General features: G+C 40.4%; 1 protein-coding gene across 1 annotated transcript; it reads left to right on the top strand.

Moving 5' to 3' along the window:
• Positions 1 to 86,064: 86,064 nt before the first annotated feature.
• fut8.L (fucosyltransferase 8 (alpha (1,6) fucosyltransferase) L homeolog) lies at positions 86,065 to 225,860 on the top strand (the record flags this gene model as incomplete). Its single annotated transcript, NM_001087633.1, is given in 11 exon segments — positions 86,065 to 86,098; positions 132,587 to 132,707; positions 142,918 to 143,271; positions 176,875 to 176,993; positions 178,731 to 178,899; positions 182,403 to 182,517; positions 191,069 to 191,306; positions 209,134 to 209,380; positions 209,993 to 210,169; positions 213,727 to 213,877; positions 225,480 to 225,860. Coding segments are annotated over 9 exon segments (1,737 nt in total). The 3' UTR covers positions 225,798 to 225,860.
• Between the last annotated feature and the right edge of the window lie 62,498 nt (positions 225,861 to 288,358).

Here is a 288,358-nt window from a genome sequence, read left to right as displayed (position 1 = left end):
GGTCATGCCTTTGCCTCCACTACGTGCCTCCACTCTGTCCAATCACAGATAATAGGAAGGGTTTGTTTGACATTGTGTTGCTTGAATGCCCCTTCCTTGTGGAGATGATCACTTCTGCTGTAACTAGGAGTTAAAATAGTGAACCTGAGACAAGTTTTCCTCATTGTCTTATGACTGCACCACCGATTTCAATCTGCCCATATATGACCACCTTAAAGCAATTGTGTATCTACAGTCCTGTGGGCAGGGCTGCCATCAGGGGGGCACAGGGGGTACTACTGTACCGGGCCCAGGCCTAAAGGGGGGCCCGGCTGTGCTGAATCTTTCAAAATAGTCAGGTTCCCTTGACTGCCAAAGCGCATCTGTCGTAGTCCCAAACAGCCGAAGAGCCGAAGTTGAAGTCGCAAAGCCGCAAAAAGACCCGCAATCACTCAAGGAGCCGAAATTTAATGTCTGAAGCCGCAAAAGGAGCCGAACTTGAAGTCCTGAAGCCACAAGTTCAGTTCTACTGAACACCAATGTGTGGTTTTTTTTTCCTTTTTTTAAACCCCTAATCACCAATGTATTATTTTAATACTCTATAGGCCCCGGCCACCGAATTTTTAAAAAAAAAAATTCTCTGGGGCCCTAATGTCTCTTTTTAACTTGAAGTCCTGAAGCCACAAGTTCAGTTCTACTGAACACCAATGTGTGTTTTTTTTTTTTCTTTTTTTAAACCCCTAATCACCAATGTATTATTTTAATACTCTATAGGTCCCGGCCACCAATGTTTTTAAAAAAAATATTCTCTGGGGCCCTAATGTCTCTTTTTTACTTGTAAGGGGGGCCCTAGCTCCAATGTTATTTTACTTATGGGGGGCCTTGACCTACAATGATTTAAAAAAAACTTTTTTGGAGGGCCCTGGCGACAATGTTTTTTAAAAAAACTTTTATGGGGGGCCCTGGTGCCATTGTTTTTTTTAACTTTTAGGGGGGCCCTGACCATCAATGGCTTTTTACAACTTGTGTGGAGGGGTTACCATTTTTAAAGCTGATGTCTGTGTGGTCTTTTAACTGTGGTGTGGGGTAGGCAGATCTGGGGTGGGGCTAGGATGAGTGGGGGCCTCAAAAATGTTGTTGTACGGGGCCCCGTGATTTCTAATGGCAGCCCTGCCTGCGGGCCCTGGTGTAAAAGATGAACCCATCTGTTTCCAAATTACTACCAGTTCATCATGTCAGCAATCTCCTTCCATGTTTCTCAGTACCTGCATGTACCCATGTTACGAGATTCTTTAACATTATGTGCCCAGGGATAACGTTCCTTGACATCAGTGAAAGCACAAACCCTACAGCCTCAGTAGTTACATCCTGGGTTTTGAGACAGTAGTTTGGCATGGGTAGCCATGGGATTTACTGTAGGTACAGATATGGAACCTGTTATCCAGAATGCATGGGACCTGGGTTTTTCTGGATAATCTGTCTTTCCGTAGTTTAGATCTCCATACCTTTAGTCTACTAAAAATGAATTTAAACATTAATTAATCCCACCATGATAGTTCTTTTTTGCAATAAGGATTAATTATATCATAGATAGGATCAATTACAAGCTACTGTTTTATTATAACAGACAATTTTTTAAAAAAAAATTTTTGAAATATTTCATTAAAATGGAGAAATGATCTTCCTGTAATTCAGATCTTTCTGGATAACAGATTTCTGTATAATGGCTCCCATACCTGTACAAAACAATATTCAGCAGTGCTAAGGAGGGGTGCTCAAAGAGGGGACAGCAATGTCCCTCCAAAGAACTTCTGGCACCAGTTATTCCCTTATCTCTGGTTATTAAAATGCATGGAATTAGACACAGAGCACCAAATGTAACTGGATGAGAAACTCCCTCCGCGTCCGCAGTTGGCACACATTATAAAAAATTACAATTTGAGAAATTCTGAAATTCAAACAACTCAATAAATCAAGGAAGAATATTCCAAGTGAGTATTTTCCCCTTTAAATAAAAATATTTGGACGTTGCCTGAATACGGCCATGAAAAAAAAAATCTGTACTGATGTTCATCCAAAATAAGAATCATAAATGGGTCATTTCGGGGGAAAAAAAAAAAATAAACATTTCATAAACAAGTCATCCAACTAATTGGCTGAACATCTCTCTAGCCCCATTTCTCTGGGAAGCTTTGATGTAGTAAGAGGAAGATGTGGCATTTAAATAAGCATTTTGCTGATCACCGATGACTGGATGTTTGGTGGGAAGTCTAATTAGTCTGTAGCTCTCAAGTAAACAACATATGTACTTTGTGAAAGACTGCAAATACTCTTTTTTTAAGTAATGCAAGGCTTTTTATATTTTTTTATTTCATCTTGCTCTAGTGCTATGCTGATTGTTATTTACAAAGGCCCAGAGCATTTAATGGAGTTTATACACAGCACTAATATCTTACATTAGATACAATATTAGGACAGAACATGGTGTTCAATCTCTTACCCAAAAGCCTCCATTCAATTCTTTCTGTGACATCATCATCATCATCATCATCAAGCTCATGTTATGTGGGTGGCCAGCTGCATAGAAGGAGGCTTCGTTATGATCAAAGCCTCGTCTAAAAACAGTTTCCTTTGATGAGCTCCTGAAACCTTTGATCGTAGTTGAGAGAATCTTTCAAGTGGCTCTTTAATAAAGTGTGATTTGTTTATTGTGCTTAGTGTAACCTAGAGAACTCCCGCCCCTTGAAGCCTGACTTACTTCATTATGTGTCTGTAGAACGCATCTCAGAAGAAGTAGTATCCATCACCATGCAAGCAGCCGGAATACTAATAAGCCTGTGCACCGGCATTATGCTCACAGTTTTATCCTATCTGCTGAAAACTTATATACATGCGGTATAACCACCGGTAAAGAGAGAGAAAGTCTGATGTGCTGAATGGTGCACATACTAGAATTACTGTACATGGAAGAAAGACTGTGGCTGGAAATCGTGTACAAAAAAGTAATGTCATTCCATGCCTCAATGTTGTACTTTCTTAGTTATCAATGTATAATCAAACACTGGTATTGTGATGTTTATCTGGACAGAGTCACATCACCTTATCCTTCGACTAAAACGAAACCACTCTGACAACTTAGCTTGTATTATTGGATTATGACCAGTGGCGTAACTAGATATTACTGGGCCCCACAGCAAATTATTTTTCAGGCCCCCAAAATGTTTAGAGGTTGAATTGTTTCTCCAATATTTATTGAAATTGTATATGAATTAGGGCCTCATGGGGCCCCTATACCTCCTGGGCCCCCCTGCAGCCGCAGGGTCTGCTTCCTCTATAGTTACGCCCCTGATTATGACTAATGATAGAACTTGAGCTTTTATGTAATAGTGGAATAAAGCCTGTCTGTTCAAAGGAGAACTAAACCCCAAAAGAGAAGCTTTGAACATCTGTACCAGCCCAAGGCAACCAACCTCCTTAAGCAGTGAGGATTGGTGACTGTGAAAATGCTCCCAATAACTCCCCATCTTCTTTTCTGCTGATTTACAACACATGCTCTGTCAGTTGCCTGAGCTTAGGGACTGGGTCATGGATGAAGAAGATCAGACGTAGGTATGACTTACAAGCTCCCCACACTGGCACCAGGCAATCCCGAGATGGAGACAAGAAGCCAGTGCAGTGGAGAGGGGCTGGTGAGGTCTATACGTAGTACCAAGCATAAGGCAAGGCATCCATGAAACCTCACCCTCTGTTAAAGTTTTCATTTCCAACTACCCCTAAGGTAAGCTTTTTAACAGAGCACACTGAGCATGTGCAGTGCCACTGACTTTTAAAAGATGACCAAACAAGTTCAAAGATGGGGAGCTGCTGTGAACAACTTTGAAGGACATGATCATTTCTGTTTTAGAGCTGCTGAAACTTTGGGCTGGTACAATAAGCTCCATATATAAAATACCTTTTATGCTTCACATCATAACTGTTTGCTGGTACAGGTATGGGATCTGTTATCCAGACTGCTTGGGACCTGGGTTTTCTGGATAACCCCTGTATTTTGTATCTCCATATTTTAAGTCTACTAAAAAAATAATTTACATATGAAATGAAACCAATAGGATTGCTTTGCCTCCAATAAGGATAATTGTATCTTAAGTGGGACGAATTATGAGGTACAGCTATGGGGCCTGTTATCCAGAATGCTCTGGACCTGGGGTTTTCCAGATAAGGATCTTCATGCCTTAAGTCTACTAGAAAATTTTGTGAACATTAAATAAACCCAATAGGCTGGTTTTGCTTCCAGGCTTGATTATATCTTAAGGCTTGATTATATCTTAAGGCTTGATTATATCTTAGTTTGGATCAAGTACAAGGTCCTTCATTATTGCAGAGAAAAACATGGATTATTTGGATTAAATGGAGTGTATGGGAGACGGCCTTTCTGTAATTCAGAGCTTTCTGGATAATGGATCCTATACTTGTACTGTTTTATTATTACAGAGATAAAGGAAATAATTTTTTACAATTTTAATTAAAATGGACTCTATGGGAGATGACCTTCCCGTGAAGGATAATGGATCCCATACCTGTACTCAGGAAAAAAACCAAAACAAAAGTGATTTTTATAAACTGCTTCACAGACACTTGCATATTGTAGGGGACCCTATGGATGCAAATGGACACCTGCATTTCCTTACTCTGTTCACATGTCAGTGTATAGAATTCTCAATATCCTAATTGCCATTCAATCACATAGACATTTTATAATATCCCAGGCTAATATTCCCCCAGGTGTAAGCTCATGAATCATGTTCTTTGTCACCGACGGACAGCACAGTCTCAGGCAGCATGATTGAGTAATTTCCCTGGTGTAAAAAACGGACTCTGTTAGGGTTCAACGGCGGGCATCGTGGTCATGTGCTGTCCCTCAAGAATAAACATTAGATGAACATAATTATAAAACAGCAAATATGTCAAGAGAGAAAGGGGTGAAAGCCAATCACCTTCTAGAAAAAAATATATCCTGTAATTTGTGGCACAGAAAACCCTTATGGTCTCCTCTACAAATGCAACTAAGAGTGCAGTTGCTTTAAAAATAACTCAATATAGAGATCATATTGTGCAATTCATTAGGGAGGGATACTGTCATGGGAATACAAATCAGTTAATAGTGCTGCTCCAGTAGACTTCTGCACTGAAATCCATTTTTCAAAAGAGCAAACTGATTTTTTTTATATTAAATTTTAAAATCTGACATGGGGCTAGACATATTGTCAGTTTCCCAGCTGCCCCTAGTCATGTGACTTGTGCTCTGATAAACTTTAGTCACTCTTTACTGCTGCACTGCAAGTTGGAGTGATATCACCCCCTCCCTTTCCCCCCAGCAGTCCTTCAGCAGAACAATAGGAAGGTAACCTGATTACTGCTCCCTGGTAGATATAAACACATACAGAATAAAGATAGAAGGCGCACACATTAAAGTTAAACTGCAGGGTGCTGATCCATAGGTGACTCCCCATAAGGGTCTCCATATGAATTACAAATATATATATAAAAAAAATTAAAAAAAACCGATAGCACACCCGATTTGAAAAACAAATAGATTTATTACAAAAAAGAAAATAAGAAAAAATTATGCAAAAATAATGTACAAAAATCAAATAATAAGGTGAGCCCAACGTGTTTCGAAGGTCTTCCTCAGGGGCACAAAATAAACAAAAAATCAAAAAGGCAACCCTGGTAGATATAAAACAGGGGTCCCCAACCTTTTTTGCTTGTGAGCCACATTAAAATGTAAAATGAGTCGGAGACACAAGCATGAAAATAGCTCCACGGGGTGCCAAAAAGGGCTGTGATTGGCTATTTGGTAGTCCCTCTGTGGACTGGCAGCCTACAGGAGGCTCAGATTAGAACTACACCTGGTTTTTATGCAACTGCTTTAAGGTCACTGGGAGCCAGGGTAGGACTGGGGAGCACGGGGCCCAACAGGGCTACTGCCCCAGGGCCCCCCTCTGGCCCCAACCCTGCCGCGCCAGTGTGCTTCGCGTTTGTGCGGATGCAAGCGCCGCTGTGGTTGTACTCATGCGTGCGCACAGAGTATGCACAAACTTTTTTTTTGCTGCGACCTCCAACAAAGGGGGTTCAGGCATTAAGGGGCAGATGTGGGTACGGACCTGGGCCAGCGGGGCCAACAAGACCTGGGAGCCCAGTCTGCTGGGAGCAATTTGCGTCCAAAACTGCATGCCGCACTGGCATTTATAAATGATCTCTCTCTCCTTCCTGTAAGAATGAAGTCATATTTATTCATATTTTGATTTCCCTAGCACTGGATCATCTGATGACTTATTTTTTATCCTTACCCTTTATACAGGTTACTGAAAATATCCAACAAAAAAACCTTCAATGAAGAAGGAAGGAAGGAAATAATCCATGACTTTTAATAAACCAGCTGCCTATGCTAGAATCTAGCCGCCTGGAGAATTTGCTCAAAATAAAATTGAAACAGAGCAGAAAAATAAAAAAAAAAACAGACCAAGAGAAAAATATTAAGTGAAAAAACTAAAACTAAATATTGTCTGTTTTAGAAGCTATTCAATTTGGTGCGCTTTGCTGAGCATCGCTAGGGACCCGTGCGGCCATCCAGCTGGAAATGAAGAAAGCATGCCTGCGGGGTATGCTGAATAGAACATCTTCCTCTTACAGCTTCTACAAATCCAATACAATCCACAGGCTCATGAACTGGTAGCCACACACGTGCACTTGTCAAGCCCTATAAATAGTTTGCTCAAGAATACAGTTGGGAAGAGTCCGGGGAGAATTCACTCCATGGGAAAAGCATCCAATTATTATTTCAAAGCGTTATTACATTTCATATATAGCCATATATTCTGCACATTTAACTCCACCCCCAGCAATATAATAACTTTCCTGTCTCCTCTGTCTTCTGGTCCCATCCACCTGCTTTGCTGCAGTAACAGTACCAAGAGCGAGGGGCAGATTTATTAAGGAATCTTGGTATTTTTATCACAATATCAGCAATTTCATGACTGTAAGAAAATGAATCAACAAAGTTATCAAAGCCAATGAAAGTGTCCGTTTTGTCCAACAAATTTGTTGAATTCTTTCAGCATTCAAAGATATTTATTATCAGTTATGCTCAGTGACGTTTAACAGCAGAAATCAACACCCATCAAAATCATCACAGTATGTGCCAGGGTCTGACTGGGCCAGCAGGACACCGGGTAAAAACCTGAGTTTTTACCCGATTTTTTCTCAGTTTTCTCCAAAGACATCTTCTGCCTTCAAGGGCACAGGTTGATATGGAAACTTCTGACACATGGAAAAACCATGTAAAACGAAAGCCAAGTTCATATACGCTGTAATACTCCATGAGGCGTATCAAAGGTCTCTCTAAAGGGGGACAATTACCCATAGGCAATTAAGATCCTCTTAGACAATGGGATCTACCACTGCCACTGGAGTTCCACCGAAAAGTGTTATCAAAAGCCCCTCAACTTGGAATGCAATTGCGGTTTCATAGATTGTTGTTGTTGTTGGGCTAACAGGGGTCCCCAACCTTTTTCACCCGTGAGCCACATTCATATGTAAAAAGAGTTGGGGAGCAACACAAGCATCAAAAAGTCGCTTGGAGTGCCAAATACAAACTGTGATTGGCTATTTGGTAGCCCCTATATGGATTGGCAGCCTACAGGAGACTCTACTTGGCACCATACTTAGTTTTTATGCAATTAAAAATTTCTTCCAAGCCTGGAATTCAAAAATAAGCTCCTGCTTTGAGGACACTGAGAGCAACATCCAAGTGGTTGTAGAGCAACATGTTGCTCAGGAGCTACTGGTTGGGGATCACTGGGCTAGAGCTTCAGCTATGGTTGAAAAATGACATAGAAAATATAAATCTTACTCTTAAAGGTAACTTTTCTAAAATTGAGTTTTCTTCCGTCATTGCTAATACAATTACTAAGTTTCAGCAGAAGTGAAGGTGCTTAGGTGTATTTTGTGACACACACCATTAATTGATTCATAGATCATCCTCAGTATACCTTTCTATATGCTACATTTTGTATTATAGTTCTCTCATGGCAAAAGAAGACACAAACTCTATTTTTGTTATTTAAAAGTTGTTTTCTTCTAACAGGAGATGAATCAGAAAAATGAAAGTTATCCTTTAAATAAACAGCTTATGTTCCGTATTTATAATGTATAAGGTTCTACCTTCTTTCTGCACGTTAGACCATCTGTTCCTGCTTCAGACGATGCAAACCCTAAGGCCTCCAATTTATTAACAGACTGAAATTTTTTGGAGGTACTGCATTTCCATTTGAAGTCTGCCAGGGGCAAATACAGTCTTGAAATTCCAAATCTGCCCAAAATATAAAGTTTGGATGTTCCAACTCCAAAATACAAGCGTCGTGCCCAATCATTTTTGATGCTAGAATAGTTGAATAAATTATCTTTAATATTTTCGGATAGCCCCTCAATGTGTCAGATTAACTATGACTATGGGGGGGTTGTGGATGCACACCTAAGGCCAATTTCAAAAAGTATAAAGCCCTGTCTAAGTAATTCAAGTAAATATGCAAGTGCGTCAAGGTAAAACCCCACATGGTGGTCCCTAACTGACTTCTACTTTTCTAAAATGGGCGTTGGTTAAGGCAGTCTCTCCCTCTTAAAAGCCGCTCAGCAGTTGGCGGGGGAGGATTTAGCACAGAGTTTGAAACCAAAGCACAGGAGATGTTTACATAAAGAATTGTTACTACACAGAGAGGTAATATTCCTTTTCTACTATGACTAAAGATAAATAAGTTAGGGACCACCATGTGGGGTTTTACCTTGACGTGGTATGGTGGCTTATCAATATTATGATCATAACTTTGTAACAAAAAAACCCTGTTTCAAAATTACATGCACTTGCATATTTACTTGAATTACTTAGACAGGGCTTTAAACTTTTTGAAATTGGCCTTAGGTGTGCATCCACAACCCCCCGATAGTTCAGATTAACTATGGATAGACCATTATTATTTCTCTTTTTATATTTAGCGTAGAGAGTAAACCAGTATATTCAGTACAGTAATTAGTCAACAGGTATTCTTCCTGGTTGATCATTACAAGTTTCCTCCAAATAATGTATGCTGTGGAAAAGCCCCATATATTGTATAGCCAGTTAGTACTCTTTCTTTATTACTTTATCACTTTATCACACAACAGAGTGAACAATCTAGAAAGTTTTTCCTATACTGTCTCAAATGTAAAACTACCTCTGTCCTCAAAGTAGATCATGTGGAAGATAAAACTGACCAGAAACCATATAACCGGTCAAAGTGTCAGGAGAAGCAGCATGTTGCAGAAGATATGGGCAAGTTTTGTATTCAAGAGACAGGCGAGGGTGAAAACCATATGCACAGAAAAGAGCAGGGCATCAGAGATTCCAACGTTGACAGGTGTTGATTTACATAATAAATGTGTCTTTATTGAAGTTTACATATCCATAAAAAGCTTTTAAATAAATAAAGATAAATGTATTATTTAAGTGAAGACAACGTTGGATGGGGATGCACCGAATCCACTACTTTGGATTCGTCTGAACCCCCGAATCCTTCGCGAATGATTCGGCCGAGAATTGAATCCGAATCCTATTTTGTTTTGTGTCAAAAAGTCACGTGATTTGCCTCCCCATCCTTAATTTGCATATGCAAATTAGGATTCGGATTTGGTTTGGCCGGGCAGAAGGATTCGGCCAAATTCTGCTAAAAAAAAGGCAGTATCCTGGCCGAATCCCGAAACGAATCCTGGATTTGGTGCATCCCTACTCTGAGTGCCTGTTCACTTCTGTACATATGATGTTTATCAACTCCCTCTGGCTTCGAACTCAATCCAAAGACTTCCTACATATATGGGGCTCCTTTTTTGTACTGAGGGTGAAAACCTTGAAGATCAGTAGATAAGGTAACTTAGGTTCACAAGAAGGACAGAAAGGTTCAGAAAGAAGAAGACAGCTCCCGTCTTGAAGAAGATTTGGCACCAAACCACAAAGTGACTGAATAAATTGCAAACTTTATTTTGAGGGATTTCTGCCAAACGCTCAATCATTGTCTGATTGCACTTGATCCACAGTTGCAGTTGTGATTGGCTGGCAGCTGCTCAGTCTTATCTTCCAGCTTTGTCTTTTATGCACGTACATTTATGTTGCGATTGACAATGAACGTGTGATTGATTTGTTTATACTGCCAGATTTCATTGCACGGTTATAATATATTTTTCAACAAGTAGTGACCCCGCTAATGTCATCTTTATCCCCTCGGGCCTGAGTCAAGAGCAATTAGAACAGAACAGATGCAGCGGTTTTATTAGATCTTGTCAGTAAGAGACATGAATTTGGTTAAGGTGTATAAAAATACAGAGTTACTATAGTTGTCACCGTGTATTACTCTAACCAAGAATAATCATGAACAGATTTGTTCATCCTGTATAATAAGAATCCTTATTCATTGATCATATTTCCAGTGATACAGTGCAGATGTTACTATATTATTCTAAATTTGACTAAACCAACATATATTTTATCCAGCAATATCCATATTGATATGTTTAGTTTCAAATGTTCAAACCTAAAGACTTTTGCTGGTTCCTCGTTGCCTTTTTGGGAATAAGGCTCCTTTGAAGATTGACATTGTTTTTGAACAACCCAACTAGGACAGTATCTTTGTGGAGTGCGTTTAACTTTGACTTTACTCTGAAACTTTTTGGATTCAAGGCCCCCTTTAGCGGTCCAGCATTTGGTAAAAGACCTTCATAGCCCATAACAAGATTATTTAATGGGATAACATTGGTGATCCAGCCTGTCATTGTTCCAAGAATATCAAAGACAACAAAAGTGTTCTCATTCTCACCATAACTGGGCTTCCAGGTGTATCTACAAGAACAAATAGGCCTCCTTCCAAAATATACACTAAACTAGAAGAAAAGGGGCGCAAAAGCCCAAAGTGTAGAAACACTCACCAAGTAGAAGATGTGGTTCAGCTGCACCAGACCATAGGAAATGGTCAATTGTTAACAAAAAGAATGTGGGTGTAAGAAAAATACCTGTGCGGCGGGGTCGCCCGCCGCGCCATCAGCGGGGATGCCCGCCGCATGGTCCTTAGCGCCGGCACCATGCTGTTTTCTAAGGCGCGCCTGTGCGCCTGGCGCACGTTTGCCGCGAATTTTGAAAGCTATTTAAGGGCCATTCAGTGTACAGCCCTTTGCTTGTGATAGAACTAGTGGTTTTGCTGAGCCATGTGCGTCTGTCTTTGAAATTCTGATCTGATTATCCGTGTTTGACCCAGCCTGTTCCTGACTATTCTGCATTCTGTATCCTGACCCTTGCCTGCCTATGACAACTCTCCTGCTTAACCCCTTGATTGACAACCTGGTTTTGACCTTTGCCTGTTTGACGATTCTGATATCCGCCTGCCTCGACCCAGCCTGTCTGACCATCCTTCTGCCTAATCCTTTGTATCATGACCTTCGGCCCAAAAGACTCTGCTTCCAGCCGTGCCCCTTTGCCAGACAGAACATCTCGCCTTGTACCCCTCGTTAAGTCCAGGTGGCACCCAAGTAAGCTGAGAGCTCCTCCCGAAGCCCAACGGTGGTCACACTACTGGTGAAGCCGAGCCGAGACCAGGGTGCTTGGCACTTGTTCTGGTATTGGGTGCCGGCTGTGACAGTGGGCATTCTGGCACTCAAACGATTACACAAGGGTCACAAAAAAAAGTCTTTAGAAGGCTGTTATTCAGGCTTGGATTTGTGGGCAGGCCCCAAAGGCTTAGGCAGGGCCGTATTTATATATAGGAATACTATGGCCTGTGCCTAGGGCAGCAGCTTTTGGGGTGCCCTTTGGGGGTATATTTGATTTTTTTTTTTAAATGAAGTGAAATAAATCACTCCCAGCCACCACAGAGGCTTTATCCTTAAATCCTGCAGCACAGCTGGGGGGCTAGAGGTATAGGGCTCACTGGTGGAACGCTGGGGGCTCACTGGTGGAATGCCGGAAGTGCTGCTTTCATGGACGTGACTTCATGCTCCCTTTGCATGTGACATCATTGCACAAGTTTGGGGGACTCTGTAAATATAGCCCTGTGCCTAAGGCAGCAAAAATTGTGGGGCAGCAAAAATTGTGGAGAAGCATGCCGCCCACTAACCACGTCATGAGTTTTCAAAGTAGCAGAGCCTGCAAGAGAAGCAAGTGGGTGTGAAGGGGGGAGCAGCAGGGGAACGTTTGAGGGGTGCAAGTGTGGGGGAGTCAGGTGTGAGCAGGGGGGTAGGGTGCGAGTGGTAGGAGGCCTAGGGGCGCAGTCATTTAGAAATCCAGCTCTGCTGCCATTGCATCTGCTATGAAGGAACCTAAAACAATATTTTAAAGAATTAATATGTACTGTCTCTTGTACATTATATGATAGTACTAAAGTTACACTTTATACAAAGTTTCTGATTCCCTTATTACTGCACCCTTATAATTCTATTCGTAGAGACTCCATTACACACCGAATATTTTCCATTACAGGTTCCACGTGTGGTCTCCATTATTTCCATTCACTCTCTGAGTTATTTACTCCATTCTTGGCCAGGGAAAGTCCATGTGCTCAGACCCATTGCTTCTCACTTTCCTTTAACAAGTCTCAGGGTTTATAGTCAGCTATAGTTGCAACCAGAATATCAAGAAAGGTACATATAGCTATACATTCTTATGCTTTACATCTACTCAACATATAGAAATAATAGGTACAAATGGATAGGATACTACTACTGCCACTGCTATGTATCATTTCATGCCAGTCCTTTTACTGGATGCTCTGTAGTTTTTCAGTCATGAGCTGTACTGTATATAAGCACACAAAGATAAGATACCAACAAGACATAAAAATAGATTTTAACTCCAATTACTTGCACAGCTCATCCACTGTATTCTCCACTATCAGATGGATCATTAAGTCATTTATTGACTTAAATCAACACCAGCTACCAGAAAATAAAGGTTTCTGCAGTGCGTTAAATATAATCATGTTGGGGCTCAACTGCTTTATAATTCTATATGGCACTTTAGTATAGATGTACAGTATATATAGATATATATATATATATACAGAATATATGGCCTTTTAATTCATTAATCCTCCAGGCTGACAAAGAATGTAAATACCCATTTATATGTTTTTAATTTCTTCTATTGAAACATTGAAGGCCACTGAGGGCTTTTAACCTTTTAAGGTGAATTGCTCTTAGGTTGCAACTGGTGCCATGATTCCCCAAAATGAAAGACCATACTATCAGTCAGTCTCAAAGACAAACCCAGACATCACGTTATCACAGAAGGCTTCTGTGGGTTTGTGACAGGGCTGAAGTACCACCTGTGTGTAGTTGCGCCCACTCCATCACCATTTGCTTAAAGACAATATAGAAAGTCAATTTAATGAGCCGTGTGTTTAAGGACAATACACATGGACCGTACAACGTTTTCCAAAGGTCTTTCCATTTCATCTACTAAGCCCGTTGGCAGCGTCCGCCTTCACTAGTTGAATCGAATGAGATGCAAAATGGATCAAATACGGAATAATTCCATTAAAACGTGTTTCTGCACACCTTGCAGCAAAAACAAGTCACTGTATAAAAGAGATTCACATTCGCTGTTTAATGGATCAGAAAATTTATTCTCAGAGAGACCGTCCTTTACGTCTAATTAAACAGACCTGGAATTTGAGGGTTTATTGCACCCAAGACAAATACAACTCTGGATAATTACAGCCAGGCCAGCATATACTGCACACCAGCAACAAGATAACATGGAAATGAGACACTCTGGGCAAGCTGGGAAGCTCTATGTACTGGGAGCTCTATAATCTCTCCATGTCTGGTCCTAAATATGCCCCTAGTGTTTACAGGTGAGGGTTGAATATGCTCCACTTGAGTGCATGTCCATATGAGATACATACTGGAAGGGCCAAAAAAACAGTACATATCTGCAGAAAATTGAATTGACCCAACATCTTATATTTGCAGCAAAATACACATGGGTGATGGTATAACGAGAGATGCCAACCCAGATCTGAAGTAATCCAGGACCATCTTGGCTGCACCTGCCGTACCCATGCCCCCGCTCCACCTCATTCCACCCAAGCTCTATAACTTGTCATGCTCCATGATTAATATAAGTAGGACTTTGAGTGTCGATTCTATGCATTTCAATGGAGCAGGTAATTTAGAGTGTAAACTGCTGACAGCAGGAGATGAACATGTTACTGCAGGTGACCAGGGCTTAAATTAGAGAGACTCTCGACAAATGCAGGGGAAGGTGACATGTCAGCATAATTGAATAGTAGAGTCAGCAGATTATTGGCTGTGCATGGCGTCCTCCTGACTGGAAATCAACCAGGTTTAGAATCTTGTTGGCCTGACCTCTCTGATGGGCTTCCGTTGATCTCAGTTATGCTCCAGTCATCAGCTTGTTGGGTCAAACGTTTAAATCAGTCTGATTTGGTCAACCAATCACTAATACAAATTGCGCTGATCCAATTGTTTGGCCGGGACTAATGACCTCACAAAGATCTGAAGATATTTAAGTAGGGCTGCCATCGTTGGAGGACAAGGGGAAACCAGTCATGGTCAGGGAGTCCTAGAAACTGGGGGGAAACACCTAATCCACTTTTTTGGATTCTGCCAAACCCCCAAAGCCTTTGTGAAAAATTCGGTCAAAAACTGAACCGTATGCCAACCTTAATTTGCATATGCAAATCAGGAAGGGGGGGAAGAGAGAATTTTTTTTTTACTTTTTTTTTGTTTTGTGATGAAAAGTCAAATGACTTTAAGGATTCAGAGGCACGAGGATTAGGCCAAATCCTGGCCAAATACTGAACCGAATCCTGGATTAGGGGCATCCATACTAGAAACACAAGGTTTAATTCCTGTACTGCTCATAAAGGGATGGACAGAGTTTAAGTGAGTGGATCATGGGTTGGGTTTACTGGAACATGGCTGGAGCTGATTAGGGAGTGGTGGGTAGATGTAAAATTCAGCAGGCCCCATTCTACTTTGTTGCCCAGGGGGGCCAGGTGGGCAGTGGGCAAATAACCCAGGAAGGGGCTTGGTAATTATGTTGTTTAGGACCAATGAATTAAGAGAATGGTCCTGTCTCTTAGTGTATGGCTAGTTTTAATATCCAGCAATTGTATGCATATCATTATGGAAGTAATATAGGCATGGTATAGCCATTCCCATGCATACTCTCCATTTGCAGAAGATGTGTTTGAAAAGGAAATTACTTATCACGAGGTCATAGCATTTAGAGGTAACCCTGCCCTTACCCTGCCTGGTAAACTAGAGAGTCTCCTTGCAAGAAAAGTAGGACCTTGTCCAAAGGTTGGTCCTTTAACTGGGGAATAAATTGACAACCACTTCCTTAATTTATAGCAAGTAAGTCTCCATCAGACCTGGCTGGAAGGGAATATGATTCCTGATATAAAAATGATCAACAGGGAAGCAAGTGAATAGAGACGGCCTGTATTTCTTTCCAGAAAAGGTGGCAATGCTAATTGTTCTTGAGGTGCCTCCGCAGCACAGGGGGTTTTATAGACTCCAGCTGCAGCAAATATGCCAGGCGTTCCCTGCGCTGCCAAGTGTTTATGGGAATTGATAGTAAAGGCTTTAATGAACTATAAAGCAGAATCCAACAGGACTTGTGTACAGTTTGTCACAGACGTGGCGGCTAATGTGTCACACCGAGAGGGTTCCAGGGAGAGGGAAGAGTATTGATACTAATAACAAATGATTCTGGTGCCTGTGCATCTCCCAGCCATTAGTCAGTAATTATTCCCCTAGGATGAAGGAAAATGCTGCTGAGGCTGCAAAATACTTCAATAACAATTGTCTTGCTTCACATTCATTGAGAGAGGCAGCGTAACCCACATAATGTCTAATACTGTGTGACAGAATTCAGCAGACAGGAATGGGGGGCACGAGTCGATCACTCCTGTGGGGGGGGGGAGTCCAGGGAACACGTCAGTGCTGTAAATAAACATTTAGGGCAATTAGTAAGACTGGAAGCCAGAGCTGCAAATAGCAAACAACATAGCATACATAAAAAATAGCACAAAACATCTAAACAAACTGAAGAGACGTCCAACCTTTCTACTTTAGCTGTATAGGGGTTGTTCACCTTAAAATTAACTTTCAGTTTGATGTAAAGAGTGATATTCTGAGAAAATTTGGAATTGGGTTACATCTTTTATTATTTGTGGGTTTTGAGTTATTTAGCTTTTTATTCAGCAGCTCTCCAGTTTGCAATTTCAGCAGTCTAGTTGCTAGGGTTGTAATTACCCTAGCAACCATGCACTGATATGAATAAGAAACTGGAACACGAATAGGAGAGGCCTGAGTAGAAAGATGAGTAATAAAAAGTAGCAATAACAATAAGGGGCAGATTTCATAGTCTGAGGTGAATTTTCTAATGAAAAAAAAAATCGAATTTCGAGATATTTTTGTGCACTTCGACTAGGAAATAGTCCAAATTCGATTTGAAAAAAATGCTAAAATTCGAATATTGAAACTTATCATGTACTGTCTCTTTAAAAATTTGACTTCGACCAATCCCCACCTAAAACCTGCCGAATTGCTGTTTTAGCCTATGGGGGACCTCCTAGAACCTATTTGGAGACAATTGGTGGACTTCGAATCGAATTCAGTCAAATGCGCTATTCCTTCGATTCGTACAATTCGGCTGAATACGGACCTATTCGATCGAAAACTGACCTATTCGACCAAAAACGTCGACCTAATTTTGGTTGGTCTTTTTGAATTACTATTTGAATTTCAAAGTTTTTTCAATTCGACCCTTGATAAATATGCCCCTAAATGTGCAGCCTTACAACAAATTTGTTTTTTTGATAGAGTCTGTGACCCCTGTTTGAAAGATAGAGAAGACGGAAAATAATTCAATAATAATTTAATTGACCAATTGAAACATTGCTTAGAATTAGCCATTGTATAACTAAAAAATATAATAATAATATTACTAAAAGGTAACTTAAATATGAATCACCCCATAGCAAACCCCCACATATAGTCTTCAGCTGCAAACTACTGCTCCCAGCATCCTCAGCAAAGGGAGTTGTAGTTTGCTGTTTATCCATTGAAGACCCATGATACAAAATACAGCATTTCTAGCATTATTGTTTTTTTAAACTTTAGTTCCCCTTTTAATTGTCCTTTTTTCACACTAATACCTGGAGAGAATAATTGGAATGAGCTCCTGGCTGCCACTTGATTGTATTTTCTACCTCTACCGGTAGGCGAGCATTGAAATTTTTTATACATGGTTCAATAAAACTGTTGTTGTGGAGTTTTTACCCAGGGGAACCAATCACTACAAAGTCACCCTGGGTTGGAGACCCAAAAGAATGCCAGTTTCCCAGCCTCATGACATCTCATTGTGATGACCTTACCCATAGGAATGGGGAGCAAAAAGTAATGGATGGTAAAACCCTGATGTGTTTAAAACTCTTTATCCTTTTTTATGATCTTCAGTTCGGACAAGCCACAGAGGGGACTTGAACCAGCTATTGGTGATGTAAAATAAGGTGCAAATGTCTCTTCACACCCACCATCTTCTGGGAGACTAGTGTCAACTGAGGATGATGGGAACGATAGTTTTGTTCACAGCTTTGGAGCCCCAATGCGTAAGTCATCACAGGGTTGCCCCATGAGCTCTTTTAATAAAAGATGGATGGTCAGTTATGTAACAGAACTGCAAACCCAAAAGCTCTAGTGCAATCGTGAATTAAATGTAATTGTTGTTTCTATGGCAATGTATGAGATATAAATTAAATGGCAAGAGCTAACGCTCCGTCAAATGGAAAATACTCCCTGCTAAGATCTGCCGTATGCTTCTCACTGAACATCAGTTTTAAGCAAGGCAAATGTTGATTCTTTAAATGTTGCACATTCCTCTTCTGCTCCTTCAGTGCCCCTTGTCTCAATCATTTCGGCCAACCAACGCCACAGCAGGAACTCGTTTGGTTGAGTTTATTTAGTACAGTATAAGTCTGTGAATAATAAAAAGAGTACTGCAGCTCTATGCTGGGACTGTCTTAAATGTAGGGGTCAGATTATTCATGTATATTGCAATATGCAATATACAACTCATAGCCTTAAGGTCCGATACACGGGCTGATAAAAGCTGGTGACAGACTGAGTTGGTAGCTTATTGGCCCATGTGTGGGGCCATCCAACCAAAAGTCCAACCAAAAGTCAGCCAGATCTCGATTGGGCAGGTTAAAAAATCCCGTCGGAACACGGCCACATCTATGCGTTTATGCGGACCCGCAATGCAACCGCCTATATCGGATCCATTATGATCCGATTGTTGACCACTAGGGCCCACGACTTCAATGTGGGCATATTGGGGAGAGATATGCTCATTTGGCGACATTGCCAAACAAACAAATCTTTACGTCTATGGCCACCTTAAGGATGAATTATCTGCAGTCTCCTGATGATGGGAGTTGTAGTTCAGTAAGACCAGGTCCATTGGTGGAAGACCCCTAGCAGAGTGCTTGTTGAGCTTAAAGTGATGGATGAGTGGCTCTGCTCTCAAGCTAAGAGAATTAAATGCAGGGGAGGAGAAACAGCCTGACCTCTGTAACATGATCTGAACTAGGTTCTTTCAAGCCATACATTCATCGAGGTTCAGGAGGAGACAATGCTGACTTATATCTGCGACAACCAAGTTTCCCCAAGGACAGAGGAGATTACATGTGTAATCATTCGTAAATGGAACGTGATATCTTCTACAGCCTTGTGCCACTTGTTCTCTCTTGTCCAATGGACCATACCAGGACCTTAAAGACCTCAAAACTTTCTATTATGTGTAAAAGGGGTTGTTCACCTTTAAATTAACTCTTAGTATGATAAAGAGAGTGATATTCTGAGACAATTTGCAATTGGATTTCATTTTTTGTTATTTGTGTTTTTTTGAGTTATTTAGCTTTTTATTCAGCAGCTCTCCGTTTCAGCAATATGGTTGCTAGGGACCTAATTATCCAACCAACCATGCATTTATTTGAATAAGAGACTGGGATATGAATAGGAGAGGGCCTGAATAGAAAGATGAGTGATAAAAAGTAGTAATAACAATAAGGGCGTTATTTATCAAAGGTCGAATTTGAGAGTTTTTTTATACCTCGAATGAACTGGAATCTCGAATGGTTTCTTATTTAAGAAAAAACTCGAATGGAAAAAACTCAATTCAGTGAGTTAAAGTTGTGAAGCCGCAAAACTCTAATGAATTGATTTTTCACCGAAAAAACCCTCAAATCGCTCAAATTGAGTTTTCAGGCAAAACCCTCCAAAAAAACTTGAACCTCATGAAGGCTTCAAATAATTCATTGACTCCTACATGACCTCAACAGGTTTTAGATGGTGTATTTTCAGATTTGAGCTATTTCCAGGGCCGGGGTATAATAAACCTTGAAAGATTTGAGGTTTTTTTTGACCCAAAAATGTGAATTTTGATAACCTCTAAAACTTGAGGATAACACAAATTGAACCTTAAAAAATAACTCCTTAAATTTGTAGCCTGATATAGGATTTGTTTTAGAGATGGTCAGTGACTCCCTTTTGAAAGCTGGAAAGAAAAAGGCAAATAATTAAAAAATGAAAAAATTAAGGCCAATTGAAAAGTTTCTTAGAATTGGTAATTTTGCCTGGTCATGTGCTTTCTGACAGGCTGTTGTTTCTCCTACTCAATGTAACTGAATGTGTCGCAGACCTGGATTTTACTATTCAGTGCTGTTCTGCCAGGGAGCTGTTATCTTGTATTAGGGAGCTGTTATCTGGTTACCTTCCCATTGTTCTTTTGCTTGGCTGCTGGGGGGGGGGAGGGGGGTGATATCTCTCCAACTTGCAGTACAGCAGTAAAGAGTGACTGAAGTTTATCAAAGCACAAGTCACATGACTGGGGCAGCTGGGAAACTGACAATGTCTAGCCCCATGTCAGATTTCAAAATGAAATATAAATAATTCTGTTTGCTCTTTTGAGAAACAGATTTCAGTGCAGAATTCTGCTGGAGCAGCACTATTAACTGATCCGTTTTGAAAAAAATTTTTCCCATGACAGTATCCATTTAAAGGTGAACTAAGCTTTAATGCCCTTTTTATGCAAGACGTCCCTTTGGTCTATTTGTCCACAGAAGATTGGATTTTGTTATCTTTGAGGGTCGGTGACATTGCAGATGCTCAGTGTGCTCTGGGGTTGTTGCAAATCATCAAGTAGAAAGTGAGGTTCCCCTATCATAAAAGCTGAGGCTACAGGGCTGGTTATTAAATGCTGATAAAGCTAGGGTTGCCACCTTTACTTAAAAATAATACCGGCCAGTGGGGGACGGGCACCAAAAGGGGGTGGTCTGCGTCGGAAAAAAGGAGTGGAGCTACATGGCGTGCCGCAAAAGGGGCGTAGCAACATCGCAGAGATGTCCATGGCGCTGGAAAAAGGTAAGTTCTTTGCGAATTGGGGGCAGGCCAGGGGCTTTTTTTAAAGGGTATTACAAATTACCGGCAATTGCATTGCCGGTAAATTTGTAATACCAGCCCCGGCTTTGGCAGGTGTTTTACCGCCTAGGCCGGTAAAATACCGGCCAGGTGGCAACTCTAGATACAGCATGTGCTGGTATCTAAGCTACCATATAATGGAAATATCAATTATATATTGTATTCTATATAGACAGTATATTGTGAGTGGGTCCCTAAGCTCAGGTAAGAAACAGCAGCCCAGAACATCTGCAGTGAATCAGCAAAAAAGATGGGAAGCTACTGGGGCATCTTTTGAGGCGCAGATTTTTTTACTGCAAAAGGGTTGTGGTTGCTTTGGGCTGGTGCAGAAGCACAAAACATAATGTACAACATTTCAAGCCAGATTTTTTGTTAAACTGTATTTCTCCTTTAACTTCTATTAAACCGCTGCAGTAGTGCTGTGCGGATCGAGAATTTCTCGACCAGCACCCGACCCTGACCCGCCTGCTCCCTACCCGCATCCGACCCGGGCCCCCCCTTTATTTACAGACCCGTGCCCGCCCCGCAGTGATGTCACAAAAGGGGCGGGGCAGGCGGAAGTCTATAAATTCCGGTGCCGGAAGCCGGCAGTACTAGGTCGGCCGCAACCCGCGCATTTTGTCCAGGGGCGGCCTGCACATCTCTACTCTGCAGTATATTCCAGCTCACATGACTTAAAGTAACACCAAAAAATGTAATGGGCCCATTTACTTAGCTCGAGTTAAGGAATAGAGGAAAAAAAACTTCGAATTTCGAATGTTTTTTTTGGCTACTTCGACCATCGAATGGGCTACTTTGACCTTCGACTATGACTTCGAATCGAACGATTCAAACTAAAAATCATTTGACTATTCGACCATTTGATAGTCAGAGTACTGTCTCTTTAAAAAAAAACTTCGACCCCCTAGTTCGCCAACTAAAACCTACTGAAGTCAATGTTAGCTTTGCTAGCTTTTTTTGATCAAAGAAAAATCGTTCGATTGATGGATTAAAATCCTTCGAATCGAACGATTCTTTGTTCGATCAAACAAATTGCGGTAAATCCTTCGACTTCGATATTCGAAGTCGAAGGATTTCAATTCGGCAGTCGAATATCATTCGGCAGTCGAATATCTAGGGTTAATTAATCCTCGATATTCGACCTTTAGTAAATTTGCCCCTGAGTGTTTTAAAGTATTGAAAATATCATGTAGTGTTGCACTGCACTGGTAAAACTGACCTGTGTGCTTCAGAAACACTACTATAGTTCATATATAACAAGCTGCTGTGTAGCAATGATGGAAATTGAAAAAAAGGCATTAAAAAGTGCAAAACAGATAACACCATTATGTTCTACAGAGCTTATCTGTTGTGTAACCTGAGCCTTTTCTCCTTTGAATAACGGCCCCCATTGCTACACAACAGCTCAATTATATCAACAATAGTAGTGTTTCTTTCTGAAGCAAACATATCAGTTCTACCAGCGTAGGGCAACGGTGCCTTATATTTGTATCACTTTAAAACAATTTCATTGTTTTGATGTTACTTGTCCTTTAAAAGATCAGTGCTGTCAGGTTTACATACATACAGGTTATTGAATCTGTTATATAGGAGGCACCAACAGGACAGGTTTTCATGACAGCTACAAAGGTGGATGAGAAAGTAAATGGGTAATTCTGGCAGAGCCACCTGTGCTGCTGACTGATCCACCTGTTCTTCTGCAAAAATACCCATAAAACATACGCTGCCGGGGGCTTCCCAAAGAAAAGGTTTGAAACTCCTGTGTTTTATGTGATCCAACTGTTTTTGAACAAGTCAGCAGTTCACTTTTTCTTTAATTAACCCACTCCCTGGCTGTGAGGAACTCGGCTGTGCCGGGGCTGATCCATACACATTAGTACTGATAGAAAGGTGGAATCTGACTGCATACGGAAAGAACAAATAGACCCATTTATCCTGCCTATTTTCTTTTATCTCCATTAAAAGCTCAGGCTTTATTTCATCCTGAGAATAACCTATTTTTCAGCCTTTTTCATATTTTTTTTTCCAAAGGAGCTATAATGGAGTCGTGCACGCGTTTCATGCGACGGGCGCATACAAAATGCAGAGGGGAGGGAAAAAATGACAGATAAGACTTATGAAGAAGAGATCACTTCATCCAAAATGCTTTAAAGAGGTCTTTATGTCCTAGAAAATGATACCGCACAGAGCTGTATTAGTTACTGGGTACAAAAAAACGTATATCATCCGCATCAGCTATAATATCGCCGGTATGTATTAATAATTACCTGCTGGAAGAAAGAACATGGGCTTTTATTAATGATTGTTCTCAATCCATTATCTTCTGCAGAGGAAAGGTGCCAAGAACAGACATGATGTTCAACGGAGATTGTGTGTCTGGGAAGGATATGAGTTATTAATAACTTCATAGGCCCATAGATACCTCCAACATCCAAGCTGGCATAAAGGAGATACAGGTATAGGACCTGGTATCCAGAATGCTCGGGACCTGAGGTTTTCCGGATAACAGATCATAATTTGGATCTTCATACCACAAGTCTACTAGAAAATCATGCAAATATCAAATAAACCCAATAGGTTGGTTTTAGGGATGCACCGAATCCAGGTTTTGGTTCGTGATTTGGCCAGCATTTCGGCCTTTTTCAGTAGGATTCGGGCGAATCCTTCAGCCTGGCCGAACCAAATCCTAATTTGCATATGCAAATTAGGTATGGGGAGGGAAATCGCGTGACTTTTGTAAAACATTTTTTCCCTTCTCAGATTTGGTTTGGTATTCGGCCAAATCTTTTGCAAATGATTCGGGATCCAAAATAGTGGATTCGGTGCATCCCTAGTTGGTTTTGCTTCCAAACGGGATTGATTACATCTTAGTTTGGATCAAGTACAAGGTACTGTTTTATTATTACATAAAAATTTTGGATTATTAGGATAAAATGGCATCTATGGGAGACGGCCTTTCAGGAATTCTGAGCTTTCTGGATAACGGGTTTATGGATAACGGATCACATACCTGTATTCTCCTGAAAGTAAAGTTAAAAAAAAATTGTGTAAGTTCTTTTTGCACGGGTACAGGCATTTCCTGTTTGGGATAATGTGCTATGGCTAGCAATCCATCTTTATAATAGGCTTGGGTCCCAAAAAATTCCTCTGTCTGCAAGGCATTTCAGAGACATTTCCTTGGTCAATAATGTGTTTACATTGTGTGTGTATATATATATATATATATATATATATATATCTATATATATATATATATATATATATATATATATATATATATAAATTTATTAATAGCTTATTATACTTATACAGGTATGGGACCTGTTATCCAGAATGCTTGGGACCTGGGGATCAAGTACAAGCTACCGTTTTATTATAACAGAGAAAAAAAAAAAACAATTTTAAAAATTGGAATTATTTAAAATGGAGTCTACGGGAAATGGCCTTAATTCTAACTTTCTGGATAATGGGTTTCCGGATATTGGATCCTATACCTGTAACAATAAAGAAATATAATGTAAGCATATGCTTTTATTTGCATGACAAACACATTGAAAGTCCCATACCCCACCAAAATGGCAATACAAAATAAGTGTCAGATTCCTGGGATCTACAAATTAAATACCCACAGGAGTACAAAAAGGCTTCTCTCAGTGCCCCAATATGCAAGAGAAAAATTTGTCATCATAACATTGGGGCCAAACGTAAAGTGCTATATATACAGCACTTTATTCCCCCACATGCTCTTGGGTACAAAGACAAAATACCCTAATATAAAAGCTACAAAACACAAAGTAAATTGATATTACATATTCCTAGGTTATCAACAATATGAGGCCTAAATTAAATTCCTACAGCTTGCACTTTAGTCCCTGCAAACAAAATTTACTGGTGCGTGTTTATCAACACTCGACAAATGACCCCCAGTGTCCTTAGGTTTATGTATCAAAAATGCTCCATATGTTAAGCTTATCCCATAAACCTATATATTTTTAGAAAGACTATGAAGAAGTCAAACCACATACAAAGCAGCCAAAACTGTTTATTACCAACGCTGAAGAATTCAGAATGGTTGCATATGTCTTTATTAAAAAATATAACAAACTGCAAATTGTGGCTCAAATTTGCAATTTTTTGGCAAAAATCAACTCAAAATTGGCAGTTTAAAGCATTTTATTTCCCAGGTGCTTTATAACAGAAAGACAAAACATAAAAATAAATTATGACAAGGATCTTGTGAATATTTTGATACCACACATTCCTATAATTATCAAAACTGTGTGGCATGTAGAGAGCTGAAAATCTGAATAGTGCATTACATATAGCAACAATACACCCCTATCGTGATAACATATATTTTTTGGAAAATTCATATGGGTAAATATGAATTTTTAGGCAACATCAAGAAGGAAACAGGTGACAAATGACTTGATTTGGATGACAAGACTTTTTAAGTTTACAACAGCCTCAAATTATATGTATAAATATGTAATATATGTTTTTGTGATTTGCAAAACTACTGCAAACTGTACTTGCCTTGGCACATTACATCAAATTGGTAAAAGATGCATTCTGGGCATTGCATGCCAAGTGAACAGAGCAACATCACTGTTGCGGTAAGCAATTGCATAGCAATAGTATTGGTGGTGAAAAAATATTGCCATGGATACTGACCATAGACTTTCACAGCTATCCACAATATGTCTTCCCTTGGGCTTTCTTCCTCAATCTTCTCAAATTGTTGACAGAAGCCTTGGCTTAGATTATTACCTACAATTTTTATATTTTTTTGCCTCTAATTTCAGCATTAAGCTCACGCTGCCAGCTGTATTGTGATGTCACTTGGGCCACATACGCACATAAAATGCATGTTCATGGTTCACTGTATTCAGGTACCCCTTGAATGCTCTCCAAACAGGGGTAGAACATGGATATTGTGCACATTGTCTATTGTACAGTGCAGTGGAATATGTGGACAATAGTTGCTAATAACGAGAAAAAATGGGGTAAAAATCAAGCATGGAGTGCAGGTTAATTTAAAGGGATACTGTCGTCGGAAAACATGTTTTTTTCAAAATGAATCAGTTAATAGTGCTACTCCAGCAGAATTCTGAACTGAAATCCATTTCACAAAAGAGCAAACAGATTTTTTTATATTCAATTTAGAAATCTGACATGGGGCTAGACATTTTGTCAATTTCCCAGCTGCCCCTTGTCATGTGACTTGTGCCTGCACTTTAGGAGAGAAATGCTTTCTGGCAGGCTGCTGTTTTTCCTTCTCAATGTAACTGAAGGAGTCTCAGTGGGACATGGGTTTTTACTATTGAGTGTTGTTCTTAGATCTACCAGGCAGCTGTTATCTTGTGTTAGGGAGCTGTTATCTGGTTACCTTCCCATTGTTCTTTTGTTTGGCTGCTGGGGAGGGAAAGGGAGGGGGTGATATCACTCCAACTTGCAGTACAGCAGTAAAGAGTGATTGAAGTTTATCAGAGCACAAGTCACATGACTTGGGGCAGCTGGGAAATTGACAATATGTCTAGCCCCATGTCAGATTTCAAAATTGAATTAAAAAAAATCTGTTTGCTCTTTTGAGAAATAGATTTCAGTGCAGAATTCTGCTGGAGCAGCACTATTAACCGATTCATTTTGGAAAAAAATGTTTTTTCCCATGACAGTATCCCTTTAAGAGCTGCAAAGCACAGCTGTGGTCTCTGCCCTAGATTTGGGCACAGCATGGCCAGAATAGCAGAATATCTTCTTCTCTGCAAGCCCTATCTACTGCACTTGTGTCAAGCTACAAGTTCTTCATACAGTGGCCTCACACAAAGAAAACACATTTTACTGAATACATTCTTTGGAGGGGAAACTGCAATCATAGAGACAGGGTGAGATAGCAGGCAGGAGGTGGTATGTTAGATGCAGACTACGGTGTTATTTACTAAAACTGGAATTAATTTCAACGTCACAACAAAATTGTGGGTCAATTCATATTGTACAATTGACGCTCTGAAAACTCGACTTTATCGAATTATTGGACGAAAACCTCAAATTTATCCAGAGCAGATCACACTGTCAAGAAACAACTTCAGGAAAATCTGCCATTGACTTCTACATGACCTTGACAGGTTTTGGATTCAGATTTTTAGCAGCTTTGGGGTTATAATAAATCTCTAAAGTTTTGAGGGTTTTTTTTTTCCTCGACAAAATTTCAGTTTTCCCCTTTAAAACCTCAACCAGATAAATTTGAGGTTTAATAAATGGACCCCAAAGGACTGCAATGATATTGTGGTCACATAATGAAGTGACTCAGGTAGCACCCATTAAAACTGCATTTTTGTTGCCGTTGTTTTTTTCTTTCCTGGTTCTAAGACGTTTTGTCGCTATCTGAGGCTGACTCTGCAGTTCTATCAGTGTAATTGGCTGAAAATGAAAATAAAAGGAAGAATAAATGCAGAAGTGGTGCCTTAATGTGTGTAGATTATCTCATGTCTCATCTTTAATGTGCTTCTAATCCCTACTGGGCTGCTAGGGCAGAAATGACTTAGCAAGGAGTGATGGGCGGCTAATCTCCCCACTGCTGCTGCTGCTTATGGTATTGGTCTCAGAATGAGGGGTCTATTTATTAACTGTCAGGATTGGTAAATGTGCTGTTTTTTGTTTTATTTTTAAAATATTTTTTTTTAAATATTTTCAAATATCTAAACTAGGCCTGCAAAAATACATGATTGCCTATAGAAGACTAAAAATGTTCCTGCCCTGAAAGGAAAGGTGCTGGTACTATATAGGATGCAGTACTTTCTACCCTAGAAAGAATTCCTGAAGTATTTGCATGTAATATATAGTTCTCTGCAGCCTGGATCATTATGATGATGATGATGATGATGGCTGTGTTGAGGAAAACATATTTAACTTCAATAGCATTTCTGTTTTTGCCGGCTTATCGCTGGGTACAGTAATATACAAGCTAAGCAGCCAAGTCATGCATATTAATTCCGTAGATACAGGTCACTCTCGTATCATTATTCTTTTGATTCCGTGTGATGAAAGCCACGCGTCGGTGTATATAACAAGCATTCATTATTCATATGTTCTAGAGGACAAAGTGCAGGGTATATTCCAAAGTAATGAAGGTCATTAGCCGGTATTGGAGATCAGCTTTCATGATTATGAAATCCATATAAAGATGAGGCCCAGTTGAAACCCTCACTAATTATACCGGACACAAAGGTTCATAAGCATTCTCCAAACACATTGTTAGCATTCTTTCATCTTGAAAGTCTTTTATATTTTGTGTGAACCCAAAGGAGAAAAAGGTTATTATGTTCTTTATAGAAAAAAACGGTATACACCTTGCGCAGAAAAATCACACTGGATGCGCAAATACAGATGGATTCCAGCCCCAAAAAATTCCAGAGTTATGTTTTGTATGCGCTTCCTTTACAAATAAAATGCACCAACTTTGTGTTTCCCTTCACTCCCCAAGCGGCTCGATTGTCTCTATGTTATGCAGAAATCCGGAAAATGTCTATCTGTGTATTAAGTCCACGATCCTTATATCCAACGGCTGTTTCTTAGCTTAAAAAACACAAGAAAGACATAAAGGCACACCAATGTGCTCTATCGTAATACCGCAGGTGCATCGTATGCAGAAGAGACTGCCAGCTCTATCGTACTACGAGTATATCCTAATTTGTGATTGTGTCCGGGAGATCCTGTAAGTACAACCCAAGCAGGGCTCTGGTGCCGTTATTATTATGATATTTGCCTACATTTCAAAGTGTTGGGTTATCTTTTTGAGGATTTGCTCTCCCGTTTACTCCTCCTTGGGTTGCCGTCGGGTGCTGCAGGTTAAAGACCAACTAGAGAACAACAGCCTATGCAATGGTTTGTTTTACTGAATGCAATGTATTGGACATTTGCTTACAGCTACTACATTGCTTCGGTTGAAAGGTGGGCAATCTTATTAATTATGGCCCAATAACTCAGTTCTTGTATTCAAACCAGGTCAGAGTAACATATCTTTCCCTCTACAAGATGAGGTAGAGTGAATAAAAAAAGGTTCAACAGAGAATTAAAGAGATGGACAGGTTTCATGATTTGGTTGGAAGCTGGACAGTCCATAGAAATGAAGGTGGAATGAATCAGGGAAAGTTCATAAGCATGATCCTTTCAGGCAGTGGTCCCCAACAAGTGGTTTGTGAGTAGCATATTACTCACCAACCCATTGGACGTTGCTCTCAGTGACCTCAAAGCAGATGCTTATTTTTGAATTCCTGGCTTGGAGGCAAGTTTTGGTTGCATAACAAACAGATTCGTGGCCAAAAAGAGCTTCCTGTAAGTTGCCAGTCCTCATAGGGGCTACCAAATAGCCAATCACAGCTCTTCAGGAACATTTTTCATGCTTGTGTTGCTCCCCAACTTGTTACAATTGAATGTGGCTCACGGGTAAAAAAGGTTGGGGACCCCTGCTCTGAGGGAAGGAAAGAGATAGGCAGGTTTCATTGGACATCAAAGATAAGAGTATAAGGGAATGTAGAAATGAACTTCCTGCCATTGGGTGATATCTACCTTCAACAGAATTTTAGGGGGCGAGAGATGAATGAAGCAGATGATGTATTGAAGGATTTAAAGGGAACCTACCCATGGATATCTGACTAAAGGTTGGGGTATGGTGAGTGCCTGGCACCTCTCCCATTCAGTGTTAAGGAGGAACAAATACAAATTTTTTGTACCCAGCTTGTTCTTACACTGTCCAACATCCAGTGATCCATGATCTTCAGGGACACAATGATTTCTGTGAAAGATGTATTCCCTTTATTTGAAGGCAAGTGACTTTTTTAAGTGCAAAGACATATGTCCAGGGTCCAGCAATGGACTCTACCAATGGAGAACCGGCATCACTTACAAGAAAATTCAGAGTAATAATTTGGTGCACAACTAATTTACCCATGCATAAATACTCATGCTTTATTTATGTGACTCAAATTACCTCTAATAAATGGACAGAAATAGAAAAGATAGCTCTCTTGTATGTACACCAGTAGCTACAAAGTAAAATAGAATAAAGCATCTGTAACAAATCTCGCAAATATCCTAGATTCATAAAACAAAAGCAGTATAGTCACAGATACAGCCTCCAGATGGGCAATAATGAAAAAGCCCATTAGGAATAAATTAAGTCTGCTTTATAAGGGTTCAAGGGCTCAAATGGGCATTTATGAAAACAGTACCAATTGGTGGAGAAAGCAACAGGATTCCCTGGCCTCAATATGTGCACTTGTACATGATTCATTAGAGCAGGCCAGATGGAAGCAGCAGAGCTTAGCGCAACTTATATGATTATACAAGAGCTACTGTGGACACGAATACCTCTAGTGATTGATGTCAATACAATGAACATTTGTATCCATTTTAACATGACCACGGCACTTGGAGACATAAAAGAACATTTTAATAATAGTGGGAACAACAGGTTAATATAGTCATTGGCCAGATCAGTTGCACTTTAGTTTGCCTAGGAGTGTAACAATATGTCTAGAAGAACTATTACTGAAGGCCGTAGATTAGTTGTATAAACATTTAAAAAGTCAACTTATGATCTTCAGAAAAACAGGAACTTTAATGCAATAGCTTAATCTCCAAAATGTGGAGCAATGAAATGAGGTCTTTCATGTTGACCATAAAGGTGAACCTATACAGGATATTTCTTCACTCTTATCACACAAGTCCTAATGGACATCATTTTAATCCCTGTCAACTGGATGAAGGTGCAGTCTACTCAATAACTGTTGGTGACTGACCTGATAACAATGGCTATACCCTTGGGATTGAAGCAGTCAGTCAGATCCAATTTCAGGAGAGAAACATATCTCTTAATTCAGTTGCAGATTTCCTCATAGACATCTGTAGATTTTCCATAATGTAAATATATTTATTTCACTGAGTTGAATCTGACTGTATCTCATATTTTCTCCATCCCAATTCCACAAACCAAATGCTTCAAAAATGCAGAGCTTAGCCACATATACCTGTTTCAAAGAATTAAGGGAAACATTATGGGGAGATAAGGAATGCACTTTTTCAGTCTTTATAATTCTTAGTTGTATTTATCAATGTACAAAACAGAATGAGACTAAAGCTGGCCATACATACGAAGATCCGCTCGTTTGGTGAGGTCGCCAATCAAGTGGATCTCTCCCTGATATGCCCACCTTGAGGTGGTCAATATTGGGCTGATCTGCCCTAGGGCCCAACAATTGGAGCACAACGAGAAGAATACAGGTGGCCAAGTCGAAGACCGCATCAAATAATTGTTGCAGTCCTCAATCCGATAGGGTTTTTAAACATCGACATCTGGCCAACTTTTGTCCCGATATTGATTGGGAAAGCTCATCTGAGGGCACCATACACTGCCCAATAAGCTGCCGACTTAATATGTCAGCAGCTTATATCTCCTCATTTATGTTTTTCATCTTTTCTTTAGATAGTCCTTCTGAAAACTGATAAGGGTAGGGAAGTGCAGAATAAATAAGTCAAGCTAGGTTGCATCATGCTTTCTTCAACCTGCCTGTATGTTTCTGGAATGTGGGAGGAAGCCGGAGTACCCAGAGAACAACCATGCAGACATGGGGAGAACATACAAACTTCATGCAGATAGTGCCCTGACTGTAATTAAACCTAGTAATTCATTTTCTGCAATTGTATTTATCTTCAAAACAGAGGGTTTTAGTCACATAGATGACATAAAATGTCATCAACAAGTTCAAGATTTTATAGGCTGGCACCTCTTGCTTGGTTGCATTTTTCCCTAGCGCTGAGGATCTACCTGGACGAATGCGTTGGTCAGGACACACTAAGCTGGGAGGTCTCACCCCACAGTGGAGCTTTGGCACCACCACACCACTACCCCTGTATGGAAGAATTAGTGGTAGACACAGACCAGTAGACACAGAAACGTTGAAGAGAGATCATGGGATGATGAGCCACTGTAAAGCGCATGATCCCTATGTGTGCAATCTTTCTTTTGCGCATGCACAATGTCATGGCGTTCATGTTGCTCCATGACACTTTAGCTCCAAATTTGAAATATAAAGGTGCCCTTTTAATAATCATTGCCCAAGCTGGCTCTGTATTTACAGATCCTGCCCAAGGTTTGTTATCATTTCTAGCTTCTGACTTTCATCCTGATTCCTGACCTTGATTGCACACTGCTGCTCGCCCTGACTCTTTGCCTGTCCTTCACTACAATTCTGGTTCTGTACTGTGCTCACTAAGCAACACGATCTCCCAAGCAGCCTAAGGGATCCTGCCTCACAGTTGTGATCGTCAACAAATGAGCTGCTATTCATAACACAGTAAATATATAAATGTATATTTCCTTGCATTTTATAAAAACAATTACATCCTCTGCTGCCAGTGGGATAGCTCGAGTGTTGGCCCCCCCTACAGAGGAACTTCAGGGTTTCTCCCATTTATATTAGTAATTTATGTTACAGTCCAAACATGTCAAGATTTTAAATTAATGCAGATGCCAATCATGGTGGATGTGTTGTACCCCCTCAATCACCAGCCATGGCAATAGGACAGACTGAAGGGGCTTTATTTACGTCTGTCACTATCTGCTGCTTACCCCTAGTTGCAGCTCTGTCCCACCTGATAAAATATGATCAATGGTAAATGGTTAAGACAACATGTGGAATGGTATGGTGGCTTGTTATTAAACACTTTTGAGTTATAAAATGTATCCAAAATAATTGTATTACATAGGGGGATGCATTGATCAATTAATTTTTTTGTATTTGTGTTAGTTTCAATTACTCTTTCCATTTCTATTTTCATTAACATTTCACAACTTCTCCCATTTCCGACTTTCTCTACCCAAATATTGTCAAGTAAAATTATTTCCAATTTGCACAAGAAAAGTTTATATTTGAAAAAAAAAAATAGTAACATGAAAGTCCAGTTAGCAATGCGAAATAATACCCGTTAAATTGTGGCTGCGCGCCGAGAGATATTTGTGCTAAAGTGGCAGCTCCTTAATGAGACGGCCTTATCTGCTGCTCCCTAGATTGCTTTGCAACCATTCCTAGAAATACCGCAGCAGTAAATGCAGAAATTGTTTGTCCGAACAAATAAATCATTTAATATTTATCTGCTGCAGTATTTCACATAGTGAGAATAAAGGGGGGGGGGGAATTACAGCTCATTTATATTTGTACAATTACACTGTGTATACGGTATTATAGGGGCCCTAAAGAATGGATTAACTAGCTGTGTTCTGCAGAATATCAAACAGCATGTTCACTAATTAAACCTTTAAAATAATAAGACGTGCATCTTATTCATGGTAGATTAAAAAATCTACTCTAATTTAAAGTAACTAAAAATACCCAGCAACAGCAAAATGAGAGATGAGGAATGTTTTAAGAAGTGGTGAAGATTGGCCCTTCCAATGGTTTTTCCTGTTGTCTCACTTGTACTCTAAGGGGCCGATTCATGAAGCTCGAGTGAAGGATTCGAATTAAAAAAACTTCGAATTTCGAAGTATTTTTTGGGTACTTCGACCATCGAATTGGTTAAATTCGATCGAATTCGAACGATTCGAAGTACAAATCGTTCGACTATTCGACCATTCGATAATCGAAGTACTGTCTCTTTAAAAAATACTTCGACCACCTACTTCGGTAGATAAAACCTACCGAAGTCAATGTTAGCCTATGGGGAAGGTCCCCATAGGCTTGCCTGTGATTTTTTGATCGAAGGATTTTCCTTCGATCGTTGGATTAAAATCCTTCGAATCGTTCGATTCGAAGGATTTAATCGTTCGATCGAACGAAAAATCCTTCGATCGATCGATCGCAGGATTTGCGAAAAATCGTTCGACTTCGATATTCGAAGTCGAACGATTTTAGTTCCCAGTCGAATATCGAGGGTTAATTAACCCTCGATATTCGACTCTTGATGAATCGGCCCCTAAATGTCACAAACTTTGCACAATCAATCAGTAACCTAACCAACCAATCAGATATTTGCTTTCAAAAAGGTGACCTGCTGATTGGTTGCTCTGGGTTACTTCTTTTAAAATACACTAATAATTCTTTCAGATTTACAGAATGGCAGATGACCTTGGAACTTTAAATAGTTTTTTTCTCATGTATTTAACTGTGTCTTTCCTTCTGGATGTGAACTTTAAAGTAAAAATGAATAAAATCACATGAGGTGGTCCCTTTAAGGCTCTGAACTCATTTTCATTTAATTAGGGTTTTCAGCTGGGTTGCTTTGGTGAGGTATTTTAATTCGATAGTGAGTGCCTCACTGCCTCTTTACAGAAATATAATTTTAATACTGATGCCCTGACAAAGGATAAAGGTATTAGGACTTCAGCTTCGGCTCCTTTTGTGACTTTGGGTCTTTTTGCGGCTTCAGGACTTGAACTTTGGATCCTTTCGTGACTTTGGGTCTTTTCACGGCTTCGAAAATTCAAGTTCGGCTCTTTTCGTGACTTTGGGTCTTTTTGTGACTTCGGGACTTCAACTTCGGCTCGTTTTGTGGCTTTAAGGTCTTATCGCGGCTTCGGCTTTTCGGGACTATGGCTTTTCAGAGGTTCGGGACTTTGGCTTTTGGGAGGTGGCACAACTTCAGCACTGTCAAAGGGGGCCCGGATATTTTAAAGAGTGCAGCACACCTGAGCCTAAGGGAGAACCTCCTGTGCCCTGCCTGCAAGAACATACTTTTAAGCAGCTGTACCATAGAAGAAAGAAGTTTCTTTTATTACCACCAGAACTAAACAAGGTTCAGAGCATTGCTGAGTGTTCTTCTCTTATTGTGGAAGATAAATTAGTCACTTTTAACATGATGCATTAGCAGAGGGTTTGAGAAAATAGAAAACAGTTTATCTTCGGCACACTACAATACTTTTTAGGGTGCATTCAATCCCAGGCTGCTTCTTTAAGCCCAACACAGTAATCTTGGAGAAAAGAAGCACACCATACTTCGGCTTCTTGCCTTTAAAACATTTATGTGCAGCAGAATTGTTGTGGCACAAGCTTTCAGGGACAACCCCTTCCTCAGGTGCATTTTGAGAAAATAGAGTTGGACATGGACAGACCTAATACACTGTGGATACCAATATGTTAGGGACTCCATAGTGTTTTAAATCCCAAAACATGTTTCCCCAGTGTTTTAAATCCCAAAACGTTTTTCCTCAGACCAGTGATCCTGTTTGGAAAAATTTTACGCCAGTCCAGGCTGATGTTTCTCATTTTTCCCAAGGCTCCCTCATGGCTTCCTAGGCTCGCACATGCCCCAAATCCCAGAATGTAACTATTGGTCGCATGCTAAAGTCTGATAGATGCAAGAGAGCCTTGGGAAATAAAAGTAAGATGGCAGATAGATACCTGGACAATTTGTCCCCCACAATGTATTACTCTTTGCTTGTCCGATAACAAAGTAGAGGAAGCAGCAATAATACAAGTTACAGAAAACCACCCATCACTACCTAGAGTGCATACAAATATATTGGAAACTTCAACTTTTACATTTCTCACAATTTACAGTAGTTAGTTATTTCCATCACCATTACAAAATATTCTGTAAATCTTTCTGCTGGAGGCACAGCCAGACTTGAAAACCCAAGAATAGCAGACGACATAATGGTAAATAATCCAGTGCCCCTTTAATAAAACGCAAAATAATGCTTTCTGTTTGAGAGAAAAAGCTTAAAGGTAGAAAGGAGAAAGAAAAATTGCTGTAATTTTGACATTTTGGTTTCTGCAACTAAACTGCTTCTTTTTTGTTAAAAGGGACAGTGACGTACTGTAGATTTAGAAAAGAGGGCTCAGCTATACTTCTCATGCCCAGGGTTGACTGCTGGGTATATATATAGTAAATAAAGTACGCCCTGTTATAAAATATAAGGAGTATAAGTGGAGTTCCATACAGAGACCTGATGCCAAAGTTTGAGTACTTTTATACAGGTCATGGACTTCCAATGGGGACTTTTAATATTCTTATGTTTTACAATAGGGGATACTTAACTTACATTGAGTCATGTGAAATAACATCACTAAGCACCAATTATAACTGATTGCATCACTAAGCACCATTTATAAGGATATCATTTATTTATAGATATTCATGGCTCTTGTGTATTATACTTATATATATATCGATTATAAGGAAGCCTATCTAAGATTGCTTGTGCTTTTCAGCATATGAAACTTGCTAAAATATGGGGTAAAGGACTGGAACAAGGACACACATTAAAGGAAAACTATACCCCCCAAACAATGTAGGTCTCTATAAAAAGATATTGCATTTAAAGTTCATATGTAAAACCCTGCTTTATGTAAATAAACCATTTTCATAATTAAATGCTTTTTTAGTAGTATGTGCCATTGGGTAATCATAAATAGAAAATTGCCATTTTAAAAAATAAGGGCTGCCCCCTGGGATCGTATGATTCACGGTGCACCCAAACATACCAAACAAACCATACTTGTTAGGTCACACGAGTCAATTAACAGGCAGAGTTCTGTTTTTTGCTTCCACACTTCTTCCTGTTACAGTTAGAGTTGTAGTATTTCTGGTCAGGTGATCTCTGAGGCAGCACACAGACCATCACGAAATGGTGGGTCAAGGCAAGAGATGTAAAAGGGCACTTTTTATTTAAATATATATTCCAGTTTGATAAGATTCTTTAATGTGCCACATAATTTGATATAAACTGCTGCTCAAGAATTCATTTTGGGGGTATAGTTTTCCTTTAAACTGAGGATATCTTTATAGTCCAATATAGCCCTTCTCAGTACTTAGGGATTACCCTGTGGTAAGATGAGTCTAAATTTGTACTGTAAATTCAAATTCTCCTGTGCTAAATAGAGATAGGTAGGTATTAATGGAACAGTAACACCAAAAAATATAATTGTTTTAAAGTAATGAAAATATAATGTAATGTTGCCCTGCACATTTAAAACTGTTATGTTCACTTGAAAAAGACTACTATAGTTTATATAAACGAGCTGCTGTGTGGCCATGGGGGCAGCCATTCAAAGCTGAAAAAGCAGAAAAGACAGTAGTGTAGTGATGGGTGAATAAATTTGGCAGACGCAAATTTGTGGTGAATTTCTGCATTTCGGCGTCAGTGATTAAATTTGCAGCAAAAATTCGCCAGCAAAAACTCCAGCATGTCAAAAAAATGTGGGCACGCATAAATATTTTCTTGCATTAATAATCATATAATAGAAGCGTGTATAAAAATTGTTGTGTGCGTCAAAATTGACACGCGTCAAAATAATTAATCACTACTACTATGTATCCTGTGCTTAAATGGCTGCCCCCATGGCTACACAGCAGCTTGTTTATATAAACTATAGTAGTACTTATCTGTTATCTACTGTGTATCCAGTGCTTGAATGGCTGCCCCATGGCTACACAGCAGCTTGTTAATATAAACTATAGTAGTACTTATCTGTTATCTACTGTGTATCCAGTGCTTGAATGGCTGCCCCCATGGCTACATAGCAGCTTGTTTATATAAACTATAGTTGTGTTTCTAAAGCAAAAGCATGAGTTTTACCAATGGAGAGCAACAGAACATTGTATTGTCATTCCTTTAAAACACTTACATTTTTTTGGTTACTGTTCCATTAAGCTCTGGCTCTGGCCAACCCATTGGGTGATGAAATAGCAGAGGTTACTTGAGGGGTGTGGCCAGATAAGTGGGTGGAGTTATACAGAATTATGGCATGAAGGATCAAAAAACTCTTTGTCCAAACTCCCAAGTTGTCAGCCTGGACATGGGTTAGGCTAGTCACATGACAGCTGTGGCTAGATGATTACTGATTGGTCTAAGGGTATATCAGTGAAAGAGAAGGTGTATAGGGATGGGCGAATTTTTTTCGCCTTGTTTCGCCAAAAAAAAATGACGCCCATACACTTGTATGGCGTTGTGCGTGAAAATAAAAAGACGTGCGTCAAAAATTTTTTGACGCCCATAGACTTCAATGGGCCTGTGGCAAATTTTTGCCGAAACAAAAAGTGGTTAAATTCGCCCATCCCTAAAGGTGTATTTATAAGTGAAGGAAAATCTGAATACGCAGATGAGTCAAGTAGAATGTAGGTATATGAGTCAGATTATGGCTGTACTGACAATGCATTATGTATGAATGAGTGTAGCAATAGGATGTTAATAAAAGATAAGTAAAGATACTCTGAAGCATAAAACAAATAACCCACAACACCCAACTAAATAAAGAAACGTAATACTTAAGCCATAAATCCTTGCAGTGACACTGAAACTCACAGACGTATGAATAATGATTATGTGCCAGGCAACTGGACCTGCGCTGATTTCTAAACATAAACCTAAAACGAAGGAATGTGGAAACATATCTCTTTGGGCTCTCTCTGGTTCTTCGTATTACTTATTCAGCCCCCCTACTGTCCATATTTTACTTTTTCAAGCCAGTGTTTGGTTGCTAGCATGAACTGGATCCTAGCAACCAGGTAGCTGCTGAAATTCCAAACTGGGGAGCTTCTGAATACTTGACCAAAATATTATATCATATTAAAGGGGACCTGTCACCCAAACATAAAAAGCTGTATTATAAAAGTCCTCTTAAAATGAAACTCAAAATTCTTTTTTTTTTTTTAAAAAAAAAAACCCAAAACATCTCTACCTGTTATATACTCGTTTAACACTCCCAGCTGTCAATCATATATTGCCTGCCCCTCCTCTATGCCTTAGGTAGACTAACGTCATAAAATAGGATTTAGAAATATTTCTTAGGGTGACAGGTCCTCTTTAAGTGGCGTATTAAAGAATTTTACCAAACATATATATATACAGTATATCAGTAAATATTGCCCTTTTACATCTCTTGCCACCATTTTGTGATGCTGCCTCATAGATCACCTGACCAGAAATACTGCAGCTGTAACTGTAACAGGAAGAAGTGTGGGAGCAAAAGACAGAACTTTGTCCGTTAATTGGCTCATGTGACCTAACATGTATGGTTTGTTTGTGTGCACTGTGAATTGTAGGATCCCAGGTTGCGGCCCTTAGTTCTTTAAATGGCAATTACTTTTAAATGGATTACCCAATGGCACATACTACTAAAAACAAATATATTTTAATGACACTGGCTTATTCAGATGAAGTAGGATTTTACATATAAGATGTTTTATGCAATATATTTTTATAGAGTCCTTTATTGTTTTCGGGTATAGTTTTCCTTTAAAATATTGCCTTATTGATGGGTTCTGGATCTATGTAAATAGCAAAGTATATATAATCCTATGCCATACCTCCCAACTGTCCCCTTTTCAGAGGTACAGTCCCTCTTTAGACAGCTCAACCCGCAGCCCCTCGTTTGTACTGGAAAGTACCGATTTTCTCTGAACTGAACGAAAAAGAAAAAATGTTTCTAACTTAATTGGCAGACAGCCCAGAACAGCCACAGCATGAGATAAGATACTTTTGTAACAATTTTGAGATAAGCAAATAAGTAATTGTAACAATATAAGATAACAGGTCCCTTAGGAGAAGTTAGACTCACAGCTTAAAGGGTAATTCACCTTCATTAGCAAAACTGTAATAACTGAAAAATAAAACACAGAAATATGTTCAAACTTTCATAACCTGCCAAATTTTGTAAAATGAACATGGTAATTAGGCGGTGTGGTCACAAAAACAAGCATGGTCCCTCTTTTTATTTCCAAAATGTTGGGAGGTATGCTCAGCTGCCCATAGCTCTGTAGTCAAAGATCATATGTGCTATATCACAGTGCAACATCTGTGTACTGATAACTATACCATGTATAACCGTATGCAGTAGAATATTATTGTCCCACAGACAATATTAAAGTATACCTCTGCATTAAACCAGTGGCCCCGTATTTGTGTATGTTATACACAGTGGCTTTATGAGTGTGATAAAATCTGTGATTGAATATCTCTGTTGTACAGAACAGTCTGTGGGCCAATATCTCAACACTGTAGCTCTGTATTTAAACATCTGTGACACATCTGGGAGCTGTAACTCTATTGGTGCTACTTTAACTCTTTCTAGAACTATTTATGGCTGTAACCTTCTCTGCCTCTATATATCATCATTATGCCAGTCAGATTGTATATATCCATCAGCAGCATTGTACTTCTGTGTATAACCATCGGTGGCACTGTAACTCTGTACATAGGAACGAGCAGTATTTTCCCTCTGTAGAAAAACAACATTATTATTGTAGAACCTGCACGTCTGGGTTTCTGTATATCAAACTGCCAGCAGTGCAGCGGCTATGTATGTACATTTTCATGCTAAAAGTCTGTGAATCAGCGAGGCTCTGGAAGCACCTACAATATAGGTATGGGACCTGTTATCCAGAATGCTCAGGATCAGTGGTTTTCCAAATAACGGATCTATCATTATTTAGATCTTCATACCTTAAGTCTAATAGAAAATCATGTAAACATTAAATAAACCCAATAGGCTGGTTTTGTTTCCAAAAAAAAAAAAGTATTAATTATATCTTAGTTTGGATTAAGTACAAAATACTGTTTTATTACTACAGACAAAAAAAAAATTGGATTATTTGGATAAAACTGAGTTGGCCTTTCTGTAATTCAGAGCTAAACATGCCTCTCTATGTATATATATATATATATATATATATATATATATATATATATATATATATATATTATATATAGTATATATATATATATATATACATATATATATATATATATATAATACACAAAAGCCATGAATATCTTGTAAATTATATCCTTATAAACGGTGAGTTCTGATGTCATCAGTTATAAACGGTGAGTTCTGATGTCATTTCTGTCACATGACTCACTGAAATTTGTGTATTATAATAAATAAAGTACCCCCGGTTATAAAATATGAGGATATTAGAAGTTACCTCGGAGTTCCATGACCTGTATAAAAACACTCGGCTTTCGGCCTCGTGTTTTTATATGGTCATGAAACTCCTCGGTAACTTATAATATCCTTATATTTTACAAGAGGGGGTACTTTATTCACTATATTATATATAGTATATATATATATATATATATACATATATATATATATATATATATTATATATAGTATATATATATATATATTTATATATACATATATATATATATATATAAATATATATTGAACAACACTTAACCCAGCACTCCTATTTTAGGAAAAACCAAATTGAAAGGAAAATGTCTGTATTTAATAAAATTAGACACTTTTAGTTACATGGTTTGTACAAAGTATGCATAAGATGATGCGCCCCGTCAAGGCAGTGTCCATGCATCAGTCTTAACTAAGTGAAAAGAGTATTTTCTTTGGGAGGAGAAAGACCATACCAGCTTCTCTCTTTATTTGGCATGGCCTCTTCCAAAGAAACCATTCAGCTTTATGAGCTTTTGTGAACACCTTCTTAACTGCAGGACTGTATTTAGTGGGGTGGAGATTGTGTATATATATATATATATATATATATATATATATATATATATATATATATATATATATATATATATATATAGTTCAAATTGGACCAGCACTCCAACTATTTTTCAAATGATTTTATTGAGTCATCTCTCGTGTTTCCAACGTTTGGGTTAGTTAACCCTCGATATTTGACCAATAGTAAATGTGCCCCTAAATGTATAAGGTTTTTGAGAGGCATGTTTATCTATGGAGAAACGCTCACTTTCACTCTTTGATAGATATATATACCTACAAAATTCCATACAAATGAATAGAGAGCATCGGAATTTCCTTCAGGCAAGCTTTACTTCACATTTTGCTAAATATTCCCCCTAGTGACTCCTGCCTGTTTCCTGACCCTGTTCTCTGACTGCCCTGACCTGAACATGGACTCATTTGTTATCATGGAATCATGTTCTTAGAACCAGTGTTTTGTCTTTCCTATATATTACTAGTATCAAACTTGTGTGTTACTAATACCAGCCTTGAGATGTGAGTCCTGTCTGTTCCCCAGTACTGGCTTTCTCCTACGTCCTTACTACCCTTCCCTTTATAGCCGTTTATTGCACAGTACAGGTATCTGAAAACCCATTATCCAGAAAGCTCTGAATTATGGAAATGCCATCTCCCATAGACTCCATTTTATCCAAATAATTTTTAAAAACTTTGTTCTTCTTTTCTGTAATAATAAAACACTACCTTGTACTTGATCCCAATTAAAATATAATTAATTCTTATGGGAAGCAACACCAACCTATTGTGTTTATTTAATGTTTAAATGATTTTCTAGTCGACTTAAAGGGGAAACAAACCCTCAATTAAATCTGCACGGAGGGGTAAGTAAAGAGTTAGGGGCATCTATGTAGGGTAGGGTTTTTTTTTATTAAGGGTTTGTTTCTCCTTTAAGGTATGAAGATCCAAATTACAGAAAGATCCATTATCCGGAAGATAGCAGGCCCTGGGCATTCTGGATATAGTACATCATTAAGAAGCCAGACATTTCTTCTATTTCATGATGCATAAATATATGAGGATGAATTGCAACTGATTACAATTGGATTGTTTAGAAAGATACAAAAAGCATGTCAGGTAAAGTGTATATACAGTATATCTCTCAGTAGTATTGCATGTATTCTTCAGAGGTAGCATATCTGGTGGCACCAAAGGACTTATTTACACACACAAGTGCTAACACATTTAACATTAACATTTAACTTAATTTTTATCTTTATTTATTTTGGGGACTACCAATGGGATCTTTGCCCTGAGTGAGCCAGTGTCTTACAGAGCACTGGAACAGAAATGTAATTTACGGTGATTAATGAGTTTTGTATTTAGGGCTGTGGCTCCCCTGTACAACAACCAGTTCAGCAGTGGTACTGTATGTGTGTGTGAATTATGCTGTATACTTTAGCATTGCTGTTAAATGTATTTATGAGGACAGTGTTACTTATAAATACATGAGCTGTATCTATGTATAACTGGAACTGTGTGGGTGTAAGAGACATGACATATATATCTGATGCAGGTATATCTATTATTAGGGTTGCTACCTGGTCGGTATTTTATTGGCCTGGCCAGTAAAAAAATTATGCTTCCTCCCAATGTTATTAATAGAGAATAATTGTAAAAATATTCAAAGGCTGGAATTTTTTTACAAAAAAAGGTAGCAACCCTATCTATTATCCAGAATGCATGGGACCTGTGGTTTTCCAGATAAGGGGTCTTTCTATAATTTGGACCTAAAAGGGATTGGTCACCTTCCAACACTTTTTTTCAGTTCATTTGTTTTCAGATAGTTTACCAGAAATGAAGACTTTTTTTCCAATTACTTTCCATTTATTACAGTTTTTCCAAAATCTAAGTTGTCCCTGCCTCTGATACATTTCTCAGAAGCATCTGTGGCGTATTAGCAACTATTGTATCAATTATAACAATCGCCTTTCATGAAACTCAGGGATTCTGCTCAGTAGGGACAAAGATAAGAAATGAATCAATTTTGAACAGTTTACAGGGTCGGCGACCCCACCCCAGAGGAGCTTTAGAAGGTGAAAAATTACACTTTCCACTACAATATTGGAAAAACTGTGACAAATAGAAAGTAACTGGAAAAAGTCTATTTCTGGTAAACTATCTGAAACCAAATGAACTGAAAAAATGTGTTGGATAGTGAACAACCCCTTTAAGCCTGCTAGAAATTATTTAAACACTACGGGCCAAATTTACCTAGGGTCGAAAATCGAGGGTTAATTAACCCTCGATATTCGACCGTCGAAGTAAAATCCTTCGACTTCGAATATTGAAGTCGAAGGATTTTGCGCTATTCCTACGATCGAACGATTGAAGGAATAATCGTTCGATCGAACAATTAGGATATTCCTTCGATCAGAAAATTGTTAGGAAGCCTATGATGACCTTCCCCATAGGCTAACATTGGCCTCAGTAGGTTTTAGGTGGCGAACTAGGGGGTCGAAGAATTTTTTAAAGAGACAGTACTTCGACTATCGAATAGTCGAACGATTTTAAGTTCGAATCGTTCGATTCGAAGTCGAAGGTCGTAGTCGAAGGTCGAAGTAACCCATTCGATGGTCGAAGTAGCCAAAAAAAACCATTCGAAATTCACTCGTAAGTAAATGGGCCCCTATATAACCCCAATAGGACTGTTTTGCCTCCAATATGGATTCATGCAGCTTAGGTAGAGTTTTATTATTACAGAGAAAAAGGATTTAAAAAAAAGACTATCTGCTTAAAATGGAGTCTATTGGAGATGGCCTCTATGGGAGGCCATCTATTGGAGATAACAGATCCCATTTCTATATTATATTTAGGTATGCAGAAGTGGTATATCTATACAGTATTTCTACATAGTGTATGTGGTACTGTGCTTAGGTATGTAGATGCACATCTGTTTTTCTCGCAATATATATATATTATAGTACAAACACCTGCACTCTGTCCACTTTTTTCTCCAGGCCGGGTGCTCGGTCAAAGTCTTTATATATGTGATGAGGTCATCATGACATGACTAACGAGGGGGATTATGGGTATAAAAAGCTGATCACTATCACTGTCACTTTATCCTTGATAAAGGCCCGGATGCGGGCCGAAACGTTGGATGCACAGTGTGTATTGAATAAACACGTTTGATTGAAGAAAACGGTGTGCTGGTCCATTCTATGCATATATATATATATATATATATATATATATATATATATATATATATAAATAGATAAATGCAGTTAGGAGCACTCACAGGTATAGTGATAAAGAAGTATCTTTTATTGGAGTATTACAAACTCTCCCACATCAACGCGTTTCGAGAGAACCGTCAGAGAGAACCGAAACGCGTTGATGTGGGAGAGTTTGTAATACTCCAATAAAAGATACTTCTTTATCACTATACCTGTGAGTGCTCCTAACTGCATTTATCTATTTCCCTCTGAGGAGCACCCGGGATTTGATCCAGTGAGGGTGAGTGCCGGTGAATCATATGACTATATATATATATATATATATATATATATATATATATATATATATTATATATATATATATATATATAAACATTGATGTATGTAGTTATTTAAAAGTGGTATAAATATAATTTTTTTCAAATAAAACTATACACAGGTGTGCAGTCATGGTGTAGCTCTACATATGAGATACACCATAAATCACTGCATTGTTGCACTTGGTGCCGGTGCATCCGTCCCACTTCCCATTGTGAATAGTGTACAAGTGCAATTAACGCACAGCAGGTTGTGTCAATGGGTACAGCATTCTTGCTTCTAAAGAATTAAGCACAGACATCTTTTTGATGCAGAGCGCCAGAAATGATGCAACTTCAACTATCATAATTTCAAGTGAACTAATTCCGGCTGCGGTTACATCAGACCCAACTCCCCCTTGGTGCACTGTGAGTAAAACAGATGGCACACTGCACTTTTGGTCCTAAGGGACACTTATTGACAAAGCTATTGACACCCTAGCAGTGGAATATTGACAATGGATGCAACTGCACCTGGGCCTGCCTCCCATGAGGCCCACTAAAGTCAGCATAGAATGAGGATTGCAGGTACTGTTTAGCATGCATTCTGCTGGGCGGGGGCCTGGGAGCAAATTTTAGAGCAAGTGGGACTGTAGTTACACAGCTGCATACTACACCTAAAACTGGGTAACACACTCTTTGGAAAAGAAAAAGTAAATCAACTGCTTATTATAGCCATGAATGAGCTTTCTACACCTCTCTACTGACAGATTGGACCATTCTTCTGCCCCAGTTCTGCCAGAATTGTTGCATGCCTTCTCCCAACTGCAGGTTCCGCTACTGGAATTCAGATCTGGACTCATTGCTCTGCAATCCAGTGTTGAACCTTTAAAAGGGTGGTTCACCTTCAGGTTAACTTTTAGTATGTTATAGCATGGCCAATTCTAAGCAACTTTTCAATTGGTCTTCATTAATTATTTTTTTATTGTTTATGAATTATTTGCCTACTTCTTCTGACTCTTTCTAGCTTTCAAAAGGGGGTCACTGACCCCCTCTAAAAACAAATCCTCTCTAAAGCTACACATTTATTGTTATTGTTACTTTTTATTACTCATCTTTCTGTTGCGGCCCTCCCCTCTTCATATTCCATCTTCTCATTCAAAAAAAATGCATGGTTGCTATGTTAATTTGGACCCTAGCAACCAGATTACGGACACTGCAAACCGGAGAGCTGCTGAATAAAAAGCTAAACAACTCAAAAACCAGAAATAATAGAAAATTAAAACCAATTGCAAATTGTCTCAGAATACCATCATACTTGAAGTTAACTCAAATGTGAACAACCACTTTAACCATTCTGGAGCTTTCTGAAGCGTGTTTTTGGTTTGGGCCTTGTTTTGCTGTGAGACACATGATGAGCATATGGCAGGCAGAGTATGACACACACAAGGAGCATAGGGCAGAGTATGACACATACAGGGAGCATATGGCAGGCAGAGGATGGCACACACATGGAGCATAAAAAAGGCAGAGTATGACACACACAGGGAGCATAGGGCAGCCAGAGTATGACACACACAGGGAGCATAAAAAAGGCAGAGTATGACACACACAGGGAGCATAGGGCCGACAGAGTATGACACATACAGGGAGCATATGGCAGGCAGAGGATGGCACACACAGGGAGCATAAAAAAGGCAGAGTATGACACACACAGGGAGCATAGGGCAGCCAGAGTATGACACACACAGGGAGCATAAAAAAGGCAGAGTATGACACACACAGGGAGCATAAAAAAGGCAGAGTGTGACACACACAGGGAGCATAGGGCAGGCAGAGGATGGTACACACAGGGAGCATAGGGAAAGCAGAGTATGGCACACACAGGGAAAATAGGGCAGGCAGAATAGAGCAGAAGACAGGGAAATCTATCAGGACCAATCTAAGATGAACAGTTCATACTGTGCTACATACAGTGACACAATGCTGGTGCCCCTCCAGAAGTTTGTATGAGATGTGATTATGTGAACAATGTGGGCACTGTCTGGCTTTGAGGTGTGAACAGTACAGGGCTTTAGGGCGTGAAGAAATAGAGGTGTCACAGGTGTGAACAATACAGGAGCATAAAGGTAATTATATGGGGTATATCAGTATATGCATACAGATGGGTATGTAGGTAGGTACATGGGGTATATTAGTTGATATGAGTGAGATATATATATATAGTGAATAAAGTACCCCCTCTTGTAAAACATAAGGATATTATAAGTTACCGAGGAGTTTCCGAGGTGACTTCTAATATCCTCATATTTTACAACTGGGGGTACTTTATTTATTATAATACATATAATATATATATATTATAATAAGTTTCTGTGAGTCATGTGACAGAAATGACATCAGAACTCACTGTTTATAACTGATGACATCAGAACTCACTGTTTATAACTGATGACATCAGAACTCACCGTTTATAAGGATATAATTTAGAAGATATTCATGGCTCATGTGTATTATATATATATATATATATATATATGTGGGTATATATAAAGAGGAGTGGTACAGAGTATGTAGTAGATACATGTAATAGAGCAGTAGATATGAGAGTATATACAGACCAGCAGTACTACAGTATGTGCACAAGTGCATCACGGATCTACATATAATAATATACACAGAAGGAGAGAAGCCGCCAGGCTGTATTACATTTGCAGGAGGAGATGTCCCGGCTTCGCGGTCCAATAGAACTCGGTATAAATCTAAATATTGCGTCACACTGGCACATACCACAGTAACCGAGTCTAGGGGTGTCTGTTACGTATCCCTGAGCTGTACAGAGAGTGAGCCCGAAATGTGCGGGTCACGGTGACCCCCTGCTATAAGGCAAGAAGGGGTAGATCCATAAGGCGCCTGCGTTTGTCCCCCCCGCCCCTCCGTATGGCCCCCTGTTTGCTAAGCGCATGCGCAGTGTTTACCTCTCCGCCCGCTCCCTCCTCCTGCCTCTGCCTGGCTGCGAGTATCTGTGCGCTCTCCGCCCGGAGCTCGGCTTCCTGTCTGCTCTGCAACACCGCTATACTACAGGCTCCCGCCGGAGACATAAGGTAGCGGCTTTGCCGGCCTGGGGATGCTCACAGGGAGGGCTGGAAGGGTGCGGGGAGCTGGCTGAGCGCTGGATATGTATATTTATATGTGTGTGTGTGTGCGGTGCTGTCTCTCGCTCACTGTACAGTAGGGGAGTGGGAGACACTGGGCTGCTTCTTAGGATGACAGTTGGGAATCACTGGCCCAGCTGGCCGTGTATATTGCTGCCAGGGCTGTGACTTTGTCTTCATGTTGTACTGATGGAACTTACATGTAACTCATAGAGCTAGAGGCACCGTGTTTACTCTCATGTACTACCGACACTATCGCCTGCACTGCTGCCTGCTGTGTGTGTGTGTGTGTCTGTGTGTTCCTCTGGTGCTCTGGCTACAGATAGGAACCCAGGCTGCTGCAGTGAGTACAGTGTGTATCTGGGGTATTGTGTATATACATTGTGTTCCTGTTGTGCTGTGAGTACAGTGTGTATATGGGGTATTACATTGTGTTCCTGTTGTGCAGTGAGTACAGTGTGTATCTGGGGTATTGTGTATATACATTGTGTTCCTGTTGTGCTGTGAGTACAGTGTGTATATGGGGTATTACATTGTGTTCCTGTTGTGCAGTGAGTACAGTGTGTATCTGGGGTATTACAATGTGTTCCTGTTGTGCTGTGGGCACTGTGAACGAACCCAGGGTACTGTGAGCACTGTATGTGTGTGTGTAACTGCTCCTACACTGTGTAAGATTAGGGTACTAGTGGTACCATACATGTCCAGGGTAATGTGGGCTCAGTATTTGTATCTGTGTATGTCTGGGATACTGTGCCTGTTGTGTACAATACATGTGTTGGGTGCAGTGTGTGGTCCCTGGGTATGCTTTGGATGCTATGTATAATCTGTGTGTTCTTGGAGTGCAACTGCTACAGGGGCTGTCTGGGAAGAAGTGTCAGGTTGTGTGTCTGAAGTACTTTTTGTGTGTGTGAGTCTGTAGTGGAACTTGTGCCTATGGCATTAGTTAAGCTTGGCACTGTGGGTATCTTATGCCTACTGCATGTGTCTATAGTACATGTATACACAGGTGCAGGTGCTGCTGAGTCTGCCGGGTGAGAGTTGGGACAAGGACAGACGTATAAATGCAAGTGGGGCAAGTGCAGTTCTGTACACACTGACCCAGAGGATGGAAAGCAGAATTCTCAGTCGCTGGTTCAGCATGACATGTTCCCCCTATGATACTCCCAAATCACTGTGTAAATGGTGAAATCTTCTTTCCTATGCTTTCAGTGAGTGTGGGTGCTGGCTGGGCTTGGGCGCCCTGTGGGTGCTGGCTGGGCTTGGGCGCCCTGTGGGTGCTGGCTGGGCTTAGGCGCCCTGTGGGTGCTGGCTTGGGCGCCCTGTGGGTGCTGGCTGGGCTTGGGCGCCCTGTGGGTGCTGGCTGGGCTTGGGCGCCCTGTGGGTGCTGGCTGGACTTGGGGCCCTGTGGGTGCTGGCTGGACTTGGGGGCCCTGTGGGTGCTGGCAGGGCTTGGGGCCCTGTGGGTGGTTGCTGGGCTTGGGTGGCCCTGTGGGTGCTGGCTGGGCTTGGGGGGCCCTGTAGGTGCTGGCTGGGCTTGGGGGGCCCTGTGGGTGCTGGCTGGGCTTGGGGGGCCCTGTGGGTGCTGGCTGGGCTTGGGGGCCTTGTGGGTGCTGGCTGGGCTTGGGGCCCTGTTTGGGTGCTGGTGGGCTTGGGGGCCCTGTGTGTGTGCTTGCTGGGGTTTGAGGGCCCTGTGGGTGTTGATGGGGCCCTCTGGGTGCTGGTGGGTCTGACAGCAGCATGAGTAACGAGGGCCTTGTGGGTGGTGGCTGGTCTTGGGGGCCCTGTGGGTGCTGGCAGGGCTTGGGGGCCCTGTGGGTGCTGGCAGGGCTTGGGGGCCCTGTGGGTGCTGGCAGGGCTTGGGGGCCCTGTGGGTGCTGGCAGGGCTTGGGGGCCCTGTGGGTGCTGGCAGGGCTTGGGGGGCCCTGTGGGTGCTGGCTGGGCTTGGGGGGCCCTGTGGGTGCTGGCTGGGCTTGGGGGGCCCTGTGGGTGCTGGCTGGGCTTGGGGGGCCTGTGGGTGTTGGCAGGGCTTGGGGGCCATGTGGGTGCTGGTTGGGCTTGAGGGGCCTTGTGGGTGCTGGCCAGGCTTGGGGGGCCCTGTGGATGCTGGCTGGGCTTGGGGGCCCTGTGGGTGCTGGCTGGGCTTGGGGGCTCTGTGTGTGTGCTGGCTGGGGTTTGAGGGCCCTGTGGGTGTTGGTGGGGCCATGTGGGTGCCTTCACTAGAGCTACTGTGCCAGAGTGTAGCCCCTTCTTTTCCAGTGCCCATGTCTATGAACAGAATGTACTGTTCTTATTGTGACTATTCTGTGCATTCAAACTGCTTGGGTGCCAATTTGCTGGCAGTGTGTAGGCTGCACTGTATGTAGTGTTTGCTCCTGAGACACTGCAGGATGATGGTGTCCATGTGAGTAACTGGAAGATTATTATTCTCAAGCACTTTGCTAAAAGGATGTTTAGAGCATTTACTACCATTCTGGCAGTTGCAGTTCAGCAACTTAAGTCCTGTGGGCATCATCCTGATCTTCAATTCTGATGTTTGTGTAGGATGATAGTCACACCAATATATCTGCCGCATGCAGTCTGCTGAATGGGAAAGTTTGCACTGACGGCTTGCAGGCACCTGGCAGAATATTTCATTTTGCTTATTCAGTTGATAATGTGTAACCAGCATTGGACTTCAATTGCCAAATTCATTGTTACTAGTGTTTACACTTCCCTGGATTTCTTGTTTCATTGTGCACAATCTATTTATTTTGTTGAAACTTGGACTTGATCAAAGTATTCAGGCCAGTATTTGACTATATTATGTTCAGGAAGACTTTTTAAAGGTAAAGCTCAACTTTAATTAAGGTATCTGAGTAAGAAGTGATGGAAGCCATTGGTCTTTGCTTTGCTTTAATATTGATTTTTAATTGGCTTTTTATTCCTCCTTCTCTCCAGTCATGAAGTTCTCAGTTGTCTCTTGTTGCTAGGGGCGCTCAACCTAGCAATTACACAGATGAAATACTGTAAGGCCTATGTTAACTTGTTTTAGACGGCACAGCTGTTCTACTGCTTTTCACTACCATTGGCCTTATTCCATGCATGCCATAGAGCTGTGATCTTTCCCAACTTCATTTCATGGTTTTCAACTCTTCCACCTTTCTTTTCCTCCATATCCAAAAAAAGTTACTTACCAATTGCACATGAAGCAAAGGAGGCACAAACACGTGCTCTGGCACCACAACTTTGTATGTAAGTTTAGTTTCCCACAGGTTATAGTATTTACTTGCTTCTTTGCTAATAAAGTTTTGGAGGGGAAAAATCATACAAAGTGTTTCCTCTTTTGTACTGAGCAAATATTGAAGTGTGTGTCTTAAAGGACAATTATTATTTTATATCATCTATTATTTGAGTTCTGTTATAAAGAAACTAATATGCAATTAAAAGCAATATTTGCCCATTTCTCGTCTCTGGAAACAATGTAGCAGAAGTCAGCCTTTGCTTGCTTCTCGCATGTTTCTTCTGTTACATTGTTTCAAAAATCAGAACCAGCCCCTTCAGACCAAGTCGGCAGCTGATCTGCCCATTAGTGACGTGCGGGCTGGCCTGAAATCCGTGGGACCCATGAGTTTACCCGCAGGTTGGGTGGGTTCGGGCCGGCTACCGAATTAAAAAATCTTTTGAGTCGTCGGCTTCCAGCACTTCAGTTTATAGACTTGAGTCTGCCCCATCCCTTTTGTGAGGTCACCGCTGGGCGGGTTGGGCCCGTTCTTTAAATAGAAGGGACATACCGTGGTACCCACGAGTTACAAACACAGAAACGATGCGGTTAATGGCGGAGCTCACCCGTGGTACGCCGGCTCCTGCTGAGTCGCAGCTCTCGCGATACATCTGGCTCCTTCTAGCCGGCTTAACACATACTCCAATAGTATCGCTACGGAGCGCCGTCCAAAGCAGTCACGGAGTCAGGCGTATCAATATCAAGATGTTGGCTTTATTAAGCGCATTTAAAAGTACAGTGGGACCCATGAGTTTACCCGCAGGTTGAGTGGGTTCGGGCCGGCTACCACATAAAAAATGTTCGAGGTCGCCGACTTCTGGCACTTCAATTTATAGACTTTTATCTGCCCCACCCTTTTCGTGAGTTCACTGCGGGGCTTGTTGGACCCGGTTCTTTAAATAGAGGGGACAGAGTTACAGGGTTAGGGTAGGGAGGGTGCGGGGCGAAAAAAATCTCCAACTGCCATCTTTTGAAAGTTTCTTTGAATTCCAGTCTTCCTCGTTTATGCAAAAGTTACTTTACTAGTTACTAGTTTATAGGCCCTTTACATTTTCCTTAAAGAAGAACTAAAGATTAACTAAAGAAGTAGTCTAGAATATTGTACATTATGTCCTGAGCTTCTAAAGATTAACTAAAGAAGTAGTCTAGAATATTGTACATTATGTCCTGAGCTTCTGTACCAGCCCAAGGCAACCACAGCCCTTTAGCAGGGAAAATCTGTGCCCCCCCCAAAGGTGGCTTAGTAGCTCCCCATCTTCTTTTGCAATCAGAAAAATCCAAATGCAGGACAGATCCACAGCAGTATTCTTAGACTGCAAAATCTTTTATTGGGAATGTAACCAGACACAACATGTTTCGGGCCAGGCCCTTTATCAAGTGCCCATCTTCTTTTGCACATGCTCTGTGCTGCTGTCGCTTACTGTGCTTAGGGACCCACTCACAATATACAGTACACATAGAATAGAAATGTCACAATATAAGGCTGATTAGTAATTAATACAGATAATTACTACATGGCAGCACAGAAAATAGTGCAATTAGCATCAGAATTTAATAATCAGCCCTGTAGCATCAGCTTATATTACAGACCAACCTCATTTTCTGCTGGATAATTAGTAACAACCCCTAAGCTTAGCTTCTCAACAGCTGCTCAGAGCCCACTGAGCATGTGAGTGTCACAGACACTTTCCAAGATGGTGACCCCCTGTGACAAGTTTGAAGTCCTGGATCATTGCTGCTATTGACAAGCTGAAACTTTAGGCTGGTGCAGTAAGTTCAGTATATAAAACATGACATTTTAAGCCACATTCACGTGTAGTTCTTATCAGTCTTTTCCTGTCGCTTCCTGATCTGGTAAACACTAGAAGGAGGAGCGAAGCCAATATTTCTATTTAAAGAAAAAAAAACCATATAAACTAGCATATTTATGCAGTTTTGTTTGCAAACTGTGCATTTTGTGAGCATTTTGATTTGGGTGTCAGTAATTGAGTGCATGTTCTGTGCTTATCCACACATGCATTTGTATCTATCTATGCTGGGAGGCTACATGAATTGCTACAGTTACGCACAAACACTCAGCACTATGAAACATTGTTCCACAGTCTGGGATGTGGCCGTTTCCTTGTAGCTACTGTACACTGGAATACTATGTCTGGCATTGTTAATTGTCACAGGTATAAAGTTGCCACCTCACACCTTTAAAACACATCCACCTCCTGCAATGGTTTATTCTTAATGTGGACCTCCACCCAGAAACTTCTTTCTTTTTTCTTTTTTTTTGCTGTATGGAAGAGAGTGTTAACCCAATATTCATTAATGGATTGTAAAGTTATTTCTATTTGGAAGCAGAGTTTGTTTTTCTATTTCTGTCCTCAGGTTCTGAAGTTGGTCTGGCTTCTGCTCCATTGTTTCTGTAGCACAGAGAATAGAAAGAGACAGGTGTTCCATTACAGAAAATAGTGTTGAATATTTATCCCCCTGAATCAGTGGTACAGGTTGATACATTAGATAGCTTTAAGAAGGGGTTGGATGACTTTTTAGCAAGTGAGGGAATACAGGGTTATGGAAGATAGAACATAGTATAAGTTGATCCAGTTGATTTGAAGGATTTTTCCCCCCTCTGAGGCAAATTGGAGAAGCATCAAGTGGGTTTTCTTTACCTTCCTCTGGATCAACTGGCAGTTAGGCAGGGTATATATAGACTTAAAAGGTTGAACTTGATGCACGTGTGTCTTTCTCAACCAAACTTACTATGTTAGGCTCATGCTGCAGACTGCACTTATTTCTATGCAGAGCTGTAGTATTCATTAAAATGGTCCTGCTGCTTAGCCATGTAACGAGTCATGGGTGCTAAGTGTCAGCTCTCAGGCCCTGAAAAGATCTCCCTGTAAGGGAGTGATGGTTTGTATTGAGTGGACATATTTAGGGGCAGATTTTTTAAGGTTACAGTTGTGTTATCCACAAAAATTTGAGTTGATTTTTTTGGTCAAAATTCACATTTTCAGATTGTTTTAAATAGCTTGAATCCAAACATACACCATTTAAAACCTGTCGAGGTCATGTAGGAGTCGATGATCCATTAACAGCCTTCATGATGTTCGAGTTTTTTTCGCAGGGTTTTGCATGAAAACTCGATCAGTTAGAGTTTTTCAAGTTGTTAACCCCAAATTCACTGATTTCAGTTTTTCCCATTCGAGTTTTTTTTTAAATTAGAAACCTTTCGAGTTGTGAGTACATTCTAGGGCTATACAACTCTAAAATTCGACATTTGATAAATAACCCCCTTAATGTTGGGGTATACTGCAAGTCTTGTGTCTCGTTTCCAATTATGTATATGTTCCAACTGCATAGAAACCAGAGGCCAGTGCAAGGCCTATGTCACATACCATCTCCCTTATTGTAACTTTATTTCATGAATTTATTTGTTTGATAATGCCAGATAATGCCATTTAATTAGTGAATGTTGCAGCCAAGTTACAGTAACCCTGAATGTGGTGCTGCTGTGATAAACCCTCTTGTCTGAACCTCATTCCTGAGAGACGTGCTTTTAATTTTACGAATGCTAGAGAACGCATGCTAGAGAACGTGGTGGCAGTGGCTTGAATTCCCCCAGACCTTGCCTTTGATCACTTCCTTCCTGTTAGACAGATGCTTCAGACATAAAACTTCAAGAAAGCGCTTCCTTTCCATAGGCCTGAGTGCTCTTTTGGGTCATATAATATGTCATTGACTGACCTTACAATAGCCGTGTAATGGTTACTCATACCAGTTGTGCTCTTTTCATATTTAGACTGTAAAACAAGGCGTTATTGTAAAATAATATATGTAATATTGTATTATATATACACAGCCATCAACACTTTATTTGGCCCAAGCTAAGTGCCTGAGGGGCAGATACATTGAAATAGAATGATAACTTTTATTTAAATATGTTTCATACTCCGTATCTTATTTTGTACTTAATAAGGTACATTGGGATACGTTGTTTTGTGGACTGATCACATCCTTATATTAATATGCAGAAAGTGACAAATCACCTCAGTAGTTGCTGCAGTGAGTGCTTCAGCCAAGGCAACTAACATGGCAGCTTCAATTAATATATATATATATATATATATATATATATATATATATATATATATATATATATATATATATATATATATATATATATATATATATATATATATATATATATATATATATATATATATATATGCCAATATACAAGAAGAGAGTTTCTTTGTCATTTTTTATTGCCTGTATTAGGGCAGCCAAATCATTCCTACAATAATCCCTGTGCATAATTCTTCTAAAAGGGGTACTTCACCCTTAAGTTAACTTTTAGTATGTTATAGAATACCCAATTCTAAGCAACTTTTCCATTGGTCTTCATTTTTTTTATATAGTTTTCTAATTATTTGCTGCCTTCTTCTGACTCTTTCCAGCTTTCAAATGGGGATCACCGACCCATCTAAAAACAAATGTTCTTTAAGGCTGCACATTTATTATTATTGCTACTTTTATTAATTACTCATCTTTCTGTTCAGGCCCTGTGCTATTCATTTTCCAGCCTCTTATTCAAATCAACGCATTGTTGCTAGGGAAATTTGGACCCTAGCAATGAGATTGCAAAATGGAAAACCGCTGAATAAAAATTACTAAAAAACCCACAAATAAAAAAAATGAAAGCCAATTTCAAATTGTCTCAGAATATCACTCTCTACATCATACTAAGGGGCCGATTCACTAACTTCGAGTGAAGGATTCGAACTAAAAAAACGTTGAATTTCGAAGTGTTTTTTGGGCTACTTTGACCATGAATGGGCTACTATGACCTTCGACTACGACTACGACTTCGAATCAAACTATTCGAACTAAAAATCGTTCGACCATTCGATTGTCGAAGTACTATCTCTTTAAGACAAAACTTCGACCCCCTAGTTCGCCATCTAAAAGCTACCGAAATCAATGTTAGCCTATGGGGAAAGTCCCCATAGGCTTTCCTAAGTTTTTTTGATCGAAGGATATTCCTTCGATCGTTGGATTAAAACCCTTCGAATCGTTCGATTCGAAGGATTTAATCGTTCGATCGAAGGAATAATCCTTCGATCGTTCGATCTCACTATTTGCGCTAAAATCCTTCGACTTCGATATTCGAAGTCGAAGGATTTTAATTCCCAGTCGAATATCGAGGGTTAATTAACCCTCGATATTTGACCCTTTGTGAATCGGCCCCTAAGAGTTAACTCAAAGTTGAGCAACCCCTTTAAAGTATGTTATAGAATGGCCAATTCTAAGCAACTTTTCAATTGGTCTTCATTATTTATTTGTGATAGTTGTTTAATTAATTGCCTTTATCTACTTACTCTTTTCAGCTTTAAAATGGGGGTCACTGACCTCTTCTAAAAATAAATGTTCTGGAAAGCTACACATTTATTGTTATTGCTACTTTTTTGTATTCATCTTTCTATTCAGTCCATCTCCTATCATAGTCCAGTGTCTTATTCAAATTAATGCATGGTTGCTAGGATTATTTTTACCCTAGCAACCAGATTGCCAAAACTACAAACTGGTGAGCTGCTGAATAAAAAGCTAAATAACTTATTTTTTTTTTTATATAGCTGACTCTATCCAGCTTTCAAATAGGGGCCATCTAAAAACAAATGCTCTTTAAGGCTGCACATTTATTATTATTGCTATTTTTATTAATTACTCATCTTTCTGTTCAGGCCCTGTGCTATTCATTTTCCATCCTCTTATTCAAATCAACGCATGGTTGCTAGGGAAATTTGGACCCTAGCAATGAGATTGCAAAATGGAAAACCACTGAATAAAAATTACTAAAATAACCACTAATAATAAAAAATGAAAACCAGTTGCAAATTGTTTCAGAATATCACTCTCTACATCAGTGGTCCCCAACCAGTAGCTCGTGAGCAACATGTTGCTCTCCAACCCCTTGGATGTTGCTCCTAAGTGGCCTCAAAGCAGGTGCTTATTTTTGAATTCCAGGCTTGGAGGAAAGTTTTGGTTGTATAAAAACAAGTGTACTGCCAAACAGAGCCTCAATGTACATTGACAATCTACATAGGGGCTGCCAAATGGCCAATCACAGCCCTCATTTGGCACCCCAAGAATATTTTTCATACTAGTGTTGCTCCCCAACTCCTTTTGCTTATGAATGTTGCTCACGGGTTCAAAAGGTTGGGGATCCCTGCTCTACATCATACTCAATGGTGAACAACCCCTTTAAGTTAACTTTTAGTATTTTTTAAAATGGCTAATGCTAAGAAAGTTTTAGATTGAATTTCATCTTTATTTTTTTAATGATTTGCCGCCTTCTTCTGACTCGTTCCAGCTTTCAAATGGGGGTCACGACCTCATCTATAAAAACAAAAGTTCTCTAAGGCTATTATTTCTCTTTTTATTACTCATCTTTCTATTCTGGGCCTCTCTTATTCATATTCCAATCTCTCATTCAAATCACTGCATGGTTGCTAGGGTAATTTGAACCCTAGAAACCAGATTACTGAAACTGCAAACTGAAGAACAACTGAATAAAAAGTTAAATGACTCAAAAACCACAAATAATACACATATAAATATTATAACTCCCTGACCTCATCATCCTATTGCAAGTTAATTTAAAGGCGGACAACCCCTTTAAGAAGTTATTATTACTTGCCATTTATTTTTTATTTTTTGAAATGCCATGTTTAATGACTTATTGTATTTTTCATAGCTTTACCACATTACAGTAGTCTGGAACCAATGTGGCATTTCCTTATCCTGTAAATCAATACAAATCTGCTAGTGAATAAGGGCTCCCTGTATACAATTACCCATGCGACTATATTAAATAGAGAATATATTATTTTCATTGGCATTTGCCCAACATTCTAGCTGAATTGTGTTAAATGTGTGGCCAGGAATCAGAGCCTGCCTTACCTCAATCAAAGTAATGACTTGAAAGCACACACACATTTGTATGCACATACATTGTGAGCTCCACTCGGGCAGGGAGGCATGTGAATAATGTATAATGTAAACATAGAATAATATTAATACCAATAGAAGAAAGTGTCGCTTGAAACTACATGACCGACTGTCATCAGGTGCTGCCTATTCCTGTGCCCTAACATACCCATGGCATTCTTCATGCTCCTTTTTGCCTTCTCCTTACAATATCACTATAATATATGAAGAAAACTAAATGCATAAAACAGCTCATATGTAAAATCCTACTTCATGTAAATAAACCATTTTCATAATAATATACTTTTTTAGTAGTATGTGCCATTGGGTAATTATAAATAGAAAATTGCCATTTTAAATAACAAGGGCCATCTCCTGGGATCTTACGATTCACTGTGCACACAAAAATGCCAAACAAACTATACTTTTTAGGTCACATGAGCCAATTAACAGACAGAGTTGTGTCTTTTGCTTCCACACTTCTTCCTGTTACAGTTAGAGCTGCAGTATTTCTGGTCAGGTGATCTCCAAGGCAGCTCACCAACACAAAATGGTGGTTCAAGCTAAGAGGTGTAAAAGGGCAATATTTACTTAAATATATATACCAGTTTGGTAAGATTCTTTAATATTCCACTTCATTTGAATAATTTGCAGCTCTCTTGTTTTTCACCGGTTGGTTACCAGGCAGTAACCAATCAGAGACTTGAGGGAGGGCACATGGGTCATATCTGTTTTCTGCTTTTGAATCTGAACTGAATGCTGAGGATCAATTTGCAAACTCACTGAACAGTTATGTCCCATGTGGCCCCCCTTCAAGTCACTGACTAACTCAGAGTTAGAGAGCTGAAAAGCAGGTAGTAGTGTTCTGGCTATTATGTTAGACATCCAGTCACTCCAGTCTTTATACATTATATTTTTGGTCAACTAACTATATTAGAAAGATTTTTTACTTTGCACAGCCTATTTATTTAGCCAGAAGGATTTGTAAGGACGGGCTCTGATGAGAACTTCTATTTTGGTGTCACGAATTTGGACCATCATAGTGATCCAAGTTTTCAGGTTATAGAAGTGTATATCTTTAAATGTATTACTTAGAATTCATTTTATGTATCATCCTGCTTCAATAACTAACAGCTCTTTTTTTCTCACTGTATGCTGCCATGATGGTTTTGCAGTCCACCCCCCGCTTGATTCTATGACTCATAGAAATCTGTGCAGACGACACAAGGGATGTTTTCTCCCCTTGTGTCTTTCATTTGGTGGAGAAGTGAATGAAACTGCCCATGCTGTCGATAGTTACCTGATATACAGTACAGGTATGGGACCTATTATTCAGAATGCTTGGGACCTGGGGTATTCCGGATAACGGATCTTTCCATATTTTGGATCTCCATACTTTAATGGGCACAGTTAGTGTATCAAAGGTCGAATTTCGAGTTCATGTGAGTTTTTAAAAACTCGACTCGATTTGAGTTTTTTCTCCGAAATAACCTTGAATGTCAGGAAGGCAGCAAACAACTCTAAATTGATCCCAGGACGTCTTCCATTGAATAAAACAGCAATTCGGCAGGTTTTAGATGGCGAATAGTCGATTTCAAGTTCTTAACGGGCCAGTGTATGATACATTTTGAAAATCGATTTTTAAAATCAACTTGACTTGAATTTTAACAATTCCCTAGTCGAATTTGACAGTTTTGGTCATACAAAAGCTCGAAAATTCGAATTCAAAATTTGAATTTTCATTGCGAACCTTGATAAATCTGCCCCTCAGTCTATTATAAAATCTCGTAAACATTAAATAAACCCAACTGGCTGTATTTTGCCTCCAATAAGGATTAATTATATATTAGTTGGGATCAAGTACAAGCTACTGTTTTATTATTGCAGAGAAAAAGGAAATATTTTTTTTAAAATTCTTATTATTTAGATAAAATGGAGTTTATGGGAGACAGCCTTTCCGTTATTCTTTCTGGATTACAGGTTTCCGGATAATGGATCCCATACCTGTATTGACACTTTTCACTGTTCTAGTGAGAGTTCTCAGGATGAAAAGAACCAGTTCTGGGGATGCCATTTCCCTTTCAGTGAATGGGAGTGGCAGTATCTCTTTAAACATATAATTTAATATATGTCTGTAATAGTGGCATCTTCTCAGTGTTATAGGGGGAGTTACAGAAGATTTAGCTGTGGGGCACAGTAAGTAAAAAAGGGGATACTTACATTGGCATCTGCCTGTTAAGTTATCTCAATATAGCTGCTGATGAAGGCATGCTTGGAATTTTCATGTGCAAAGTGATGATCTGGAAATAGATGTGTGTTTGTGTAAGTGAATGTTTGCTCAGACTATATACCTGCGCACACACACATTGACCAACAATATAATATAAGTGCTACTTGGACAGCAGCACAACAGTAAGCAAATATATACAGAACTGGTTCTAGGGTAGGGTAGAGGTGGCATTTGCTCTATATACATGCTGCTGACACTTGGAGGGATGCTTGGGAGTTGAAGTTCAATGTCCTGGAGGTGGGGAGCTGCTGAGTTATTTAAACAAAAAGCACCCGTTCTTCCTGTGTTACTGGGGGGAGCCCTACCCTCTTGTGTATTTGGGTCCTTTTAAAGCTGTTGTGCCTTCTCAAGGGGAGCAGATAATTGAAGGTTATTGATAGTGTCACCTGCGTTTCTTTTGTCTTATCTGTGCCCTCGTTATAGTGACACCGCTGACACGCTGCTAACAAATGGGCATTAATAAGTCATGCGCTATTGTGATGCTACCCCCGCTAGTTAGAGTTTGCTGCAAATCTTTGTGTGGCTTTCCCAGAGATGGAAAACAAGGCAAGTTCGGTGGATAAAGCTGCTTTTCTGGCACACACAATGAATATATCAACTAGACATAACAAAAACAATGCGAAAGCTCCAACAATCTAAGTATAAGTATGGGACATGTTATCCAGAATGCTCGGGACCTGGGGTTTTTTGGATAACCGATCTTTCTGTAATTTGGATCTTCATACCTTAAGTCTACTAGAAAATAATGTAAACATTAAATAAATCCAATAGGCTGGTTTTGCTTTCAATTAGGGATGCACCGAATCCAGGATTCAGTTTGGGATTCTGCCTTTTTCAGCAGAATTCGGATTTGGCCGAATGCTTCTGCACCGAACCCTAATTTTCATATGCAAAATATGGCCAGAGAGGGAAATTGCGTGACGTTTTGTAACAAAACAAGGAAGTAAAGAATGTTTTCGCCTTCCCACCCCTAATTTGCATATGCAAATTAGGATTTGGTTCGGTATTCAGCCGAATCTTTCGCAAAGGAGTCAGGGATTCGGCTGAATCCAAAATAGTGGATTAGATGCATCCCTACTTCCTGTAAGGGTTAATTATATCTTAGTTTGGATCAAGTTTAAGCTACTGTTTTATTATTACAGAGAAAAAGGAAATCATTTTTAAAAATTTGGATTATTTGGATAAAATTGTGTCTATTCCGTATTCCGTAATTTAGAGTTTTCTAGATAACTGGTCCCATACCTGTAATATAATACATGTGCAGGCAAATAGGGCCAAATCTAGGGACAGTGTATAGAAATATAAAGGATTGCATGATTAATAAAAATAATGCTAACAAGCACTGTTAAAGGGTTTTTTTACCTTTAAATTAACTTTTAGTATGATGTTGATATTCTCAGACAACGTGCAATTGGTTTTCATGTTTTATTATTTGTGGTTTTTGAGTTATTTGGCTTTTTATTTAGCAGCTCTCCTGTTGGCAATTTCTGCAGTCTAGTTGCTAGGGTCCAAATTACCCTAGCAACGATACATTGATTTGAAAAAGAGACTGGAATATGAAGAGGAGAGGCCTAGATAGAAAGTTAAGTAATAAAAAGTAGCAATAACAATACATTTGTAGCCTTACAGAGCATTTGTTTTTAGATGGGGTCATTGACCCTGTTTTGAAAACTGGAAGTCAGAAGGAGGCAAATGATTTAAAAACTGCAAAAAAGAAAAAATGAAGACCAGTTGAAAAGTTGCTTAGAATGAGCCATTCTATAACATACTAAAAAGTGAGCCACCCCTTTAAAGGAGAAGGAAAGCTCCAAGACAGTTTATTGCCAACAGATTAGCCACAATAGTGCAAGCTAGAACACTATATTTATTCAGCAAAATGCTTTACCATACCTAAGTTAACTGCTCTAGATACTGTCTCTGTTTGTTTAGGATAGAAGCGGCCATATATGCTTGGTGTGACATCACTTCCTGCCTGAGTGTCTCCCTGCTCACTTACAGCTCTGAGCTCAGATTACAGCAGGGATGGGAGGGGGAGAGGCGCAAACTGAGCATGCTCAAGCCCTGCCCTGGAGATTTATGCTGAAAACAGGAAGTCTGATACAGAAGCCCATGTGTACACAATAAAAGGAAAGAAATGCTGTGTTTCTTTTGACAGGGGACTCAGAGCAGAATTACTTTGAGGGTTTACTGTGTATTTACAGTATATAGACCTTTCTGATAAAGCTTACTTAATTTTAGCCTTTCCTTCTCTTTAAAGGCTATTCAGCTTTATTACAAGGTACTGTACCTGTATGGTTAGCAGCTGTTGTTTGCCTTTTAATAAAGCAAACAGAGAGGGAATTACCGTGGATGAAATATCGCTCTGCGTTCCCAAACCCTTGTTGAACAAGCACCAAAGATTGAACTAAAGGAAATCAAATTTCCCCCCGGTCTCTGATTGCCATATGTTTGTAATAAACTTTAAGTTGTTGGGAAATTATGGCAAACTTTTCTTTTTCTTCTTTTCTTTTTTTTGTAAACAGATTTTTTTCTACTTTCCATGAACTGTAGAAAAGTTCTTTCTATGGCGTGGGGCCTGAGAAGCCTGTTATATGAGCCCCAATAGCATCAATGCTATTAATCTGCTGTCGAATGAGCAATCAATTGGTTGCTGTGAGTGACTGTGCTGCCCATTGTTAGCAAATTAGTGTTTTGTCCTTATTTATGGAGGACAAAAGCCTAAACAAGGCATTATGGCTAGAAATGAACTTACAGTACCATCCCAGAACCATATAACAGTACCGATCTATGCCTTCAACTAGGAAAGAAACCGAATCCACTATTTTGGATTCGGCCGAACCCCGGAATCCTTCGTGAAAGATTCGGCTGAATACCGAACCAAATCCGATATGCAAATGCATATGCAAATTAGCGGTGGAAAGGGGAAAACATTTTTACTTCCTTGTTTTGTGACAAAAAGTCGTGCAATTTCCCTCCCCACCCCTAATTTGCATATGCAAATTAGGATGCGGATTCGGTTTGGCCGGACAGAAGGATTCGGCAGAATCCTAATCCTGCTGAAAAAGGTCGAATCCCAAACCAAATCCTGGATTCAGTGCATTCAACGTTGTCTACTATTACTCCCCATTAGTGATCTGCGGGCCGACAGAAACCTGTGCGTTAGATGGGTTCGGGCCGGCTACCTCGAAAAATCTTCGGGGTCGGGTTGAGTGTTTCCTTCCACTCTTCCCACCCGTGCCGGACTGGGTTCCGTTTGGGAGGGGGCAGGTTAGGGTTAGGGAAACTCGACCCACACATCACTACTCCCCATGTTCTGCTCTTGTTAGGCCATCTTTTGAGTGTCTGTGGCACTGCACATGCTCAGTGTGCTCAGGGGCACTGTTGAAAGTCTCAGTTTGGGGGTTGATGAAAATCATAAAAACATTCTCAGAAAGTGATATTGCATCTCTGTTAGTAGCTGATGCTGCTTCAGAGTAATTATTTAATTTTGATGCAGAATGCACTGGTTTCTATGCTGCTATGTTATCCAATCTAAATAAACTGCATCATAGACTTGTATCATGAATTGTATGTTGTATTTAAACTGTATATGGGGAGTCTGTCACTAATCTAAGGTAACTGACAGCAGCCTAGGATATGTGCTGTGAATGAGAAGATGAGGAGCTACGGAGGATCTTTGGTGGGACGGTTTTTCTGCTAAAAATATATAGTGTTTTTTTTAGCTTTAGTTCTCCTTTAAATGCAGTGTACAGATATATAATATTATGCCAGTCTCACTATGATTATTCAGATTTGTTTTATGCCGGCTTGCAGAAATACTCAGATTAATGAGGACAATGTAATTGAATAGGGTTGACAAATCGGTTAGCCTAAAAAACTGGCACTTTCTTGTATTCGGTTTTACAGATGGGGTTTTTTTTTTTCCATATTGAAAATATATTCTGTACTTCCTGCTATTTATTGACATGGTAACAAGCCTTTTCTTAATGCTGTTATTTTTGCCAAAGCAACCATAATAATTATTTTATTCATCCTTCTGCCAGCAACGCAAATGATTACAGGGAGGGGCCCCGCTAGCAAATAACTTCCTAATTCTCGAAAATCATAAAGCATCTTACACAAACAAGCAATTTGGCTCCAGTAACATAAGAACATAACAATAACATTTGGGCTTAGAAGTACAGTGGTGTGAAAAACTATTTGCCCCCTTCCTGATTTCTTATTCTTTTGCATGTTTGTCACACAAAATGTTTCTGATCATCAAACACATTTAACTATTAGTCAAAGATAACACAAGTAAACACAAAATGCAGTTTTTAAATGAGTGTTTTAAATGGGTTTTTATTATTTAGGGAGAAAAGAAATCCAAACCTGTGTGAAAAAGTAATTGCCCCCTGAACCTAATAACTGGTTGGGCCACCCTTAGCAGCAATAACTGCAATCAAGAGTTTGCGATAACTTGCAACAAGTCTTTTACAGCGCTCTGGAGGAATTTTGGCCCACTCCTCTTTGCAGAATTGTTGTAATTCAGCTTTATTTGAGGGTTTTCTAGCATGAACCGCCTTTTTAAGGTCATGCCACAACATCTCAATAGGATTCAGGTCAGGACTTTGACTAGGCCACTCCAAAGTCTTCATTTTGTTTTTCTTCAGCCATTCAGAGGTGGCTTTGCTGGTGTGTTTTGGGTCATTGTCCTGCTGCAGCACCCAAGATCGCTTCAGCTTGAGTTGACGAACAGATGGCCGGATTTTTTGGTAGACAGTAGAATTCATGGTTCCATCTATCACAGCAAGTCTTCCAGGTCCTGAAGCAGCAAAACAACCCCAGACCATCACACTACCACCACCATATTTTACTGTTGGTATGATGTTCTTTTTCTGAAATGCTGTGTTACTTTTATGCCAGATGTAACGGGACGCGCACCTTCCAAAAAGTTCAACTTTTGTCTCGTCTGTCCACAAGGTATTTTCCCAAAAGTCTTGGCAATCATTGAGATGTTTTTTAGCAAAATTGAGACGAGCCTTAATGTTCTTTTTGCTTAAAAGTGGTTTGCGCCTTGGAAATCTGCCATGCAGGCCGTTTTTGCCCAGTCTCTTTCTTATGGTGGAGTCGTGAACACTGACCTTAATTGAGGCAAGTGAGGCCTGCAGTTCTTTAGATGTTGTCCTGGGGTCTTTTGTGGCCTCTCGGATGAGTTGTCTCTGCGCTCTTGGGGTAATTTTGGTCGGCCGGCCACTCCTGGGAAGGTTCACCACTGTTCCATGTTTTTGCCATTTGTGGATAATGGCTCTCACTGTGGTTCGCTGGAGTCCCAAAGCTTTAGAAATGGCTTTATAACCTTTGAAATTGAACTCAGGTGTGATAAACCACAGTTAAGTTATTTTTTAACAAGGGGGGCAATCACTTTTTCACACAGGCCCATGTAGATTTGGAGTTTTTTTTCTCCCTTAATAACGTAAACCTTCATTTAAAAACTGCATTTTGTGTTCAATTATGTTATCTTTGACTAATAGTTAACGGTTTTTGATGAGCAGAAACATTTAAGTGTGACAAACATGCAAAAGAATAAGAAATCAGGAAGGGGGCAAATAGTTTTTCACACCACTGTATATGTAATGATTGTGTATGAGTATCTTTTCATTTATTATAATTTTATTGTTTATTTTTAATCATTTAGTTATTTTTTTGTTATTTAAAAAACATGTTAAATATATTTATTAAATATGTTATATTTATTTTTATATGTATATTTATTTTTAAAACCATTAACACAGGGAAACAGAGTAAGAATTCCCACCATTTGCCCAAACTTGTGCAGTTTTTTTTAGGGCCCAGGTTCTGGGGTTAAAGGGATGGTTCAACTTTTAGGGGTTATTTATCAAAGGTCAAATTTTAGAGCTATGTGAGCTTTTTTTTTAAACCTCGAATGAACTCACAGCTGGAATGGTTTCTAATATAAGAAAAAAACTTGAATAAGTGAGTCCAGGGTTGATCGAATTGATTGAGTTTTTGGTGAAAAAAAACGGTCAATAACGGCTATCAAATGGGGGACCTCTGCCTACATGAACTCAACAGGTTTCAGATGGTGTATTTTCAGAGTCGAGCTATTTTTTTTTTTTTTAGCTCGAAAAATCAAATTTTGACCAAAAAATAATCTTGAAAACTCGAGGGAAAACGCAACTCGACCCTTAATAAATCTGCCCCTTAGTGGGGCTCATTTATCAACATTGGGCAAATTTGCCCATGGGCAGTTACCTATAGCAACCAATCTGTGATTAGCTTTTTGAAACCAGCTGCAAGTAGAACAATGAATGCAGCAAGCTGACTGGTTGCCATGGATTACTGCCCACGGGCAAATTTGCCCAGTGTTGATAAATGACCCCCAGTATGTTTTAGAATGGCTTATTCTAAGCAACTTTTCAATTTGTCTTCTTTTATTTATTTTTTATTTCTAGTTTTTTAAATTATTTGCCTTCTTTTTTTCACCCTTTCAGGGTTTAAAATGGAGGTCAGTGACCCCATGTAAAAATAAATGCTCTGCAAGGCTACAAACTTATTGTTATTGCTACTTTTTATTACTCTTTTTTCTACTTAGGCCGTCTCCTATTCATATTCCATATCTTATTGAAATCAATGCATGGTTACTAGGGTAATTTGGACACTAGCAGCCAGATTACTAAAATTGCAAACTGGAGATCTGCTGAATAAAAAGCCAAATAATTCAAAAATCACAAATAATAAAAAATGAAAACCAATTACAAATGGTCTCAGAATATCACTCTCTACATCATACTAAAAGGTAACTCAAAGGTGAACAACCCCTTTAAAAGAAGAGGACTGACCATGTGGGTGTTCAGATCCTGGCCTACACATACACAGTCAGTCCTGTTCCCTTAACCCAATTATGTTTCCTGGCAGTGCCTTAAAGGTTGGATAAGAAGGAGGCCATTGTTTTACCTCCATAGAGCTGTTGTAAACTGTAAATGGTAAAGCAGCTATTTGCAAAGAAAGACTTTACTCACTAAAGTTGTTGATGGACTTTAGTTGAATCTTACAAATAGGTAAATAAAGTTGTTTACCTGGGTGCCACAGAATACAGCAGGGATGAGAAACTGAAATTCCCATCTGTATTTACAGAATCCCAGTCACTGCTGAAAACTCTCAGGAGCTTCTGGGAGATGAAGTTCAACAACATTTTTGTTGGCCTTAGATTGGCCAGGACTGGAACATTCAGAATGAGCTTAATCAGCATAAACACACACACACTTGTGTCAGAACCTCGTCCCGACTCACCAGCTTTTGAGATGAGATATAAGCATCTTTGTAAATTCTCATTAAAACAACCTTTTAGATTTAAGTGAGTTGATGGCCCTAATCTGTTTTGTGGCTAAGCCGTCTGTGCAGACTCATAACTCTGGTGCCAGCGCAGTTAATGCACTGGCAAAATGGCTGCTGTAGGCACAGTTGCTGTAAAGAGTTCTATTATAAATTCATACATCCCAGCAGGTAATGGCAGTGAAGGAAATACCTGCCAGGAAGGCCTTTAAAGATATACTGTCATGGGAATTTTTTCCCCAAAATGAATCAGTTAATAGTGCTGCTCTTCAGAATTCTGCACTGAAATTCTTTTCTCAAAAGAGCAAACAAATTTTTGTATATTTAATTTTGAAATCTGAAATGGAGCTAGACATATTGTCCGTTTCCCAGCTGTCCCAAGACATGTGACTTGTGCTCTGATAAACTTCAGTCACTCTTTACTGCTGTACTGCAAGTTGGAGTGATATCATCCCCCCCTTTCCTCCCAGCAGCCTAAGAACAATGGGAAGCTAACCAGATAACAGCTCCCCAACACAATATAAGGGATTTAGGCTTCAAGCACACAGGCAGATTTCCGATTTTCGCCTGAAGTCTCATGAGGCAACATCGGCTGACTTCGGAAATCGAAGCGCCGCAAGTGCATTGACGCTAGCATTTTGTCATTATAGCAGGCGGCAAGCACGGTGAAGGCAGTTCGGCAGATTGTCGCCCTGTAGAAGATGCAAATAGTCACCAGGCGACTTAATCTCCCCGAATCTGCCCGTGTGCTAGCTCCCTTACCACACAGGCAGATTCCGGTAGATTAAGTCGCCTGGCGACTATTCCCCTGCTAGAATGAAAAATCGCCTGCGGCAATGCACTCGCAGCGCTTCAATTTCCGAAGTTGCCTGACGTTGCCTCACAAGGAAATCGAAGCGCCACAAGTGCATTTTCACAAGCGATTTTTCATTTTAGCAGGCGGAAGGCAGTTCGGGAAGATTGTTGCCCCGAAGAAGAGACAATTAGTCGCCAGGTGAATAAATCTCCCCGAATCTGCCCATGTGCGAAAGCCCTAACAGGTAAAATCCAGGTACCACTGCGACACATTCAGTTACATTGAGTTGGAGAAATAATAGTCTGCCAGAAAGCAGTTCCATTCTAAAGTGCTGGCTCTTTCTGAAAGCACATGACCAGGCAAAATGACCTAAGATGGCTGCCTACACACCAATATTACAATTAAAATATTACAATTAAAAAAAAATACACTTGCTGGTTCAGGAATGAAATTTTATATTGTAGAGTGAATTATTTGCAGTGTAAACAGTGTAATTTAGAAATAAAAACGACATTATAAAAATCATGTCAGAATCCCTTTAAAGGATCCTTATACCATGAATGGGACGTGTACTGAACATACTCTTTGCCTTTGCTCAGAAATAACAAACGGCGTGCATTTTTTAGGGGTAGATTTAGCCAGGGGTGAAGATAAAGCTCAATAGCATGTGTCCGTAGGTCTCTATACTTGCCCTGCTTTACCTGTTACCCAGGGAATGACCTGACTGGGGGGTAACGGGTATTTCTCATTGGTTACAGACATAATGGTACACGATCTTGTCCAAATTGAAAGTACAGGGGTAAGGAGTGTTTAGGCAAGTTCACATGTACCAAACTATGATAATCTAATGGTACATCTTCCTGTAATAATTAAATGTACAGTTTGAGCAAAATGTCAGGTTGAGTGTACTTTTTTCAGCCTAGTAAAATAAAGCCGCCTCCTGCTGTAGAGCCACTTACATATGCATGGTAACCTTGCCTGACTCCAAACTCCACACCTATTAGGAAGGGATTTCTGGAAGAAAAACTTACATTGCCTTTAGAAGTAGCCATTGACTGTACAGAGCAGCCCAGTTGTGCATTAACAAGGAACAGATATTAATTCAATGTCACACAGTGCTAAAGATCAGGGTTGGTTAATCTGTGGCTGCAGTACAGTGTTTTTTAAATGGTTACATTTAATATACTGTTAGCTTCCCATTGTAGAAATAGTAGTTTCAATACTATATATATATATATATATATATATATATATATATATATATATATATATATATATATATATATATATATATATATATATATAACCTTAACCTACACCCTGCACTAACCAGCAAAACCGTAACCCATGCCCGACCCTAACCCGCAAAACCTTAACCCACTGTAAGTCCCTGCTGGTTTTGGCTCAACCTGCACATCACTAATAGGCAGAAATGCCAATCTCTGGGGAATCAAATCTATCTGATTTGTTTTTCATACCCCGCCCCATTTTCGGTGCACGGCAACTCCATCCATTTGTCAGGTTTGGTTTGTCCTGTACTACGATACAATGGAGATACAATGGAGTGTCCACTTTTCCAAGCTGTGCCTGTGTATGTCATTACCGTTAAATTTTCATAAACCGTTTTGGTGTTACTGGCCTACTGATCTGTTAATATCTGTTTATATGTTTATATATTAATTCTGTTTAACCCTGTTTCCATCCACTTTGCAAATGCTGAGTCGGCAAATAAGTAACTCATCCATCTCAGCATTGCAGGACCTCACTCCTCATCATAATTAATCATGTTTATCAAAGAGGTCCCTTGGTTAGTTGGGTGCCGTTACTCCTGCAGGCACATGTGCCTAATTAGGGAAATCCTCTGTATTATTTTTCGACAAGTTAACTGTTAGTGCAGGTGCATGGACTCAACTTTGCACCTGCTCTTCATTTTTCTTTCTCTGTTATGTTTCATTATTTGCCTTTTAAATCCCCTGTGCTTGATTTTGAATACTAAGAGGTACATTTATCAAGGGTCGAATTTCGAATTCATGTGGGGTTTTTTTTAAACTCCCCTTAACTCCCATAAATTCGACTAGTCGAAATTTATTTATAAAATCTAATTTGTTAACTCGAACGAATTTAAACGACCAGAATTCGATTCGAATTATAAAAACTCAATTCAAGTTTTTTTTCTCTGAAATAAACTGGAATGTTAGGAAGGCTACAAACATCACCAAGTTGATCCCTGGACCTCTCTCATTGCCTTTTACAGTAATTCGGCAGATTTTAGATGGCTAAAAGTAGAATTTGATTTCTTAAAGGGCCAGAGTATGATAAATCTCTTCAAGTTAAAACTTGAATCGAGTTTGGATAATTCACAATTCCAATTTGAGAGTTTTGACCAAAAAGAAAATTTGAATTAGAATTTTAAATTCCACCCTTAATAAATCTGATACTAATAGTGCTAGAGTGCTGCAGTTTGTAAGGCCAGTCTTAAGGGCCCAAGTTTCTTGGAGTATTGCCCCCAGTCCAAAAGGTCTCAAGAAATAGAGTTTCAAAAAAATTTTTAATTTAAAAAAAAATGTAAATTTTAAATTCCTTCAGATAGCGGACCATATTGGTTCGTGATTCCTGGTGTTGTGATCAGATCGAGCCCAATGATTGGATCAGCCTGATATCGCCAACTCAAGGTGCGCATATCGGGGCAAGATCCCCTTGTTTGGCCACCCTTAGTTTTGTAAAGACTAAGTTCCCCATTATTTTCATTTCAGATCAAGTTGACAAGCCTGCATGCCTTATTGCTGCTTTAAATGCCTGTAAGGGTCAGGGCACATGCTTAGATTCGGGGAGATTAGTCGCCCGGCGACAAATCTCCTCTTCTTCGGGGGCGACTAATCTCCCCAAACTGCCTCCCGCCGGCTAGAATGTAAATTGGAATGGCACTCAGAGCGCTTAGTTTTCTGAAGTCAACCGAAGTTGCAGAGGAAACTTCGGGCGACTTTGGAAAACAATGCGCTCCGAGTACCATCCCGCCGGCGATTTACATTCTAGCTGGCGGGAGGCAGTTCGGGGAGATTAGTCTCCCCCGAAGAAGAGGAGATTTGTTGCCGGGCGGCTAATCTCCCCCAATCTGAGCATGTGACCTGACCCTTAGATGCCTATTAGGTGTGTGCGTGCATATATAGTGTGCCAGAACAGCACTGCGCTCATCTTTCATTCTACCCATGGAGACCTCCTGCCATTCATCCTAGTTCAAGTGAAGCATTATCTTAGTGAACAGGAGCTACAATGAGACATTTACTGACCTAAGGGCCTCCACTGGGACCCCACTACTCAGATATCTAACACACACCTGCAACAGGGGTACTGGGGTTAGCTCTGCGCCTCTAATTACAAGCTTATATTAAAGCACAGTTGGCGTTGTACTGAATACTTTGTTCACAATCGCAATTCAAACCCGCTCAACTAAAAGTGCAGATTTCATGCCCGCTGAACCAAGAAACAAATTTAACAGGTGCCTGCAGGCAGTCCTATATATTTTATCCTTGTTGGAAGCACAGTAGGGCCACAGCTTTATCATTCCTGTAATAAATATACAGGAGTGGGATTATGTAAAGCTGGGGATATAGAAACATGACATCAGCATTAGGAGTTTTACACCCTGTGACATCACAAAATGCATTTCTAACAGCCAATCATTTATAGGGCATTTCACGCTTTTCAGCAGAGACCGTGACGTATCCAGGAACCGCGTGAAACTGAATCTGAATCTTGAGAATCTATCACCAATAAACTAGCAAGTTTTTGTGCCTATGAGAAATAGCAACACAAAGTTTTTTTTTCCCCCCTGTTCCTCTGGTTACAAATCCACTTCAGTAGTTGTTTGTTGGAGAAGTCATTATGATAGCATCATTACTCAAAGCGGAGCGTAATTAGCTAATTTGCTTGAACTCAGCAAAAGCGGACTAAAAGAAAATAGACATTTTTCATAGGACACAAATAAGCGAAGCAGTAACTTTGTGATTTAATCTTTGTAATGAAGAGCATTATGCACAGCCATTATTTTATTCCCCCCAATGTGCGGGTTGTGGCTGCCCTTTAATCATTTGGTTCAATTAATGAGTTTTGCTGAGACATGTCTGCCCGAGTACATCTAATAAAATGACTGCTTGTCCGTCACTGCTGTATATCAGCCTCTGCACTTAAGCTGGCCATACATACATTGATCCGCTTGTTTGGAGAGGTCGTTTAAACTCTCTGATCAACATCTGGATATCAATGGGGAAAGCATTATATTATATCTGTGCATGGGGGCCTTTACCCTGTTTTTTTTTTTTTTTTTTTTTTTTTTAACTTCTAGAATTCAGTATGACCAGAGTTTTAAAATCCTTTTCAATGATTGCACCATATACCTCTGCCCACACTCATACCCCTCTGCCCACATTCTAGTTCTAGACAAAGGGGCCAGGGCTTGGGTACTGCCTATAGAGCTATAAAGGGCAAAAAAATAATGTATATATCATAGGGCCCCTGTACAGGTCTTACTCCTGTACCCCTCTGCCCACTCCCGTACCCCTCTGCCTACACTCTTCCCACACTTGTGCCCCTCTGCCCACCACACTTGTGCCCCTCTGCCCACCACACTTGTACCCCTCTGCCCACACTTGTACCCCTCTGCCCACACTCTGCCCTTCTGCCCACGCTCTGCCCCTCTTCCCCCACTCTTCCCCCTCTTCCCACACTCTTACCCCTCTGCCCGCACTCTGCCTCTCTGCCCACACTCTACCCACACTCTGCCTCTCTGCCCACACTCTTACACCTTTGCCTACACTCTTCCCACACTTGTACCCCTCTGCCCATCTGCCCTCACTCATACCCCTCTGCCTACACTATACTGCTTGGATATAAATGAATAATGAATCCACCTTTTTTTCTGGCCCTACTGGCAATCCAGAAGCATTTGGCTATCACTGCCAGAAAACTATGGACATACCTGACAGACATGGCATTACTAACTACTTCTATGCCTTTACTATTGGGTGTAAGGCAGCAATGAACATCAATGGGACAGTGGCCTGAGCAGTAGTCTTGGGTTGGCAGACCAGAAATCCTTTGGTCTGGCAGGTTTGGATGAGCCAGACTTTGGCGACAGCCCTCCCAATCTGCAATGTCAGTGAACCTATATTCATCCTCTGACTGCATGATGTCTCTCTTTTTATATATAATAGATACAACCGGCACACGGGTCAAAAATCAAGCCCTTGCTGCGTTTATTTGCAAAGTGCAACGTTTCGGGGTAAACTCTTTGTCAAGCATCCTTGACAAAGGGGTTTCCCCCGAAACGTTGCACTTTGCAAATAAACGCAGCAAAGGCTTGCCCCTGCTTGATTTTTGACCTGTGTGCCGGTTGTATCTATTATCCTTACCTGTATTGGAGGATACCGAAGCCTTCTTCACTGAGCATCGGGCTTTCACGATATGGAGAGCCAGGGTGTGCAAGCTGGTATCACTACATTATTTTCTTTTTATATACTTACGACTGTCCTGCCCCTCTGGAGACAACTATTATTGGCATGTTGAAGCTAGGTATACAAGCAATGATGGCCGTCTGGGTTGGGTTTGGAAAAGATTGTTTTTTGTTGACCCATTCATAGCTACTCAACAGGCCTCTGCCCTATGACATACAGGTATGGGATCTGTTGCCCAGAAACCTGTTACCCAGAAAGCTCAGAATTACGGAAAGGACATCTCCCATTAAAATTTTTAGAAATTATTTTTTTTTCTCCATAATAATAAAACAGTACCTTGTACTTGATCCTAACTAATATATATATATATATATATATATATATATATGGAGGCAAACAAACCTATTAGGTTTATTTACAGGTTTATTTATTAAGGTTTGAGTTTGTTTTTTAAACTTGAATTTTTCGAGATTTATTTATACCCCGACCCAGGAAATAGCTAGAATCCAAAAATACACCATCTAAAACCTGCCAAGGTCATGTAGAAGTCAATGGCAGAGGCCCCTTGACCCATTAATAGCCCTGCATGATTTGTTCTTTATTTTCAGAGGGTTTTTTTTCCGCCAAAAACTCGATCCATTCAAGCTTTCGGGTTTCACAACTCGCAGAATCAAGTTTTTTTCCATTCAAGTATATTTCTTAAAGGGATCCTGTCATTGGAAAACATGTTTTTTTCAAAACGCATCAGTTAATAGTGCTACTCCAGCAGAATTCTGCAATGAAATCCATTTCTCAAAAGAGCAAACAGATTTTTTTATATTCAATTTTGAAATCTGACATGGGGCTAGACATTTTGTCAATTTCCCAGCTGCCCTTGGTCATGTGACTTGTGCCTGCACTTTTGGAGAGAAATGCTTTCTGGCAGGCTGCTGTTTTTCCTTTTTAATGTAACTGAATGTGTCTCAATGGGACATGGATTTTTACTATTGAGTGTTGTTCTTAGATCTACCAGGCAGCTGTTATCTTGTGTTAGGGAGCTGCTATCTGGTTACCTTCCCATTGTTCTTTTGTTTGGCAGCTGGGGGGAAAAGGGAGGGGGGTGATATCACTCCAACTTGCAGTACAGCACTAAAGAGTGATTGAAGTTTATCAGAGCACAAGTCACATGACTTGGGGCAGCTGGGAAATTGACAACATGTCTAGCCCCATGTCAGATTTCAAAATTGAATATACAAAAAATCTGTTTGCTCTTTTGAGAAATGGATTTCAGTGCATATTCTGCTGGAGCAGCACTATTAACTGATTCATTTTGAAAAAATTTTTTTTCCCATGATACGAGTTCATTCGACCTTTGCTAAATAACCCCCTAAATGTGTACATGATTTTTAGGTATGAAGATCCAAATTATACAAAAATCCAATATCCAGAAAACCCCAGGTCTGGATAACGGCCAGGTCCCATACCTGTATACATCTCGTTCCTTGTCCTTCAAATAGATAACGTTGGTAATTTTAAAACCCCTTTATTTATGATGTTATACAAATATAAATGACTTGCATCTCTGAGAACTCAGGAGGTTGTAGTTCAGGAACAGACAAAGGACAGCATGATATCCCTGGCTTATCAGTCCGAAGGGGCAGGACGCACGTATTTCTCTAGTTTCGAAGCCCACCGGCTAATGAAATAGTCACGCAGTAGTTGAGTGGAAGCACAACGATCACTGACTGTGTGCAGCTCCCAGGTACAATGTTAATCAGTAGTGTGTATTAAAAGAGAAATGGGTCGTGCACCTAGAGAAAGCAAAGTCATTACTACGCTGTCAATTGATTTTAAAAGCTAATGGTCTCAGTAAGCACTGCTCTCGTCAGCGCCGGTAATATAGTTCCTTGTTATCACAGGCTACGCCAGCTTTATAGATCTTGTGTATTAGTATATTCGCAGTAGCACTTTGTAATTAGAGTCCAAATAGGAAGCCGTATCTCCAGCGTACGTTTTAATGGAAAAAGTGGCCTCCGTTAGGTTTAATGTGCTGCGGCGAATGATTCGACTTTTTTATTTTTTGTGCTGTGTTCCGTTCTCAGTCACTTACGCATTTATAATTTAGGAGATATTGTATATTTTATAAGGTGTCAAGACGCAACACGGCATGATATATATACGAGCACCCAACATATATATTTCAGTTAATTTTTCATACATTTCAGTGCCGTCATGGAGAATTTGGTGATGTCTGTAGCGTTTTTACTGCACATTCGCTTCATTCTTTCTGCCCTTATGGAGCTCAGGTAAAATAAAAGTATTTTTCTTTTAATGACTATTAAACCTATGAACAGATCTAGTTTCAGTGCTTTAGTCTTTATAGGAATGCGTACTGGTTTTGAACTTCCATTCTGAACTTGTGTCAGTCTGATACTGTGATATGTGGCTTGATAGATCTGGGACTGGCCAGCAACTGGACACGGCAGAGACTACATATTGGATCAGCAGGAACGACAAATGAATAAATGATCAAAGTGCACCTTTCCGGCGTACCAGCGTAAGGGCTGGCAAAGCATGTAGCAGTTATAAAACCGAATAGCTATAGTTTGTATATCCCCCACATTTCACTAATCTACAGTCCATGAAGCTTTAATCCCCACTGTTACTATAAGCACCAGCTCTCCATACTATACCTGCTATGCCACAGCCTCAGTCCCTTCCAAAAACTATTATCCCACTGCTACTATAGGCACCATCTCTCCCTACTATACAGGCTATCCCACAGCCCCAGTCCCTTCCCAGAGACTATTATCCACTGTTACTATAGGCCCCATCTCTCCCTACTATACCTACTATCCCACAGCCACAGTCCCTTCCCAGAGACTATTATCCCACTGTTACTATAGACACCATCTCTCCCTACTATACCTACTATCCCACAGCCACAGTCCCTTCCCAGAGACTATTATCCCACTGTTACTATAGGCACCATCTCTCCCTACTATACCTGCTATCCCACAGTCACACTCCCTTCCCAGAGACTATTATCCACTGTTACTATAGGCACCATCTCTCCCTACTATACCTGCTATCCCACAGTCACACTCCCTTCCCAGAGACAATATACCACTGCTACTATAGGCACCATCTCTCCTTACTATACCTGCTATCCCACAGTCACACTCTCTTCCCAGAGACTATTATCCCACTGTTACTATAGGCACCATCTCTCCCTTCTATACCTGCTATCCCACAGCCACAGTCCCTTCCCAGAGACTATTATCCACTGTTACTATAGGCTCCATCTCTCCCTACTATACCTGCTATCCCACAGCCACAGTCCCTTCTTAGAGACTATTATCCCACTGTTACTATAGACACCATCTCTCCCTACTATACCTGCTATCCCACAGTCACACTCCCTTCCCAGAGACTATTATCCACTGTTACTATAGACACCATCTCTCCCTACTATACCTGCTATCCCACAGTCACACTCCCTTCCCAGAGACTATTATCCCACTGTTACTATAGGCACCATCTCTCACTACTATACCTGCTATCCCACAACCAAAAAATATTCTAGTTTTATGGTATGCTGGCACTGAACAATGAAGTAGGAATGTTTTGTGCTGCTCTTTTCATTCTTGTAATAACGTGGGAGAGTGATAGAAAGAATGTGCATATACAGATGAAGCCACTTGGATTTGTGAGTTAAATGCGTCATGACTCAGAGTTAATTGAAGAAACTGTGTTATCTAAAGTTATCTTAACTCATTTAATGCATTTAACCTTTTCATTAGCATACCAAAGCACCATTGTTCACAATGGTGAATGCTTTAATTAGATGGGATGTTGTGACACAGTTTTCTGTGTTAAATGAGATAAATGGGATATCTGTGTTTAGTTATTCTGTGTCAAACAGACAAACCAAAGTGGCTGCATCTGTATTACTTTTCAGTAATTAATGAAATTCCTCACAGAGCGTTAGCTGAAATGGCCTATGTTGGCTGCCCACTCAGTCACACTGACCTGTCAGCACCCATCTTCCATTTTCAGCGAGCTAACGCTTTATTCTGCTTGTTACAGTGTGTGCGAGAGCTCTGCTCATGAAGATAAATAGGGAAATCTCCAGTATGAAAATGTGTCAGAAACAGAATCTGGCTCAGACAATTGTTATGATTTATTGACAAGAATTTCTATTATTTTGTTCAGCCTCTAGTTTGGAATTAGTCTCGAGCCACAGAACATTTCTCTGTCTGTTTATCCCACTCCTGTACAGTGTTTCTGAGTTAATTAAGTTCCTATCTCTGTCTTTTTCCCTCTAGTCTTTTAGTGGCAAAGATTTTCTAAGCTGAATTATCCTACGTTTGCAATTAATTTCACTGGTGCTGAAAGCATAGCGCTTTTGTATAAATCATAAATCTATAACAAATTAAAACGAGATTGGGTGTTTAAATTCTGTAGAACTTCTGTAAAGCAGTAAAAGCAACAAACAGAGACTAAAAAAAGAACCCACTGCATTGTGTAACCATTACAGGTATTCTACATGGCTAACATTATTTGGACACTGTCTAAAACAGGAGTCTTCAATCTTTTTTACTTGTGAGCAACACTCAAATATAAAAAGCATTGGGGAATTATATAAGTATGCAAAAAGTCCCTGGGATGTCCGTTATGGTCTGTGATTGGCTATTTTGTAGCTCCTATGATAACTGGCAGCCTACAGGAGGCTCTGTTTGGCAGTACAACTGTTTGTTATGGAACCAAAACTTGCCTCCAAGCCTGGAATTGAAAAATAAGCACCTGCTTTGAGGCCACTGGGAGCAACATCCAAGGGGTTGGTGAGTAACATGTTTCTTGCAAGCCACTGGTTGGGGATCACTGGTCGAAAAGTTGCTGCTGAGTTTCGAGTACCAGGACAAGATTTATTTGTAGGGAGAACAAAGTTTTTATAGATGACCACAGACAAACAAACCTCACCATGTCCAATGGCTAGTCTCAGTTGGAGTGGCGTAAAGGTCATTGCCATTGGACTCTGGAGCACTAGGGATGCATTCCATTGAGCTAGAAATGGCATTTTGCCATCTGTCAGACAGAGGAAAGGTCAGGTAGATGCCAGGAGAATTTTCCCTGATGAATGCATAATGCTGATGTTAAAGTTTAATGGAGGGGGTGGAAGAGGTCTGGGGTGTTTGCCATGGTTTAAGCTAGGGCCTCAGGTTTCGCTAAAAGCAAACCTTAAGGGTCAGGGCACACAGGTAGATTCGGGGAGATTAGTCGCCCAGCAACAAATCTCCTCTTCGGGGCGACTAATCTCCCTGAACTGCCTTCCGCCGGCTATAATGAGAATCGCAGACAGGAAGGCACTCAGTGCGCTTCGTTTTCAGAAGTCACCAGAAGTTGCGTTAGGAGGAAACTTCAGGCGACTTTGGAAAACGAATCGCCCGAGTGCCTTCCCACCTGCGATTTTCATTAAAGCTGGTGGAAGGCAGTTTGAGATTAGTCCTTTGTCGCCGGGCGACTAATCTCCTTAAATCTGCCAGTGTGCCCTGACCCTTAAAATAGAGTATACAATGATATTCTTGACAATTTCATGCTTCCTACTTGAATAAGCACAAAGTAAGGTTCATACTGAATGGATTAGGGAGTGGAGGAACTTGACTGGCCTTTACCTTGTCCCAAATAAAAACTTGTAGGATAAATTAAACTGCTAATTGTGACCTGGGCTGGTCCCCAACATCAGTGTTCAACCACAAGAATGCTGTTGTGGTTAAATGGAAGCAAATCCCACCAACTATGTTCCAACATCTAGCAGATTCCGTTCCCATGAGTTGAGAGGCTGTTGTAGCAGCAAAGCGAGAACAAACTTGCTATTAACATCTTTTGGTTTGAATGAGATGCTGGACAAGCAGGTGTCTCAATACGTTTGGCCATATATTATGTTTTCCTTTAGGCTTCTACTATTTAAGCTTCATCATTCCTTTGTGTGATTTCCTCACCTCGCCTACAAAAGAGCTTGAAGTTACCCTCCTAGGCTGGAGGATTTAGTAGTGTATCTGTGCCAAGTGAAGCGTGTAAAGAGAAATTGCCTCTGGCAACCACTCCAACACAAGCAAATAAAGCTTTATACATATTGGAAGATTTTTCAGCTATGGAAAATTGACATATCTCTTCTACACTAGTGGAGCCTATGATAACATTCAACTTGTATTATGTTTGTACTTTATAGCCACTTTGCTCTGTTTTCTTCCTGCAGAATTGCTTACTGTAAGGTGATGCATATTCTGGTATAGCTTCTGTACTAACTGTGAGGAGATGTGGTGCTGAAGCTGGGTCATTAATGGCTCCAATTGACTGACCATGCCATACACGAGGCCCCCTGCAGTACTGGGCTACTGCCATTCTGCCTTTTTGTAACTGTAACACAATAGGAGACCTTTACGAGGTTCTATGCAGGAGGAATGCTTCTGTGCATTGATTTTGGCTTATATCTATTGGTTTATGATCCTGTTTAATATTAGTCCAAGTTCCAAAACCCACCAGCACTCCCTGGCCTCTCCGGCACAAGCTGGCCCGGTGCACAGTTCAAAGGGATCGGCAACCCTTACTGAAACACGTTAGCAAGAAGAAAACCGGCACTCAGAGCTCAATGCATGCTGGCAAAGCCCTGCGTGTTTATTGCAATGTTACGTTTCGGGGGCGTGCCCCTTCGTCTGACAAAGGGGCACGCCCCCGAAACATAACGTTGCAATAAACACGCAGGGCTTTGCCCGCATGCATTGAGCTCTGAGTGCCGGTTTTCTTCTTGCTAACCTGTTAAATATTAGACCTGATGCCTTCCTTCTAGTAAAAAGATAAGATACCTTGAAAATCTGAAATGCCATGCTTTATTTGAATGTGCAGTGTTGCTCATAAGAGTCTTGGCAAAACCATAACTGTAGGTTCATTACTTGGAATGGGACCATGCTGTTCTGTTTGCTTATTGCCCATAGTACATAAGTGTTAGGTTATGTCTGTGTATGGATTGTGTGTGGAACACAACAATTGTCAAAGTAAATAGTCCCCTGGGAATGAGTGACCTTGTTATAGTAGGAGAAGTTGACTTGATTTTAACTGATCTACTTTGGCGCTGGATACTACGCTAGTTATATTGGTCTCTCTATCTTTTGGTGTCCTGGGGTACTTAGTAGGGATGCACCGAATCCACTTTTTTGGATTCGGCCGAACCCCCGAATCCTTCACGAAGGATTCGGCCGAATACCGAACCGAATCCGAACCCTAATTTGCATATGCAAATTAGAAGTGGGAAGGGGAAAACATTTTTTACTTCCTTGTTTTCTGACAAAAAGTCACGCAATTTCCCTCCCTGCCCCTAATTTGCATATGCAAATTAGGATTCGGATTCGGTTCGGCCGTGCAGAAGGATTCGGCCGAATCCGAATCCTGCTGAAAAAGGCCGAATCCTGGCCGAATCCCGAACCGAATCCTGGATTCGGTGCATCCCTAGTACTTAGTGACCTCTTGTTTGCTGTGAAAAAAAAAACCTTGTTAAGCTCTGAGACCCATTGGGAATATTTTAATTTCCAAGGTCTAAACTCACTCAACAAATTTCTTAAATTCTCTGTAATTTCTCCGTTACAATTCTCAGCTTTTCATTGTGTCTGTTTGTCCCCTAGAGTATACAGTGTTGCATCCCTTTATTCCATCATAAGTCTCTGAAAGTGCTGAAATGGTATAAGCTATAGTACATAGCTTCTTTCACATATGCAGACAAGAAAAAGCTTTTAGCCTACAATAAACATTGCCTTGATTTATCGTCCAAAGGAACATTGCAATCATTCCTATATATAAAGGCAACATTTTCCCCATTAGTGTGATTCAAGCCAATGTAGATGTTTTACACCCGATAATATCTCGGCATGTTAGAGGTTTTTCATTTCTTCCTATCTAACTAGTACATGTATGGGATCCATTATCTGGAAACCAGTTATTCAGAAAGCATTATATTACGGGAAGGCCATCCCCCACAGACTCCATTGTAATCAAATAATTCAACATTTGAAAACTGATTGCCTTTTTCCTGTAATAAAAAAAACAGTACCTTGTATTTGATCCAAATGAAGATATAATTAATCATTATTGGAAGCAGAACCAGCCTAATTGGTTCATTTAATGGTTACATGATTTTCTTGTAGACCTAAGGTATGAAGATCCAAATTATAAAAAGATCTGTTATTGGGAAAACCCTAGGTTCCAAGCATTCTGGATAACCGATCCCATACCTGTAATTTCATTAAAAAAACAGTGTCCCCCGTGGTGTGATTAATCTGTTGTGCAAAAAATGAATGATCTCAGGAGTTTCCCTTCATGATTAATTAATGTTGGGCCACTAGCCAGGAAAAAAATTGTAGCTCAGGTTGCCACCTGTCTGCTATTTTATTACCCCATCTGGTAAAAATGAATATGATGATAGATTCCAATATTATTAATAGGCTGGAAAGATGAGATAATAAAAAAGTGGCAACCCTTATGGTACCCCCTCATGCATATTTATCGACATGAAATATTCGGCCTATAAAATTAATCTTTTGCATCTGGTTAGCTACTTCTTAGAAATAGGCAACGTTTGTTCCAGGTCTAGTAACCCATAGCACCCAATCAGTTCTTCACTATTAAACAGCAAGGCGTGAAATGATTCCTGCTGATTGGCTGCTGCGGGCTGCTAGCCTTGATGCAAACTTTGTACCTGCTATTATTTTCCCCAGTTTAGGAATGGCAGTGTCTGTCCTACCTGATGTTATAGTTAGGCTGCTGATGCTTTGGTACTCTGTCTATGCAGTCCGTTCCATCAAATTTAAGTTTAGGATTAATAATACCTCAAAGAACTATTTGCCTCTTTGTAGGAACTATTTTTTTTTGTAGGCAAAATGGTTGTATTTACTCTAGACTGAACTGTGTTTCCTAGATGTATATAGACAAACTAATAATATAGTGTTATATATCATTTTCTATGTTGTTTAAGTCTAAGGGACTCCTCTGATATTGCTCTTCTCATGCTCACAGTGTGATTTCAATAATACTCCTATTACCTCTAAATCAAAGTTCATTAGACTCAGGCCCTCCAATGTCTTCTAAAACTTGGTTGGGCCACCTTCACCCATAAAAATGTAACGGTAGCAGTCAATCTCCTATTGTATCAGGTACCTCCAAGATAGTATTTAAGGATTCAGCTCCTAACTGGCAGCTCCTAACTGCCCTTTAGACTAGACTTACTCATTACTACTCCCCAAAGGAGCCAGCTCTGTGCTAGAGGTTGTTCTGAAAGGGGTTCTAGGGTGCAGTCCCACTATAAGTGGGAGAGCAAACTATTTAGCAGTTAAACTATGATGGAGTGTTAGGACTTAGTAATGCTGGATTGAAACCATAGTTTAGGGATCCAGACATATACCAAATCCACAAAAAAAGTCCCCAACAAAATTCCGGATATGGTGCCTCCCTTGCTCACGTCCACATCTGTCAAAAGTTGACAGTGTATAAAAATAATTTCCAGGCATATTTTGTGTGCAGAACTGACCCTACTGGAAAGTATGTCTGGAAATTACATTTGTACATTGGCAACTTTTTTTATGTTCATTTAATTTTGTTACTAGAGATTTCTATATCAAGATCATCCAAATTAAATGTGGCCTTTGCAATAGCTGCAAAATAAATACAAAAAAAATAAAAATGAAGGGTCTTTGGTGCACTGCATGTTCTGGAGAAGGTTAATACGCTCTGTCCTTTCATTTCGCCCCCAGAGTACAATGCATGGCTCGAGGCTCTTGAATAAATACCACATTGTAAATGATGTCTCCATTTACAGAACTAGATTCCAACTCCGAAATAAGTCATTCCATTTACAATAACAGCGACAACTTAATTAGCAGGCAGGCATGGTGACCTGGCACGGCGGGAGCGTTTATTTTTTTCCCCTTTTTGTCACGTTGAATGATCAGTCATTCTTGTAATATATTCTTTTATGCCATTTAAATAATATATGCAACACTTGTTAGGAACATATTACTTTATAAAATCTTCATCATTGCTACCGTTCATTAAAAGTTTCAGTATTAATTTTGAATATTCTAGCTGCTTTGTGTTTTATCTGCCATAATGCAGCATTACATTAACTCTCATAAGCCTTCTCCAAAATGTCTCTGTGTTATTTATAGAATGGATCGATAGCTATAGTCTTGGCTGAAGCAGAAGGGGTTGCAAGAAATGCAGGAGTCTAGGGTCTCCATACGAGGATGAGATTATTACATAAATTAGAGCTATCATACCTGTGCCTCAAACCCTGGCTGTTGTACCATGCCTCTTTCTTCTTTCACTATCAATCACTAAAACCTGGGCACATAATTTAAGTAGCCACTCTTTAGTGTAGTCAATGGTGCTATGCGTCCTTAAATTAAGGGTGGGTTTTCCAGGAATTCAACCTTTACTTTGGTGTAGACAGAAATATTCCAGAGTAAATTGAATTTAGTACTGTAGTGCTGAGCAGGTCAAAAATGTTTCAACCCAAATCCAATATTAACCCAACCCAAAATGTTTTTTTAGACCCGCACCTGACCCAACCCCCTCTTTTGACTCATTTATGGGTAGGATCAGCCACCATAGAGGAAAGTTCAGCAATATTGCATCACCAATAGAGAGGGACCCTGCTTGAAATTTGACCCACCCTCTGGGCCTTACATTCTTGGCCTGAACCCATACCTGGGCCTCACCTTCTTGACCTGAACCCGTACCTGGGTCTCACCTTCATGAACCCATACCAGTTCCTCACCTTTTTGGCCTGAGCTCACCCAGCCCATTCCTTTCAAAACTATTCGGGAAGAGGTAATGAAATAGGATGAATTTGATATGCAAGGGAGGGTTGGAAGGGGGCTGTTTAAAACAAGAGTGGGAATGAACAGAGGAGCTAGAGCATAGGTTAAAGGTAGCACATAGTAGTAGAGTTGGTAGCCAGTTGGGCATTGCAATGAAAAGGCTGGTAAGTCAATTCATTAGAACTAAATTGATGAGAGCCAGTAGAGAAGAGGGCCAACATTTAGCATATTGCACCTCTAATTCTGCATGCAGCAAGCTGCTTACTCTTTCCATATATGCAGCCCAATACCCAATATAGCTGCGTGAACCTATGTAGAAAAACAGGGCAGAGAAAAGAATGTTTCATAAGGCACTTATATTGTGTTTATTTAGTTTTTTGGGAAATTGGGCTGCATATTTTTTTTTTATATTTTTGGAATTTGACTGCAACTTCCTGGAGATTGACACACATGGGAAAACATATAGTATGCGCAGTCTTGTTTCTCTTACACACTTTAGTTTTGCAAACTGCAAAGACAACCCCTTTAACTTGCCCATCATCACTGCACAGATGTTACTCTTTGAGCAGACACCACACATGAACAGAGAGGGTTTGCCTCCCATTGTCAAGTATGAATTCAATTCATAGTGCACAGAATTAAAAAGCATATTTTTACCTATGCATGACATGTTGCTTAAAGGGGAATTAAAGGGATAGCAACGGCACAAACTAGTATTTCTGAAGCAAGCAGGTCAGTTGTACCAGTGCAGAGTAACAGTATATTATTTAGTAATTATTTTAAAACACTTTAATTTTTTGATGTTACTTTTCCTTTAACTTCTAATAAGGAATATGGCTGGAAATGGTGGATTTTACGTAAATAACTTACCTTCTTTGCCAGTGGTTTAACAGCCCTCTTACAGCAAATAACAAAGTTGTCTATAGGAGCTGGCCATCTTTTGAGAGTTGGTGACCCTGCACGTGCTCAGTGTGACTTGATTAATCAGTTTTGATCCAGAATGCAAAAGGGCTGTGTTAGTTTGGTGCTGTTCAGAGAGCATGGTTCTTTCCGAAATCCCCAATAACACAGTGTACCAACATAAGTGCCCCTGCTGAAAAATGTAGTATGGTGAAATAATATGTCTTGTAAAGTAGACCTTTAAGGATTATAGCAATGACATCTGCTTAGGTTCAGGTAATAGTGCAAAATAGACATCCAGTTTCGCAGCTATGGCAGGTGTTAGAATGATAAAGTAGAGACAGAACCAAGGGGGTAATGGGCAAGAAAATCTGCTATAAAATGAAGCAATGTGGATGAAAAAATTGATAGCTTTCCCCCCAAAGGCAGGAAAGAGACATGGAATATGAAATATTTTCTCTGATTGATGCACTTACAGTATTTCTCTTTCTCTTTACAGATAAGTTCAAGAAAATAGACAAGAAGCTCTTGCTGTAAGTCTAATCTCTCTTTATTTTGTATTAGTTGCTGTATAAATATTTGTAGGTAGAGATGATAATTCGTTCTTTAATAGAAGAATAATTAATAGTCATATGTTTTAGCTGTCCCAGGCTTTTTAGAGGGCAGTGTCCTGGTTGCAAAACACCTCATTCTACTGGATTTTGTTGTTTTAAGCAAGGCTATTGCATGTGTTTAATCATGTGCGCTGTAGGTAGCTCTGAGGAAGTGCCGAGTATGAAGGCACGAAACACGTAAGTTTTATCTGTACACCCACTGCCACAACAATGTCATGCTATGTGTCCCAATAAAGCCACATTGATAACACCAGTAGCGACTCTGGGGGATATATCGGTCAGCGCTAGATGTGGGCAAGAGCGTTTGGAAGTATTGTCAGTTTCGGATTGAAGTTGCCGATCTCTTGCGAGAGCTGCGACCGGCCCGGAGACGCTACCACAAGGAGATGAGCTCCGCCATTAACTCATCCATAATTTGAGTGCGCTGTAGGTTGTATCCACACTTACTGCCACCCATACAAAAGAAGAAATGTCTCCTCTGTTCCAAGATGGCATATATTTGTTACTCATCCGGAAACTTGGATAATGCCCTTCTCTTTTTAATGTCTTTTAGTTTTTAACAGAAAACCTGATAAGAATTCAACTTATCTGCCTTTAGGCTGTGTCCATATATGGAGATGTGTGGTACTCCACCTGAATGTAGAAAAACAAAATGTTGGAGCAAGGCACTCAAGTAGGTCACACATAGATCAGACTAATAATAGGTAAAAATAGAAATATTTTATTTGTATAAACAACTCATGCCTAACGCGTTTCGTGTCACTAGGACACTTAGTCATAAGCTTGACTCCACCTGAATGTCCCCATGACTGAGTTGTCAATTTTGCCCAGGACAAAAAAATCAGAAAACCAATATTTTTTTTGAGCGAGTCTTTTCCATCTATGTGTCCACTGGGGTTTCTTCACTGACCATATTGCCTTTGCAATATATTTGGCCTGGTTAGACCAATTTATTCTCGTTTGCTTGGAATAGACCTTGATTTGTCTTAATTAGACTTTTCTAAAATCCAAAACTATTAGGCAGTATCTGCCTATGTATGCTGTTTAAAGGATAAGAAAAGCTACCAAAGCAGTTTATTACCAATAGATTAGCCACAATAGTGCAAGCTATAACACTTTATTTATTCTGCAGAATGCTTTACCGTACCTGAGTAAGCTGCTTTAGAAGCTTTCTGTTTGTTTTGGATAGCAGCTGCCATATTAACTTGGTGTGACATCACTTCCTGCCTGAGTCTCTCCCTGCTCACTCATAGCTCGGGGCTCAGATTACAGAGGGAAGGGGAGAGGGAGAGAGGAGCAAACTGAGCATGCTCAAGCCCTAACCCTGGAGGTTTAAGATGAAAACAGGAAGTCTGAAACAGAAGTCCATGTGTACACAATAGAAGGAAAGAAATGTGGTGTTTCTTTTGACAGAGGATTTACTGGTGTAATTATTTAGACCTTTCTGATAAAGCTTATTGAATTTTAGCCTTTCCTTCTCCTTTAATTGTTTTTTTCCCATACCTGGACAGACTGTTATAAAACCTGAAACAATTAGGCTGAATCTGCCTATGTGTAATGCCAGAGCTACAGTGGCACATCTCCTGGTCTGCCTGTAACTTACTAAACCAGTAATACAATTAAAGCAGAGCATTAAAGGGGTGGTTCACCTTTAAGGTAACTTTTATTATGTTATAGAATGGCCATTTCTAAGCAACTTTTCACTTGGTTTTCATTATTTATTTTTTATAGTTATTTGCCTTTTTCTTCTGACTTTGCAGCTTTCAAATGGGCATCGCTGACTCCCTGCTAAAAAACAAATGTTCTGTAAGGCCACAAATGTATTGTTACTTTGTATAACTCGTCTTTCTATTCAGGTCCTCTCCTATTCATATACCAGTCTCTTATTCAAATCAATGCATGGTTGCTAGGGTACTTTAGAGCCTAGTTACCGGATTGCTTAAGATGCAAATTGAAGAGCTGCTGCATAAAAAGCTAAATAACTCAAAAACCTTCAATAAGAAAAAATGAAAACAAATTGAAAATTGTCTCAGAATATCAATCTCTACATCATACTAAAAGTTATCTCAAAGGTGAACGACCCCTTTAAAATAAATATCTATGAATCCACTGGGGATAATTTATCAACAATAGGCAAATGTAACCCATGGGCACTTACCTATAGCAACCAATCAGTGATTAGCTTTTTAAAGCCAGCTGCAAGTAGAATAATGAATGCAGCAACTGATTGGTTGCCGTGGGTTACTGCCCATGGGCAAATTTGCCCAGTGTTGATAAATGACCCTCACTGTGTGTGAAATCCATAAATCACCCAAGGTAACTTTTTGTTTCCAAATCTGAACAGCATCAATAATGTGTTATTTTGCCACCCCACTCCTAGATCATTATTTCTAAATGCAGTACGCAGCTAAGGAGCCCTTGATTATATCAATTAAACGGCACGTGACTTTTTGCATTGAAAAGCGGAGTTCCAAGTCTGCTACGTGGATAATTTTAGCAGTGCCATAGTCTAGGGACCCCCTCCTTTAGTGAAGTGGGAATAGTGCACAACACGACCCATTCCTTGGTTTTTATCTACCCGTGTTCTTTTTGATTCAAAGTGCGCCGCTTGATTCCAGGCTTCTGCGTGTGTATATTTACCTAACAAATGAGAGCTTGTGTTTGCCGTGGGATTAATTCATTTTGTTAGTCAAACAAAGTATTGTGTGATGTCTCTGTAACCTCTAGGTGTAGTGACTTTGCCATACATAATTGCTTTATGTTTTATATTTACTTTATGTTGCAGTAAATTTAGGCTGTGTAATGACCATTGTGGAAAAAGAGCACAGGTATGGGACCTGTTATCCAGAATGCTCGGGGGCCTAGGGTTTTCCAAATAATGGATTTTTTCCGTAATTCATATCTTCTTACTTTAAGAGGGTTATTTACTAAAATCCAGATTTATCTGATTACTTGAAAAAACATCCGATCAATTCGACTTAAAATGAAAGATATAGTATTTATACAGATACGTTCAATGGAGATTGTAATGTTAACCTTGTTTGATGTACAAAACTGTCTAACCACTGCTTCTCACTTTGGTATTCAACAAATTAAACTGAAGTTTTAAAAAAAAAAAACCTGATCAAACTAGAATCCATGATTTGACCTTATTTATTAATAAAAAAAAGCTTGATTTAATCTACTTGGGTAAAAACCCATGCAAGGTTTTCCTCCAAATTGCTCGATTTTTTTCGGACTTTCTTCCGAAAAGCCCAAATTTATTGGATTTTTGACCGAAAACCCCGAAATAGTCGAATTTCAGACTAATTCCAGCGCAGACCACAGAAACTTACAAATAGGATAGGAACCTCTCCCATTGATTTATATACAACCTCGGCAGGTATGAGATGCCGGATTTTTGTAGTCTAACTTTTTCGGGGTATAATACATCTTGAAAAAAATGAGTTTTTTTTTTCATTAAAAATGTGGATTTTATAGTAAAAAAAAAATTCTAATTTTTCGAGTTTTCAGACTTAAATAAATAACCCCCAAAGTCTACTTGAAAGTCATGTAAACATTAAATAAACCCAATAGCCTGTTTTTTCTCCAAATAGGGATTAATTGTATTGTAGTTTGGATCAAGTACAAGGTACTGTTTTATTATTATAGAGAAAAAGGAAATCATTTTTAAAAATTTGGATTGTTTGCATAAAATGGAGTCTACTACGCCTTTCTGTAATTCGGAGTGTCCTGGATAACAGGATTCCAGATTACTGATCCCATACCTGTACTACTTTATAGACACAATTATATTGTGATCATGAACAGAAATGTCAACCGTTTGTTCCATAGTATAGACAATTACAAGTAGTTTTAAGCTAGAGGTGAGCGCATAGGCATCCCCAACATTGATCAGTAAAAGGAGTTGGGGAGCGACACTAGCACGAAAAATGTTCATCAGGTGCCAAATAAGGGCTGTGATTGGCCATTTAGTAGCCCCTATGTGGATTGTAGACCTACAATAAGGCTATGTTTGGCAGTACTCCTAGTTTTTATACAACTAAAACTTGCCTCTAAGCCTGGAATTCAAAAATAAACACTTGTTTGAGACCACTAGGAGCAACATCCAAGGGTTGGAGAGCAACATGTTGCTCACGAGCTACTGGTTGGGGATCATTGATCTAAGCCATTTCTGACACTGCTACCTTGCAACTCTAGGGGTCCTGGGTTTGAGTCCAGTCAAGGCACTATCTGACACTATCTGAATAATCCGTGATTAACCAATATTGTAAGATTATAGTTCTGTTTATTCTTCCTGTGTCTGCTTCGGTTTCCTCCAGATACTCCAGTTTCCTCAACATTCTTCTACATGCAGGATTGCTTACTGGTTCTGATGTGAATGATGTATACTGTAATTACTGTAAACCGCGTCAGAATATGTCTGCACTACAAATATTGCGGATAATAGAATATACATTCTAAACTAAAATATTCTTTTAGTTTACATATCCATTTTATTCACCTGTAAATAGGATTCGGTTAAACGAGAGAAAATTCGTTCTAACGTGCCCTCGAGTACATGAGTATCTCATGTATAATTGTTTCCAGAAGCCTGAACCTGGAGGTAGAATCTGACTAAATTCTTGCTTGCTTGCTTACTAAGACTGTAAGCTCTACGGGGCAGGGACCTCCTTCCCACTGTGTCTCTTACCACATAGCACTTAAACTCTTTCTTCTGATATGAGCTCTGTATATATTCATTGTGTGATTTGTCTTCCTGTGTATACTTTTATATATATTAGACTTTTATGCACTGTACAGAGCTTTACAAATACAGTTATGCATACATATATACATACACAGATGCTCTGAAGATCCTGTTGCACTTTTTAGAGCTCATCAAATGGACTGCTGGTAGTTTTAATACCGCCCATGAATAATTCACAATTGCAGATACAATGGGGATTTCAAAGCCCAACGGGTTGTGCATGGAAGCAGCCAAATAATTAGGGCCCATACTGTGCACAAGAGCATGTATGTGTTTGTATGAATATTACATATGAACATACACGCAGGAAAAATAATGGACAATACAGATTATTTTGGAAACTCTGAGTATAAAACAAGTAAGGTGAGCCAAAGCTCTGTTGTTTTCTTAAGAGTGAAGGGTAAGTTTGGCCCTCTGACATCCTCATGGGTATTATATATGCATCCCTTTATTTATAAAGTGCTACCAGAATACACAGACAAATTTGCTAAGCGCCGAAAATTTGCCATCGACGGCTTCGCAGGCAGCGCAACACTACTTCAGGCGAAAATTCGATCAGGCAACGCTTATTCACTAACAGGCGAAGTTGCGTCCTGGTCGCCGAACGCTGGTGAAGTTGCGCTAGCGTTAATTCGGCAAGCAGGGGACGCTTAATAAAATAAAATAGAGTTGTTATATTTCCCTACACATGAGCCCAGTGTATAGTTTATATGCCATATGTTAGGAAATGTAGGGGGGAAGACGGTTACCCCAAAACATTTGTACACTCTTTTGCAGCCTATCACCCGCCAGCGTTTTTTGGGACTTAGATAATTTTTCAATTAAATTTTGAGAAACTCCTATCTACTCTATTGTACTTCGCCTGGTCCGAGGTGGTGATGGCAAGTCTGGCGCAAGAGGTAACATTCAGTAAAATCCGCATCTTTGTGAATTTGAGCAGTTATGTCCCTTCGCCAGATCGCAACTTTGCCTGGCGATTGAGTGCGAATGAGCGCCAGCGTCGGCCTCCTTCACTAGAGAAGTTACGCCTGCGCCTGTTAGTAAATCAGCGAAGTAGCGAAATGACGTCACGCTCTTAGTAAATTTGCCTCACAGTGTTGTACAAACTGAACCTGCATTTATAAAGCATTTTAGCCCAAGCTTTGATCTACAGATATGTCTATTATTACGATAGATTCTGAATTCGGCCTCTAGGTGGAAAACTAACAACATCTAAAACAGGTTAACATTTTGGGAAATGGCATTGCTGCAAAGGCCCTGGCTCTCACAGCATTTTCATTATTCTCCTCTAGATACACTACTATGCAGAGATGTCAATCTCACAAAGGCGATTTCCAGCAGGAAGACGTCTTTGGATTGGGGGGGGGGGTCATTTATAAAAACTGGGCAAATTTTCTCCTGGGCAGTACCCCATAGCAACCAATCAGTGATCAGCTTTTTCCAGCCAGCTGCAGGTTGAACAGTGATTGAAAGTCATTCTTTTTGGTTACCACGGGTTGCTGCTCATGTGCAAATTTTGCCCAGTGTTTATAAATCACCCTCCCCCCATGGCTTTTCCATTCGTTACCATAAGCCAATATCATACCTCCCAACTGTCCCGTTTTTAGAGTCCCTCTTTTGACAGCTCAACCCGCAGTCCCTTGTTTGTACTGGAAAGTACAGTTTTTTCTCTGCACTGAACAGCCAGAAAAAGAAACAATGTTTCTAACTTAATTGGCTTTTGGCAGAGAGTCCAGAACAGCCACAGCAGAAGATAAGATACTTTTGTAACAATTTTGAGATAAGCAAATAAGATAACAGGTCCCTTGGGAAAAGTAAAGGCAATTTACCTTCATTAGCAAAACTGAAATAACTGGAAACAAAAAAAAAACACAGAAATATGTTCAAACTTTCATAACCTGCCAAATTTTGTAAAATGAACATGGTAATTAGGGGGTGTGGCCACAAAAATGGGCATGGTCAAAAAAAATCACAGGCTCTACGTACGTCAACTTTTTTGTCCCTCTTTTTATTTCCAAAATGTTAGGAGGTTTTCAATATTAGTTTTCAGTGAGTGTTCCACCTAGAGGCTGAATTCAGCATCTATTGTAGTAATAATCATATCTATAGATCATAGCTTGGGTTAAAATGCTAATTAAATGCAGGTTCAGTTTGTACAACACTGTGTATTCTTTGTAGCACTTTATAAATAAAGTTATGCATACATAATACCCATGAGGATGTCAGAAGGGGAAACTTACCCTTCACTCTTAAGAAAACTGCGGAGCCTTATTTGCTATATATTTCCCAGAATAATCTGTATTGTACATTATTTTCTCTGTGTGTATGTACAGATGTAATATTCACACAAACACATACATGCTCTTGTGCACAGTATGGGCCTTAATTATCTGGCTGCTTCCATCCACAACACTCTTCATGATTTGAAATCCCCATTGTATCTGCAATTGTGAATTATTCATGGGCAGTATTAAAACTACCAGCAGTCTATTTGATGAGCTCTTTCTTTATTCAGCAGCAAAATGGCTCGCAATAAGCCACCGACATGAAAACTGTATGAAAGAAACGTTAAGAAGATTACAGAAGGGGAGTTTTAGTTCCTATTAGGCAGCTTGTACTTTGTGTACATAATTGCAGTGTTTTATATCATATACTGGGGAGTGTGGGGGAAACATTTAAAGTAGAGTCCTGCAGTGGGATGGGTCCCAGCAGGTTACCTGCAAAAACCTGCGGGTTGCGAGTATAGACGTGGGTCGGCGGTTCTGTGGATTTGTGGGTCGCAGGTTGGGCCACGGGCCTTCTCAATAGCGATTTTCACTCCTTTTTCCTGATCACGTCTACTTCGGATGATGTCATTTCTGGTTTACAATGACAGCTTTTCCTGATTCTTGATGGTTGTGGGTCGCGGGTCCGGTTTTGCGGATAAGGTACTTGTTGGACCAAGCGGGTAAGAATGCGGATTGCAGGTCGTGGGTATGGGTCGGGTACGGGTTCCAAAAAATGGACCCGCCCAGGACTCTAATTTAAGGTAATTTAGGTCTAGTATACTAAGGCATTCGAATTGCAGTGGTAGGCTGGCACAAAAACTGGACTTCACTCCAAAAATAAGTTTTATTGTACAGAAAGAATCATCTCAGAGGGTGGCCTTACGCGTTTCGTACCTTCTGTGCACTTAGTCATAGGCTATTCGAATGTAGGTCTGGGCTTGAGCACCTGGACCCCCTGTTGATATTGGTAAGTGTACCTTACTACTTACAAGTCTTTACAACTACTGGATATTTTCCCTTTTTTCCCGTATCCCATGTGTTCCCTATAAAATCTTTATAGTATACTAAGGGTCAGGGCACACAGGCAGATTCAGAGAGATTAGTCGCCTGGCGACAAATCTCCTCTGCTTTGGGGGCGACTAATGTCCCCAAACTGCCTTTCCGCTGTCTAAAATGTAAATCGCAGGTGGGATGGCACTTGGAGCGATTCGTTTTCTGAAGTTACCCAAAGTTACCTCGTCCGGCAACTTCGGAAAACAAATCAGCTCCGAGTGCCATCCCGCCTGCAATTTACATTTTAGCCAGTGGGAAGGCACGGGAGGCAGTTTGTGGAGATTTGTCACCGGGCGACTGATCTCCTCGAATCTGCGTGTGTGCCCTGACCCTAATTATTCCCAGCACCATCATATCCCATTGACATTAATGATAACAGCTTGTCGTAGCACACATGGGGGGTGACATGCAGTTATCATAAGTGTCAATCACGACCTACATTCGTGGCATTGGCCATTTCTCTGCCAATGGAGAAAGAATCTCGCCAGACATATCCTTCAGAAGCCATTTTTTGCCAGATGATGGCAAACATCATAATTACTTTATGACAGGTGCAGAGCTTGGAATTAATACAAACGTTCGTAAAGGAACAACCTCGTTAGAGTACTTAAGACTAGGTACTGTCTCATGACAGTAGTGAGAGTCCCCCAATAGCATTAGCTTGCTTTCTAGACTTCAATGGTGTTGGATTGTATGCTCTTCAGTTCCAGTGTTTCGTATCACATTAAAGGGGTGGTCTGCCTTTAAGTTAACTTTTTGTATGTTAGAGAATGGCCAGTTCTAAGCAAATTCTCAATTGGCCTTTATTTATTTATTTGAATTATTTGCCTTCTACTTTTGACTCTTTCCGGCTTTCAAATGGGAGTCACTGATTCCATCTAAAAACAAATGCTCTGCAAGGCTACAAATGTATTGTTATTGCTACTTTTTAGTACTCGTCTTTCTATTCAGGCCCTCTCCTATTCATATGTCTCTTATTCAAATCAATGCATGGTTGCTGGACAACCAGATTGCCGAAGTTGCAAACTGGAGAGCTGCCGAATAAAAAGCTAAATAACTCAAAAACCACAGATAACAATTGTCTTAGAATACCACTTTCTACATCATCCTGCAAATTCATTTTAAAGTAAACATCCCCCGTTAAGCCATACTGACAGAGATACTCTCGGGCAGTGGTCCACACACTGAGAGCTTGACCTTCTCTGGTTTTGGGGTTCCCTGTCTGAGGGTTAGTAGGGGTCACGTTTTGGGACAAATGCTTTTATACTCCGTGAAACAATAGAAGGTTAGGCATTTGCCATGTATCTGTAACATTGGCATTCGTTTTGCCTGACTTAACAATGGATTATGGATGGTAGGGCTTCAAAACATCTAGATACCTCGTTAATTTACTCCCCAACGTAATAACAGTAATAGTAATCAACACCAGATGTAGTGACACGGGACACACTGTATTTTTTGCCTTGTTTTCAAGTAACTGCATCATGCTGTGTTTCCTTCATGGGACTAAAACCTATTCATTCAGTTTCCAGATGATTATTCTATTTTATCTTCTCAGCCTCAGTGCAGGTTCCAGTATAGAGTTTCCTTATCGGTGCTTTTACCCAAATGCACTTTTTCTTTCAAGCATAATGCAACGTAAAGAATATCCGCATCTAAATCATGCTGAGAACCTTATGTAATAGGTGTTAAGTCTAATGACAGCTGGTTTGCCACGTTTTCTGAAAAGCACTAGTCACATAAACACTAAGGGAATATTCAGCATGGCTGAGAGGTGTTGTAGAGAGGCTTAGACAAACAGAAGGAAATCTGGAAGTGCAATGGGGGAAACATTAAAAGCGCCTGGTATAATTGCATGAGCTTTTGATAAAAGAGTGATTGAATGCTTCATCAAACAGATGGTCCCTAAAGCTAAAAAGAAAACATTATAGGGTGGGCAAATCTGGCCTGGGCAGTAAGTCATTTCTGGGGAACAATAAATAAATAAGTATACTCTGAATACAGGGATCTGTTATCTGGAACCCCATTATCCAAAAAGCTCCAAATTACGAAAAGGCCCTCTCCCATAGACTCCCATTTTATCTAAATAATCCAAATTTTAAAAAACGATTTCCTTTTTCTCTGTAATAACAAAACAGTAGTTTGTATTTGATCCCAACCAAGATATAATTAATCCTTATTGGAAGCAAAACCAGCCTATTGGGATTAGTTAATGCTTAAATGATTTTCTAGTAGATTTTAATGGGTTGTTCACCTTTGAGTTAACTTTTAGTATGATGTAGAGAGTGATATTCTGAGACAATCTGCAATCGGATTTCATTTTTATTATTTGTCGTTATTTAGCTTTTTATTCTGCAGCTTTGTAATTTCATCCAGGGTCTAAATTATCCTAGCAACCATGCCTTGATTTAAAAGAGAGGCTGGAATATGAATAGGAGAGGGGCTGAATAGAAAGATGAATAATAAATAGTAGCAATCGCAATACATGTGTAGCCTTACAGTGCATTTGTTTTTTAGATGGGGGTCAGTGACCCCCATTTGAAAGCTGATAAGAGTCAGAAGAAGGCAAGTTATTCAAAAACTATATAAAAAAAATTTCTTATAATAAGCAATTCTATAATATACTGAAAGTTAACTTAAAGGAGAAGCACCCGTTTAAGTTATGAAGATCCAAATTACCGAAATAATTTGTTATCCGAACAAAGTCCAGGTCCTGAGCATTCAGGATAACAGGTCCCATACCTGAATTATTGTTCCTATTACACCACCTGCCACAACTAAGCTGTGTCATCCCATCTGTGTACTTAAATATTTTCATTTTTTTATGCAAAACAACTAAAAAGTGTAAAGACTATAAAATATCAAAGCTGCGTTACTTCCCACCTGATTGGCAAGCAGCAACCCTACAGCAGACAATCATTACTTGATTAAGGGCTGGCTAGTTGAGTTTCTAGAAAACCATTTTCTTCGGCAGTTTTGAGAGGATTCGTTGCTTTAATTTTACACCAGAAGGTTTTTTTTTTTTAGCTGGAATGATCGTGATCCAGCTTCAGCGTGTGTGATACAAGGACTCCTCTAGGGTTAACCAAGGAGACAGACATCAGGGTTTAAATAGTCTGGCATGGTTTTAAGATATATGTGCTACTGTATTTTTGGTTCTAGTCAGCTTTTTACCTCTGCAGACTCATCTCTGACGTCTTCTTATACTAAAAACTCAGACAGCTTGAAGCAAAGCCTGGAGCCTTTGGGCAGCTGTAAGCACACTATGAGCCCAAGGCAGAGATAGCGAGGAAGAGAGGAGGAAGAAGAGCAGGATGCAGCATAATGAACCAGTATCTGACACTGATCAGATTAGGGTTTTATGAATCAGCTGCCCTGTGAAGAGCGAAACGCCGGCACTTTTTGACGGGAGTTCAAAATAATCTTCTCTAATCAAATCGATTCTTGTCACCAGCCTGTCCGCTCCAATGAACCGATGTAGGAGATGTCCATTATGAAGCCCCCGTCGCTTTTAGCTAAAATTCTGCCATTTCTGGTGTCGCTGACCTCTTCTAAATGTTTTCTTTAGGTTAAAAAATGTTCTCTGGGTTGCCCTAGGGGAGTGAGAGACAGGAATCATTGGGTATTAGAGAAATACATAATATCTCAATTATTGAAAAGGATCTGCCTTCGGTTAGGCAAGCCACAGCGTTCTGTGTTGTTTTAAACTTAAATAAATCCGCCCAAAGTGCAATATAAATACTGATTTCATTATTACACTGTGTAAATATGGACATCAACTTAGGTAAGGGGATTTTCTGGCCAATAGGATCCCATTTGAGGCTGAAGGCCCAGGTCATATGCGCTTGTAACCCCAGCATGCTTTAACCCTTATTATCCTTCATTAATATGGCACTGACATCATCATTCTTGCGGGAGCTTACAATCTAAGGTCACTATCACGTTAAAACATGCTCTGCCACTTGTGATATGCTTATTGCAGCTCCGATGGGGCGGCAAGGGGTCTGAGTGTAATCGTGCCACCCATATCCCTGATAGTTTAGTCACTGCACATGCAGACACACATACAGTATACTATGGTCTGTTATATATCATGGGGCAGTTAACCTGCAGACAGAATATGCAAATTCCTGCCAGGTTGGAATCCATCTTTGAAGGAACCACAGCGCTGCAGGGCAGCAATGCTTGCAAGGAGCTGTAGACCAGCCGAAGGAACCCAAAATTAAGAAGCACTGCCCTAGAGAATGGTGTGGAATTCAGTGTACTTCAGTGTGTGTTGCCTGCTTTTGTATGCCTAAGGTTTATACTACAAAAGAGCAGAAAGAGTGCTGCAGGCTAGGATGTTAGTACAGCCAAACCCGTCTCCCTGATGTCACGCTGTAACCTTTTATCAATTATTATTTCGAGTCGACAAACTACGCCCCGTCTTCCTTTTGCTTCCTCCCGACGGCATTGATTTGAGCACATTTGTCTATATGCTTTGTGGCTGAATCCCAAACCCCAGCCAGCAGCCAGACACAGCAGGTTGGCACTCGGTGCTTTCTTTTACTGTGATGGAGTGCCCCAAATGGCTCACCCTGCAGACTTTGTTGTATGTCAGATTAACAGCCTAAAGCAATGTTTATATTCCTTCTGTTCCTTATTTGAAACTGCTTGCAAAGCAAATAATATATAACAATAATAACAAAGACCGTATAATAAATAAATTCATGGCTCTTAACTATTTAAGCTTTCGGTCTGTGGTCTCTCACCCTTTTGTATGGGTGCCAACAACTGATATCTCTTTCATTTAATCTGCCCTTAAGTACACCACACCTACTGTACATTACATTCTTAATAGGAATGGTATCACACATTTCTAACCCTTTAGATAAATATATCTTAAGGGAGCTAGCACACGGGCAGATTTAGTCGCCTGGCGACTAATCGTCTCTTCTGCGGGCTGACAATCTCCCCCTGAACTGCCTTCCCCCTGCCTGCCGCCTGCTATAATGACAAAACGCTAGTGACAATGCACTCGTGGCGCTTCGATTTCCGAAATCACCCTCAGTTGCCTCACGAGGATACTTCGGGCGACTTTGGAAATCGTATCGCCTGCGAGTGCAATGGTGCTAGTGTTTTGTTATTATAGCAGGCGGAAGGCAGTTCGGGGAGATTGTCGCCCCGCAGAAGAGCCGATTAGTCGCCAGACGACTAAATCTCCCCGGATCTGCCCATGTGCTTGAACCCTAAAATTAGAGTTGGGGTCCTGTGCATTCTGTTGCTGATGCAGTCATTTTTTTGCCTGCTTCTTAACATTGTTTTTTCTTAGGGGCGTTATACCCTACATTGAAAATGGGATCAAACAGGAAAAAAATAAAATAAAATCAGAAACCTTCTAAAGCTACACATTGATTTTCAATATGCATATACTGTAGTAGGTGGGATGGCCCAGACCAATATCTTTGTGATATGGATATTGGTCGGTTTGCTGATTGGACAAATTTTTTTTGACGATGCAACATGTCATCCAGTGTATGGTACATAGGTAGATGAGGAGCTGCAGATCCTCTCTTTCTGCTGTTCATTAGTGTCTGACTGAATAAACAGAACAATAAAAAAGGTAGCCATGCCGTGGGCCAGTCATCATAGTATCACCCATTATCTGGCCATCTTTAGGCTAAGGGGCACACAGCAGATCATCTGCTTTCCTCGCCTATGTTTTGTTCCCATTATCTTCCCCTAAGGTGTGTGTGCCCTTGGCCTTACTCTTTTCACCATCTACATTTAGGGAGTCCTCTTTCATGCTTTATCCCTCCTCATGCACTCCTGCACCTGTCTCTTTTTCACTGTTCCTCTGTCACCCCTTTAATACCTGCATGTCCCCGTTCTGCTATCATTCTAGCACACGCTCCCATTTTCATTATAATGCAAAAATATAAAAGTTGACTTTTTTTGTACACAGTAGGCTAAACCTAGAGCTTGTATGTAGTCTGTTTTTTTAAATGTCACCTGCTCCCAAATGACATTTTACTCTAGTGACAACAATTCTTGCCATTTTCTCATGAAGCGATGATGCAGTTTCTGCCCTTTCACCACAGTATTGGCTTTATGTTCTCTTGCTTTTACTTATCTGCTGCTTCCCTCCCCAACCCAACCTGCTAAGAGACAGAAAGAATAAGTGAGACATAGCACTACTCCTATAGCATTACTTGTAGGGTTACCCATCCATGGCACATTACTATGTAAAGTAAGACTGTATAATATAGGGAATAAAACCGCAGGGAAGACATACATTCATTAAGTAGGGTGTACAGTTTTAAATTCTTAGTTGGTTAAATGCAAGTTAATTAAAAATCGAATGAGTGAAGCTATGAAAAGAAAAAAAAAACAAATACATTCAAATAGAAATACTGTATGCACGGGAATATTGGAAGGTATTGAAATAAATGCATGTGTTTCCTCCCACACCCAGAAGACAAACAGTATTCAAAGCCAATATAGATTTGTGCTGTAGAGTGTTTGCCCTACCTATGTCTGTATGTTGTAGCCTCCAGGCTTACCCTTTATTAAGGTGAACACTGTCCTTTTATAGAAGTGGGATTGGTGAAGGGACAATTCTCTCAGCACAGGCCACAGGCATAGAACTAAAATTGAAACATTGTGGGCTAAGGGCAGAAACACATGCTCAGATTCGGGGAGATTAGTCACCCAACGACAAATCGCCTCTTCTTCGGGGCTACTAATCTCCACCAAACTGCCTCCCGCCGGCGAATGTAAATCGTGGGATTGCAATCAGTTCGCTTTGTTTTTTGAAGTCGCCCGAAGTTGCCTCACAAGGAAACTTCAGGTGACTTCGGAAAATGAAGCGCTCCGAGTGTCATCCCGCCAGCGATTTAGATTCTATCTCGCGGGAGGCAGTTCGGGGAGATTAGTCACCCCGAAGAAGAGGCGATTTATTGCCGGGCGACTAAATCTCCCCGAATCTGAGCATCGGTCTCTGCTCTAAAGGTTTACAGGAATGATATTATTTTACCCATGCAGAGGGATAAACCTATAAGAGATTTCATGGAGAACATTTATCTTAAAGAAATAGGCTTGAAATGTAGCACATTGTGTTTGGGGTTTTGCACCAACCCAAAGAAAACAGTCCAGTAACAGTGAAGATCTGTCCCTCCAAAGATGCCCCCAGATGCTCCATTACATGGCAGCTCAGAAACCAGTGCATTACTGCATTAGAATGTAATAATCATCCCTGTAGCTTTTATGACATGAGTCTCATTTTCTACTTGATGATTTGCGACGACCTTAGCTTCTTGGCAGCTTCTCAGATCACACTGAGCATGTGCAGTGTCACTAACACTGCTAGCAAAATGCAAAATGGCGACTCCCTTTGCACAACTTTGAAGGCTTGGATCGTTATTATCATAGAGCACTTCAGGCTGGTGCATTCATGTCCGTATATAAAACAAGGCCTTTCTATTCATATTTGTTTTAGGGATTTATGTAAGGGAACAATATTTTCTGTAGAAGAAAGAAGTGAATACTGAACCTGGAGGTGTTTGCTAATATCAGGGCTGTTCAACTGGAGGCACATGGGCTGGCTGTTACCCTTCAAGAGATTTGTATGGCTCCATTCCTTGTCCAAAATCTCTGTAGACCTCTTAGAGAGACAAATTAAAAAAAAAAACTGGTATCATACATGCATGTCACAATAGGGATAACGGGAAAAATCTCAACAGTGCTGGCAGTTAATAAACATCCTGAAAATGATAAAAGGCGACGCAAACATATATGAATCTCACTCATAATTCCAAGCACCATTCTTGGCACAAACGATCTCCTTCCTCACTGACAATGTGCAATACAGGTAACCCTTAGTTCTGCCACTTTATTCATTGCAAGGCAAAAGGTAAACACTGACACATTCAGGATTTATTTTGGTTTCAAACCAAAATGGCGGTTTTGACCCATATAGCCCTGATTAGCCAACTATTTTTTCTGCTGGTCAGCTATTATTTAGGTTAGCATGCATCTGGTTCCACATAAAACAGTCATTTGCATTTCTCTCTCTGCACCAAGGCACCATGCGCAGCCCTCTCACTAGTTCTCCTGCTGGTGCTGAACTAAAACTCTGTTTCCTCTGTCAGCCAACAGCTGAAACCCCACCAGTGGGTGAAGGATGCTTGGACTTGGAGTTCAATAAAGTTGCCAGCAAAACAGAATGTCTCTGTCTCTCTAAAGAAGCCCATGAAGTTTATTGATGTTTCTCTGAAGGGTATGGTGGAAAACCTCCGCTCACTGGAAAATATCTAAATGTTTAATAAGGGCATCAGCTTCTTCCCAGCAAAGATCTGATTTTATTTTTCCAGAAAGGAAACTTTTACCAGCCTTTTACTGCAAGACAAAGAGAAGGAACATCTAAAGGTGGACATACAGGGGCAGATTAAAGCTGCCAATATCGGTCATTAGACCAATTCGGCATCTTATCTGTGTATCGTAGTCTTCCAACGGGACTCCACGATCAATATCTGGCCAAGATATCGATCGTGTAGGTTTGATTTTTCTGGACGAACACCAAATTGGCTAGTTGATGCGCTCCAATGACCCGTCTGCTCCTATTCTCTTTATTGTAATCCGATCGTTCAGCCCTAGGGCCAAACATTCAGATAAACCCGATATCGCCCTGCCGTTGATGGGCATATTGGAGAAAGATCCACTCGTTTGTCGACCTCACCAAACGAGCGGATCTTATCGTGTATGGCCACATAGTTAAAGGAAAACTTTACCCCCAAAATGAATATTTAAGCAACAGATAGTGTATATCATATTAAGTGACATAAAAGAATCTTACCAAACTGGAATATATATTTAAGTAAATATTGTCCGTTTACATCTCATGCTTTGAGCCCTCATTTTGTGATGGTCTGTGTGCTGCCTCAGAGATCACCTGACCAGAAATACTGCAGCTCTAACTGTAACAGGAAGAAGTTTGGAAGCAAAAGACAGAACTCTCTCTGTTAATTGGCTCATGTGACCTAACGTATGGTTTGTTTGTGTGCACCGTGAATCCTACGATCCCAGGGGGCGGCCCTTATTTTTTAAAATGGCAATTTTCTATTTATGATTACCCAATGGCTCATACTACTAAAAAAGTATATTATTAGGAAAATTGTTTATTACACGAAGCAGCGTTTTACACATGAGCTGTTTATGCAATATCTTTTTATAGATACCTACATTGTTTGGGGGATATAGTTTTATTATTATGCTGCAGCCATGTTGGGGGGGGGGGCTAGAGAACCACTGGCCTTTTATCTTGGTGCTATGAATGGCATGTACTGCTGTATGGGCAGTAGCTGATTTGCTGTCCTGCCTGGCAGTGAAGCTGTTAATAAGTGAGCGTTACTACTATGGCGATTGGTCTCCCTCTTCTCAGGCATGTGCTGTTTCTTCTAGTCCCTTGGGTTTGCCCCCAGAAGCCTCTCATCGTGCATTAATTGACTGAATGTGATTCATTTGCAACCACAGTGACCTTGTGGCAAAACCTGTCAGTCGCAATCTGTCCAACCCGTTCTAAAGGGTTCCTTCTCTGTTAAACATTCATAAGGTGTCCCTGCCAGGCTGGCGGGCAGCCTCCTTGCTTAGCATTCCTCTTCTTCTTCCTCGTGTGCCGAGTTCATGCTGCTTGACACATTCCGCAGTGCTGTACAGCAAAACCCTGCTCACGGTTTCAATCTTTTCTAAGAATCTGCTTAGATATAAGCAGTCATGAAACATTTTGCATTGTATATAAGCGCACCAGGAGCATTCTGGAATCGTTTTATAAGATTGGCCAAAGCATTAGGGTTTCTCTCCATAAATTAAAAACGTTTTGGCCATAGAGAGCTCTTGTTGATTACAATCCCACCAGCATATGTAGCTAAAGATCAAGTCCTCAAGGTCAGTGAGAGAAGAATGCATATCCTTATGTTGCTTATAGAGATAATAGGATTAGCCCAGGGGCTATGTAGATGGGTCAGTCCTGGCAAGCTCAAAGGTAAAGGTCATTAAACCTGTTAGTACATAGATATAACTATTTTTTCATGTGGCCACATGTCTGCAAGATCAAGACAACTAATACCAACTTTATCGGTTTTGTTCTAATTAGTGATTGTGCTGCCATCATCCTTTCTTACTGTGTGACTGTGGGCTTCCCATAAACTAACAAAAGGACACAGCTTATCCTCTATAGCAGGGGTTTCCAAAACAATTTTTTTTTTTTAATTTATATTTTTTTTAATGATGAGCCACATTCAAATGAAAAAAGTGTTGGGGAGCAAAACAAGCATGAAGAAAGTTCTTGAGGGTGCCAAATAAGGGTTTTGATTGGCTATTTGGTATCCCCTATGTGGACTGGCAGCCTACAGGAGGCTCTGTTTAGCAGTACATCAGGTTTTTATGCAACCACAACTCGCCTCCAAGCCTGGAATTCAAAAATAAGCACCTGCTTTGATGCCACTCTAGGCAACATCCAAGGAGTTGCTGAGCAACATGTTGCTCGTGGGCTACTGGTTGGGGTCACTGCTCTATACAGATTGCTTTCTCTAATTTCAATGCAATATTTCTCTAGACAGCCACTAGGGGTGCTGATTTTTGCCAGATGATGAGATATTTTCCCAGTTTTGGCCTCCTACATAGTAGCCCAAATTGACCCCAGCTTCAAAACAGTTAAACAATTACTGTGGCACCTAGGTCTGCCTGTCGATACTTTGTTCATTACATTCAGCAGTACTAAACAGGCGTCTATTGAATATGGGCTTTTTCACCAACGCTCTTCTTCATAGTATAAGGTAAAGATTATGATGGTTGTGCGTAGAACATACTAAGGCTTGCATTAGTCCAACTCCTTCATCTAAAGGATGGAATTCTTTACATTTTTATATATATATATTATATATATATATATATATATATATATATATATATATATATATATATATATATATATATATATAATATATATATATCTCGCGAGAGTTTAGCCGAATACCAATCCAAATCCTAATTTGCATATGCAAATTTGGGGTGGGAAGGAGAAAACATTTTTTACTTCCTTGTTTTGTGACAAAAAGTCACACGATTTCTCTCCCTGCCCCTAATTTTCAATGCATATTAGGATTCGGTTTGGCCCGGGCAGAAGGATTCGGCTGAATCCCGAACCGAATCCTGGATTCGGTGCATCCCTTATATATATATTTATATATATATATATATATATATATATATATATATATATATATATATATATATATATATATATAACAAACAAGGGAAAGTTGTGCTCACCACTAGTTTTTAAAATCATTAGGCGGGGGTGCAATGAGGGTGTGACCACAAAAAACATATAGACAAATACAAGATTCCTCTGCACTCAACCCATTATCAATATATTTAAGACAGAGACATTTTGTGCATACTGCTACTGAAAAATGCCTTACCCTTTAAACAAAACAGGGATTGTTTGTCCATATATTGCAATATATTTAAGCTGGCCAACTACGTCAAAGTCATCCCATATCTGGCCAGTCCTATGCTCAATTTTCATCTGATTCATTAAGAATTCTATGGTTTAATTATACATTTTATAAAAGGGACGAATACGTTTTACCTGCAACTTACTAGCTGCTTTCAAAGTAAAACTCCCAAACTTGGCTGCCCTTTTATTAGACACCAGTGGGATCACCTGACTATAGTTGGAGGGGGTGGGAGCTACAACATGGAGCTGGTCACTGCTCTTGTAGAACTATAACAAACAAGGGGAAAGTTGTGCTCACCACTAGTTTTTAAAATCATTAGGCGGGGGTGCAATGAGGGTGTGACCACAAAATATATATATTATATATATATATATAATATATATATATATATATATATATATATATATATATATATATATATATATATATATATATATATATATATATATATATATATATATATATATATATATAGATGGATAGATATATAGATAGATTCCAGTATTGTATAAGAGCACTGAATTGATGCATCAGGCACATGGGGTGTGCGCTATTTAGTGGCAGTGCATAACAGATGCAGCATTAAAGTCTGCTCTGTAAATCATGTTTAATGCCCAGCAAAGGATGCCTGTTGGACAGATGAATAGTAAGTTTGCTGTAACCTCTCACTCTGAGCAATAAATCTAGTGATACAGTAATCTATCCACTCTCAGAATGAGCCTCCTGTACAGCGTGCCAGCTTCGAGTAATCTATTAGCCGGCAATGAAGGGCCTAGACGAGTTCATCTTGGCAGGCGGCTATAAGCGAGGTGGAGGGAGGAACAGAGTACAGGAGGGAAGCATATGTCAGGGACAGAGAAGGCATGGAACAAAGGGTTAGGTTATGAATCCATAATGTGCCAGACTTTTCCATCTTGCAACTGCTTTAGAGGTAAGATTTCTGCATCGGTTTCCCATCAGCGGTGGTCCTGAATTATACAAAAACAGTATTAAAAAGCACCATTAGAAATCTGGAAATTGACAGGAATAAAATATGAGCAGCGGTTTGACACAGCAGGCTGAGAATGGGCAAAGTGAGAGCGGCGTGCGGTGCTTATCTGCTGTCAACTGCGAGATTTCTCTGCCGCAGCGCACTAACCCCTTTTCTCTGTGATCCCATTCAGCTGTCAGTCATGTCTTTCCGGCAGGAGTTTATGCTCTTTCCTATACCTGTTATGGTATTAATTGCAGCCGCAGGGCACTCAAAGGCCTGCCATCGTGCCCAAGCCAAAATTTAATACCGGTTATTATCAGACCATTGCTTTAAAAGGTTAGAAGTGGCCCATGGTCATTACATGGTGCATCGCTGCTGCCTTGCTCTGCAACTTCCTCAGTTTAAAGGAACAGTAACATCAAAACATTTTTTTTAAAAATTCGTTACTATACAACGAAAAAAAACAACAACACAAATTAAATTTTAAAATCACAAAGTCTTTATTAAGAAATAACTTACAGAAACTCCACTTCCTGTCCTCTTCAGAAAAGGCAACAGGGCGACCGTCGATCCTACTGTGCTCCATTTCTTCTGCCTGGCTATTCTTACTGACAGCGTGCAGGTTCTTCTCCTTGTTGGATTCGGTGGATGAAGAAAGAAGACACTAGCAAAGCAGTGGTGGTGCGTTGGGCATGTTTTGCCGACCTGCTAGTGAGACCAGTAGCAGGGGTGGAGTTGCCGAGGATCCACAGAGACAAGATGATTAGAGTTCTAACCGGAGAGTCTAGTCTAGGTGCGCCTATGGAAGATTTGCTTGGCGCATCTGCTTGGGCTCCCTGCAGCGTGCGTGCAGATACAGTACAGTAGGAGCATAATTTCCTCACAAGGAAACTTCGGGCGACTTCACAAAACGAATCGCTTTGTGTGCCTGCCACCAGGCGATTTTCATTTTAGCCAGCGGGAGGCAGGGGAAGGCAGATCAGGGAGATTAGTCGCCGCGAAAAAGAGGAGATTTGTCGCATGGTGACTAATCTCCCCGAATTTTCCCGTGTGGCCAGACCCTTTCTGTGTTAGGTGGTGGTGACTTATGCAAGGGGCATAATAGGAGGGGTATGAGAGGAGATTAGAGAAGTTGGGGTGAATAATAGAGACTTCAGCAAGAATTAAACTACATGCTATTAGCAGTTTTTAATATTTAGTTTCTAATATCCAACTTTCAACAGCTGCTGGACCAAGTAGCCAATAACCAGAGTGTTACATAACTAAAGCACACTGTGTCTTCAATGAAGCCATCTACATCAGTCCTGCTGAAGCAGCTGCTGTGCCAAAAGCTGGATAATGGTGGCATGAAAGGGATACTGTCATGGGAAAAATAGAAAATTTCAAAACGCATCAGTTAATAGTGCTGCTCCAGCAGAATTCTGCATTGAAATCCGTTTCTCATAAGAGCAAACAGATTTTTTTTTTTTATATTTAATTTTGAAATCTGACATGGGGCTAGACATATTGTCAGGTTCCCAGCTGCCCCCAGTCATGTGACTTGTGCTCTGATAAACTTCAGTCACTCTTTACTGCTGCACTGCAAGTTGGAGTGATATCACCCCCCCCCCCCAGCAGCCTAACAACAGACCAATGGGAAGGTAATCAGATAGCAGCTCCCTAACACAAGTAAAATCCAGGTCCCACTGAGACACATCAGTTACATTGAGTAGGAGAAACAACAGCTTGCCAGAAAGCAGTTCCATCCTAAAGTGCTGGCTCTTTCTGAAAGCACATGACCAGGCAAAATTACCTGAGATGGCGCCTACACACCAATATTACAATTAAATACACTTGCTGGTTCAGGAACGAAATGTTATATTGTAGTGTGAATTATTTGCAGTGTAAAAAAATCATGACAGAATCCATTTAAACTAATAACTTTGACATACATTGAAAATGAATAGCAGTTCAGTGCTCAGAAGACCCACTAATAACTAATTTCACCTTTTTATTTTTTAATTTCTTCTGGGGGATGGGTTCAGATCAACTTTAAGACTGATCACTAGCCATAGATCTCTGGTGCCTTCAGAGTTCATGTTTAAGGGTTGTTGCTGGTACTGTACCTGCTGAAACCTTACTGGAATGCTGAGCATTTAAGGAAAAGGTTTATTGAACTAAAAAACACACCCATTAAGTGCAATTTATGGAACAAATCTATAAAAGGCTGTGACTGTGAGACGAGCTTTACAAAATGTCAGGAAATAAAATAAAAGGATCTATCAGTCTAAAGTTGATGTGACCCAAGAGCTGTTGCCATTGTACTTGTCCCAGTCTAAAGACAGTCTTAGGCTAAAATTACTTGTTAGGAAAGAGAAAACTTACCAAAGGCAAAGCTTAAACAAGCACCAGGCATTTAAAAAATATACTTTTAATTTTAAACAATGGAAAAATGAAAGATTGTTGTAGCAGCACACCAAAGCTAATTAAAGCATGGTGAATGTGTTACTGATCTTAGCAGAATCCCTGTACAAAAAAAGAGAAAAGATCAATGCACATTCCCTGACTGCTTGAGTGCAATTCTCGGAATAAAGGTGGCCATACACGGGCCGATAAAAGCTGCCGACAGACTGAGTCGGCAGCTTATTGGCCCGTGTATGGGGGCCACCATGTTTGTTGATGCGGTGCCGCGATCCGACCGCCCGTTTGCGAACGCTAGGATCCAATTGTTGGGCCCTAGGGCCCACGATCGGATCAGCCCAATATTGCCCACCTCAAGGTGGGCATAACGGAGGGAGATCCGCTCGTTTGGCGACATCGCCAAACGAGCGGATCTATCCATTTATGGCCACCTGTCGCCTGACATAAGTATTGCTCTTAAAGGGGAAGTTAACCTGATAGTAGGTTAACTGCTTACCTACTATAGATTGTAGAATTAATGGGACTGTCTGTTAATGACTCCTGATTGTGTCCATACTGACACCTTGTGCCTGATTCCCTTTTCTGCGTTTAGATTGTAAGCTCTGTTCAGCAGGGTCCTCTTTATAACTTGTATTGGTTATGTATTTCTGTTTATAAATCCCAATTTTTTCGATGTATACACCCTTTTGTTGAACAGTACTAAGGAATATGTTGGTGCTTTATAAATAATTTTTTATAATAATAAGGAGCTCTCTGCCACATACCATAGATTATCCAATTTCCAGGTTTAGTTCTAGGCCACGTTAAAAATGCGTTGGTGACTTCCATGGACAGCACAAATTACATTTCGTATAGTGTAAATCATTGTAAGGGATAGGTTTGGATACAAATACCTTAAAATTATTACACAATATTAAATGCAATTAGTACTCATTAAAACCAGAATTACATTTTCTATTGTGCAAAAAATGTGCTGGTATAGGGTATAAAGGAACACGGGACAATTCTGTGTTACTGACTTGGGAGCAGATTCATATTGGGTTTAATTTTAGGAGCTGTAATAATTATACAAGAAACGTGTACAATGTGTTCAGAGTGTTAGCGACACGACAACATCAGCTGTAGGAATTAGTTCTCCTCCATCCAGCTGGAAAGAGATTTTTGGGCAGTGTGGTATGTGCTTTGGCATCATATGGCAGAATATTTCTGTGGATAGCCCAGAGATCTGTTTCTAACAAAAACAACTTTTGCTGGGGTCAGTTTAGGGCATGCGATGTACAAGATACCCCAGAAATCATCCTGTATGCCATTACCGCATTAAGAGGTACTCAATATGTTTAATAACATCTGCACATTTACAAGGAAGGTGTATGTGACAGAGACAAGAACAGCCTGTGGTTTATCATTCCTTTACCTGCGAGACCTGTAAATGTTTTAACAAATCCATCTGAAGACATTTATACTTTCAAAATAAGAATCCTTAAATATTTAAAGCAATAGGCTACAAATGCTTTACATTATGTTTTAGGCTTCTGTGCCAGTCTAATGCCACCATAGTCCTTTTGTGGGGGAAATTTGTGCCCTAGAGTATGAACCCAGTAGCTCCCCATCTTCTTTTCTGCTGGTTCACAGCACATGCATGTGAATTTAATAATGTTTCTTGACAGCTGCCCAGAGTACACTGAGTACCCAGTGTTAAAGACACTTAGAAGTTGGCCCAACAGTATCCAATATGGCGAGCTCCTGTGGACAACTTTGAAGATCTTATCTTTTCCTATCAGAGAAAGGAAGTTGGGAATACATAAAATGATTAAACATATCAAACAGCATGTAAAACCAGGAATAGGGCAGAAGGAACTCAATGGAACAATGTAAGAATACTAAGATTTAATGTAGATAAGTTTTTTGTAGTGTTACTTTTCAACACACAATGCTCCCAAGTGCTGATGACTCCCCATTGGTACATGTGCAGGCAGTATTCTCCAATCACAATACCAGGTGGCAGTTTTGTGTAGTCTCTTTTGCTCCATATGCTTATAAACTCCCAGCGTTGGAAGGCTGCAGGTAGAGGGAAAACTAGTGGTTCTAGTTCAGTTGCCATTGGATTCCGCTAGACTTCCAAACCTTTCTTTATCCCAAACACTGGCTTCTCCTATACTGATTTTATCATTGCTAAATATTTCCTAACACTTTGTAAGCTTGTGAAAAATCAATGTGTCCTTCTTACAGCTCAGTTGGGTTCTCTTATCTTCTGTGGTTCATATCAGCCCTTTTACCTGTAAAAATAAAATCATTTAAATAAGTCCCAAAGCCGTGTGTGTGCCAGTTCCATTCTGCATAAAGCACTGACCCCCCGATGAAGTGGCCCAGCAAGTAGCCTGTATATAAAATAGACCATTAATGGGCAATCACACCTCACTTGCATTACCCTGCTCCTTAGAGCACTTTATCCACACAATCAGAGCCACTGCAATCACCATCACTGCAGCATTGCCACCGAAAGGTGTAATTTTATTTGTGTGCTAGCCGTGGTGGTCTGAGCTCTTTATAAGATTAACTGCTCTGAATAATTGTAATCCCCAAAAAACAGTCGGCTGGGTATAGTTTATTTGCAGCTGTAAAGTTTAAGGGACAATATGTGGATCAGTTATAAACATGAAACACATTAACAGTTTCTATGACTTCCCTCGCTGAATAAAACATTTTAATGTTATTTGCCTATTTCTAATGATTGATATGTGCGAGGGCAGCTATTATGCCTCCTATAATGAAATTAAAGGAGAAAAGAATCCCCCCTATGAAAGTATAATGTAACAAGTGGCAAAATGCTTGTTTGGAGTTACCAATCATGTGTTTATCTATATTTTACTTAGTTGGGGAAAAAAGGGTTTTGGATTTTGGGTATGCCAAGTAGGGTTCATATTTGGTTCATTATTGGGTAACAGACTAGGTATTTAGCCAAATACAAAAACAATGAGTTTAGAGTATCATTGGAATACGGAGGCAAACAGTATCTCTCTTAAGTGCTGAATCCTCACGGCTGACGTAATTCCCATTCACTCACAGAAACAAATTTGCCCTTGACTCAGAGCAGTGATGGAAGCCAGCCAGCGAACACTTGGCCCAGGTGCCCGGCAGCTTGCTTTTCCAAACTGATATGATTTTTATTCATTGTATTTAGCAGCTCTTTTGCTGCCAAGCTTCTTCCATGCTGTGGGCATCCAATACTCCATGTTTAGGGGCCACATTATACTAAAATCTTGATTGTATACAAAGGAACTTTTTGGCAAGGCTTGGGGCCATAAAAAGTCTTTGGAGAGCAATAGTCATCCCACAGGCGTCCAGTTAGACAGTACAGTAAATAAAATGCTGTTCCCTTTTCAGCTTGTTTTGCAATTGTTCTGTTGGGTTGCAGAATTTTGCTGACTTTCCCCATTATAGCCCACAATCAACACTGCAACCAAGTCCTGCAAATCCACGCAAGCCCAGCCAGCCCTTATATTTGAATCTCTTATCATTTCCAAAATCATTTGCTCACCATAGTGCTTGCAGTTGACCATTAGGGATCCACTTCTATTCTACTGCAAGCGTACTGCGATTCGTACGATCGGATCTTTGCGTCTATGGCCAGCTTTAGAATATTGGTCTTACATGTGTATGGCCCTTTGTACTGTATCAATCCATTCTTCCCTTGGGCCGATTATTGAGTATTGTTCTGGTAAACCCATGTATGGCTACATTTAGCTGCTGTCAGTGGCCTCAAAGCAGGTGCTTATTTTTAAATTCTACATTTGTTGCTCTCAGTGGCCTCAAAGCAGATGCTTATTTTTAAATTCCATGCTTGGAGACAAGTTTTAGTTGCATAAAAACCTGTACTGGGCTACCAAATAGCCAATCACTGCCCTTTTTGGCATCTCCTGGACTCTCACATCCAAACAACCAGGCAATGTCAGAATAAGGGGTGCCAAGCAAGGAGACCTTAACAAGAGGTCCCCAACTTTTTTTTATACCTGTGAGACACATTCAAATGTAAAAAAAAGTTGGGGAGCAAAACAAGCACGGAAAAAGTCCCAGGGGATGCCAAAAAGGGCAGTGATTGGCTATTTGGTAGCCCCTTTGTGAACTGGCAGCCTACAGGTGGTTCTGTTTGGCACTACATCTCGTTTTTATACAACCAAAATTTGTCTCCAAGCCTGGAATTTAAAAATAAGCACCTGCTTTGAGGCCACTGAGAGCAACATCCAAGGGGTTTGTGAGCAATATGTTGCTACCACTGCCATAAGAGAAATAGATGGTATTATTATTATTATGATTAGCATGAAAAGAAATGAAGCTCTTCCCTCACATACACTTTTTCCTCAGTTTGCTGTGGTCTCTGATGAAATTTTGTCAGTTTACAGAAAAAGAGAAAGTCTACACAAAACTGCAAAATATAAAAGTATAAAGACCAATTACAAAGTTGCTTAGATGGCTTGTATCTTGACAAAAAGTTTATTACAAGGCAAACTTTCCCTTCAAACCTGTGTGGCTGAAAATCAGTATCTAGATGGTAGGAAAAGGCTGAAATCCATACTCTTGACATTAAAATGATCTGTTCAGCAAATCATAGTTTGGTAAGCACAATGCTAGACTTCCGACAGATGAACACATTACCTCCTATAAAGCCTGATCGCTGAGGAAATGGCAAGTTCATTGCACAGAGAATTGTAGCTATCAAAGGATTATGACAGAGGGGATGAGATAATCTGCTCCAGGAAACCTAAGACAATCAGGTGGAAATGAAACGCGGTATCTGAAGAGTATCAAGTAGTACGGTCGCTTTATTAGAAACACAGAGACAAAGTGAAGCACATAGTGGATTAGATGCAAGAATGTTATGGAAGCTGACTAGGACATGAACTGGAAACCTTAGGGTTCAGGTTTCCTTTTGCCGGCTAATATAGATGGGGACATTTCCTTTGCACCGCCCAATTGGTTCATAAGTGGTTATTAACATATTTTTAAAAAACTATTGGGATATCACTTCCAGGTCATAATTTTTAACCTTACTGTCACCCAAAAATTCCCTTCCTACTCATTTAAGGAGAAGTAAAGGTTAAAATTAAGTAAGCTTTATCAGAAAAGTCTATATAAATACTCCAGTAAACCCTCAAAGTAAAGCTGCTCTGAGTCCTCTGTCAAAAGAAACACAGCATTTCTTTCCTTTTATTGTGTACTCATGGGCTTCTTTATCAGACTTTCTGTTTTCAGCAGAAACCTCAAGGGCAGGGCTTGAGCATGCTCAGTTTGTTCCTCTCCCCCTCCCTCCTCCCATCCCTGCTGTAATCTGAGCTCAGAGCTGTATGTGAGCAGGGAGAAACTCAGGCAGGAAGTGATGTCACACCAAACTTACATGGCAGCTTCTATCCTAAACAAACAGAGACAGTGTCTAGAGCTGTTTACTCAGGTATGGTAAAGCATTCTGCAGAATAAATGTAGTGTTCTAACTTGCACTATTCTGGCTAATCTGTTAATCTGGCAATAAACTGTCTTGGACCTTTCCTTCTCCTTTAAAGCAGTGATCCCCAACCAGTGGCTCGTGCAACATGTTATTCGCCAACCCCTTGGATGTTGCTCCCAGTGGCCTCAAAGCAGGTGCTTATTTTTGAATTCCTAGTTTGGAGGCAAGTTTTAGATGCATAAAAACCCGGTGTACTGACAAACTGCCAAATGGCCAATCAAACCACGTTTTTTGCACCTCCCAGAAACAGTTTTAATGCTTGTGTTGCTCCCCAACTTTTTTTTACATTTGAATGTGGCTCACGGGTAAAAAGAAGTTTGGGGACCCTTGCAGGAATTGTTAGGAAGTGAGATTGCTGTGCGGGTTAAAAAGCAGGGAAGCAAACCATGGGAGTTCGGGTGGTGGTACCAACCAATCCAAGGTGTATTGTAAAAAATGTCAGCTTCCCTTTATTTAAAAAAACACAAAGAAACAGCTTAATAGAGTTTTGTTTTCAAAATGACATGATGAAATAGTTAACCTTGCCTACCTACGAACGGCCCTTAACCTGTAGCAACTTTGTTGTTGACTGTTCTAAATATATTCTAATAAGTAAAGATGTTTGCATGTTGCTAGGTTGCACTCTTGTGTGATTCTGCTGACAATCAACTAGGTTTGCCATCTGTTCGGTTTTGACACGGACTGCTGTTTTATTTTTGAAGGGCTGCCCGGGTCAAAACTGGTTTTCCAAATTAGGAAAAATGGGCAGGATTTCCTATGATTGACGTGGCGATCAGCCAAATGCTCGTCACCACATCATAGCTCTGCTACCGATGCCACGGACCCCCATTACATTGCGGCTCTGACCCCCTGCTCGGGTTTCCATGGGACTGAAGGTGGCAATCCTACAATCAAACCCATTTTATTTAGGTTATTGCCAATCACATTAATTCTTTTATGAATATTTGGTATCCTTTCAAATCTATAACCTTCTATAATTTTGTGATATTTACCCTGTAGCTGCTAGATGTGTTCAGCACTAACTCTTGGAGATGTAAGACTAAAGGTGGTCATACATGGAAAGATCATTTGGCACAGTTGCCAAGCAAGCAGATCTTTCTATCCGATATTCCAACCTCGGGTCAAACCATTGAATCACAATGACAGAGAAAGAAGCCTTTGGGGTTAGGACTGCATCAACAAGCCAATATAGTCCTCTCATTGATGGTATTTTTAAACCTGCCTGTCGATTTTTGGTCAGATATCGGTTGGGTAGGTCCATTGCAACTCGGCCCGTCTGCAGCCTTTATTGGCCTGTTTAACAACACTTGGAGCATACCAAGAATATTCTGGTACATGATGATATTGGATCTCCACATGCAAAGAAACTCCTTCTGGAGGTTGAAATCAATGCAATGAGCATAAATGACATGCTATTCATGGGGATGTTTCTCTTTGTATCCTTGGGGTTGGCAGGATTCCTGGCCAGCTGGCACCCGCTGTTTTCTTTTGAATATTCTGCTCTCTTGAGATGCTTTAGAGCTGATTGCCAGGTTGTCCTTTCTGCCTTAGTGTTGGCTGTAAGGTCACTATTATTTCCCAACCTGAAATCTAATATTTTAATATCTGGCCATTGGGCATGCACTAAATCATTTGCATCTTTACAGCAAGGCTACCTCTTATGTCTCCTTACAGATCAGAGATTTGCAGAATTTAATTCTGTTTTTGGAGTTGTGTGTGTGTGTGTGTGTGTGGGGGGGGGGGGGGTTGTCCAAAATGCAATTCTCCATTGGATATTGCAGTACAATTCAATGGCAAGCACTTTGTTTTCTTGTTTTTATTTCATTAGCATGGGCATTGCTTGCCTTTAACAGCGCCTTTAAACTGCTCATCCATACAGCTGTATTATTAATCGTGGGATCCGTAAAAGTTTTTATTTTTAATCGCCAAACTCATCATTTATATAAGGCAGACTATTTTAGACAATTTGATGGTAATATCCTAGCTAAGGGTCGGGCTGCCACTGTTCAGCGTAACCTGCACATCCTGAAATGTGTTTGCAAACTACCGGCCTCAATTAATTAAGGGTAATGTTCTACCTTATTTATTCATTTTCTCTCAAATCCTGCTTCATGTATATTTTATTAGACTGCTTGTGGTGCTGTATCAAGCCCTATAGTTTACAGCCCCTATAATTTGTCGTACATTTATTGCATTAATCAAACTACTTTCGATTACATTCCTCCAGCTCCCAAGAGCACTTAACAGTATTCATTCTACAGTGAATTTAGTGAAGCACTTTTTTTTTTTAATGCCAGGTTCGGAATTAATATTTCCATTTAGCGAGGTCTTTGTGGATGTTCCTGTGCATAGAAATGTGCTCTAAAGAACCGTTCCTAGATTACCCATTTCTATTTACATAATGAGCCGAGATGTGAAGCTTCCGCCAGTGTTTCTTCTGTCTCTAGAATTCACAGGATGGCACGTATTTTCCCCTGCTATTTATGGTGATACATTGCCTGTCTTTAGAACTGCAGAAGGGAACTGCGGTGAAACTTATGGCTTGTGAGCTTGGTTAGCGTTTTTTGATGTGACTAGCTGCTACTTTTTTTTTCATTTTACAAACGCTCGGTGAAAGCTACAGCTGGCATGGTTGGGTTTTCCCAAATTAGAAGCAATGAGATATCCACTACACACATACCATGAATATCTTGTAAAATAATAAGTAACAATCCTTATAAATGGCGCTTAATGATATCATCCGTTGTTATGATGCCATTTGTGTCACATGACTCACTTAAACTTCTCTGTGAACTGTATTAATGTCAATGATCCATTTATGATCCTTAAACTCATTGAGGAATTGTTAAAATTCACCTTGGAGTTCCATAAATGCCCTTGGCCTCCAGCACTGTGTCTTAATATGACCAAAGATATCCAATATCCTTATTAGATGAGCCTCATCAAGATATTCATTATCTTAATAATAGATAATAGGACTGGGGTGGGGGAGCCACCAAGCAGCAGCCCCAGTGCAATCCAGCTGTGTAACACTTCTTCTCTTTTTGCATCATTTGAAATCCTAGCAGGGAAGGAGGGACTAAAACATGTTACAAATTGTAACAACTTCTCCACAGCTTACAGACAGCATGCAGGAACTACAAAACCCACAATATTGCACTATGATGTTCCTTTCCTTATTGAAATCACATGTGCAGCGAATTGTGGGGTTTGGAGGATACAGAGTGAGGACAGATGGCTGTTGATACAAAGTAACAGTAGTCAGTCAGCTCAGCAAAGTAGTCAGACAGATCAGCAGAAGAGCAGGGGGCTAGGCTTTGGGAACTGTCAGAAACCATTAAAAATCATGAAAAGTCTGCATATTTTTTAATTGATGTATATTGCAAAGTTGTTTGAAATTTACTTTTCAAAAAGCTCAAGTAATGTTTTTGTCGAGTTCCCCTTTAAACTTCAATTTTGGAAAAATGGTAAAAAAAAATGGAAAGCAACTGGAAAAATGAAAATAAGAGTTTGGAAGGTGAATGACCCCTTTTAAATGTATCATCAGAAACGTACTTTTGTAACCTGACCTTTCGTGTAACAAACATTTTACGGTAACAATCTTAACTCGCCTCCAAGAGGGCTGACCGTGAGATAAAATGTTGCGTCTGGTTCCTGCCTCCTTTTCACCCAACCAAAATCTGTGACGGACTACCTTCCCCTCAGGATCCCAGGCTTACCAAACTACTCAATCTCCTTGTAAAATACCCCCTTTAACTTACCCCTGGGACTCAGAATCAACAGGGAACTGCAGGCCCTTATGTCATCTGTAGGCACCTAAAGAGGTAGGATTACATCTGCTTCCATGACCCTCCTCCTAGCCTTCAACATGGGACTTTCAAACCTGCCAATCACCAACCCCAGGGTAGGAAGGCAGGAATGGAGGGAGGTATGGGCTGCCCTCCTAACCCCATCATGCTCTGCTTCCCTATATTGTGTTCTGGGTCCACTCCAGATGTTGCTTGTGACAATCCCCAGGAGAAGAATCTGCTGTATCCATTCTGATTGAAGAACTCTTCTGTAATGAACCCTTTCTGGTTGTTCTAACAAAGGCTGGAGCTAGTAGTGAACAGTGGATTGTTATGCCATACAACTTTTGCGGTAAAACCTATAACTTCACAAGACCATCAGAATTGTTTTTTTAATAAAAGTACTGCATCCATCGCAGTCAAATGTCCGTTGATCTTCACTAGGTCTTCTCTGTTATGAGCAAGCCCTTAAAGTAGGAGAAATAAAAATTGTGAAAACATCAGAGCTGAGCTAGAATTTCAGCTTTATTTAAAGCAACTCCAGGGAACTAATCAAAGTTAATTCCACAAGAGTATGCTTCTGTGACTAATCCACTGAATCTGGACCTTGGCCTTTCATTGCTGTGTAATTAATGAACAATATAAAAGATTGCTTTACTGACATTTACGTATATAACTGTGCCAGTGAAGTTCTTGTTATCTAAACACAGAATTAGCTGGTAATGGCTGAAAGCAGTCCAGACTGTAATAGTACTAGTCAAGTGACCGCCTCCTCCCTATATTAAGGATAACTAAAACCGCACATCTTAAATATACTTAAATATACCAAATTGCTGATCTATGAAATGGGTCCATAAAAATGGTTCAATCTTTTTTTTTTTTTTTTTTTTTTAAGTAAAGTTCAGCTTTGCTTCTCTATTCACACTTTAAAAGTTCAACCAACAAGAGTAAATGTGAAGTGCTTCTGCCTCATTTAAAATGGGCTTATATTGAAGACTGTGAAATGGAAAGCCCCCTGATGCCTTTATAAGTACATATAACAGGTTGGCATTGCTCAAGAGCTAGGTGATTAATGTCTTTAAAGGGTTGGTTCACCTTTATGGTAACTTTTAGGATGGCCAATTCTGAGTAGCTTTTCAATTGGTCACTATTATTTATGTTTTATAGTTTTTGAATTATTTTCCTTCTTTTTCTGACTCTTCCCAGCTTTCAAATGGGGGTCACTGACCCCATCAAAAAACAAATGCACCGTAAGGCTTCAAATTTATTGTTATTGCTACATGTTTATTGCTCGTCTTTCTATTCAGGCCTCTCCTATTGCTATCCCAGTCTCTTTTTCAAATCAATGCATAGTTGCAAGTAGCAACCAGATTCTGATATTGCAAACTGAAGAGCTGCTGAATAAAAAACGAAAAAAAATGAAAACCAATTGCAAATTGTCTCAGAATATCACTCTCTACATCATACTAAAAGTGAATTTAAAGGTGAACAACCCCTTTAAGTACAGGAATTAGATCTAAAATGATATATTTCCCTATGCAGGCTATGAGTAAATGTTTTTACCTGGTATAAAGAGTACCATTTACAGTCCCATTTAGCCGACCATGTTTGCAGGAATGTCTAGACACCCCCACTGGACTGCTGGGCTAAATAGTAGTTTGGCTTCTTTTTAGGTAGTGCTTGATTTACAGTGCTGTGAAATTATACAGTATTTTACCTGTTTGGGGGAAAGATTATTGTAAATGTTGAATTTATACAAAGAGTTCTATGATGATTCTGAGCACTTACTAGGGATGAGTTGTCTACCCAAAACCTATGGAATTACCAGTGAGTTGAATGGGCTTGTGCGAAGACTGCGTTCCACAGGGTTGGGGAAAGAGGGGTGGAGAATCATACTTCAAGGAGTGCACCTCCTCTTTGTCGATACAGGCTAGGGCCACATGAGTCCGAAATCAGCTAGCTGAAATATGCAGGCCGATTTCAGCCCCTAGCCTGTCTTTTCTGTTTGCATCCGGAACCATTGTGTCGACTCCAGCAGGAACACATTTGGCGGATATCGGCAAAGAAACACTAGATTTTGCATGTTTGTGTTGAAGTTGACACAATAGTTCGGAATGCAAAAGAAGGAGACTACAGCCTGCGGTAGGGGCTGAAATCGGCCTGCGTATTTCAGCAGGCTGATTTCGGCCCTGTGCTGCCCTAGACTGAGGCTATAGGGACAGACATGGCCGATCCGCTCCCTCGCTGCTTCTCCGATGTTCCGTGTGCCTACAGCCACCACCCTCATGCCTCCGCATGGGTGCAGGCAGAAGCAGCGGATTTGACCACATCTGCCTGCACCTGAGCAGAGTCAATGTAGGTGGGTGCAGGCACATGGTGCAACGGGTGCATGCAGGCACATGGAGCAGCGTGGTAGAGTATTCTCTACCTGCGTTTCTCCGCAGGCCAAGATCCGTCATGTCTGTCCCTAGCCTAAGTCTTTGTCATCAGGGGGTAGAGTCCTGCAGCGAGTCACGTACCTGCGGGTTACCTGCAAAAACCTGCGGGTTGTGGGTAGAGGTTCCGGGTACGGGTATAGACGCTGGTCGGCGGTTCTGCTTGGTCACGTGTTGGGCCGCGGGTCTTCTCAATAGCGATTTTTACTCCTTTTTTCTGATCACGTCTACTTCCGATGATGTCACTTCCAGTTTACAATGACAGCACTTCCGTTGTTTTCTGATCATGCCTGCTTTTGATGATGTCACATCCGGTTTACAATGACAGCACTTTCTGATTCTTGTTGGTCAGCGGGTCGTGGGTCCAGGTTGTGAATAAGGTACTTGCGGGTCGGGTTGCGGGTCCGGGTTGCGGATTGCAGGTTGCGGGTACAGGTCGGGTACAGGTTCCAAAAAATGGACCCGTGCAGGACTATCAGGGGGTACTTGGGCATGGTTTGAGTCATAAAACAGTAGAGCAGTTTGTCTCAAAGAATTTATGCTCATCACTAGAGCGAATATTATGGATAATTTGTATATACTACAGTAACAATGCAGCTTTTGTTGTGTAATTATGACATAGACTGACTTATTCTGTTGAAGTGGCATTAGAAAGCAATGTGTAGCATGTAATTTTCTTTACACCAGATGCTCATTCATAGTGTTAATAAATGTAGCATGTGGCTACCAAAATCTTGATTTTTATTTTAAATTGCACGTATTACTTTATAAATCTCATAGGAATAGATCTTGATTTTTCACATTTACAGCAAATAGAGAACCATGATGTCTGGGGGTGGTGAGCAAAACTGTTGCCTATTGAATTTGTTAAAAAAAATGTAGCTTATGCTTTTGGGCTGGATAGCTCTATAGCAACTGCGCAACATAAAATGCAATAAATATTCATTTTGCTCTAACATTTACAGATAAAACTGATTTCATTCTCTGTCTTTGTAAGTGGAATTTGTAATTTCAGTATTCATGCATGGAACCTTTTTTCCACATGACAATCTTTAATTGAAACAGAAGTGGAACGAGGGCATTTATATTTATGGATCCTATATCATTTTGCAGCTGCACACATTGTTAATAAATCCTCTAATCATATAAAGTTCCCTTTTAATATGTTTCATGCTGCCAGCCATTATTTGGTGAGGTTAGTATCTATTTGGCTCTTTAGTGACTATCTGAGATATATTTAGCATGAAACAATGGGAGGGGGTTCCACTATGTCACGTTGAGATCTATAAATGAAGGCTAAAGGCCAATGACCTGATGTTTATGTTCAATAACAGGATTTGGTGGACTCCCCAGCTTTTAAGAGGTCCATCTCCCAGAGAGAGAGAGAGAGAGACAATATTCCAATAACTATATTAAACTTAAAAACATTTTTTTGCCAGTGTGTGAAGAGTCTTTAGGTTGGCCTTAAAGGGATACTGTCATGGGATGCATCAAATAATAGTGCTGTGCCAGCAGATGTCTGCACTGAAATTAGTTTTTCAAAAGAGCAAATGTTTTTTTTTTTATATTTAATTTTGAAATCTGTCATGGGGATAAACATATTGTCAGCTTCCCAGGTGCCCATATTCACATGACTTGTGCTCTGATAAACTTCAGTCACTCTTTACTGCTGCACTGCAAGTTGGACTGATATCACCCCCCTCCCTTTCCCACCCAGCAACCTAACAACAGAACAATGGGAAGGTAACCAGATCAACTCCCTAACACAAGATAACAGCTCCCTGGTAGATATAAGAACAGCATTCAATAGTAAAATCCAGGTCCCACTGTGACACATTCAGTTACATTGAGTAGGAGAAACAACAGCCTGCCAGAAAGCAGTTCCATCCTAAAGTGCTGGCTCTTTCTGAAAGCACATGACCAGGCAAAATGACCTGAGATGGGTGCCTACATATCAATATTACAACTAAAAAAAATACACTTGTTGGTTCAGGAATAAAATATTATATGGTAGAATGAATTATTTGCAGTGTAAATAGTATAATTTAGAAATAAAGACTACAAGTTGTCCAGTGCTCAATTGATTTTTTTTATAGTTAATTTTGAAATCTGACATGGGGATAAACATATTGTCAGTTTCCCAGGTGCCCTTAGTCACGTGACTTGTGCTCTGATAAACTTCAGTCACTCTTTACTGCTGCACTGCAAGTTGGAGTGATATCACCCCCTCACTTCCCCCCAGCAGCCCTTCAGCAGAACAATGGGAAGGTAACAAGATAACAGCTCCCTGGTAGATCTAAGAACAGCACTCAATAGTAAAAATCAAGGTCCCACTGCGGCACATAGTTATATTGAGTAGGAGAAACAACAGCCTGCCAGAATGCAATTCCATCCTAAAGTGCTGGCTCTTTCTGAAAGCACATGACCAGCCAAAATGTCCTGAGATGGCTGCCTACACACCAATATTACAACTAAAAAAAGATACACTTGTTGGTTCAGGAACTAAATTTTTCTATGGTAGAGTAAATTATTTGCCGTGTAAACAGTGTAATTTAATAGGCTGTAGGGTGCAGCTCCAGATAGTTTGTTTGATCAGCTCCAGTGGGAGCAGCTAGACTGTTATCTTCCTGTAAGCCTTCCAAGGAAATCTGTTTGTACTTTGAATGGACACAGACTGTAGATGACTTGATGTTTTTAGAACATCTAACTATGCTGTGTGACAAGGTTGCTCGTAGGGTTGCTAGGACAATGGTTGCCAAAAATGTGGGTCAGTCTACACATGAGCTGGGAAAGGTCAGCCTGAGGGTCAGTTATGATGAGATTTGGGGACAATTCCTGTTTAATTCTTACATACTCTTGGTTGCTGTAAAGACTAGATAACCATTAGCATTGCTATGCAAAAAGCTTAGGTGTTCTAATGGCATTAAATAAAACCTGCTCCAAATTCCGTTGAAAAAATATGTTTATTGCTACAAAAATAAACGAACAGAAAGGGTAAATTACATAAAGTAGATTTGGAGTTGCCAAAGTTGGTCTATCCCCGGTGTTAGCTGGTCTTTTTTCTTGGGAGGGGCTCAGGGTATTCAAAGTGTGACAGTAGCTCCAGGTAGTCGGCGTGAGATTTTCAGGTCAACATTTATTTGTTGCCTTGGATGTTGAGGTCAATGCTAATTGACTGGTAGTGCAATGTTTTGATAGATCTTATGAGCTAAGGGGGAAACAAAAGACCTCTAATAATTTGTCTGAAAACCACTTCTATGGGATCCTTGAGGCTATATGAAGATGTTAGATTGAGCTGGCACCTACATTTGAGAGATACAACTGACAGTTATGTTTAATGTTTGACTTAGATTGGGCATAGACTGCCTTGGCAATGCTGAGCGAACGCTAAACGGTACAGTGTTCCTGTTTTCAGTATATTGAGGGTTTTCAGGTAGGAAAGGAGATGTACTCATTTTATGGAAATAGGTTTAAAGGTTTCCAATTATGGCATGTTCTCTGTTTAGGCAGATTTATATTTAGTTACCTTGTCCTCTTACACAGGGACTCTTTTCTTATGACCCTGTTGTCAGTGGAGTGGGTCTTAAACCGCTTCAGGGTATTCAGTTGCCCTGCTCCCTGCTCTACATGCCCATACTAGCCAGTCAGCAGAGACAGCAGAGCTGATCATACACACAATGGTACAGTATGTGGAGCCATAAATAGGAACATTGCGTAGCAACAAGTTAGAACTCAGAGAGAGCCAGCAGGGACCTCCCAACACATTTATTCCTTCATGAAAGCGGGTGATAATAAACTAGATTTTCAGTGAATGATTAATGACCAAAATCTCCCACTTTTTTTTTTTTACACCCAGTTCATAAAGGCTTACAGATACTTGCCTGTTCCTATGCACTTCATGGATCCCTGACAGCACCAGTGTTTTAGCAGCAATTTAAACAAGCGGCTTCTCTGCTTTACATGACTGCCCACACACGGCAAGTTCAGCATGACATGGTAGAGCCGTTAGCCTGGAGAACAGCATAAAGGGGCCGACCTATTTTCGTTGCAATTGGCTTCCCCGTTGATGTGCGATTAAACCTTGATTTCTGCAACTTTACTTTCTGAATAGGTTATCTGTATCTATATCTAAAAAATGTACTTGTATTTATCAAATATCAAGCAATAGCCAGCCTGGGGATCTTTAGATGTATGTGGCTCCACATCTCTTCATGCTCTGCTAGCTGGGATGTAGTGATGATTGATTCCATAGATCTTGGAGAACAACATATCCGCTGCCCCTGTAAGCTCTTGGGATTCACTCTACCTTTTTTCCTGTATTTTTAATGCCTGCTTTATTTTTTCATTGGGGCACTCTAAGTACAGTATATTATTTCAAATTCTCATTTCCACAAAGTATTCTGTGGTCGATGTTCTCATTTTGATGCATATTTGCATTCGTTCAGTAGCCAATAGAAACAATCAGGTAAAGTCTGACCATGAATTTCTATGTAGGGGCCCTGGGACCCTCCAGGAGATTTTATGGACCCCCACTTCTTTCTATTGTGATTCTTAGATAGGCCTCGTTGTACTGATTTTGTTGGGCTACAATGCAAGTCCATATTGGAGAGTTTGGTTGTCCTCTGAGAAACCGCATCTGGTGGTGGAGCCATTCATCCAACCATGTCAACCAATATAATCATTGACTTTTCCAACTTGACCAGTGGGGGTCAACACAATTCCAATTAGAAGTCTCGTTGGGACCCACAGGCAAATGTTGGTCAAATTGGTTAAAATTTTGCATGTTTCCATTATTAGGGGGAGGGTGTGACAATTTCCCATGGCCGGCCAGTAGGCCTTCTGAGTGAATAGACAGTAGGAATGTATGGACAAACTGCACAGTAAGACACAAGTGTATACAATAAAGGCAACTGTTGAGTTCCTGACAGTAAAATTTGACAAAGATAAGAGATCTCAACTCTTGTGGCTTCTTTGACTCTCCTGGATTCATACAGTGGGTTTGGATAGACTGAAAGTCATAATTGCCCATGGTACAACCAATGGTTGTGCTCAAAGATTTTTTTTGTTGTTGTAATAAATAGGGTTTCTCTGTAAATGCGAGTAGAGTAGCTGTTTGATTTATGTTTTGAAGCTCTGGGTTGAGAGCAACACAAACACCTTGATCCCTAAAAAGAATCTTTGTATCTAGGGAAAGAGATAGGGCATGAAAAAAACTGTACTCCAGCTGATATTTAGGAAAATGCAACGTTGAACTTGTCCTTTGAATTAGGGAAGCGAATTTGTTGCCTAGCAGCAACTGGCAAACAAGAGATTTGCTATCCCTAAAGAATATAGATTTAGCCTATGTGAGTCACTGAGTTGTGCTGTAATGTTCTGTCACAGCAGATATTGTATGATGGAACGCCTAAATGAAATGTTTTATTTCACTAATGTCTAGCTATATTATAATAAATGGGGAGCAGACAAACCTTGTTAAAGAATGAAAGGTATAATCAACGTCTGTAGGCAGCAGCATTATTGCTGTAAGATGTGAGTGAAAGCATCTTGGCCGAGGTTAATTTATTCTGAAGGACCTTCTAACTATGGAGGGGAGCACTGGTTATTAACTGCATTGGCATACCTCCCAACTGTCCCGTTTTTAGAGGGACAGTCCCTCTTTTGACAGCTCAACCCACAGTCCCTCATTGCTCTGCACTGAACAGCCAGAAAAAGAAACAAAGTTTCTAACTTAATTGGCTTTTGGCAGAGAGCCCAGAACAGCCAGAGCAGCTAAGACACTTTTGTAACAATTTCAAGATAAGCAAATAAGTAATTGTAACAATATAAGATAACAGGTCCCTTTCGAAAAGTTAGACTCGCATCTTAAAGGGCAACTCACCATCATTAGCAAAACTGTAATAACTGGAAAAAAAAACCACAGAAATATGTCCAAACTTTCATGACCTGCCTGCCAAATTTTGTAAAATGAACATGGTAATTAGGGGTGTAGCCACAAAAATGGGTGTGGTCAAATAAAATTTCACCGTGCTAGGCACGGCAACTTTTTTGTCCCCAAAATGTTGGCAGGTATTCATTGGTGGTGCAGATATATGAAGAAAGGTAGATACTGAAAGATCTAACTATAGGGGGGGGGTCTCCTGTTATTAACATCATTGGGGGATTGTATGGATGATGGAGGCAATCTTCCCCTAGCTTCCCTGGAATCCTCTGTACTTTAATTAGACTGACAGACTTGGAGCATGCACAGTACAGAATTTGGGTTTATAAGTTTATTTATGTAACACTGTTTAAGCAGAAGGAAAGGCTAAAATTAAATAAACTTTATCAGAAAGGTCAACCCTCAAAGTAATGCTGCTCTGAGTCTAAGAAACATCACATTTCTTTCCTTTTATTGTGTTAACATGGACTTCTGTATCAGACTTTCTTCTTTCAGCTTAAACTTCAAAGGCACGGGCTTGAGCATGCTCAGTTTGCTCCTCTCTCTCCCTCTTTCATCCTCCTCTCCCTGCTGTAATCTGAGCCCAGAGCTATGAGCCAGCAGGGAGAGACTCAGGAAGTGATGTCACACCAAGCTAATATGGCAGCTGCTATCCTAAACAAAGGAGAGAGCTTCTAGAGCTGTTTACTCAGGTATGGTAAAGCATTCTACAGAATAAATAAAGCGTTCTAGCTTGCACTATTGTGGCTATTCTATTGGTAATAAACTGCCTCAGTGGCTTTACATAGCACACAGTAATATACAATTTTACAACGTAGAAAAATACACATGGGAAGGAACTACATGCCCCATAGTCTGGAGAAACTCAAGGGATGTTTGAGAAGCTGGGGAAGGCTCGACCCTAAAGAATAATACTAGGGGGTGTACTTTTTAAAGAAGAGGGTTGTTATTCCATTTGCACATAACATTATAACCATGGACAAACTGTTTTGGGTGGAGTAGAACCCTTTAAAAAGAGGAGGAAGAACATTGTTCAAGTCTGTTGTTCCATCCTAATGTTTAGTTATTTTCTGCGGCCGTGGGTTTGTGTTTCCTCAGTAAGCACCGAGCTAGCCCAGAACCACAGGACTTGGGTGCATTCTGTTTACCAAGTGTTGCCTTTTACTGTCTTCTGCTTCTGAGCATTAATCTGCTTATTTCTCTGCTACATCCCATGTGAACTGAGAAGAGGCAAAAACAAGGCCGTGCTTTTCCTTCTAAGTAACACTCTGGGATTTGTGTTTTTAATGCTCTATTGTTCCAGCTCCGGCTAGGAATTGTTACCTGCTCCCCGCAGCCCCGCCGTTTCAGCTCAGAAAATAAGGATTAAGGCTAGGTGATTAATTAGTATTGTTTATTGAAAAGAAGTAATCTTATTTATCCTAAAGCTCTGCACATTGGAAAGAATGAACACAGCGCATGAAACAAAAACCAACAGGATATCCTTATAATGTTACGGCATGCAGAGGACTTAATCTTCTTGCAGTTAAAGGGTCCTGCAGCGTTTGCATGGCATGGCCGCTGACAGATTCAGGATTAAATGGCACTTGTAACAATTAATCAGAGGAAGGACACGCCCAATTTCCACTGCACTTGAATGCACAATTAGTCCGGGTAATGCTGCATCAGGAAAATACTGCAATATAACATATGTAAGGGCTTCAATCTGTTCAGCCACAGCTCCATCCACTGCATCTCAATGCATGCAAGTGCTCTGAAATCATTATGGCTTATTATGTGGGGGTTATCTAGGTGGGGCTTTTTTACTTTGTGGAGTCATGGACTAGAAAATGTAACCGCTGGTTGCAGGGTTGCCAAGTTGGTGAGTTTCTTGACAAACTTGGCTTTCTTTTGTGGCGTTTCAGGGTTGGATTGGCCTTCAGAGTATTTCCTAGTTGGACATTTACCTTTAGCTCATCCTTATTTACACCATGGTCCTATATAAAAAGCTATACCATTTGGTAGTATCTACATCTGATTGGTCTGAGCCCAAAATGTCCAGTTCCCTGTGAGACGCATTTCGACGCGGTGCTTTTCAATGTACCAACCCACTGGCTGACTTATTTGAACTAGTTTTACACACTTCCACAAGTACTTACATAAAGCTTACACCCAGTGTAAGGATACCAGGTAGGGATGCACCGAATCCACTATCTTGGATTCGGCCGAACCCCTGAATCCTTCGCTAAAGATTTGGCCGAATATGAATCCTAATTTGCATATGCAAATTAGGGGTGGGAAGGGGAATTTTTTTTACTTCCTTGTTTTGCGACAAAAAGTCATGTGTTTCCCTCCCCACCCCTAATTTGCATATGCAAATTAGGATTCAGGTTTGGTTCGGCCAGGTAGAACGATTTGGCCGGCACCTGCTGAAAAAGGCCGAATCCTGCATTTGGTGCATCCCTAATACCAGGTAAAGTGGTTTTAGGGCAGGGGCACATGGACAGATTCTGGGAAATTTAGTCGCCTGTCGACAATCTCCCACATCTGGGAACAATCGAAGCACTTATGGGATCATACAGAACCAAAATCACTGAAATAAGTCAGCAGAGTTTTTCAAGTCTCTGACACAAGCCTGTGTTTTTCACTCACACCTCATTGTTACGTCATGGAATTAATTTATGGATGGGTGAGGGCAACATAGTGCTTCAAGGGCACAAAGATATTGGGAAACGGAGGTGCAGTCTCTGTATCTTGCTCACTTGCTCTATCTCAAATACCTCCACCCAAAACTTACACACCCTTCTAGACATCATAACATTGCACTCTAGTGCACTTATACTTCTTGGTTTTATTAAGCAAGGTCTCCTGGCCCATCCTTTCTCTCTCAAGAGTTTCTCCTCTTCCTCCTACTTAAATGACCTCTGCTACGCATAAATAAATAGCAGAATAACAGACAAATAATGTTAAGATTTTATTTTGGGGTTTGTAACCGCTTTAAGGTCAGTGATATAGTAATAATGGCAATAGAGATAACAACTTATTCCCAGGCATCACTTGGAGTGATAAACTTTACATTACTGCAGTTCACACTATAAAGATACCAACAAGATATCACCTTGATCACTGGGACCTTTAACCATAACAGATGATACTCCAACATACTGAAATAAGAAACTTTGTAAATACAATCAACTAAATATTCTGCTTCGTTTCTGTAATAATCAAGTTTATGTTCACTATTCATCTCTCAGCATCTGTTTCTCTTCATTCTCTCTTCATGCAGCAGTTGGGTGTCAGATATTCATTGATAGTTAGATCCAATATATCTTATAGGAGGGGGCTTCTTTTCCCAGCAGATGTATTAGAGCTCATTCAAATAACTGATTCCAGTACAAACAAAATCTAACAAAATAAATTCCTTTTGCACAAATTCTGCATGTAGAGAGACCTGATATCTGGTGATTTTAATAGATTGAGCTCTAATACATCTTCTAGGCAAAAGGAGCCCCCCCTTTAAGATATATTGGATCATTCATCTGACACCCAACAGAATGACGAGAAACTGATGCGGAGAGAGGAAAAGTGAAGATAAACTTGATTATTTCAGAAACAGTACAGAATTTTTAACTGATTGTATTTAGAAAGTTTCTTATTTCAGTATAATGGAGCTTATATTACATTTTCATTTTTGCGATAGTTCCCCTTTAACTATATAAGTGAAAAGGTCTACTGTGCAATTTTTCTTTTCTAATGGAATATAAGAAGGCTGGAGCTATGATTACTTGCCCCTTGCTTGAGTTCTACTAGCTTCTATGAAACTGTTACTGCCTTAGATTGCAGTTTCAGCTTCACACGAGCTGCCATTGCTTTCAGACTGCTTGGTGGCAGCTTTCCATAGTTAATCTCATGGCTTTCATATAATGTAAAATCTATTAAAAAGCCAGCAGCAGGCTTTTTCCCCTTGTATTATTGTGAGACACTTCAAGCTGATACAGGTATGGGATCTGTTATCTGGAAACCCGTTATCCGGAAAGCTCCAACTTACAGGAAGCTGTAGAGCCTTTTATAAACAAATAATTTTAATTTTTAAAAATGATTCCCTATTTTCCTTTAATAATAAAGCAGTATCTTGTACTTGATCCTAATAGATATAATCAATCCATAATTAGATAAAACAAGCCTATTTAGGCTATTCACCTTCCAACACTTTTTTCAGTTCAGTTGGTTTCAGATAGTTTACCAGAAATAAAGACTTTTTTCCAGTTACTTACGATTTTTTATGTGTTTTTCTAATATTGAAGTGCAAAGTGTAATTTTTCACCTTCTAAAGCAGCTCGGGGGGGGGGGTCGCCGACCCTGTAAATTGTTCTAAATTGATACATTTAGTTTATACATTTCTTATCTTTGTCCCTACTGAGCAGAATCTCTGTGTTTCATTAAAGGCAGCTGTTAGAATTGATACAATAGTTGCTAATACTCCAGAGATGCTGCTGAGAAATGTATCAACTAAATGTTGCAGAATTGTAGCAGTTTAGAGTCTGCACCTGAATTACTGAGCTGCCAGACTCAAACACCAGAGACAGCGACAGTAAACTTAGATTTTGGGAAAACGGTAAAAAATCTAAAATTAAAAGCATTTGAAAAAAAAGTCTTTATTTCTGGTGAACAACCTGAAAAAAGTGTTTGGAAAGTGAAAGCCCCTTTAATGTTTAAATCATTTTTTTGTAGCTTTAGGGGGTTATTTCTCAAGGCCTGAATTTATCTCAGAATTTCTAATATCCAACTCCGAGCTTCTGAATTGCTGAATGGACTTTATTTATGAAGAAAAAAAGCCCGAAATAATAGTGTCGGGAGTTTTCGGAGTTTTTTTGCACCGAAACCCCAAAATCTTTGGATATTGGTACAGACATCAGCGCGAACACTGGGACCTTCCCCATTGACATATACAGGACCAGAGCTTTTAGATGCCGGGATTTCAGATTAGGAGTTTTTAGACCATCAAACTTTAATAAATCTCGAAAAATTTGTAGTATTTTTTGCTCCGAAAACTACGAATTATTCGAGGTTCGGATATTCGGCGCTTGATAAATAAGCCTCCTTAAGGTATGAAGATCCAAATTATGAAAAGATCCCTTATTTGGAAAACTCCAGGTCCAAAGCATTCTGGAAGGTTATCTCCCATAGACCCCATTCTAAGCAAATCATTTTAATTTTTTTAGAAAGATTTCCATTTTCTCTGTAATAATAAAACAGTACCTTGTACTTGATCCTAATAGATATAATTAATCCTTATTGGAGTTAAAACAAGCCTATTGGGTTCATTTAATATTTAAATGATTTTTAGTACTCTTAAGGTATGAAGATCCAATTTAAAGAAAGGTCCCATATCCAGAAAACCCCAGGTCCCTAGCATTCGGGATAACAGGTCCCATAACTGTAACAGCAATGGCTTTTCCTAGGCATAACTTTAGCAGCAGCCGTTGCAAAAACATGAGAGAGCCCCTCTATGGGAATATAGTTTTTCCACCCTTCCTTTCATATTTACAGGAAGAATAGAAAGTAATAAAAAATGGTTCTGTGCTTTTTGCATCTATAAATCTCATTGTTTTGACGTGCTCCTTTTATTTCTGAGCCGATTACAGATGTAAGGTGATTTCAGTGCTGCTTATTTCTGCATTTTTCTCCCTTCATTAAAACTGCCCGGGGAGCAAAGCCAGCACATCGGTTACATGTGTCTGTGCCCTGCGGAGCTCTCTGTAGTTTGCTAAATAACCATAATAATTGCTCCTTGCGTAAGTGCTCATTTATTTTCTTGTGCCACAGGAACGCAGAGCAGCTATGGTTGTGACGTAAGGCACCTGTTTAACCTTCAAATTCTTTGCTCAACGCCAGACGTGAAGCAGCAGCTTTGAACTTTGGATCCGCTTCACAGGCTGGAATAAAGGTAAGTCGTTTGTTTGGCTTTTTTATTTACATCTCATACAAGTACCAGACCGCTGCTTGAGAACTGCAGAGCTGGGAGATATGTAATTATAATTTTGGGGAAATGATGCCCAAATCCAGTAACCATTATTAACCAGTCAAATTTGTTTTGTTTTTCCTGCTGCAATACAATAGTGTAAACTGGCTGATTACTGGACTAGGACTTTGCAAAGCAGCAGTATAACAACGGCACACACTTGTATCTAATAGGCCACCTAGCCTTTATGGGAAGCCGATTTGATTGTCATGAAACAAAAATGCTCATTTACAATCATAGGAGCTCAATTGCATCAGTGCAGTTACTCATAGCAACCGGTTAGTTTTAATCAGTCCACTGCAACACTGAAAATTAAAGCTATGACATTATTTGCTACAGGTATGGGTCCTGTTATCCAGAATGCCCTGGGGTTTTCCTGGATAAGGGTTCTTTCCGTACTTTAGATCTTGACACATTAAACATACTATAAAATCATGTAAACATAAATAATCCCATTAGATTGGTTTTGCTTCCAATAAGGATTAATGATATCTTTGTTTGTATCAAGTTTAAGGTACTGTTTTATTATTACAGAGAAATAATTTGGATTAAACCGAGTATATGGAAGATGGCCATCAACAAATTCCGAGCTTTTTGGATAATGGGTTTCCAGATAACGGATCCCATACCTGTATGGATTAAAGTACCAGTTTAGATTACCACTTGTTTTGTAAATAAACCCTATAATTCAGTGTACATTGCGGTGCCAAATGATTTTACTTCTGGGAATAAAATACTAATCATTAACATAGAACACTCCGTGATCTTGCCCTGCGGGATCTGTAGTAGTTTATTGGATGATAGAGCCCAGTAAATGTTTCTGGGAATATGTGAATAAAGAAAATGTCATTTAGGGTCAGGGCACATGCTCAGATTCGGGGAGATTAGTCGCCCGGCAACAAATCTCTTCTTCGGGCGACTAATCTCCCCGAACTGCCTCCAGTAAATCGCTGGCGGGATGGCACTCAGACCGTTTAATTTTCCGCATTTGCCCAATGTTTCAGTTTGCAGGATTAGACGCCCCGACTAATCTCCCCGAATCTGAGCGTGTGCCTTGACCTTTAAAAAGGGTAGGTAACAGAAAGCTCCACCCAAAATGAATCATGTAATTACCCAATTACATTGTCACTAATCATTGAAAATATATTTATATGTTTTTTCAGCCCATCAATTAAAGTCTTTATTATCTAGTCTGTAATGTTTCTTACACATGGGGTTCTGCCAGTGTTCCCCTGCTTTGGATGCTTCATGTGTTCCACCGCAGGAAGAAACACACTGAGACAAAGACAAGCACCAAACCCACGTTAGTCCAAGGGTATTTTGGACTAAAAAGATCAACACTTAGGGGCCCATTTACTAATAATCAAATTTCGTTTTTATTTCCATGAATTTCTAAAATTTGTGGTTTTCAAATTTTTTTAAAAAAAGCTAAAGATTTATTGTGTAAAAACCACGAAATGACTAATACAAAACTTTGCCACGTAAAAACTGTTGAGGTCCTATAGAAGTTAGTAGGAGCTGCACTGATCCTATTGGACCGTTTGAAATCCATTTGGACTTTGAGGTTTTCCGATTTTTTTTCCACTACGAATTGTCCGAAGAACCCAAGTTTTTAGAGCTGTTCGTATATTTTAGCTCTTTATTTTCCTCTAGTTTAGTCGTAGTTTCAAAAACCTCTAAATCCACAAAAAATCCGACCTTTGATAAATAGGCCTTTTACACTAATGGGGGATGTAATAAAAGTCGCAAAGAGCAAAACAATTTGCACAAATAAGAATACAATTTTGCATTAGCAATGTTATATTGTTCCTTAAACTGTAATTGCATTTTTACGCTGCATAATAAATAATTTATGAGATTTTAAGAGTTGCAGCAGATCTTGAAAAACATTATAATGAAGCCACCTGAAACCTCCTGGATTCCATAGAAGTCAGTAGAGAGTGTATTTTCAGCATGATTTTGCACCAATCATGATTTAACAGATGGCTCAACTATGCATGGAAAAATTGCAATTTTACGGTGTTATTTTATAAATGCTTGGAAAATTGGCCATAGTCACTGGAAAAGTTGCAGTTGCTCATTTTCACACCCTCCTTGGCAATTATTGATAAATATGCCCCATCATCTTCTTCACTGATCGCAAATTCTTGAGTCAGCATCACCCTAAGGGGACAATGTGGGGCGGTGATAACAAGGAGGCAGTTATGAACCGTACAACACTGGCCAGGTGCCAACCCCTATCCTCATATAATGTGATCGGCCCTCGGTGTCTGGGGTCAGACATTGCTGAAACTTTTTTATCTGAGGGAACTGAATATTGGTCATTTGTCCTTCTTTTTCCCTTCACTTTATAGATTACATGTATTGGACCTGTTATATATAGCAGAATGCTGGGGACCTGGGGTTTTCCGGATAAGTGATCTTTCTGTAATTTGGATCTCCGTGCCTTAAAGTGATACTGACACAAAGGGGGCACATTTACTTGAGTGAAGGAATAGAAGAAAAATTACTTCAAATTTCAAACGTTTTTTTTGGCTACTTCGACCATCGAATTGGCTACCTTCGACTACGACTTCGAATTGAACGATTCAAACTAAAAATCGTTCAACTATTCGACCATTCGATAGTCAAAGTACTGTCTCTTTAAAAAAAACTTTGACCACCTACTTCGCCAACTAAAACCTACCGAACATCAATGTTAGCCTATGGGGAAGGTCCCCATAGGCTTTCTAACAAATTTCTGATCGAAGGAATTTCGTTCCATCGATGGATTAAAATCCTTCGATGGCTCGATCGAATGAATAGCGGTAAATCCTTCGACTTCGATATTCGAAGTCGAAGGATTTAACTTGGATAGTCGAATATCGAGGGTTAATTAACCCTCGATATTCGACCCTAAGTAAATGTGCCCCTTAAAAAAGTACATTTTAAAATATGAATGTACATTAAAAGTCACCTATAGGTCATGTTGATCGTTTTTTTGCTGAGAGGTTTGTTTTTGTAAGTAATTGTTAGTTGAAGTTTCTAAACCTGACAAGTTAGTTCAAGTTTCTAATACTAACGGACTCCTGCTGCACAAATATGGCAGCCCCTTCATACAGGAACATGGGGCATCAGACAGGTAATGTAAAAGCATACAAGAATACAGATCAAGGGAGGGCACTCCAAAAATTTAGATATGTTAGAATAACATGGATAAGAGGTGCAAGATAACCCAAAATTAAAATTAAAAAAATGCACAATATTACAGCTATTGGGTTTGCACACTCATAAAAAACTGTAAACACACAGTGGCATGAATTATAAAAATCTTTATATGTATTTTTTAATTAATATATTGCACAAAGAGGTCACTCATTTATCTATCAAAGATTAACATATATATGTACAGCAATGTCATCAAGCAAAAATACATACCACCCTTTGTGTGAAAACAAGGCAATAAGGAAAAACCACAGACAGCGGATACACTTGCCAGAAATGAGAATCAGCCCCAACGTTTCACGCGCAATCACCTTTGTCAAGGGAAATTCTCTGTATTAATTAAAAAATATATATAAAGATTTTTATAATTCATGCCACTGTGTGTTTGCAGGTAATGTAAAAGCATCAGGCAAACACTTTATGGCAAAGATATAAGGCAATATTATGATAGATGCAAATAAGAGTTTAATTTCTGGTGTCAGTATCTCTTTTGTCTACTAAAAAATAAAATAAAAATAAAAATTATTTAAACATTAATTAAATCCAATAAAATTGTAATGCCTTCAATAAGAATTAAATATATCTTAGTTGGGATCAAGTACAAGGTATGGTTTTATTATTGCAGAGAAAAAGGGAATCTTTTATAAAATTGTGAATAATTTGATTAAAATAGAGTCTATGGGAGACGGCCTTCCCTTAATTCAGAGCTTTCTGGATAACGGGTTCCCGGATAAGGCACTTAAGTACACCATTATTTTTATAATCAATACACTGAAGTGCAGTTCTTTATATTGAATAATCTCTTTATTAGTTTATTGTATGTGATTGATAACAGAGACTGTGCTTCTACACCTGATGAAAGAGCTGTACAATTAAAAAGATTATATATAAAGATAATGCTTATCGAGGCATATTCAAGGAAAAAATATACAGTATTAATAGCAAAAAAAACTCCAGGCAAGGTTAGTTCTATTGATCTGACAGACGGATTTACATTGACTGCACTTCTGCCTGGAGAAGCCCGTGACTGATTTGGATTTAGAAATGGAAGAGAATTGGCTGAGGCAGTGCAAACAAAACCAGAATTTGTGAGATTTCGGAAAGCTGCCAGGGTCTGTTGCTGCTCATATAGTTGAGAAGTGGTGACTGAGCAGCTGAGGCTGAAATAGTTACAAGTATAGGATCTATTATCCAGAAAACTCCATAGATTCCAACTCAACCAAATTATCCACATTTTTAAAGATTATTTCCCTTTTCTCTGTAATAATAAAAGAGGAGCTTGTACTTGATCCCAATTAAGATATAATTAATCCATATTGGAAGCAACCCCAGCTTATTGAGTTTATTTAATGTTTACATGATTTTCATGTAGTTGTAGACTAGAAATTACAGAAAGATCGGTTACCCGGAATCCTCCAGGTCCTGAGCATTCTAGATCTCCATACCTTAAGTCTACTAAAAATCGTGTAAGCATTAATTAAACCCAATAAAAATTAATTATATCTTAGTTGGGATCAAGTACAAGGTTGTGGTTTCTTATTACAGGTATGGAATCTGTTATCCAGAAACCGATTATCCAGAAAGTTCCTAATTACAGAACGGCCGTCTCCCATAGACTCCATTTTATCCAAATAATCCAAGTTCTTAGAAATTATTTCCTTTTTCTCTGTAGTATTAAAACAGTAGCTTGTACTTGATCCCAACTAAGATATAATTAATCCTTATTGCAGGCAAAACCAGCCTATTGGGTTTATTTAATGTTTACATGATTTTCTAGTAGACTTAAGGTATGACAATCCAAATTACAGAAAGATGCATTATCCTGAAAACCCCAGTTCTCGAGCATTCTGGATAACATGTCCCATACTGCAGGCACGGACTGGCAATCTGTGGGGTTTGGCAAATGCCAGAGGGGCTGCTGTAAGATACCATAGACAGTCACTATTTATTGTGCTGGTGGGGAGGTCTTTGGGCCTCTCTGTGGGCTGTTTGGGCCTCTGTGTAACTGAAATGTCAGGACCTATTTTGAATCCCAGTCCAGACCTGCCTGCCATACCTGTACAGAGAAAAAGGAAACTATTTTTAAAAGTCTCAGGGGCATGTTTACTAACATTGGTGATAAATATTTGGAGAGATTTCTGGAGATGTTGCCCATAGCAACCAATCAGATCTTTGCTTTTGTTTTCTAAGTTATAGATGGCTGTTTAAATCTAATTGCTGATTGGTTGCCGTGGGCAACATCTCCAGAAATCTCTCCAGATATTTATCTCCAATGTTAGTAAACATGCCCCATAGTTATTTGCATATAATGGAGTCTATTTCCATAATAAGTTTCCGGATAATGGATTCCTATACCTGTAGTGTTTCTTGTGAAATCCAGCATTTCAGTCACATACGCTGACCTTTTTCAAGGTCAAGTATATATATATATATATATATATATATATATATATATATATATATATATATATATATATATATATATATATATATATATATATATATATATATATATACACTGTATATATCACTACTAGATAGATATCCTTTGGCTAATTGTGCCGTTGGCAGGTGCTGGGTGTATAGTGATGTCCCCTCGCCTGTGTGTAAGTGTCAGACAAGCTACAGATAAAACGGCGTCAGGCAGGCTAGACCTGTGTGTGTCCCTGTGTTTGCCTTTTTTGTAGGTGTGATTACATTCTGTATTTGCACTCACTGGGCCTGTATGCCTGGCAAGCCCATGCTGATATTTTGCTGTGACATTTCTTTCCTTTTGTATCTGAGGGGACTGTAACCTTTTCCACTACAATATGGTCATTCTGCTGCTATTTTTTGCTTCAGCTAAAAAAATGTTTTTATTAGAATGAATAAATATACTTTAGCAGGCACTTTTATGGCTTACATATGTGTCCACAATTCATGTCGGACTTGGACCTTCCAAGCTGATGTGGCCTACCAGGAAGTGGGTGCCCCGTTACCCCAGCAACACCCTCTATTGCCTGTTGCCCACTCTGCCCAACACTTCCTGTATCTTAACACCCCCCAGGTAAGAGGGCTCTTTTATGAATACTGGGCATATTATTACCTGGGCAGTAACCCAAGGCAACTAGTGATGTGCAAGCACTCCCGAAACCCAGTGGCTCATCACATCTTTAGTGGGTTGCAGGCAGGTGGGACATGTTAGTGTCATGTGTGGTTACTAAAGGCAATGTGTTGTATCTACTGCTCTCCTGCAAGTCACTTCTACTGCAGTGGTAGTGCTGGCACTCCGTTGACCAGGCAAGGTCCCTTAGCAACAGCAACTTTTGTTCAAGGATCCGCACACCCACAATTATCTGCAGTTGGTGAAATTGCCCCTTTTATTATGTTACCAACCGTATCAACGTTTCACTGGAACGTTCTGATGAAGGCAGGGTGTACCCCCCAACACGTTGATACTGTTGGTAACATAATAAAAGGGGCAATTTCCCCAACTGCAGATAATTGTGTGTGCTGATCCGTGAACAAAAGTTAATTTCATTGTTCTGCTGAAAGGGCACCTGTTGGGGAAAAATATTATCCCCAACCAAAGGTGAGGGCTAATATAGCTGGCACTCCAGCTGGGAGTAACAGTAGTTTTTTTGGTTTTTTTTAATTGCCCCACCCGCCAGCTCTAGGTCACCTACACCAGGATGGAGCTCCCGGTACTAGCGGCCATGTTGGAGCACACGCATGCGCATAATGAGCGAATGCCACGATTTGCTCATAATGCACATGCTCCTGATGTCAGAAGCTCATTATACACATGCGCCCTGCACAATATGGCTGCTGATACTGGGAACTCCCTCCCGGTGCAAGCGGCCTAGCGCTTGTGGGGGGCAATTTCAAAAAAGAAAGGACTGTTACCCCCAACCGGAGTGCGGGCTCTATTAGCCCGCATCTTTGGTTGGGGATAATATTTTTGGCCAACAGGTGCCCTTTAAAGGGGTGATTCACCTTCAAGTTCACGTTAAATATGTCATAGAATGGCCAATTCTAAGCAATTTTTCAGTTGGTCTTCATTATTTGGGTTTTTTTTAAATAGTTTTTTAAATAATTTGCCTTCTTCTTCTGTCTCCTTCCAGCTTTCAAAAGGAGGTCACTGACCCCATCTTAAAACAAATGCTCTGTAAGGCTAAACATTTATTGTTATTGCTGCTTTCTATTCAGGCCCTCTTCTATTCATATTCCAGTCTCTTATTCAAATCAATGCAATTGGACCCTAGCAAACAGATTGCTGAAATTGCAAATTGGAGAGCTGCTGAATAAAAAGCTAAATAACTCAAAAAACACAAATAATAAAAAATGAAAACCAATTGCAAATTGTCTCAGAATACCACTCTCTACGTCATACTAAGGGGCATATTTACTAAGATTCGAATTCAAATTCTCGAATTCAAAACTCAAAAATTTCGAGTTTAAAACCACCAACCTGAATTCGAAATTCATATCTGAGATTTATCATCCCCCTACCCTGGAAGTAACTCGAATTTGATAGGTCGCCACCTAAAAACCTGCTGAGTTCATGTAGAAGTCAATGGAAGAGTTCAGTTGATCTATTTAAAAAAGATAATAGCCTTCCTGGCATTCGAGGTTTTTTTTTGGGCAAACAACCCTCGATTCGGATTGCATTTGAATTCGATTTGGTTCAAGTTTTTGGGTCGGTAACATTAATTAGAATTTTAGACTTTAGAGTTTTTTCTTAAATAAGATACCATTCAATTTTTGAGGTCATTCAAGGTAAAAAAAAACCCCTCTATCATTCGACCTTTGATAAAATAGCCCCTAAAAAGATAATTTGAAGGTGAAATACCCCTTTTATCAATAATTTGCTATTTGTATCCCAGGTGTTGCCGGTATTGATAGATGAGCTGCTGCTTTGTGAAAGAGGGGAAGGATATTTAACCATTTCATCAGATCACCCCATGCAACACAAAGAAGAAGAAAAAAAATTGGGATTTTTTTTAAAATCTAAAATGACTCCAATAATATAAAAGCAGACAAGGCAATTAGTTGCTCATGATCTGTTAGTGAGATAAAGGGCTATAATGTTACAGTGGTCTTATATTGCCCATTTCTGAATATTTTCTGTGGCCGCTCAGTACTAGTCACAATAGAACATGGCTTCTTTTGACACCACATGGCTTCCTTAGGGACCGGTGGCCCTGTAATCTCTAAATCTAAACATCTTACCTGTAATTATGCCAATTATACTGGCACGCCTGGAACAATCACCCTGCACATAATCAATAGGAGAAAATTGCTCTGCCTTCTGACTCTCCAGATGATTATTTGCGAGCTTTGGTTTTTTTTACATCCCCCCTTATTGTGCTAAAAATACATAAACAATTATCTACAGTAAATGCATTTCTATCCCGGAGCGGTTTTAATGTACACAATGCGATAGTTTCTATGTTTAATACAGTATGACAAAACTTTAATGTATGGATTAGCATTTTGCTCTATTTTTCTCTAATTAGGTTTTTTTTTATTTTGCTAAATTACAGGCTAATTTACGAACAGTGGGTAAATGTGACCCCGTGTTGTAACCCATGGCAACAGATTTGTTTCCTGTCATTATTTTACTGTAAGTGCAGTAGGCTGATTGGTTGCTATTGGTTTCTGTATAGTTAGTTAATAAACGCCTTGGGGCAATGGCACAGGGGTTGGTCTTGAGATACTACTTTATATACCTGGGCACTGGTTGTTATTAAAGGATAAAGCAAACTAATATATTTACATATTTAGGAATACAAAATGGCCTTTTTTCATTAATATGCAAAAGCTACTTTTTTTTCTTCTTTTTTTTTTCTTTTTTTATCTTTTTACAATTTATTACATTGTTTTCACAAATACAGTATTCAATATTTTATTTTCTCCAATGGAAATTCTGTGTTGTATACATTTTTATACATGTGTGCATGGCCCTGAAGGTGTGAGATGACCCCTACCTTGGCAGGCAGAGTAGTGATGTGTGGGCCAGCGTGATACCCACAGGACCCCCGGGTCAGGCCAACCATGCTGCTTCTCTTTCGGGTTGCTGGCAAGTTCGGGTTCAGATCTTCTGCCTCCTCTCCCGCCCACAACCTTAGACTTCCCTTTTCCGACTTCCTTATAGACTCTTATACACTTACTGTATAGACTTGCGCCTGCCCCATCATTGGCGGCTCTTTAAATGGAGGGGGGAAGGAAGGTGCAAGCGGTTGCGGCTCAGGCAGGTGCGGATCTATGTGTTCTCAACCCGCACATCACTACAAAGAAATACATTGATTAAAGGGGACTCGTCACCCAAAAAATTTTTATCAAAATCCTATTTTATCACATTAGTTAAGCAAAATTAACTTTAATTACACTATATAACTTATTTGAATCTTGTTTTCTTCGGTCTGGGAATTCATAATTATAGCAAGTAGGCAGGTGCCATTTTGTGGACACTGTTATTAAGACAAGCCTTGTATCATCTCAGAATCTTGTTTGTGCATAAGAATGGGGGACCCGATGTCCATCCCCATGACCTGGCTACACAATTAAATGGTGAAGAGAACTGGGGGAATGTGGGGAGAGCAGTGACATCTAGGAAGTGCTGAATGGAAAGTGAAAGTAATTGTCTGCCCCGACTCTATGCCTAAGGTGTAGAGGAGGGTTAGACAATATTTGATTGACAGCTGAGATTTTTAAATGAGCTTAAAACGGCTATGAATGCTTTATTTAAAAAATAGAAATTGGATTTCATGTTTAATTTGAAAGGGACTTTTATTATACAGATTTTTGTGTCTGGGTGACAGGTCCACTTTAATTGTAGTGTGGGCAATGACATATTTAATTGAACAGGGTTAGAAGTCAGCTTGAGGTCTCCCAGGTGAAACATTAGTAAAAATACATTACTGATAGTTTTGTCATTGTCTTGCTTTAGGGTAACCGAAGAACCTAGTTACTGAGCAGATGGAGCTCTCCCCTGGAGGTTGGTGAAAGAAGCAGGTAGAATCCCGCTGCCACAGAGACTGCTGCCAAATACAGTGCCATGTTTCTTTCATGATACGGCACACCGTGGATTGGAGCTGAAGATGCGGCCATGGACAGGCTCCTGGCGTTGGATAATGCTCATTCTTTTTGCATGGGGGACCCTACTGTTTTACATTGGCGGACACTTGGTACGAGATAATGAAAACCCAGATCACTCCAGCAGAGAACTCTCCAAGATACTGGCAAAACTTGAACGGCTGAAACAGCAGAATGAAGATTTGAGGAGAATGGCAGAATCGCTAAGGTAAATGTTCTATGGAAAAAGGACCCAGCGGGAAACTTGCTCTTAGTAGCTTTGCTGTTGGGTGTATTTAACATGCTGTTGTGGGGAAAATTATGGGACGTGTTTTAGAAAATCCAGCTAGAGCTTCATCTAAATGCCGATCCAGCAACTTGCATTTGTTTTTATTTTTTTTAACATTTCTTAAATTCAAGTTATCTTTAACCTAGACGTTATTGCGTCAGTGTATCAATATATATTTATATAATGTTGGGGGTGTGTATAAGAGGAAACAATTGCTATGGATCCTCAGTTCATAACATCAGGGCTTAAAGGAAAACTAAAGCTTAACTAAAGAAGTAGTGCAGAAATGTTGTTCATTATATTTTGGGCTTCTGTACCAGCCCAAGGCAACCACAACCATTTAGCAGTGAAAATCTGTGTCTCCAAAGATGCCCCAGTAGCTCCCCATCTTCTTTTCTCCGGAGTCACTGCACATGCTCTTCACTGAGCTTAGGGGCCGACGCACAAAATACTGAATCTATAGAATATAAATGTCACAATTTGAGGCTTAGGCTGATTAGTAAATAATTATTGGTACATGGCAGCACAGAAACCAGCACAATTAGCATCAGAATGTAATAATCAGCCCTGTAGCATCAGCTTATATTACAGGCAAACCTAATTTTCTGATTTTTAGGGTTTTAGTTCTCCTTTAAAGGGGACCTGTCACCTTAATAAATAATGCCAAATTAATTTCTATTGTGTTTGCCAGGCAAAATGAACTTTACTTACAATATATAAATTATTTAAATCTTGATTCCTTCAGTCTTGGAATTACACGGTCACAGCAAGCAGGCATCCACTATTTTGTGAACACTGTTGTTAAGGCAAGCTTTGCATCATGATCATCTTGTCTTTTTTTTGCCAGAATAGGGGACTAAATGTCCATGCACTGGTTACACACAGTGACATCTAGAAAGTCCAGAATGGAAAGTAAAATAGTGATGTGCGGTTCAGGCTGTTTCTGACTCGCACCCGACCTTAACCCGCCCTCAGGCCCGGATTTGCGGCAAGGCCGCATAGGCCCGGGCCTAGGGCGGCAAAAAAATAGGGGCGGCATGCCGCCCAGCCGCACTATGGGGACGCGTGCGTCCCCATTCAATTACAGCAGCTGCGCCGGCGAAAAAACGCCGGCGCGCTGGGAAGGGGAGGTGAGGTGGGCGCTAGGACCGCGCGGCCGCCTGGTCAGACCGCGCGGCCTAGGGGCGCCGCACATTGAAATCCGGCGCTGCCCGCCCTGCTGCAGCAAGCACCCGCGCTTCAGGGGTCTTTTTATAGACCTGTGCTGCCCGCCCCACTGATGACGTCACAAAAGGGGCAGGGCGAGCAGACGCAAGACTATAAAACCGGAACCCGGAAGTCGGATGCCCGCATTTGAAGGTGGTGGGCGGGGAGAGCAGGAGAAGAGCACAACCCGCGAGGAGCAGTGCGAGGTCGACCCGAACCTGCCTGACCCACGGGTCTGCCCTGACTCTTTGTCTAAGGCATAGAGGTGGGGCAGGCAATATATGATTGACAGCTATGATTGTTAAATCGATAATGACACGTTCCTATAAAAATTATAGGAACGTGTCAATATAAAGTAAATGCTGCACCCATAATCGTTCCCCAAAAAGCCCCCCCCCGCAAAGCCGCGACCAGCCCCGCGAACCTGTGCGCTGCCGACCTTCTAACACTTACAACAGATCTTCCAGGTTGCTTCAGTGACGCTGGGCTGGGGGCGGAGCAATCCTTCCATAGGCTGAATTCCTGTTTTCATTCGTAATCAGCCTATGGTAGGATCGCACAACACCCCAGCCCAGCGTCACTGAAACGGTAGAGAAGATCATAAGCAGTGTCGGAGGGTCGGGTTAACACAGGTTTGCGGGGGTGGGGGCGGCTTTGCGGGGGGCTTTGAGGGGAATGATTCTGGGTGCAGCATTTACTTGATACTGACACGTTCCTATAGGAACGTGTTAGTATCGCTTTAATTACCTTTTCTAACGGGTATGGAAAAAGATTTTGGGTTTTGTGTTTAATCTGAAAAGGTCTTTATCTCTTTTTAGACCTGACCAGATGTTTATCTAGCCTCTTAGTTATTGCATTGTTTTTATGACATCTACATAGAGCCTTGGTGTGGCTCTGATTTGTGGTCACCTATTGGGTAATAGGACCTCTGTTGTCGACAGCCTATATTATTTGCTCCTTATAGGACATCGGGCAAATCTTTGGGGCCAACTGGCTTGACATTTTGCCAAAAGATGTATATTTTTTATTTGCGGCAGAAAACCTGTTTAAATAACAACAGTGTTGTGTTATGTTTGTTGTGTCTTTTTAATTGCACCTGGTAGTTGTTCTGCTTTGTTAGAAGCCTGGTAGCTGTAAGAATTCTGATACCTAGGATTTCTCTAATTGAGGGAAAGGGAATTAGTGGAAAGAAAGGAATTTAGACCTACATTGTTAGCTGTGCACTTGTGCTCAGGGTTAATACAAAAAAAGGACTTTATTTGGACCTAGGTTTTATGGTCACAATCTTTACTGATAACACTTTGTACCAAATATATTCTGAAATGATTAACTACTGTATATATTGTGCTACTGAGACTTAGGCTTCTGTCTTCCACCTGGTCTAGTAACCCATAGCAACCATGACAAAAGTTGATGAATTAACAATACCTTTCCTAATGTATTGCAACCCACCGTTAAATCCCTCCCTGTGAGGTTCTCAGCACACTAAACTGGGTGACAGTGTCTATTTACACTCAAGACTGATGCTTCCAATAAGGCCGCTGTCTGTTTTACGAGTGCGTGCCTTTGGACTATGCCGTTCTATACACATCTATCCCTCGTTGATCATGTATTTCTCTCTCACCACCAAGTCAACGAGGTTGTGGGGTCTTCATTACAATAACATTTTCCAAAATCGCCCTAATATCTCTTGCCTCTATAAAACTGACTGAGGTGTCGTAGGCAAAATATTCAGACCTATCCTGCATTGTTATTAATGACTTTAATCATGATGGGGTGATTAATTACTTAATTAACTTGTCCACAACTGCGTGGAAGCAGCCGGTTAGAGTATACTTTGTATTCCTTATATACTGAAGTCTTTCCTATACCTGTAAATTGGTCTTTAATCATGGACTAGACTCAAAAACCATATCAGCTTTATTAACCCTCTAGTATTTGGTGTATGACTGAGTAACTCATGGCTTCTCATTTTTATAGCTTTTTTCAGACAACTTTGTTTTTAGCCTTAAACAAACATCAGTGTTCAATTTTTCCAGTGTTCCCAAGCACATGGACTCTTTAATTTAGGAGTTTGGACCCAAAATGAGTTTCTGTGGGTCACTATAATACTCTTTTTTTATTTACAGGAGTATTTCCTTGTACAGGTATGGGACCTGATATCCAGAATGCTCGGGATTTGGGGATTTCTATATCCGGGATCTTTCCATAATTTGGATCTCCATACCTTAAGTCTACTAACTAATAATTTAAACTTTTAACTTAACCCAGTAGGGTTGTTTTGCCACCAATATGGTTTAATTATATATTAGTTGGGATTAAGTATAAGCTTCTGTTTTAATATTACATAGAAAAGAAAAATTGGAATTATTTAACTAAATTGGAGTCTATAGGAAATGGCCTTTCCATAATTTGAACTTCGAATCCTATACCTGTAACAATAAAGAAATAAAATGTAAGCATATTATTTTATTTCCATGACATACACATTGAAAGTCCCATACCCCACCAAAAATGCCAATACCAAATATGTGTCCATTTCCAGGAATCTACTAATCAAACCCCCACAGGAGTAAAAAAGAGAATTACTTGAAATATTAAATAAACCCAAGAGGATTGTTTTGCTTCCAATGAGGATTAATTATATCTTAGACAAGGTACTGTTTTATTATTACAGAGAAAAAGTAAATAATTTTTTTAAATGTTGATTATTTGTATAAAACGGAGTCTATGGGAAATGACCTTTCTGTTGGACCTTTCTTGATAACGATTTTCCAGATAATGGATCCCATAACTGTACAACAGAACAGCATGTTTAGTAAAGGATGGTAGTTTAAGGTGTACTCTCATCCTAATGTTTTCCATTTTAGAAGTATTTCATTCCAATGCATTTTTAAATTAAGTTATTCATATTCTGTTACTCTCCTTAAAGTATAAATAGTGTTTCCTTCATTCCTGATTGGCTGTAATATAAGGCAATAAGTATGTCCAGGAGCAGTAACCCATGACAACCAATAATATTCTGAGTATTGTGCATATGCCCTCCTGAAATTGGTGCAACGGTCAGCTGGGAGAACAAAAAAAAACATGGCGGTGCTTAGCAATAGTACCCCCAGGCTGGTGCTTTTTTGAAGATGAGGAGTGCCAACCCTGGGTAACAGGTAAGCGTCTGGAATCAGGGATACCTAACTTTGTGTAACCCCCTTCCCTAATTTAACATTCTATTTTCCTTTAACTAACCCTGGCAGTGGCTTAATCATTTTTTTATTTTTTTTTAATTGTTATTGGCTGGATAAAGTAGAATTTTGCTCCATAATTTACAGAGAAACCTCAGGACCCAAGCAAACAAGCATCCCTGTACATAGATATATGCAGCTTTTATAAAAAATAGCATATTTAAAAAACTACCATAGAGTGGTTTCCTTCACCCTGCCACACTTTTTAACCTCAGAGTTGCTATGCTTATAAAGTCATGTAAATGATGGATTTCCGGTAGTTTTTTCTGTCCACTGTGGTCATGTATCTTTAGAGTTTCAGCCATTACGAATAAGATAACAGCTGCTTTGCAGGAGAAAATAACTATTCTTTATTCAGAATGTAGGCATGTCTTTTTTTTTATTCTTACCCAAAACTTCTGGATAACAGGGGTGGTTCACCTTTAAGGTAACTTTTAGTATGTTAAAGAATGGCCAATTCTAATCAACTTTTAAATTGGTTTTCATTATTTATTTTTATAGTTTTATAATTATTTGCCTTTTTCTTCTGACTCTTTGCAGCTTTCAAATGGGCGTCGCTGACCCCTTCTAAAAAGCAAATGCTCTGTAAGGCTACAGATGTATTGTTATTGCTATTTGGTATTCCTCATCTTTCTATTCAGGCCTCTCCTATTCATATTCCAGTCTCTTATTTGAATCAATGCATTATTGCTAGGGGAATTTGCACCCTAGCAACCAGATTTCTTAAAATGCTAACTGAATAGTTGCTGAATAAAAATCTAAATAACTCAAAAACCTTAAATAACAAAAAGTTAAAAACAATTGCAAATCGTCTCAGAATACTAAACGTTATCTCAAAGGTGAACAACCGCTTTAAACAAGTATTGCATGTTGTCTTTAAGAATAAACCCAAACTTTATTTTTTAATGAGGGAATCCCCTTAAAATAGAATACATACATCATTAATTGGTGTTCTGAATCCCAGATCTGGGGAGATCTTTACAGAACAAACTGTTTCCTATTCAACATCCCCATGTATTTTTAATGTTACACTGTTGTTGCCTTGCAGTTCTTTTTCTTTGCAAAGCTTTATCTTTTTCAAATGCAAGACCTTTTATCCAGAATGCTCAGGACCTGGGGTTTGCTGGATAATGGGTCTTTCTGTAATTTAGGTCACCAAACTTTGTCTACTAAAGAAATAAAATGTAAACGTTGAATAAACCCAATAGGATTGTTTTGCCTCCAGTAAGAATTAATTATAACTTAGTTAGGATGATTTACAAGGCATATTTTTATCATTACAGAGAAAAAGTATTTTTTTTTTTTAAATATAAAAAGGAGTTTATAGGAGATGGCCTTCCCATAATTAAGAACTTTCTGGATAATTGGTTTCTAGATAACAAATCCCATACCTGTATGGGCAGGTATAGAAGGAAGAGATGGTGCCTATAGTAACAGTAGATAATAGTCTCTGGGAAGGGAATGTGACTGTGGGATAGCAGGTATAGTAGGGAGAGATGGTGCCTATAGTAAAAGTGGGATAATAGTCTCTGGGAAGGGAGTGTGACTGTGGGATAGCAGGTATAGTAGGGAGAGATGGTGCCTATAGTAACAGTGGGATAATAGTCTCTGGGAAGGGAGTGTGACTGTGGGATAGCAGGTATAGTAGGGAGAGATGGTGTCTATAGTAACAGTGGATAATAGTCTCTGGGAAGGGAGTGTGACTGTGGGATAGCAGGTATAGTAGGGAGAGAGATGGTGCCTATAGTAACAGTGGATAATAGTCTCTGGGAAGGGAGTGTGACTGTGGGATAGCAGGTTATAGTAGGGAGAGATGGTGCCTATAGTAACAGTGGATAATAGTCTCTGGGAAGGGAGTGTGACTGTGGGATAGCAGGTATAGTAGGGAGAGAGATGGTGCCTATAGTAACAGTGGATAATAGTCTCTGGGAAGGGAGTGTGACTGTGGAATAGCAGGTATAGTAGGGAGAGATGGTGCCTATAGTAACAGTGGGATAATAGTCTCTGGGAAGGGAGTGTGACTGTGGGATAGCAGGTATAGTAGGGAGAGATGGTGCCTATAGTAACAGTGGATAATAGTCTCTGGGAAGGGAGTGTGACTGTGGGATAGCAGGTATAGTAGGGAGAGAGATGGTGCCTATAGTAACAGTGGATAATAGTCTCTGGGAAGGGAGTGTGACTGTGGGATAGCAGGTATAGTAGGGAGAGATGGTGCCTATAGTAACAGTGGGATAATAGTCTCTGGGAAGGGAGTGTGACTGTGGAATAGCAGGTATAGTAGGGAGAGATGGTGCCTATAGTAACAGTGGGATAATAGTCTCTGGGAAGGGAGTGTGACTGTGGGATAGCAGGTATAGTAGGGAGAGATGGTGCCTATAGTAACAGTGGGATAATAGTCTCTGGGAAGGGAGTGTGACTGTGGGATAGCAGGTATAGTAGGGAGAGATGGTGTCTATAGTAACAGTGGATAATAGTCTCTGGGAAGGGAGTGTGACTGTGGGATAGCAGGTATAGTAGGGAGAGAGATGGTGCCTATAGTAACAGTGGATAATAGTCTCTGGGAAGGGAGTGTGACTGTGGGATAGCAGGTATAGTAGGGAGAGATGGTGCCTATAGTAACAGTGGATAATAGTCTCTGGGAAGGGAGTGTGACTGTGGGATAGCAGGTATAGTAGGGAGAGAGATGGTGCCTATAGTAACAGTGGATAATAGTCTCTGGGAAGGGAGTGTGACTGTGGGATAGCAGGTATAGTAGGGAGAGATGGTGCCTATAGTAACAGTGGATAATAGTCTCTGGGAAGGGAGTGTGACTGTGGAATAGCAGGTATAGTAGGGAGAGATGGTGCCTATAGTAACAGTGGGATAATAGTCTCTGGGAAGGGAGTGTGACTGTGGGATAGCAGGTATAGTAGGGAGAGATGGTGCCTATAGTAACAGTGGATAATAGTCTCTGGGAAGGGAGTGTGACTGTGGATAGCAGGTATAGTAGGGAGAGATGGTGCCTATAGTAACAGTGGATAATAGTCTCTGGGAAGGGAGTGTGACTGTGGGATAGCAGGTATAGTAGGGAGAGAGATGGTGCCTATAGTAACAGTGGGATAATAGTCTCTGGGAAGGGAGTGTGACTGTGGAATAGCAGGTATAGTAGGGAGAGATGGTGCCTATAGTAACAGTGGGATAATAGTCTCTGGGAAGGGAGTGTGACTGTGGGATAGCAGGTATAGTAGGGAGAGATGGTGCCTATAGTAACAGTGGATAATAGTCTCTGGGAAGGGAGTGTGACTGTGGGATAGCAGGTATAGTAGGGAGAGAGATGGTGCCTATAGTAACAGTGGATAATAGTCTCTGGGAAGGGAGTGTGACTGTGGGATAGCAGGTATAGTAGGGAGAGATGGTGCCTATAGTAACAGTGGGATAATAGTCTCTGGGAAGGGAGTGTGACTGTGGAATAGCAGGTATAGTAGGGAGAGATGGTGCCTATAGTAACAGTGGGATAATAGTCTCTGGGAAGGGAGTGTGACTGTGGGATAGCAGGTATAGTAGGGAGAGATGGTGCCTATAGTAACAGTGGATAATAGTCTCTGGGAAGGGAGTGTGACTGTGGGATAGCAGGTATAGTAGGGAGAGAGATGGTGCCTATAGTAACAGTGGATAATAGTCTCTGGGAAGGGAGTGTGGCTGTGGGATAGCTGGTATAGTAGGGAGAGATGGTGTCTATAGTAACAGTGGGATAATAGTCTCTGGGAAGGGAGTGTGGCTGTGGGATAGCAGGTATAGTAGGGAGAGATGGTGCCTATAGTAACAGTGGGATAATAGTCTCTGGGAAGGGAGTGTGGCTGTGGGATAGCAGGTATAAGTAGGGAGAGATGGTGCCTATAGTAACAGTGGGATAATAGTCTCTGGGAAGGGAGTGTGGCTGTGGGATAGCAGGTATAGTAGGGAGAGATGGTGCCTATTGTAACAGTGGGATAATAGTCTCTGGGATGGGAGTGTGACTGTGGGATAGCAGGTATAGTAGGGAGAGATGGTGCCTATAGTAACAGTGGGATAATAGTCTCTGGGAAGGGAGTGTGACTGTGGGATAGCAGGTAAAGTAGGGAGAGATGGTGCCTATATTAACAGTGGGATAATAGTCTCTGGGAAGGGAGTGTGGCTGTGGGATAGCAGGTATAGTAGGGAGAGATGGTGCCTATTGTAACAGTGGGATAATAGTCTCTGGGATGGGAGTGTGACTGTGGGATAGCAGGTATAGTAGGGAGAGATGGTGCCTATAGTAACAGTGGGATAATAGTCTCTGGGAAGGGAGTGTGGCTGTGGGATAGCAGGCCCCCAAAAAAATCATAAGCTCCACCAGAGGCCATACCTGCTACCTCAAACCCTCCCTCCTGCCACACATACCTTTTACTCTTATATGATCAGGGCAGTTCAGGGGGACTACCAACAGTTTTTGGCAGTGGGGAATGGGGTCTGAGTTGGCATAAACCACCAAGTTTTTCTTGGTGTCCCGCCAGCCTAGTCCGACCATGACTGTGACTGTGGGATAGCAGGTGCTATAAAGTAAGATTGTACATGTGCAGTGGATATAAAAGCCTTTGGGAAGGGACTGTTATACGACAGGTATGGCATGGCAAAAAGATAAAACTATAATTTTTTTATATCAGTGCTGTACAACCTACTGGGACTGTAATGGATGCAAATTGCCATTTAACTATAGCCAAAGGGCCATAGGTCACTACTAGTTTTTACTTTTTTAGCCACATTGCTGATAGAAAAAGCCCAGCACTCCCACAGTGAAGAAAACCTTATTACTTCAAATTACAGTATCTGTGTGATTTGATTCAGTGATCTACTAGAAATTGTCTCCTACAATTTAATAAACATGCTGTTGTTCCATGCTGTTGTTCCATGCTGTTAATAATAATGATAGCTTTAGTTTTGATTCAGCAAAAAAACCCAAAAATAATTGGCTTTTTTTAAATCTTTGTTTCTGTCCTCTACTGGTCCATATAAGGAATGTTAGGCAATGCTTTTTTACATTTAAAATTGCTCCTATTCTCCTTTCTTTAAGATCACATTGCCCACACACACAGTTATTTGTTTACCATAACTGGTCAGAACAGAGGATAATGCCAGTCCAAAGGGACAGTTATAGGAAGCTCCCAACATGTTTATTTTGTAATAAATTGGGCACTTCCCCATATACTTTCAGTGCCTGTAGACCAGTGCTGTCCAATTTATGAAAAGTAGTGGGCCAATTATTTCTCATATAGCATGTAAGGGCCAGATTACATTAAAATGATATTTTACAGTGATGTCTATGGAGCCTTCAAGTAGATTGGGGGCCATAAAAATCCTTTGGCCACATCCCGCTCAGGGTGGCTCCAGTTGGACAGCCATGCCTTAGACCAGTGATCCCCAAACAGTGGCTCGTGGGTGACATGCTGCTCACCAACCCCTTGGATGCTTCTCCTAGGCCTCAAAGCAGGTGCTTCTTTTTGATTTCCTGGCTTGGAAGCAGGTTTTAGTTGCATAAAAACCAGGTGTACAGCCAAGCGGAGCCTCCTTTAGGCTACCATTCCAGATAGAGGCTACCAAATGGCCAATCACAGCCCTTATTTGGCATCCCCAGGGATTTTTTCATGCTTTTTACATTTGAATGTGGCTCACAGACTAAGACCAGAGAAAATGGTCGAAGACTATGATTTTGAGAATGTTACTAAAGTCATATAGTGGGCATTAACTGGCTCCTGGTACATAGCTCCCCGCTTGTTCTGTTTTTAGAGAACAGAACATTTTGATTCCCCTTAGTAAATAGGGGCCTACTAGAATAGGAAACAACTAGCTGGATTAAGGTATAGTCAAAAAGCCCTTCTTTTGTAAAGTGAATTATGGGACTGATACACAATGTAGTCCCATGTAAAAATATGCTTTTTGTATCTTTGGGCAGATATTTAGTCTTTTAAGGGTGCTTTTAGTATACTATTATATATTGTTTTATTAGGTTACATCCCTTACACATATAACTACTTATTATAAAGTTGTTCCCCATTTCAGAGCTGGCATTTGAAAAAAACTGCCCCTTGTGTCTCTCCAGATAATATTTGGGGTGTCTAGCCCGCCAGGTTACCTTTCCTCTTTAATAATTAGCTTTGTTTAGAAGCCGGACCGGCTCATAAAATCTGTATTCCTGTGTGTGAGCGAGAGCTGAGGTTTGATGATACAGTTAGCCTTGTCTGCAGAATGAAGCATATGCAATCTCACCGTTAGATTGTATGTTCGCTACTCGTTTAGGATAAATGTTTTATTTATTGTCGATCTTTGGGCAATGATTTGTTTTTCCAGCCTCCTCTCCACATGTTCAGTAGAGATAAACATAATCAATATCTCACTTTACATATCATAGATAACGAGGAATATATAATGCCGGAGAATATAAAGTGCCCAAGACAGATGGGGATTGCAAATCAGCTGATGGCTACAAAAAGATAGGAGTCTGTGCCAAAGTTTTTGAAGGGCAAATTGAAATTGTTTCGGTACTGTGCCATTACAATATTAGAGATGGGTATTCCATCCACTCATAAACATAGAAATAATTGCTGAGCGCACATCCATGGAATTCCATAGATAGTGTTTTAATTTGTGTTCCCCTAATATCTGGTTAGTCGATAATGGTTTAAGGAGGTATAGGGCAAATGGTGGAATTGCACCAGTAGTGTAGGGACATCATTCTCTCTCTCTGCTTCTTCATAACAGAATTGTGGAGGAGAAAGAGGATAACGTTGGATGTTATACGCAGTTACAACAATTACTATCTTATAAGTAGGCACTTTATCCAAATCTGGTGGAAGGTCATAAGTCCACACGCACGTTTGGAGGATTAAATGGTTCTTTTATTGGGGAACACAGGATACTTTTCATGCTTTGGAGGAGTGAATGGTCATATAAAGAGGAATGTACACAGGATATTTCCCCTCGCTCTCTTGGTCTTGTTGTTTGTTTTCTCTGTTTGCCACAGGCACTGATCCGCCTTTTCATTTGGGAATATCCATTGGTTTGAAGCCTAATACAGCAACCTGTAAATGTGCCGTCACTTTTATCATACTACTCCCCAAAATGTATATGTTGCAAAAAGTATTTTCCCCCCATCTTCAAAAGAACCTCAGTGTTCCATAACCTGTATAAAACATATGGCCTGTTGTCTTTGGGTCTTCATAAGGTCATGGAACTTGGTGACTTCTAAAACTAACACACATAGTACAAGAACAGCAACAAGGTCACCATATCCTAATGAAGGTGTACATGGTGCATTCCCATGTACCTTGTTTCCTTGCATTTAAAATCAGGTGGGGCCTGGGAGAACACTTTGGGGTTTTGACAGGCTCAGCTTATATGAAGACTCATGGGCTAAGTGGTGCAAATAATGTGCAATTCAATTCACAGGGAGTACAATGATTCAGGAAAGAACAGAGGGGAAGGAAGTAATGCTTCCTTGATTAGTATGAACTGCCTGATTGACTGGGGGAACATTTTTATTACCCCCCCCCTTTAGAACTTCTGTATGACTATCTTCTGTTGCGAAACACAATATTTCAGAATGACAATCCGGATTCAAATTAGTGACCTGTGGGGCAGGAAAAACCCAACCCTAACTTGACCCTAATTCAAACCTAACCCAACCCTCACTCGCAAAACATTAACACACAAAAGATTAACCAGCGTCTGACCTTAACCCCCAAAATGTTGCCATTGTAGGACTAGGACCCGCACCCGACCTGTACCCACATCTTCCCCAGTCTGACCCGTACCCAACTCTAATCTGCAATGGTTGGCCAAATTTCAACCCATACCCAGCCAAACCGTGGTCAACCCGCACTGGTTTCGGGTCAACCCGCACATCACTAATTTAAACCATACTGGCCCACAAATTTTAATCACTTCTACCAATAACAATCACTATGAGTTGGGGAGCAACACAAGCATGAAAAAAGTCACTGGGGATGCCAAATGAGGACTGTGATTGGCTATTTGGTAGCCTCTATGTGGACTGGTAGCTCATAGGAGACTCTGTTTGGCAGTACACATGGTTCTGTACAACCAAAACTTGCTTCCAAGCCAGGAATACAAAAAGAAGCACCTGATTTGAGGCCACTGTGAGCACCATCCAAGGGGTTAGTAAACAACATGTTGGGGATCACAACACTATGCTATGTCTATGGCCGTTCAGACTCTGCAACTTCCTAGTAAGCAATGGGGAAACCTTCCATTGCAGGGTTGATAACTGCATACTTGCGTTTATGCATACTTCAGTCAAAGCCAATATATTGGGGTTGATGTTCTTGTGGCTCTCCATGGAAAATTAAAAAGTTCTCCTAATCTCTTCCAGATATATACGGTAACTTTTAACATCATTCAACATTATTAGAGTCACACAGCATGAGTATTCCCAGAATGTCGAAATACAGCTAAAGCCTAGAATGAGAAATTTCCCTAGTGGTTTAAAGAAGCTCAGGGAGAGGTGATTCAGAACACGGCTATTACATTAAATGTACAGACGTCCTTCATTCCACCAGTATATGTCTATGTATAAATATATATATATATATATATATATATATATATAAATATATATATATATATATATATATATATATATATATATATATATATATATATATATATATATACACACATACACATACATATATATACATATACAAAATGCAGGGATTGACAGCACTCTTTTCCCTGACGAAGGCTTCTGTGCGGAGCCGAAACGTTGGATCACCAATAAATCTCCACTTTCATTTGAATTATTGACTTGATGTATTTCTTTGGAGTGCTGTCAATCCCTGCATTTGGTCTACATACTTCTCAGACTAGCACCCAGGTTTCTGCATACTAATGGTTGTGCATTCCATTCTGTTTGATTACATATATATATATATAGATATATTTAGTTCTGTCTCTGGATATGTTTGTATCTTTTTGTCATTACTTCGATATTACACTCAAATTTGTCCAAAGTTGAAAGTTCAGTTAAAGAGATTGCTTCTTGCCAAAGCTCTGGTAGGTCAATTTTTGTGGCCTATTTTCAGCCCATATGATTCCCTGGGCTTTTGACTTTTTGTTGTGACTAATGAGTTGTAAAATTATGGAAAAGCATCAAATTTGTAGACATCTGTAAAGACCTGATTCCTGTCATTGTAATCGACTCTCCTCTTGGAAATTCTGTAGTTTTTTTGTGTTTGCATATAACTATCGGCAACACACATTGCTTACCTAAAAACGGCTATTGCAACAGTTATTTTGTTTAATGTTATCCCTTCAGAGGATCCGTGTGCGTCATTTTATCTGATCGATAAAGCTGCCAAGATTCAACAAATAGAGGAACACAGGAGCGGCCCTTTCATCCAGAGAACGTTGAGATGTGTCTTGTTACCATGGCTCCTTCTGGATGGCAAATCAATACAACATTCTTCTTTTATATTCTGGCACTAACTTTCTTGCAGGGTTTGGCTGACAATCTTTTTCTGATGTGATAGATATAATGTAAAATGGCTTAAGAAATCAGCAGCAAATGGCAGTGCATGTCTACACCAACTCTGCTCAAATAAAATAGTAATTTAACATAGAGATAAAATTGCACATCTATCTGAAAAAACCTGATAGAAACAGTTCCTCAAGGGCACTCTCCAAAGGGTGGTATGATCCTCTTTTGGGAGCTGAGACACTACCATTACAAATGTGTTTTTCTGCTACATTTTAGGTTAAATATATGAACCGATAGCAAGGAAAGAGGTCATGAATATTTTCCACTACCAAGGCACACCATGTTGTATCTATCTATTTTGATTTTTCTTAGTCTGAGATGTCCACAGTTTCATGTGATCTGGGTTTCTGTAGAATGTCCTCCAAGATCAAGCTCTGTCAGTACTCATGCAACATGCCTCCTGTATTAAGCTTTTGAGCCACTCCTTGTAGCACAAATACATTAAATACTCAGAAAAATGTGTTTGTTTGGCATGTTGCCAAACTGTTTGACCTTTATCCAAATTGTCTACCCAAGTGGTGGCCCAGATTGTGCTCATCCATGAACTATGACAACTGGCCATAGCAAGACATGAACCCTATTGGCTTCATTTTTGAACCATACAAGGGACAATAGGGTGTCGAGTGGGGCTAATTCTGAAGTCAAAGTCTCACATATTCAGCAAATACAAAGAATTGGTCTACAGCAGAGATCCCCAACCAGTGGCTCGTTAGCAACATGTTTCTCACCAACCCCTTGGATGTTGCTCCTCAAAGCAGGTGCTTATTTGTGAATTTATGGCTTGAAGGCAAGTTTTGGTAGCATAAAAAAAATGTGCTGCCAAACAGAGCCTCCTGTATGCTGCCAGTCCACATAGGAGCTATCAAAACCCTTATTTGCACCCCAGAAACTTTCTTCATGCTTGTGTTGCTCCCCAACTCTTTTTACATTTGAATTTGACTCACAGGTATATGTTGGGGACCCCATTCCACAGTCTTTGCTTCCACTGACTGTGGGTTCTAGTGAAACTCCGTGCTTTTATTTACAGAGAGAAGTAAATGTTTCTCGGACAGGGAGTGGGCCCTTGATTCCCCAGCAAGATAAGTCCATTTTTATCAGTGTAACATTCTTTCAATCTACATTCCATAGATAAGCCTTTTTTATAACGTCTATAAGTGAACATTCTCCTCCATTATTACCTAATACACACGAACAACACTCCTTTGCAAAATACTAACACACCCTCTTATCTTTATCTGCCCACTGCACCGGTATTGCCTTGACTGTTTATGTTTGTTATATAGAGCTGCAGAATGAGTTTCAGGAGCCTACGTGTAGGTATTAGAAGTAGTGGATTTTGTGGGGCATATTGTAAGCAGTATCTAGGAATGCGATTAAAAGGTTACACGCCTGGAAACCGTATTATCTGATGTAGTGCATTTTTTGTTTACATTAAGCTGGTTATTTGTCAAAATCGGGATTTATCTCATTATTTTCTAAAATATACTCCGACCAAATCCGCACAGGTTATTTCCCCTTTTTTATTTTCCTGACAAATTCCAGTTCGGAAAAAAAAATAGAAAAAAAAGTGAAAATCATACGGAAATTGAAATTGTACACATTTTTCGGATTTTCTGACTAAAAATCAGATTTTTTGTATTTTTGCCCGAAAACCACAAAATCTTCAGATTATTGCACGAAACCCATCGCATATCAGGATATCTTTGGGACTTCTCCCATTGACTTATACACAACCTCTGCAGGTCTGTGATGCCCGATTTTTGGATTCAGACTTTTTCCATCCTTGGGGTGTAATAAATCATGAAACATTCAAATTTTTTGAGTTTTTGCCATTGGACTTTCATAAATAACTCCCATAATCTTAAGAATGTATAGTCCTGTGTAATACTTAAATAAAGAAGTAACTCTATCTTCTTCCTTTCTGGCCAAAGTGCAACGTACTTGCTTACAGGCACATCATCCTTCCCATAATTCCACATACCTATCTCTCTATGTAGTTTCCTCCAGGTAGGTAGTGAGAAGAACACTGCAAAGCTCAAAATTTCACTAATAATCAATGGTTTCTTTGTGTCGCCAAATTGAAAACTGGTTGCAGAATTTTGTAGAATAGCCGACCAAAGGGATTTTCAAAACTCTCTGTCTCGCTGTTCTTTTTGAAAGCGAGTAGGGATAACGAATCGAGACAATGACACCGCTTCTTTTGCAAATGGTGGTCCTCTCTGAAAGAATGAAATAATTGGGAAGACTGGAGAGCGGCAATTTAACATTCTCTTTTTGTCAAATGATTCACAAGAGACCCAGAAAGTAGATAATGAGTTCTAGTGCTAAAATATTAAAGTGGCCAATGATTAAATTAATAAAAATACTGGTTCCCTATGGTTAGCATAAGATTTGATAGATCCCTTTTTAAATGGCACCATACATGTATTCTCCCATAGCACTGTTATTCTCAGGTTCTTATTATGCTTTATCTCCCTTTTGGCCAAATGCTTCTTGCAGCACAACAGATGCAACAGTTTGGGTTTGCCAACTTTTGAGTTAACCCCTTGGCAAACAGCTGAGCCCTGCTGCAATTCTCTATTTTTTCACGGGTATACTTAGAATCTAAGGTTTATTCCCTGGATAAACCTGTGTGAGAGACCATATCTTCCCACTGTTCTTAGACTTGGTCCCCATGGAATGTACCTGTTAGCAATGTAGAATAAATGGTTGCTTAGAACACATAAATCATTTGTGCCTTACTAGCCTGAGTTCTTTGTCTTTAGAGAGGTTCATTTTGAGCCTGTGCTGTGAAGTGCCCAACATTGGCAGAGTTTTCATGCTTATTGGGCCATTCTTTGGCTCATATGATTGCAATGCGATTAGGGCTTGTTTTGTGAAGCGAAAACAACCTTTTGGCCAGGTGTGGAGCTGTGAATGTGGTCAATAACTAAATTGTCAAATTGTTGACTGAATTTTCAGATAATTATCATTCAACCACATATTGGGCCAAATCAGTCTGACCCCTTGGACCAACAATCGGATCATACAGCAAGCCTACTGAGGCTTGGAGGACAAAAGCAACGCTCCAGTGCAGTCCTCACCCAATGGGATTTTCTAACCTACCCAATTAATATGAGACTAATATATGGCTGGATAATTGTCAGGCAGGTGCTCCGAAGGGCCAAGTTAGTAACCTTTAGAAGCCCATGTATCGCTAGCTTTACTTATCTGCAAGTACAACCCCTTTAGCAGAGAATTCCGAAAACATGCAGCTTTTACTTAATTGAACCTCCTTATTTCCAGTCTAAAGGGATGCAGTGGAACCTACGATAACCATATTGGCCAATGTGTCTCTCACCCTGCGAGATTTTTCTGCATTTACAATCAATATCTAACCAAGCCCAGTCAGAAATTGATGAGAGAGGCCATTGTTTTGGTCCCATGTATGGGCCAGTTGGCTACTGATTTGGTCAAGGGTGGTTGAGTAGGCAGCTATAAATGGCATTGTTTAATTGGCTAATAACCCAGCATTCTGTTTTTTTGTTGTTGTGTCAGGGTAAAAAAATGTCATCTCATACTCCATACTTTCTCTTTTGGGGAGGGTGTTGGAGATAAACTCTTATTAATGGGGATTGATCGTGATTCAACATGCATGTGATAATTTGCACTACAGTTGTATTTTTTTTATTTCAGAGGTTTAACTATAACCCCCCAGGCCAAGCAGTTATAGAAGACATTAGCCCTGTGCAGACACATTACAAAGGCTTAAATGGCCAAAGCTGACCCTTTCCCTGTCTTGCTGCACTTTGAATATTTCCCCCATGATCTTATCTCTCACTTATCTCTCACCCATTTTGTTCTACTTTTTGCCATGGTTTGATATTACAGGCCTAATGCTACTGCAGGTAAATTTATGCCCCAATCTTGGGTTTTATCTAACAAATGTAAGTTTTAGTTGATCGTATAATACTGTGTTTGCTTTTATGAAATGTAGCCAAGAAGCTAGAATGATATTTATGGCTGTACAATTGCTAGTCATATCAGTGCTGAAATACTCCGTATATTAAACATTTACATTCCAAGCCTTTAAACCATCCTGTCCTATTGTGCTAATTATTTTATCCCATATAGTCTTTCCATTATTCCCGAACTATTCCATTTCAGTTACTGTGATTATTTTTCCTGCTCATCTCCCTATACTGTGAATTGTCACCTTTCTAATCCTTCCTTTAACCCCTTTCTCTTAATTTTCCCAATGCATTTGAACCATTCCGTCCACTGGGATCTATTCACCCTTAACATGAATTCTCAATGCCAGCAGGTTATGCAGCACTTTATAATAATATATCCGAGGACTTGCAATAAATGAACCCAAAGGGTAATAGAATAAAACAGTAGGATCTCAAGAGTTTACACTGTGCTAGTTAATAAAAGAGTGCAACACAATGATGGGTGCATAGAAGGAAGTGTCTGTTTGTCCAAGGCAATGTTGTTTTCTTTTTATTGCTATCGTCACCTTTTATGAGTGGCATTGTGTCTCCACCACAACCCGTCCCTTATGTGATGAACAGTTGGGGATTAGAAGTTTGAAGTCTTATTAACACTGATATGCATTAATGTTCTTTATCTGAACAGGAAACAATTTAAAATACCTGGTGTTTTGTCATCATGTTCTGCAATCCTGATTGCAATATGCCGTATGCGTCATATCCTTATAAATTCAGTGTCCTTGCTCTGCTTCTTCCAACCTTTATTCGTCTCTGATCTGTCTCTTGCTTCTCCAGCCAGCAGTGCTGTCAGGGCATTGCCCCATTATCTCTATATTTCCCAGGGCAGGCACCAGTAATTATAACTGTACAGGGTTCATTGGTTGCAGTGACAAACACTGGGAGTATATGGTTTAGTATAGAGTTATTTTTACAGGCCCTTTCATAGTGGGCAATAGGAAGGGGCACATAGTGATTACCATTTTGCCAGGAAATGCTGCAATAAAACTATTCATTCCAATTTCCACCATGAAGCAAATATTATTTCCCCCACTATCCCTTTAATGTGCTATACTGTACTAATCTTTTTCATTGCCCCCCCCACCATTTTCCAACCTCCGTTATTGACCTGTATCACTTCTCTACACATCTCCTGTCCTGGCATACGCACTACAGTACTTTTGTTGATTTAGGGCAGCATAAGGGATACTTGGGTAGGGAATAAAGTAGCCAGATAGCTGGCGACTTGCCTCAGTTGTGTTATGTGATGTCCAACATAATGGTACTCCTCCTAAATGTTTTTCTCTATTTCTCCTTTAAATCAGCACAAACATGAGTAGATCTGGTCATTTGACTAGAGGAAGTGGTTAGACAAGTGTTGGGCCAATTTGGGCTGATCTGATTTCTTTACTGATCCCTGACCTACAATCAGATCTCATGGGAGGTCTTTTCAGAAAGGATTTTCACCCTTCAAAGGAGAAGGAAAGTCGTTTCACACTTGGGGGTGCCAAATGTTAGGCACCCCAAGTGAATATTTACTTACCTGAAACCCCCGGGCGGTGCTCCCATCAGCAGAAAACTGCACCGGCCCAAGACCAGTGAGCACCATGGAGCGATCCTCTTCCGGCTTCTCGCGGCTGGGCATTAGAGTGAAAAGCCGAACTTTAACTAAAAAGACAGCTATTTCATTCTACTGATCATGCGTCTGCCCTGGGAAATTTGAGGAAATTCGGAAGAGGATCGCTCTGTGGTGCTTGCTAGTATAAACCCAGGCGTTGCAGGAGCACCGGCCCAGGGATTCAGGTAAGTAAATACATTCACTTGCCTAACATTTGGCACCTCTGAATGTGTGAAACCTTCTCCTTTAGGGTCAGGGCACGTGGGCAGATTCCGGGAGATTGGTCGCCAAGCGACAAATCTCCTCTTCTTCGGGCGACTTATCTTGCCGATCAGCCTTCCCCTGCCTGCCAGCTAAAATGAAAATCGACTGGGGGCAGGCACTCGGAGCGATTTGTTTTCCGAAGTCGCCCGTAATTGCCTCATGAGGAAACTTCAGGCGACTTCGGAAAATGAAGCACCCCCAGGCGATTTTCATTTTAGCCAGCGGAAGGCCGATCGGTGAGATTAGTCGCCCCGAAGAAGAGGAGATTTGTCACACACACACACGTATATATATATATATATATATATATATATATATATATATATATATATATATATATATATATATATATATATATATATATATATATATATTATGGAGGACTTGCCGGAATCCCCAAGGGACGTGCACCGCTGAACTTGGATTAAAGCGTGAGTGCTGTTGCTACTTCTTTATGTACATATATATATATATATATATATATATATATATATATATATTCAGCAGCTCTTGAATGAGCAGCTTAAACTACTTTTAATTTGACAAGCCTTTACCCGTTATTAGTGAGGTATGAATGTAACAAAATGCTCTTGTAGTCAGCCTGCAGTTTCCCTTTAATCAGCTCTCTGCGGTTATAATTTCACGGTTTGGTATTGTGACTTACAGAAACATTGTTTGAGACTTATATTTAATGGGCTTTTGCTTTTCTACTAAATGTTTTTATTTTTTTTTTTCTCCATGAAAACGATATTCTCATTATTATCATTGTCTCCACGGCATGATTGTTGAGAAAGGTTGTTGGGGGAAATCTTTTCACTTGAGTACCGACCATCGTTTTTCTTCCTTGACCTTTAGAAAAAGTATTCTCTAATTGACTGCCAATGTCCTTCATGTAATTTTTAATGAGCGCCGAACATAAAAGGATTATTCAGGAGCAAGAAATTGGATTTATTCTTACACTGAAGCGCACAAAATTAACATTGCCACGTTCTCCTGAGTTAATAAAAGGCTGAACGAGTTTTTTTTTTTTTTTCTGCAAAAGCCTCTTTAGTCATATCGAGTTCAAAGCGCTGTTTTGTCGGCAGGAATTTTTAGCTTCAGACCATTGAATTGGTTTTTAGAAGGACTAAACTGTATAATGACATTACTGTAACATGGGCACAATCTGAATGACCTCTGTTTAGAAGGATACGCATTGTCCCACAGCTGCTCCTCTCAATAGGTAGAATATGTCGCTACTTCATTGTGCCAAAATATATCCCATCTGCCGAGCACAAATTCATTCATTGCTGCTAATATTTTTGAGACCTTTTCATGCATTGCTGTTGGACTAGGGTATCACAAAATATGGTTTAATGGCATGTAGGTTGGGACACAATAATTATGCTAAAAGCATCCTTATTACTTTATTACAGGATTACTCATTTGGTAGTTTTAAATACAGGTATAGGACCTGTTATCCAGTATGCTCAGTTTTTACAGATAAGGGATCTTTCCGTTTTTTAGATCTCCATACATTAAATCTACTCAAAATTATTTTATTTCTTCTGTCCGGGTGTTTATGGGCTGGTACATGCCTCCTTAGAGGATCAGATCTCCTGTAGCAGGTCTTGCAGGGTAGATTCTGGTGGGGCAGGTAAAGCTGGTGGGGAGTTAGTCGCCTGGAATGTATGTGCCATTTTGTGTTTCCCTGCTTTCCGGTGCATACTTTTCAAGTCGGGTTTCTGCTCTCTATTTTGACCCATTATTGTCCTCTGCGGCAGAGGGTCCCACCCGGTATTCTATAAGTCCGGCAGTATAAAATCAGGATTTTTTGCCTGGGCAATGGAGCGCTTAAAGGAGTGCGTCTACTTACATCGGCTGCTGGCCACGCCCCCCGCTCAAAATGATTTTCAACATTAAATAAACCCAATAGGCTGGTTTTGCCTGCAATACGGATTAATTAATACAAGCTACTGTTTTATTATTACACAGAAAAAGATAATCCTTTTTAAAAATCCGAATTATTTGATTAAAATGGTGTCTGCAGGAGACTGACTTCCCATAATTCTGAGCTTTCTGGATAACGTGTTTCTGAATAACAGATCCCATAACTGTACTTTGGACAGTAAGTAAAAATTAGGGATATAAAAATGAGGGATATTTAGCAACTACAGTACATCTTCATTTTGTCCCACCTAGACTACACTCGTTGTCATACAAGCAGGCTCCCTGGTGTTCTGAGGTACAAATCCTCAACATAAAAAAAAGTTAAAGCAGCAGCCCCATGCTCTGTAAAAAGTATGTGTGTGTGTGTATAAATATAAATATATATATATATATATATATATATATATATATATATATATATATATATATATATATATATATATATATACAGTATATAATATATAGAGGGAAAAAAGATTAAAAATAGATACATTATACAAAGTTTAAAACACATTGCAACTTCAATAATTAATTAATATTATTGAAGTTGCAATGTGTTTTAAACTTTGTTTAATGTATCTATTTTTTATCTTTTTTTCCCTCTCACAGTTTTTAACTTGCACTAAATGGGGGCACACAATAAATATTTTTTGCTCAAAACTGTGGCAATTTTTCATAGACATTTTGCCTTATCACATCCTGAGCTCTAACACCTTGATAAAAGGATACATCATGAACTTGCACACATGAACTATAACTAGAAGCTTCATTGATTAATGCTGCACGAACTGTGTATAATATTCAATCGTTTTTTTACTTTTGTCTTTCACATTTTTTTCCTTTTTCCTTTATTTTTTTAACATATTCTTTACATATTTTTTCTATCTATGCATTTGTCATTGACTGGTGATTTTTGGTGGGTAGCACTTTAGTGTTTCTTTAAATTAAATAGCATTTACACAATTAAGGGTAAAATAAGCCCTTTTTGGGATCGGTGCGATACACAATTTATTGTATGGGTAGTTTACTTTGAAGTTACACGTGGGGAATTTGAATTTATTCATTTAGACATATTTATTAACAGTTTGATTCCTTTTAGGACACGTAGCGACAGGGATACTACATGAGAACATATAACCTTTTATTATGTATTATTTATATATCTATGAGACATTTTAGTGGGTTTCACAATAGTAGGTGGGCGTAGAGACTAGGGTAATCACCTGTGCATAGTTTAAAGTTCTGAGGGATATAGAAGTGTGTGCTTCTATGTAGTGTGAGCTAACGAACATGTGAGTTCATTAAACTAGTGTTATATAGAGTCCGTTTACAGAATTTATTATAATGATATATGAAAAATATACTTAGTTTTATGGAGTTATGGTATAATATGGCCCAGTGATAGAACGAGTTGTCCATGTCCTATTAGATCCTCATGTATTTTACACAGTAGCAACATTTTGATTGTTACAATTTTACTATAATAATTTCAACAAGTAACACTGCAACACTGTGGTTTGTTTTTAACTTTGTTTTAAACTGTTATTTAAAAGTAGCCTTTGGTTCCCTATAATGGGTTTAGATGTGCAGCCATGAAAGTAGGTTTGATTGGCAGTTGCTAAATGCTGACGATTATATCACGTCAATCAGACTTTTGTTTTCCCGCCTTATGTGTATAAAATGCATTTTCAATATTGAATTGTTACTTTGAGAAAGGCCTGGGACCAGGCCGAAACCGCAGTCTGTAACTTCTACAATAAAACATTTTTTCCTTTTAAGAGTGTGGACCTTATTGCATTTTGGATTTTATATATATATATATATATATATATATATATATATATATATATATATATATATATATATATATATCTCAAAGAAAAAAGATGCACACCAGGATTTGTATACAAAAAGTTTTTCTTTGCTATTTGGATAATTTTGCCAGTAAAGATAGCACCCAGGTATGACTTAGTTTGAAATTGCTTGAAAAGACTCATTGGAAATTCGCAGTTCATAAAATTACAATGATGATAAAATGAATATGAGAAATTTGTGATCTCTGCAACATTGACTTAAAGACCTTGGCTTTGTTCCACTAACTTTATAATTACCTTGTTCCATTTCCAAGAGTGCAAGTTCAAGGTAATTGTGCATTAGGAAATGTTGGCCGTGCCATTTTGCCCAAGGCTCAGAAAGCTTCAGTGATTAGAATGTTCTGTGCAAGGCAATATGCATTATCTCCAGGCCTGGAGTTCTTTGTTTGTCTCTCTCTTTCTCTTACCCTGCTGAATGTGTTATTTAGCCAAATAGCCAAAGCCTGCACTTCTGCTTCTTTCCTTGTATTATTACTGGCATTTCTCCCTTTAAATACCAGACCCCCCTATACATCTTGCTTGGCCCATTTGTGTGCCATTCATTCCAAGCGGTCTGGGTTCAGTTAAACCTCCGCCCTTTCCCTCCGAAGGATGAATATGTTGCTATGTTACCCAATTTGTAGTCTAAGAGTCCATAATGAGTTTTGATTTTTTTTTCCCCCTCTTAGCTACAGAGCACAATTAAAATTGATCGCAGCAATACTAATCTAGAGGTTACTTTTATTCCAAGACTTTGCATTAATTTGTTTCTGCAAGCCAGAATGAGACTTTATTAGCATCAGTTATAGCTTTATCCTTAGATAAGAGGCATGAAACGGCTTCAGCTCAAGAACCGATGTTGTCTGCCATAGCCAATATTTAATACTCTACTCAATCTATATCTTGGGCCCGCCGGCTTAATTTCACTTGTCAATGTGCAGTCCTAGAAGGCTACGTTATTTATTTCTATCTTATTTTTATTTCTCCACTGTTTGATTTTATTTAGCTAGTTCCCCCTGTAGGTATATCTTCCTTACCCCTGAGAGTGCATCCCGATAGTTTTATGGATCTGTAATTCTGTTGATCTGGGAAAAGCAACACAGTGTTGATTGATTATCTTCTGTCCTCATGGCACTTTTATGTCTGGTGCAAAGAGTTTCACGGATATAAATTTTGCTGTCTACACCATCATTTTCCAAACTGAGGGGATTACAACCCATGGGGCTTAAAGGTTCAGGCAATAAGCCAGATGGGTCAAGTAGAGTGGGATTTGGACTGAATGTTGTTTTGATACTAAAGCAGATTTATGGTTAAAGTTATGCTTTCATGTGGTTTTACCATTGTTATGTCTAAGGGAGCCTGAACAAATGCTGAATTTCAGATAGGCGGACTCCATTTTAAGTGGGCTTATTGGGTTTTCACATGTATGGCAATTTATCTAAAAATATAGAGGACGCCAAAAAAGCAGAAAATAATTTGCTCTACTCCTTAGCAGCACCAGACCAAGCTGGCTGGGCACCTCAAACAACCCGCCAGCCACTGCGCACTCTGTGAATGAGAGTGTGTACAAATGGGATGTGTGGAGGTGTTTACTGGTGAGTGGTGGGAAAAGGAGTGGGCAATAGTGGGGACAAGGGCTAGGGGTAGGCAACAACAGAGGTACATGCCAGCGCCACCATTATGCCCTAGGCATGTGCCTCTTCTATATACTTATATTAAACTAACTGTAGATCTTACTTTCACTACAGCCTTGTAAGCTATGCTTGTTCAAGGAATCATCCAAGCCCCTCTTAAAAGGCATTAAGCATCTGCCATCACAACATCACCCAGAAGGACATTCCATGACCTCACTGTCCTCAAAATGAAGAGCCACCTTCACTTGTTCACAACCATTAGTATATAACTTGCACTTAACGGTTTCACAAAAACATCATCTGTTTGGGCAATGCAAACTTGTGACTCTATTACGAAACAAGAGGATTAGAACTGAATTTTTGTACATTTGTTCCTAAACCTAGATAAGCAAAGTCCAAATTGTGTCATGGTCTGGATACGAAGCTGGACAGCCTAGACCCAATTAGAATAATAGAGTCTGAGAACCAGAAATAAAATATGTAATTAATGTATAAATGCAAGGAAGCCTATCAGATAAATCATGTCTGCTAAGGTGGCTACAGATTAGAGCTTGTGTGAAGTTAGTTTCTTCCTAAATGAAAGGAAATTGCTTCTCCCTATCTTTACTTCTACAAGCCCCATATATTTTTAAAGCATAAATTTTAAAAAAAAATCTTTAAGTGGAAATTTACACCTGTGTTCAACATAAACTACTTAACTAGGGCTTGTGTTGCAAAATGCATTCAGCTATATTTTCTTTTTTTGCTATAGAGCACTATTGTTTTATTGCTTTATTTGTATCATTACTACATCCCCCAACTCCTCCTTAAAGTAAACAAGCTTTAAGTGCTGTGGGCATTTGGGACAATTAAGATCAACCAAGCAATTTCCAGCTCAGCTAGTGGCCAAGGGTTTTCACCCGGAGAGCCTGATTTTTAGAAGGTGAAAGTTTTGGAAAGGTCTTGTTGAAAGCTGCCTGAAAAAGGGTGTGAAGTTTATAACACAGAGATTGGCTAACTGCTGTTTCATAGTCTAGCCTCCTGACATCATTGACCCACCTATGAATTGCCACCTGCCACCCCTGACGTTGTTGATCCGTCTGGATTTTGCGTTTTCCAAAATTGGCACAACCCTAGGATGAGCAATAAAGCACTAGGAATTGCCCCACTTTATATTTCAGTGGCAGCCATCTGACTTTTGCACTTTTGACACACAGTAGACTCACCAGAAGTTGTTTCAGGCAATTACTATTGAAATGAATGGGGGGGCAATTCCAATTATTTTGCCTGCCTTTCACTGAGCCGGAAATTGCTCTAAACGCCCTAAATTGCCCTGTGAACAACCCTCAATTGAGTCCCTCTAATTGCTTAGCTAATGTCTGGCTCTCCGTTAGGAAGCATCATTTTATTGAGTACCTTCTACCCCTTCCCAAATTGTTCTGAAGAACCAAATAAGTGGGATCTAGACTTAACTTAAAATACTTTTAGGCGGTTATTTACTAAAATCTGAATTTATCTAATAATTAAATTAAAGAAAGCTCAACCAAACTCCAGTGCCTGGTTTTGCATTATTTATTAATAAAATAACTCTAACAAATCAAATTGGAAAAAAAACCCCAATAAAATCAAGCAAAAACCTGTTAGAATCAAGTGAAAACCCGAAATGTACAATTTTTTCCTGAATCGCTTGAAATTTCTAATGCTTCTGCTAGCACACTGGCTGGTGTGAGAGCCAATGGGTAATGAGTAGATGTGTCTGTTGGGCATGGAGCAGTCACACCTACTTATTTCCCACTGGCTCCCCCTCCACTTAGAAAATAGTATGGTTGCCAAGCCTCTTGCTAACAAGAGGGTTGAAACCTTGTTCTTGATGATGCATCAGAAAGAATAAGCCAAGTAAAAAGAATAAAATAAGAGATACATGTTACAAAGGGCTATGTTTGAGGTATACCAACATAAGCAGCAAATTTTGTTTTGTTTTGACTTTAGATTCCCTTTAATTAATAGGCAGAAACATTCTCTGCATGCATTTTGTATTCACACAGTCATTTGTTAACCAAGCTGAATGTGCAGGCACACCAGGGGTGCATAACATGTACAAGGCTGGGTGTCGATATTGTGCACATATTAATAAAAACATTAGTATAATGGACTTAAATAATGGGCACAATGTATTGTGGAGTGAAATGGATTGTGAATGTGTTTAAAGGATTGCAAGTGACCTTGTGCTGTCAGTTGATAGAGGAATGGATTCATTTGAATCTTTGATTAAGCCTATTAAAAGTACAGTGTTTGGCTGCTTCCCCGTGAGATTGATCTAATGCTGCAGTAGGGAATGGGGGCTGTTATGAACGCATTCATAAAAATCTACTGTTATAGATGGGAGTTTTATGTCTAGGAAGGAGCGCATGCTGACTGACAATAACTGTTAGTGACTTTTGCTTTAGTTAATAAAAATATCAATATATAGAGACCCTACTCTGACCTGCAAGCACTCATGTATTTATAGTATAACTGATGGATAAGGTTGCTCTGTATAGGAAACACATTTATTACAAGTTGTGATAGATTGTTGCCCACCATGATTACTGCCACTAGGGTATTGTCACTTTATTAATTTGTTGAGGGAAATTGATCCGCAACATCAAATCCTTTGTCCTGTGGGGCCCTATGTAAGTACACATTTGTGGTCTCCTGTGACTTTCTGGACTTCCTGGACCGTTACCTTTGGCTGGAATTGTACCAGCTCAGCCTAATGCCAAATCTCATTAATAAAGAATACAAATAATAAATATGGTAAGGCAGATATTTCCCTGGAGAAGGTGGGTGACATGGCAAGTGTGTTGTTTTGACTTGACTATCTTTTTCCATAAGGAAATAACACAAATATTGCCATAGCATCTTAGATTACAGACTCGCTTATCTTATTCCAACCGGGCCAACCACCAGAATATATAGGTGTGGCCCTCAGTAAGCCATTTGTGACATGTGATCTCACAGAAGTTCTGGAAATGGTCACTGACTTCATCAGGGGTGGAAAACAGGAAGACACAAACACTGACCCTCACTCAGAATCCCCTTGCACAGAACAAATAGATCATGGCACCAAGGCCAAATCACCTGAGGGCAAACCAGGTTTTGAGCTGTATTAAAAGGGGCATCATGGGAAGAAGGGGTCATTCTTCCACTTTACAGAGCACTGGTTAGACCCCATCTAAAAGATGCTGTACAGATTTGGCCTCCAGTGCTCAAACAGGGACATTACTGAGTTTAAAAAGGTCCAGAGAACGGCAACTAAACTGGTAAATAGTACAGTCTTGGTAAAAGACTAGCCAACTTGGGGTTGTTAACGCTGGAGAAGAGGAGCTTATGGGGAGATATTATAACTATGTATAAATATATAAGGGAATCATATAATCTCTTCAATGCTTTATTTACCAGTAGGTCCTTACAGGTGACACAAGGGTATTATGATTAGAAGAAAGGAGGTTCCTGCTAAATATTCAGAAGGGTTTTTTTTTACAGTGAGAGCTGTGAAGTTGTGGAATTCTCTCCCTGAATCAGTCGTACTGGCTGATACATGATGAAAAGGGGTTGGATGACTTTTTAGCTAGTGAGGGAATACTGGGTTATGGAAGATAGCTCATTGATCCAGGAATGGTTCGATTGCCATTTTGGAGTTAGGAATGAATTTTTTCCTCCTCTGCAGCAAATTGAAGAGTTATCAGATGATTTTTTTCCCCTTCCTCTGGTTTAACTGGCAGTTAGGCAGGTTATATATAGACTTAAATGGTTGAACTTGATGGACATGTCTTTTTTTCAACCTAACTTACTATGTTACCCAAGATCATACACTATCCCTGCCTATATCAAATAAATGCATATTCTTGCTATCACGTCTTTGCTACAGAATAGTAGGCTTCCCTGGGTAGTTCTCATAAGTAATCTGGAGTGAAAAATTTGCTTCTCCGTGGAAAAGAGCTTTAAGTGACCACATTGTTAATAGCTTTCCCATGCTGTTGCCTCTCTGCCCAGGGATGCCACATGATGATTTGGCTAGGCTTTTAGCTGGTTAGGTTCCATCCACATCGAATTGATCATTGAATGTGTCATGCTAGCCACAGTCTGTGCCTATTGATCTTTTCTTTTCATTGTCTACTGATTCTGTTCAGTGCCCTAAATTACTTTATGAGCCGCTCCAAAAACCACAGCGAGTTTGCCTTTTATTCACGTATGAAGTGCGGACCCATCTGTGTACCATCTCACAAGCAAATCTTGAGAATGCAGAGAACGTCGGGAACATTTGATGCTCTTGAGCTATTGTGCCGTGTTGTTTTTTTTTCTTCTGACCTTTGTTAACGAGTTTGAGAGAAAAGCAGCTGGCACAGGCTGGCGATATTAGTCTTCTTTCAGTATCTGTGCCTTTCAGCATTTCAGAATGGGAACAGAGTAGGATTTAAGACTTGCCACCTGGTTTTCTTGGCCACGATAATCGAAATAATATGTATTATATTCGCTAATGGAAATATTTCAAGTTGAATGCTTAGGTGTTTTCTTCGTTGGAGGGCTGCGCTATAAAGGTGCGATCATTGGCAGTTATTGTCTTTTCGTGTCTCTCTGCCATTGTCTCTTTCCCTGAGTGGCCTACATCAATTAAGCCATTCTGCATGGCATTTATTTATTTTGGTGCATTATTGATGGCACTATAATTTGTTTCCATTACCTCAATATTCAGTGTACTATTGATGGCACAATGATTTTTTGTCATACAGGTGTGAGGGTCAGTTCCAAGAATAATCAGTTAGCTGGGTAAAAATCTGTTCATAATTTGGTCAGGGTTCTCCTTATAACAAACATATAAAAAAACAATACTGTGTCACTAACTCAGATTCAATAAGTGGTGTAAGAAAATGACCTTCTGGCTGGACCTCCAGTTGTATCACGGAAATTCATTAATCTTGCTCTTAGGTAACCGTCATCTAGGGAGCAAGACTCACTCTGGGACTCATTGTTTTGGGACATGAACATTTTTAGGAGCTTTTGCCCATGACTTTTTTCTCATGAAATATGTTTTTAAATCTCCCCACATTTCTGCCTAGCTAGGTACAAGAAGCCGCTACTAATCTCTTAGTGCATAGTTGCTATGATACACATGATGTCTTGATCACTGCTACTTGTGAGAGTTAAAGTAAAGCATCTACCAGGCCAGGGTTGCCTGGCACATGGAATTAGCAAACACATATCTGATGCTCAGGAGATCCACAGCACTTTTTGTAAAGGAAATTAATTGTGGCATTTTGATCACTATCATAAGTAACAGTGATGAAAACCCTGTGTGCCATGGTCCTAGGCCTTGGAATAGTGGTTCCTACTTTGTGGAGCTGGCCCCCTGGAGTAGTGGCAGGTGGAGTATGAAGTTTTCTATTAGTGTCTTTTTTTGTCCTAGATATCACCTGAGACCCCCGTTTAAAGGTCAGTTTGGGTGAGATGTGGGGTAAATGTTGATTTGCTGTCATTAAAGGAGAAGGAAAGGCTAAAATGAATGTAATGCTTCCCTGAGCCCTCTGTCAAAAGAAACACCACATTGCTTTCCTTCTATTGTGTACTCATGAACTTTTGTATCAGACTTCCTGTTTTCATCTTAAACCTCCAGGGCAGGGCTTGAGCATGCTCAGATTGCTTCTCTTCCCCCTCCCTCCTCCCCGTTGTAATCTGAGCCCAGAGCTATGACTGAGCAGGGAAACTCAGGCCGGATGTGATGTCACACCAAGTGAATATGGCAGCTGCTATCCTAGAGCTGTTTACTGGTAAAGCATTCTACAGAATAAATAGTTTTATAGCTTGCACTATTGTGGCTAATCTACTGACAATAAACTGCTTCAGTACCTTTCCTTCTCCTTTAATATTCTTGGAACAATGCCTGATACACCTGTTTCCTATATCTGTAAACCTGTTATGTATTAAGGGCAGTGTCCGACTGGCCCTCCGGGATACCAGGAAAATTCTGGGTTGGCCCAGGTGTTAGTGGGCCTCTTGCTTTTAAGCATTTGACCTATTTCATGGTCATTCCCTATTTCTTTATGGGAAAAAAGAGGGTTAATAATGTAAGAATAGAGTATAGTATGTAGAGAAAAGAGACTAGGAGAATAAAGAGTTTGAGTGAGGAGAGGAGGTATAGTAGTTTGGAAAGTGGGCCCTTAGCCTAAGGTTTTTTGGTGGTCCCCTGGCAACCCAGTCCGACACTGGTTAAAGGAAAACTATTCCCCCCAAAAAAATGTAGGTCTCTATAAAAAGATATTGCATAAAACAGCTCATATGTAAAACCGTGTTTCATATAAATAAACCATTTTCATAATAACATACTTTTCTAGTAGTATGTGCCATTGGGTAATCATAAATAGAAAATTGCCATTTTAAAAAATAAGGGCCGTCCCCTGGGGTCATAGGATTCACGGTGCACACAAACAAACCAAACAAACCAAACAAACCATACATGTTAGGTCACATGAGCCAATTAACAAACAGAGTTGTGTCTTTTGCTCCCACACTTCTTCCTGAGACCCCCGTTTAAAGGTCAGTTTGGGTGAGATGTGGGGTAAATGTTGATTTGCTGTCATTAAAGGAGAAGGAAAGGCTAAAATGAATGTAATGCTTCCCTGAGCCCTCTGTCAAAAGAAACACCACATTGCTTTCCTTCTATTGTGTACTCATGAACTTTTGTATCAGACTTCCTGTTTTCATCTTAAACCTCCAGGGCAGGGCTTGAGCATGCTCAGATTGCTTCTCTTCCCCCCTCCCTCCTCCCCGTTGTAATCTGAGCCAGAGCTATGACTGAGCAGGGAAACTCAGGCCGGATGTGATGTCACACCAAGTGAATATGGCAGCTGCTATCCTAGAGCTGTTTACTGGTAAAGCATTCTACAGAATAAATAGTTTTATAGCTTGCACTATTGTGGCTAATCTACTGACAATAAACTGCTTCAGAACCTTTCCTTCTCCTTTAATATTCTTGGAACAATGCCTGATACACCTGTTTCCTATATCTGTAAACCTGTTATGTATTAAGGGCAGTGTCCGACTGGCCCTCCGGGATACCAGGAAAATTCTGGGTTGGCCCAGGTGTTAGTGGGCCTCTTGCTTTTAAGCATTTGACCTATTTCATGGTCATTCCCTATTTCTTTATGGGAAAAAAGAGGGTTAATAATGTAAGAATAGAGTATAGTATGTAGAGAAAAGAGACTAGGAGAATAAAGAGTTTGAGTGAGGAGAGGAGGTATAGTAGTTTGGAAAGTGGGCCCTTAGCCTAAGGTTTTTTGGTGGTCCCCTGGCAACCCAGTCCGACACTGGTTAAAGGAAAACTATTCCCCCCAAAAAAATGTAGGTCTCTATAAAAAGATATTGCATAAAACAGCTCATATGTAAAACCGTGTTTCATATAAATAAACCATTTTCATAATAACATACTTTTCTAGTAGTATGTGCCATTGGGTAATCATAAATAGAAAATTGCCATTTTAAAAAATAAGGGCCGTCCCCTGGGGTCATAGGATTCACGGTGCACACAAACAAACCAAACAAACCAAACAAACCATACATGTTAGGTCACATGAGCCAATTAACAAACAGAGTTGTGTCTTTTGCTCCCACACTTCTTCCTGTTACAGTTAAAGCTGTAGTATTTGTGGTCAGGTGATCTCTGAGGCAGCACACAGACCATCACAAAATGGTGGTTCAAGGCAAGAGATGTAAAAGGGCAACATTTACTTAAATATATATACCAGTTTGATAAAATTCTTTAATGTGGCACTTTATATGATGTAAACTATCTGTTGCTTAAGTATTCATATTGGGAGGGTATAGTTTTCCTTTAAGGGGGGGCCTGACCAAAAGTTATCCTTCCAAGGGAGCTTAAATCGCCTGACAACCACTCCCCTAGAAGGATGGATAGGTCATGTTTTTATGACTAACCTCATTTGCTAAATGCAACACATCAAGCCCAAGAGAGTCTGGCATTTGCTTTGTTGAGAATGTTCTCTGAGAGTCACCCAGCATTTATATGTGTAGAGTTTTAAACTTAATAACAAGGCAGAGCTTCGAATATTTCTGTGTGTTAGGAATAACTGATTACAATAATGTTAATTACTGGCTAATCCCTGCTGGTAAAACACATGCAGATTATATGGTGGCACAGTGGTGTCCTGCCAGTAGGTAGCAGATCACATCTGCAGAATTTCCCTGGCTCTGTGAAATTGCTTGGAGAGGAACCAGTACCTTCCTCTAATTATTTACATATGTTTTTTTTTCAGGATACCAGAAGGTCCGATTGAACAGGGTGCTGCGGCAGGAAGGATACGAGCATTAGAGGAGCAGCTGTTAAAGGCCAAAGAACAGATAGAGATGTACAAGCAGCAATCCAGCAATGCTGGTAGGTACTCTCTTGCTGAGTAATGCCAAATAAGCTAAGAGAGAGCTAGCCATAGAACCAGAGAATATGCCAAATAAGCTAAGAGAGAGCTAGCCATAGAACCAGAGAATATGCCAAATAAGCTAAGAGAGAGCTAGCCATAGAACCAGAGAATATGCCAAATAAGCTAAGAGAGAGCTAGCCATAGAACCAGAGAATATGCCAAATAAGCTAAGAGAGAGCTAGCCATAGAACCAGAGAATATTAGCGCAAGTCACACTTCTATTCAAAGTTACAGGTAACTGGATAGCAGGCTAAACTGAGTACCTACAAGATGAATGCTTTGAGCTGAAAATGAAGGGGCTGTAAAGAAGTGACAATGTACCTTGAAAACTTTCAATCAAAACAAATTTTTAATTTTTAATCTGCTGTGGATATCCTGTAAAATATATCCTTATAATACACAAAAGCTATGAATATCTTTTAAATGATATCCTTATAAACGGTGAGTTCTGATGTCATTTCATGACTCACTGAAATTTGTGTATTATAATAAATAAAGTGCAAAATATGAGGATATTAGAAGTTACCTCGGAGTTCCATGACCTGTATAAAAACACTCGGCCTTCGGCCTTGTGTTTTTATATGGTCATGAAACTCCTCGGTAACTTATAATATCCTTATATTATGCAACTCGGGGTACTTTATTTATTATAAAACACAAAAGAGGGGGTACTTTATTCACTACTGTATATAATACACAGGAGCCATCAATATACTGTAAATGATATCCTTATAATCGGTGCTTAGTGATGTCATCAGTTATAATCTGAGCTTCGTGATGTAATTTCTGTCATATGATTCACTGAAACCTGTGTATTATAATAAATAAAGTACCCCCAGTTGCAAAATATGAGGATATTAGAAGTCACCTCGGAGTGCCCTCCTAATTTAAATTATAAGCTTATTAGAAGTAACTCCCTTATGCCTTAATAACATTATGACTTGGTCATCTAATATCCTTATAGTTTGGAATAGTGGGTACATGATTATTTATAATTTGTTGTGGGAGAACTCCCCAGTCCCTTATTCTACTGACTATAAGCTGAAAATGTGCCCCGGTGTAGTTGCCCTGCATTGTACGAAGACCTTCCCTTGCAGTAGTTCAGCAAACATTAATTATCATTTCAAATAAACATTGATTAATTGAGCTCAGTTACTTGTGAGGCCCTTATGATTTTGTTCGGTGATCTATTATCTAGAAACCTGTTAAAACAGAAAACACCAGAATATGCAAGTGCCAGTCACCCCAGTTTCTTAATCCCTGCCCTGCTGTGCTTTTATATAAATTGGCCCCTGTGTTGGGTATTGGGCTATTCAACCTTCTTTTTATTTTAGACAGATTTGGAAAGCCTAATGTTTAGATATGTGCTCTTATGTAGTCCCCTAGAGCAGTGGTCCCCAACCTGTGGTTCATGTTGTTCACCAACCCCTTGGATATCGCTCCCAGTGGCCTATAAGCAGGTGCTTATTTTTGAATTCCTGGCTTGGAGGCAAGTCTTGGTACTGAAAAATAGAGCCTCCTGTAGGCTGCCAGTCCACATAGGGGCTGCCAATAGTCAATCACAGCATATATTTGGCACCCCCGGAACCTTTTTCATTTTTATGTGCTCTCCAACTTATATTTATATTTGATTGCACTTTACTACATTAGAAACAGAACAGAACTTTATTTTCATCTCTGTATTATATGCTCAGTTTCAGGCCTGGGAAAAGACCATGAAATTTTAAGAAGAGCTATTGAAAATGGAGCCAAGGAATTCTGGTACTTAGTCCAAAGTGAAGTCAAGAAGTTAAAGCATTTGGATAGGAACGAACTCCAAAGACACGTAGACGAGATATTAATCGACATGGGACATCAGCAAAGGTATCTATGTAAATCCTGATGTGGTGGTGCCCCATGGATGGATATCATGGCTTTGTTTCCACAAAATTATTATTATTATACCATGCCTTGTTTCACCATAGCATTTAAAATCTAAGAATGCAAATGGCCTTCTTGTGCTGATATTTCAGAACCTTAGTGTACAGTTATTTATTTTAACATACAATAGGAGGCCAAGGGAAGTCTGCTGTTAAAGGATGGTGAACAATTAAATACAAAGAAAATGTTTCCAGCGTATCAAAAACTGGCATCATGGAAGAAGGGGTTAATTTGTAGGAGACTTCACATCGCCAAACGAGCGGATCTCTCACCAATATGCCCACATTGAGGTGGGCGATATCGGGCTGATCTGATCAAGGGCCCTAGGGCCCAATGATCGGATCAGAATGGAGGCAATATGGGTGGTTGGATTGCGTGACCACATCAACAAACAGATGCAGCCGCGATCCAACGGTATTTTTAACCCTGCCCAATCGACATCTGGATGACTTTCAGACAGATAACAATGGGGGAAGCCGTTGGGGGGCCCCACACGCAGGCCAATAAGCTGCTGACTCGGTCTGTTGGCAGCTTTTATCGGCCCTTGTATGGGGGCCTTAACTATAGAGGCCTTAACTATAGAGGCCACCTGCATATGTAAATAACCCCTAACTGATATTCCTTTCCATGGTTTTCATTTCTTCTGGAAGCAAAAAGGTAAAGTTGTGCTCAACAATAATTTGAAACCATCAGGCAGGGGTGCATTAAGGCTGTAACCATAAAATTCATACAAAGACAAGAGGTTCTCTGTACTCTCCCCATTATCAATATATTAAGGACACTGAGGCATTTTATGCTTTATCTGCTAAATGTTTTATATATAAACAGCCCTTTAAGTGATGTGAATGCTTCCTTTGAGTTTAAGAACATTTTTTTTATGTAGATTTTGCAGTCCATACAATGAATTACATCTGGGAGGTAACACATCACTTGGCATTGTTTGAACTGTGTTTGCTCTTATTTAAAGAGGCACAAGTGTTGATTTTCAATCAGGGCTACTTAACCTATGCCCCCTGACTCTAAAATCTGTCCCTGTGGTTTTTAATGGTGGGTTGTCCCTGATAATTATTGGTGTTCACCTTTGGAAAAGTGGCTGCAAATACAGAGACCCCTTGCTCTAAACAGTGTGATTTCATTAAATAAAATGAAACTTTCCAGATATAGCCCCAGGTACGTGTTATAGCTAATCCGATCTCCAGGTCCCGAATCTCTGCCTTAGCCAGGGGGTTGCAGTAAGACACTATCAAGGGCAGACTTGATACATAATTTAAATGACAGGAGCAATGCATATACAGCCAATTTTTAAAAGGAGAATATCCTATTTAATGCAGTGAAATGCCATCAAACAATAGGCATTAACTTGAAATCAGGTTGTTATTAATTCTAAACAAATTTGTTGAGCATAAAGCTGACTCCCACACTTAACTGGGGTCAACCTCAGAAATGTGAAGCACTATGTAACATGTATGCCATTCTACTCAACATGAATGATCATTGGAATTATTTAATTTATTTCTTGGATACCATGGAATGAAATGGAAACCCATATTTGAGTTTGGGTGTAACCAGTGATTCTAAAGGCACCTTCTGCATTTATACACATCTGCAAGCCAAGATTTTGGTTTGGCCTCTGCTACCTGACGCTGATTTCTACCTGCTTATTTTTCCAGACCCTTCCCCATGTTGGATTCAAAGTATTTCTTATCTGATTTGTAAACATTGTTGTTGTTTTTTACCCCCAAAATACATTTATGTAGACCGAGTGACTTTTTTTTTTTTTTTTTACTTTTATCCAAATCCTTATGTTACAGAACTCAACAAGTTTCAAAAGAAGTTGCATCTGTTTTTGTAACATTTGAGAAAGGGCACTAAGGCCCGAAAAAGTCGGCAGTAAACACTAATTCACTACATTAAATCTGCATTGGAGTGCTCTCCTCTTTCTTGGTTAAAATATCAACACGTTTCAAATCTGGATAGTTGAGATAGACAAGGAAGCCAAGAGTAGCCACAGTTCTCCTTCACATTCCGCTATTCTGATTGGAAAAATAGGAATATGGCCATAGTGTGTGGGTCTCCTCTTACACGGTGGCACACGGGGAGATTAGTCGCCAATTGACAAATTTTCGCTGCTGCGGGTGACTAATCTCCCCGAAATGCCTTCAGCCGGCAAGAATGCAAATTGCCAGCTGGGTTGCATACGTGTCGTTTCGTTTTCCGAAGTCATCCGAAGTTGTCTCATGAGGAAACCTGTATAGGACCTACAGGTAGTCCTTACGGATGTGAGATGTATTAAATGTGTGCAAAACCTCAAGGTTAGTAATCTAGGGCCCTGAAAAGATCATGTTCTCAGGTTAACATTTTCTTAGCCAAATTTTTTTTGGCATAAAACCAGTCATCCTGCCATAGTTCCAGGCATCTCCACAGGAGTAAATTGTGGTAAGTGCCACCCCAATCCGACCATGACAGGCCTTTGTGCTGGACCTTCTTTGTGGAGCCAGCTACACAGTATGGCGCCCACTGTTATTATTTTCTTTAACTTGGGAAAAATTAAACGAAGATGTGGGTCCTCGTTCAGATTCCTTTATTTTCTAGTTACGCTTTCTTAATTTGTCCATTAACCAGGAGCTGGATATTGCTTATCTGGTTTATTGATGAAATGAATGAACATCTTTGGGCATGAGATTGCAATCCACAGCTGCTTTTGTGTCTCAAGAATCCTAGGCAGTACTCCCTTAAAAAAAAATCGAACTAAGGCTTAAAACTAATTTTCTGCATTTTTCATCATTCAGAAATGTTCCTTTTTTTTTTTTTCTTTTTTTTTTTTTAAAGGAGACACCAGGCTCGCCACGGAAACTGCACTTTATACGAGCAATAATGGTTATTATGCTTATATGTTAACTGCCTGTGATATTTGCAAATTGCCTTAATGTACTAGAGAAATGTACAATTCCTGTTATTATGGGATAATGCCTTCAGTATGTTAACCACGGAGCTTTGTGTGTCTTTCATCTGTGATTATGGTCCTGGATTTGTCAAACTGATATTAATCAAATGGCATTTTCAGCTTGTTTTTTTTCTCCCCGCAAATGGCTCACACTGAACTAACCAGATAGCTAAGCTCCAGTCAGCTCATTTCATCTTTGTTAAGATATATCAAATCTGTATGTAATAAACATGCATAAAACAAATATACATAGCTGCCAGCTGCAAAATAATTTTACTACATTTTATAAGATACCAACATTGATGTGGTATAAGAAATATTTACACGGCCAGCTGATGATTGTGCCCTTTAAGTACAATGGTATGGGACCCACTATTCCCTCCCAAACACCCTGCTCAATGCAAGGAGACCTAAATGCTCTCACCACAAATTGAAGGTGCTTGCTGTATCACTCGACTGCCCATTCCTAACTGATTATATTGTTTATTGGTCATTTATGCAGGTCGGTGATGACAGATCTCTACTACCTCAGTCAGACAGATGGTGCAGGCGACTGGCGTGAGAGGGAGGCCAAAGATTTGACAGACCTTGTACAAAGAAGGATCACCTATCTCCAGGTAAAAGACACCACTGATGAATATGTTCCAACCCTAGAAGAGGATTGGTGAAATGTAGACACGTGTGGAAATGGTTTTATTTGCTTTTGCCTTTTGAGCAGGCCTGCTGTGAGCACTAATCCCATAATCACTTGCATATAGCCTCTTGCTTCCATTAGTTGGAGGCCAAGATGCTAACAGCCCAAGGCAACTATAATGGACCAGTGTTTCTGGATGCCCGTGTCATTCATAGCACTTAATTTTCCAAGCAAGGATTAATCTTTAAAAAAAAAAAAAAAAAAAAAAAAAAAAAGCATGCTCCAAAAATGCAAATCTTCATTAGGCAAAGAAATATCACTTGTAAAAGGAACAGATTACAAGCAAAATTTTGTTCTCGGTTATTCCAGGAAAACATGTTCCAAACCCATTTCTTTCTGTAGACCAAATCTCCGCTGGTGAAATTGAGTAAATATGGTATGAGCCAAGGGGCTTTAAATCAGATAATCAGCTTATGGTCTCATTTCACTGTTACCAGCAGTCATGGGTCTTGATGTAGCCTATCAGGGTGCGCCCTCTGCTGTACATTACATCAAGCATGGGCAGGAGTTTCCTGGATCAACTGCCATTCTGCATCTTACCGTGTAATAAGGAATGGGACTACAATGACACATTGTCGCAACCTTGCTCATCAGACAGCAGATAAAGGGAGCTGCCTGAGGGATACGAAAGCTGGCCATAGACACAAAGGTCCGATCATATGAATTCTCGATTCATACAATTTTCGGACCGTGTGTGGAGAGTCCCGACATTTTTCGTCCCACGGAGATCAGCCGTTTGGTCGATCGGCCAGGTTTAAAGATTTGTGTCGGCTAACGATAATTTCTCTGCGTGTATTGCCGATCGGACGATTTTCATTGGTAGACTGGCACCAGCTTTGTCAGACATATCTTTAGTACGATTGCTGTCAGGGGCAGAACATCGGCTGATCTGTTCTTTTACTACTTGATTTTATCTGAATGGTTAGTGGCAGGTCGGGAGATGGGGAAGTCCAATCGTTTGAGGATTCGAATGATCGGATCTTTGGGTCTATGGCCATCTTAAGAAAATGTTTCATATACAAGCAAAGTAAGGGAGAAAATCTGAAATAAATGAGTTGTTAGTCTGCATTGTACTGTATACGGAGTCAGGGAAATATAATTTGATTGTCTTTCTTTCATCCCACCTGTTTAGTTTTTCCATCTTTTATTACTTCCCAACTCCATTTGTTTCCTTCCTTCTCTCATTTCTTCCATCATTCTTTTGATATCTTCTTTCCTCAGTTCCATTCCCTGAATAATTCCCTTTTCCATCATTCCCTCAATTTCAATCTTCACCATAAAAATTATTACCCCACCAGAGGTATGAGCTCCTATTAAATTAAGGATTTGAAGGAGGCTTACAACCAACCTATGTATCTCTCATTTTATTTTTTACACATGGGCTGTATCTGGGATTGAGAGTTCCTATACCAAAAATGTTTAAATATCTGCCCCAAAACACATTGTGTGGCTTTTATTATGTGAGCCTCTGTTTCTATTGTTCTCAGAGGGGAGAATAGATTCAAGGGGAATACAGATCAGAGTAGTTCTGTTTCTCCAGTGAAAGCTTCTCAAAAAGACCCTGCAAAGTGCTAAGTGCTACATTCTAACACAGTGATCCCCAACCAGTGGCTCATGAGTAACATGGTGCTCACCCCTTGGCTGTTGCTCCCAGTAGCTTTAAAGCAGGTGATTATGTTTGAATTCCTGGCATCCTTGGTTACATAAAAAACAGGTTCACTGCCAAACAGAGCCTCCTGTGTGCTGCCAGTCCACATAGGGGCTATCAAGTTGCCAATCACAGTCTTAATTTGGCGCACACACACACACACCCCCCTGAAATTTTTTTCATTCTTGAGTTGCTCCCCAAATCTTTTTACATTTGAATCTGGCTCACAAGTAAAAAAGGTTGGGGATCCCTGGTTTAACAGCACCACCAAGGGCACAGCGAGAGGTTCCAAACCGAGTGACATTTCTTCAAGGCTGTAAAGTTGAATAGTATCAGAACAACACTCCACAATATGTTCATCAGTCACTTTTGTTAGGACTGCCCTTGTAATTATAGGTACCTATAATGTTTGATAACCCCTTGGTAATCTTTCATGTGTTCAGGGTTTACCCCGACACAGTGCCCTCTGTTTTTTTCAGAATGTAATACCTTGGATGAGACTGCTCACTGGCATTGTATTCAGAATGATCCGCGGGCAGTCTTTAGCACAATCTTATTAACTGCTCAGCTTTCCAGGAGATAAATCAGCAGATGTATCTTACAGAATCTTGCTTCATTCATTCTCAGGGCCTCCAGTAGCCAGTCTGTTGGAAGCACATCAATAGTCTCATGCATATGTAGAATACAGCCAGGTGTTATTCATGCCGTGTGTACAGAGCAAGGTCACCTTCACATGTGCAGCATTCAACTTTCAGCTCTAGTCTTCCTTCTTTTGGGACTTGCCTGTTTCCTAAAGATGTCAGTCTATTTTTCAATCTGTATTAGTGCTTTCATTTGTTTGTTTGTAGATGCTAGCTTCTACTCATTATCATGTATCCGTGTATTCCAGTGATGGGATTTATAAGTCTGTAAAGACTGTGCAGGTGATTTCCAGCAATATAGTTGGTCATCTGTATGACAATGTCTCCCTACCATGTAAAAAAGCAGCTACAGTTTGGTTGTTTGTTTTAGTGCATTAAAAACGTAGGCGTTTGATATAGATTACGCTTTTCATTAATAGGGTGATTCAAGGTCCAACTCATGATCAAAACGTGTTATTGTTGATCTATTTTCTCCGTATAGCCTCTGTTCTTTATGATGAAGAGCCCAAATGTATCTTTAAATTAAAGCCCACAATTCTTCTGAAGCTTACCTTCTTAGTTTCTGTAGGGCAGAAGACCCCAAGCTTTTGTTCTTTGTGAGCCAGGAACCTCATTTCATATCAAAAGGGTTTGAAGGGTTAGACAAGCAGAGTGAATGTAAGAATCTTTGGGCCCTGCCATATTAGTGCTGTGATTGGCTGTTGTATACCTTAGCCCAAGATGGGCTATATCTGACACATATCTGTGTCCTTGTTATTGCCATGTTACCTTCACCATACAGCTTTGTGTAGAACCCCCTGGTCACTGATATCTGACCGTAACCAGGGAGAACAACAGAAGGTGCAGGGGTTGTAGCAGCAGTAGGCCCACAGATAATAAGAGTTTGGTTTTTCACCACATCTGAATTAAGAATTCTTTGGTTGGAATCCCATGTGCATTAAGATACCATGGTTATTGGTTTTATTGTTGTTTAGGGGAAACAAAAAGAATGCCCTGGATGAAACTATCCGGTTATACCGTGATTGTGTCATTACAGTTATAGATCCTATTGTTACATCGAAATGTTGGGTTGCAGAGCTATTTGTCTCTGGGCTGTTATGAGCAAAAATGCTACTTTGGAGGCTCCACAAACCTGCACTCAAGGTACAGTATTAGGTAACGAATGCTTGAGGGATTCCTATGCTGGTTTGATGGAACTCGCTGTATCATCAAAACAGCAGTGCTATTTATAAATGTTCACTTTGAGAATATGTTTTATTATATCGTGTACAGGCCTATGGCCACAAAATATCCAATTTGTCCTCATTGAGGCTTTGATTCTGTATGAAAACTGAATCATGGCGTCTGTTTGAATGGTGTTGAGTGTAATGTAATACCCTTTGTGAAATGAGTTGGCTGTTAAATGGAATAATATACTGCCTGCCATTGTATTGCAGTGCTTCCCAGTTGATAGAGCCACTAGCTGTATTCCTCAAGCTTCGTTCCTTCCCTTGTCCTGCCATGAACATTCTTTTTTGGGGGCACATTCAGAGAGCACATGACTGATTCAAACATGGGCACTTGGTCATCTGTGTAGATTCCAACAAATATACATTATAGCAATATCTTTCCCCTCAAGTGCTAATTTACTTGTTCTTTTTCACTTTCATGTTTCATCTCTGTCGCCTTTAAAGGGCTCTGTAAAATAAATCTAAATAAAGTGGCCATATATATATATATATATATATATATATATATATATATATATATATATATATATATATATATATATATATATATATATATATATATATATATATATATATACATCATTTTGTCCACATGTCTTTACATCTTGACATTTCCATAAGTGCTCTTTCAGCTCATCTTTTCTGATTCCCTTTTTTTCTGGCTGCCAGTTTGTGTCTGAGCTTTATAAATAAAAGATGGTCATAAAAGCAAAAGATTTAAATGAATGTTTTTAGAAAAATGCCTCTCATTCATTTTATTGGTGTTTGTTCTACAGAATAAAAGTATCCTTTTACTGGCAGTGTTTCTTCTCAACTAATAGTAGGCTGTTTTTCATGAGGCTGTATTCATAGATTTCAAAATGTATTGATGCTCTTAAAAGAGAACATTTATATATATATATATATATATATATATATATATATATATATATATATATATATATATATATATATATATATATATATATATATATATATATGTATATATATATATATATATATATATATGGGTTCCATGGATGTTAAGGAAATCTATTTGCACATCTATTACAATTAAGTTAATGGAAGCAAATTAATTGTTCGTGATGACTTCTACATTGCCCATTTATAGTTTTTATCATTGTTTTTTAGGGACTGGCCTATATTATTGGCCAGGACAAAAACAAGAAAGGTGTAGGTCAGGCTGCCTCCCTCAAGGGGCTCGTTCCTTCTCAACTATAAATATAAATTAGTTGCTGGTTTTCTTCTATAGCTATTTCCCTGGGAGATCATGAAGCACCCAGTTGCTTCCAGTTTCTTTTGAGGCAACTGTTCACCTGTTTTGCGCTTTCTAGACAATATGACCTACGATATGAAATCATACTGTATCTATATACAATGATATACATGCGATTTGTATTGCCCTGTTATTTAGTGGGCCCCATACATTACTGGCACATTTTTCTAAATGCCTAGACTTTCTGCGATTAGATATCCTCACGCATTCTATCCGTTGGCAAATGATCTCTGAAACTTCAATATGTTGTACGACATCCCAGTTCCACATTTGGTGCATTGATAATCGGGTGCAGGGCAAGGAGGGAGCACTTGCCCTGCACCATCAAATGCATTTTAACCAAACATTGTTGCAGAATAGTTTGTGTTTGGTGGAGATGGTTGGTTATTGCTCTTTTTAAAATGCAGCTCATTAGGGAATTGTGTAAGGTTCTACAAATTTATAAGTTTACATGCTTCTTCCGTTTTGATTTATACACATTATATAATTACTATTGTTTATTTTTCATTGGATGGCAGAGACTCTAGATCTTGTCCTTTTGCAGAACCTAGCCTCTAGCCTTTGCCAGGTTTGGGACCACTAGCTTCCAACAGAGCTGTGGTCTGTATTTATTATTTTTAAATTTGACATATAGCCAGTAGATGAGAGGGCAGGGAAGGCAGTCCATATAGAACAGTTTTCCCTAACACAGTTATGCTTCTGTTATTTGCTGAGATTTCCAAGCCCATAGTGTCTTTTGGTCAGGCTGCTTGATGTATTGTCTTCCCTGAACATTTTGTAGCTGTCAGTAGCCTGACAGAATTCTATGTTACAGAAAACTATGGAAGACAAGTACAAGCAGGAGCCCACTTATGAATTTTAAGATTCTTCTCTCTGCCTTAGTGCCTATGCTTTCAGGAATATTTTTCACCATTTTTTCATGGCCCTTAAAGGAGAATATACTATTTTTCTTGATTCAGGTGAAGGACAGTCATTTTCAACCACTCTTAACAGCTGTAGTTTCCAAGGAAATGCCATAATTATAATGAAATATATTTAATAGTAAATACTGTACGTGCATACCTCTCCAGTAAAATATTTAAACAATATACACATACACAGATCTTGTCTGGCAAAATGGCAGAGCTAGAGTCAATTGAATTTACAGATAATTATTTATCATAACTTTGGGGTGAAATACATGACTGGATGTTGAGTTTAGGAAGGAGAAAGAGAATTAAAATGTGGAGGCATTCGTCTTTATGTAAAGCCAAGTGTAAAGGTGTGCACTAAGGAAAGAATAGAAAGGTTAGCACTGATGACACCTTATGGGTGAAAACTTCATTTGGAGATAGCATTATGTTGGCGCTCTAAAAATACATAATAATATTTATAATAATTGATCGGAGAAATGGTTTTACCAAGTCTCATCTCGTTCAGGGACCAAGTCTGTAATAATACAGCATTTATCAACAACTTGGTGTAGGTGAGTTTTGAGTAATAGTTCAACCACATGGTGGCATGTAGCAGAAGTCTATCAGTGGGCTTCTGCTTCATTGTTTCAAGTGTCAGAACCAAAAGTGCAGAGAATATAAACACATACAGCTTTCAGTAGCAATCACATTTACAAAAAGCTTCAAACCCCTAGGTTAAGGCCACTCTGGGCATTTTGGAGAGATTTGGTCGCCTGTCGACTAATCGCCTCGTCTTTGCGGCGGCCAATCTCTCCAAAAGCCTTCCCTCACTCTGTGACGGCTAAAATGAAAAAACGCTGGCACTAATCACACGAGCCGATTCGTTTTCCGAAGTTGCCTCACAAGGTAACTTCGGGCGACTTTGGAAAACGAATCGCTGCTTGTGATTAGCGCCGGTGTTCTTTTCATTTTAGCCGGCGCAGAGTCAGGGAAGGTGTTTGGGAGATTGGTCGCCGTAAAGACGAGGCAATTAGTCGCCAGGCAACCAAATCTCCCCAAAAGGCCCAGTGTGGAATCTCCACAAAAAGCTCAGTGTGGCCTTACCCTCAACATGTTTTTATTCACAGATCTTGGAAAGATTCTTAGAATTACATTTTCTTTAGAATAGAAAAAAAATGTTTTCTGGTTAACAATCTTTTTACCCTGTTAAACAGGAAGGTAAATAATGTTTTTTTTTGTTTTTTTAACTGCTACTTAACAAAATAAATAATATGGAATCTTTGGTATCAATCAGGTAATTTAGTTGATGGAATCAGGGAGAAGGCTTAGATATGAGCCAATAAAGAACAACTTGTTGTATATGGCACAGAGTGAAAGCTTGTGATTTCTGATTTGGAAATAGAATGTCACTTTTGATTGAGGAAATGTAAGCGTCAGCAAAGAAGGGTTTCTTTACCATGTCTATCATTGCCAGGTTTTTAACTGGTAAAGAGTTACAGGGTTTCTAATCCATGGGCAACCCCAATTGCAATTTTGATATCAAAAGGAAGATACCGTATATACTCGAGTATAAGCCATCCCGAGTATAAGCCGAGGTACCTAATTTTACCTCCAAAAACTGGGAAAGCTTATTGACTCGAGTATAAGCCTAGGGTGAGAAATGCAGCAGCTTCTGGTAAGTTTCAATCAAAAAATTGAGGGTTTCTGCTCCCATTGGAGGTGCCGGCGTCTCGTTTCGGCAAATATTCTTGGAGACTATTCTTAGGCACTGGCTACTATTCTTAGTCGCCGGAGACTATTCTTAGACGACGGCGACTATTCTTAGGCGCCGGCGACCGTTTTTGTGCTTGACCCGAGTATAAGCCGAGGTAGAGTTTTTCAGCATATTTTGGGGGCTGAAAAACTCGACTTATACTCGAGTATATACAGTATTTATCTAACTTATGTGGATAAATTAGCTGATGCTTTGTTAGGGCTTTTTCTTTACCTTGCTATATATTCAGATTTTTAAAAGTCTGATTTCATGGATGCTTATCTTTTTCAGTTCAGCTACTATGTTACTGATAACATAACATCCAGTTTCGGATATCCTAATCACATCTCTGTGGGTTACCAGCATCCTCAGCCAGCCACTGGGAGTTTTCCATCCCATGTCTGAAGCCTCTTAACCTGAATATTAAGTGAAGCATTTTGTTTTCACCACATCCATATGATATTAGTTCATGCTACACATTTCATGTGGAGGATGCATTATCACATCTGAGATAAGAGCAACATATATTTTCTCTAGAGTGTTTCTTCTGGAATGGGTTTTGCACGTTTAGAAAAGACCTTTAGCTGTATAAAACGTGCGTGGAATTGCAAACTGAAAATGAATTAACATTGAACATAACATCCAGTTTCGACCACAGCAGTACTTTGGTGTAGGAAAGTAACTCAATATAGTAATGACTTTCCAGTGGTCCGGGGTCACACAAGTGACTACAGACGCCCAGAGACCCTCTTTGACACAGTTGCCTGCATCATTGCACTAAATTAGAAATAAAACAACAGGCAGCATGTGTAAAAGATGTTTGTGATAGATAGTGTTATCTATGGATAGAAAGAATATGGATTCTTTAGCCCACTATTTTTTCAGACAAAATCTCCAAAGGCGACGCTGCCTATAATATACTGATAAATTATTTTTAAATCCTTATTATTATTTCCTAGAATATACAGCCAGATAACATCACCAAGTTGATTGTGTTAACAGTCTCTGTTTCTTTTGTCTTTTTGGCACTACAGAACCCCAAGGATTGCAGTAAAGCAAAGAAGCTTGTTTGTAATATCAACAAGGGCTGTGGGTATGGCTGCCAGCTCCACCATGTTGTCTACTGCTTTATGATTGCCTATGGCACACAAAGAACCCTCATTCTGGAATCCCAGAGTTGGAGGTATGCTACTGGTGGATGGGAAACTGTCTTTAAGCCTGTCAGCGAAACATGTACGGATAGATCTGGTTCATCTACAGGACATTGGTCAGGTAAGCAAGCCAGTCTTTGTTATTGGTATATGTAAATAAAAAAAAGCAAGTGAAGAAAGAAGGCAAACATGATTGCTGCACTTGAGATGTGAAAGATCGATGTGAATTTTCAAGTCAATGCATTTTATAAGTTACAGTATGCTCATAAAGCTTATCTAGTAGTCTCCTGTCTTCACATTACTTAGAGGGCTTCTACCAGGATGCAAAGTTTCATTGTTAAAAAATCTTGCATAGAACAGATCTAGTCTTATATGAGCAGTTTATGGCATGAGGATAAAACAATTGCTTATCCATCCGAGCAAATTTGGTGTCGTCTACCCAGAAGACTGTGAGTTGTACATATAACATTAGGTAAGAAGAGCCACTTATTTGTTGATTTAATTCCTTCAAGTTTCTTGAACCTTTTCTACCTAATGATCAAATTACTATCAACAAGTAAATCAATTTGATATATAGAAAAGTATATGTTTGCTGTATAATGGCTCTAGATCAGGGGTCACAATACAAAACTAGGGGTAATTGAATGGTCAATCTAAGAGGACCAAAGTTAACGGGAAATGTACCGGTTACCAAGGCACATATCACAAGTTATCACAAAAAAAAGTTACAGAAAGTTTTTGGTGAAAACGCTAGATCAAGGGTCCCCAACCTTTTTTTTTTTTTTTACCCATGAGCCACATTCAAATGTAAAAATAAAAGTTGGAGAGCAACATAAGCATGGAAAACATTCCTAGAAGTGATAAACAGGGGCTGTGGTTTTGCTATTGGTAGCTCCTAAGTGGACTGGCAGCCAACAGGAGGCTTCGTTTGGCAGTACACTTGGGTTTTATGCAACTAAAACTTGCATTCAAGCCAGGAATTCAAAAATAAGCACCTGCTTTGAGGTCACCAGGAGTAACATCCAATGGGCTGGTGGGCAACGTGTTTGCGGGCTATTGATTGGGGTCACTGCTCTAGCTCATGATTAAATCGAAGTTCTAAAGGATCCATAATGCACTTGTTCCTTATACAATTCTTATGTACCTTTGGATGACCTCACCAAATTCAACAGATATTTTGTTATAAAATCAAGACAGTTTAAAGACTGTGTCCTTCATGCCATTACCAACAATATTGTCACCATCACATTATATGCAGAATGTAACCTTTAGTGACTTAGACAAACAACTTTCACTAGTATTCATCCAACATGAGATTTCCTTGAGCCCAACCATTCCTTTATTCCCGCACCTACCATTTAAAATTTTACTCTGTTAATAAGAGCAACTGGTTTAGGTTGGTAGGCTTTAGCAAACAGTATGGATCCAATTCAGTGATCTATGAAGGTGCTTAATCACAATATATACACTTGGAATTTGATTATAAAATAACCAATGCTACTCCATAGTATAAATTCATCTCAGACTAGCGTAAAATCAATTTCTGCTAATGGCAGTGTCAAGCTTAAGGACTTTTAATAGGATCACTATATGGAACATATATCAGAAACCTGTTTACCTTAAACCAACAGTGCATACATCACTGTTTTCAGGGTAAGCCTTATAAATAGCGCATATATTGAAAGGTGTTCTGCCTTTGTTTATAAGGGGTTTCTCCACTCCCAGCAAACTAATCTCAGGCCTCTTTCTGAAAGCAATCCTTGCCATTTGTTACTTTAGGAAGCCTATCCTATTGCTAAATGGTTCCCCATAGCAGTGCTTCAAAGGACAATATTTTATTACAACCAAAACCTTCAGCCTAGTTTGAGTTACAGCGTTGTCCATATGTCCTCACAAAGCTTAATATGGTTGGCACTAACACTCTAAAATGAGTTTTCTGGGGACAAAATGTCCATATGTACTGTGTAAAAGGGTCATGGCTTCACTGCACCAAGGATACGGTTCTCTTTCAAGCACAGTTACATGGATCCATTTCCATTAACCATACTTTTTCAGTGACCCCTGCAGCCAGTGACTAATCTGGACATCTCTTTTTTCAGTTTGTCAAATGAAAATGTAGAGCCCCTTTAATTAAAATTTATTTTTGAATATTCTGTGTTCATATCTTGCACTTGTAGAAAGTTTTTATTTGCTTTTAAATATTGTATAGCTTCCATGTAGCTAGGCAAGCAGCCATGGAAGGTCCTGTAGGGACTTCTTTGTACAGCATAGCTATTTATTATACAATGTAGGTAGTTCTTAAAAAGAGTTTATGGCTCTCTACATAGCTATATGATGAATACTTTTATATTTTAGATCATCACTGTAAGAGGAGTTAGGCACTTCCTCTATATAATGATATCTACACCATTTATTAAACCTGCCATTGAAATGTGTGTGGGGAGAGCTTGTTATCACTCCTTCCACAAAGAGCAGGTGTAGTACTATAGTTGATGACCTCTTTAGTCCAAAAGCCAAGATGCTCCTCTAAAACTATCACTTGTGTGCTATGCCAAGATTCTCCTCTAACCTGGCACAGAAAGGAGTATTAGAGGAGTGTCTTGGCTTGTAGATTGAGGAGGTTGACACCTTGTGAGAATTGACAAGGACCTTCTTGGGTCCCCATGCAAGCATGCTATTGCTTATACCTCACCCACCCCTGTATTTTCATTTACAATAGTAAAGTGGTTTCAGTAAGTGGTTTCATAAGTGATTAAGTCTAGGGGCAGATCCACTAAGCACCAAATTTGCACTAGCGTCCGCTTCGCTCACATCGCAACACTTCGCCAGGCGTAGATTCGCCAGGAGAACGCTAATTCACTAAAATCCGAAGTTGCGTCCAGGGCGACGAGCGCTGGCGAAGTTGCGCTAGCATTACTGCAGCAAGCGAAGTGAAGTTGCGCTAGCGTTGTCTACTTTGCATACGGCGGGAAGTTAAAGTTGAATGGACTTATATGTTGCAGCAAATACATTATATTACACAAGCCCAGGAAACCTTAATAAAATAAAATAGAGGTGTTATATTGCCCTACACATGTGCCCAGTGTATAGTTTATGTGCCATATGTTAGGAAATGTAGGGGGGAAGCCAGGTACCCCAGAAAAAAAATTACGATCTTTTGCAGCCTATCACCCTGAAAAATGAAAAGTCGCCAGCGTGTTTTGGGACTTAGAAAAATGTTCAACTATTTTTTGAGGAACTCCTATCTACTCTATTGCACTTCGCCTGGTCTGAGGTGGCGAAGGCAAGTCTGGCGCAAGAGGTAACGTTCAGTAAAATCCGCATCTTAGTGAATTTGTGTAGTTACGTCCATTCACTAGAGAGCAACTTCCCCAGGCGTAAGGGAGCGAATTACCACCAGAGTCTATCTCCTTCGCTAGCGAAGTTACGGCTGCACCCATTAGTAAATTGGTGAAGTAACGGAATGACGTCACGTTGGCAAATTTTCACCAACGTTAGTCACTGCCCCTAGGTCTTTTTGTACGAATTTGATTTTGAAAGAATACTTTATCTCTTTTGCATTGCATTCTACATATTGTTTTGTTTAATAGAAGAACATGTATTGCATTCGAAGGCCAGTTGCCCTATTTAGGCTAGACGGTCCAGATATGGAGCCCTAAAAATGGCTCATATCTTTACAGAATATGGGCAGCATTTGTCTAAATATTGGCAAACCATACTTTTCTTATTGGAAATGTTGGGCATGACATCAATAGCACATGTGTAAATCAACCCATATTTTGGATCCCAACTGGTTAAGAAACCCCTGAAGTAGAGTGTACCCAAGAGGCTCTATGCAGATATATAAAACAGACAATATGAACATATTTTTAGTATTACAGAATGATTGCAATATATGAACAGTTGTAACATTTGATATTGCAGTTTGCTTGCTTTTAATCTTATGATGGTTTAAGCCCTTTGAATTTCTGCTTTATAAAAACCATGTATTGCACATTATTTGCATAGTAATTTGAATAGCAGCTCTAACTGGGAGGTATCATAATATTTTATCACCCTATTTAGTCCTTCTTGAAACGTGGCAATAAATAGAGTAATGTGATATTTGCACATAGCTGTGCCAGATTGCATAAACATTGTGGCCTTCTCTCTTTAATTCTGTGCCGTTCTAATACATAAAAACTTAACCGATCTGTATTCACTGGTGAGAACAAATTGAGTATTTGGTTTAGCAAGAATCTTAAGCTGGTGACCTGCTGCTAATTTATCTTAAACTACAACACCCACATGCCTTAAAAACCAATACATTACAACCCATAGCTATATGTTAATATGGAAGACTTTATACCAAAGCAATAGCTTTAAATGGCATTGTTCATCTTAATGTACTTTAATGTGTCTGATGTTTAAAGATTGAGCTTTAAATTTGAATTATGATGATTTATAGTCGTGTTTTCCGCACCTTATAGCTCTTTTCCTTCTTTCTCGGGATGGCTAACCGGCATTCTCTCTTTGCTTAATTTCTTTAAAAAAATATTTGCTTAAATAAATGAATTTTTGATTTATAAAAGGGACTTCGAGCAGGTTCCAACAAGACTGGGGAGTCATGCAAATATCATGGCAAGTATACATTAGAAATGCATTGTTTATTCCCATGTGCCACCTGCATAATAATAATAATAATAATAATAATATCATTTTGGAGAAAGCTTTATCCTTTTATGATGCAGAAAACTGTGGTTTCTTCTAAACTGTTCTATACTTCTGGTTTCTTCTATACTTAGGTTTACCATGCATCTTGAACACTGAGAAATGCATGACTTGACAGGGATGGCATTGTAAGCAGTGACCACAGAAGCTGATGGAGAAATATCTGCATTGGCACATACCACTTTTTACCGACTGAAATATTGATTTTATGAAATTATGTTAGGCTTGACCACGTGTTTGACCTCAAATGAGGGCCATAATCTAAAAAGTTTAGAGACATATGGCCTACACCTGCCATATTCCTAAGGGAAGGTTCTGACCGCTTGTAGTTGCATTTTACACATTAACAGCTTGAACCTTGTAGTAGTAGTAGTAGATGAAGTTTGCTTGATGTTCTTTGTGTCCTCTATGCAAGAAAGACTTTAATAAACACCCTATGGCCTCGTCCTTTTCAAGCAAAACCTTAAACCTAAACACCAGTAAGGCTTGTATCTATGGGATCTTCTAGGGACCCTTGCACTATTTGTCCAGCTTTACTAACCAGTTTCTGATGTTTATTTTAAACACTTGTGGATGCCACTTAAAAGGTGACTGTATTTTTGTTATATCAGTAATGTGAGAAAAGTTTGGACAGCAAGTTGGGGTTCAGACCCATAATATAAATGGAAAATATATTCCATTTCAGGAAATGTTTACCAATGACATCAAGGGGTGTATTTATTAAAACTCAAATTGATCTCATATTAAAAATAATAATTCGACATAGCTCCCAACCAGGATTTGGCTTAATTTACTATAAAAGCCAAACAAAAATTATATGTGTGGGAGGGAAAAGTCTTGACAAAATCGTGCAACTTTATCAAATTGTCGCTCAAAAACTTTGACTTTTTCGAGTTGCACTCCGAAACCCTTAACTTTTTTGGATTTTCTTCAGACAGCCCAAAACCTTCAAACATTGCGAATGCAAAAAAAAAAAATCTTCCAATTGTAAAAGGGATATCTGTCATTGACTTTTAAATTACTTTTAGGATTTTTTTAGGATTTAAGGTGGCCATAGACGCATTGATAATATCGTACCAAACTAATATTCGTACTATATTCGGTGCCCGTATGGTGGGAAAAGAACCAACCGATATCGGCAGAAGACTTGGATATTGGTCGGCTCTTTGATCGGCCTGGACAGAAAATTTTGATCAGGTGCCATTGAAGGGACCCAAACATCGGCCATTATTAGCGCTGAATCATCAGATACAGGTAGAATTCTATTGTTTCTACCTGTATATCTGACGATTCAGCTCTACACGTGTGTATTGAAACGAACGATCTTTCTTGGAAAGATCTTTTCCAAGAAAGATTGTAATTGTTACGGCTATGGCCACCTTTAAGATTTTTAGCAGCTTTGGAGCATATGAAATTTTAAAAAGAATTGCGGTTTTATTCCCAAAAATTGGATTTTCCCCCTTAAAAACTTGCCCAAACAAAATGAGGCTTAATAAATAGGCCCCTCAGAGTTTGTGAGTTTAGTCCTGGTTTTATAAATCACTAAATCCACAAAAATGAGACTGTTGATAAATAGGCCCCCATCTGTACATGAAATATAAACAACTTGGTTATGAGACTATTATATTATTATTATTTGTACTTCTATCCCCTCATTTATTTTCCAGTATGCCATAGAATCAGTCAACCTAAAACACTGGTTCCCAATCTTTGTTGCTTGTCTCTGGGGGTACTTGGGGCAGTGGCAGGGAGGTTCAGCCTAAAGATTTTGGGATAATACCTATTTGATCTCCTATATACACTTGAAAGCTCATTTTGAAGGAAAGGTAGGGAGAGACTGAATATATATAGACGCTGCCCTTAATATTATGTAGTTATTGATGAATGACATAAGTAGAGTCCTTACCAAAAGGCTGGACCTCCAAGGTGGGACTTCAACTGAACCACTAGACTAGAAACTTTATAGCTATCTCAAAGGCTGTATTGCCATTTTGTTTGCTGAAAATGTCTACGCATACCAAGGGGGGTGTACGGTATTCATTGATGTTCTGGGGTGTACAGTTCATATATATGATATCTTTTTTAACATTTTGTTTGTTTTTTGTTTTTTTGCTTCATTTCTGATGTGACAGCGTACTGCACTGGATCCACTGACCCTCTGAAGGCAGCCTTCGCACAAACATGTAAATTTTGACCTTTATCAACCATCGCACTGATGTACTTCAGTTATAGGTTTCCGTGTAGCTGCCTTTGCAAAATAGTAAAACCTTTAAGGCAACAGTCCCAAGGTAGAACCAGGCATTACTTCCCCAAAGGATTTTGGACACACAAGAGAAAGATTCATGTGTTTTTGTACTGCTTTTTGAAGGCTTTTTAAACATTTTTGCATTGAGCAATACTTGAGAACTTCGTTCTAAACACAGCATGCACAATTTTCTAGTGCCGGGCATTCTAATTAATATTAGAGCTGTAGCATAGTGTGAAATGCAGAAAAATGCTTTACAACTTTTTTGCACTTACATGTACATTCCCTGTGTACATTCAATTGTAGCCTTATAGTCTTTCACATTGCTCTAAAATCTTCCTTTTCACCAGTTGTTACATGTTAAATGCACTTGTTCTCTTGGGACTGTTTACCAAAACTCCCCTCAAAAATAATAGAGATGCAGCAATAATCCGAACCATACTGTGATTGTTGATATCTTTTTGTTGTGATCATTAAATGAGCTTCTCCAGAGCTGTTTGTAGATTGCATCAGCTTCAAAAATATTCTTTATTGCAACAGCTACCTGCAAAATTCCAGGTTGCCTCCCAGCAGTAGGTCCATTTGTGTCATGAGATGAGGGGAAAACTTGTCCTGAACAAAAGCTAATGTAAATGTAAGAGCCAGCCTTATAACTTTTTCACTGGGAGCTTGGCGTTTCCAATGCAGAAGGTTCTGGGCAAGGTGGAATCACGCCATGTGGGAAGGCAAGGCCAGTCTGCTGCCTCAGATACAGAATTGTTTGATGTCCTCCAACTATTCTGAACTGTATATCCTAGCATTCTCCTCTAGTCAGATGTATTTTATAATGAATATGGATGAAGCTGGAAGTATTTGACTCGCACATCCACGCCATTTTTGTCAGTAGAAGGAATGGTATGCCATGTGTACCAATTAAGTCTTCTCCTCCTGTTAAAAAAGCCTTTGGCTGTGTTGATTAAACATATAATGGAATGTTTGGTCATATTGACACATTTTTGGAAAGCCACTTGATATAGAAGTTGGTCGTTTTTTTTACTTGTAGAACCACTATCTGTTCTATCCAACAGTATCAATAGAACCAAGCCGTAGCTTGCCTGTATATTCTGCTGCAGGCAAATGATTGATGATGCATACAATACATCCAATCAATTAAATGGAAAAACAATACATGTTATCTTCTCTTGATTAAGGGATTCTTCCTCAATGTATCCTACATGTCAAACTCTACAAGTATGTCTAGGACATGGACAAATTCAGATTTAGCCATTGTCTGGCATCAGCCAAATTGGGAAACAAGGTTGATTGTACACTTTATCTTGTGCACACCAGAGAGGTAGACAACAAATTTAGTTTAGCATGCTAAGGCTTAAAAAGACACTGCACAGAATTCCTAATTAAAGCAGGTTCCATCGGAAGCCATCTCCCTTAGAAGAGACGTGAAATACCTTGCTGTCTTCCCTGCAGGGGACGGTGCTTTTAAATTCGTCAAAGTAGCGCACTGGTTGTCCTTTGATATTACAAGTGGCACAGCTTGTATTAGCAGTAGATATTTGTAGTTTCAGGCATTTCCCTGGTAGCGGAGAAGCCAGAATTAGCCGGCAATATAACCCCTGTTTCCTGATCAGAAGAAAATGTACTGCTTGAATTGTGCTGAATGTATACCGAGGGATTCTGCGAAGCTATAAAAGATGAAAGGAAAATAGAATGGTAACGATTTAATGCAACAGCCCACAAGCCTTGTAGGGTTTACTGGATTATCTTTTGTAAACTTGCTTAAAAGAATAAATGGAAAGCCACCATAAAATCTCCAGGTTTAATTGAAAGGTAAAAGAAAAAAACTCCTGGACTGTGGTGCGTGTGCACTTAGTATTTTAATATAAATTTAATAGTGTCAATAATTGTAATACACTAAGGGGGTTATTTATCAAAGTCCGGAATTATCTCAATATTTTCTGCTACAAACTCCGATCAAATTGGCTCGGGTTTTTTACTCTATTTATTATTACATTTTCCCGAAAATTAGTTTTGCGCGAAAAAAAATATCCGAATTTAACAAATTTTTTAGACTTTTTCATCTGATTTTCAAGATTTTTTCATAATTTTCACCCTAAAACTCCGGGGTTTTGCCCAAAACCCAGCGCACATCAAAAAATCATTGGGACTTCTCCCATTGACTTATATGCAACCTCAACAGGTCTGAGATGCCGGATTTTCAGATTCGGACTTTTCCATCCTCGGGGTTTAATAAATTCCGAAAAATTTGTGAAATTGAATTTTGTGCTTATTCATAAAGCTGAGAATTTGTAAGTAAAAAAGTCTAAAAAATGTCCAAGTGGAATAAGAAAGTATTTAGTTAGTAAAATTGCCACTGGCAAACCACTATTTACACATTTAGCCTCTACTTTATTTTTCCCCTTGATATGACTTCAAACAGATTATTAAACAGATTATTAAACAGCATGAACTGTGGCATAACTGTAACAGCCATGGATTTAACAGGGCTGCCTTTACATTCCACACCTTTATACATTTTCAGTTTATTTTTCACAAATCTTAATGCTGTTTTTTAATGTAAAATGAACTGCCCATGTTTATAAATAGGCCACTTAGTGACTTATTGCTCTTTTGAAATACCTGCCTCCATGGGGAATTTATGATTGTCTCTAAAAGGACAGCTAACGGATTCCTTGATGAATATTGCTTTACTGCAGAAACGAGCGTTAGGCCAAATTAATGACTACGCCTTGCTTTGTCTTATTTTAATGTCTGCTCCTCTCTTATTTAGAGGAGGTTAATGAAAAAAGTTAACAAGAATGCATGATGCATGTAACGATTCTGGACTTTTTGTCACCCAGGCTGTAAACATCTGCACGGGCAGGTGACAAAATATCCATCATTGCTTCCCATAATTCAAATTGCACTTGCCTGTTCAGATGGATGGGAGCAATATCAACATTTGTTGACTCTTGGATTACAAGACCCCTATAGTAATGTGCAGGTCAGGAAATATTCAACCTGCAACTGGCCCTAACCTGCAATACCTTAACCAGCACCTGACCCTATCCCATAAAATGTTGCCATTGTAGGACCCGCACCCAACCCACACCTCCATCTTCTTACTCTATGCCACTTCTGTGCGCACCTCTGGTTCTAAGACAGGGAATATTTGGGATCAGTGAAGGAGTGTACTTGCCCAGTCTGACCCGCACCAAACCCTATCCCGCAATATCTGGCCGATTCTCAACCCGGATCCCACCCTAAAGGTGGTTGACCCGCACAAAACTAGACCCGAGTATGTCTAACTATACTGTTGCAGTGACTGTGGTAGGGTTTCCAGCTGCAGGTCGAAAAAGGGGGTTATTCTGATTTGGTTTTGGCCAATATCAAGGGAATCCCCCCATTGGTGTAGGTATGCAATCGGTGCAGTAAACCAATCACTTGTGGCACATTACCTGCAGATAGCTTGCCAATGCCCACATCATGCTGGAGTTCTAGCAGTCACTTTATTTACTGGGCCCATAGTGAAGTCTCGCTGAGGCCGAGTCTGGAAGCCGAGTTTGCCTTTTATATGTCTGCTACCCTTGGCAGTTGCAAAGTGTTCTGTCTTTTTGGTTCATCTATTGATCATATGCATTACCTTATTGCACCATTGCCTTACAGCAACTCATGCAGAGTGAGTTTTTAAGGGCTGCGTTGCATGAACAACATTACACAGTTGACTCTGTAATTATGGCTGAATACCCATGTGCACGTTGGAATAATGAGGAATACAGTCGGATAACAGCTGCCGCATATTTCAGCTGCACCACACCCAGTCAGCCCCAGATTTGTTTATCATGTTTTCTGGGATAAATTAACATTTGGCGCGTGAACTTGGCATTGATCCGATTGGGCCTCTCCAGCAGTGCAGGATACGCTGTTGCATCATTTTCATGGTTTTATGACAGCATTAACTATATCAGTTCACTCACACTTGACTTATAAATGTTAATGGCGGCACCGAGGTGTCCTTAAATGCCGTGGCCACTTTGTCTGATGAATTGCTTGCAGTCACCATGCCTTAATTAGATATTGGCCTCATTAGCTTGCAGTCAAAGTATCTGGTGACTGTGTACCTGCTCTGGTTTAACCTTCTGTACACACGGGACTTGGAAATGTATACAGAAATTTCATTGTGTACCCCACTGATGAAAAGGGCTTCAGTAACTAAAGGGAAAATCTGCAGATTTCAAGAATAGTTTGTTCGTACTTTTGCCCTTGATTTTGCACTTATGTCAGGGCTTCTACATGAATGATCAAAAAGGGTCAATAGCACTTTACCTAAAAATCCATTAACATTTACTGACTGAACCACTGCCCGGGGAAGTGTTTCTTTAATTTAGAGAGAATTTAGCTCTGTTTCTCCAGCCACAACCATATTATGGTTCCACCAAGGCCTGTATTCAGGCAGAAGTTTGAAATGGAGCCCTTACATCTGGAGTAACATTGAAGGCCATGGCCCTTGCTGGCAGACACTATGCAAAGGACCCAGCAAGTTTCAAAACACTAAATAAGCCATTTACTACAAATCAGCTAGTAAATGGCTGCAAACCCCTTAAGCCATTTAGGTTCCACATTTGGGAACCAAAGTTAGGGCATTGGGTTTGAAATTCTTCTAGTTTAAAGCCCCTTGTTTATGTTCTAAAATTCAGGCAATTTTCAGCTGATAATAATGCCTCGGATATGTGAAAGCAGGATTGAAATGGTCGCCTTGTTATTGTTCCAGGGGTATTCAACACTATAGTTTGCCTTCAGTCTAGTCTCCCCAACTCTCAACGGTAATGGCTCCCTGATAACCAGTCTACAGTCTAAGAACCAAGGACATAAACATAAGTGTTGAGGATAGATTGGATGTCTACCTGCCACCTTTCACAATGCTCTCAGATTTAAGGGGACCGTGCCAGTTCATGGGTTTTTATAACAGCTACAGATGGTGATGTTCAAAATAGTTATTGTGCCTTAACACCGGGCCGTGACCGGCTTTATATTTCCACAACTATTCTGTGCATAAAGTGGTGTCATGTAAGGTAATATATCATGTTCAGATGTTTAGGGAATCTTAGACTTCAGAATGCTGAAGTAGCTTCATATTTCCTGACATATTGTATATGTGTGCATCGTAAGCTCGCCTTTTCTCTCCGCGCACAGTACATTAGCTCTCTATCCTGCCTCCCACAGCATGCTTCAGAGCTACATCATTTATTTAAATTACAAAATGAGGCAATGTTGATCAAAGATGACATTCTGATCTATATAAACACATTTATTTGTTGCACCAACTTTTTCTGCCCATCAGCAGAGTATGGGGCCAGCAATTGGTTCAGATTTGAAAGCCACTTATGCGTGCCTTGTTTAAACGTATCACCGGATGAAGAAAAACAAATGAGTCTTTTTGGATATTTTCAATCTCACAAGGCATAGAATTGATAATAAAGTATATGGCAGGGAGCCATTGTTATTTGTATGCAGTATCCTTGTCTGATTACAAATAGTGACCACATTTAACACATTTTTGTGTTATCAAAATAGAGGAAAGCAGCACATGACCAGATTTTTTTGGGCCAGTTTTAACAATATTGGCTGATGATCTGAACTATATTGTCACCTTGGCGGGTGTCAGTTTTGCGAGACCACCAGATTGCAGTTGGTCTTCTAAAATGAATATATTGCCTGGCACACCCTTTTTTTGGCATAAACTGAAGTGAAAAGAGCTTCCACAAATTTATTGAGGGTGGTCATGACGTACAATGTCCTACTGTCAGGTCAGGCTAGGCAGTAAGATACTGCTTCCCATGTATGTCCTCCTTTAACCATCAAAAAAAAAAAAGTCAGTAAATCCCTTGTCCTGCTTTATGCTATTAGGTCAGTGATTTCCAAACCGTTCAGCTGGGTCTCCTAGAGTTGCTCAGAATCTCAGCTGGGGGTTCCTATCTGGGGAGAATACTGATTTCTCCTAGATACTCCTGGGGGTCCAAACTGAAGGTCAACTAGAGCAATATTTGAGGTAAACACTTGGCTGATACCACAAGTATTCATATTTCTCTGAATGTTTTAAGAGCCAACGGGAACTTTGGCCAAAAATTGTATTTCAAAGGAGTGTGGCCGCAAATTAGCACAGACACCACTTCTCAAATAATGGTAAACCATGCCTGAATATGAATATGCTATTGTTTCCTTAGAAAGTGGCTATTGCTTTATGACGGCTCCCAGAGTACAAGAACATTTTGCAAGATGTATAAAATTCCAAAGTGCGTTACATTTTACTGTTGATACAGGACAAAGAAAAGCATTCTCTTTCATACACTATAATGCACTGACCTTCTTAAATAATAGGATTAAGGACATTCTAGAAGTAAAGGAACTACAATGCCAGTACATCTTTTCTTAAAAATGTTATTCATCATATTAAATGAAAAACGTATCTGTATTGTATGTTGCTTGCAGGTACTTGTCCATTCAGTGTAGGACACGGTATAGCAGAGCCGGTCCTGGTCAACCCCTTTACTGGATCAATAGGCATGTGCATAAACGTCTTATAAATAAGTCAGAGCTTTCTGAAAAACTGCTGTTGATTTTAAACTCTGCACTTACCACCGTTATGTACTGCAGGTTTTGTTATATAATGTGTATTTTTAAGGAAATAGTTCATTTGCTGTAGCCTTAGAACAAAACAAAATATTTTTACAGTGGGCTGACTGGTGCATTTACCCTGACAGCATCTAGCGAATAAGCTCCACTCTCAGCTTCTAGAAAACAAGATGTTCCTTTTGGGAAATCACAAAAGCCCTTCAGGTTCAAGTGCTGATTCATTGTACTGAGAGGTTTGAAAGATAACGGAATGGCTGGATAAAAATATGACGCAAGGTAAACCCAATGTACTGTAGTTTCAAAAGCCTTGTTTGCTTGTGGATCTGCACCTAATCTGAAGACCCAGGAAAGGCTGGGGATGGTTAAACCAAAAAAATTAAAAAGAGATAAGCCACAAGTATGTTTCTACGTAAATGTTATCATACAACCTATTAGATCTTTAAGAGCTTCTAAATGGAGAGATGACCCCTCAGTTTAACAGAGTAAGCAAAACTCTATCCCTGCTAATTTTTAGGTCCACTAGTTTTTTTGGGTATTTGTTTGTTCTGTTACAGGAATTGTTGCAATTAGGTTGGCCACCTCACGGATCATTAGTGAAATACACCATCCTGGGAAACTCTGCAATAGAGTCTTTTGCTTCTCTCTACTCATAACACCACCAACATCTTATCCATCATATGGTCTCCTTTCAGACAAACCAATATACCCATATGGTTTAGTGCGGTGATCCCCAACCTGTGGCTTATGAGGAACATATTGCTCACCTACCCATTGAATGTTGCTCCCAGTGGCATGAAAGCAGATGCTTATTTTTGAATTTCTGGCTTGGAGGCAAGTTTGGGTTGCATAAAAAACAGGTGTTCTGCCAAACAGAGCCTCCTGTAGACTACCAGTCCACATATGGGCTTCCAAATAGCCAATCACAGCACTTATTTATTACCTCCAGGAACTTTTGGATGCTTATGTTGTTCACCAACATTTGTATTTGAATGTGGCTCACAGGTAAAAAAGGTTGAGGACCCCTGGTTCAGTGAGTGTTCATAGTAATATCTACAGCAATGACATGAACGTACCAGTCTGCTAATGCAATAAATTCTGTGAATCCAGTTTTGCTTTTGACCTACTCCGCCCCTCCACCTCATGACTATAGCCAACATGCGGCTCATCAAGATCAAATGGGCTTGTCATGAATAGTGCTCAAATACTAATGTTTTCAGCACATTGACTGTAGTAGAGCCAACCTTGCTTCGTTCTGCATGTTTTTGTCCTGTGACGTCTGATGGTTTGAACATGCACATCTGTGTTTCTCCAGTATAACTTTTTTACATATTTTTCATCCCTCGAGGGAATCTGCAGTGGCATTTTATTTTCACATTTGCATTAAAGTCGCGGTTGCCAAAAGGTTACAGTCAGGGCAGGAAAACCAGTGGGAATTTTTAGAGACAATGATAGTAATCTATCGCATCTTTTCTAGCTATAACCTTTGAATTTGCTTCCATTATTTAGAAATATTTTACAGCTCTTACAATTTGACAGCTCTAAAGATGGTACACATTATGTACTATAATGATTAACGGCACTTTACTCTTAATATTGGTTGACCATTTTAGAAAAATAAAAAATGGTTTATGTTACACATAAATAACCCATATAAAGGTGTACTATATACAATGGCTCATGTAATATCAACAGTTAATCAATGTGATAGTTTTTTTTTTTTTTTTTTTGCTGTTTCAATATTTTTCATCCAGATAACACTTTTATTATTGCATGTGGCCCAAGGCATATCTCTCTCAATAAACCTACCCTGAGTTGTTTACACATCTGAACTGGTAACAGCTGCAGTTTAGTAGTAGAGGAAGGACAGCCAATGTGGCACCACACTACAGCTTATAAATTACTTTAGGAACTGCTAATTTCACCTCAAATTTCCCATTATAGGTATTTGGAGCTCTCCAATGGCCTTTATTACAGTCCCTTACTGGAAAGATGTTAGCTAGGCTGCCCACTGGGCCCAGTCGAAAATCAGATCCCACCAACCACCCTGCATCCAGACTCTGCAGCCGTACCAGCCAGTGATGTTGCAGAAGGGATAGATGATTAGGGAGGTGGAAAAAATGGTTAGTTGGGTGGTTCTCATTCACTGTCTTTCCATCGTGAATTAATAAAAAGATTTTGTGGTGTCTGGACCTACTGTTCTTCACTAGCACGCTCAACTGTTTCTGCAACCTGTCCAAGCCACAAATCCCTAACCCACACTTCACTGCTGGGTCCGGTACATACTTGCTTCCTTCTTGCCCCTGCATTCCCCAGTGTTCCATATCTGGTATTCACCACCTGCATTGCTTCTAATGAGTCTTACTTTACTGAGAGTCATCAGCTCTGTCACATGGGCATTGCCAAAATACAGGGGCAATTATTTTTAAAAGTATTAGATGATGCCAGCTCAAGTTTATTGTCTAAGCTTTCCCAGTAGCAGAACAGTGAAATCAATGTAAAACTAGACATCACTCTCCATTAGAGCCCTCCTCAGGTTTCAGGCATCATTAGCACAAGTGTAATGCAAGGCTGCATCAAGGGACATATGTAGCCTGTTTCACACTCCTTAGTCAGGAAATGAAGAGCCTCATACCTTTCATGTACCATCTCCAATGTGACTTCTTTGCTTGCTAGGGAATTGACAGATTGTGTCTTATATGATCTGCTATTTTACAGAACGCCAACACCTGGTTTACTTACAAAAGGCAAGAACAGATGGTGGCAAGTCTCAATATAATGATCAAAAATCTTTTCTCTAAATCATAAGCTTTTTAATGGGTGGAAGTGGGGAGACGCTTGTTTGCTGTTATTTAAATGTGCTGTTCCTGCCTTCCTTTTGTATATTCTGAAAAGATTTGTATTTTTTGGTATCTTTCAGCTTATTTGTTTAATTTTTTAAGCCACGGTGCCCCTTCAAGCATTTCTGTGCAGTTATAAGCTTTGTTTATTTTTTGAAGTAAGATTTGTCCATTGGCATTCTTCTCCTCCAAAGTTCCATGTTTGCATGAAACAAGATGTAGGGAAGACAAGTGATACCATGTTTAATTGATATTAGTAGTGAAGAACTGTCCTAAAATTTCCCTAGAATTACTCTAAAAGACTGTACAAGGGAATATGTTTGTTAGTTGCGTATGTCCCAAAAAAGATAAATGAGGCAATGAGAAGAGACCATTGAAGAGTGGAACATAAAACAGCTAGTGGGAAGAGAACCAGAAAGTTGTGGAGAAGACAGGAGAAAGGCTAAAAGAAAACGGAGAGGTAGCAAAGGGGCAAAAAGAGAGAAGAGTGATTGTTGAGGTAGAAATTGGCAATGGAAAACAATGAAGAGAAGTAAAAATTTGAGCTGTAAACATTAATCATTTATAATGTTGGAAGAATTAGAACTGGAAGGCAGGACACAACCTGACCCCAAAAAGGACCTATGACTTAAGTGTCCTTGGTAGACATAAAAGTGTCAGGCCATGGTTCTTAATTATGGAAAATAAAATATAAGCTTTTTTAATCCTTTTACAATTTGACTCCAGCTTAACTATTTCGTGGGTCCAGGCTTGTGCCAGCCTCTTTTCAAGTTCCCAAAAAGGACAAAGGCAACTGAAAAGAAGGCAAGAAAATGGTCAGAGAGAACAGGAACATATAATACACAGAAGGGGCAGAAAAAAAAAGCATATAAAGAGTAATAATTAAGAAACACTTAGTAAAACAAGGTATCTTGTAATATGTTATTAACAAATTAGCACCTCTAATGCTTTTTCACACCTCCTATTGAAAAATGATTGTGCGTATGTAAAATTAACTGTATATTATATATCTTTCATCATACACAGAAGTAATGTAAAACCATTAAAAAATAGTGAAAGAAGCAGCAATGTTGTGCCTGTTAATTCATGTCTGGTCTTGCTGTACTTGTGCCCAGGGAACATACATTCTAATAGGACTGTACCAATCTGACATTGAAAGAATGAGGAGCTCATATGCGACTGAAAAATGTTTTGTGCGGTATTTTGTTGGTCGGTGTTTTGAACAGGCAAAGATGAAACTGAAAGAAAATCAGTATTGGTAATATTTAAAAAAAGTAATTTAAAAGGTTTGGGCTACCTGCAATCTCCAGGTGTAGTGTAGGTAGAATGTAAAACATCCTATTTGCAGGTGAATGAAGTAATACAGGTGACCAACCACGTTATCGACTACAGTCTTTGCAAAAAATGTCTCCTTGAAATTTCTTTATGCTTACCTGCCCAGCTTGTTTGACTTTGCGTTGTACCTCTCACAGATGTGCACCAGTTTCAATTTGCTGTTCATAACCAAATCTCAATTTCTCCTCCTCCAGGTGAAGCAAATGATAAGAATGTTCAAGTTGTGGAGTTACCCATTGTTGACAGCCTGCATCCACGGCCACCATACCTACCTCTCGGCGTACCAGAAGACCTGGCTGACCAATTAATACGTCTGCACGGTGACCCTGCGGTGTGGTGGGTCTCACAGTTTGTCAAGTATTTGATTCGGCCGCAACCTTGGCTGGAGAAGGAGATTGAGGAAGCAACTAAAAAGCTTGGCTTCAAGCATCCAGTCATTGGGTAAGCATTCATATTAAATCAAAACAAAAAACTATTGTCAAATGGACCCTTTAAGCTGTCTACCTCTGAAAAGCACGCAGTTGAAACCCTGAAATCTGTTTAAGATGTATTTAGCACTTGAAGGACATAATCATCTGCCTTGTTCCGTATAGTTATGGGCATTGCAGCCTCCAGTGTGTGATTGAGATTTGCACAAAAAAGGCTTCCAAATGAGGAGAGCACTCATCAACCTTTTTACGGGTGCAGGAACAGCTGGAGAGTATCACTGGGCTAAGGTGTCCTTAACCATTCAAACGCACTGAAGGGGATCCTTATGGAACTGAATATTCAAGCCATATTTTTCTGCCCATATTTCACAGTGAAATGTCTGACTCATAATATGAATGCTCTTTTCAAGTCATAATTTATACTAAGGAAGCTAATATAAAGTATCTCCTCTAAGTGCACTTTACTAAAAGTCCTGCCACTTACTATAATTCTGCAATTTTTTTTTTTAGTGTTTATATATATATCTACGCCGTTCATGTGCCAAATGCTCAACAGAAACACATAAATACTGATGTTAATGAGCCAGTATGTTGATCTTATCTTAAATGATGATCTTGTTTTTAGTGTTCACGTCAGGAGGACAGATAAGGTTGGAACCGAGGCTGCTTTCCACCCGATTGAAGAATACATGGTGCATGTCGAGGAACATTTCCAACTGCTTGCTCGCAGGATGCAGATAGACAAGAAACGTGTTTACCTGGCAACGGATGACCCCACACTGCTGCAGGAGGCCAAAGCCAAGTAAGTCCACTTGTTCACTAATACACTTGTACACTAATATTTCAGAGCAAACATACTCTTTAACATTTTATGTAATTTATTGTCATTCTTTTTAAGGGGTCTCTATACATAAAGTTTTACAGACATTTACTGGCATAACTTCACAGTATCTTTATAACATATGAGTAGCGTTGCTATTATAGACCAGGGGTCCCCAACCTTTTTTTTACCCGTAAGCATTTAGATGTAAGAGGAGTTGGGGAGCTATGCAAGCATGAAAAATGTTCTTGGGATCCCAAGTTAGTGCTGTGATTGGCCATTTGTTAGCTATGTGGACAGTCAAAATACCAAAGGCTTAGTTTGCCAGTAAATCTGGTTTCTAAGCATCAGAAATATGCCTTCAAGCCAGGAATTTGAGCTTGAGCTTTGAGGCCACAGAGCTACATCAGAGTGGTTAGTGAGGAACATGTTGACGAGCCACTGGTTGGGGATCACTGCTATAGACAGTCATTTTTGGACTGATCCTATACAACTATATTTACAGACTCATTGGTGAAGACCTACATTCATCCAATTCTACGCTGGTAGTCTACTGCAACCATGGCAGCCACTAGAGAACATTTGTGTAAACCATAAAGTTACACTAAGATATATAAGGCATAATTTATATACCTGTTGATATATTTCCAGTCCTCAGATATTCAAGGTACTGTGTCATTTTGCTTGGCCATGCCCCTACTTCCTCTTCCTGCCTTTAGCCATATTTACAGAATACAAATGGTGTAGGACCTCGCACACCCTGCCCAATAGGTGGTTCACGTGGTGCACACAGGGGGAGGTTCGGCCACCTCCTAGCAATGGTCCAACAAAAGAAAAATCCAATGGCACACAGGTCTGCTGGAAAACTTCAAGTGTGCACTGCACTCTGCAATAAACAATTGAAGTGTTCCAGCAGACCTGTGTGCCATTGGATTTTTCTTTCCATTTGCTGCAGTTTACCAGGTTTCTCAACCATTCTCAACCATTGGTATTCAGACTTCACTGGTGCAAGGTACCAGTAGAGGACCACTAGTTAGTCGTGCCACTTTTTATAAATTTACAGATCTTAAAAAAGATAAGAAGCAGCTCTTTGCAGTTCCAGGGAAAAAGCATCTAGCCAATTTTTTTTTTTTTGCCCCTAAGAAGGGCACCTCTATATTTTAAGAACATACTGTATGTACTGTATGGTTCAGGAACACAATATATACACAAACCATAAAAATCAAGTTTTGCATTTTTGGTGTTTCAAAATAATGCAACCAGGGAAATGCGTTAGATAACAGAAATTGAGTTTTAGACACCCTCATTTCTGAAACATTTCTTCCAATTGGCTGATCTAATATTTGGTTATTAACTCAGAGATGTGAAATAGACAGCAGGCTCCTATAACTGCAGCCTCAATGGTACATGGACGACCCTTTTATACATGATAATGTAAATAACACAGGAGATGAAGAGTCAAGTAGGTGTTAAATCTTCCACGCTACAAGCTGACGCAGAGTAAAAGCATTATATTTAATTCAGGTGGGTGAATACTGTGTAATAATTACATCTGAACTCACTTTATGGAGGTCACAATGGGCTCCATAAATTGCCTGCCCGCATGAAATGGCAAACACAATGGCTGTAAATACTTTCAAGCTGTAGGTTTGCAAATTGCCCTGGAAATATTACACTTTGTATAATTATAGTGGAATGGCTTTTCTCTTTCTTTTGCGCATTACTAAAGATATTCGGATCATTTGGAAACCACATCATTTCCACATTACAACATTTAACCAAGACAATTTCACCGACATTGATCGTGTCCTTTTCTATGCACGCATGGGTAGGTGAGGTGCCCAGACACACTCAATGTTGAGAGATATATATATACTGCATTAAAAGTGGTGGCACAGTAAGATGTACTGTATGGCTGATGTTTGATATTACAAAGCTGTGTATTGTATAGTAACAAGGAAGGAAGTGTCTGTGGCTGATTCCATAGAGAAATTATTCAAAGCTTGATTTTTTATTGCAGGCAGTTCGATGCCTCCAACAGTCAACCTTATGATGATGACTGGTCATGCATGAGTATGCACTCTGGTATAATTTGTATGCAGATATGCTTAAAGTGTGGTGCCAAGCAGAAAGAGCATCTCATTGGGCATACAACACTATATTTAGTCCTGCCACCTGCAGCAGTGCCCATTACTGTAATAACTTTCTGGATCACTGCATGACTAATGTCCTAATGTATAAACAGAAGAGATAAATGGGGGTATCTTCATTCATCTCATTTTATAACTGGGAGTCCATACACCTGATTTCCGTATATCTTTAGACATAGCCAGAGGGACATGCCCCGGTTCCAAAGGCAATCGGCACACAAACATTTTTATATCAAAAGATAAATGTCCCAAGGCTTGTTTTCAGTAAAAATAAATTATTTATTAGCATTCACATTTTAAAAAGTTTTTGATACATACTGACCCCACATGGCCCACCTTACGCGTTTCGTACCCTCCGGCACTTAGTCATAGGTTGTTGATAGAGACACCTATGACTAAGTGCCGGAGGGTATAAAACGCGTAAGGTCGGCCATGTGGGGTCAGTATGTATCAAAAACTTTTTAAAATGTGAATACTAATAAATAATTTATTTTTACTGAATACAAGCCTTGGGACTTTTGATCTAAAAATGTTTGGTTATCTTTATTCAGCCGTAATCGGTTGCTCCATAATACCTAACATTACACTTAATTTGGCAGAATTCTTCTGTGATTAGCATTCAGTGTTCTTTCTTTTTGTTTGGGGGCCCACACAACTCAAAATCTTATGCCGGCAGCTAATTGCATGAATAATCCAGAGCACCACACCCAGTAGATTTTTATGTGTGTCACAGGGAGTCACAGGGGGAAGGAGAACTTGGATCATGGGGTCTAATTCTTCTTCTAATTCAGTAGAGAAAGGCCCCCTCCCTTCCTCCTCCTGAGCGGCCATTCTGAAAGTCCTAGCGTGTGCGCAAGTGCTTTTGGGGAATGGGCAGGTAGGCATAGAGCTCCATACCGGGCCCCTCCAATGTTTTTGTGGGGGGGGGGGGGCAGCGTCCTGTAGTTACGCCACTGCCTAACTGTTAGTCTGGAGGGAACTATGTAATGATACTTGGTGTGTGGACAGCAAAAAAAATTCTCTTCAGAGCAGGGAAACCCCAAAAACATTTTAAAATATACCATAGCACTGTATGACTTATATTCCTCTATACTGATAACAATTCTGAAAGCAAAAAAGTGACCCTTTAATGGACAAGTGATAAAAACAACAAAAAGAAATGCACAGATCAAATCACAGAGTGGAACTGATTTCATCACTTTAATGAAAGGATTTCATCAGGAATGACTATAAAACACTCAAGGCAATCGTATTCCCGGAAAGTAGAAATGAATGCGGCATGGCATATGTCAGAAACAGAGAACTACATTATTTATGGCTGCATTAAATTGGTTAGGGCTGTTAATTGAATAAATAATAGTGTTTTTTTTTTCTTCATTTTATTCCTAGATATCCCCAGTATGAGTTTATAAGTGATAATTCCATTTCCTGGTCGGCTGGACTGCATAATCGCTACACGGAAAATTCTCTCCGGGGCGTTATACTCGATATCCACTTTCTGTCACAAGCAGACTTTCTTGTGTGCACCTTCTCTTCCCAGGTATGTTCTTTACCAGTTAACCTTTTTTTTTTATCTCTTTTGGAACCTTAAATAACGTGGGGTGGGGGGACTTCTATATCAGGGGTCCACAACCTTTTTTACCTTTGAGCCACATTAAATTATAAAAAGTTGTGGAGTAGCAGAAAGATGCCAAATAAAGGCTGTGATTGGCTATTTGGTAGCCCAATGAGGATTGACAGCCTACAGGAGACACTGTTTGGCAGTACACCTGGATTTTATTCAACTAAAACTTGCCTCCAAGCCTGGAATTCAATAATAAGCACCTGCTTTGAGGCCATTGGGAGCAACATCCAAGGGTTGGAGGGCAACATGTTGCTCATGAGCCACTGGTTGGGGATCCCTGTTTAGATTATCCTGAGGACTTACTTCAGAAGTAGAAAATAATTCAATCTAAACGCCAAATAGACAATCAGAATAGTTCCAGAATGAACATTGTACTATGTAGCCTTGTATTTCTTATTTGTTAAAAAGCAAGCAAATCTTTCTTAAACCACAAGGAACACTTCAGTGGCAGAATTTTACAGCTGCTCAGCTCTGTATGTAAAACTCTTTGTACCTTAATTTAATTTAAACCTAATTTCTTCTAAAATAGATTTCCTTATGCCTATTGGAAATAACTAGGAGAATAAGGCACCAGTGAGTTTATTGTATGGTCCCCAAATTGTATTAAAATAAGGATTCAAGAGTGTTAAGATGAACATACACCAGCCAATAACAAAAAACTCTCCAGCCCAAGCGGGCAACTTATTGGCTAGTATATGGGGCTTTCACAGGGACCTACCTGACCAATATCAGAATTTTACAGCTTTTCAGCTCTGTATTTAAAACTTTGTACCTTAAGAATAAACCTCCTTTCTTGTAAAATAGATTTCCTTATGTTTCCTGGAAATGACTAGGAGAATAAGGCACCAGTGAGTTTATTGTATGGTCCCCAAATTTTCTTATAAACAAGGATTCACCAGTCTTAAGATGTTCAATGTAAAAACTGCTAATATCATAAAATCTAAAAAAAAAACAAAAAGTAAGCTGATTGATCTGAGCAAGTTTAAATTTAAGTTTCAGTCAAATTAAAGGTGAAAGGAAACTGAATATTTTTAAATTCCAAGTGCAACAGCTTACCTTTTTGTCATTGAATTTCATTTGCTACTTTGCTCTCCAGAACGACATGGCATTTTACTAGTTATGTGTCATTGGCAAACACAGATCCACTGCTTTAATTGCCCTCCTCAAAGTCATTAACGAACAGATGAAATAAACCTTTCCTGCCGCGTTTTCTCCATAGTTTTGTAATTGGAAGTGCTGCCGTACATGTGGGACCTCTCATGGGAGCTTGAATTCAATCAGAGATATAAGTGGGATTTTCCAGGGGAGAACAACAGAAATGAGTTCATTTGTTGAGCTCAGTGGAATGCCTATAGCCAGAGCCCTTTGTGTTTCAGTACATTCTCCCATGTCCTTTTGTTAGACAACGAAGCTCCAAATTATTGTTCAATACTTTCTGATTGTACATCGAAAGCCTCTTTATTAGGCCGGATCCTCTTAGCTGGAATTCCAAAGAAGAACCAGCAATTATTGGCAATAAAGTGTTACATGGGGAAGTCATTCTTTCAGCGAGCTTTGTGCAAAGCAGTTTACAATAACACAATACAGAAGAAGACCAAATTAGAGCGCCCATGCTCCAGAACATTATTCCTAGTGTTTTCAACCCTTCCTTTATTCGTAAAGTTTCTGTGGTAGACAATGGAAATGCTGCAGATTGACATTGCATGCTATATAGGAACATGTAAAAATAAGTGCTACCATGATACCATGCCTGAGGAACATGAGACCTACTCCGCCAAAAACTTGAATTTTATAATCTTCTAAATTAGCCAATAAAATATATATATTGCCTTCAGACTGAGCTATCGCACAGCAACCACTAAATGCCCCCTCTGACAGCTCTATTAAATATCTAACTGCTATATATACTGATATAATCTGCAAAGATGCTGAAATAGTTCTCCTTATTTAAACCAAAGCTATGTCAAATGCTGCTTTATCCTAAAGCAAAAACATTGGGAGGCATGCATATGTATGCATAACTTTATCTGTAAAGCACTGTAAGGACCCGCAGCACTGTACAATATATTCACTGTACAATATATAAAAGTACACACAGGGAGGACAAGTAACATAATAAATATAATATGTGTGTGTGTGTACACAGAGCTTACGTGCCATGTGGTAAGAGAGACAGTAAGAAGGAGGTTCCTTCCCCCGCAGAGCTTACAATCTAATGGGGTAGATAACATACAGGCACAAATTGGAGGGGAAAAGTGAACAAGGGAAAGGCATTGTCCCTTAAGTGCTAGGACTAGACTTATGTTCCAGTGTTCCAAAAGGTAGAAGCTGAGTTTTTTCTTGAAGAGATTGAGAGAGTGCACCTTGTGCAAGAATTCAGGGATGGAATTCCAGAGGTAAGGAGTAGCCAGATAGAAAGGTTTAAATGAGAGGTGGCAGCAGTGGATGGTGTGAAAAGATGGTGACTGAGGGGAGAAGACCTGGAACACACAGTGAGACAAATGAAAAATGTAATGAGGAGCAGAGGAGTCAATAGTAGTATTTTAGTCAGCACTCGCCCAATTTCCGCCTCTTATTGGATTATGGTGCACGTGTCCATTGGTCCACTAACCAGCTGAGCAGGGCCGGCCTTAGGCCAATTGGGCCCAATTGGGCCCCGCACCTCTGGGGGGCCCCGCACCACAGGGCAGCACAGATAATATTTCCCTCAGCACATGATGCTGCCTGGCCTGCCCCCAACTTTGAGAGTCCAGCCCATCCCCAAATCCATAGGTCTAGCCTGCCCCCAACTCTCATAGGCCCAGCTTTCCTCCAACCTTGATAGGCCATGCCTGCCCCCAATCCAACCAAGCCTGCTCACAAGCTGAATCGGCCCAGCCCCAAACTAATTGGCCCAGTCCACTCTCCTATTTCCTCCCTCTCTCTCTTACCCTGTGTGCCCCTATTATGTTACCTTGTCTGCCCCTTTCCTTTCTATTTTGTGCCTGTATGCCCTTATTTTCCTAAATACTTGGTGTGTCAGTAGCCAGCAACACTTTGTCAAGGGGCCCCGCCAACATGGTCCCAATTGGGCCCCACAGTTGATAGGACCAGCCCTGCAGCTGAGTATCCAATCCAGTACATGACACAGCTCCATGCAATGTTAATTTAAAAATAAAAGCCTTTATTTGCTCATGGCTTTAGATCTGCAACATTACAACGTTTCAGCCTATATCCAGCCCTTTGTCAAGCAGGGGGCAGAGGAGTGAAATACTTTAAATGTTAGCAGAAGGGGTTTATATGCTTTACTCTGCTTAACAGGCAGCCATGCTAAGGATTTTACCTGGGGTTTAGCAGATTCCCTCTTGGGAAAGAGAAGGAGGATCCTTGCAGCAGAGGTTAAGATTGATTGGAGGGGATAGAGGTGGGAGTCAGGAAGTCTGGTAAGTAGGAGATTGCAATAGTCTAAACAGGAAAGGATAAGGGCATGGATTAGTGTTTATGATGTTATTTGTGATAGAAAGTATATATTGTGGAGGAAGATGAGGCAGGTTTTGGCAGTGGTATTAATATTAGAGAAGGAGAGAGACTGGTCAAAGATGACCCACGGTAAGTGTGCTGAATTTACAGGGATAATGGTCATGCCATCAATAGTAATGGTGAAAAGAAGAGAGGAGCTAGGTTTAGGCGGGAAGACCATGAGCTTTGTTTTAGCCAGGTTCAGCTTGACGAGGTGTTGTTAGCAAAAGTAACAGAGAAGGAACCATCAGAAAGGTAGAAAAAGGAACCAGCATGGGGCTCGATCCCAGATACCAAGTGTAGAATTTGCATTAGAAAAGTATGGTCATCAGTATCAAAAGCAGAAAATAAGTCCAGGAGAATAAGAAAAGAGTAGAATAGAGAATAGGTACAAACATAATGGCCTCCTGCACAAGGTTCTACCAAACATTTATGGCTTATTTTATCATCTTATTGCTATTATTATTTATCACCGTGGGTTAAAATAAAGTTCTAATACTTTAGTGGGCTTAGTGGGCTTCTCATTGATCTAATCTAGTTATATGTTGGATATTTTGAGGCTAATTCTTTTTCAGAGAATTAGCAAATATAACTTTTGAGACTTAGCAGCTATCCATTTATATTTTGTGAGTAACATTCTGGGTTGAATCCAAATGTTAACACATTTTCAGAATCAATACTGTTCAGTACAACTGCTAAAAACCCTGTTAGGTCAGTGGCACACTAGGCATTTTGATTGACGCTACAAGAAGCAGTGAGAATAAAGCTGTAGAGCAGGTAACCACTTCCCACTTACTTCAATGGGAAAGCCACAAGCTGACCCAGACCCCCAGCAGGTTAGTGGTATTAAACACACATCCCAGGGGTCCTCGCAGCATTTTGAATGCCATTCAATACACAGGATATTCCATAACTCTTCGTAGCCATTAGAAATGCTGCCCGGTCCTATTGAGATCATTTGTGCAGCATATTCCCCTAAATGGCTATGTCCTGTGTCAGATTTCTCTTTCATCTTTCCTTAATTACCCTGGCAATTTATATTAGAGCAAAGTTTGTTATTTCTTAATCAAATCAGCTGATACAGTAGAAGCACTGCTCGCTGACAAGCCATGGAAGGAGAGCTGCTGGATAAATACATTTTCCTTCATCAGAGATAATTGAGAGGCTTTGCGAGAGGTTAATTGATTTGAGCTGGAAATGCTGTCAATTAGCTGCTGTCATTCTTTTGTTCCAAGGCTACGGAGAAACTCTCCCAGGCTGTATAGTGTCATTTCCCAGGTGCGACACTTTTTTGGGAAAACTCTTCTTGGATCCTTGGTTCCAAGGGAATTTTGTTACCCTACTTTCCAACCCCATTTTATAGTTACTCTAGAAAATCATCATTGTCATTTCAGTCACTGGGTTCTTTAAGCATTATGAATAAATGTACTTTGAAGGCTTATTTCAATCATGGCTGTACTATCAGCCATTCTGCCCAGCCTCCCTTTGTGCCCCAGGTGACATGACTAAAGGTGGAACTCTCAAAAGACTGGGTCCAATGGATGCAGCCTAAAGGAAAGATATCATGTAATCAGTTAGTGACTTTGGCTGGTCAGTTATTGTCTGATTTTAGCTACCCAATTGAGTCAGCAGCCTATTGGACGGTGTATGGGGCCAATCTTAAAAAATTGACTTGGGTGAACATTTATTGGGCAAACATTGCATCAGTCTTTGGAAGCAATTTTTTTTCTCACAGGTCTACATAGACCTCTATACTGTTCAATCCTTGACCCAAGGGACAAAATATTGGATCTTATACTATGGATATTGTATAGGTAGGGGATCTGTTATCCGGAAAACCGTTATCTTGAAAGCAGTTTTGCCTAGACTCCATTTTATCCAGATAATCCAACTTTTAAAAATTATTTCCTTTTCCTCTGTAATAATAAAAAATTATCTTGTACATGATCCAAACTAAGATAGAATTAATTTTAAAGAAAGAAGAAGACGGAAGTGGATCGCTCTGTGGTGCTCACTGGTATAACCCCGGGCCGGTGCAGTTTTCTGTTGATAGGAGCTCCTGTCATTTGTGCCTAACATTTGGCACTTCCAAGTGCTGCAAGCCTTTCCTTCTCTTTTAATATTGAGTCAATCAGAGAAATGCCTAGCAACGGTCTCCAAGCATGGAACTATTGGCTTTTAGAAGGGGTCCTTGTACAGTTTTCCTTCACTCAATGCTTACACAGGAGATGGTGCATGTCCAGGAACTGCTTAGCTTTGTCATTGATATTCCAGACTGGAACAAATACAAGACAAAGGGGACACTCCCTGCTCAACATTTTTTCTACGTCACTATGTCTCTGCCCTCAGTCACTGTATGGATCTCCACTGAAATACACTACATCCATTCCAGAGCCCACTACATAAATGTCCAGTCCAACTCCTTGCTGTTGCGATTTCCCTCTCCGTCCCTAATTTGCATATGCAAATTCAGATTCAGTTTGGCTGGACAGAAAGATATGGCCAAATCCAAATCCTGCTGAAAAAAGCGGAATCCCGAACCGAATCCTGGATTTGGTGCATCCCTACTGTTTTCATACAAGAACAATTGTAGCTGGTTAGTAATATGTTTCATTATTTCCATTGATGGCATCAGAGCCTACTTCCCTCAAAGAAGCGTATGTCTAGCCAACTACCTGTAGGCATAAGCCTTATTAAAAAGGGGTCCCCTTGTTGCCACCCTCTAAAATCAAATATATTTCTCTTTGTTACATTTTGAACAGACAGGAGTCCTTCCAAATTTAGAGTATTTTGTCCCTTTATTTCCCTCTGAAGGTCCCAGTGTGGCCATTTGCATATACACCACTTCCTCATCTTTAGAAAAAAACAAGTTATTGGTTTCTGGCACAAGAGAGCATAATATTGGTGCATTTGAGTTCCAGTGAGGCTTAACCATCTCCTGATAGGCCAAGCTGGAGACAATATTGTGCACAGCTGCTATTTATAATGACACCAAGAGTCCCCAGAGGGCTGCATTGCCCAGTGATGAGATTTGTTCTAATTTCTCATTGAAGTGTTAAATAGAAGAACTGCTCCTTCACCGAATCTACTTTCTCCCAAGCAACCTCCGGACCTTTTCTTTTGCTCAACCGAGCTTAAACTGCCAAGCCATCTGCATAGATTTCAGTAGGGGGGAGGGTAAATTCTTTTATTTCTCAGTAGGAAATGCTGATTGTACTGACCTGACTGCAAATCAAATTGTTTTCATTGCCTCTGTTATGGTTGTATTTTCGGCAGTTAGTCACAGCTATATATTTTTCCATGTAGCTTACTTTCTTTCCTTTCTGCATCCGTCTCTCTCTATAATGATGGAGATTTTTTTCCACTGGACTCGCTGGCTGTGCTTTTAATGCGTTCTCTTATTGCCACGTTGGTCCGTTTAGACTCCTGCCTGCCTGGAGCTGGAGCCGGCTGCATTATGTTTAAAGATGATTGCAGCAGAAAGTGAAACCAGCAGATGTTCTATCTCCTATTGTATCGCATGCCCTGCAGAGAACAGTAGCGCATGCCGTCCATAACCAAGCAGGACGTTATGGCAAATGTTCTAAAATATTCCAGTTTCATGTCTGATCCCCTCTGCCAGCCATCAGGCCCTGCTTGCTTCATTACTCGTTGAACTACTGTCCATTGCAAGTTTTCTCACCGTTTGGAAAATTAAAGGGATACTGTCATGGGAAAAAAAACATTTTTTCAAAATGAAACAGTTAATAGTGCTGCTCTAGCAGAATTCTGCACTGAAATCCATTTCTCAAAAGAGCAAACAGATTTTTTTTATATTCAATTTTGAAATCTGACATGGGGCTAGACATTTTGTCAATTTCCCAGCTGCCCCAAGTCAAGTGACTTGTGCTCTGATAACCTTCAGTCCCTCTTTACTGCTGTACTGCAAGTTGGAGTGATATCATCCCCTCCCTTTCCCCCCCCAGCAGCCAAACAAAAGAACAATAGGAAGGTAACCAGATAACAGCTCCCTAACACAAGATAACAGCTGCCTGGTAGATCTAAGAACAACACTCAATAGTAAAAACCCATGTCCCACTGAGACACATTCAGTTACATTGAGAAGGAAGAACAGCAGCCTGCCAGAAAGCATTTCTCTCCTAAAGTGCAGGCACAAGTCACATGACCAGGGGCAGCTGGGAAATTGACAAAATGTCTACACCCATGTCAGATTTCAAAATTGAATATAAAATAATCTGTTTGCTCTTTTAAGAAATGGATTTCAGTGCAGATTTCTGCTGGAGCAGTACTATTAACTGATTCCATTTTGAAAAAAAATTTTTTTCCCATGACAGTATCCCTTTAAAGAAGTCTGAAAAACCGAAGGTCGGCGCATGTTGGAGACCCTGGCAACAAAAGACACAAAATCCGTCGACCAATAGCCATATTTACCTGGATTATCTAAGGCAGAGATTTAGTGGTATCGTTTTACGGTGGATAAGTAAACGCATCATTAGAGTCAGTTATGTTATTGTGTGTCATGTTATAAGATAATCAGATTAGTAGACGACCAAGCCCTTCGGGTGAAAGCCCAGCCGATTATGTATTTGAATACTAAAGGCTTTTCATGCTATGATGAGATGAGGCGGTACAAGCTTAGCAGTAAATGTTTTCACTGTGTTCTAAATGTCAGTTTATTATTTTGATCCACCTTGCATAATACTATATGCCAATGGGTTATTTGTATACCAAGATGAGGGGCTATTTGGGTGCAATGGAAATGAGTATCTATTAAATACATCATCAGACACACGTATATGTCCAACCATTACTTCTTGTCGGCTTCACTTGTGAGGCTGTTTAACCACTGCCTGCAGTCATATCATCTCATTAGTTTAATGTTTTCCTGTATTTTCTGGTTCAAGTCCCCTGCTAAGACCCAAGATTTGTTCCTCAAATCGAAGTGTATTAAAACAATGCCATATCAGTCGTATTGTTTTTAATTCAAGGATATCTAGTTTGCCCTCCCCAAATCTCCCCATAAGTGCTTTTCAGACTGAGTTTTTTATGACTATCCTTGAAATAAAATAGGCATTCTCCATAAATCTAAATGGTTTCCAGGCTGAGCTCCTGCCGGCACTGCTCCAGGCCTTCTCCAGGGGAGCTGGAACTGCTGCATTGGATTGAACTTGTCTGTCTAGAAAAAAATATATGCTAGTGCCTTTTATCAGTGGCATGAAGGGTATGGGGGAGAACTAGAAGATGCATAAAGCACAAATGTTTGCATGCACAGAGGAACATCGTCCATCAAGTGCAAACATGGAGCATCAGGGGATGCAAGGCATTAGAGAGCCCTTTACTTACCACTGACTTAGAGCTTTAATTGCAGTGGTGCCTTCAGCCAGCCGGACAGAGAGCAACAGCAAAGACATGGAGGCCCATTTATCAAAGGTCGAATTTCAAATTCATGTGAATTTTTTTATATTCGAATATACTCACAATTCGACTGGGAGATTATGTAAGAAAAAAATTGAATGTCTAATATTCAATCTAATGGTTCCAACCTGAAAATGCGAATCGTTTTAGATTCGTATTCGTTTCGTACGAATCAAGTTTTTCTCCCGAAAAAAAAACAAAAAACCTTGAATGTCAGGAAGGCAATTAACATCTCCAAATGGCTCAATGGACCTCTGCCATTGACTTGTACATGAACTCGGCAGGTTTTAGGTGGCGAATATTCGAATTAGGACTGTTTCTATGGTCGAGGTGTGATAAATCTCACATTGGAAGAGGGGGATTAAAATTGTAATGTGTGAATTTTTGATATGGCTTCAAAGGAGAAGTAATCTTCCCCCCAGGTGCTCAAGTTCCAACACTTGAGCACCTGATCATCAAAAATAAGTTCCAAGTAGTGACTATAAAGCCATGTCACAATACCGTTATTGTCCACATGCACCAATTAACAAAATATTATTTATCATTAACTCAATTACTCGTTACTTCCTAATCAGAAGCTTCCACTGAATGATGCATCATTCAGTGGAAGCTTCTGATTAGGAAGTAACGAGTAATTGAGTAGCCTGCATTGTATTGTGAAGGGCTAAAAGCTTGGGGCAGTAGAGAAGAGCAAGAGCCAGTTAGCCAAATGTTGATGTTCTGGAGGGCTTCTTTTGGATTTTTAGATTTTATATTGAAGTCTTTTGGATACCAGGCCACCAAGTATAGAATGTATTACAATTAGGAGCACACTTAAATATTTACTTTTGATTTGTTTCTCCAGAAAAATGTATGAGCTTCTTATTGGCTGGGCTTCTAGTTTTAGAATCACTTGGATCAACCTCCATTGGCCTCCTTTGGTGTTGTAAGTCCACGGTAAGAAGCCAGAGGGTGACGTGGCTAAAAGTGCAGGGGCATGATCCTGAGAGCTTTCAATATTTTGAGCTTTTCAGGCTTATCTGCAGTTATACACCCTAAGGCACAATGTCTACAGGAGCTTGGCCAGCAGAGCTGTAAGCATGATGCAGGGAGTTCCCAGTGGCCTCATTCCCCACGTGCCAGAGGTTTCAGCTCAGGAGGCAGTGACAGATCTGGTATAAAGAAGATGTGATTGTTCTTCACTTTATGCTGATGTAGCAGAGCAAGAAATAAATGATTGTACAGGCGAATGTGCTGCGCAGTGCAGCAAGTACAAGTAATTGTTCCCTGATACACTGTCAAGCCTGTATTGTTACAAGTAATTACACCCAGAAATAATGTATTTTTTGGCAGCTGAGGGAAGTTGTTAGATTTGATAAGTATTTTAACTCCTTATTTGCATCTCTGGGTCAACCAGTGCACTCCTGAAAGTCCCCCAACAACATTTTGCTGTTTTTGCTTGTCATCTTACATAGGGCTGCACCATATTCCACTTACCCTAGTCAGTGTCCTGGGATGAAGATTTTAATGCCTATAATGCTACAAGTGGGGGGGAGGGGCATGAGATGAACCCCAAACCACCTTTTTATTGCTATGAAAAAGCCTGAAGGGTCTTTATTGGTTGACCCTACCTGCATATGGAATGAACGTGACTCACATTACTTCAATGTAGGGAATATATTCCTGTAGCAAATACAGGACTAAAGAACGTTGACGGATTTCTTTTTTCTGTTTTTTCTTTTTAAATGTATTTAACCTAACTATGTTTTTGGGGATAATTCAGTAGCAGGCAACATCTCCCACATTCACCTTCAAACAGGGCATGGGGCTGCTCATATGTTGTATCGTTGATACTGTAGCTACTGTGGCTGAAAACCCTCTGGCTTCTAATGTTGCATCTTCTTGGCCTTTTGGCTAAAAAAGTGCAGTGCTGGGCCTTTTGTCTAGGTACTCCTTCTGTGAAGAAGGAAAAACACTTGGTCCTCTGGCTGGCAAGATCAAGGAGGAGTATCTGTTCTTATGATCCTATGTGAAGAACGGAGAAACACTTGGTCCCCCTTAGGGGGGTGGGGATGGTGGGGCGCACCCCAGTTTCGGCAAGGTGGACCCACCCGCTCATGCTGTACTTCGGCTGAGCCTGGGACACTTGGAGCCCATGCCTTCGGGTAGGACTCGGAAAGAATGATTCAGTATCATCTAGCTTCCAGCCACAGATTTCGGGGGATGGACAACATAATATATTTAATTAAGCTTCAAAAACCAATTACAAAATGTTATGCATCATAGCATATGCAAGGAGAATTTTGAAAAGGTCAGTCCATTCATGTGCATGTCCCAGTGGGTCTTTGTTGGACCTTGCGTGAGAGTTTTGGAGGGCTACTCCAGAATGCAGTTGTGTGACCAAAACCAGAAGACCAAGTTACCCAATAAGCTCATCCGCATGTGTCCAGAATAAGATGGTGCTGCCCTAATCTGATCAATCATCTTGTTGGTTAAAGTATGTTCTTTGGCTGAGTAGTAAAATATCCATCTAAACTAGGATTAAATCATTCCATGTGACCTGCTTAAGTTTTAAGGTTGAGCTACAGCATTTATTGATATCATTTTTTCTTTTTATCCTTTTTAGGTGTGCAGAGTAGCCTACGAAATCATGCAGACACTCCATCCCGATGCTTCAGCCTATTTCCACTCCCTAGATGATATTTATTACTTTGGTGGACAGAACGCTCACAACCAAGTGGCAATATATCCCCACCAGCCACGGAATGCAGACGAAATCCCCTTGGAACCCGGGGACATTATTGGGGTGGCAGGAAATCACTGGGACGGCTACTCAAAGGGCATTAACCGCAAGTTAGGCAGGACCGGTCTGTACCCGTCGTACAAAGTCAAGGAAAAAATAGAGACAGTCAAATATCCAACATACCAAGAAGCCGAAAAATAGATGTCACCCATTGACTGAATCACGTGCCAACTATAAATGAAACCAGAAGGGAGAATAACTTACCGTTTTAATTTATATTTAAATAAAAATAAAAAAAGCTATTTTACCTTAAACGTGACAGAAAGTGACACTGAGTAACTGCTGAAAATTGGAACTCCATATACTACCTTGGAGACTTGTCCTGTTGAGTACAAGATGTAAGAGAAGTTCCTGCTGTCCATTTAACTGCTCTGATTGGTTAATAGAGCTCGATGCTCATCTTCTGCCATTTACCGACAGCAACTCGCAGACATTTCCACACTGCCATACTGTGCAATTAGGGGGGCAGAACTATGTTTTATACGTACAAGATTTTAAATGGTGCCTGTGACCCATGGGTTACCTGTGATAAAAGCCAGGTGCAGCGTCTAAGTACTGTGCAGTTGTTATTTGTCCTTAATTAGCATTCCGAGCACCGGAAACACTCCAGTGAAAGAGTCCAAGTGAAGTTACAATGTTTTGCTTAAGGAACCTTGTTTTTGGGGGAAAGTCACGTGTTGAGATTCACGCCATGGTTAGAGAAGAAACGATCCCCCGGGAAGGAGAAGTCATTCTCACTTTGCTGCGAGGGTTTTCCTTTGTTTTTGTTTTTTAAAACCTCCATGAACTGATTCTTATAAAGGTGTTTCTTGGCATTGTCTTTGATAACAAACAATTAAATAATACCAAAAAAAGTTCTGGTTCTATGTGTGCTTTAAAAGTGGGATTGTAGCGCTTCAATGGGTGGATTGGTGAGTGCAGGACACAAGAGAAGGTTCTATTACTGGTACTTCACGTAGATCAGTTGGCCTGTGTTGGGTTTTAGAAGACCAGGACAATCCCATGCACTTGAGATACAGAGCATGAAATAAAAGTGTCCGTACACTATAGTTCTATAAGCTTGGTGCATATTGTTGGGGGGGGGGACTCCAAACAAGGAACCTGCATGTTTATTCCGTCATGATGTAACCTTTTATGGTGACACCCCTCGTCTTCTGCATAATCCAGTCCCCAGTATTTCAGCCTTTATAGTCTGTTTAAAGATTATTCCAATATTTGATAACTGGTTTGCATTGTAGTTATACGTGGTGACAAGGGGTATTCCTTGTATCATTTCTCTGGTTTTGTTTTTTCTTTAGTACCTCTAGGAATTTGCTTAACCTCTTGTCTAGTTCTCATGAAACTTATATTCCTTTTCCACAAATGTAATTACCATGTTTCATGACTCCTCGTCATACAATACAATCTGAGCTGAATGCTGAGCATCAATTGCAAACTCACTGAACATTTATGTCCCATATGGCCCCCCTTCAAGTCACTGACTAACTCAGAGTTAGAGAGCTGAAAAGCAGGAAGTAGTGTTCTGTTTATTATGTTAGACATCCAGTCACTCCAGCATTTCTACATTACATTTTTGGCTAACTAACGATATTATAATAATTTTTAATTTTACACAGCCGATCTATTTACCCAGTTTTTATTTTAATACTGAACTGTTCCATTACGGCTGGCGCTGTACGATGGGGGGGAGGGTGCTGTTAAAGGTAGAGTCCAGTAAAACAGATAATAAGCAAAGGCCTTAGAGAGGAAAGTTCTTCTGCAAATAAAAAAAGGAGCTGTTCCCCCCTGAAGCCATCTTGTCATCATGAAATCAGCAGCAGAATATGGCGAGCACTTTGACACCCGTTGGCGTGTTCACATAAGTCATTAGTTGTTGCCTATTTGCATGAGATGCTGATTCCTTCCGTCCGACCGTGCCTTCAATTAATCGGACACAGAGATCTCCCTGAATTCATTAAAGCTCCGTACAGGAGACGTCCCCTGCATGTAAAGAGAGAGAGACAGAGCGCAGGCTAATGTTCCAATCTAGAATCCATAGAGCCGGGCCCTGGCACACAAATCCTCTTATCTGCCCCCAGTCTCAGGCCTTTCCAAGGGAATCTTCTAATGTCGCTGCTGCTTAATGGGCTGATGTTTTACATTTCTAATGTGTCCTTTCATTTCAGTGCAGCCTCAATAAGTCATGACTAATGGAGGGGGCTTTTCAATGGAGCTCGGCTGGGGGGGGGCACTAGCACAGTTAATTAGTATTTGCAAAGCTGGCACCGCTTGATAAGGATTTGGGGCTGTAGATGGTACGTGTCACTGGCGCTTTAGCCTGCCCTCAAGCACCTTCCAGAGACCTGCTATCATTTTCTGCACAGGTGACTATTGCGTGCAGAATAACGGTTGGATTCCACGAACGAGCGCTTAGATAGGAGGGAGCTATGGAGATTACTTGTCAACCAAAGCAACCTTTCCCTTGGCATTTTCCAAGAGCTGTTAGTTTTAGCAACACTCTCCTGCCATGGGCTGACCATGGTCTGATTCAAACCTCTAAGGACATATTTCGTTATCACATACAGTTAGGTCCATAAATATTTGGGCAGAGACCACTTTTTTTTCTAATTTTGGTTCTGTACATTACCACAATGAATTTTAAATTTTAAACTCAGATGCAGTTGAACTGCAGACTTTCATCTTTAATTCAGTGGGTTGAACAAAAAGATTGTATAAAAATGTGAAAAAGTAAAGCCTTTTTTTAATACAATCACTTCATTTCAGGGGTTCAAAAGTAATTGGACCATTGACCATATTTCATGGGCAGGTGTGGGCAATTCCTTTGTTATGTCATTATCTATGGAGCAGACATGCAGTCGAAGGAGGTGCAGGTGAAACAAGCCATCCTTAAGCTGCAAAAACAGAAAAAACCCATCCGAGAATTTGCTACAAAATTAGGAGTGGCAAAATCTACAGTTTGGTACATCCTGAGAAAGAAAGAAATCACTGGTGAACTCAGCAACACAAAAAGACCTGGACGTCCATGGAAGACAACAGTAGTGGATGATCTCAGAATCATTGCCATGGTGAAGAGAAACCCCTTCACAACAGCCAAACAAGTGAACAACACTCTCCAGGAGGTAGGCGTATCGATATCCAAGTCTACCATAAAGAGAAGACTGCATGAAAGTAAATACAGAGGGTGCACTGCAAGGTACAAGCCACTCATAAGCATCAACAATAGAAAGGCTAGATTGGACTTTGCTAAAAAAAAATCTAAAAAAGCCAGCACAGTTTTGGAAAAAAATTCTTTGGACAGATGAAACCAATATCAACCTTTACCAGAATGATGGCAAGAAAAAAGTATGGAGAAGGTGTGGAACAGCTCATGATCCACATCATCTGTAAAACATGGCGGAGGCAGTGTGATGGCTTGGGCGTGCATGGCTGCCAGTGGCACTGGGACACTAATGTTTATCCATCATGTGACACAGGACAGAAGCAGCCGAATTAATTCTGAGGTGTTCAGAGACACACTGTCTGCTCAAATCCAGCTAAATGCAGTCAAATTGATTGGGAGGTGTTTCATAATACAGATGGACATTGACCCAAAACCTACAGCCAAAGCAACTCAGGAGTTTATTAAAGCCATGGTTGCCCTTTTATTAGACACCAGTGGGATCACCTGACTATAGCTGGGAAGGGTGGGAGCTACAACATGGAGCTGGTCACTTCTTCTGTAAAGCACAACTTTCCCTTGTTTGTTATAGTTATACAGGAACAGTGACCAGCTCCATGTTGTAGCTCCCACCCTACCCAGCTATAGTCAGGTGATCTGGTGATCCCAAGTTTGGGAGTTTTACTTTGAAAGCAGCAAGTAAGTTGCAGGTAAAACTTAGTCCCTTTGTAAAATGTATAATGAAGCAATAGAATTCTTGATGAATCAGATAAAATTGAGCATCCCAGATATGGGATGACTTTGACGTAGTTGGCCAGCTTAAATATATTGCAATATATGGACAAACAATCCCTGTTTTGTTTAAAGGGTAAGGCATTTTTCAGTAGCAGTATGCACAAAATGTCTCTGTCTTAAATATATAGATAATGGGTTGAGTGCAGAGGACTCTTGTATTTGTCTCCCAGATTTTACGCAACAGGGCTCTAATGGAATATGGAGTGATTTGGGGAATTGCATGTCACAAGTTTTCCTTGCTAAATACAATGAGTTAAATTTGGTACAAGTTTACATTTACATTACATTGATTTTGAGATACAAAAATGGTTTATTTTTATGCTTCCTCAAGCTAAAGGCTAACATCCTCTTACTACAAAAACTCAGTCATGCTTTTTGGCAGATGAGCATTCTAAAGAGCTGACTCTTGACTGAAGCAGTTTGCAGGTTGGTGCTCAGTGGTTGGGGAGTAGGGAGAAATACATTCTGTTATGCCTATTACAGATAGTCCAGTCTGCAGTTCTACTGCTGTTAAAGGAACAGTTCAGTGTAAAAATAAAAACTGGCTAAATAGATAATAGATAGATAAATAAAAATGTTACTAATATAGTTAGTTAGTCAAAAATGTAATGTATAAAGTCTGGAGTGACTGATGTCTAACATAATAGCCAGAACACTGCTTCCTGCTTTTCAGCTCTCTAACTCTGAGTTAGTCAGTGACTTTAGTGGGGGCCACATGGGACATAACTGTTCAGTGAGTTTGCAATTGATCCAAAGCATTCATCTCAGATTCAAAAGCAACAGATATGACCCATGTGCCCCCCCCCCAAATCTCTAATTGGTCACTGCCTGGTAACCAATCAGTGTAAACCAAGAGAGCTGCAAAGCAGGAAGTAGTGTTCTGGCTATTATATTAGACATCCGGTCACTCCAGCCGTTACATTTTTGCCTAAATAAATATATTAGAAACATTTTTTATTTTGCACAGCCTATCTATTTACCCAGTTTTTATTTTTCCACGGAAATGTTCCTTTTAGACTGCAGGGGTCAAACCTCCCTTTTTCCTCTTGTACTCTAGCCTTACTATACGCACATGGGGTCATTTACTTATGAAACAATAGCATGCAAAGACTGGCCACAATCAACTATATATATATTGTACTTTGCATAATGTCTGCCTTAATGCTGCACGCCTCTGCAGTTGTAGCTGCCCTGATGAATACAGAGTTGCCTGCACTAATTGCTGTATTCATGAGGGAGCACATAGACATCTTCACTCCCACCGCCAAATTATGTGCAAGTTAGGGAGCGGCAGAATGGTAGGGAGTAAGGACACGACTGGCCCAAATTGCAGCCTTTTTTCTGAGCAGAAGTTTCTGTGCATGAGAACTGAGTGGCGCCCTCTTGTGCCCCTTAGTAGTGATGGGCGAATTTATTCACCAGGCGCAAATTTGCGTGTTTCGCCGCTGGTAAATAAATTTGTGAATTTGCTGCTAAAATTCGCTGGCGAAAATTCGGCGGTGCTGAAAAAAATGTTGACACTGGCAACGGTTCTGACACCGCCTTCAAAGTTTTTCGACGAAAAATTTGACGCCAGCGAGAGTTAATAGACGCCCATTGAGTTAAATCGGCCCCGGCAGCAACTTTGATGCCGGGGAATTGTCAAAATCGGCGTTTCGCAAATCTTTCACCAGGTCCACGAATTTCACCAAAAGTTTGAGAAATTCGTGGCGAAGCGAAACGGGACAAATTCGCCCATCACTACCCCTTAGTGTTCTTACCCTTCTGCCCACAAATTAAATGTCCCCACTAGAATGAGCCCAGCTGGGATATTCCATTACTTCAGCGCTGCATGAAACTTTCATCTAGAGAGCTGCATAAAGAGAGGGGCCTGGGGCAGACATTCCTGTTTGAACCCCCTAAATACATCTCTGCCTGTCCTGTTATATAAGCAAGGGATGCTCCTTATATTATCCTTGGCTGTATAAGTACAATGTGAAGGGTACAGACAAATTGTACTGTAGATACAGTTGCTTCCTGCAACATTACAGCCTGGTATGGAAACTTGTAATTCTATTTTTATATATAAAGTGCTGTATATGAATACACAGTCATTTCCACTGCTAAGAAGAGGAATCTCCAGTCTAGTGCAGCCCAAGCAGTTTGAGTGGAATGTAGTGTTTGGCTGCAGGACGGGTCCAGCTTGGGTTTCAGGGCAATGTTTTCAGGCCGTTTTATTTTACTTACGAGATCTTGTCCATTCAGGTGCTTTAGGAGCCAGTGATGCTGCCGATAACGTTACAATATCCTCTTACTGCACAAATGCCATTGGAAGGAAAAGGCTGTGCCCGTATGAAATATCACACCTTGTGCAAATCGAGGAGCTTTTGTTTAACCCTCTGTGAAGCCTGACACTGCAACCCCAATAAGCCTTGTTATTAATGTCACCCCTTGCCTTCATCTCTGCCGTCTGCCCACGACAGTTCCTATAGTCAGAACTAGAGACTTCCATCTCGCTGGACTATGACCATAATCTAATAGCTTCAATATCCCTGTTTGCCTTATTTAGCTCAAGAAAAAGAAAACCAACCTCTAGGTTGAACAGGCTGCCACAGTATATAGGAATGGCGATCAGAGTGAAATAATACATAAGCTCCCCAATTCCTGGCTATAAGTACAGAGCAGCAGGGCGTAGGTTTGAGACGAGCCAATGGCAGAAGAGTTGTACTGCTATTTACATTCATCATGGCTCACAATCCAGTCCGGATCACTAACACCCAGAGGCTTCCGGACGGAACACTCATTATCTTGAGTCTTAATTATTACACACTGACAATTATCATCAGGATTCATAGAACAAAAACAGGACCTGGATATAAATATTTAAGGGCAGGGACATACGGGCAGATTGTCGCCTGGTGACTAATCGCCTCTTCTACGGGGCGACAATCTCCCCGAACTGCCTCCCCCCCGCCTTCCTCCTGCTAAAATGGAAAATCGCCTGCGCCAATGCACTCGCGGCTCTTCGATTTCCGAAGTTTCCAAGTGAGGCAACTTCGGAAATTGAAGCGCCGCGAGTGCATTGGCGCAGGCAGGGGAAAGGCAGTTCGGGGAGATTATCGCCCCGCAGAAGAGGCGATTAGTCGTCAGGCGACTAAATCTCCCTGAATCTGCCCGTGTGCCCCTGCCCTAATATAAAATGTGCCCCCCCTCACTGCCACAGCTTCCCATTATGTCAATATTATAAGAATGTAACAATAAGACCTGCCACCGGCTTCTCTAGTGGAAGTCTAGTTACATGTAGGGTTTTTGTTCAATGCCTCCTTATATCAAGAGAAAAGCATGAGGGTGGCACAGCTTATTGGAACCTCCCTTCTCCCCGTAATAATATCTATCCATGAAGAAGCTGCTCGGATGAGTAGTGAAACGTCTTCAATGATTACACAGCAAGTCCAGTTGTTTTAGAATGACTTTTACTACATATATCCATTTCATTTAGCTTAATAGTATGGCCGCCTTCCTCACTAGGTCAAATGACCTGAAGACCGTCTCCCAAGAAGTCCATTTGAAGCAAATAATACAGGTTTTTAAAAATGATTTCCCTTTTCTCTGTACAGGTATAGGATCCTTTATCCGGAAACTCGAAATCCAGAAAGCTCCGAATTACGGAATGGCTGTCTCGCATAGACTCCATTTTATCCAAATAATCCAAATTTTTTAAAATTATTTCCTTTTCTCTGTAATAATAAAACAGTTGATCCCAACTAAGATATAATTAATCCTTATTGGAAGCAAAACCAGCCTAATGGGTTTATTTAATGTTTAAATGAATTTCTAGTAGACTTAAGGCATGAAGACCCAAATCACGGAAAGATCCATTATCCGGAAAACCACAGGTTCTCAGCATTCTGGATAACAGGTCCCATACCTGTACTAGTAAAAACAGTTCCTTGTATTGGATGGTCACTAAGCTGCAGGAATCTCTATTGATGGCAACACAGTCCTATTGAGTTTATTTAGGGCTTACATCATTTTTAGTAGACTTAAAGGGGTGGTTCACCTTTAACTTTTAGTATGTTATAGAATGGCTAATTCTAAGCAATTTTTCAATTGGCTTTAATCTTTTATTTTGAAATTTTTGAAAGATTTGCCGCCTTCTTCTGATTCTTTCCAGCTTTCAAATGGGGGTCACTGATCCCATCTAAAAACAAATGCCCTGTAAGGCTACAACTATATGGTTACAGGCATGGAATCCGTTATCCAGAAAGTTCTGAATTACGGAAAGGCCCACTCCCATAGACTCCATTATAATGAAATAATCCAAATGATTTAAAATGATTTCCTGTAATAATAAAACAGTAGCTTGAACTTCATCCCAACTAAGATATAATTAATCGTTATTGGAAGCAAAACCCACTTATTGGGTTTATTGAATTTTTCAAGTCCCATGCCTGTATTTGCTACTATTTATTATTAATCTATCTATTCAGGTTGGCCCTCTCTTATTCATATTTCAGTGTCATATTCAAGTCAGTGCATGGTTGCTAGAGTAATTTGGACCCTAGCAACCAGGTTGCTGAAAATACAAACTGGAGAGCTGCTGAATAAAAAGTTAAATAATTCAATAACCACAAAAAAAAAAAATGAAAATCAATTGCAAGTTATCTCAAAATCTCACTCTCATGATTATACTACAAATTCATTTAAAGGGGAACAGTCCCTATAAGGGATTTTCTGGGTTCCTGTCAACTGCTGGACAAGGGAGAAACTGCTGCAATATGGAGTGACAGGTAAGAGGGCGTGTGGATGCTGTGGGATAAGATTAATGCAATTACTTTGTCTCAGTATATCTCTTTTAAGTGTAAGAATAAACCTTTCTATAATGTATAAAACACAATACAGTTTTCCCAGCCCTGAGATCCATATGTTTAGCATATTGCAAAGGCTCCGTCCTGTCTGATAACAACAAGGCTGCATTATGTATAATAGCCCAATTAAATATATAAACTGCAAGACACAATACAAATGAATAAGCGTAATGTGATTAAGGAACAGACAGAACCGTGAGCGGCATCTGAACTGATTATTGATCGGCCCCGTGGCACCTGAACTCATTAGTGACAGATGAGCAGCATCGCAAGTGATTACTGATCAGCCCTGCGCCCGTTACATACAGTCATAGGCCAGGCTGAAGAACAGCAGCTTCAATAAGTGCATGGAAAAATCACAATCGACTAAGCTTCAAACAGGAACAGAATCGAATGACACTTTGTTATTTTATTATTAGTATTAACTTGTATTTTCAGAGCGCCAACTAGTGATGGGGGAATTTTTTTTTTTTTTTTTTTTTTTTTATTAACAATTTTTGAGATTTTACAACAACTCCTACCAGGTAGGAGAAATTTTTTAAAGTAAAGAGAGAAAGAGAGAGAAGGGAAGGAAGGGAAGGAAAAGGGGGGGGGGAAATGCGGAGAACTGGCAAGTTACTCTGTATTAGCAATGTACAATAAGCTCTTGGATATCCCATAATACCAGCATTGAACACATAGACGAATGTAGAAGCACGTACGAATCATATGTAATTACACATAGATATATATAGAGTAGCACTCATAGGAAACACACAATGGTATATGGGAGAAATCAAAAGATAAAAAGATGTCACCCATAGAGTATGTATTAGGGTAGCTGCAACCCAGTACACTCTCCATGACTATCAGTGCTCAGAGAAAGGTAGAAAAATGTACGTTCATATAGTTGAATGCGCTCAAATTCAGCTTTTATCTCTGCATATGAGGGTAAAGAGGGCTGCTTCCAATTCCGTGCAATCAAGGTTCTGCCGGCTAGCAACAGCCGAGTAAGAGACCTCCTGGTTTGTTTATCTCTTTGTTCAGGGTCAAAGCCTAACAGTGCTAGTGCTGGATTAAGTTTAATGTGAGGGTCAACAAGATCATTAATAAGCAGGTTCACAACCTCCCAGTACTGTGTTGCAATCGGGCAGGACCACCATATATGTAACATAGAACCCGACTCTTTCAGGCATCGCCAACAGCAATCGGGTACGCTTGGAAAGGCTTTATGAATTTTGTCTGGGGTCATGTACCACCTGTACATTATCTTTACCGTCAGCTCGTGATGGTTTAGCGCTCGTGAGTATTTGGCCGTGTTTAGAAATAACCGGTTCCATAAATCCGCCGGTAGGGGTAATTGTAAGTCCCGTTCCCAGTGCAGTAATGCCGGTGGAGTTTTCGCCACACCATGCTGTAGTAGTAGGTTGTAGATAGTCTTGGTTCCTTTCTTTTCCCCAATAGGGGACCAGCATTTAACCTCAAACCTCGTTGGTTGGTGTAGTCCATTCCAATGCTTTGAAAATAGGAAATGTCGTATCCTGATATATGTATATAGCTGTGCACTCGGGAGGCTGTATTCCAATTCTAAGTTGGAGAAGGTTTTCAATCCATCTTGATCATAAAGATCACTTATCTTAATTATGTCCCGTGCCCGCCAATGGTGCAGGCTCAAGTCAGGAATAATCTCTTCCAAGATCGTAAGTGGCAGGAGCGGGGTCGGGGGGTTGGTGAGGTTGAGGTTGTGTTTCACAGTGTACCATGACCATAAAGTCGCTTGCATGGGTAAAGGCAGACCGTCCACAATGGTGCGGTGATGTTTGTCCATGGACCATATATGCGCTACGATTGAGTGACCCAAGCGAGATTTGTAAATCCAATTTTCCATGTCTACCCATTTCTTGGAACCTGAGGGTAGATGCCAGTCAGATAATTGATCTAGGGTAGTGGCTTTATAATAACGATGTAGGTTAGGGCACGCAAGCCCTGCATTTTGTTTATTCGCGTACATAATGTCCTGCGATAGCCTTGACTTCTTTTTGTTCCAAATGAAGGCTGATAAGAGTCGCTGGAGCTGGTGAAAAAAGGAGTTGTGCAACGGAATGGGTAGAGCCCTAAATTTGTACAAGATTCTTGGTACAATCAGCATTTTCACGGCGTTGATTCGTCCTAGCCAGGAGACGTATAAAGTGTTCCATTTCTGTAGGGTGGTATCAGTGTCCTTCAGAAGTTGACCATAGTTGTATCGGTACATGTAGGTGGGATTAGCTGTCATTTTGGTTCCCAAGTAGCTACAAAACTTGCAAAAAATAGTGGGAGCACTTACCAGGTACTAGGATTCACCTGTGCATGTCACAAAACCGAAGATCCCAACGGTTGCTTCCAAAGAGAGAGTGAGTTTGTAGGTGCAGCACCAAGGAATCCAGGAGGTAGAAAAATTAAAAATATAAACCTTTATTCAAGCATTTTAAAATGGTAGTATGAAAAAGCATGCCCCACACTAAACAAAGGGCTGTTCACTCAACGCGTTTCATGGCTCTCGCCACTTCCTCAGGAGCTAACAGACACCCCAAACACCAGATATATATAAGGGACATCAAGCCCCTCCCTGTTATGTCACAAAACCGAAGATCCCAACGGTTGCTTCCAAAGAGAGAGTGAGTTTGTAGGTGCAGCACCAAGGAATCCAGGAGGTAGAAAAATTAAAAATATAAACCTTTATTCAAGCATTTTAAAATGGTAGTATGAAAAAGCATGCCCCACACTAAACAAAGGGCTGTTCACTCAACGCGTTTCATGGCTCTCGCCTTTCTACCTCCTGGATTCCTTGGTGCTGCACCTACAAACTCACTCTCTCTTTGGTTCCCAAGTAGCCAATCGCATGCACTTGCCAGTCCAGGTCATAATCCCGCTTTAGCCTAGAAAAGTCCGCATCTAGCATATGTATTGGGAGCGCTTGTGTCTTAGCAATGTTCAATTTGTAATGCGAGAGTCGACCAAATTGCCCAATTAAATCAAACAGTTCCTGTAAAGCAATTTCAGGGTTAGTTATTGTTAATGCAATATCATCAGCGAACAATAATATCTTATGTTCATGAGGGCCTATTGTGATGCCACGAATTCCCTGATGTTGCCTTATGGCCTGGGCTAGGGGCTCTATGCTTAAAATATAAATAATAGGCGAGAGTGGGCATCCCTGCCGAGTCCCGTTAGTTAGCGGGAATGGATCAGATAAAAAACCATTAATGTTGACTTGAGCAGTCGGATCTGAATATAAAGCCATAATGGCTTTGATAAATGAGCCAGGTATGTGGAATGCCTCGAGGACCAGTGTGAGATAGGTCCAGTTCACACGATCGAACGCCTTCTCGGCGTCTAGTGCTAGTATTAAGGATGATGAGTTACTCTTGTGTAATTGATGTATTAAAGTGATCAGTCGTCTCGTGTTGTCGTGTAGTTGGCGACCTTGTACAAAGCCGGTTTGGTCGTTATTTATCAGGTGGGCTAGTACAGATTGCAGCCTTTTAGCTATTATGGAGGCGTAAATTTTTAAGTCGCCATTAAGGAGAGAAATGGGGCGATAGTTCGGGCATTGGGTGTCATCTTTGCCTGGTTTGGGAATGGTTGAAATGTACGATTTCAGCATTTCTTTCGGGAATTGCCTTGTATGGCTGCCGCATTAGGGCTCTAGTAAGGTAGGGGCAGAGTAGGTTGCCGAAAATTTTGTAGTACATATTTGTGTACCCATCAGGGCCTGGAGCCTTGTGTGTCGGCATAGTGCTAATGGCATGAAGGACCTCCGCAGTCGCGATTGGATTAGTTAAGGTGGCGAATGAAGAGTTGGGTAGAACAGGAAGGTTTAGCTGGCCAAGGAACGCACGGATAGGTGCCTCAGAGGGTATGATCGTGGACGGGTCATCTTTAAGATTATAGAGGCCACTGTAAAAATTTGCAAACGTATCTGCTATATCTTTAGGGTTGACCGTAATTTGTTGAGATGCAGTTCGTATTTTCCCGATCTTATACTGCAGCGTTTGATGCACTAATTGTTTTTTAAGAGCGGCTGTTGCTCTGTTCCCCATAGCGTATGAAGTGCATTTAAGTTTTGTAAGCTGAACCTGACATCTACCCAAAATCAGCAGGTTAACCTCCTCCCTGAGCCTATTTAATTCTTCCAATACAGTGGGTGAGGGAGCCGTGCGATTTAGTCGTTCCAATTGGCTAATTTTAAGCAGTAACCGTTCTTGTTTAGCTCTTGCCGTTTTAACTCGATGTGAGGCTATACTAATTAATTGCCCTCTTATCACCGCCTTATGGGCGCACCAGAGGTTAAGGTCAGCTATGTCAGGACTATCATTCAGGGAAAAGAAATCTGATATACTAGTCATCAGCTGATTTTTAACTCCCTTATCCAAGACAACCGCATTATTAAGTCTCCATGGAGGTCTAGTAGAAAATCGATGTTTCTCTTGAAGTGCAAAGGCTACAAGGGAGTGGTCCGTCCAAGTCGTGCTATGTATTGAACAGTGAGACGTTAGGGGAATCGTATGCGGGGAGACCAGGAAAAGATCTATTCTAGAGTGTGACTTGTGATAGACTGAGTAATAAGTAAAATCCTTTAAAGTAGGGTTATGTACTCTCCACACGTCATATAAATTATGCTGCTCCAGCAATTTTGTGAACCGAAGGGATTCTTTGGTTACTGTTTTGCTATATTTTTTGGGCAGGGCTGAGGCTGGGGGGGTCCTATCCAATGCTGGGTCTAGTATATTATTGAAATCCCCTCCGATTATGACTATGCCTTGTTTGACATTTTGGACTTGATCTAATACCTGCTTCAAAAACACATTCTGGCCAGTATTTGGGGAGTAAAGGTTAACCAAAGTATAGTCCCGTTGATTAATGCGGCATATAACAATTAAACACCTGCCCTTGGAGTCAGCCAAATGCCGTATACTATCGACGGTTAAAGAGTTCCGAACGAGGATGGCTACACCTCGTTTTTTGGTATGCGAAGTCGCAGCTGCTAGCATCTTAAAATATTTATTTTCCACTTTACTTTGGTCTTTTACCCTGAAATGGGTTTCTTGAAACCAAACAATATCTGCGTGTTGCCGTCTACATTCAGCAAGTGCTAGCAATCTCTTCCGGGGGGTATTCAGCCCCCTAGCATTAACACTAACGCATTTTAGGACCATGGATACATCGTAGAATTGCTATAGTGGGCGCATTTGGCTGAAACCAAGGTGTAAGTGACACATGCAAAATAAAGACAATTGTTGCCAGTCTCCAGAGTAAGGTGGGAGGGTAAAGGGGGGGAAAGCAAGAACAAACAAAACAATAGAAATAACATATATACAGTATTGCCGAACCAATCGGCTGTTCTCTTGTTGCCTGCATGCCCTATGGGGGCAGAAAGTTCAGCAATAAAGAGCAGACAAGGGGTAGATAGGTCAGATGGTACGACCTTAAATGGCACGCTCCGGTGAGTGGAACTGTAATCTGGGCAAATGACCCAGGGTGGGGAAGACAATGCAGTAGATAATTGATCAAGCAGGTAACCAGTCAAGTATTAACTTTACTCCATTCCTGATCAACATGCATCTGCCCCTGCGAGGCGCGAGGCGGCTGTTGCACTTCAACTTGTAGGTTCCAGTGCTTGAGGGCAGATTTACCCTCGGCTGCATTGGTAATGATTTTGGTCGCATTTTGCCAGTGAACAATCAATTTGGTCGGGTAACCCCACTTATATGGTATGTCATTCTGGCGCAGGACTTGAGTCACTCCAGCTAATTCGCGCCTCTTTGCCATGGTAGCTGCTGACAGATCCGCAAAGACCTGGATGTTATCATATGGGTGTGGGATAGTTTTATGCTGTCTGGTAAACCGCATCAGATCCTCTTTAACTTGAAAGAAATGGATCCTGAGAATTGTGTCCCTTGGTGCACTACTCGGTGCAGTCTTGGGTGTGGGGATCCTATGGATCCTATCTATTATGAGGTGGTCTGCAGGGGTTTCTGGGAGCACAGCCTGTATGAGGTCACGGGCATATTGACAAAGCTGAGGTTGTAGGATATCCTCAGGAACCCCCCTTAACCGCACATTGTTCCGTCTAGACCTGTCCTCTAAGTCGGCGATCTTGTTCTGCAGCCGCTCTATCTCTGTATCCTGTGTATTAACCGTGTCAGCCATGGTGTTATGCACTTGTACCAATTCAGCCATCTTGTTTTCAAGGTGGTCAGTGCGTTCACCGATAGCTTGCATTTCTGCTTTCAAATCCTGCACAGCACGTCTAGTGTCTGAGCGGATGTCTTCCCTGAGCTGTGCGAGCAGAACTTTTAAGTTTGCCTGCGTCAAGCATTGCGGGTCGTCATACTTATCTGACTGTTGCTCTGTTACAGCTTCAGTTCGCGCTGGCGAGGATGCGTTAGAAGAGGATCGGGCGCCATCTTGGGCCTTGCTGCGCAGAGAGACTTTCGGCTGGGACCCATAGAAGTCAGTCAGTTGCAGCGGTTGCTGCTTAGGCCGTCTCCTGGTCATGTCCGCTGGTAGTCCTGAGAGTTTGCTGCCAGTTGCCACCCTTGGGATCGCTATATTAAGCTGCTTCGTGCCACACCGGATCAGAGCCACAAGGAAATGCGTGCAGCTACATGCACGCGCAAGCCACGCCCCCAGTGATGGGGGAATTTATTCGGCAGGCGTGAATTCGTGGCGAATTTCCACAAAAATTTGCCCCAAAAATTCAGCAAAATTCACAATATATATGACGCTCGCGACTATTCTGACACCGGCGATTTTAATGGGCATGGGAATTGTCACTGGCGACAATCTGTGACGTCAGTGGGCGTTTCTGAGATGACAGTGGGCGGACCTGTGATGTCAGTGGGCAGAGCTATCACGCGGCGATCAGGGATTGGTCAATCGCCATGTCAATCAAGGGAATCCCGCCCAGTTTTCCTTATTTGGAAAACCGGGCAGGAAGTATAGACCCGGGCAGCCCCTCAAAATACCGGGCTGTCCAGGTCAAAACCGGACAGGTGGCAACCCTATCAATATTACAGTGTAGTGTCCTGCAGCGGTTTGTTACCTGCGGATTATGTGCAAAAACCTGCGGTACCCTGCGGGTTGCAGTTTTGGGAGCGGGTATTGACACAGGTCTTCTCAATAGCCAGATGTATTCCTTTTTTTCTGATCACGCCTATTTCCGGTTTACAATGACAGCACTTCCTGTTTTACTCCTTTTTCTGAACACGCCTACTTCTAATGATGTCACTTCCGGTTTACAATGACAGCACTTCCTGTTTTACTCCTTTTTCTGACCACGCCTACTTCTATTGCTGTCACTTCTGGTTTACAATGACAGCACTTCCTGTTTTACTCCTTTTTCTGACCACGCCTACTTCTAATGATGTCACTTCCGGTTTACAATGACAGCACTTCCTGTTTTACTCCTTTTTCTGACCACGCCTACTTCTATTGATGTCACTTCTGGTTTACGACAGCACTTCCTGTTTCTTGATGGTCAACAGGTTGCAGATAAGGTACTTGCGGGTCGGTTAGCCGGTCCAAGCAGGTAATCTGCGGGTTGCAGTTCGGGTTCGGGTTTAACAAATTGGTTCCGCGCAGGACTCTATTACAGGGTATGGAGGCCAGAGCTAGCCTCGAGACTTATAAACTCATCACCGTAAAGTTAATTGTATGGTCTGTCTTATATATTGCTAGTACAGGTATGGGATCTGTTATCCAGAAACCGATTATCCAGAAAATTCCAAACTATGGGAAGGCCATCTCCCATAGACTCCATTTTAATCAAATAATTAAATTTTTCAAAAACGATTTGCTTTTTCTCACTGATAATAAAACAGTAATTGTACTTGGTCCCAACTAAGATATAATAAATTTTTACTGGAGGTAAAACAATCCGATTGGGTTTAATTTGTGTTTAATTTGTGTTTAAATCACTTTTTAGCAGGCATAAGTTATGAAGATCCATATTATAGGTAGACCCCCTTATCCTAAAACTCCAGGTCCCGAGCATAGTCATAGTCATAGTCCTCTACTCTGAATAGGGACGTACCATTGCTTTGGAAAGGGGTAACATTGCCCTCTCCTTCTGTGAATATGTAACCATTTCAATACTGGACAAAACCTTGTTTGCTTTTGCAGCTGCCAACTGGCCTTGCTTGTCCTTCTTTCCTTTCTCCATTTGCCTGTCCTATTCCCATTAAGTTTATCAACATCAAAGGGGTGGTTCACCTTTAATTTAACCTTTAGTATGCAACTTTTCAATTGGTCGTCATTATTTTTTTTTATAGTTTTGAATTATTTGCCTTCTTCTGACACTTTTAGGGTTTCAAATGGGGGTCACTGACCCCATCTAAAAAACAAATGCTCTGTAAGGCTACAAATGTGTTGCTACTTTTTATCACTCAGCATTCTATTCAAGCCCTCTCCTATTCATATTCCAGTCTCTTATTCCAGTCAATGCGTGGTTGCTAGGGTCATTGGCCAGATAGCAGTAATGGCAAGCTGCAGAGCTGCTGATTAAAAAGCTAAATAACTCAAAAACCACAAATTATATAAAATGATAACCAATTGCAAATTATCCCATAATATCGCTCTCTACATCATACTAAAAGGTTACATAAAGGTGAACAATCCCTTTAAATCTATCTGCCACTTAGCTGCTAATATTTTCAAGAAACCCCTGCAATGATGACACATGCTGCCTGGATGAATTCAGTTGATCTGCATAGTTTTGTGTTTTCGGCAAACACAGATACATTGCTTCCAATGCCCTCCCCCATTTACTGATCAGTACTCAGTCCAGATATGTGAAGTACAGTCATCAATCAGTTTAGATGCTTCTGGTACTGTCAGTGTCACGGTCGGCACCCTAAATTCAGAACCGATGATAAGCACCTTGTTCTCGGCTCTTGCTTCCACCTTTAACAGCCGCCTTTCACCTCGGGAGGAGCCCTCGGCTAGTCGGATGCTGCCGGTCTTATTAAGAGAGGTGCCAAGCGAACGGTTCTGAACAAGCAAAGGGGCACAACGGTAATGCAAAGTCTTTTGGGATGAAGGTCATGGTTCAAGGCGTAGGCAGAAAGCGAAGTCAGATCAGGCCGGGTCGGGGCAGGCAGAGTACAAGTGGGGTCAAACCAGGAGATCAATCGGAAGGGTTACAGGATAAGCGAAGTCAGTTACCAGGTAAGAGTCAGGATACAGAAGTCAGAATCGTCCAAAAACAGGCAGGGGTCACAACAGGATATCAGATCACAGAAGAACAGAAGTTATATAGCACAGAAGCACCTGGAACTCGCAATGAGATTACCTATAACGGACAAGGATTCACACACAGAAAAGCCCTTAAAAGTCTTTGAATTTCGCACCAAAATTAAATCTCACAGAGGAGTCCTAAGGAACGGGTGCATGAGGGGACACGGAGGAGGGGCCTGGCGGGCGTCCCCGCCGCACCACTAGGCCACCAGGGAGGTGAGTTGTTACAGTCGGTTATCAGATCAGATGATTCCGGTACAGACAGTTCAGACAAGGCTTCCACCTGAAAACCACCTTTTGCACTTGGCCCAGTATCTGTGTCCCTTGCTCTGTGTCCCCTGAGTTCAGACATCATAACCCACGGTGTGTCGGCACTTTCCAGTCCAGCAGCAACTAAACTGACTGTTAAATTGCCTTGCAACTTCTAAACTGATTGCTGGTCGAAAAAGGAACCAATTACTGAAAAGCCCTGCTGGATCGATAATGGACTGACTGGCCCTAAAGTTTCTTCATTGATTAATGACTGACCCTGCAGTGTGTGAGTGCTAATCTGTATCTAAAATTAATGTCAAGCTGCCCCTCTGCATACCAAATTAATACCAATTAACTGCCTGAACTAATTACCGACTGACCATCTAACAGCCTTACTTGATCAGCCCCTACAGAATATGAACTAATTATTGTTGTGCCCAGGGGCACATGTACCAATTACTGATCAGCCCTGTGACATCAGAACCAATCGCTGATCAAACCTGTAGCACATGTACCAATTACTGATCAGCCCTGTGATGTCAGAACCAATTGCTGATCAAACCTGCAGCAACGGAAACAAGTTTTGATCAGCCCAGCAGAACCTGAACAGATCAACCATTTTTGCTTCAGCCCTTCAGCATCTGAACTGACCGCTTGTTTGTCCCTACAGAATCTGAAGTGATCACTGAAAATAATAACTACAGTATATAACTATATAACTAATAACTATATCAGACCTGTATCAACCTGAACTCTTAATTAGACCTTCAGTAAAACAAAGCTATGATGTTTCATGTGTGCAGAACAGAAGGCTATAGAAAATCTGCAACATGCAATTAGTCATAAAGTCTGTTTCATTAATCATTAATGAGCTCTGTGCTCCAGTGAATCCCAAACCCACTGGGACACCCAACAATCCAAAAGCAACTATCCCTAGTCATCTAGTATTCGTATATAAAGAAAGACAAGTGAAGCAAAACCTCTTCAGCAGTTGCCTATCCTATGTCAGAAGGAGATGCTCCTTAATTGTATCTAAATGAGAGGATGTGCCCCAACTAAATTTTAACTGAATAAGAAAACAGAATAGAGGTAGTACGTGGAACTGTTACTTTATTTTTCCTGTGCTTGGGAAGGTAAAATTGGCACTGCAAATATCCAACAAAGTTTTCTGGGTTTAATATGGATAATAAATTGTCATTGTTTTCCTGCCATGTATTCTGGAATGTATAAAACAGGGACTATATTTTTCTTGCCGTCATGATTGGGTGAATCTGTTCCGTTGCCAAATTTGCGAAACGGCGGAATATTAACATAACGCATTAAAGTCAATGGGCGTCCAAAAAATTTTGACGTGCAACAATTTTTTTGACTCGGTGAATTCACTTGTGGTAAAACACGTGAAATTTGAATGTCTGCTGAATTTGTGTCTGGCGATTGGTTCACCCGTCACTACTTATCAGGACCACTGGGCGGAAGAGATTTGTAGAAGGTTGACCTCACCTACACCTCCCACTGGGGATGAACAGTCACCGAATTTGGAGCACAGGACTGCACCTTAGTGGAGGAGTGGCAGGAGTGCCGGAAATCTGAAAACCTCAAAGACAAGAGAATGGTCAGGCAGGCCGCGATCAGTTCAGGCAGCAAAATATCAGAGTCCAGGAAAACAGACCGAGACAAACACAGAGAATCAGAATCAAAGATCAGGAACAATGCTTGGGGGCAGATTTACTAATAGGCGAAGTGAAATTTCGAATGTAAAAACTTCGAATTTCCAATTAATTTTTGGGTACTTCGACTATCGAATAGGCCTAAATTCGACTTCAACTTCGTTGATTTTGACTTCGAAAATCGAAGTATTGTCTCTTTAAAAAAAGTTCGACTTCGACACTTTGCCACCTTAAACCTGCTGAATTGCAATGTTAGTCTATGGGGACCTTCTAGAACCTATAGCCAACATTTGGCCAAGTTTTTAGAAGTCGATGTAAAATCGTTCGATCGATCGATGAAATCGTTCGAATCGTTTGATTCGAAGGATTTCATCGTACGATCGGACGATTTGACTTCGACCGAAAACTGACAAATTCGATAAAAAAAAACTTCGACTTTGACATTCGAAGTCGAAGTAATCCAATTCGGTGGTTGAATTTCGAAGTTTTTTCCACTTCAAATTCGACCCTTGATTAATCTGCCGAAGTGAACGACGATCACTTCGCAATAGAATCAGGTTTTCACCGTCCTTTGAAGTGTATTGCGCATGCACCGAAAATGCTCCGGTGACAGACGCATGCAACGTGACGCTGAGCGTGAAACGTGATGCTGTGCGTGCGCGCCGGACCCGGATGCGCCATTTTAAGAAGGGGCAGACATGTGTCTAGACGAAAGTACCTTTCACTACTTGCCATGTGTTCTGGATTCTTATACATGGAATTTACCCCAGGGCTGATATAAAGGAATCCTCGTAGAAATCTCTAATAAATTATCCTCCATCTATAACTGATAACATACGTTAAGGCATTGCCAAGAGCTTGGGCAGCAATAGCAACTCCACAGTTTTAATACAATCTTTGTTCACCCCCTGAGACTGTAGTCGGCAGCCCTTGGAGTTTCCCACTTTCTCTGGCTGCTTGTTATTTATATAAGAACAGTGGAAGAAACAATGGAGACCTGAGCAGTCAACGTGCTTCTCCTTCCACCAGCCACCGCCTGCCTAAAATAGCTACTCCATCTGTGTTCAAACAAGATTCTTCTTTAAACCTTCCAACTGGTCATTATTCTCGGCTTTCTGAATTGATCTGGGGGTGGGGTATCCTCTGAAACAACTTTAATATCCGCTCATCAGGAGCATCACTTACTAACACTCCCTTATGATCGTAATACAGCCTGAAAGCTGAAAACATCTGTTCTCTAGTGGCTTCCTAGGGAGCTTCATAATGGCTCTACGTAAAGCTGTCGGCAAGACAGAATATTGTCAATCTACCAGTTAGAGAGAATTACTGGAAGGATGGTTTTTATTTGGTGGTTTCTGCTTTTTTTACAGGTCATGAGAGACCCTCGGCAACTTCATATAATCGTTGCTTAGTGATGTCATTTCTGTCACATGACTCACTGAAACTTGTGTATTATAATAAATAAAGTACCCCCAGTTGCAAAATATGAAGATATTAGAAGTCACCTCGGAGTTCCATGACCTGTATAAAAACACTTGGACTTGTGCTTTTATATGGTCATGGAACTCCTTGGTAACTTATAATATCCTTATATTTTACGTACTTTATTCACTATATATTTTACAATAGGAGGGATATTATTTCCTAAATACCGGTGTGTAGTGTCTGTGTGCATGTATTTATATATTCATTGATTTTCCACACGAATATACAGTTCATGTGGCTCCCAGATTCCAATCAGCAGGTTTGTAGAAGCTCCTGACTTGAAATGAAATCTACTGTCCAATAAACAGTCTTAGCTTTGCGTGATAGATTTCCTTTAACTAGTCTGGAGATTTGAGACTGCTGCTACAGGAGAATTCCCTTTTGTTTTGGTTGCTTTCTTGGAATTTGAATTTGCTTAACAGGAAGCTGTATATTCTAGGCTGGTCAACATGAGCAATTCCATTTTTTTTGCTTCCTCCTCAACCGTCTTGGAGAAAGACAACTAATCCATCTGCAATCCACATGGCGGAGAGACAACAGGTTCCTTCTCTATATCACAGGGAAATAACCAATCTCCAGTGCCTGCCCAAGGGAGAACTAATGCATCACATGCACAAAAAGAAACTGTATATGGAGATGTTTCAAGGCTTTTCAATAACCCTGGGTACAGGCCCACCACCAGAACTAAGCAGTAAGTCATGGATCCCAGCTGCCCACTATTTCTGAGCTCTAGTGGTTAGATCAAAGTATGGTGCACAATCACCAATAAGGTTATTTTAGTGCAAATAGCTGAAAAACAAATGTTTATTTTCATCAAATGGTAAAGTAAACTCGGTCACCAAAGGCATGAAGCCATAGTTTTCAAATTAATCAATGAACTTAAACTGAACCAAGCAAGTACCTAACTCAATTCTAAAATTGTCTGCTTGCTGGTTTGCACAAACAAGGTTGAGAATTGCAGCTTGTACTTATACTTCTGAATAAGAATCTCCCATTTTTTGTTGGTTGACATTGAGTGCTTGGCAGAAGTTGACCTTACGGCTCAAGCAACCGAACATGAACAGTATGTCAGACCGCTGATTGGCTTCAACAGACTATGTTACAATTCTGTTGGATCGCAGATGATCCGTCTAATCTACATCTTTCATCTGCTCATGGATAACATGGGTGCATGGCAGATGAAATAAAAAAACAACTCTTCACTTCATGAGGTTCCAACCGTTGTATCGACCTGACGAGAGAATACGGCCATTTATATTATGGTCAGTAGAGCACTATCCATCAGGTTGGTCAGATATTAGGGAAGGTCAATCCATGGCTTTGATTCTCTTAAATCTTTTATCTATTTTGCAATTTCCTTTGTTAAATCACATCTACACAAGGAGTATCAGGAATTATGATGAAGTATTATTGTCAGTCTTTTTCTCACAGCAGTTTTGGATTACACAAAGCCACAAACATGACCTCAGATCTGATCCATGACGAATCTTCTGTCCCAAGGAGATGCCTATCCGACAGACTGGCATGACAACATTTTTGGCTTATGGTGAGGAACTTTGGAGATATTTATGTTGGAGATATTTATGTTGGAGATATTTATGTTGGAGATATTTATGTTGGAGATATTTATGTTGGAGATATTTATGTTGGAGATATTTATGCCTGATGTAGCAGTGTTTGCACAAATGGTGTGTATGGAGAAGTCCATCAGGCACCAGATTCTGCTACGTTTGTGGATGACCAACGAGCGCATAATGATTTGTATAATTTAGCAAATGAAAACATAACATTTGCTAATCAGCCGTTTTTCCCAAATACAACACATTTTATGGTTCCTTTCCCCATCCAAAATGATGGATTGATCGAAACGGCACATCAGTGAGGTCCCTAATGAATATTTTCCATTTAGTTCTTTTTAATTTTAGCTTTTTTAAGCAGCAACATCTGCTGTGCCCATTATAGCCCCTGTCAAATTGTTTAGAAGAGAAACTAAAAAAAAGTCTTAATCACAAATGTCTTTTAACGGTGGGCAAAAAAATAACATCTTTTGAGCATATTCCCAATTAAACGTGGAAGCAGGTCGTGCTCCTCCTATATGTGCTCTCCATGAACTTCTGCAAAACATCACCATCCATTGTTTCAGAACTGCAATGTTACCATCAGTGGCAGGTCAAACAATATGCCAGTTCATACAAATAATAACAGTTGGCTTCAAGTGCTGTCCAATTTCAAATACATGAATATAATCACTTTAAAAATTGTAGTAAATTTTGTTCTCTAAAAGGGGTTGCTCACCTTCCAAACACTTTTATCAGTTCAGTTGTTTTCAGATTGTTCCCCAGTGATAAAGACTTTTTTAAATTTTTTCAATTACTTTCCATTTATTTACTGTGTTTCCAAAATCTAATTATAAAGTTGAATGTCCCTGTCTCTGGTGTTTGAGTCTGGCACCTCAGTAATTCGGGTGCAGACTTTAAACAATTTTGCAACATTTAGGTGCATATTTAGGTGCATATTTATCAATGGTCGAATTTCGAATTGAAAAAACGTTGAAATTCTAATTCAAAAAGACCAACCAAAATTAAGTCTAAGTTTTTTTTTTAGTCAAATAGGTCTGTCTTTGATCGAATAGGTCCGTATTCGGCCGAATTCGAATCGTATGAATCGTACAGATCGAAGGAATTGCGCATTTGATCTAATTAATTTTGCATTTGGTATAGTTCGGTTCTAGGAGGTCTCCCATAGGCTAAAACAGCAATTCGGCAGGTTTTAGATGGCAAATGGTCAAAGTATAATTTTTAAAGAGACAGTACATAATAAATTTCGATATTCAAATTTTCTAATTTTTTCCAAATTCAAATCAAATTTGGACTGTTCCCTAGTCGAAGTACACAAAAGATAGCTCGAAATTCAAATTTTTTTTCATTGAAAATTCACCTCGACCTTTTATAATTCTGCCCCTTAGTTGATCCATTTCTCAACAGCGTCTCTGGAATATTAGCAACTATTGTATCAATTCTAACAGCTGACTGTAAAAAAACCCAGAGATTCTGCTCAGCAGGGAGAAAGATAAGAAATGTATCAACTAAATGTATCAATTTAGAACAGTTTACAGAGTCGGCGACCCGTCAGTCCCAGAGCTGCTTAATAAGGTGAAAAATTACACTTTGCACTTCAATATTAGAAAAACGGTCACACATAGAAAACAGAAAGTCATTGGAAAAAGTTATTTCTGGTGATCTATCTGAAAACAACTAGTTGTTTGAAGGTGAACTACCCCTTTAAATGGGAAAATAAATTCAGCAATTCTACATTTTCACATAAAAATAAAAAGGCCCATCAAAGGCGTCTCACTTTCCTCTTCTGAATATCTCACACTGTTCCGCAGCAAAAAACTTCTCCCAAAACCATAACACCCTGGGAAAACAGTGGCTTTTTAATGTGATCTTTCTCGCTTTCAACGTAATAAAGGTCTTTCCTCTCCAGTCATACATGATCCTGTTTCAGAATGGCTTCGGGGCAATGACACACACAAAGTCAGTTGAAGAGAATAGGCTTGAATTTGTGCTAACCTATTCACCCACATAACATGTAGCCTGTTCCAATGAGAACATCTTGGAGTAATATGACAATGTAGAACACTAGTCAATGTAACTGTTACTATACTATAACCTACTGTCAGCCTGAGGGGACCCTAGAGAGAATTAAGGTTTATAGGTAGGAAATCCAATATGTAAATAATATATAAATCTCCTTTTCTTTTAGTATCCTCTTACATTGTGCAGTCATAACTTATTTACCAGTATTTTTATGACCCCTAGACACTATAAGAGTACTGTTACTTATGTCACTGTAAAGGTTCAGAATTCACATTTTACTGTATTTTAAGCTCTCTTTTCTGCACGTTACCCACATTTTTTCTATTACCTTATAAGTCATTATATGTTCCATATTTACCATAATATAAGACATAGGGGGTTATGTAATAAATGGCATTAAGTTTGCCCAGGAGCAGTAACCTATGCCAACCAATCAGCAGAATTTACCTGTTTAAAAGCAAATGTCTTATCGGTTGCTATGGGTTACTGCTCCTGGGCAAACCTTTTATTACATTTTGGGGATAGAGGCTCAAGCGCAAAAATAGATGCCGATATTGTATACATTGTCTCCAAAAATGCACCTTGCACTTCCCTATAGTTGTGCTCATTGCCAGTGAGCCCATCCCGCCTCATGCTCTAATGGGGAAAAAACTTTGTATTTTGGGTAAACCTGGAGAATTGTGCCCATGACTGCACTTTATACTTTGTACTTGCGGTTGTAAATGGTTCATATAGACCTCTGTAGCCAGCAGTGCATGTTTTTAGATGAATCGTAACTGCTTTGTCTTGTAAGACATCTTCTCTGATCCTGAGTGTGTATCTAGAATCTCTACCATATTGTAGAGATTGTTGACCATGCTGACCACGTTCCATGACTCGTATGAGAAACCTCTATGATGAGAAAGTACTTTTTTTTAAATATGTTTAAATAAAATATAAAATGTGGTTTTATCTACAGGATTCTTTCATGTAATCTCAGTTCAGAATCAACTAAAACACTGATTCAGCCTCTCATCATCTCCCGCCTTGATTACTGCAACCTACTCCTCGCAGGCTTTCACAACTCCAATCTGTTCTAAATGCGGCTGCTGGACCCATTCATCTATCTCACCGCTCAACATCAGCTGCTCCCATATGTATGTCCCTTCACTGGCTCCAGTGTCGGACTGGCCCACCGGGACACCAGGAAGGGCCCAGGTGTCTGTGGGCCCTTGTGCTGCTAAACATTTGGCCTATTTCATGGCCATTCCCTAAAAGATGCTAAATAGATGGAATAATAGGTTATAGTATGTAAATAATAGAGACTAGGAGAATAGAGGTTAAGTGAGGAGAAGAAGATTAATAGTACTGAGAGTGGGCCCCTGGTCTATGGTTCTTTGGTGGGCCCCTGGTCTAAGGTTTTTGGTCTGACACTGACTGGCTCCCAATCTCCTCTAGAATCAAATTCAAATTACTAACACTCACTTTCAAGGCCCTTAACAGGGGCGTAACTATAGAGGAAGCAGACCCTGCGGCTGCAGGGGGGCCCAGAAGATATAGGGGCCCCACGAGGCTCTAATTCATATACAAATTCAATAAAACTTGGTAAAACAGGTCAATCTCTAGACATTTTTGGGGCCTATAAAATTATTTGCTGTGGGGCCCAGTGATATTTAGTTACACCACTGGCCCTTAATAATGAAGCCCCTCCCTATATTTCATCTCTGATCTCCAAATACTCTCCTTCATAGTTACATAGTTACATAGTTACATACTTAAATTGGGTTGAAAAAAGTCCATCAAGTTCAACCCCTCCAAATGAAAACCCAGCATCCATACACACACCCCTCCCTACTTTTAATTAAATTCTATATACCCATATCTATACTAACTATAGAGTTTAGTATCACAATAGCCTTTGATATTATGTCTGTCCAAGAAATCATCCAAGCCATTCTTAAAGGCATTAACTGAATCAGCATCACAACATCACCCGGCAGTGCATTTCACAACCTCACTGTCCTGACTGTGAAGAACCCCCTACGCTGCTTCAAATGAAAGTTCTTTTCTTCTAGTCTAAAGAGGTGGCCTCTGGTACGGTGATCCTCTTTATGGGTAAAAAGGTCCCCTGCTATTTGTCTATAATGTCCTCTAATGTACTTGTAAAGTGTAATCATGTCCCCTCGCAAGCACCTTTTTTCCAGAGAAAACAACCCCAACCTTGACAGTCTCCCCTCATAATTGAAGTCTTCAGTCCCTCTAACCAGTTTAGTTGCACGTCTCTGCACTCTCTCCAGCTCATTTATATCCCTCTTAAGGACTGGAGTCCAAAACTGCACTGCATACTCCAGATGAGGCCTCACCAGGGACCTATAAAGAGGCATAATTATGTTTTCATCCCTTGAGTTAATGCCCTTTTTTATGCAAGACAGAACTTTATTTGCTTTAGTAGCCACAGAATCACACTGCCCAGAATTAGACAACTTGTTATCTACAAAGACCCTATTTCTTCTCATTTAAGGAAACTCCCAACACACTGCCATTTAGTGTATAACTTGCATTTATATTATTTTTGCCAAAGTGCATAACCTGCATTTATCAACATTGAACCTCATTTTCTAGTTTGCTGCCCAGTTTCCCAACTTAGACAAATCACTCTGCAAAGTGGCAGCATCCTGCATGCTCTAATGTCTCAATTGTACCCTAACCTTTCAGACGCATTTTTAGTTTCTGGTTAGGCAGGCGTCTGATAGGGACATAGAATTGGCTAAACTGGGTGAACGGATTGGGAGGGAATTTTCGTGGGTGAAGGGGTTGGACAATGGAATGATCTGGGAGTCTGATACTATCTGATACAATCTAGCTTCTGAAGTAATTAAGCGCCTTAGTGCTGCTGCTAACTTGTTTCTCGCTCCTCTAACCTAATACCACAAGGGAGGGATCCTCAAGTGGTTGAAGGGGTTGGCTTGGTGTGGGTAAACCTGTGATCCGTGGGTCGGATACTATTTGATACTTTGGAGCTTTTTATGAATTTAAATGCCTCAATACCGCTGCCATCTTGGCTCTCACTCCTCTAATTGAACAGCACAAGGGAGGGATCCTCAAGTGGGTGAAGGGGTTGGTTTGGTGCGGGGCAATCTTTGGCTGTATCAGATAGAAGTATAATTTGGCCCATTTACCAGGCTATTACAATTTGTGTTCCAACCATAACCTTGAAGTAACATAAGTGCAATTAGCACATTTCCCCCTTAACCCGGTGTTGTCGTGTCAATCAGCCTCCTATACCTAACCTCACTTTTTAATGTTGCTCTCTAGATTTTATTTTAACAACTCATTAAAGGTTAAGTTTTATTTGCTTGCTTCACATTAATTTCGGATTTGTGGATGGGTAGGTGCAGCTATGTGGGTCAGTTCTTTTTTCCTCTTTTTGCAATAATAATTATTTGACCCTGCACACCATCCCCTGTGCTTGATGGGCGGTGCTCCCCAATCACTAACTCTCTAATACCCTAACCTTTAGTTTGTAAACTATAATTTGTAGGGCCCTCTAATCCTATTGTACTCTGTAACCCTTGTTTGTTAACCAACATTTATTCCCTGTTTGTTATAACTGAGGTAAAGCACTGCATATCTTGTCAACGCTATATAAATAAATGATGATGATGATGTAATGTTTGATAGTGGCCAGGGCAACAGCTAAAATGGTTTTATAAATGTTATATCATTTTGTTAACCTCTAGGCTGGACAAGAGGCCATGACCAAGGCAGAAAAATCAACAAATGGGCTGCTTTCAGTTCTGGTACAATGAACAAATAACAAGAGAAATAAGACTGAGGAGATGAGGAGGATGATAAAGAATTCATGATTTGCAGAAGAAACAACATATGAAATGCTGTTGACACTACACTCATTACTAACCATGAAGATGACCTGAAGACCTTTATGAGGAAAGCTAACGCACAGAAGAAGACTTGAAGACTTCCTAAGATAATAAACACTGTAAAATGGGATTACAGATAACTAAAATGAAAGCAATGGTTATAACAACAGAAACTACAGCTAACTTGCTGGCAGACCCCCATGTACTGTATATCCTTTGTATTTGTCTACTGCAGTGATCCCCAACCAGTGGCTGCTGAGTAACGTGTTGCTCTCCAACCCATTTCATGTTACTCCCAGTGACCTCGAAGCAGGTGCTCATTTTTGCATTCCTGGCTCGAAGGCAAGCTTTAGTTGTATAACAACCATGTGCACTGCCAAACAAAGCCTCCTGTATGCTGCCAGTCCACATAAGGGCTACCAAATAGCCAACCACAGCTCATATTTGGCACCCAAAGAACTTTTTGCATGCTTATGTTTTTTTGGTTTTTTTTTAAACTTCTTTTTATTGAGTTTAACAACAGTGTATCCACAAGAAGAGATACTTATCACATGAGAAGAGAGAAAAGGAAAGGAAAGGTAGAAGAAAAGAAAGTGAGGCGGAGGGGAGCGGAGGGGGGGTCGAACGTACAGAGTAATCATACACAATAATGCAATGCATACATGCTAGACCTTAGAAAACATGCGGGCTGTTAGTTTCAGGGTTGAGCACCCAGATCATCCAAATTGCGATGAACTTGTCCACGCAGCCTCTAGCAAAGTAGGCGGCCTTATAGCATGGCAGTGCCTTGTTAACTAGTTCTTTCCAGGTTGCAAGTGTTGGTGGGTCAGGCCTGTTCCATTTCAAGACTATCTGTTTGCGTGCATAGTACAGTAACAATTGTAGCAATGTTCTGTCGGACCCATTATCAACAATACCCTTTGTCAGACCCAAAAGCGCCAATGCTGGGTCCAGGGGTATCTCGAGGACCATTATTTTAGATATAAAGGCAATTAGCTGTGTCCAGTAGGTCACTAGTTTGGGGCAAGACCATATCATATGTATCCAATTACCCGGGTGGCCGCAGCCTCGAGAACAACTGTCGTCTCTGGTTGGAGTGATGTGGTGGAGGCGCTCAGGAGTTAGATAGGATCGGTGGAGGAATTTCACCTGAATCAGCTTGTCTCTGCTGGCTATCATGGGTTGAGTCAGTAATCTGAGAATTTCTGACCATTTATCAGGGTCTAAATCCACTATGTCCTGGAGCCATTTGCCATAAGTGCCGAGCTCCTGTCTCTCTTGCCGTGATTGGAGGGTTTGGTAAATTATGGAGAGAGGTTTGGGCACATCTTGGAGTTGTAGCTTAGTCTCCAGTTCAGAAGCTTGAATCAGCGTCTGAGGACCAACAAATTGCTTTTTCGCTGCATGTTGGAGTAAGCAGCTCCGGAAATATGCCGCTTGATTAACTGGAAAAGAGGTGTGTATTTGGTCTCGGTCGAGTAATTGGCCCTGGGGGAACAAATCTTTCACAAATCTTAAACCGGCTGTGGCCCAGATATGATAGTCGGGGATGTCTAGCATAAGAGGGAGGTTCATGTTGCGCCACAGTGGGGCATGAGGGGAGTACACAGTCAATCCCTTGGGGGTGAAAATAGATTGTGCCATCTTCCAGGCTGTGATAGTGGTGGTCATGGACCTGGTTACCATTGGGTGTGCCTCCCGTCCCCTGTATACCAAGAGCCGCAGGGCCTCCCTTGACCCCAAGATGGCAGCTTCCAGCGTCACCGCCGAATTTGAGCAGTCTGACTCAAACCACCATCTACCTGTCACCAGAATTGCCGCCAAGTAATAGTGGTATAGATTGGGCAATGCCAGGCCGCCTGCCTGGGACGATCGTTGCAAGGTGGTGAGACTTATCCTCGGGTTTTTGTTGCCCCATATGAAAGAGCGGAACTGAGAATTCACCTGGGAAAAAAAATATTTAGGAAGGCAAACCGGTGTATTTCTGAAAGCATATAAGAATATAGGGAGAAATTTCATTTTGACCAGGTTGAGTCTGCCATACAGCGAGAGAGGAAGCGAAGCCCAGCTTGAGAATTTAGTTTTCATGTCAGTAAGAATAGGGTCAATGTTGAGTTTCCTATATTGGGTAACATCTCGTGTAACCTGAATCCCAAGATATGTGAATTTGTCCACCCACTGGAGAGGGGAGTCGGGGGGGTAGGTGATTTTTTGCCTCAACATCTATCGCAAATAGGATGGATTTTCCCCAGTTTACTTTTAAGCCCGAGAACTTACCGTTCTCATTAATAACACTGAGTAGGTTGGACAATGAGTGGTTGGGACTGTCTAAGAAGAGAAGGAGGTCATCTGCGTAAAGCGCAAGTTTTTCTACTAGGTTGCCCCTAATCAGGCCGCCAATGTCCGACTTAGTTCTTATAATTTCGGCCAAAGGCTCCACCGCTAGGCAAAACAGGAAGGGTGAAAGCGGGCAACCTTGCCTGGTGCCCCTGTTCAGTGCAAAGGTGGGGGATAGCATATTGTTCGCTTTAATTTGTGCTGTGGGGGAATTATACAGTGCCTGGAGCCAGCAGAGGTACCGTGGACCGAAACCAAAGCGTTTCAATGTCTGCCAAAGGAATGGCCATTCGACCGAGTCGAAGGCCTTCTCCGCGTCCAGAGCTGCTATCGCCCGAGTTCCTGTGTTATCATGCTGTAATTGGAGGTGGGTAAAGAGCCTCCTGATGTTTACGTCAGTAGCTCTAGTGGGTATGAACCCCGTCTGATCAGAGAGTACTAGATCTTTCATATACGGCTTGAGCCTGTTGGCCAGTATCTTAGCTAACATTTTAGCGTCATAGTTTATAAGGGAAATCGGGCGATAAGCGGAGCACTGAAGTGCGTCTTTCCCTTTTTTGGGTATTAAGGATATAAAGGCCTGCGACATTGACATAGGTGTGGTACCCCTGCTGGCTATTTCGTTCAGTAGGTCAGTTAGGTGGGGTCCCAACAGATGTATGTGATGTTTGTAGAACTCGGCTGGAAGCCCGTCTGGGCCAGGAGCCTTGCCTGTGGGGGAAGCTTTCACAACCTCTTCCACCTCCTCAAGAGTTATGGGCGCTTCCAAAAGTCCCTGGCTGTTGTCAGAGAGGTATGGCAACTGAGCGGCTCCCAAGTATGTAAGAATGTCCTTTTCAGTTTGCACAGATTTGGATGAATATAAGTCTTGGTAAAACTGTTTAAAAGCATCTAAGACACCGCGGGGGTGCGTAATCAAGGTGCCATTGGCATCTTTGATAATGGGAATCGTGGCTGTGGGTCTGTCTTCCCTGGCTAGCATTGTTAGGAGTTTCCCCGCCTTGTCTCTGGTCTCGAAAATCGTGTATTGTTGTCTAAAGGTGGCCATACACGGGCCGATAAAAGCTGCCGACAGACCGTGTCGGCAGCTTATTGGCCCGTGTATGGGGGCCCCCGACGGGCTTCCCCGATCGAGATCTGGCCGAAAGTCGGCCAGATCTCGATCGGATGGGTTTAAAAACCCCGTCGGATCGCGGCCGCATCTGTTAGTTGATGCGGTCCCGCGATCCGACCGTCCGTTTGTGAATGCTAGGATCCGATCGTTGGGCCCTAGGGCCCACGATCGGATCTGCCCGATATTGCCCACCTCAAGGTGGGCATATCGGAGGGAGATCCGCTCGTTTGGCGACATCGCCAAACGAGCGGATCTATCCGTGTATGGCCACCTTAAGTATGTGTGCCTGAGCACGTTCTATGGAGGCCAATGACAGGAGACGGGCGGCCTGGAGCCACTCATTCCTTGACCCTTCAGTGGGGTCCCCTAGGTAAGCCTGTTCTTTTTCGGCAGTCTCCGCTTCCAGGGAGTCTATCTTTTGGGCAAGGGATTTTTTGGCCTTGCTTATCCCCGAAATATAGGCTCCCCGAGCTGTGGCCTTAAAGGCATCCCATACCGTAAAGAGATCCGCTGTATCGGGGTTTATGTGCCAGTATTGAGAAACTGCGGGGTGTACTATAGCTTCCACAGTTGTGTGTCCCACCCAGTGAGGGGGAAGCCTCCATATCCTATCTGGCGGATCTGGGTGTAATCTAAGTGTTAGAGTAAGCGGGGCATGGTCAGATATGCCTCTCGGCAGGTATTCTACCTCTTGTATGAGCGGCAGGGAATCAGGGAGGGCAAATACCAAATTAATGCGGGTGTCAGACTTACCGAACCAGGTAGGACCACGAATATGAGGGAAGCAGGAGCAAGATAAACAAGAGGACTACCCCTACAGCTTCCCCACCAGTACACCCTTGATTTGTACTAAGGGAGACTAATGAGGACGTAGTATGGGAGCCTATGGTACTTGGTAGCTTGCACCCGTCTGTGGAGTAGTGGGTTGATGGTGAGCTTCAGCTGTAATACAGTAAGAGTAGGATTAGCTGAGAACGAACTTAGCTGGACTTATTCACAAGGAAGTTGGTACAGCAGTCACCTCTACGTCAGTCGTGGACTGGGTTGAATAGTCCGCTGGTAGAATGGTAAGCTTGAAGGTAGGAAACCGCTCACTCCTTACGTAGTAGGTTCGGTTGGTGCCTAGTTGTACCACAAGCAGGCTTCCCAGGGAATGAGATAGGTGAGAACCAGAACAACAGCTAGGTAGCAGTAAAGTTCAGTAACTTGATTGGCAGAGGTTCTTTAGACAAAACAAACACAAGTCCAGTAACAATAAACAGGTAGCAAGGACGAAGGGTTAATACTTAAGGCAAGGTGAGTAGCCAGGCAGAGGTCGGCAACGAGTAATCAAGTCCAGCAAGGTTTCAGGAGGGTTAATACTTAAGGCAAGGTGAGTAGTCAGGCAGAGGTCGGCAACAGAAGGTCCAGAAGGCAAGGCAAAGTTCCAAGGGTTACACAGAAGCGAAGTCAAGCAGTAAGCAGGGGTCAGCAACGGTAGATCAAATAAGCAAAGTTCAAATAGGAGCAGGGAATCACTTACTTAGAGTAGGTAAAACGATGTCCGAGCACTGAGAGACTTCCAGCGTGGGCAGAAATACCGGCGCCTGCGTCACCACGCAGCGCCCAACGGCGCACTTGCGCCTGCGTCACCACGCTGCGGCGCATTCGCGCCTGCGTCACCGCGCTGCGGCGCATTCGCGCCTGCGTCACCGCGCGCCTTCCTAGACGTCATTGAGGCGCATGCTGGAACGCAAGCGGAACGAACCTGACATTGCCCTCCCCTTAGGAACGGCCTCTGGACGTGAGCTTGGGAAGGTTTGCTTGGATACTTCTGATGGAAACTTCTTACCCGATCAGCAGCATGAACATGGTCAGCAGGTTCCCACGAATTCTCATCGGGACCATACCCTTTCCATTTGATGAGATACTGGAGCTTCTTATTCCTGATTCTAGAGTCCACAATCGCTTCAACCTCAAATTCTTCATGATCGGAAACAATAACCGGATCAGGAACCAAAGACCTCCGCCCCACAAATTGATTTGGAAACACAGGTTTAAGAAGGGCCGTATGGAATACAGGATGAACCCGTAAGGATTTTGGAAGTAGAAGTTTAAAAGTAACAGAATTAATTTTCTGAAGAATTTCAAAAGGGCCAATGAAACGTTGAGCCAATTTCTTCGTGGGACATTTAATCTTAAAGTTAATGGTTGAAAGCCAGACCTTATCCCCAACCTTAAATTCTGGCTCAGGAGTTCTCTTCTTGTCGGCAAAATATTTGAAGTTCAATTGAGCCTTACGTAAATTCTGACGAATAGTCACAATGTTCGAAGAAAGAAACTCAAGTCTCTCTTGGGCTGCAGGAACTGACACCAACTGAGGCACTCCTGGAATCATTGTTGGATGAAACCCAAAATTGGCAAAAAACGGGGATTGCTTGATGGAAGAATGGACGGAGTTGTTGTAAGCAAATTCTGCCATTGGAAGAAGCGAGGCCCAATCATCCTGTAGGAAAGTAGAAAAACATCGTAAATACTGCTCCAGAGTTTGGTTCGTTCTTTCCGTTTGTCCATTCGTCTGAGGATGGTAGCCTGAGGAAAAAGATAAACCGATTCGTAGCCCCTCACACAACGCACGCCAGAATCTTGAAGTGAATTGTACTCCCCTGTCTGACACAATATCTTCAGGGAGACCATGGAGGCGAACAATCTCTTGGATGAAGGTTTTGGTCAATCCGGAAGCTGAAGGAACGCGACAAAGAGGAATAAAATGAGCCATCTTTGTAAGTCTGTCCACCACCACAAATATAGTGGAAAAACCTTCAGACAACGGCAAATCCGTGATGAAGTCCATGGAAATGGAACCCCAGGGGCGCTCTGGTACTGGTAACGGGTGAAGAAGCCCTACAGGCTTAGCAGCAGCTCCCTTGCACCTCGCACAAATTTCACAGGAACGGACAAACTTAGCACAGTCACTACCCAAAGTGGGCCACCAAAAATGTCGACGAGCCAAGTCTAGAGTTTTTCTTAGACCAGAGTGTCCTGCCAGTGGGGTGTCATGAACAAAACCCAAGGCTTCCAATCTAAGTTTGGACGGAATAAAAAGTCTCTTCCCAAAATAAAAAAGACCTTCTCGTGTTTCCAACACAGGGCTGCTGGGAATAGAAGTTGGAGTAGAGAATTCTTTATCCTTTGTAAAAAAGAGGGTTGGAGAAGCAAAAAGAAATTTGGTTGAAGAACAGGATCTGCTTCAGAAGACTGTGAAGATTCTACAGAAAACATCCGAGACAAAGCATCCGCTTTTACATTCTTAGAGCCTGGACGGAAATTTATATGAAGCTGAAAGCGGCCCCCTCCAGGAGATGCCTCCATTCTTCCAAGGCCCACTTGATTGATAAAAGTTCTCTATCAGCAACATCGTAGTTCTGCTCTGACCCGGATAATTTCCTGGAAAAGAATGCCACTGGATGTAATACACCCTGAGGAGTAGAACGTTGTGAAAGAACAGCTCCAACAGCAATTTCAGAAGCGTCAACCTCTAGGACAAAGGGATGAGAAGGTTCTGGATGCATAAGAACAGGTGCAGTGGTAAAAGCTTCTTTCAGTTGATCAAAAGCTGATTGAGCTGCAACGGACCATTGAAACTTAATTTTCTGTTTGGTAAGGTCAGTAAGTGGTCTAATGATGCCAGAAAAATTGCGTATAAATTTCCGATAAAAATTAGAAAATCCAATGAACCTTTGAACCGCCTTGCGGTTATCAGGAGTAGGCCAGTCCAGGATAGCCGAGACCTTCTTAGCATCCATAACAATACCACTAGTGGAAATGACAAACCCCAAAAATTCAATTTGGTCCTTTTCAAATTCACACTTCTCCGCTTTAACAACCAAACTGTGAGAGCGTAGGCGGCGGAAGACTTCTTGCATATGGATACGATGTTCCTCTAACGAAGATGAGTAGATTAAGATGTCATCTAGGTATGCCACTACAAAGGTATCCAAAATGTCCCGAAAAATGTCATTGATGAAGTGCTGAAAAGTTGCAGGGGCGTTACATAAGCCAAATGGCATGACGAGGTATTCGTAATGCCCGTAGCGAGTACGGAAGGCAGTCTTCCACTCGTCTCCCTTCCTTACACGGATAAGATTATAAGCACCCTTCAAATCCAGTTTAGAAAAAATAGTTGCCGAACGTAACCTCTGGAATAATTCGTGAATAAGAGGAAGAGGGTACCTGTTTTTGATTGTGATTTTATTCAATTCACGATAATCAATACAAGGCCGCAAGGAATGGTCTTTTTTTTCGACAAAAAATATTCCTGCTCCTGCTGGGGACGTAGAGGATCTAATAAACCCCTTCTTGAGATTCTCGTCAATATATTCCTGTAAAACTTTAAGTTCGGGTTCTGAAAGAGGAAAAATGCGACCAAAAGGAATAGGTGCACCAGGGAGCAAGTCAATAGGACAGTTGTAAGTTCTGTGTGGCGGGAGAATGTCAGCTTGTTTTTCATTGAAGACGTCAAGGAATTCATGATACACTGTTGGAACTATGGACAACAATTCCTGGTTTCCTTCAGACACACAAACTAAGGCTTGGTGGCGGACTGGTGAACTCGTCTGTACACACTTGTCGAGACAAAAAGACGAAGAAAAGGAAATCTTTCCTGAACCCCAGTCAATAGATGGATTATGAACCCTTAACCACGGTAGCCCAATAATAATTGGAAAAAGAGGTGAAGGAACAACATCAAAATGAAGAACTTCATGATGGAATTTATTTATTGACACATTTAAAGGTTCAGTTTCAAAGGAAATAGGTCCAGAATTAAGGGGTGAACCATCCGCCATTCGGATCACCATTGGTTGTAGTTTAGGTCGTAGGGGAACACCATGTGTGCGAGCAAAAGAAAAGTCAATGAAACAGCTACTTGCCCCGGAGTCAATGATGGCCTTCACTGGTAACTGTCTTTCTTTCCACTGTAACGAGAGCAAAAGGGAAACATGGGCATTTTAGATTGTAACCCCGTTCCCAAACCACTCCCACGGGAAGAAAAATTACCGTCAGGGCGAAGAGGGCATGCCCGCAATAGATGGCCGGTCGCACCGCAATAAAGACAGAGATTCAAACGCCTCCTTCTCAATCTCTCCTCAGGAGTCAAACTGGGGCGAATGAGACCCAACTGCATTGGTTCTGACTCAGGGATGGAAACGGATGCAGAAGAGGTACCTGAAAAGGGTGCCTTAGGTACCACCCAGGAGACTGGCATGGAAGACTTCTCGGTACGTCTTTCTCTCAGGCGTCTATCAATCTGGATAGTAAGCTGGATAAGCTCGTCCAAGGGAATAGGTACCCCCACTCTGGCCAATTCATCTTTTAGCTGAGTAGATAGGCCTACCCGGTAATGATGCCTGAGAGCCGACTCATTCCAGGTTGTGTCCACAGCCCACCTTCGAAATTCTGCGGCGTAATCTTCCACAGGCCGTTTCCCTTGAGTGAGGGCCTGTAAGGCAGCTTCAGCGGTTTCTGGACGCTGTGGATCATCATACATGGAGGCCATAGCGGCAAATAAAGTCTCAACGTCCTTCAAAAGAGGGCTATTTATCTCCAATAGACGGTGAGCCCAAGTCTGAGGTTCACCCTGTAGGAAGGAAATAACAGCCCCCACTTTGACTTTTTCACCAGCATAAGTCTTAGGTTTCATAGAAAATAGGAGTCTGCAGCTGTCCCAGAAGGCCCGAAACTGTTTACGATCTCCACCAAACTTCTCAGGTAAATGAATCTTTGGCTCTATATGTCCAGAAGAGAAGTCAGCGTCATCCGCAGGAAGTTCAGTTAGTCGGGCCGAAATACTCTGGTAGCCACCTTGCAGGTCCCGCACGGCCCTTGTCAAGGAAGCCATCTGCTGGGAGAGAGTCTCAAGGATACTTGCTTCCTCATGTGGTTCCTGTAGATATGGCTCGGACATACTGTCAGACTTACCGAACCAGGTAGGACCACGAATATGAGGGAAGCAGGAGCAAGATGAACAAGAGGACTACCCCTACAGCTTCCCCACCAGTACACCCTTGATTTGTACTAAGGGAGACTAATGAGGACGTAGTATGGGAGCCTATGGTACTTGGTAGCTTGCACCCGTCTGTGGAGTAGTGGGTTGATGGTGAGCTTCAGCTGTAATACAGTAAGAGTAGGATTAGCTGGACTTATTCACAAGGAAGTTGGTACAGCAGTCACCTCTACGTCAGTCGTGGACTGGGTTGAATAGTCCGCTGGTAGAATGGTAAGCTTGAAGGTAGGAAACCGCTCACTCCTTACGTAGTAGGTTCGGTTGGTGCCTAGTTGTACCACAAGCAGGCTTCCCAGGGAATAAGATAGGTGAGAACCAGAACAACAGCTAGGTAGCAGTAAAGTTCAGTAACTTGATTGGCAGAGGTTCTTTAGACAGAACAAACACAAGTCCAGTAACAATAAACAGGTAGCAAGGACGAAGGGTTAATACTTAAGGCAAGGTGAGTAGCCAGGCAGAGGTCGGCAACGAGTAATCAAGTCCAGCAAGGTTTCAGGAGGGTTAATACTTAAGGCAAGGTGAGTAGTCAGGCAGAGGTCGGCAACAGAAGGTCCAGAAGGCAAGGCAAAGTTCCAAGGGTTACACAGAAGCGAAGTCAAGCAGTAAGCAGGGGTCAGCAACGGTAGATCAAATAAGCAAAGTTCAAATAGGAGCAGGGAATCACTTACTTAGAGTAGGTAAAACGATGTCCGAGCACTGAGAGACTTCCAGCGTGGGCAGAAATACCGGCGCCTGCGTCACCACGCAGCGCCCAACGGCGCACTTGCGCCTGCGTCACCACGCTGCGGCGCATTCGCGCCTGCGTCACCGCGCTGCGGCGCATTCGCGCCTGCGTCACCGCGCGCCTTCCTAGACGTCATTGAGGCGCATGCTGGAACGCAAGCGGAACGAACCTGACAGCGGGAGTGGGTTTTGTGCGAGGCCGAGTAGCAGGAAAATTTTTTTTTAAAAGGGTGTTTCCACCTCCAAAGCTCCGTGAGGCTGTTAGTGCTGGCCCAGGTGTCTAGGGGAAGCTTGCTATATATAGTGTGCTCCTGATAGTGTGTCAGTTGTCGGTTGCAGTACCGCATTAAAGTCCCCAAAGAGCAGAGTTGGAGCAGGGGTGAATCCCGTTAGGGCAGTAGTGATTTGGGTCAGAAGTCGAATGTCGGATGCAGGGGGGAGATAGATGGAGGCTAACGTAAGAAGGAGCCCCTTAATCTGGGCTTGCACTATAACATACCGTCCGTTGGGGTCCTGTTTGACCTGCATCACCTGAAAGTTTAGTTTTTTGTGGACCAGGATAGCCACCCCCCTGGAGTAAGTTGAGTATGTGGATTGAAAGGTTCTGCCTACCCAAGCCCGTTTTAGTGCCAAAATTTTCTGCCCAGTTAAATGGGTCTCCTGCAAAAGGAGTATATCAGGTTTATACCTCTTGACGAAATCAAAGACAAGGGTGCGTTTCAGTTTGTCACCTAGCCCTCTAACATTCTAGCTAATGATCCTTAGGTCCGTCATGTGTGTGGTGGATATATGGTCGGAGCCGCTCAGTCCCATTCCCCTGCCTGGAGTTTGGCCCTCCCCTCAAGAGTGCATAGAAAGAAAATAGTTGAAAAAGAAGGAAAAAAGAGTAGAAAGAGAAACATGTAGTGAAAGACATTTCAAAGAACATAAAATAATACATGGACACGTATCAAAACAGTAGAGATTATCCCGTGTCCTGTGAGTCCCAATCCTCTTGGCTTCTACCAAGAATCCCCCCTCCCTGACCCTTCTGGAACACGAAGAGTCCCGATACCCTAAACTGGCTGCCTAAGCGGGAGGCACCCCGTAACTATCTAGAAAGTTAGTTGTCTGTCCCTTAGCAACAGTGAACGGCTAGAGCCAAATAATCAACTTTATCCTTCTGAAAGTAGTGTTCCTTGGCGCTTGGGTTGCCTCGTGATGGCCGCCAAGGCCGATGGCAGCATCCTGGGACATTACCGTGCCACACCATGTCGGTCTTAGCGCTTTTTGAGCCACTGCCCCACCACTTCAGGGTCTGTGAAGAACCGGACCTGCTGGCCATCAACGACCCGGAGCCTGCTAGGGTACATCATACTGTATTTGATGCCTTTGTCGCGGAGCCTCTTCTTCACGTCCTGGAACGTGCGGCGTTGCCTTTGGACTTCCGCAGAGAAGTCGGGGTAGAATTGTAGAGTGGCGTTGAGGTACTTGACTTCCCCTTTCTTCCGCGCAGCCAGCAGGATGGCGTCTCTGTCGCGGTAGTTCAAGAGGCGTAGGATGAAAGGTCTGGGCGTAGCCCCTGGAACTTGCCTCGTGGGAATTCTATGGGCCCGTTCCACCGTGTAGGCCGTAGACAGGGCAATTGGTGCCAGGAGCTCTTTAAGCAGCTGTTCAGTGAAGTCGGCCGGGCTTAGGCCTTCAGCACCTTCCGGCAGGCCTATAATGCGGACATTGTTGCGACGCGTTCTGTTTTCAGCGTCTTCTGCCCTCTGCGATAGCAGCTTGACCTGGCGCTGTAGCTCCACGATGACCGGCTGTTGCTGGTGCAGAGTGTCCTCTGCCTCACTGATGTGGTGCTCAGTCTCTGTAACCCGGCTGCGGATTTTAGCCATGTCGGCCCGGAACAGGGCGATCTCCGTTTGGATCTCGACACGCAGGTCGTCCATCTTGGCCGATATCGCCGTCTGGGATTCTTTAATGGCCCCCAGCAGCATGCTGGATTCAGGGGAGATATCGGCTGGCCGGTCTGTGTCTGCGCCGGATGGTTCCGACATACCTGCGTGTGTGTCCGTGCGGGTGCAGGCCGCGCGTCTCGTCAAAATGGCATCGCCTTCGCCCCTGTGATGTTGCTTAGGGGCAGTATAGAGGGATTTTGAGCGGCGGTTGCGGCTGCGGGCACTCATAAGACAGTCTTGGCAATAGTTCCCAGGGTCTGGAGGGCGAGATGCGGGTCAAGGATGTGACAGGGTAGTCATTCAGGATGAATTCCACACGGAGCTCTACCCGAACACGTCTTCCCGCTCGCCATACATAGCCACGCCCCCTTGCATGCTTATGTTGTTCTTCAACTTCTTTTACATATAAAAATGGCTCACAGATTTCTTACATAAAGTTTATTGTTGTTGCTATATCAATGGGTTTTTTTTGCTCAGGAAGTTGAGATGTTGAACATACATGCATAACAAGGGATAGTCACATTGTAAGAAAATGATTACAATTTATGATTTGACATAACATTTATCTGTATTTACACACAATGATCTCGGCTTAGGATAACCTTAGTGAGTAACTTGTGTTGTGTTCCATTTTTCCCATATTTCCTTATAGGACTGACCATGTCCATTCTTAGTGTACATAACTTTTTCAACTTTAGCCAAGTCCTTCACCGAATTATACCATTGATCATGCTGACCAGATTCCATGACTCATATGAGAAACCTCTATGATGAGGAAGTACTTTTTTTTAAGATGTTTAAATAAAATGTAAAATGTGGTTTTATCTACAGGATTCGTTCATGTAATGTTTGATAGTGGCCATGTGGAAATGTTATATCATTTTGTTAACATCTAGGCTGGACACAAAGCCATGACCAATGCAGAAAAATGGTAGTGGTGTAGGCCTCACATGTGAGACTTTGCACGTTGCTGTTTGGGCTAAGGGGTGGCATTCCTGGCATCCAACCAGGTGTTGAGATTTTGCGACGAAGTTAAAGAAGTGGTTGGAGCCATCCACAGTTATCTGGAGTCTTGCGGGATATAGCATTGCATTCTGCAGGTTTTCGTGTTGTAGTCTCCTTTTTGGCATCTTGGAATTTGGTTCGCTGCTTCTTTACATCTGAGGAGAAATCCGCATAGATGGAGATTCTGTTGGCCTGGTATTGTAGATAATTTTTTTTCTGGGCCAGTTTCAGGATAATGTCCCTGTTCATGGCATTTATGAGTCAGGCTAGCGGAGGCCTTGGGGAAACTCCTGTGTGCAGGGAGTTTAGTTGGACTGTGGGCTCGCTCGATGGCAAAGGTCGCAGACAGCTTGCTCCTATAAAATGTAGCCAGTTAGCCACAAACTCCTCTTGCGCGCTCCCCATTACCCTCTCCGGGAATCCAACAATTCTGATATTCTTCCGGCGCAACCGCGTTTCCAAATTGTCAGATTTCTGAAGGCAGCTAGTGATATCTTTGCGTAGAGTTTGTATAGCCTGGGGGAGCGGAGCACACGAGTCCTCAAGGTCACTGTTTCTCTGTTCTGCCACAGCGGTTCGCTCCCGGAGTTACTGTAAGTCGTGTTTGATGATTGACAGATCCACTCTGATCTTGTCTGCCTTAGAGTTGATAAAGCTAGTGCAGTGTTCTTTAGATGATTTAATCTCTGCAATGGCATCAGAAAGAGTTGGCTGCAGTTCTGTGGAGGGTGCTCCTTCCCCCTCTGTACTCTCTTGGTTGGATGACCCGGCGCCATCTTAGGCACTTTTACCTTCTCTAACTTTGTGGCGGCCTTAGACACTTGTTTCGGCCCCTTGTTTTGCCCCATTAGGTGTCTCTGAGGTAGGGCTTGCCAGGGATGCTGCTGGTGATCCGTGTTGTTTCAGATGTTTCAGTGGATTCCCAAGGTTTTGTACCCTGAGAGCAGAGCCGAAGTAAAGTGTGTCTTCTCACATGGAGTTTCAGGCCACGCCCCCCTATATCAATGTTACAGTTTTTCTTGTCCACATAAGATTGTATAGTCCATTAGGTGAAGGCACCACACAATTAAGTCCAAGGTTTCTACCACCAGTACTGCAGAGAGTTCCCAAGCTTGCCTGATCACCAGAAGAAGTGTGATCTTGCTATAGAAGGCAATGTGTGAAAAGTCTTACAATGATAAATAAAAATGTCAATGATTGTTAGGTACAAATAGACAGTTTATATTTTATGTCCCTTTAAGTGGCTATTTCAGTGGGATTAGTGAGAAGACTGCATAGAGAAATATAACTGTATATTATGCTGTTCATTTATTGTTTTGCATTACTAAAACAACAGCAAAATGGCTTTCAAAGGGACTTGTTTGGAGTTATGTCAGCACAATTGGCTTAACTTTAAAGTCCGTTTAGAATACAGTGACAAAGTCGTTCCGCTTTGCTGTGCACAGAGACAGCCGTTCCGTATTAAGGAGCAATTGCATTTGGGTCAGTATAAACTGCAGCATTTATGCCAACATAAAGCTCTGTGGTGGCAGCATTCCCTTTGTGGAAAAAGCCAGCGATCTTACCAGTTCTGTACATCTACAGGCCTAATATGAGCCATTTCTTTCCTGATATACTGTAGTACCTGCCGAGGCACCTGCTATGAGTAAGTGCCCAAATAGGCACAAATTGCGTTAGGCTTTTTTCCCTCATGTCCTAATAAATGATCTTGTACTTTTAATTGATTTTCTTATTTGATTTCTGGGGGATCTCACTTCACTTTTTCATTTTTCAGCTGATAATTTAGCCCCCAGGTCAATATCAGATCATAGCAGTGGCCTGTGCTGCCCTGTCCTGAAAAGACCACATAAATAAGTGGCCCTTGCCTGACAGGATATTCAAACCTGCCCAGTAGATATCTGGCTGATCTTTTGCTTTAGTTACTGAAATCCTATGTTATGTTTTGGGTAGCCGAGGATGAGTAGAGTATAACAGTGCTTTATTAGCAGACTCATGCAGCCATTACACAACAGTAACTTCCAACTCTATCACTCTTAAGCAGTATTGATAGTACTATGTATACACAGTATAACTCATGTGCACAGTGACACCTGCAGGCCATTTGTATAAACACCACAAAGAGCTTTCACATTAACACTAAGATCAGGCCAGGTCCAATGGCCACCTTGCTGGACCTAGACAAGGATGGCTGGCAAATGTCTCTTTTTCCTTTGAATAGGGTATGCAACTTGGTAGGTAGCAGTTGAGGAGTTGGGTGCATGTTACATAGGAATAGGCCTATTCCGGTGGTCACCTTACTGGATCTATATCCTGTGCATCCCACACTTATACACTCAAGTTCTTGCCATACAGCCCTTGAACCTCAGTTATGTGAGAGTGTTTACAGGAATTGCCAGAGTAGCTGACATTAAAGGGATTCTGTCCTTTTAATGTAGCTTTTATTACAAATTACATTATGTACATTGCAAGTAATTCATTCTACCATATCAAATTTTATTCTTGAACCAACAAATTAATTTTTTAAACTGTAATATTGTTGTGTAGGCAGCCATCTTAGGTCATTGTTCCTGGTCATGTGCTTTTACAATGGAACTGCTTACAGATAAGCTAGTGTTTCTCCTACTCAATGTTACTGAAGGCATTGTGAAATTGGTTATATAGACATGGATTTTGGATATTGAATGCTATTCTCATATCTACCACTAGGGGGGGGGGGTCATGGGAGAATTTTTAGCAATGCGTGTCAGGGAGCTGTTTTCTGGTTACCTTCCCAATGTTCTGGGCTACTGGGGTAAAAGCAGTTCAAAGAGGATTTGAGGGGCACACACCTGGTTAATTTTCTCAATTGCTTGGGTGCACCTCCCGCAGTGTCCTTCCCCACTGGAACACAGGAATCAGAGACAAAATGGGCAGCACTCCAGGATAAAGTTAAAAAATTGCCTTTATTTACCAACAGCAGGGCAGCATAGCAACGTTTCGAGCCTCGCACGGCTCTTTTTCAAGCAAGCTCAAGCTTGCTTGAAAAAGAGCCGTGTGAGGCTCGAAACGTTTTATAACTTTATCCTGGAGTGCTGCCCATTTCGTCTCTGATTACTGGGGTAAAAGCAGCCAGTGAAATCACTCCAACTTGCAGTACAGCAATAAAGAGTGACTGGAGTTTATCAGAGCACAAGTCACATGACTGAGGGCACCTGGAAAACTAACAACATGTCTAGCCCCATGTCAGATTTCAAAATTAAATTTAAAAAATATAGTTTTCTCCTGGAGCCAGTGTATATTTAATTGATGCATTTTGTAAAAAAATAAAACAACATGTTTTCCCATGACAGAATCCCTTTAAGATGCTTGTATATACTCTGTGGATTTGATTGAGATGCATTTTAACTTTTCCTGGTTTTTACCAATTTCCACCCGGTGTACCTGAACATAAGACCTGATAACAAAGACCTGTTGTCTTTATACAGGTTGGTCAACAGGTAAAACCTCATCTTTGACTGACTGTAAAGGGGTTATGCGTAGCACTAGGCCCACAACTATGGCCCTAGGTGGGGTTTTTGGGTGTAATGGTGCAGGGGTTACTTGTGCAAAATCTGCCCCACTGGCATCCACTCTGTCTTGACTTAGTAGTGAAGATAAAAACACTACCTTAAAGAGGCATATCACTTTCATTTATTCCACGCAAACCCAAACTGATACAATTTCATAAATGTCTTTCAATATGGAATCTTACCAAAGGGACGGAGCAAACATTGTTTATGCTGAAATAAATACAACAGGATTCGTCAGGAACACTACACTTAAGCTGGACCCTCTGCTGTTTTCAAATAAACTTGGTATCCCGGCACAGTGTGCAGTGGGTGAATGCAGCTAGTTACTGCCGTGTGCACTGCATGATAAACGAGTTCTTCCATATCAACAGCACGTGCTGCAAGCTTCTCTTGGAGATGCCTTGATAAATGGCTGTAACCGCATGCTGAATCTCTCTGCGCTGATTAACCATTCTAAACTTGTGTTATCCAGTCAAGCTGCTTCTTGCTTGTCTTTTCTACTGGGGATTCCACTTAACAGTAATTCTGACTCCTTTTTAAATTGATTTTGTGTTCCTTCACACATAAGAATTTAGATAATATTAGGAGATTCATTTTGAAGGGAGTATGACTGAGCATACATGGTTTTTAATAATGTTGTATCATTAGTATCTCGGTTGCTCCTGCAGATGGATATGGCCTGCTTGACTTGCCTGCATAGACACCTCCTGAATTTAGAGAGGGCCCTTGTGAATCAGGCTTTACACAACCTACACAGAAGTGTTAATTATGAGAGCCCAAGATGTTTTTACCATGAGAAGAACCTTGTCTAAGCTCAGACATCACCAGGAGCACAACCACCACCTTAACAGCTTTAAGAACCAGCCACCGTGGTAGCTTTAGGAGCCAGATTACCATTTTTTAACCAGAACTTCTACATTTATGGACTTATTTGTCAAAAATCTAATGTGAGAGGTTTTAGATGTTTTTTCTTCATCAGATAAACTGACTGTAATGTAAGGTACCCCAAACCCAGAACTAGCTTCAAGGTTCCAGTCTCAGCCCACTCTTCTGCCTATAGCAGCCGCTTTTGGGTTTGGGTGGACCCCCCGCTACTCAGATGCCGCCAGGTCTTATTGTGGGAGAACCAGGGAGAGACTTCTGGACAAGCAGGGGAACCGAACAGAGGAACTGGACGGAGGAGCAATCAGAGAGGTGTCTACAGGCAAGGTCAAAACTCAGAGTGGTAACGCAGCACCAAATCAGGATTCGAAGAATGGTCAACAGGCAGGGTTCAGGTTTCAGGCAGCAGACAGACAGGTAGGAACAGGCAAGGATCAAAACTGTATAGCACAACAAGAATTACCTCCCAGGAGCTTAGGAAAGGACCTTTATGTTGGGCAATGGGAATAAGGCATTTGCTCCTTTAAATATTAGAACCCTGATGACATCATGTGGCCTGCACTAAGAAAGCTGAATCTACCCGAACGCCTGCACAAACCCAGTAGCAGCGCTAAGCTCAGCAAGGGGAGCACCAAGAGGCAGTGGGTGTCCCCGTCGCCCGACTAGACCACCAGGTATTCTTACACAGACAATTTAAAAAAACTCGAATACTTGCTTATTTATTTAAACCCAAACATAACAAACTTGATTGAATAAAATTGTAAAAAAAAAAAATCGAATACTTCGAATTTGTGAGTTTATAACTTTACAAGCTCAATGAACTCAAAACACATCAAAAAAATGTTGACTTAAAAAAATGGCTTTTTTGTCTGGGACAGCTCCCATTGACTTCTTTGTGACCTGACAAGCTTTTAGATTCCAAAAATCGACACTTGAATTTTTTGTGCTTAAAGGGATGCTGTCATGGGAAAAACATTTTTTTCAAAATGAATCAGTTAATAGTGCTGCTCCAGCAGAATTCTGCACTGAAATCCATTTCTTAAAAGAGCAAACAGATTTTTTATATTCAATTTTGAAATATGACATGGGGCTAGACATATTGTCAATTTCCCAGCTGCCCCAAGTCATGTGACTTGTGCCTGCACTTTAGGAGAGAAATGCTTTCTGGCAGGCTGCTGTTTTTCCTTCTTAATGTAACTGAATGTGTCTCAGTGGGACATGGGTTTTTACTATTGAGTGCTGTTCTTAGATCTACTAGGCAGCTGTTATCTTGTGTTAGGGAGCCATTATCTGGTTACCTTCCCATTGTTCTTTTGTTTATCTGCTGGGGGAAAAAAGGGAGGGAGGTGATATCACTCCAAATTGCAGTACAGCAGTAAAGAGTGATTGAAGTTTATCAGAGCACAAGTCACATGGCTTGGGGCAGCTGGGAAATTGACAATATGTCTAGCCTCATGTCAGATTTCAAAATTGAATATAAAAAAATCTGTTTGATCTTTTGAGAAATGGATTTCAGTGCAGAACTGATTCGTTTTTTCCCATGACAGTATCCCTTTAATAAATTCTAAACATTCACGTTTTTGAAAATATAATTTGAATTTGTGAGTTTCAGACCGTGTGTGGAGAGTCCCGACATTTTTTGTCCAGCAGAGATCGGTCGTTTGGTCGATCGGACGGGTTAAGAGATTTCTGTCGGCTGCCGATAATATCTCTGCGTGTATTGCTGATCGTATGATTTTCAGTGGGAGACTGTCACTAGCTTTTGTCGGACATAACTTTCGTACGATTGCTGTCAGGGGCAGAACATCGGCTGATCTGTTCTTTTACTACTTTATTTCATCAGAACGGTTAGTGGCAGGTCGGGAGATGGGGAAGTCCGATTGTACGATGATTAGCACGATCGGATCATTGCGTCTGTGGCCAGCTTAATTCTGGAGTGGCAAATGCTTCCTATACATGGCCATCTTAAACTGTGTAAGTGCTAGTGTGTGAACCTATGGTCACAGTCTGGTCATTGTATCAGAATAGCTTAAAGAAATGATTATTATGACATTTTGTATTTCATTGTCCACTACGAATTTTTCATTCTGGAGCAGTTCTGGATGGATGCACGTATGTGTCTGATTGTGTCTGTGCCTAGTGATGTCCTTGTATCTGGGTCAGTAAGGTTTGCCTTCCAGTTAAAAATCTGTCACCCTGCTTGTTTTCTATATTTACTGCATATACAAGATTTCATCTAACATGCTGGGTATTGTGCACAGAAAAGCCTATGTTATTGTAGAAGAAAAAATCTCGAGATAGAACGTGTATTGATCTGCTTGTTTGGCTTCCATGGCCCAATCAGACCTTCTCCCAATTTCGACAGCCTCCTAAATCATTATCTGACTGACCCCTGATCTCTCCATCATTTTGTTGTATTTATTGTATGGGCCAAGTATATGCCAATTCAGTCAAATTTGGTAAGATTAACAAGTACTATCAGCCCATTTATGGCCAGTTTATGACTTACAGCAGTGATCCCCAACCAGTAGCTCGTGAGCAACATGTTGCTCTCCAACCCCTTGGATGTTGCTCTCAGTGGCCTCAAAGCAGGCGCTTATTTTTGAATTCCAGGCTTGGAAGCACATTTTAATTGCATAAAAACAAAGTATACTGCCAAGCAGAGTCTCTTGTAGGCTGCCAGTCCACATAGGGGCTACCAAATAACCAATCACGGCCCTTATGTGGCACCCCAAGGGACTTTTTAATGCTTGTGTTGCTCCCCAACTCTTTTTACATTTGAATGTGGCTCACGGGCAAAAAAGGTTGGGGACCCCTGACTTACAGCAATCAGTGTAGCCCATAGAGTAGCCAATAAGCTGCCAACAAATCAGGAGGCTAAATGAACTGAACTTCCAATAATAAATGTAAATATTTTTTTTTTTACACAGACCATACTCTTAAGAACCATTTACTAACCAATGGCTCACAGTGTAACGCAACCCCTCCCTCGTCTTGTTCTATGTGAAATTATGAATTCTGGGACTTGAAGTCCCTCCGTCTTCTGTATTGGGCCATTCTCTGGAAAGCAGGGGGGCATTTCCTGTCTCCCTATTTAAATTGATATTTCCTCTTAATGGAACCTCCCACTTGTAGGGAACAGTGCCCTTCCAATGGTTATCGGTCATTACCACAAAATGGAACAGATTCAGTTGGATGAGAAACATTTTGCTAATGGTTTATCATGTAAAAACATAATTGAAGTCTATGGTAAAATTCTCAAAGGAATTAGGAGATGAGTTTTTCTCACTGAATCCAAGAACATACATAGTTACTTAGGAAACTGTCAGAGGTACAATCATTCCGCATTTAGAACTCTTCTTGCTCAGGTCTTCTGGGAGCTCATGTTTCTCAACCTTTGTCACTTACCAATCTAAATAACATTAATCATGTTCCACTAGACTTGTGGCAAGTATGACAACATGAGTGGCAATCAGCTGTTTCCAGCCTCACAATATAAGCCACTTTGTAGATACAGTATTCAAGATAAAACTGACTCTATGTGCAGAAAATGTGCTTAGTATAGGGCAACCAGCACAGAAACACCATGCTGAATGGTTTTTCAGGTTAATGATCGGCAATAATGTTTTTAATGTGGCTGAAATATGGTGTTTTGACCCAATGCCAATGTTTGATGTCTTATCCAGTAAAATGTATCCCTATAAAGAATTCGCTGGAAATAAGTGTTGAAAGATATATTCCTAGGGAACCAAACAAAATAAGAAAAACTGTAAAAAGAAATAAAGCAAATGATTGGTTCACTGAAGGAGGGGCACTGTAATCACACAGGGCCTCTTCTGAGTGCCACCTCGTTAATTTACTATTGATTTATTCATCGTTACACATTGACTTCAAGCAAATATTTAAGCTTCATAATTTGATGACAGCTGTCTATATACACATCAGTAAAGATACAAATACAGGCCATATGGCAATATCAATCCATAGCCATAAAGTGGCAAAGCAGTCAGACTTTTTATATTAAGCAAATCTATTTTTTTTATTGTAGCAGACGAACTAGATGCACTAAACTAGGACAAGGCACAGACCGGTCTTTCAATGCATCTCACCTAATGATTTGACTTATTGAATTCTATCTGAACCATGGCAAGCTGGCACCACACAGTGGTAGGGTGTCCACAACAAGCCATCTGTTAACTCATAGTGAGTGATTTAGTGATTGGGCTTCAAGTGGTGTGTGCTGGCTGCAAAACTATTTGCCTAGATCTCCCATAGTGTCTAATTTAGGCAAAGAGTTTTATATATACTGTATATATATATATATATATATATATATATATATAAAAATATATATATATTATTTTTTTTGTTTTTTAAATTATTACCCTTTTCTCTCTTATAATAAAATAATAATAAAAACAGTCATTTGTATTGATGGTAACTCAACTGAATGAATCCATTGGTGGCAAAACAATCTTTCGGGGTTTATTTTAGATTTAAATTACTTCTAGTAGCCTTAAGACTAAAATTACAGAGACATTTCTTAGCCAATAAAACCCAGCCCAAACATTCCAAATAAAAGATCCTATACCTGTACAGTAAAGTTATCTTTTGTCCAATCCCCTTCCCTCCATTGGCCCCCCTCCCTGCTTCCTTCCCGCATAATGCATTACATGAAAAAAGTGTCCCTGGCTGTAATGCTGACATATCCATGCAGTGTAGGGCAGTGTAGGGCAGTGGAGCTCATGAGCATCATCTTCAGTATATTCTGATCCTCTTCCTTTGGAAATTTACAGAGCTTACCAGCGCATGCAGAGGAGGCTCAAATACCAGACTGGCCTCAACTGAGCAAGCGCAAAAAATTTCAGTGTCAGCGATCCCTTACGGGAGAAATACAAAGATGTCAAAGATGGCGCCCATAAGCTCCACTGCACTACTCTGCATGGATATGTCAACATTAATGCCAGGGAAACCTTTTTCAATTAATAGACTATGCCAGTAGGAAGTAGGGAGGGAGGACAATGAAGGGTTGGGGATGGGGGCAAAGGGGGGTTTAGTTCTCCTTTACGTTTATGAATGAAAACCTTTATAGACATATCATTGTGACCTACAGATAATATTGGACTAAGGCGCCAGTGGCCCACCAAAGAACTATAGACCAAGGCTCCACTCTCCCCATTATTTTATCTCTTCCCACTCACATCTTTATTATCCTAGTCTATTCTCTTCATCATACTTATCATATTGCCTTCTACCCACTGCTACTGTTTGTTCTCATACAGAAAAGAGTAATGACCAAAATATAGTCCTATAAGGCACAATGAAGCAGAAGGGCCTGGGCCCACCGGGAGTTTTCCTGGTATCCTGGTGGGCCAGTCCGACACAGACCAATAGACAACACGCCAACAGACAATTACATGACCTCTGTGGGCCTTACACACCATAAAACCTGGGACGCCCTATAAGAATAACATGGTCAGTTGTGAAAATATATAAAGATTTTCAAGCCATCTTATCCTCACTCGACTAATTTATTTATAAAAAGTATTTGTAGAAGTCATATCATTCTCCAACATTTAATACTATGGCTTCTAGACTATGTGCCAGAAAAAGTTATCTCATGGTTTATCACGGGAAAACTCATGGACAAGATTAGAGGAGAAAAAACTTTTCTCCTAATCCTGTTCCAGTTTTTTCCCATAGACTTCAGAGTTTTCATGTGATAAACAGTAAGATATGTTTTTCCTAAATTGAATTGCATCTCAAATTGAATCTCGTCCATGAGTTTCCACGTGATAAACCTTTTTCTCGCTGAATTGAATCTGGCCCTATATTGGCAGAAACAGAAATGGGATTTATAATCTATAATGCTTGGGACCTAGGCTTTTTCAAATAAGGGGTGTTGTCCATGATTGGAAGCACCATACTATAAGGCATTTAAACATTTAAAAAAATTAGGATTGGGTCATAGATCCCATAATAATATACAGGAGATCTAAAATGCACATCAGGACCATATCGTATATGTTCTGTACAGATAAATCCTGCTAAGGAGGTCAGGAGATGCTGGAAGAGCTTATTGCATTACAAAACCCAAGCAAAGAAAAGAGAGATGCTTTGATTATAATGGAATTTGAGTTCATTTGGACAGTTCACCTTTAACTGAAAAAACAAGCTGTTTTTTTCCCCTTTCGCTTGCAATTATCTTCAAAGAAGACAGATCTTCGCTGTGGAATTTGCGTAGCCGTGATCTTTTGTATTCCACTTTCCTCTCACGTAGGCTACATGGTTGGAGAGCTGACGTGTTCCCTTGTACCAAGCCTTCAGCAGCGCTGACCTGCACATAATCCCACTGCAGCCGGGAAAGATCAGTAAAGTACACGCTACTTGCGAGCAACAGCTGTGGAAAAATCCTGCCATCAAACATCAAGTTATAGGCCCAGAGCTACACCGTATAAAATATTTAGCTTGACTTAAGATGTCGTAGGGCGGCAAATCAACAAAGGGAATTTTCCAAAAACAAGCTTTATAAAAAGCAGACAGAATATTTGTAAATCTTTGTAAAAAGATGTTATTTTCCAACTAATTTGGGTTTAAACCAAGAGACTTATTTTTATTGCCTTTCTAAGGACTTCAAAATATTTGCCTAAAGATTTTGTTTGTTCCCGATAGTCCGAAAATAAAACTTTCCCACTATTTTTGGCGATAGTGTCGGCACAGGGACAAGTTACATAATTCACCTCCAATAATACTCAAAATTGCCTGAGAAATCTGTAATTTACTATCCACAATCATTAACATATAGGGGGTTATTTATCAAAATCGGAGTATTTTATGACAACTACTCCGACCAAATTCACATGGGTTTTTTCCCCTTTTTTCCTTTCCCAAAAAAAACGAAAAAATTCAAAATGTACAAATTTTTCAGATTTTCCCCCCTTTGCCCCGAAAACCATGCAATCTTTGGATTATTCCAATAAACCCTGCGCAAGATCAGGATATTTTTGGATTCTGACTTTTTCCATCCTCGGGGTATAATAAATCCTGAAAAATTTGAGGGTTTTTTTTTCCACTAAAAATTTGGTGTTACAGTAAAAAAAGTTTTTGAGTTTTTGACATTCGAACATTAATGAATAACACCCGTAGGGTTATTTTTACGAATAGCTTTTATTCTCCATGCAGAGTGTCTACACTAGCTTCTTCTACATTTCAGACTAAAATGCAAATGAAAGGCTCTCTCAACATATCTCCAGGATTTCACTTGTTCTTCACTTCACTTTGCATGTTATGCTCTTCTACGAACCTGCTCCTCAACTCCTCTCTCATTATGTCACATTTTTGCATTGAAGGGTTTCATCCATTCTCTAGAATTCTCTCCCACGTTTGGTCCGATTTTTTCCCAATCTTTCGGCCTTTAAGTGACCTCTTAAATCATATCTACCCTAACATTCTTTCATTATATTCTACATACAAGTATGGGATCCATTATCTGGAAACTCCAGTAGACTCCATTTTATCCAAAAAACTGCAATTTTTAAAAATGATTTCCTTTTCTTTGCAATAGTAAAACAGTACCTTGTACTTGATCCAAATATAATTAATCCTTATTGGAAGCAAAACCAGCCAATATGATGTATTTAATGTTTAAATGATTTTCTAGTAGACTTAACGAATGAAGATACAAAATACAGAAAGATCTATTATCCGGGAACCCCCATGTCCCGAGCATTCTGGATAACAGGTCCCATGCCTGTGCTCTAAAGCCACTCACGTTTCTGATTCCTGATATTGTCCATCCCTACACCCTATGTCTCATACCCCTTCTCCTTTTAGAATTCCCTGCAAGACTCGGACGCTGTTAAATAACATTTCCAATTGCATTTTTTATAGGATATTGGGATTTTGAGTGTATTTAAAATACCTATAACGATTGAACGGCAAGTTATGCCAGAATCAGTCAGAGGTAGGAATATTGCATTTGGCTCCTGCAGAATCAGTTATAAAAACAGATTTGTGTTCAATGATAATATAAATGGGGGTATCATTGGTCTCCATGGCTTCTCAGAGTATTTATAGGTTTGTGTTGTGAACGGTATGAGCGATATTATGTAAGGACTCGTTCTAAACGTCCTTCGATATTCTGTTTAATAACATTGTCATTGGGCTTTTCAGGTTCAAGGATTGGAAAGAAATAGATGGTATTTACATAACAAAGTCTAATGGAACAAGGGAGGGGGGCAAGGATCAAAGCAACGACATTAAAATGATCTGGATATGTTTTTACTCACAAGCTATGGCATAGTATTATGGCTCTGTCTGTCTGTGTTTTAATATGTCACATGACATTACTCTAACTGTAATACCATGTGATAAGATATTTCTGTTACAGTAACGTCAGGCGACACTTGGCATTACTGTATGAGTAATGTCATGTTGCATTACTGTATAAATATTCAGTCCCAACGTAATGTTCTGAATGTTTGATCCTTAAAGGAGATCTAAATCCACAAAAAAAAAAAAATGAATTCATATAAATTACTCAAGGGGCTTCTGCCAACTGCTGCATTTTCTGTTTTTAATATTAGCAGTTTTAGACACTTTTATGCTGCTAGGCAGGCTTCAGCCCAACAGCTCTCTTTGAATGTCAGAATGTCAGTGACCCAACTGTCTATGCACTTCTTGTAGCCGGTTAAACCTAAGGCTGCCACCTCTCATTTCTCAGAAAGAATGAAAAATTTTAAATACATGTAAAATGTAAAGGTGCTCAGAGACGCATCCTGACTAAGTTTTGGGTTTACATCGCTTTAAAAGAAATGTATTTGATGCCTGTATTGCATTTAGGAAGTCCAGTTCTAAATACTTTGAAAAGTCCCACAGAACGTGGGTTTGCTTTCCCCTCACCTTGAAAACGTCAGTGGTGATGCCACAATGCCCGGTGATGTCACTGCTACAGTCCCTTAAAGGGGAACTAAAGTCTAAAATAGAATAATGCTAGAAATGCTGTATTTTGTATGCTATACATAAACATGAACTTACTGCACTAGAAGCAAATGATTTATGCTTTCAAAGTTGACCACAGGGGGCTGTCATCTTGTAACTATGTAACATCTTTGCAAGACCAAGACTACGCACATGCTCAGTGTGGACTGGGCTTCTGTTTGGAGGTTAAACTTTGGGATCGTCATAAATTATCAAAACAACACAAGTCAAATAACTTCTGCCATTGAAACAGATACAGCAAGACTGATTAATAATCAGAATATGCAGACTACACTGGGTCAGCAGATACAAATCTCTACACAGTCGCTGGCTGCTCCTCAGGGAAACAAACAAAGCTGCTCGAGCAGTGCCGGGCCAAGTCAGTCGGGCGCCCATGGCAACCTGACCGAATACATTGCCCCCTTCTGAAGTGCGATCACGGGCGATCAAGTGCAGAAGCCGATCATGCGCACGAGCAGGCGCAGAAGAGTGCGCGTCTAGGAAGGGTGCGCGTCTGTGCGCGCCTAGGATTACATCGATTGCTGCTACAGGTGGGGAAAGAAGCGGCCGAACTAGGGGCAAGGCGCAGAAGAGGTACGGTGCCTGGCGCCCCTCCACATTTGCGCCCTAGGCTCGTGCCTCTTCTGCCTACCCCTAGTTCCGGCCCTGTGCTCGAGTTCTGGGAAGCAAGGTGGGGGGGGGGGGCTCCCCCTGCCATTTGAACGTATGATCGTTTCCCTTCAGAGTAGCTAGGTAGCTAGTCAGAGCAAGTAAAACGAAGGGAGAATTTCACTGCACAGTCTGGTTTCTTTTAAAAACGGTACACATTTTTTAATTGAAATATATTGCAAACAGATTTCTTTTTCATTAAAGAATATAAAAATTGGATTTTATTTTTTTGCCTTTACATCCCCTTTAAAGCTCAGAAATAAAGCTCCTATAAAAGCAATAATAAAAGAGTAAACAAGGTGTCAAGATTCATCCAAAAACTTGTGTTTCTTTTCCTATACTTTCAAGTGCATTATAGATTTCCCATCTAAACTAATGACTGTCAGAATATCTGACATGAATTGAAAGCTAGATATAAATACAAACACAAAATACTTTGCATACATAACAGAACAGTTGTATTTATTTACATTTTAAAGGAAAACTATACCCCAGAATGAATACAAAAAAAAAAAAAGATAGTTTATATCAAATTAAGGGGCATATTAAAGAATCTTACAAAAATGGAATATATATATTTAAGTAAATATTGTCCTTTGACATATTTTCCCTTGAACCACCATTTTGTGATGGTCTGTGTGCTGCCTCAGAGATCACCTGACCAGAAATACTGCAGCTCTAACTGTAACAGGAAGAAGTGTGGGATTAAAAGACACAACTCTGTCCATAAATTGGATCACGTGACCCAACGTATGTGTGCCCTTGGTTTGTTTGTGTGCAAACACAAACAGGCAATGGTCCTAAGTTCTTAAAAATCGCAATTTACTATTTATGATTACTAGGGCTGCACCGAATCCACTATTTTGGATTCAGCCGAACCTTCGAATCCTCTGTGAAAGATTTGGCCGAATACCAAACTGAATCATAATTTGCATATGCAAAATAGGGAAGGGGAAAAAAATGTTTACTTCCTTGTTTTGTGCCAAAAAGTCACACGATTTCCCTCCCCCCCTCTAATTTGAATATGCAAATTAGGATTTGGATTCGGTTCGGCCGGGCAGAAGGATTCGGCCGAATCCGAATCCTGCTGAAAAAGGCCACCCTGGCCGAATCCCAAACCGAATCCTGGATTCGGTGCATCCCTAATGATTACCCAATGGCATATTCTACTAAAAAAGTATATTATTATGAAAATGGTTTATTTAGATGAAACAACTTTTATCTTAAATACTATAATGGTAGCCCCTACCTGTTTCCATATCAAAATGGGTTCCTGTTTTATTCTATATAGTCCATTTCTTAAATGTTGTAGGTGTTTTTATTAGGGATGCACCAAATCCACTATTTTGGATTGGGCCGAACCCCCGAATCCTTCGCGAAAGATTCAGCCGAATTCCGAACCAAATCCGAATCCTAATCTGCATATGCAAATTAGCCATGGGAAGGGGAAACTTTTTTACTACCTTGTTTTGTTGCAAAAAGTCACACGATTTACCTCCCGCCCCTAATTTGCATATGCAAAATAGGATTCCGATTCGGTTCAGCCTTGCAGAAGGATTCTGCCGAATCCGAATCCTGCCGAAAAAGGCAGAATCCTGGCTGAATCCCGAACTGAATCCTGAATTTGGTGCATTCCTAGTTTTTGTGCGATAGCATCTTGGGCACCATGCTTGATGCACAAAGAACATGTGGGTCAGTCCAGCAGTTTGAGCAGGTCAAATTGCAGGCCCCCAAAGAAATGTTTGTGGTTTGATAAAATATGGGATTATGAAAATTGGAATAATGCAAGTGTAATGGTCAGCCTCAAACAGATCAAGCATAGAGCCTTGGTATGAACATTTAATAAGATATAGCTAGAACCAAAGTATTGGTCCAATGAATTTATACTACAGGAGTGTAAACCCTTCTTCAGTTTTTTTACTAGCTTGTGTTGCCAGCTGGAGTGACTGCTTGCTTATTTGCTTTAGGAAGAAGTGGCCACCAGAGCTTCTCTTTGACACTTATTGCCACTAGTCGGCTCTCCATTATATCTATTGCCATCTGTTGGGATTTATATGATCTGGTAACCTGCTACTGGCCAATACAAATTATGCAATTTGTGGAGAAATTGTTTCCTATATCCATAAATGTGTTTTTTTGCTACAAGTCACAAACATACCTCCCAAATGTCCGGTTTTTAGAGGGACAGTCCCTCTTTTGATAGCTCAACCTGCAGTCCCTCATTTGTACTGGAAAGTCCCGTTTTTCTCTGCACTGAACAGCCAGAAAAAGAAACAAATTTTCTAACCTAATTGGCTTTTGGCAGAGAGCCCAGAACAGCCACAACAGAAGATAAGATACATTTGTAATAATTCAAATGTATCTAGATAAGCAATCAATATAAAATAACAGGTCCCTTGGGAAGAGTTAGACTCACAGCTTAAAGGGCTATTCATTAGTAAAACTGTAATAACTGGAAAAAAACACTGAAATATGTTCAAACTTTTATAACCTGCTAAATGTTTTAAAATGAATATGGTAATTATGGGGTGTGGCCACAAAAATGAGCGTGGTCAAAAAAATTCTCCACGCTACGCGCGGCAACTTTTTTGTCCCTCTTTTTATTTCCAAAATGTGGGAAGGTATGCACAAGGTCTATTATCCGGAATCCCTTTATCCAGAAATTCAGAAACAGCAGCTGCATTGGTGAATATATGTTCGTTTTTTGACAGATTGGCTTTTTTCTGTTAATATAACACAGTATCCTGTACAAGATGATAACCTAAGTGGCATGATTCACACTGATAAGAAACAGTACAAAGGTTTTTTTTCTATGTAGTCTTAAGGCATGATGATCCTTATTGCAATAGGACCCCCCTATCTATAAACCCCAGGTCCCAAGGATTCCATATAACAGAGTCCATACCTGTATTTCTGCTCTTGCCAATAGCTTGAAAATGAATTAGACTGATCTGAGAAGATGATTTCTGGCAGTACAGCTGCTCTCTTTCCCCAAACAACATTGGAATCTCTGATCTGCATAGTTATTCATTCTGTGCTTGTTTTTTAGTCTTCTGCTCATGTGATCAAATCTTTCCCTGGTTGGTGAGTAGCAACGTCTAGAAGGCAAATTGATTCATCGCAGTTGAGCTGTTGATTAGAAATAGGAATTGATGTATAAAGTTTTTCATTACCATTCCTACATACATTTATATTTTTCATAATATTTACATTTAGGCTGTCACAACTCTTTATATAATTGTTTTGCCGTTAGCATGTCAACAATTCTTCATTCATGATCACAATACAAAGTCAAGTTAAGTGGTTAATGGAGATGTTTGCAGTTGAGACATTTTTAAGTTGTGATGGCCAGCTGATGTTTTGATTTTCAAAGGAGTTTTCAAGGAGTCCTTGCTGAAAGCAAGGGGCGGATTCACTAAAGGGCAAAGTGGCCGACGCTAGTGACAATTCGCCAGAAATCTCATCCGCAGGGACATCGGCAATTCACTAACAGGTGTAGAGGACAATTCACTAGTGAACAAGACGTCGCTAGCATTCGTTTTCATTCTGGCGAACGGTCGTTACTCCGTATATTCACTAAAATATGAATTTTACTGAACGTTACCTCTTTCGCCAGAGTTTACTTCACCACCTCAGACCAGGCGACTGATAAAACAAAGCTACATCTTCCTCAATCTTATGTCAGTGACATCATATCCTGTATGGCTTAAATGCATTAAAGTTGTAAAAAACATGCTGGCAACTTTTACTTTTTTAAAGTGTGATTGCCTTCAAAAGTCCAAACTATTAAAGATTTTTGTGTTGACATTTATTCCCACACATTTGAGGGGCATAGCACATTTGTTTTAGGGTGGGCTCATGTGTAGGGCATTAGATGACCTGTTCTGTCTTTATTATGGTTCTTTGGACATTTGTAAAAAAAAGTGGCCACTTTGCACCAATATCTTTGTTGGCACTAGCGAAAATCCGCCAATGTTCGGCTGCTGAGACGCAACTGACAGTTTAGTGACTTAGCATAGTGGTAACGAATTTGCGCCTGGCGAAAAGTAGCACAAAGTGTGACGAAGCCCCCAAGTCTTTGGCCTATTATGAAACCTTGGATTCTGCCTTTCTGAGACCCCCTGGGCTGAATTCAACACAATAATATCAAGATAATATGAAGTAATAAATAGTAAAGAATTTTGTGTAGTCTCTGGAAGAAGACTGGTACCCTCGTTGACAAGAATGAAGAAAAACTCATCATTCTGAGAAGGTGAAAGGTTTCAAGTTCAAATCAGTTTCATGGTCTGGAGATAGGAGTGTTCCATTCATCCACTTAAATCATCTGTATCAATGGAAAAAAAAAAAAGACTTATTTTGCTATCACAAAAACCAGCCGTAGATCCTCCTCATCATGCGCCCCATAAACATCAGCATAGCGCTCTGCAATTTCATGTGTGGTTTGATCGGTTTCTGCTTTGGCAGGGATTTACCTGCCTTGAATTTAGTCGTTATGTGTTTTACCAAATCATTTTACAAATCTGTAACAGCAGTGGGACATTGAATTTGAGAATAAAAAGTACTTTATTTCTACCAAAATATGAATGAATAACAAGCACATTTCCCAACACGTTCACAATATTAAATTCAATTGGATTTCATCTAGCTTAGTGAATAGACTAAGCTGAGTTTTCTGATAAAGGTGGCATAATATGAAGCCCACCCATACCTTAAATTATCCTTTGGTGAGTCTACAGTGGAATGCATTTAACTTTAAGAGTCAAATGTCCTGTTTTAAATGGTATGTTTCACATCTAGCTTCAGTGGGTCTCCATAACGTTGGATCCTGATGTGGAAGAGAGTTATGTAGGGCACCATCAGCGTCTATTGAATTCTTTGGTATAATGATATTATTTACCCCTGTGATGGAGGTCAGTTCACTTAGTCAACATACAGAGTGTGCGCCTTCACTTTAAGCAAAGACACAATAAAAATGTATTCTGAGGAGTACCTTCATTTCAAAGCGTCCCTTTTAGCTCTTTATGTTAAAAAGGTCATTGCTATAAGTATTTGACCAAAGCAATCTCTGTTTTCCTTTTTCCTGCCTTGTGTTGCCAAGTGATTGGCGGTTTAACCATCATCATTTACTTGGATAAAAAAAAAGGTTTTAAAGTGGACCAGCCACCCAGACACAAAAATTTGTATAATAAAAGTCCTTTTCAAATTAAACATGAAATCCAATTTCTATTTTTTATTAAAGCATTCATGGCTGTTGTAAGCTCATTTAAAATTCTCAGCTGTCAATCAAATATTGTCTGCCCCGCCTCTATGCCTAGGCATAGAGGCGGGGCAGACAATTGCTTTCACTTTCCATTCAGCACTTCCTAGATGTCACTGCTCTCCCCACATTCCCCTGTTCTCTTCACAGTTTAATTGTGTAACCAGTGCATGGGGATGGACATCAGGTCCCCCATTCTGGTGCACAAACAAGATTCTGAGATGATACAAGGCTTGTCTTAATAACAGTGTCCACAAAATGGCTCCTGTCTGCTTGTTATAATTATGAATTCCCAGACTGAAGGAAACAAGATTCAAATAATTTATATAGTGTAATTAAAGTTCATTTTGCTTGACTAATGTGATAAAATAGGATTTTGAATAATTTGTTTGGGTGACGGGTCCCCTTTAAACTGTAACTATTAAACTTAGCCCTATAAATCCAAGGTGGAACCTCTAGATGGCTACTTAGCTGAAGATTAATTGTACTCACAGTTGTTGGGAGACGCAACGCTTTATCGCCTTATTTTATAAATTTCTCTCTACAAAATGGTTCTTAGTGTAATTCTTCATCAAGCTTTTAAATTGAGATAGACAACTGTTTTTGTTTTACAGAGCTGTACAGGACCTGTACCATGAAATCCCATCATTTAAGTACCAGTAGATGAAAGTTCTTGAAGTATCTAGAAGATCTAGAAGCATCTAGTATAGTAACTAGTCGTGAACATTAAAGCACTTGAACATCAAAGGTACTCCGATACTATACATTTAGGGGCAGATTTACTTAGGGTCGAATATCGAGGGTTAATTAACCCTCGATATTCGACTGTCAAAGTTAAATCCTTCGACTTCGAATATTGAAGTTGAAGGATTTAACACAATTCGTTCGATTTTAATCCATCAATCAAACGATTTTTCTTCGACCAAAAAAAGCTTAGAAAGCCTATGGGGCCCTTCCCCATAGGCTAACATTGAGGTTTGGTAGGTTTTAGGTGGCGAAGTAGGGGGTCGAAAATTGTTTTAAAGAGACAGTACTTCAACTATCGAATGGTCGAATAGTCGAACGATTTTTAGTTCGATTCAAAGTCGTAATCAAAGGTCGAAGTAGCCAATTCGATGGTCGAAGTAGCCAAAAAAAACATTTGAAATTCAAAGTTTTTTTTATTCTATTCCTTCACTCAAGCTAAGTAAATGTGCCCCTTACTGTTCATTTATCAGAATGACTGGCAACTGTAGAAGAGATCCCCTGTAATTTTATACAAAAAGATGCCTGTGCCAGGTACAGTCCC

This window comes from Xenopus laevis, chromosome 8L, assembly GCF_017654675.1.
Source record: "Xenopus laevis strain J_2021 chromosome 8L, Xenopus_laevis_v10.1, whole genome shotgun sequence".
Lineage (NCBI taxonomy): Eukaryota > Metazoa > Chordata > Amphibia > Anura > Pipidae > Xenopus > Xenopus laevis.
This window is presented reverse-complemented; position numbering and strand designations above follow the sequence as displayed.